The sequence below is a fragment of the Diplotaxodon limnothrissa genome, linkage group LG12, assembly GCF_057381915.1.
Source record: "Diplotaxodon limnothrissa isolate DT_005_m linkage group LG12, D_limnothrissa_male_GT1.1, whole genome shotgun sequence".
Taxonomy (NCBI): domain Eukaryota; kingdom Metazoa; phylum Chordata; class Actinopteri; order Cichliformes; family Cichlidae; genus Diplotaxodon; species Diplotaxodon limnothrissa.
In genome coordinates, this window is record NC_140607.1 from 24,103,482 (window position 1) to 24,383,741 (window position 280,260).

General features: G+C 40.3%; 5 protein-coding genes across 11 annotated transcripts in view; all 5 read left to right on the forward strand.

Moving 5' to 3' along the window:
- Nucleotides 1-23,514: 23,514 nt before the first annotated feature.
- Nucleotides 23,515-29,427, forward strand: ccdc112 (coiled-coil domain containing 112). Of its 2 annotated transcripts, none has more exons than XM_085368387.1 (14): nucleotides 23,515-23,930; nucleotides 24,423-24,553; nucleotides 24,966-25,087; nucleotides 25,330-25,419; nucleotides 26,329-26,404; nucleotides 26,692-26,818; nucleotides 27,019-27,135; nucleotides 27,291-27,428; nucleotides 27,919-28,040; nucleotides 28,223-28,349; nucleotides 28,540-28,707; nucleotides 28,925-29,023; nucleotides 29,164-29,282; nucleotides 29,397-29,427. In XM_085368387.1, exons 1-14 carry the CDS (start codon nucleotides 23,886-23,888, stop codon nucleotides 29,425-29,427), a joined length of 1,512 nt encoding a protein of 503 aa, XP_085224513.1. In that variant the 5' UTR covers nucleotides 23,515-23,885. The 2 variants fall into 2 exon arrangements, with proteins under 2 accessions (XP_085224513.1, XP_085224514.1); XM_085368388.1 differs by having other exon boundaries at nucleotides 24,426-24,553.
- Nucleotides 29,428-29,691: 264 nt separating this feature from the next.
- pggt1b (protein geranylgeranyltransferase type I, beta subunit) lies at nucleotides 29,692-47,579 on the forward strand. Its single transcript, XM_085368391.1, has 9 exons — nucleotides 29,692-29,820; nucleotides 32,049-32,167; nucleotides 33,417-33,481; nucleotides 33,758-33,909; nucleotides 35,613-35,745; nucleotides 36,756-36,801; nucleotides 40,007-40,191; nucleotides 41,419-41,527; nucleotides 45,524-47,579. The coding sequence occupies exons 1-9, from the start codon at nucleotides 29,693-29,695 to the stop codon at nucleotides 45,688-45,690; spliced, it is 1,104 nt and encodes a 367-aa protein (XP_085224517.1). The 5' UTR covers nucleotide 29,692; the 3' UTR covers nucleotides 45,691-47,579.
- Nucleotides 47,580-53,407: 5,828 nt separating this feature from the next.
- On the forward strand, nucleotides 53,408-83,024 carry trim36 (tripartite motif containing 36). 6 transcript variants are annotated; one of them, XM_085368396.1, is made up of 14 exons: nucleotides 53,408-53,470; nucleotides 57,725-57,971; nucleotides 62,613-62,642; nucleotides 66,411-66,754; nucleotides 68,171-68,317; nucleotides 69,444-69,539; nucleotides 70,914-71,051; nucleotides 71,211-71,326; nucleotides 72,377-72,498; nucleotides 77,842-77,959; nucleotides 78,051-78,256; nucleotides 81,714-81,897; nucleotides 82,116-82,229; nucleotides 82,655-83,024. In XM_085368396.1, exons 1-14 carry the CDS (start codon nucleotides 53,408-53,410, stop codon nucleotides 83,022-83,024), a joined length of 2,295 nt encoding a protein of 764 aa, XP_085224522.1. The 6 variants fall into 6 exon arrangements, with proteins under 6 accessions (XP_085224522.1, XP_085224520.1, XP_085224518.1 ...); XM_085368394.1 differs by having other exon boundaries at nucleotides 57,725-57,959; nucleotides 62,613-62,678; XM_085368392.1 differs by lacking the exon at nucleotides 62,613-62,642 and adding an exon at nucleotides 65,422-65,502 and having other exon boundaries at nucleotides 57,725-57,959.
- A 4,343-nt stretch (nucleotides 83,025-87,367) lies between these two features.
- On the forward strand, nucleotides 87,368-215,217 carry ccser1 (coiled-coil serine-rich protein 1). Its single transcript, XM_085367368.1, has 11 exons — nucleotides 87,368-87,512; nucleotides 92,649-93,666; nucleotides 94,352-94,769; nucleotides 99,314-99,498; nucleotides 107,534-107,624; nucleotides 110,130-110,235; nucleotides 131,176-131,350; nucleotides 138,477-138,554; nucleotides 152,506-152,583; nucleotides 158,837-158,917; nucleotides 213,892-215,217. The coding sequence occupies exons 2-11, from the start codon at nucleotides 92,674-92,676 to the stop codon at nucleotides 214,711-214,713; spliced, it is 3,027 nt and encodes a 1,008-aa protein (XP_085223494.1). The 5' UTR covers nucleotides 87,368-87,512; nucleotides 92,649-92,673; the 3' UTR covers nucleotides 214,714-215,217.
- A 55,484-nt stretch (nucleotides 215,218-270,701) lies between these two features.
- Nucleotides 270,702-280,260, forward strand: part of grid2 (glutamate receptor, ionotropic, delta 2) — a 543,519-nt gene continuing 533,960 nt past the window's right edge. The window contains exon 1 of the mRNA XM_085368399.1: nucleotides 270,702-270,789. Coding sequence (XP_085224525.1) covers nucleotides 270,702-270,789 — 88 coding nt within the window. The remainder of the gene's footprint in view (nucleotides 270,790-280,260) is intronic.

The following is a 280,260-nucleotide window of genomic DNA, read 5'->3' on the forward strand; positions in this document are numbered from 1 at the left end:
GCAATGCGTGTTGTGCTTGACCTCCAACAATGTTTAGGTGGGTTTTATGTGTCTTAAGTGAACTCTGCATTCTAATAAGGCAATGTTACTTGACTTGTCTGCGGTTTTAATGTTGTGGCTAATGGTGGAAGAGCGCAAAAAGGCAACAGCTGATTGAGTCAGTGTTCCCACTGCTTTTGCTCTATAGTCACTGAGCAGATCTTTGAGTTGGGTGAAGCAAAGAGGACCCCTGAGATGTGGTTGCTCATGTTGTTCGTGAGTTGCTTCCAAGAAATGCCCCCAAGTAAAAACAAGCTAATTTATGACTTGCTTGTTCAATACTTTGTGCATGAAGCAATTAAAAACAGCAGCTGACTGGTGTGCAGAGAACCTTGGAGTGTTTATTCTTCTCTAGACTACAGTCATTAGGACCCAGTAACAAGTATTGTCTCTGTATCCAACACCCGATGTGCTGCGTTGTATATTAACTCTGTGAGGCTCAAAGCATCAAAAACACATCAGCGAGGCCCTTGATGCTCCACAAGAATCAACAAGAAAAATCTAATGAATTATTTAAAGACCCAAGATGATATGATTGGTGTTCAGCCATGCTGTGTTATGGCTCCACTGGTGGCAATGTCATTTACTTTGCACATTACCCTCCAGGATTACATCAACATTTCACCAGGAGCCAGAGGTTTTCTTATTTTAGAAAAAAAAAGGCTTCACACAAATGAATGGATTAACTTCAAGTGTGGTATGATATCAGTCGACAACATCGAGTGGATGGATCTGGACTAGGGCTGTTCGATATAACGCTATATATCGGATAACATATAAAAACTTCTATCATTTCATTTTACGCTATTGTTTGTTTCGTGGTGTCGCAAAATAAACTGTTTACAGTAATATTGTTTCATCTTTTTGATGGTCACTGTAGTGGCTATATTAATTTCTTAAAGTTCTCTCTTTCTTTTATATTTAATATAACCACACTAAGGATGGACAAGCGCCTGGTTTTATGCGTTGTCATTAGCAACAATGACGGTAAAACCATCGGGTGTCCGCTTGTTTGTTCCACATAAACTTTTCACAATAAAGCTCAAGATCCTGTTGAGACTTTTCAAAATAAACTGAATCACGTGAAAGATTATGCCGAGTATTTATGGATGAGAAGCAAAAAAGAGCCGCCAGATGCTAAAAAATAAACCTTAGACTCAAACGTTAGAACAGGCTTTTCCCCGCAGCACCGCTGTGTAATAAATACTCACAAAGAAAACAGCGGCCTTTACAACTTATGTCTAAAAATGTATCGTTTCATGCATCTGTTAAAACACTCGACTCCAGGTACACGAAGCCCAGCTGGAAACACTTCATGCGGGTCGAGCTGCCCGATTTTCACAGAATTTACAGAAAATGTAAAAATTTTGTGATTTATATCGTTATGGGACGATAGATGTCTTATATCGGGATATGAGATTTTGGTCATATCGCACAGCCTTAATCTGGACCCAGGCTAAATGAACTTCGGTGGTTTTATTTAGAAAATCTGGTGCCTACACTGCAGTCCTGCCAGTTAATTACTGATGTTCTTATACTTTTGGTTTATGGGTGAATTTGGGAGAAACTCAAGGCATCACTCAGCTAAAAGTATGACTTTAGATTTCTTAATTGATACAAAATCCACATTCACCACATGCGCTGCCTTGGTTTAATCTCCCGAGTGATCATAGCTACTCCCGTTTCAGTTTAACAAAGTGAAAGGGTGAAATGTAAAGAACTGTCATGTAACAGCCAGATGATGCAGCTTCCTCACACACAAACGGACAGATACCTTCACGAATACACATTTATTCCTTGCTTCCTCCACATGTAGAGCCGGCAGCGTTCATCCCCAAAATGTGAAACCCGTCCTGAATGTTCTGTGATGAGTCACTGCCAGGATCTCCTGTAAAGCAGAGAGTGGGACTTTCTTAATGAGTCACGATCACTGTAGGTGTGTGTGTGCGCCAGGCCGCAGAGGCTGGACTGAGTGCGTCTGGTTAGATATGTATGAATCTCTTTTACGACCTGCAACCATTTTGTGGTCTATAAAAATGGATTTCGCAACCTTCAGGGACTTTTTCAACCAGCCTTCCTTAATAAGTGGTTATAGCATGTAGCCATCTGAAATCATGTCACTCTTGTGTAACAGATCTAGCCACACACACAAAAAAAAAACCTCTTGAAAAGAGAAATGGAGACAAATAAACAGGTAAATCAATTTTCTGAGGAAGTATTTGCCGCCATTCTTTCTGAGAAGTGCAATTGAACTTTGCTGTTTTGCATTTTCACAACCACGCCCAGAATTACCTTTCTAAAATTAGCAAAGGTATCATGAGGTGAAAGTGGACACATGTTTTTATTTAGTGTGAGGTGTAACTGTAGCTGGAAAATCTATTTGGTTTTACGCACATCTTCCATTCCAGCCTCAGTTATGCAAAGCTCAGGTAACCTTCTTTTCCTTCTGCAGGAACGCTAACATACCTCATTGATGGTAATTGTGAAATATACAGTTTAGATGTTTCTGGGTCGAAGTGCACGGAACAAGTCGAGGCTTATCACTGTACTGGTGTTTACGTCGCTCAGCCCCACTAGAAGTGGCTCTGTGTCCAACAAGGAAGAGTTTGAAAAGGGTGCAGGGGAAAAAAGGTGAAAGGCTGATATGAGGATGTTAAGTTTGTACTAAGGCTGTGTGGATAAAAGCCAGAGTTTCTAGAAAAGGAATTGTCAGCTCAGCAGGGAGGGGGTGTACTGAGTCAGAGGAATGCCCATGAAGTCTCACGAATGAAGATGATGAGAATCTACCATGCTGAACTGTCTTTTACTAAAATTCAGGCTCCCTACCAGCTTTCAAAATTGTGTCATTCTTTCTCACTAAACTATAATAAAACGCCTATTCAAAGGATGAAACTGTTCATATCTCTGTTAAAATAGTGACATGCCCTTATTTCCACCAACACATTCTTATTAACTGCTTAACTTTGAAGTGTTTGCAAATGTATTTTTCTCCATCTCTTGCTTTAAGGTGCAGAGTTACACATGGGTACATAGGAAGGAGGTAAAGAGGAAGACCACAGAGGAGGTTTGTGGATGTATTGAAGGAGTAGATGGAGAGGGTTGGTGTGAGGAGGGTGCTAGGGATAGGGTGAGATGGACGATTTGCTGTGGTGACCCCTTAAGGATCAGCCAAAAAAAAAGGGAAAAGATTTCCTCATTTAATTAAATTCATTGTATTTATATATCCCCAACTCACAACTATTGCCTCAGTGTGCTTTATATCGCAGGCTACAGAACCTACAATATCAAACAAACTAAATAACAAGACAAAAATAGAGAAATCAGATGACCTCCAATTAAAAAGCACGTGGAGATGGTGAGAAGGAAAATCTCCCTTACCCCCCTGTCACAACCATTTGGGGTGAAGGAAAGAAAAGAGAGGAAAAGAATCTCTGTGGGAGAGAATGAAATGAAATGAATGAATATTTTATAATAATTCTGCTTAAAGGAAATAAGTATCATGTAAATAGACTTGGTCCAAGCACAGAGCCCTGTGGAACTCCATAATTAACCCTAATGTTTGAAGACGACTCCGCATTTACATGAGTAGGTTGGAGTCTGACAGATAGATATGATTCAAATGCTGCACTCTGGTCTACAGAAATGAATCCACTGTCACAGACCATAGGAAGGTTGTTAGCAACACCCACGAGTGCTGTTTCTGTGACACTCTAAATCCTGAGTGAAACTCTCAGAATAAGCCGTTCCCTTGCAGATGATCAGTTAGCTATTTAGTGAGGTTTGCTCAGGAATATGATTTTGAGCTGGTGACATGTTTGAGAAATTCTCTGAAGACTGTTGTTTCTCTAGTTGCGATTACAGCTGTAACAATCAGTGAGCTAATACAAATGAGCTAATACAGAGGAGTTTGAGATTCAAGCCTCATTTTAATTGTGTAACACAAGGCTGCATAATGAAATTGCAATGAAGCCCCTGCATGCCTCCAGAAAACTAAATATGAGTGAATAAACAGACAAGTGATAAAGTAATAAAGCCATTACTTGTGAAGTGTACAGGGTGAGCTCAGTACTTTCAGAGCCTGAGAGGAGAAACTGTCTGGAGTTTAGCGGTTTCAGATACTTCTGTATCACTTGCCAGATGGCAGCAGGGTGAACAGGCTGCAGCTGGGGTGAGAACTGTCTTTTATCCTTTGGGTTCTTCGCAGACATCTCATCTTACTGATATCAGTGACTCTGTGGGAGGCTTTAATCACCTGCTCCATATATTCTGTATCTGAGAGCGATGCTTATGATGCGTCACTTAAACTCCAGACTGATTTTGTTTTGGCAAAGTGTATATACAGGTATGTGTTTCTGCCATTTCCAGTATAAAAATGACATTTTTGTATATATTTTTTTCACAATTACGGTGCTTTGACACTGTTTTGCCACCTTTTTCTATTATGTACAAGCTCAGTACAGCTCAGAAATAGCAGCTAATTGAATTTATTTAAACATTTGCACATTCAATCAGGGCAGAAAAAAGAAAGCGGAAAGTGAAGATTGAACGTGTAACCGTGAGTCCTCACTCACTGTACACAAGGCTTCACATCAAGTCTTATTTTTATGGCTTTTGGCAGTGCTGTCAGCTCGGCCTACTTCTGCCCTGTCTATATTTAGGGCTGAATAATGCCCTGCTGGAAAGCTGTCCTACATTAACCGTGCTCCTCCGTGTCTGAATACCTGCAGGTGGACTCACCACCAGACACCTTTTCTTTCCCCGTGCCTCAGCCTGTCTCTGTGTGCCACTCAACCCATTTCAGCTCGCTTCAGTGCCAAGACAAGCAGGATAATGCTACCATACAAAACCAAGACATGAATATGAATACAAAAATCTGGTCTATTGTCCTTTTTTAACGCTTTACTGCTTTTCTCTAGATTAGAATAATCCTTTAATTGTCCCACAAGGAGAAATTTGGTTGTAACAGCAGCCAGAAAGACATATATACAAACAAACAAACAAACAGTACACAGGACAGAAACATACACAATTTTTCTTACATATTTACATATGGACAATGGTTACTATAAACAGAGTACTGTACAGTTAATAAATTAAATACAAATAACTACAGATAAGAGGCGAACCAGGTTGAATCGGTTGATTAAATTATTGCAGTTACAGCGCAGATGTAGACATCTATGTTTGTTAGGAGCAGTTCTGATTGTACAGTCTGACAGCTGCAGGGAGGAAGGACCTGCGGAAACGCTCCTTCATGCATCGAGGATGCAGCAGTCTGTCACTGAAGGAGCTCTGCCTGCGTTATTGTGTGTGGCTGTCAGTCTGCCGTCTCTTCGATCCTCTCTGGCCTTCCCCACAGCAGCAGGAGACTCGAAAGCTTTATAAATGGATGAATTCTCCGGTCACGACTCAAAGGAAACCTGATTTTCTAGTCAGATGGTCTGACTTACTTCACAGAAAAAGCATCAATAGAGGCAATGTTCAGGGACAAACTGATTGCTGCTTTTGAAACTAATTTTCTTTGGACTTTGCTCTCATGCAATGACACAATAGGCAATGTTTCCATTTTTTGCTTAGTCATTTAACTTCTCTAATAAAGAAAATATCTCTTTAAGAATAACATTGTCTGGTTCTAGTTTCAAGGATGGATTTCATTGTGTTTAGTGATTGAGAATTGATTGTTTTGGGGTTTTCCTCCCTTGAGATGCTCTGCTTTCACTGCAGCCACATTCACTTAAGCTTGATTGTAGGTTTCTCTCATCCAGTTCTGTCTTCAGTAATTCAGATGCATGCTATGCTGTTCTGAGATCAGGTGATTGAGATGGCTATTGAAGAATATCCAATTTCTTTGCCTTGAGAAACTCCTGAATTGCTCTTGCAGTATGCTTTGGGTCCTTTTCTAGTTGCACAGTGAAGTCTGATCAGTTTTGCAGCAATTGGCTGAACCAGAGAAGAGAGTATATCCCTGTACACTTCACAATTCATCCTGCTACGTCTATCAGCTGTCACATCATCAATAAACACTAGTGACCCGGGTCCACTGGCAGCTATATGTGCCCATACCTTCACCCTGCCTCCAGCATGTTTCCAGCATGTCTTTCATTATTCATCTGACATTTTTTAGGTTAAGCATTTTATCTCTGACTTAAAAATAATAACTGGCAAGCTTAATGTATAAATGATGCAAGTGGTAAGGTGCTGTCCTAAACTCAATGCAACAGGAGCTCCTTTAATCTCCAATAATCTGGACATTTCCATAACTGCTAGCTGCCAGATGTCAGCATCTCCCCTCTTATATATTTCAAATGAAGCTTTCAGCGTGGATACACGCAGACCACATTGCATGCTCGTGTTCCTGGCTGTCTTCCTGTGTTTGCTCGCAGCCCCACAGCTTTGGGACAGTAAATCTGTCATCGCCGTCCCTTTTAAACAGAGTTTATATGGAGATTATCCTCTGCATCCATTCACCAGAGGGTCACTCATTGCTTTGCTGTTTACTTTCATGGTCCAACATTGCATCTCTTTGGATGAGAGGAGCACCTGCTGACTGTTAAATGACAATGTGGTGACGGACAAAGGGGTGCTGGGAAAACGTGACAGATTACATAAGAGACTCCTCAGCTAAAATAGATTGGCAGGGTATTAATGTGGGGATCACTGTGGTCTGAATCTGACACTGGTGTGGCCTGGACACAGTCTCCACATCGCCTTTTCTCTTTCTGACTTGCGCACATAGTCGTTGATTGGAGCATGGGGCAATGCTAATTGTGTGTGGGTGACTGTGAGGGATAAATGATCTATTGTGTGTATGTGTGATAGAGTTTTCTGCTCTCCAAGCTCACTGGCACTAAAACTTTCCGCTTTGAGTCAGCTGTCAAAATAACACTCATATAAATAGAGGAGGAATTAGCTGGCATGGCAGTGATTAGCACAACAAATACACTAATGTAACACACATGCGCACAACAGACAGACACACAGGCCGGTCATCTTCTGACAGAGGATCTAACACTCAGATGGGCTCATTAATATACAGTGTTAAATCTTCAGGAATAATATTAAGCAAACATACTTGCACTTACACACACACACCATCCGCAAACACACACACGCACGTGTCCTTCCTGCCAAGTTTTTTAATATTTGTATTTATCTTCACTGATTTTTTGCCTTTATTGGACTTAAGAAATAAATAAATTCATGAATTAATTAAGAAAAAAAATATGTGGAGCAACAAAAATAAGTGGCTTGATTACAAGCATGAATATTGCAGCTCTGCTAAGGTTTATGTTAAAGCCTTTCATGCAGTTCTGCAATCTGTCACATTAATATTAGTTGACATGTCCTGTGAAACAAGAAAAAGGGGAAATGCTACAGTATATTATTGTTTATTCATTTATTTATTTTTGTTTCATGGCCGTGCTTTCAGCTCTTCTGCGTGACCCGGTGACTCAAATTCTAGTGTTTAACCCTCCTGCCATCCTTTAAAAAACTCACACCCATCACCCTAGGGACCATTCTCAGCCACGCCATAAAAAGACCATATATCCATATTTTATTCCACTTTAAATTAGCCAACCTTGTAAAACTACTTCTCCCTGAAATATTCATGTAAAGTTTTAATTATATTTTCGTTGTTTTAACCCTTCAAATCCCAGTGTTATTACATGAGCGCCCTGTGTTATAAGCCCCAAAAACCAAAAAACGAAACTAAATATTTCCACAAAAAACCAGTTGAAGTAATATGTGATTGTCATTATAAGTAGGCCTTTAGATGGACCAAAGATTGGCACCAACATACATTTTGACCTGCCATTATTTTTTTTGCATTTTTTTTGCAATTTAAAAATTAAAACTTCAAGGCCCTGAGTCTTCATTGACATCCAAGAAAAGAAGAAAAAATAAAATCATATGATGATAATTTGGGGTTGAAAAATAGCGTTTATAATGGAAGTCAATGGGCAGAAAATGGTCCCCAGGGTGATGGGTGTGGGGATTTCTGCTGCTCAGCCATTTTAGGCTGATTTAAGGAATTCACACTGGAATATTAACATTGACAGGTAAAAACTATCCTGTGGCAAGTTTGGTTATATTCCACTGAACACAGTGGAAATGGCAGCCATTTAACACATAGCAGTGGCACAAAAAGGTCCCAAGAAGGCAGGAAGGTTAATAGTCTTTTACTTTGCATTAATAAGTCCACCCATAGAGTCTGAACGCAGCATTCTAACCAACCAAGTTTGTTTGTGTTTGCTGATAAGTTAACACTGCAGTGTTTTATCCACATAGCTCAAAAAAACTAAAAGTGAAACCTCAGAATATGGATTCTAAAACCTGTGGGTGACGTCATGGTGGTTACATCCACGTTGGCAACCCAACGATCACTTCCTGTTTTATATTGTAATCGCTTGCCACGTATAGTACACTGGTGCGGTTGTTCTGCTTTCTGCTTTGTTATTGCCTTTGAGATTTGAGATTTTTACCTGGTTTCCTGTTTGTATGTTGTATGTTGTGTGTTGTGTGTTTGCTGAGTTAATTGTTTGATATTTGATGCCTCATTTATTTATTTATTTAAAAAAGTAGTAGATTTAGACTAGAACTCCTGCACAATGGTGCACTTAAGGACTGATTTCTAAAAAATGCTTTAACAGGTTGTGTGAATCCCATTTTCTCCTGTTTCTCTTTATCGGGGTCACAGGGACAGGGCGCTTACACCTTTGCCTATCCCATCTACCATAGGGCGAGAGTCGGGATACACCCTGGACAGGTCGGCAATCTGAGACAGGGTTAATGCGGAGAGCCCGGTGTTACCATTCATAGTTACAGTCACACCTATGGGGAATTTAGAGTGACCACTTGAGCTAACCCCACTAATTGCATGTTTTTGGGCTCCGGGAGGAAGCTGGAGTACCCAAACAGAACCCTCGCAAAATTTCAAATCACCCTAAATTGGTATCTTTCTGCATTTGGATGGTCTCTAAAGAGAAAATCTAACTTTTCGGAGGGCATGATCACAGTGATGTTTGAGGAAATTCAAGCCAGGTAATCAATTATTAGCAGGACTATTTAATAGGAGCTAAAAAACCTAAGATTGTGCTGCCCAAACTGTGGCCGACACGCATCCCACACAAAATTATCAGGGAAATTAATATTGTACAGACTTTGTTTATGAGACGAGATTGCTTCCAGAACAATTGTAAGGGTTCGTGAATAAATACTTCTGCAGGTTGTTCAGAAAGCTGCTGCAGGGCTTCTGACTACCACTGCTAATTCAGTTCTTCTGACTCTCCGTTAACCTCAAAGTCTTTTTAGGTGGCTTTGACTTTTAGAGCTCTGCACAGACAAGCTCTGGTACACATCAGTAAACTTTTACATACATTAGCAGCAGGCCCCAGAGGTCATGTGATCAGTACCTGCTGACTGTGCATCAATCAAAACAGAGAACTGAAGTAGGCAGAGCTCTGTCCCACTCAGTCTGAGATCTGCTTTTTAAATTTTTTTCCAAATTTGCTTTTGGAAAGTTGGGGGAAAGTTTTGGCTGTATGGCTTCAGTGCTTCTCATCTGTCAGACTGTAAATGTACTGTTGAAATAGTGGATGCTCAGTCCTCAGTGTGCTCTGAAAGCTTTACTTCAGATATTTTTCTATCTTTGTGTCTGTCCCTTGTGATTTCAATGCTCATATCAGGCACTCAGCTCTGAAGATACTCTTGGACGGATCTGCTTCATCGCTCTTCTACTCATGCTCTGTAGCTAATTTGGCTTGCCCGGTGCAGCTGATACTGGTAGCTGTCCAGGCACGAACATGCACAAGAGTGGGCATCCTGAAACTCAAGTATTGTTCAAAGTAAACGATTGCTGGCAGCACTGACGCTGAAAGAGCCAGGAGTCATTTTACACAGAGATTAGTCAGGCATTTGAAACTTCGGTCTCCAGAGACCAGAGGCTGCTCATTTATAGCGTGTGAAGCTCAGAATGATTTGATATAGAGAACTGTAAACTGACTTCATCCCCCTTATCACTGTCTCTGGCTTCATGATATTTCTTTTCACTACAATTGTGCTGGATCCTGCTGCATAGGTTTTAAAAGACTAATCTGCTGAACTGTATACACTGATCAGACATGACATTATGACGACTGGCGGGTGAAGTGAATAATGCAGATTGTCTCTTCATCGTGGCACATATTAGTAGGTGGGATATATTAGGGAACAAGTGAACATTTCGTCTTCAAGGTTGATGTGTTAGAAGCTCTTGTGGGCTGTCCCCTGTCTGCATTGGTCAGTATCTATCAAAAGTGGTCCAAAGAAGGAACAGTGGTGAACCAGTCACAGCGTCATGGGCAGCCAAGAGTGGCCTGTGTGGTGTGCTTCAACAGACGAGCTACTTTAGCTCAAGTTGCTGAAAACGTTTGTGCTGCTTCTCAGGGTGCCCGTGCTGACCTCTCTCCCCTACTGAACGTGCCAAAAATGGGCACATGAGCATCCAAACTGGACCATGGAGCAATGGAAGGAGGCGGCTTGGTCTGATTAATCATGTTGTCTTTTACATCATGTGCATGTGCGTTGCTTACCTGGAGAACACCTGACACCAGTATGCACTACAGGAAGAAGGCAGTCTGATTCTTGGGTCATGTCATTCATGGGGGTGTTACTTTGACACATACCACCTACCTAAGCATTGCTGCAGACCATGCACACCCTTGGAAACGGTATTCGCTGATGGCTGTGGCCTCTTTCAGCAGGATAATGTTCAGTGCCGAAAAGAAAAAAAATGGTTCAGGAAAAGTTTGAGGAGCACACCAACAAGTTTAAGGTGTTGACTTGGCCTCCAAATTCCCAGATCTTACTCCAATCGAGCATCTGTGGGATGTGCTGGACAAACAAGTCCGATCCATGTAGATAGATAGATAGATAGATAGATAGATAGATAGATAGATAGATAGATAGATAGATAGATAGATAGATAGATAGATAGATAGATAGATAGATAGATAGATAGATAGATAGATAGATAGATAGATAGATGAAACTTTATTAATCCCTCGGGTGGGTTCCTCCGGGAAATTCAGTTTCCAGTAGCAAAGCACCGAAAGAAGTTGCACGTTACAGATACATTAGGGGAATGAGAGTAAGGATATAAGCATAAATACACCATATATACACATATACACATATATAGATACAGAATATACAATATGGATAAATAGGATTGCTCATTTGAGTGAGTATATTGCACAGTGATTATTGCACAGTCAAATATAAGAAAGAGACAAAAAACAAAAAACAAATATTGCAAATATTGCACCGTGTAGAAAAGCACCTACAACTCAGTTGCTCCCGCCCTCCCTTGTCCTCCTGTTTCCCCTCCCTCTCCCCTCCAGTGAGGAGTTAAACAGTCTGATGGCGTGTGGGACAAAGGAGTTTTTAAGTCTGTTGGTTTTTGACTTTGGGAGAAGCTGCCTGTCGCTGAATAGGCTCCTCTGATTGTTTACGACCGTGTGCAGAGGATGCCCGGCATTGTTCATAATGTCCATCAGTTTCTTTAAGGTCCTCTTCTCTGCCACTGTCACCAGAGTGTCCAGCTTCATGCCGACCACAGAGCTAGCCTTCCTGATTAGTTTCTCCAGTCTGGATGAGTCCTTCTTTGCTGTGCTGCTCCCCCAGCACACCACGCCATAGAAAAGGACTCCTGCGACCACTGACTGGTAAAACATCCTCAGGAGCTTCCTGCAGATGTTGAAAGACCTCAGCCTCCTGAGGAAGTACAGTCGGCTTTGGCCTTTTTTATACAGGTTCTGCGTGTTGCATGACCAGTCCAGTTTGTTGTCCACCCACAGCCCGAGGTACTTGTATGTGTTGGCCACCTCCACCTCCTCTCCCTCTATCTGAACTGGCAGTGGACCTGCTCTGGACCTCCCAAAATCCACAACCAGTTCCTTGGTCTTTGAAGTGTTGAGTTGCAGGTGGTTTGTGTGACTCCATGTGACAAAGTTCCTCACCAGACTTCTGTACTCCTCTTCCTGGTCATCCGAGATAGACCCCATGATGGCTGTGTCATCTGCAAACTTCTGAATGTGGCATAATTCAGAGTTATAGCAGAAGTCAGAGGTGTACAGGGTAAAGAGAAGTGGGGACAGCACAGTTCCCTGTGGTGCTCCTGTGCTGCTGACCACAGTGTCCGACGTGATGTCCTTCAGCCTGACGTACTGTGGCCTGTCGGTGAGGTAGTCGGAGATGTAGGTCCCACATCTCAACTTAAACAGAGTTAAATGATCTGTTGCTAACTTCTTGATGCCAGATACCACAGCACACCTTCAGGGGACTAATAGAGTCGGGTCAGCAAAAGGTGGAACAGCACAATATTGTTGTTTCACCAATTAAACCTATTTTCTTTATAAATGTTGTGATGCAAGTTGTTGAGCTTTCATTTATCAGTCACGCACATTAAACTGTTATTGCCACTTACTGTAGAGAACTGCAGTTTTACAGGCTAGATAAGAGGAAAGTGAGTTAAATTAGCAAACACAAACACCGATATCAGCGTCTGCACTCCCTGCCTTATCATTATGAATCATCAGAAAGTGGCAGTCATGTTCTGCTACAGCAGATGCTCACATTTATTTTTATTTTTTTAATTCTATCTGCCTCACAGAAAGCACGTCGAGCTGAAAGCGTTTCTCTGGTTTCGGATGTTTATTACAGTCAGAATATTTTCCTCTTCTAATTGCTCTAATAAAAAGCATTCAGGTTACATTACAGAAAAGCGTTTTCCCGAGATAAGAAATGCTTCCATTTCCATTCAGTGCTTCCATTAAAATGCAGCTTGTACAACAACAGTTCCTCCTGATCAGTGAAATTGTTTGGCGGCGCCCACATTTGTTGCCAATGCCAAACCATCTGCCACAAAGCAGCACTGACTCATCAGAGCCGCCTGCGCTCTCTTTTGAGAATCCATAATTTCCACAAGGTACCTCCTTTTCTGTCTCGTAACAATGTACTGCACCTTGCCCGGTGTTTCTCTGCGGCTCTGCGGCGCTGAAACGAACTCAGACCTGAGTATGTGGGTGCAGAAGTGCAGCAGATAAAAGAGCAGTCGTGGCTCAGAAGCTCAGCTGTGAGGCAACTGTGCAAGTAATACATAACTCTGGGGGTTGGTGGGGGGGCATCCAGATTTCACGAGCAAGCACCAGGAGAAGGAGTGCTAGATGGAGACTAGACTAGATGAAGAACATGGGCTTTGGGAAAGGTTTCGCTCGAGGATCAATGTGAGTCAGTGTCAGGCAGAAGAAGAGGGAGAGGCAAAGGTAGGCATTTATGACAGGATGGGTGCGGCCCTGTTCCTGAACCTCACAGTTATTTCCAATCACACACGTCAAACCTATCCCACTCATTCAGCTTTATGCCTCATTGTCTGGTTCACTTGTTGGACTGTTCTGTCATGCCTCTGTTGCTCAGGCTTACACTGATTTGCACGTGTGAAAAAGTGTGCACACACACACTCACACACACACACATACACACACTCACACACACATATATTGTCTCTTTCGCTTTCTCTCTCTCGCTCACTCCCGACCTCGGCACCTATCAGTAGCTGATAATCTAACCAAAAAGTGGCGGCAGCATTCGCTCTGATCCTGAGTTGCTGGGCACAGGCGGCGACAGATCCAGTGTCTGGAGGATAAATTTGATGCTCCAGCCTGCTGGTGTCCATTACTCACGATCTCACTGGTGCAGCCGACACCTTACCCCGAGCTTTCACGGCTTCTCTTTTCTGTCTGTGTCCACTGCCTTTATCTGTGAATTTTCTTTGGTAGTTCTACTCCTGGTTTCAAGCTTACATCATATCTCTGTTACTTCTTCGACAATTTTGTTATGACGTTACATCTCAAATAAGGGAGTGTCTGAGAACAATCCACAATTATGAAGGGTGGTGTGTGAAATTACAGCATTGTTTTGTTTGCTCATTTTTGTTCTCCTCTCTCAGGCTATGAAACTCTGAGGGAAACCCACAGGTGTGGTAAAGGGAGGGGAGAAATCAAAAAATAATGTGGTCACATACCAGAATTAAAGCAGAAACCCCAGTTTGCCCTGAAATAGCCTGTCAGTGTGCTTCATGATGCATACATTTTCTTTATTGAATCATCTGTATCTGTGTCTGAACTTAAAGCCTCTCATAAATCTTTCAGGTATGGGTTTCCAGAGGCCTTTCCAGATAAGCACCAGTAGTTCAAAGGAGCAGAGATGTGAAGAGGCTGGGTTTATATTCAGAATGAAAAGATAAGTCTTCTTATTTCCTACTGACAGCCATTTTTAAGCAGTAAAAAGCTGTGATAGTGGCGCAGTCTGACTCACGTCACATTCTCTGAGCAAAATGTTCAAGGCTTTAATCGATCACTGTTAAACTCAATAAAGAAATCACCTAATTGAACACTTTTTGCAGACTTCATATACTCTTTTTCAACTACTCTGAACACATGTGATGCACAGTTGTAACCGCAGATGGCAGAAGCTAAACTCAACCACAGCTTGGGTGTTGTTGCTTGCAGAAGTACTAAAGATTGTTCTGGCTTGTATCTAATGATGAAAGTGATGAAAGCATTATAAACAGTACGAGCTCAGACTGCACAGTGTGGTGTGCACTGAAACCAAGATGTGGATCTGCTGAGTCTTTGAGGCAGAGTGGGAAGACTGTGTGTGTGTGTGTTTGGGAGCTAGTGGATGAGGAGGATGAGAAGAGCAAGACAAGAAGCAGTTGTTCAACTCAGTCTCCACAGACTCTCTGTGGTTTTGCTAATAGGGAAATTCAGAGGAAAATTATTTGAGTGATGGCTCCTGCAGCAAATCTATTTTTATACCTTGTTGTTACTATAAGCCTGTGTCCACAAGGAAGAAAGTGAAACTCACCATGCAAAGGCTGGTCAAAGAAAACCAAATCTAAGTGTCTGTTTTAAAGGGATTCTGGCTGACTGCTGAGACTCACCAATCAGCCCGTAGATCATTAAACAATCTGATTAAGCGAGCTTCTGTTCAAAGTATCCATGACCCAGAAGAGAAGGACAAAACAAGCTGAATGAAAGAAATGTGATCATTGTGCATGAGTTTGTGGAAATAGTTTCCCCAAACAAAAAGCTGTCTGTTTGCAGCGTTGCAACTTGCCTGATCAGTTGGAGGTTTTGCATTCACACTTTTGACAAAAAGCTAGAAAGTTTTAAGAGAGGTGTCTTAGTAGTTGTGTTAAACTGTAATAAAACTCTCGGAGTAGGGTGACACCAGCAGCCACAGACTTTAGAGCAGACAGACTGCTCATTAAACCACACACACACACACACACACACACACGTTTGTATTTATGTCCTTGTGGGGACATCTCATTGACATAATGCTTTCCCTAGCTGCTTACCCTAACCCCAACCATCAAAAATGAATGCCTAACCCTGACCCCTACCCTAAACCTAACCATAACCTAATTGTAACCCTGACACCAAAACCACATTCTGAGTCTCAAAAATGCCTTCAAACTCATGGGGACCCGGGATTTTGGTCCCCACGAGGGCTGTTTGTCCCCACAAGTATAGTAAACTACCAACACACACACACACACACACACACACACACACACACACACACACACACACACACACACACAGACACACACTTAAATGTACCCAAGCACATTCTCTGAACCCTGAGTGGCATCTCTGCAATCAACTCCTATAAGCCCCATGGGTCATCTCTGTAACGTTAACACTTCTCTCTCTCTCTCTCTCTCTCTCTCTCACACACACACACACACACACACACACACACACACACACACACACACACACACACTGTGCGTGTGGTCAATGACAACAATGTCCATGTGAGTCTTCATTCACTTTCTTCCAGTTAATGCTTAATCAGCTTGTAGAAAACACACAGATGCCACAAGATTTTACTCCAACACAATTTACTTTTCCAAAGAAGAAGCAAGAGTCTGCTGACATCACAAACATAGTTTTCAATTAGTTATGGATTTTCTTAATGTAAAAGTTTGTTAATTTAGGAAAAGGGAAGAAAGCTCCAGGATCCTGTGTTGTTGGTTTAATTTCAGAATGAGTTATCTGAGTAACATTTCACACAAAATGTTGAGTTAATCTAATAATGAGGTTAGAAACATTGTTTTTGGGTCATCTCTCAAACTTCCTTAATTATCTAATATGAGAGGGCTGCATGAACACTGAAGAGATGCAAAAAATGGATCCCAACACACAAAAGCATATTTTTCACCACTTCATTATGTGATCTGCTTGTGTGTACAAGGAAAAAGGTTAGTCTTTCATCATTAACATTTAGTTTTAGAAGTGTATTTTAAAAAAGGGGTATAAGAGGAAAGCTAAAATAAAACAGTGCAGCTCTGCTGTTTTAACCTCAGCAGGCTGTCAGGCAAACTTTGCTAGCAGTAGCACTGATGTGAAATTCTAACAGAGTTAAACTTATAGGTAGAAACTCTGGCATACACATGCTGCATATAGCCGGATCGTGTTTATCCCATGAGGATACTCTGTGGAAAGCATCCTTTTAGCCAGAGCTCAAGCACACACATGTCCAACATGAGGGCTGAGCCGTGTGATATGACTTTATTTTTCTCGTTAAACTAGATTGTGGATAATTAGTTGCAATACTAAGTAATAAAGTAAAATCTAAATTTCAGTTGTAATGTACAAGTTAAGAGGTTTTGAAAGCAGGACCGACTAAAAAAAAATCAACCAACTATACATTTTTGTATAGTTGGTTGATTTTCAGTTTTCCATTTTTGTAAGAAAGCTGATAGGTTTGTAGCTTGAACCTATCCGCTGGAACGTTGAAGACAATATAATTACACAGCAAAGCAAGACACGAGTAGGCAAAGTTCTTCATGTTTCTCGTGCACGGGAGAAAACCGGACAAACGCCGTTTCTTCGCTTGACTCCAGTTGCTCTCGTCCGTTCTCCCGTAACACTACTCTTTTATTGAGGTTACATGAATATGCATAGGTTCATTAACATATGACGTCTACATACACACAAAGAGTACCTTGCCTTTGTGTGTGTGTGTGTGTGTGTGTGTGTGTGTGTGTGTGTGTGTGTGTGTGTGTGTGTGTGTGTGTGTGTGTGTGTGTGTGTGAGGTCAAGATGTGACCCTGTGAAGACTCCCCAAAGCTGGTGCCAGGAGTCCAGCGGGTCCATCTGAACAAAAGGCTCTTATACTTAAAGAGATATATACGTGTGTTTGCTATGCCATATATCAACAAAGAGAAGATACGACCTCTCCTAGGAGGTGTGTGATCTATGCCAGAACACTCTGTAGAGGAGTGAACGCACCCCCCTCTTCATGCTACACAGAGTTGTTACAGACCTCCTAGGATGAGACATTCTTTCAATCTACAAATGATTATATACTTCTAAGCATATATGAGTAAATATTTCTAAGCATAAATGACAATGAACAATACAAAACCTAACAAAAGCATAAAGCTGCCACCCAGGCAAAAGAAAAAAGAGCTATATCATGTTATAACGTGAAAAGTTTATTTTTCTAGAAATATACTTTTCACATTTGAAAATAAGTATCACGTTATGACAAAAAAACTTTCATATTCTTACAATATAAATATTATATTGTAATAACGAGATATTATGTTGTTCAAACGTGAAAAGTATATTGTACTAACATGATAGTATATTGTAAAAACATGAAAAGTATTTTGTTAGAACAATAAACCTTTCACTTTATATCCAGGGGTGCACATAAGTCATAGGTGTCAAACTCTGGCCCGCGGGCCAAATTTGGCCCGCAGCCTAATTACATTTGGCGCGCGAAGCCATACCAAATTACTATCAGAGCTGGCCTACTGGTATTATATAGCTAATATATATATTGTTTAGTATTAAGCTTTGCTTGTTCCATATTCAGTTTTCCAGCAAAACTTATTTGAGTCCATAAGAAAAGATTCATTCTTATATCTGGAGGAAGATTTTTTTTCCAATAAATATTAATGTTAGCCCGCGACTTTGCTCCAGTTTTGAATTTTGGCCCACTGCGTATTTGAGTTTGACACCCCTGACATAAGTGGTCCGCAGGTGCGCATGGGCTGTCAAAATAAAAGCACCAGATAAGAAGTTGCAACGCGCGTTTGCGTAAGTAGGATTTTCTGGAGGAGGACAGACATTTGTTTAGAAGATGTCGAAGAAGCAAGCTCCTTTAAGCAATTACTTTGGTGTTCCTCCACCTCCAAAGAAATGTTAGAAAGACTCTGAACCGCAAAAGAAGCACTTATTCTCGGAAAAGTGGTTGCAGGAGGTGAGCTGGCTTCAAACAAATGATGAACGCACTGAGATGTGGTGCAGAATATGCCATGAAAATCCCACTCTAGCGGACAAAAACAGTGCCTTTTATATGTACGCAAATGCACATTGCAACTTCTTATCTGGTGCGCGTCTTTTATTTTGACACCCCAGGCGCACCTGCAGACTCCTTATGTGCACCCCTGTTTATAACGTGATATGGCTCTATTTTTCTTTTGTCTGGGTGGCAGCTTTACACTTCCATAAAGCTTGTCTTTAAAGTCTTTAAAGAAATTTAACTGCCTCCAATTATATGACTAATGGTCAAAACTCCCAAGCTGATGAAATTAACAGTTCTGTGACAGCCATTCAGGGAACCTTACTTCATATTTGCATATGAAGTAATGTTAGCTCCTTCTGTTGTATCTTTTATTTGGGTAAGCTTTAGATATGCATAGATCATAGGTACTTCAACCACATCCCAAAGGTGCTCTTTTACACTTGGACCTGGTGACTGTAAAGGCCATTTGAGTACAGGGAACTCACTGATGTGTTCAAGGAGCCCGTTTGAGATGATTTGAGCTTCGTGACACGGGATGTTATCCTGCTGGAAGCGTCAGAAGATGGGTACATTGTGGTCATAAAGGCACGGTCAGACTCAGGTAGGATGTGGTGCTGAAATGGTGCTAAGCTGGTATTACAGGCATACTAATAAAATATCTCCTACACCATTACATCGCAATCTGAAACACTGATACAAGACAGGATGGAGCCACGCTTCACGTTGTTTACACAAATTTCTGACCAAACCTAGCCTTGCTAGCGCTAGCCTCTGTTTCCTGTTTTTAGCTAACAAGAGTGGCCCCTGGTGTGCTCTTCTGCTGCTGAAGTCAGTCTGCTTCAAGGTCCATTGTGTTATGCATTTACAGATACTCTTCTGCACACCTTCACTGTAACAACTATTTGAGTTACTGTTGCGTGATTGGCTGATTAGATATTTCCATTAAAACCCATAAAAGTGCACATTGGGCGTAGGTATGTGCGGTGCATGTGTGTATATATTATGTAAGATTTAGAGCCCCGCCACTCTATATAAAGCATTAGACTAACAACATAACCCTCTCTACAGGTTATCTGAGGTCAGCAGTGAAAAGCCTTGCTTGTACATCCCTTATCTGAGAGGGTTGTTGAGGTAAAGAGTCATGTGAGAGGGCCTCTTATCCAGAGGCTCTCTCACATAAAAGTGGATAGTATAAGGAAGGCAAACAGTAAAACCTGATTTGTTTCTAAGTGTTGGTAGTAATATAAAGTTTTTTGTTAAAGCTAAGCAGAATGTATAGCTTTCGGCATGACTGGAAGTGCGGCTGTGACTGTCCCTGTATGACATTCAGGGTTGTTATCTCTCAAGCGTCTACTCATTTTTGTGTGACTTCCTGCCTACGCTGATATAGCTTCCTTTAAGTATTTCATTCAGGAACTTGTACCATGATTTTTATTAGCAATGCGGTCAGAGAGTAAAAATAGCTAAAGGAAGGGCTAAATCAGCAGTTCAAATACGCTGCGCATACGTTTTTCACAGCAAGCATGCTACTAAAATGTTTCCAACCTTTCATAAAACGTTAAGGCCACCAGGTTTTTCTCCTTTTAATGATTCTTATTAAACTGGCACTTATTTAACAAGTAAAGGTGCAATGATACTGCAGCTGATTTCAGCCATCCTGCATAGAGCGGAGTGCTGGATGAGCAGAAACGACGGCCCACTGGTGGTGTTGAATGAAAGGTCAGAAGAGAGGATGACTGAAGTTAGCAGGACTCCAGAGACCGCTGAGGTTTGCATGCCAAACATTCACCCTGTCCAAGCTGTTGCATTATTGCTTTCTAGACCAGTCATTACCCCCATTTCATGCCCTGCAGCTGTGTGAAATAAAGCAACTGTTTAACTGTCAACTGTCCAAAAGTAAGAATAAGAGAAAAGTCGATATCGCTTCTCCTCAGACGTCTCCTCTGATCACTGAAAGAGGTGCAAAACTGACATTTTTGAAGCAAGAGTTCCTACAAAGTCTGGCTGCAGACGATAAATATGGTTATGTTAAGGGCAAGAATAAAAGAAATAAAGGCATTAACACACTCACAATAAATGACCAGAAGGTCAGAGCGAAAGAAACATTTGCAGAAACATTTATGTGCTGACGTCAGAGAGGACGTACAAGTACGAAGCACAGCGGGAAAAGCAATTAGACTGATCACTTTCCTACTGCCTACTCAAGTCCTTAGAACACAAGTGATTTACTGAAATGCATACAAACACACACATACACACACATACAGAAATGCATGTGTCCGCCCCGGATGGCATCCTGTATGGGTCTAACATGCTCAACATGCGCAGGGCACAGTCAGATCGTGTTGCTTTGTAGCACCGTATACAATTACAGCAGGTGTCAGAACAAACTCTGCGTATGCGGGTGCACGGCATTGCTCATGTTGTGAGGACTTAAATCTGTTTAGACAGTCACATCACAGACTGGAACTGTCTTAAGTGGACAAAAATCCACTCCACTACAATGCAGATCACTCAGTTTTTTATGTTGAAGACATGTTAGAAGATTTAGATTTAGGGTACAGTGATGGATATGCAACTGCCTGCGCATGCATGGTCAAATGAACCTGTTAAATGGGCAACAGATAAGCTATTGCATTAGCTAAATAACACTTTTCTGTAAGCTTCACTGTCACACCTACATCTGGGTGCAAAATTAAGACACAACCTTACAACGAAACGAGAACAGGAGAAATGTCGCTTTCCCTTTTCTCAGTTAGTTGGATGTTGGGACAGCTGGAGTAGGTCTCATTGGGCTTTTTTTCTTTCATTTTTGGCAAAAGAAAAGAGGCAGTTGGAGAAGGCAAAGAAGATAAAAAGGGGGACAGGAATAGAGACTAAAAGTAAAACAAGCCTGAACTTTTGGCAGGCATGCAATCGAAGGAAAGAGCTCCAAGACCTAAAAGGGTTCAAAAACAAAATTTAGTTGACATTAATTCTATCAGTAAGAAGTTTTTCCCATCCCCTGAGGGGATGAGATGTGCTTTGCTGTGCCCCAGAGCCCAGACAACTTCCTCAATACTGTGGATGTCTTTGGTAATAGCATAAAGAAAACTTCACATCTTTATTGTCCATAAATATCTTAGCTGGGCACCTCCACAAGACTCCGCTATACCTGCAGGTAGCAGATATAACTTAATACATTTAAAACTAAAACTAGAGGCATGGGAGTCCCCTTGGATAGATTGTTAAACAGCCATCATGTATGTGTGTGTTCATGCTTTCCTATGGGAAACACACACACAGTTTGAAGAATGGCATAAATTTCAATTTAAAGATCTGGCATGAGTGACACTGATACTTCCACCGTTCAAGAATGCAAAACTGTCCACTCAGTTTACAGCGATCGTGTGTCATAACATTTCCAAATAGCTCATTGGCTCTTAAGTAAGAGGTCAGAGGTTCTTTCATTCTTTCTCCTACCTGTATTGCCTCATCCACATGCCTTCCAGTTTTAAGACATGATTTTAACATTGACTTACGAAAGTTTGACTTAAGTTTTAATCGGTTTTGTGACCTAATTCTAAAAAAGAAAAAGTGCATTTACTCTGAGTTCTTTGTATGTCATTTATTTGAGTTACTCCTCACACAGAGACAGCTGTGATAGGCTCCAGTGCCCGGGGACTCTAAGCTGGATAAGCGGTAAAGAAACATCATGGCAGGATTTTAGGACTCAAAACATTAGAAACTATATTATAGTGAATATTGAATATTGCACTTTATTTTGAAACTATAAAAATCGTTTTAAATAAAGACAAATAAATTTTGTCTTTATTTTTTTATCCAATAAGATTGTCAAGCATACAAACGCTTTCACTAAAGCCTGCCATAAAATGTTTCCAGAAGCTGGAGTCACTCTGCTATCAGTCTGCAAACAAATGGGGTCAAGGTGGCAACTGCATGCAATCTGTTTCTGATAACACAGCAATTAACTATGATAAATCATTAGAAAATCTCATATCTGGTGCTTCTCATTTAAAAGAAACTTCACATTTTTTTTAAATATTATTTTTTAATGCTCTTTTATACTTGCAAGGAGGTTGCTGCGCAATTTCTACTCCTGTGGCTGAGCCATTAGCTTGCTCAGAATATCACGCTGTGTCCAGTGTTGGATGGTGTTTCAGTCGAGCTGATTTAATGCAACTTCCCTCAGCTAACATTATCTCAGGACGGTGGTGGTGCACGGGATTTATTGAATAAAATGTTGAATTAAACAACTGTTTTTTAACTTCCACTCTGTGCTACTGCTAATTTTATATTGAGTATTTCTCCTGTACTGTTGCTATGACACATATCTAATCACACGTTTAACTTATGACAGCCAGATATAGACACGTGGTAGTAGGTGAACTTTGAGTTATGAGTTGTTTTGCCGAGCTAATGCCTTAACACTGGAACGAGTTATGTCATCTTCAAGCTGCTTTCATTTGTTCTCCTTGACATTTACATTTTTGTATGCAGATACAAACTATGTGGTCTGGAAATCCCCTGCTGTACCCACTTGTTTGATCTGTCATGCCAACCAGTCATCTGATTGCCTCTTTTATCAAATTAAGTGGGTCCCTCTGCTGAGGATGAGGACAGGAAATTGTAACACTCTCCATTAAGGAGAGCGGTTGCTATTTATGTTGCGATCACAACTCTGCCTCTGCACCCGAGGGAGAGACCATCCCCAATATCTGCACTCAATAATGGATTCAGGTTTCTATTTATACTGCCTTCACTCTCTTTCTCTCAGTGTCTCTGTCACTGTCACTTTGGCAAGACTCATAATAATTATAGCTGTTGGCCATCGTGAAAAAGCTGTTACAGAAATAGCCGAGGCCTCGGTACACTGCGCAGGCGGTTATTTTAGAGAGTGAGAGGCATATAGGTAACTTTAACTATCAAGCTGCAGGGTACCGTCAGATTTTATAACTCGAGAACTGGGTTACAGAGACTGAAAGGAAAACACGGAATAATACTCTTTGAAGACTTTTTATACTTCGTAAGTTTTATTGGGCCACACTAAAATCAACTTTCAGCAATTGAAAGATTATTAATTCAAGGAAGATTTCAATATTTCTTTGGCTCACTGACTTTTCTGGCTTTTGACTTTGCGTATCTTCTAGAAAACATGCAAAACTACAAGGCTGGGAATAAAACCACATGGCAGTGGCAGGAAAAGATTGTGGTTATGAATAACAAAACATTTAAGGAGTGAGCGTGGTATCCATGTGACAGCTTCACACTGGCTGAAAGGATGAAACATGTTTGTGTAAGGTTTTCTTCGTGGTTATATACAGTCATATACATATACATATACATGCATACAGTCATACACAGCTACGTGCAGTCAACGGTTCTTCTACAGTCACTTGTTATACCACAGTCCCTTAATGACAGCAGCGCCCTCTGCTGGTACAAACCAGTGACTGCAGAAGTACTCCACTCCAAACATGGCTGCCCTAGCAACTGCATGGGAGGATGATAAACATTACTCGGTATCTGTCATAGTGCTCATTATTTCATTTATTCCTAAACTGCCTTACATTAGTCAGGCGGCTGTATTTGAATGATATGTTTTGTTTTCTTTTTGGCGCGTTTTACTTTCAGTTTTCGGGCCATCTGAAAGTCTAAAGAGCTAACGTTAGTCAGTGCTAGGTAGCAAAGTTAGCTTTAAGAGACGAAACTGCTTGGTAATTTTACAGATTTGTTTATTGCGCTAATCAGTAGTATGCAGGACTCTGACATACGCGCGCCATTAATAGTTTAATTGTTTTTGAAATGTTTTTCAGAGCTTTTGTTGCTAAACTTGCGTCTGTCCGATAATGGATGCTGTATAAATAACATGGTTACAGATGCCAATGTCGTTGAGCAGACTGTGAATTTATTATTGGACAGAACTTCTGGACTTTTGAAAATGCAAAAAATCTACACCTGAGGTTGTTGGCATGAGCAGCACTTGTGTTTTACTAACACTAACTGAATATGAGCAGGGGGAGGAAGAGCCTAGTGTCCTGCAGCCATGCACATCACCCCTGCTCAGCGGTCAAAGTGCGGACCACAGACTGGCCACACAGAAAACTGCACAGTTCCTCAGGGAGGCTGAGAGGAACAGGAGGCAGTAAGTAATACTGCTGCTGTCACTTCTTCTGCGTTTAAATTGAATTTCTAACACATTTTTATTTACATCGTCAAAAGTTTCATATCGATGTTATCTTGATTTCTCATTCACTGAAGATGAGTTGGAAACAGTCAGCAATAATACTCTGTGCCATTTAAGCGATGCTCAGTTGGTATTAAGGGTCCCAAAGTGTGCCAAGAAAATATGCCCCACACCATTACATCACCACCAGCAGCCTGAACTGCTTGATAGTTCCTCTTTTTCAGACCATTCTCTCTAAACCCTGAAGATAATTTTAATCACAGGTCATCTTGACCATGTCTACTTGTAATTTTAATTGTTCTAATAAGGTGAAATCAGATTATTTGTAATAATGTGTAACAGATCAAATGAATCGCTGAACTTTTCATAGGATTGAGAAGTTGGAGAAAGAGAGGACGCTGATTTCTCAGTGCAGAAAGAATGGCTGGGCGGATGTGAGTGGAGAGATCGAAGAGTACGAGAATGTGCTGGAGGGACAAAGAAATGCTGAGAGTAGGTCTTTCTTTACATATACTAACATTTTCACCTGACATTTTAATGTTGCGAGGTGACGGGGCATCTCACTCGGCATTTTTTCTGTGGGGTATAAAATACCCTGCTGGGAAGACTTATTATCAGATCCAGAGAGGCTGGAATCTCTGGACCTGGAGGCATAGCAATAAACATTTATTAGAAGAAGCATCCATCCTTTGTGATGAATATTGCTTTTCATTAACCTGTTCTTTTTTCTTCAGAGATAAATCTTCAAAAGCAGCTCATGAAGATTCATAATGGTGTGAGGAAATTTCAAAGACATCTAACTGATGTGAAACCAACTCCGGAGTGTAAGTTTTTACTCATTTATGTTAAAGTGGACCATTTCTGCTTTTCCTTATTCCAGTCATATATATTATACTGTTGGTAAATGCTCACATTAAACAGAGTGAGGGTTTTAATTAGTAATAGCTGGTATTTGTGCAAGAAATCCCTGTGAGCCACAAGCTCAGGCTTCAGACCTCGCTTAAAGCTCCCCTTTAGACTGTTTTTTTCTGCTCCTGGGTCTGGATGATGTCAAAGAGATGGGATATCCCTAATATGGACATCTTACTCCAGCTGCTATTTAAGCGTTCTGTTCTCGATTGGCAGCCAGTCATAAAAATATTACTTAAAGGACAAGGAGCTAAAACAGCTCATTTCAGAGTAAACGAGACTTACTATGAAGTAAATGGGGATGATTTTGAACTTTTAATCATGCAAAGCTGATGTAGTAAAGATCCAAGAGTAAATAGCTGGAAATGGAAATGAATGTAATAGGTCCTCTTTAATTTAATTTCCACTATTGCAGAGTATTCAATTCAATTTATATTGTAAGGTAGACCCTACAATAATACATACAGAGAAAAAAAACAATCATGTGACCCCCTATGAGCAAGCACTTTGGCGACAGTGGGAAGGAAAAACTCCCTCTCAACAGGAAGAAACCTCCAGCAGAACCAAGCTCAGGGAGGAGCAGCCATCTGCTGCGACCGGTTGGGGAGAGAGAAGGAAGACAGGATGAAAGACATGCTGTGGACGAGAGCCAGAGATTAATAACAAGTGTGATTCAGCAGAGAGGTCTATTAACACTTGTTGAGTGAGAAAAGTGACTGAAAAGGAAATACTCGATGCATCTGAGTAGTGCACTGCTCAACAAAGTTGTCTGCATTGTTATATGTATAGAGTTCTTATTGTCTCTGCATTTCTTGGATTTTCAGTGATTGAAAAACTGAAGGAAATCATGTCAGAGGTGGAAATTTCTATTAACAGCGTGAAGGAGGAACAGCGCTCACGGTAACAGCATAAACCAAACAAGCTGAGTTAAATGTAGAGGCTTAAAATCCATTTTAAAATATGTCATCCATATTAAAGTAAACTACCTTTAACTTAAAATGTAATAATATTTAACATAGTGAAGCAAGCAGGTACATTGCACTTGTACATGTTGCATTCGTTCGCACATGATTCCAGCTTTATGTACGTTAAAGGAGAGAAAGAGCAGCCACCGTTTAATATTTTCTGGGGGTGAACTTTTGTACTGATGTCAATATTTTGTTAAAATTGATTTGCTTTTCGTTCAGCTTTGAGGAATTTTTGAAGGAAGAGTGGACATGCAGACAGGAAATCACCGCTTATGAGAAGAAGATTGAAAACTGGAGCCTTGCTGTCAAAACGAATCCCAAACTACCCGCAGCTCCCACTGTTAGGGTGTGTCTCTGTCTCGTCTTCCTCCTCTCTGAACTTTCTCTCGTGTTTGTCAGTTAGGTGGTAAAATATTAGAGAGATGAGTTTCAGTGAGAAGTCTCAGAATTAGAATAAGATAAATAAATATCTCTCTAACCAACACAGTGGCAGTTGACTTTATTTCAAAATGCACCCTGAATTCATAGCTGCCTCTTTTCCATAAGACCAAACCACCCGACAGAGACCTGCCAGCAGAAGTCAGAGCGCTGGAGGTTTTCCTGCAGAAGACTGGAGGCTCTTATGGTGGCTGGGACCAATATGACCATGAAGCTTTTCTTAAAGCAAGTAAACCATTACTGTTATTTCTCTTCCTTTCACTTGCTGATCATGTCATACGGTCAAACACTACTGCTTAAACTAACGGGCAGACTCAGCAGCTGCCAGCCCAAAGCTTGGTGACCTCAGCGCGGTTGTCTGTCTGTAATCTGACTCACAGGTCTGGGTGAAGCACAGTGGGGAGCCGGGCTACAGGAAAGAAGCCAAGCTGTATCTGCCTGGTAGAACAATGGAGGAGATAGAGCAACACGAGGAATGGCATCAGGAGCTCATCTACCTGCAGGACAGGAAGAAAGAGGTAATGACAAAACATGTCTGAGCAGCATAGAAATCCAACTATTATCTATATATGTGCACATTAGACAAACGTGAAGGTGAGGTTGGAGAAAAAGCACCTGTGAACTTCACTTTTAGCTCATCCTACAATAACCTTTGAGTTTCATTGATGGTGAGCCAGTTTGACCTTTGAGTTTTCAGACAGAGTTACAAAAAGCTTTTAATAATTTATTATGAGGGGAGACTTAAAACATCAGCGCAGAAGTTCTGCTGACAGTCCACTGTTTTTAACTGAAAACTAAGCAATCATAAAGAGTTAGATTTTCATCTTCACTACATATCCCCCCCGATTCGTTTGGAAAAATGGCGATGATTGAACATTACCTCACATTTTCTTTATGTGTTAACATTAAATAGACAGCACATCATAAGAATTGTTTGCAACCCGTGCTGCTGCTTGTTAAGTATTTTGTGGTTTCTTATGTCACTGCTTATTTTTATGCCACATGCAGGCTATTCAGCGCTGGAAAGCCAGCAAGCATCAGGAACACCAGATCAGGATACAGACTCAGGAGAAGACAGAAGAGGCAAAAAGGAGGGAGAAGGAGGCCAAAAGCCAGGCCCAGCAACACAGGTGAGCCAGGAGTGTGACACACTAGTATGAAATAAAAAGGAGATGATGCAGGCGGGTTGATCTCCTAGCTATGCCGGTTAAATTCAACCCAATGTTGTAAATCCCACCTCATGTTATGAGCACCCAGTTGATTGATGGATTTTTGGGGGTGTCGTTTGTTCATGGTATATAATTTGTTTTAGGACTGAGGAGGAGAGGAGCGAGATGGCACGGCGTCTGGAGGAATGGAGGGAAGAAAAGAAAAGGAGGGAGGAGCAGGAAGAGGAACAAAGACTGGCTGAAGAGATTCAAAAGAGGAAACGGGAAAAGGTGCTTTTGTGCTCGGGTGTCATTTTACTGTCGCTGTAGTTTAGTTTAGTCAGGGAGCACTTCTGTGTAGTTATGCACTCATTTAATGTAAAAATGAAAATACAGAGTAAAACCAAGGAGTAAATATGTGCATGTTGTGTCCTGAACTGCTTTTTACTTTAACCAATAATGTATTCATACTTTTTATTAGGAGGAGCGCCGCCGGCAGCTGGAAGTGAAGCTAACCGTAGAGGAGCAGCTCCGACTGAGGAGAGTAGAAGAGGAGGAACAAGAGAGGAGGAGGAGAGCAGAAGAAGAGAGAGAAAGAGAAGAGAGGAGAAAGGAGGCGACAAAGAGCATCAGGCGTTTTAATGAAAGGGTACAAAAATGCCAAAATTACAGACACAAGGAAACACAAGATGCGATGTTTGCGTGTTTTAAACTGAGATGCCTTAAGTGACTGCTGTAAAATGCCAGATTTTCAGATTTCTGGTGTTAAACAGGATGTTGCTCTAGATAAGAGCGCGGTTTTCATCAGGCGAGGTTGTGATGTCAAAACACTGAGAAATACAAGGCTCGTCTCTGCCTTTCTGCAGGATCTTCATAGGGTGGAGGCAAAGCGCCATGAGAAACAGCTGAGGGAAAAAGAGCAAGAGGAAAGGCAGAGGAGACTCGCTGCCAAGTTGAAGGAGAAGGTGAGAGGTTTGTTTTCTTGTGGAAAAAGTAACAGTTAAGTCACTAAATCGGAAAATCATCATTGTGAAATCTTGAAATAAGAAGATTAAACTGCGTGTGGGAAAAAGGTTGACGTTTTGTCCTTTTTTTCCACATTCAGGTGGACAATCATGTCAACAGAGACCCGTCCAGGCTTACCCGCCCTACGAAGGGATGGGAGGAGCGGCTGAAACACGTTGGACCGTCGGGAGATGGGCCAATGCTACAAATGTTTCACAGGTTTGCCTCCTAAACTTAATTTTTTTCTGTAAATCTTTCAAGTTTCTGTCAAGAAACATTTGGTAATAATGAGTAATTTATTTCTAAATGACTGAAATGTTCTTTTTGTTACAGAGCTGTTCCCACTTGGAGACAAGGCCTGTGATGAAGAGTCCTGCATTGTGTTCAGAATCCTTTCTATTTTTTAAAGAAAATAAAGATATACACCGCCCGAATTGTCCCTTTTTAATTTGTCATATAACTTTTAAGGTGCAATTCAGTTCAATTTTAAACTGTGAAACTGTTATTTTTAAAATAAAGATTTTTATTGTGATGTGCCGTTTACACTTTAGGTACATCGAAGTAGTATGAGCTTTTATTTTGAAACTTAAACGTACCGGAAAAGGATTCTCATAGGTGCGAAAGCAAAGATGGCGGAAGAGGAGAACGAGTTTGAAGAATTTGAGCAAATAGACTTTCTAAGAGATCGACATGTACGATTCTTTCAGCGAACACTTCAGGTGTTACCTGAGAGATACGCCTCGCTGGAAACGACCAGGTCAGTTCACCGAAATGAACAAAGATGCTCTAGTTTGTGTGTTTTGTGGAAGAACTTCACTAGCAGCTAAGCTAGGTGGTCTTCACAAGCAGTTTTGAATGGAGGCTAATGCTAGTAGCATAGCATAACTGCAAGCACCAGCTTAGCCAAGTTATGGCAGATGAACAGATGTATTAACACAATGCAGTGAGGTGTTTATTATTAAGTGATAGGTCATGTTATTATCATAGTCATCAAGGGAATTGGTCTCACCTAAGTGTTGCAGCGAACTGTAATTTGTAAATTTGAATATTAACTGTACGTGTTTCAACTTTTTTATTTAATTAACGGAAAACGCCGCTTTACAAACTATAAACTAGTGTTTCGCTATAAAGAAAATGTGTCTCTAATGTAGAACGAACTGAGAGGTTTACCATAATTTAAGCAGAATAAATGAAATGAAAAGTAAGTACTAACTAGTACTTACTTGGCTAACTAGGCTGTGATCTGAAGTAAGAACACGAAGCAGGTGGTTGAGAGAGATCCATAAAAAAGTAATGAAAGTCACCAGAAGCAAGGCGGAATATTTCAGTTCAATTCAGTTTTATTTATATACCGCCAAGCTAGTTGCCTCGAGGTGCTTTATATTGTCAGGTAAAGACCCTACAATAATACAAAGAACCATGACCGGTTGGGGGTGAATGGATGAAGACAAGAGAAAGACATGCTGTGGAAGAGAGACAGAGATTAATAATAACTAATAATTAAATGCAGAGGTGTATAAATGCACAGTGAGTGAAAAAGATGACTGAAGAAGCATCATGGTAATCCCCCAGCAGCCTACATCAATTGCAGCATAACTAAGGGAGGATTCAAGGTCACCTGGTCCAGCCCTAACTATATTCTTTATCAAAAAGGAAAGTTTTAAGCCTAATCTTAAAAGTAGAGAGGCTGTCTGTCCCCAGAATCCAAACTGGGAGCTGGCTCCACAGAAGAGGGGCCTGAAAGCTGAAGGCTCTGCCTCCTATTTTACTTTTAAATACTGTAGGAACCATAAGTAAGGCCGCAGTCTGAGAGTGAAGCGCTCTATTGGCGTGATAGAGTACTGTAAGGTCATTAAGATGGGGCCTGATTATTCAAGACCTTGTATGTGAGGAGCAGGTTTTTAAATTTAATTCTGGATTTAACAGGGAACCAGTGAAGAGAAGCCAATATAGGAGAAATATGCTCTCTCTTGCTAGTCCCTGTGAGATCTCGTGCTGCAGCATTTTGGATCAACTGAAGACTTTTCAGGGAGTTTTTAGGACATCCTAATAATAACAAATTACAGTAGTCCAGCCTAGAAGTAATAAATCCATGAACTAGTTTTTCAGCATCACTTAGAGACAGGATGTTTCTAATTTTGGAGATATTGCGCAAATGGCAGAAATGTGTGTGAATGATAGGGAAGGAGGTGTCACAGTGAAGAAAAATAAGTACCTGACATCAACCATCCAAAGCGATGAACCGTCCAATAAGAGGTGAAGAAGAGAGTGCAGGCAAGGTGGAGTGATTGTCAGGATAGCAGAAAGAGTGAAAGGTAAGGTTTACAAGATGGTAATGAGAACTACTGTGATATATGGTTTAGTAACGGTGGCACTAACTAGAAAACAGGAGGTGGAGCTGAAAGTGTTAAGATGTTCGAGAGACGTCTGTCTCGCCCTAGCAGCGCCTGTCCCTCTCCTCCTCTTCCGTTCGCCTCAACATAAGCTCGTCATATTCTCTTATATGATTTACTCTGAGGTGTTTGACGAGGTTAGCGGTGTTGCCACAACACCTCACTGTCTTGCCACATGTATCGCAAACCGTGTCTTGGCTTTTTGTGGAGGTAAAATACGTCCACACATGAGCCATTGTTGTGAGTGCGCACGCCAAGGGGCTGCCACACATTTATACAGCCGTATTTCGCATATGACTATGAAAGGCGGAAGAGAAAGTAGTTCCAATTTAGATGATCATAATGATATTGTTTCTTTCCACTGTGTTCCTGTTAATGATAAACTACAAATTTACCCCAAATTACTAAAATATCAATATTTTAATATGAGAATCAATTCTAGAGCATAAATAACTGGTATCGGAGGAATAGATATTTCAGTATCCGCACACCACTACAATAAACCACATCTTACATTTCCTCTGATTTTTTGCATTCTCACAAATATATTTGTAATGAGTAAAAATGAATGTAAATCTCACCTTGTTTTTAGGTTGACCATCGTGTTTTTCGCCCTGTCTGGTCTGGATGTGCTGGATGCCCTAGAAGTGATTGATCGGAACGTCATGATTGAGTACATCTACTCACTACAGGTTCTGCCTACTGAGGATCGTAAGTCACACATTTTCCTACTTTTATAACTATTTAGCAGTTGGCAGTGCAAAAAAAAATCATTGTCAGTAGGAATATTATTTTTTACAAAGGCTAACATTAAGTGGTAGAGCAATACAGCTGTCAGAGTTCCTGAATGCATTAATCAGGCATTGCATCTTTGCCTACATTTGTGCCCTGTTTCTTTGGTGTAAGATTCCACAGTTAAGTTTAACTGGTTTAGTACCTAAATTGAACTGCACTAGAAAATAAATCAAAAAGATTTGAAAATTATGGAATTCATCATCAATCTCTGGTGCTGTTAGCAAACGGGATGCTGGTAGGGGGTGAGGGTTAGTGCGTGTCAGTCCCTAAGATATCATCAGGATATTACAGAGAGACTGAGTTACTGTGGGATTGATGGGCTCTTGAGAAGTTCAGCTTTCTGCCTTTTTAAGATTTTTACCCCAGGATACATTTCAGGTTTTTCTCTTCATGTTTGTCGACTTCAAAGCTGTCGAACTTGAAAGTCTGGATTATGAAACCAATACCAACTTCCAGGTGTTCTCCTCGCTTACCCTGTTACATTCATTCATTCGTCAGGGAAAGTTGGACTCTAAATCTTTAATGACATGGTTTTTTTTGTCTCTAACAAGCCAGTCTGTGCCATCTGTTTAGATGCCCATTCAGTTAATTATTCAAGCCATCAACAGAAATTACAGAGGGGTAGCCATGCCTGATTGGTCTCGGTTTTGTTGCTGCCATATGTTTGGCGTCACATTAAATTTCTTGTCATTAGGTGTGAAAAACACAACTCAGGAGGCACTCGAGATTTCCTAATGTATCATTGGTATGGAAATAGATCTCTGGCATGAAACTGCAGATGTTTCGAGTGATTTAATCTTTATATTTATGCATCAAAAAAATGATAAAGGTGTTGTGGAGCAAGTATAAACTCAACAATAAGTGCGAATAGCACCTGCCACTCAGGGCATAATGATCTGTAGATGTAATGGTGATAAATGTGCGACATGTAACAACTGTTTAATTATCGTATGTTGAAACTGCTGGAGCATGCTGTCCACTGTAAGTGGTGTTTCTGTCATAACCAGGAGATGGCAGCAGTGTTCTTTTTATATTATTATTTTTCGGGAGAATTAAAAAAAAAAAATCTAGTAATGCTTTCTTTGTCCCAGTTTTTCTTCACCTGTGTGGAGTGACGACCTTTTGTTAAATATCTGCTCTTCCTTCCGCTCTTGTCTTTTTTCAGAATCCAACCTAAGTCGATGTGGGTTTCGGGGATCATCACATATTGGAATCCCTTACAGCACTAAGGTACAGCCATCGCCCACCCCAGCATGTTTTTTGAGGTTATGTTTTGTAAAAACTAAAGCATCACCTTCTTTTGCATTAGTCTTAGAGGCGGCTTCACTACTATTATCCCTATTTTTCTGTTGTTTTCTATATTTATGGTAATCCTGCTCCAAATATTTTGTTATTCTTCCCTCCAGCTGAAGGATTAGTAGTCAGAACTATTACCATTCTGTCTACAATCTCTTCCCGTATAGCTTCAGTGGTAAAAATAATATCTCCTGCTGATGTTTTCTCCAGGGCCCAGGTGTGCTCCATCCATATGACAGTGGCCATGTAGCTATGACCTATACTGGGCTGTGCTCACTGCTGATACTTGGAGATGACCTTAGCCGGGTTAACAAGCAGGCCTGTCTGGCTGGTCTGAGGGCGCTGCAGCTGGAGGATGGCAGGTCAGAGCGCACACACATACACGTTCTGATTTCCTTCAGCAGCTCGATTTAAATACACCCGAGGTGGTGGAGACAACAAGCAGCCTTAACACGGACTGACTCACATTTGATTCTGCAGTAGCAGTTCTGTGTGCAAGTCTCCAGGCACCCTGATAAAAGATTGTACAACAAGAAAACAATACAACGCTTGCAAATCTTTAGTGGGGTAGATCAGTGAAACGTCCCTTTCTGTTTGTGTAAAGAGGTTCAGCTGCACATTTATTCCCTGAGATATCTTTTCTTATGTTATTATTAAAAAGAAGTGCAGTTTGATGATTATGTCTCAGTGTTTCTACATGATAAAGAAATGCTGCTGAAATGAATCAGTCAGCATGACTTCCTGGGATGTCATTGTTAGAAACGAACATATAAAACTACCGAAAATGTCCTGTAATTATAAGACAGAAAGCCTTTGTTCATTTCCAGAAAATGCATTTAGTTTTGGTTTAGTGTGAAAACCACTGTAAAAACACAAGAAACAGACAATTCTACAGTAGATGGTGGAAAAAAGAATCTGTTCTGTCATTCAGTTGTTTATCTGTTATTTAGTTACCTTGATGAAGTATGAATGGCCATAGGAGAGATCTTTATCAGTGGAAAAAAGATGCAAAACTACAGTTAAAAGTCTAAAATTTATGCCCGCTTTCATCCAGTGGGCCAAATTAGAGTCTTTGCTGAGCCGATTCTGGACTCAGGGCCTTATGTTTGACGCCTATATGTTCTATAAATTTAACGACTCTCTTCTAACCATCACAGCAGGATAAACCTTCCCAAAGCGGCATTATTGTTGGCATTGGTCTTTGCTCGTGGGAACTGTGACGTCACCACATCCCTGTAACTATTTATAGCTGTGCTTGAGGCGTGCTGCCACAACGCAGAAACAATCACTGGATCAGTGCGGGAATTAGAATAGAAGAAAACGAAACGGGCAACAAAGCGATCGAGAGGATTTTGGCTCATCTGGTCAAATGACCGATGAGCCAGTGCCGTGGCCAGACGTCTGCCAAACATCCACTCTTCCTATAAGTCGGCCAAAATTTAATCGAACTTGTGGGTGTTTTTCCATTTTCAGAAGATTCACTAGTCCTCCAAGAATATTGATCCGATTTTAGTGACACTTGCACACAGTGACCACCTACTAGGTGTTCAACCAAATTTCGGTCAAGGCCGAGGTCACGTGTGTCATTTTCCAGCCAATAACCTGCGACCTGAGATAGATCGTGAGCTTAGATCTCACATCTTACTTTTTCCACAAAATATCTGTGCTCTCTGTAGCATAGAATAGAATAGCTTTTTATTGTCAATGTACATGTAACTTTTGGCACGCCCACCATTCATAAGGGCGACAACGGTAGCCAACACAACTGCCAGTATCTTTGACAAGTTCACTTGGTGTTAAGAAAAGTAACAGCCGCCTCACTAATGATTAAAAAAACAGGTCAAAAACGACAGTTAGCAACATTAGTCAGCAACCTCTGAACAAACACATGACAAATAAGTGTTTACTCTGCGACTGCCAGCTCTCTAATGCGGCACAAACAATGCCTTAGCAGTTTTATCTGAGAAGCTTTATAAAAATCAAATTCGTCTTCAGAATGGACAGCAGGCTTATTTCCAGTTGTTTATGTAGCTCATCCGGCTTTACTGCTTCCTCTTTCTTCCAGTTTTTACGCAGTGCCAGAAGGAAGTGAGAATGATATACGCTTTATCTACTGTGCAGCCAGTATCTGTTACATGCTGGACAACTGGTCAGGCATGGACATCCAAAAGGCCATTGAATACATCCGAGGAAGTTTGGTGAGTAGATGTTAAAAAATAAAAAAATATGAAATGTAGCTTCTTGGTAACTGGGTGCAGCTGTAAACAACAACACAGCGCGGCAACATTTGAATGAGAAGAACAGGCCACCCACCTTCAGTAGGTGGCACTCTGCCGAGAAATACTTCATTTATAATAAACGGAGGGGGCTGAGCAGTGCGGTGTGGTCTTAAAGCTGTAGCAGAGTGTTCTTTCCCCCCTCCCGACCAGGAGGGAAAACACATTTTTTGCACCACACTGATATTTTTATCAAGAGCTCAAGTCCTCGAAGCAATGCGGGTTCCACTAAATCCTTAAATTGATTCTGTATCAGGACAAGCTCATATAATTTTGGCAGTTAGCACAAGAGGCTTTTATTACATAGTTTATCATTGTTTCACTGGTGTGTTGATAACAGGCTTCATACTTTTGGATGGATACCAATTTTTTTAATTTTTTTTTTGCTTAGCAGGTTAATTATTCGTGAATGTAAGTATGCCAGAAGCAGTGGGTGGTGGGTGGTTATGTATCAGAGGGCCTGTTTATGAGCAGCCACGTATCCATTTACAAACCTTATTGTTGAGGCGTGATCAGATCATACACAGGGACAAAACATGGTTTGACTTTCCCGCGTACCGCCTGTCATTTAGTGTGAGTTTTGTATGAGCTGCCTATTGTAGCAGGTGGCGGTTTTTCATAAATATGTGTAGAAAACTGTCGTGTTTCATGACAGTTTCAGCTTCTTTTAAAACAACAGGGTAACCTTATCTGGGCTTTTTTAAAGAAAGAAAAAGGAGTCGGAGCTCTGCGAGCTGTCTCAGAGCATGTTTATGTATTTTACTGAGATTATATACGGTAGTTTCTAAAAACTGAAACAGATTGCAACACAAATGTATTTAATCTTTTTACTAAATTGGGTGTCAGTGTGAATAAATATATATTCAGAAGACTGATGTGGTGATTTTTTTTTATCCTTGCTCATATTTGAACCGTTGTCTCTCTCTTTCTAGTCCTATGACAGCGGGTTTGGCCAGGGAGCTGGGCGAGAGTCACATGGTGAGTCTGATATTATTTTAATTGTTTATGTTATCAGATAAGTGAACATTGAGGAAGAAAATTATCGCATTTCGCAGCACAAATGTCTCTGAATAATGATTCGATTTGTGAGTTCATATCAGATCAAAGGATTTGTGGGTGTGTATGCCTGTGTCGCAGTAAAGGGTATGAACGTCCCCGATGGTGCTAAGTGCTTTAAAGGATTAGCCATTTAAATAACTCTCTATAGATACAGTACCTTGCCCTCATTAAGCTCTCCCCCGCTCAAATTAAACCGTGTTATTCTGGCACAAAAGCCTTCATCCTACATGCTCTTACACAAATACACACACTTCTCAGTAACACATTTACTGTCACCTTCTTGGCACAGTGAAGAAATCATTTTGTGGTAGCTTTGTGAGGCGCTGTGAACGCATAAATTGAAACCGCTCAAAGGCACAGATTCTAGTGTGTCTCAGTGATTTCCTTCCTTGAGATAAATTCGACCTCTGTGATTACAGCCTTCATTGAGACTCTGCTCTCTTCTGCAAGCATGCCAACTCTCTGTCTGAAGGCTGATTACACATCAGTAGAGATGCAGAGTAGATGCCCATACATCCCTAAAGTGTGTTTGTTCAGCAGCAAGGCCTCCCACGCTGTTTGCTTTGCACTGTTTTGCTGATAATTGTGTTAAATGCATAAAATGGGGTATTATTAAAAACTATGTGCAGGGTATACTTTTCTCCTTTTTCTTGCCATGCATGGTTGTTTTCTTAAGATGGTAAGAAAACAACATTTTTGTCATAAATAGACCTCAGAGAAATTCCATAGATGTCACCCCTCGTGTTTAAACTGCATTATCAGTGTGTTTGGGCTCATTGTCATGCTGACACATGAATTTGCTGCCAGTCAGGTGCTTTCCAAATGGTATTGCATGGTGGATCAAAAGCTGATTGTGCTTTTTCACATTTGTAATTTTACCGATGTTGACAAGATTCCCAACAGCAGTGAGTGAAATGCAGCTCCAAATCACAGAGCCTCCACCCTGCTTTACAGGTGGCTGTAGACACAATGTTGCACCTCTCTCCTGACTTCCACACATTTCGGTGATGATTTGAATCAAAGAAGTCAAATCTGGGTTATTCACTAGTATAGCTCAGCTAGCGCTGTTCGATATAACGATATATATTGGATGACGATATAAAAACATCTATCGTTTCATTTTACGCTATCGTTTGTTTCATGGTGTCGCAAAATAAACTGTTTACGGCAATATTTTTTCATCGTTCTGATGGTCACTGTAGAGGCTATATTAATTTCTTAATATAAGAGAAAGTTCTCTCTTTCTCTTATATATAATATAACCACACTACTGAGGGACAAGCGTCTGTTTTTATGTGTTGTCGTTAGCAACAGCGACGGTAACACCTTCGCGTGTCCGCTTGTGTATGTTCCACATAAACCTTTCACAATAAAGCTCAAGATCCTGTTGAGACTTTTCAAAATAAACTGAATCACGTGAAAGAACAGATTTTTTACGGATGAGAAGTAAAAATGAGCCGCCAGGTGCTAAAAAATAAACCTTAGACTCAAACGTTAGAACAGGCAACCCGCAGCACGCCGTGTAATAAATACAAAGAAAACGGCGGCCGTTACAACTTATGTCTAAAAATGTATAGTTTCATGCATCGGTTAAAACACTCGACTCCGGGTAAAGGACGCGCAGCTGGAAACACTTCACGCAAGTCGAGCTGCCCGAGATTCACAGAATTTACAGAAAATGTTAAATTTTTGTGATTTATATCGTTATCGGATGATAGAATTCTTATATCGGGATATGAGATTTTGGTCATATCGCACAGCCCTAAGCTCAGCCCTTTCTCCCTGTTCCCCCTCCCTTAAGATTTTTTTTTGTCCTGTTTCATAAGGACATGAATTTCAGATTAATTTCATCTCCTGTAGATAGTTATTATTATTATTTTTTTAAGGCAAGCCACTTCTTCTTTTATCTTCCACTTTTCCTAATTTTAACCGCACACTATGCCGCAATGTTCCTATTTTGGGTTAGTAGCACTTTGGGAATCACCTTGTTGGTCCAAAAATACAATTTTATCCTTGTCAATTTATGTTATATTTGGCATTTTTGGAAGATTAAACTAAATTAAACTAAAATGAGAATAAATTATGTGCTTTTATTTACAATTTAAAATTAGTTCCCTGCCAAGTTGTCTGTTGTAACACTAGTTCATCCCGTGAGTTTGGTTCATTTTCATGCCACCTCTTTTTTTACATCTTTTGAAAATGTTTCGGTCAAAGGACTTGCCTGAAAATGAGTGGAAAAAGCAGCCGAAGTCCAAAAATGAACTTAGAAACTAATTTTGGGAAAGCCTGGAGAACTAGTGCTCAAGACCACTAGTAAGTAAAATGACAAGAAGGTCATACTCCCCAGATTATTTAAAATAAATCAATGAAAGTTGGCTCAAGCTTTGGGACTTTAGTGTATATGTTGGCACAGGAGGAAATAAGGTTACATTCAGGTGTGAATATTGTTATACTTTCCAAACAGAAAGCTGCTTTTAGGGTCTATTTTTATTATAAAGCCGATTGTTCCCAACCCTGCGGTTAGAGTCAATGGTTAGGATTCCCCTCAGTTCTGTTTGACATTTATATTTATCTCCTCTTCCTTCGCCTCAAGCAGAAAGGGAGCTAGACATGGCTGATTATAGGCAAGTGTAGCATGTTGGCAGATTTACACTCGTGACCCAAACACTTCACCACGCCTTTTCTTTGTGTCTCCCCTTCACACGTTACCACGTTCAAACAAACACAGATAAGCTGGCAGTGATGTTCATAATGTGTGGAGGTCAGCTAGAGCAGCTGTGATAATGAAAGCAGTTGACAGCTGGATTGTAGAAGATTGCTTATGGCTGCTCTGATAACAGCTTATCATCAATCAATCAAAACTCTCACGCTGGTATTAGTCCAGCTGTATGATGCTCTGTTTTTCAGCCCTCAACAAAGCATCTCTAAAGGTTTTTCTCTTCTCGTCTTACGTTTAGCCTGTGAGTTATTTGAGCCCACACACAGATATAAAATCGGTGTTTTGATTGCCGTGCCCTGCAATCATCTTGTTTGTCACCAAAACATATGAACCACCGGCGCTGCTTTCCAGTTTGAATACATTGTCAGATTAGTCAAATTTAATGAGCCTGTGTTGTGTTTCTAGGCGGCTGGACGTACTGCGCCATAGCCTCTCTGTGTCTGATGGGTCGACTGGAGGAGGCACTGAGTCAGCGGGAACTGGACCGGATCCGGCGCTGGTGCATCATGAGGCAGCAGAGCGGTTTCCACGGCCGCCCAAACAAACCCGTAGATACATGCTACTCCTTTTGGGTGGGAGCTACATTGGAGGTAAAGACCAGTGGGACAGACACGTGCACGCATATAGAGACACCGTTTTGCATGCATTAAAAGTGAAGCTGGGTGCTGCACTAAATGGCAATTAAAATACCAGCAGTTTAAGAGGAAGTGATTCCTGTGCACCAACATGGATGTACAGCCAAACCGGATACCGAAACACTAAATAGGGAAGCTTAGATTGCAGCACACAGTGAGGAAGTGCTGCTCTTTTTCCTCCTACAGAGGCTATTACCCTACATGTTCACACTGGGAAAAATGTGGGCCTGTCGATTGTCTCATTTATAGAACCTTTTAAGAAGTTAAGTTTATGAAATTTCTCTTTATTACAGAATAGAAGATGTTACACTTTAGAATATATTGGCATTCACTAAATGTGAATCATTTTTGAAAATCTCACATCGTCTAAACTCGTGGTTTACTGGGGGATTTAATTGCTTGTAAGCCGCAAACCCCTCTGAAACCCTACAGCGTCACCTGATATGGACACGGAAATGTAATCATCTAGTTACATTACAACAGCTCGGTGCCGTTGAGTCCCCGTGGCATTTCCGGCTACTTTTTTGCCACAGTTTTTGAATTTTTCAATCGCAAGTTGCTGAAATTATCAGGGTGGATGTGAAGGAATGTACAATGAAGACAAACTGGAGGGACAAATATTTTTGCCCCTGAGGGAAAAACTGACCACAAAGTAGGCTGGGGACAGAAAAAGTCCCAGCATGTTATTTCTGTCCTTCAGCCTGCACAGCATATAAAACACCGGGACATGTGGTAATTAATACATAGGTTGGTTTTCACTTCCATATAGGCTAAAAGCCTGACCTAAATACACACACACACACTCGTGCTAAAGCAAACCCAGTGCAAGAAAACAGTAGATTTGTGGGTTGTCAAGCGCCAGAAGGATTAAAATTTCACAGTCAAACAAAATATTTGCAGATGGCTCACACTGAGGTTTGATGTTTTTCCCCCCTGATGTCTGTATATAGAGGGAGAATATCAAGTGTGTGTAATCACTGGTTTTCACCTTTGTGGAAATAAATGTTGTCATATGTGTGTGACTTCTCTAAACACAGTCTGCTCTGCTTCTTTGGAAATGAGTGTGTACTGAGCCAGTTTAATCTTATAATAAACAGCGCTCTCTAAATGTATACCAGTGCATTTGTTTTGTTAGAGTCTCTTGCAGATGTTTTCCTTTTTCTTATTACCCTTATTTTCCAGCTGTTAGATGTGTTCCAGTATACAAACTTTGAAAAGAACCGGAGCTTCATCCTGTCCACGCAGGATCGGTTGGTGGGCGGCTTCGCCAAATGGCCAGACAGCCATCCAGGTAAGCATCTCACAGTACATGTAGTCATTAGGTAAAGTGCAAAAAGTACCCGACTACTCAAAAGCCTAATGTGGATTCCACCCATAGTTTTTACAAAAATCAGTTTTGCTGTTTGTTTGCATAGAGGTTATTTTTGTAGAAGCTCTGTTTAGGTTACTATGCTTTGCTGTGGCTTTAAATATCTCAAGGATAAGAGGTGGTGGATGTAAGCAGTTAGGATACCTTTATTTTCCTCTCTCTCTTACTGAACAGTTTCCATGCCCTCCACAGGTACAGGGAGGTCAGGGTGGAGCTGTGGTTGCCGGTTTTATTTGAGATCAGCGGATGAGCTCTTGTAACCCTAAACTTCAATGGTCTAGTTGCTCGTCTGGTCCGTATTTGTGCTTTCTTCCTCGCCCTTGTAATGTGTAATTGATGAGGTGGTTGTTGTTGGTAGCCAAGGACACAGCAGATCGGGCTCCTCACGTTACAGGAACAAGGCAGGGGAAGACAGGGTGGAAGGAACAATGAGGTGAACAGGGCAGGTAGACAGTGTGATGACAAAGCCGTGTGAATATACATGTACAAAGGAGAGTTTTAGGAAATAAAAGAGACTGCAGCAGTATGGGAACAGATACCGCTGGACTTCTGTGTGTGTGCGTGTTTGAGCTGCGCAGTCATGCACAGGAAGGAACTGGCTTGGGAAGATGGGACAGCAACAATAGCCCGGAACAAAAGAAGGTGTTGTGTATTTGTTTAGCAGATCTGCACCAAATAAAGCCAAATATACTTTGAACATTTGGCACAGCCCAAGTTTGTCCACAGGTACTGTTTAACAATCTGATTAACAGGAATATGTGGGATTACATGGGGTAAGAGTGGCTGAAATTCCAGTTTAAAGTGATTAAATTGAACCAACAAAATATCAGCTGTTTATTAAAAAAACAAAATCAAATAAAATCCACAGGTCTTTTCAGCTAACTTTTTTTTGCTGTAAGTGACGTGACAGAATTTGAACAAACCAAATGGTTGTCACAAAGAAAGCTCCTGCCTTTATTGTATACGCGTGTCTCTGCTTTTATAACACTTACAAGAGACAGTTCGTGGCCCAAAGGCGTAGCTTAGTGATCAAAGCAGCCTTATGCTGATTCATGTTGGAGAAAGTGCTTTGAAGTGGCATTGATCAATACGCTGCTGTGCAAAAGTCTTGAGTCACCCTTCGTTTCTTTATATTTTGCTAGGAAAACGGGAAATGGGTGCAGCGATTTATTGAAACATATTCAAAAATAAAATGGAATGCAAGATATAAGGGGAAAACAGAGGCTGTACAATTCTGAGGAGCATGAAAGTCAATATTTGGTATGACAATATTTATTCTTCAATGTAGCCTGAACTCTGTTAGGCAAGCTTTGTTGTCATTTCTTTAAGTAGTCTTTGGAAATACTTCTTCAAGGACATTCAAAGCTCTGTTCTCTGTCAAGATGATCCCACACTGCTTCAATAATATTGAGGTTCGGGCTCTGGGGAGACCAATCTATGATATTGCCCCATTGTATGGTTTTTCTATCCAGGTATGCTTTTACTACTCTGGTAGTGTGTTTGGGGTCATTTTCATGTGGATCTAAATCTAAACAGAGTTTTCTGTATTTATATTTCCATCAATTTTTACAAGATCCCAACACCACTGGCTAAAATGCAGTGCCAAACCATGACAGAGATCAACCATGTTTTACAGATGGCTGTGTAATTTAGCACACCTCAGCCTTCTCTCCCTGTTTGCCTTCCTTAAGAACGGCTGATGTTAATAGTAGATGGATCAGCTGAAGGTTCAGGTGCATCTCTGGTCCCGTGTCAAGTTTTTGCCATTTTTTTTTTCCTGTTTCTTAAGGACATGACTTTCAGATTTGTCCAGTTTCTTCAATCTTTTTAAGAGCACGCTGCACAGCATGCTAAGATATGCCAAGTTGTAACGAAACGGAAAAGAAATGGAAAGAAACGGAAAGAAACGATGCGTTTGTGACAGGCTGCTAGTAACGAAGTGCCTAAAGATACTATTTGTCTGTCACACAATTCTCTGTGCTACCTGCTCGGACCCACACATTTAGCACTTAGCTGCTAAAGAGCCAGATAGAGGTATCATTATTTGTAACTAAAACAGAGCTAACAGCTCTGCTTTAATGTTCATCTGCATCTCTGGGTAAGTAAATGGTAAATGGCCTGTATTTATATAGCGCTTTACTAGTCCCTAAGGACCCCAAAGCGCTTTACATATCCAGTCATCCACCCATTCACACACACATTCACACACTGGTGATGGCAAGCTACATTGTAGCCACAGCCACCCTGGGGCGCACTGACAGAGGCGAGGCTGCCGGACACTGGCGCCACCGGGCCCTCTGACCACCACCAGTGGGCAACGGGTAAGTGTCTTGCCCAAGGACACAACGACCGGAGACTGTCCAAGCCGGGGCTCGAAGCGGCAACCTTCCAATTACAAGGCGAACTCCCAACTCTTGAGCCACGATCGCCCCAGTAGACAGTTTGCTAAATGGACATTGATAATTTCCTTATCAGTCAAACCGCCTCAAACCTTGGACTGATGGAGACGTCTCTTCTGTTCAGCCTTTAGTTTGAGTCCTTGTTGACTCCTGATTGATGCCACTAATGGTGCTTTGATTGACTCTAATGTCTGTGTCCAATCATCTGTCATTTCATTATAATTCAATTACTGCTCATTTACTGGCTCGTGCAGCTTTTACTCTCGTCCCAGGGGAGGTGAAACGACCACAGAGGCGACCTGCATGCATTATTTATATCTACTTAAAGGTTCAGTGCAAGAAAACCATATGGAGGAAGGTTCTTATGTGAAATGAGGTTTTTGTTTTATTGACTGCATATGGATGGGTAAAGGGACATCCAGCACGTTCATCTTATCCAGTGGTTAAACTGGGGTTTATGACGGACGTCGGGACTCAAGACCATGCAGAGATTTTTCATTACTAGACCTTACTTGCCTTCTTGTTCCTCTACTTAAGAGGCCGGTCAAGTTTCATAGTTGTAGTCTTCTTGAATTCTTACATTAGACTTGAGCATGAAATTGGAAAGCTCCCAGTAATATGATTTCAAGCTAGTAACGGTACCAGCTCACCTTGATACTGCAGATAGAATATGATGATGGTGCAAAAAATGCCAACAGCTCTCATGGTGCTGTATAGACTCTGAATCTGTTTAGTTATGTGTCTCCTTCCTCATTTCTTATTCTTTGACATATTTGTCACACTTAAATGTTTCAGATCATCAAACACATTTTAGTATTAGACAAAGATGGCTTTGTTGTACTCGAGTTATCTAACCTGCCCCGCCTGCCCTCTTTTGTTAAATCATAAATTAAATGTGCTTAACCAAAATCGTTTTGTTTTTTTTTTAAAGCTGGGTTTAGTTTCACTAGCCACTCCCAGGCCTGATTATGGCTAGATTCTTGGTGAATCAAGAAATCACTTAAATAGAAGCTGTCTGACAAAGTGAAGCAGGTTAAAAGATCTCGAATAACGTGCACAACATGGCACAATCTAAAGAAACTCGAGAGCAGCTGAGAAACAAAATCTCTGGCATCTGTCAGTCTGCAAAGGGTAATAAAGCTATTCCTAAGACTTTTGGACTCCAGTGAACCACAGTGAGACAAATGGAGACGACTTTCAACAGTGGTGAACCTTCCTGGGAGTGGCCAACCTGGCAAATTTGTTCCAAGAGCTCTGTAACCTAGAATAACCTGGAACATCATTTAAAGAACTGCAGGCCTCACTTTCCTCAGTTAAGGTCAGAGTTCATGTTTCAACAATAAGAAAGAGACTGAGCAAAAATGGCTTCCATTTTTTTCCTCTGGCGTCATCAGTCAGTGTACGAGTACTGCAAAGGCTACAGACCTGTCACATACAGGTGTTTGTGCTGTGATGCATGTTATCATCTCTGACCTAGTTTCTTCTTTCCACTCTTTCAATCTCTCTTCCTCTCTGTCAGATCCTCTTCATGCATATTTAGGGCTTTGTGGTCTGTCCCTGATTGGAGAGCCCAATCTGAAGAAGGTCCACCCCGGTCTTAACATCACCCAGAGAGCCTTTCAGCACCTCCAACAGCTGCAGCAGACATGGAGAGACAACACCGACACCTGCGGACGTCAGCACTGAAAGCCGGATGAACCGCGGCGCTCCCTCTCAATGGCTTCAGTTATCAGCAACGTCGAACAGTTACCAGTCAAGGAGGACTGGACTTGTTGAAGAGGTTTGGCCACTTACCAAGAGGCCATCTCATGTGAGGACTGAAGAACGCTCTTCTTTACAAAAGCAGTAACTTTGGGACGCTCACTTTAAATCCATCCAGTGCAACTCTTCCGTTAAGAGCCACACGCCTCACGTTTTTTGCTGCCTTTTATTCGCACAGTAGTCAATAACGGTGCGGTTTGTGGTTCGTGGGAATAAAAACGTGCCAGAAAGTCAAATTTGAGCTGCTATAAACTTGAAATTTCTGATGCCTCCATTGTTCCATTGAGTTTTTAGATAATGGCCTTTTGAGCTTTGCTGCTCATCATCATTGTGAACAATATCTTCATAGCCAAGGATCAAAACTCTAAATGTACATGAGAAACATTGTAATAAGTGTTTAAGGGGGGATCCCTGGAGGGCTGGGAGCATCCACACTGTCTTTTTATCAGGTTTATTTGCTAAGATTATGCTATTGCTGAGTAATGTCTCTAAATTTTAAATGTGAGATCTGTTAAGGTCTCCTTTTCATTCAAAGACTTAAAGAATTCGAAGCATAGTCTCCTTTTCCTTCTTTTGCTTTTTGTTTTGTTGCCCTTGTAGCATTTCCATCCTGACATTGCTTGTGAACCTGTTTAAAGCCTCAAGCTCTCATGTCCCAAAGGTGATACCAGGCCAGGTTTACTCATCTCCCAGTTTCACCACTGCAGGCTGTGTGCACTGATCAAGATTTAAATTAAAGAGCGCCTGGTGTGAAATTAATGGAAAAGGTGGTTATGGGTTTAGCTGCAGGCAAATCATTTTAGAAAATATCATTCTTTGTCTGCATTTTTCTCTGACGGCTAACAGAAAAGAGATTGAGCCTCTCCAGGGAGTTTGTTAAGAAGGGGAAAACCACCTTCTTTCCTGCAGAGGTAGTAGCTCCCGGTTGTAGCAGCAGACCCCATCCTAACACAACTCCTGCATCCTGACCTGTGCTCATTCGCTAGCTTGCATGCTCCCTGCAAGGCGCTAACCAGCCTCAAACCGGTAAGAAAAGATGAGACAATAGCACCGTAGCTTGAGGAAATGTATTCCTTTGAACAGTGCAGTTATTTTCAGTGCAGAAAGGATGCAAGGTAACAACAGAGAACAATGAGCGTGAGCAGAATGGACCACAGAGTGTCAGGAAACAGAAGCAAGTGTTATCCCAACGAGCTACTTGCATCCCCCCCCACCGAAAATGTTCATCACAAAGTATTTAGCAGTGATCTGACCCCAGACCCCTAAATCACTGAGGCAGAGCTGGTAGGGTTTACCGCACAGGTGCTCAAAGGAACACCACTCACATGTCGTTTAGGCAACCTTTTACTCTTGACCCGAGGCAGAGAGTTTTAAATTTCAAAAACAACCCTTAGAGTGACACACGACACTGAGTTGATCACAGCCGCCACCTCCTGCCCTCACTGAGGTTCTCTCATTCCCAAATAACCATCTTCTCCCAGCCACATCCTTTCATACCGGGGTCGCCGTCTAAGCAAACGCTGCCTGCAGTGGTTGCACCCTCACTGTAGGCTGCATGCAACAGCCGTTCTCACAATCTTTTTCTTTTTATCCTACCATCTAAACTAAAGCCGGTCCTGGCATCATCTCCCTTTCCTCCAAATTGACCTCGTTTTCAGTTAAGGTTACAGACCAGGGAGACGGAGGAAAGAAGAGGTGAATAAATAAATAATTTGAGCCATCTATTATTAAAAGTAAACCAATGTAGGCTGACGTCTTCTCCTCGACTCCCAACAAAGCCCTCAGTGTTATATAGCCTGGTTTTACAGCTACTTTTTAGCCAATGCTTTATTATCGTTCATGTTTGCATGCTTTTCCTAAAGCGACAGGCTTTGCTGTGGCTATTCGTTGTTACTATAGTATCATTTTTCCTAAGATTTTGTTTCAGTGCATCTTTTTCAGATGTTCTTGAATTAAGCCTTAGATAAGTAAAGAAAGGATCTGAATTCAGAAAAAAAAAGTAATTTTCTTTTTCTTTTTTTAAAGTCATCATTATATTCTTGAATCAATGTGTTGTGATTTTCTTTGCTCTGTAAGAAAGAAAACTGTTACTTCTGCTGCACCACTGTAGAGCCAGATCCGGTGAAATTTAATGATCTGCATCTTAGGACGTCACTTCTGCTTCCTATACAGATTCCTATACAGATTCCTCAGGCCATCCTCGGCCTGTCACTCGCTCAAATTTGACTTTGAAATGTGCCTCGTGCAGCGTCGTTTTGGGTCAGTGCTCTGTGAATACTGCAATTCTGTACATGCAGCATAGTTAAACTGGGTTAGGGATGCTCCTTCTGTCAACAGACGCCCAGGATATTTTTCTTTCCTGGAGGAGAATAAAGAGGAAGGAACCATCTACTCTAAATGCATGTAAACTTACAGGAAGGGTAACGACTGCTCTCTAAACTCTTTGCTCCTCCCATTTTTGTTAAATGTGCTTATACAATCAGACTGTACGATCTGACTGATGGAAGTGATTTTTTTTTTTTTTTTTACTGGAATCTGTTTTTGGGGTGTTTTGTTTTTTCACTCTAACGCTCCCCGTGGACACTTTCTTAAAAAGCATGAAAGATTGGATTAATGGCTCTGCCACGTGACTGCAGATGAAGGCTGTCTCAGCAGAGTCACCTGTGCTCTCCCCCGGTCGCATCGCAGTCCACTCTGTCCCAAAACAGTTGGACGACGGCTTTGTGCTTTAAGCTGCAGTGAAAACTGTTTTCCTTCCGAGATCCAGCAACATGTGGTCAAACCATAAACCCCTGCTTTGCCATCAATAAATATACATAATGTAATAATGAATAATGTAAGAATAAAGGTAATGAAATTTATTTTTTCTATGCTTTGTAGAGATATTGAGTGTAGATACACATGTAAATGTCTATAAATATGTGACTTATATCGTGCAAGAGAGAACCAGGTTTACGGTGACGTGAGTGAGACTGTTAGAGGAACTGGATATGCAAATGTTGGCATGTGATGTACTGTTTGTCTATAGCTTTGAATGAAATGATGTTGGCTCTGGCTTGGCAGTGCAAACTGTATGTATGGTAAATAAAACCTGTACTAACTGTCTGAATTGTTTTCTGTGGGTGGGTTCGTGCAGCTTTTCACTTTAGCTAAGTCGCACTTTAACCTCAAAAGCTGGAGAATTTCTTCAGTACAGAAGTTAAAAATAAAGGTTAATACAACCTATAACAACATAGGTATAATAGTGTATAGCGCAGTAAAATAAAATTCAAAATGGCAACATATTTCACTAAAGTAAAATCTGATTTGAAATCCAAATAAGGAAACAAAGTATACGTTTAAATATAGATCTGTCCACCCTTTTTTTTGCTGCGTGTCTGGTTCCTGGGTGCAGGGTTTGAATAAACCATTAACATGAGAAAACATGATTTTCAGATAGATGTGTCACATGACCTATGAAAGACTTCCTGTATCTGTCCATGTGGCTGAATCAGCCTGTTAGAGAAAGTTTCTCTGCTGCTGTCCAGTGCGTGCAGCAGAGGTGGTTAGGTTTGTTACTTCAGCCAATCACAGAGCCAGCCTTCCTGCTCCGTACACTGTGCTCGCTACAGCAGACTGATAATGTCTGTTTTGCTGTGGTTTGCAGCTTTATTAGTAAACAGAGCCTGCTCATCTTCCAGGTCAGCCTGTTGCCGTCATGGTTGCATGGGTAAACCTCCATCAAATAGACAATCGGTCCCAGGACCAACACTGGTCGTGTAGCTGTGCTCGTCGTCACCATCTCTTTGGTCTTATTCGCATTCACAAGCAGGTGATTCCTCACAGAATGCACACAAAATCATCCACTAGTGCTCTGTACTCCTCCTCTTGCTTATCATTAGTACATCCAACCACTGCAGAATCGTCAGAGTGTTTCTATAGGGTTGTATTCAAAATCTGAGGTGCACAAAGGGAACAGGAATGGAGACAGCCCGTCACCATGTCAGACGATGATAAGCCAGTCTGACAAACTGTGGCCTGTCTGTCAGGTACTCTGTAATCTGGGAGATGGTGGACAAATCTACTGGCCCCTCTTGAAGTTTTTCCTTCAGTATCAACAGCTTCAGATTCAGAAAAAAAAAACAGTTTAGTTTTGTCCCGTGGTGCCAGTGTGCATCATCTGCACAAATTATTGATTTTGCTTGTTAAAAACAGACTCATTCCTGGAGGTGAAAAGCCATGGGGGTTACCAAAATTGGTCGAAAATGCAAATGATTATGTTCCAGATGTGCACCAAAAGGGGAAAAAACATACTGTACATGCCATGTGTTTGTTTTATTGGGAAAGAAGGCTTTTCCTCTTATAATGAAAAATACAGATTGAAATTTCATATAGCAAGTAGCCTGTAGCTTTTGAAATGCCTTTATCTGCACAAAGGTGTAATAAGGAAATAAATCCTATCCCTGCCTCCCTGCCACTGAGACCCTCCTATGTGGCAAGTTTCTTCAAAAAAGAAATCATTTCATAAGGAAACCTAAGCCTACAAATACTTTGGCTTTATCACTGAAAGGACAAGATTCCAAACATGAATGAGATTCAAATGGGAGCAGCTCAAACATCCACGCTGCAACTGTCTTTCCCATCAAGCTCTGCTTGATTCTGAGTGGAAGCACCAGAGCTGTCAGCCTGTTTGGCCTCATAAAGATCCCAAAAAGCTGTAAGTGAACACTTTGAGCAGTCTAAAGCCTGGGTATACAGAGACATTATTTGAAACTTTGGCCATATTTACAATAAGCATCCACAACTGCAACAGCAATTACAAACAATCGACAATAAAAATCTCTTTAATCATTAGCTGCAATAAATACTCACAGAAAGAAATAAAGCACGAATTTCTTAAAACACAAAACTATCAAAAATGTGATCTTCAACTAGTCCTTTCAGAGTCAGTCCCTGTCCCCTTTTTGCACTAAAACATGAGTATGGACTCTCACCTGTCCACCTTAAAGGTCTTGGATCAGTCTCAGAATGAAAACAGGACCAAGTTTGGATAAAAGTTTCGATCTTTGCTGTGGTGGGGAGAAAAATGCTTCTCCTGGGTCTGACGGGTCATGGCATGGCACTTTATTCTCACTATTGTGAATCTTGTCATCCCAGCTGTCATGCCAAAGATGGATTTCCCCTTGCTTAATGCCTCCTTGATGGAAGTATCTCATGTTAAATACTTCCTTACAGCAAAAAGAGACAAAGCAAGTGTTCGCTCCTTTGGGTGTTACATGATTCATGCTGCCCGCAACAGCTGAGTTTCTTTATGAAAGGCTTTATTTCCTTTCACTGTGTCCTGCATATGGCTCGGTGACTCAACTGTTGTTGTTTTATTTTTACATCGAAAGATGACAGCTGGTCGGTATTTTCCCTCAATTTGCCTCAGTTGCCTTTCATGTTTCTACAGTGTGGATGGCTTGTGTAGTGAGTAAAGCTGGGAGATGATTTTTTCCCCTCTGCTTTATTAGGTCAGTAACTGAAACATCATTAAAAGCTGTGGGGGAGGTGGGGGGTTCCTCTGGATACAGATCACACGTGCAAACATACATGGAGTCCCACCTGGGAGCTGCACAGCACAGTCACAGACTTCACTGTTGGCACTGATAGGATAACACGAGCCAGGCTAATGGAGCCCAGTGGCACTGATATCCAATCTTTGGACATTATAAAATGTTAAACAGCAGTGGATCTTACATTTTGCCCCCCACTCCACAGAAAGCAATAGAAATACAAACATGAGGTTAGGAAAGTATTTTTACCCAAGTGATTACAGCCTAACCCAGACTGGTGATGTCTGGAGATATTCCCTTGGCAGCAAGTTGCAGCTGTGGAGTTCATCAACACCTCTCATGCTCCCACATGTATATCTGCCAGCAAAGAAGACCTAATATGAGTCGGTAAACATCGCTTAATGCAAACTCAGTCGCCAACTGAGCTGTTTCTACTAAAACAAGTGAAGAAATGCAGCATGTTTACCACTCTGCCTTTCATGTGATATTAATGACTCATCTGGAACGATCACAGGGCCTTAGGTGAACTAATGTGTGCTTATAAAACATGTATTCTCTGTCAGTCCTACTTAGTGAAACACGTTAATCAGTACTTTATATTGATTTTGCAATAGGTGTAGAGCACTGTGGCATTTTAAGGGGTAGTTATGTGTCATCTCGGGTTTATGTACATGACAACTAAAGCACTGCATCGCAGCAGCACGTGATGGATGGCCATAAACTCTGTTCCAGACATTAATGCCTCCTACACGATGAGTTCTTACTAACGGTGTGTGGTCATCCCTCAGGTTTTCCTTGTGCCAGGATGATGAGGGCCACATTTAGTTTTGGTGTGAGATTTTTCCACTGAAATCTGGTGAAATCACATTGCCCTCAGACAGAAGTTCAGCTTTGATAATCCCTCAATTTATCCTTCTGTCCTCATCATTGGCTAAATGCAGCCTCTCACTGCTGTCTGTTCAGTCCACAAGTTGATCCTAGTGACCTCTAAATCATTCAACGATGGGGTGCTCGTATTTTTTATTGTAGTATTCTATTAGAAGTTAAGTTATGTACCTGCATCTTTAAATGTTTTTTTAAGGAGATTTTTCGACTGCTGCCAGCTGACTGTGATCGTATCCGTGGTTGGGAGCCACTGGAAACATACTTAATAAGTTTGTTATGCTTCGGTTGTTCGGTCAGGGCAGTGTGCCTGCTTGTCCCCCTTCCACATGCTCAATGGGGTGGAATATATCTGCATGAAGCCGTGCAGCCATCTGCCGACGCGGAACAAGTGGAATTGCCAGAAAAATTAAAAACACGAACTTAATCCGGCTTCACAATCTGGCTTTTTCTCCAAACCTCTACACGTCTGGATTCGTCACATTCAAGGGGCGGTTTTCAGCTTCCCAAACAACAAAATGAACCAAATAGTGGCACAAAAAGGCTACCTGTAGTCTCATACGTGAGGCTAAATGACCACAAGTCGGCCCATAAAGCGTCATGTGCGCACGTGAGTGCGCCGCCAGCCATGCGTAAAAGAAACTTGAATAAGCGGCACTAACTGATTTGAGACCCCCCTCCCTACCCGACCCTTAATCTTCAGGCTGACATGATTATGATTTTGTAGTGATTGACAGATTAAGGGAAGTCATTCACTCGGGGGGTGATAAATGGTAGATCAGGCGAGTACAAAGAGCTGTGTGAGGCGAGACATCGCCGCCGAGGGATGATGTGGGGATAAGGAGGGAGATGGCACAGGAGGCTACAAAGGAGGGAGGGCGGGGTTTTTCCTTCCAAGATGAGGCTAACTAAAATTAAACTGCTGCCGGCATATGTGGGCTACTGTAGTCTCCACGGACAAACCTAAACCCGTGCGGAGAGAGAAAGAGGGAGGGAGGACGAGAGAGGATGGATGATGTGGATATGGTCTGAGGAGCGGCTCTTCCTCTCTTGGTGTTGTCTCACCTCCCCTGCGAAGCTGTGAAGCTTTTATCCTGTTTCTTTAACAAGCCGCAGCAGTTGTTTGCGTCATTTTTTTTCTGCATTTTTAAATATCGAGGTGCTCTCTTCTTCTATTTACTGTGCATCCATCGTCATTCCCACCATCATCACCATCATCTGTAGCCATGTCGGACTCGGAGGATATGACGGAGTTCGCCAGCATCGTGGAGCGGATCGAGAGGGGCGAGGTGAGGCTCATCCGCTCGGATGATTTATGGTCCTTCTGACAGCGGCGATCTGCCTGTCAGCATGCTCCGACAGCAACAGCAGCGCCGGGCCGGCCTGCAGGACTGTCGGAGGATGGAGAGGCATGCTCATAGACTTCTATTCTAATCTGTTCTTTGTTGGTGTCACACAATATCCTATTATATTACGTTATATACACTACGAGTGCATGACTGAGTTATTAAGACACACACCTATTGTATTCCTGTAGCACAAACTATTTTATTTTATTCTGTTCTTGGAAAATTTGTCACTTTACATTATTGCAGTTCAAAAGTAGAGATTCATTCCCTTAATTTAACCTCACCTATCTATCTATCTATCTATCTATCTATCTATCTATCTATCTATCTATCTATCTATCTATCTATCTATCTATCTATCTAAAAATTGAACATGATGAGTTTAATTAGAGGTTTTTCTGGGTGTGTTACTGGTTACTGCTGCAGGGAGAACACCGACTTATGTGGGCCACTTGGCAGCAGCTGTGGTTTTGGTGAGACTGGGTTACTGAGGTGTGTTTGCGACTAAAAGGGGAGGGCTGGGTGGGTGTCTTTACCCATTTCATGCACTCCAGACTGACAGAATGTGCTGAAATGTATCTCTCCTGCTAGCACAATCTCTGGCATTCGTTCATGCGTGCACAGAGCTGTACATGTGTTTCGTGTGTGACAGAAACAGGAGAAGATCTTAGAGGCGACTGACTCACACATGCCAGCCGCAGTTGCAGATTTCTGTTATATTTTAAGCTGTTGTAAGACCTGTCGTGCACAGTGAGTGATAGTGTTATACCAGAGAATAAATAAAATTAGGAGCCCAGTAAATCTATTAATGAAACAGTAACTAGAAATTCTTTGCTGAGCGTCTTTCTGTGAACAGCCGTGCAAAAATGCTGTAAGTGAGGGTAATGTGTCAGAACATTTCTACGACCTCTGTGAAACTGTTAAATTTAGTTTTAATAGATCACCATCCAATCAAAGAGGGCTGTTGGAGGGTGAATCAAATCCTAGAGGACCAAGTTAAACTCAGGACAGGCTGTCAGTCAGTCACAGGTTGACATACAGCATATGACATAATGACATCATACAGGACATTTAATGTTGTCAAGTCTTTGGACTTTGTGAGGAACAGAAGCACAGTGAAAGTCCACAGTGGCAGAAACTTCATCATGTGACACAGCAGCAAGACAGTGCTGTCTGGCAGTGTCGCTGCAAGGCCCGAGTGTCTGCCAGCAAACAAACAAATGACTAAACAGAGTCCTAAAGTTGCCCTCTGTGCCTCCAGTGACTGTGCATGCAGAAGCCGGTTAATCAATTCAAATAACATGGCCACTTTACTTCTTGAAGGAATTACAGCTCCTCCTCAAAGCACCCAACTTATTTTATGGTCACTTTTTGTTCTCTAACTGAAACATTATTGGGGTGACTTGCCAGGCAACCCTAGTGTTCAATAAAATAATTGCAGACCTGCGCAATAATCACTACAGCAAGCATTTAAAGAGTCATAAATCCTCTAATGTAATGGGAAGGACCCTGACGTTGTAACGAGCACGGCAGTCTCAGTTTACAGGCCCCCTTTGCTTCTGGGTGTCAGTGTAGTAACCCGGTGTAAAGATGGACATACTGAAAAGGGTAGGCTGTTTTGTATTTTAAGCACTTTTGTAAAGCTTTTGAGAGCTTTCCCTTGAACTTCAAATTCAAGTGCTGATCGGCACATGAAGACACTTTAATTACCAGTCTGTTCTCAACAAGCCTTCACACATTAAACACCACATTGCTAACATCTGCAAACACAGCATACTTTTCTTCAGTATGACTGCAAACATTCAACATTGTCTCCCAAAAATGTCAACCTGGGCTGTCACCCTGATATACAGCTTTGTGCAAAAGTCTTGAGGCCCCCCGCCCTTCTTTCTTTCTCTTTTTCTTTGTTTCCAAGGAGCCGACGTTTCTTTCACTCATGTTCAGTCCAGTCCTTGTACCTAATCATTTTTTCAGAAGAATGTTTCATTTGTTAAGCTACCTAACACTGACCTATGAATAATTCAAACATAAGAAGGTAACTTAACTCAAGGGATGAATTAGTGGTGAATTAGTGCTGTGTCTACACATAACACATAACAGAACCACTTTTAAATTGCATCTTAAGGCACTTTGTTACTGGCAGCCTTTCCCATATATGTTCCCATTTCTTTAGTTGAATCTATAGAAAGTGCCAAAAATAATATAATTTGATAGAAATAAAGCAGTATTTTTGCACCAATAATTCCCGAGGTGCTATTAGCCAAAAACTTGGCATATCTCAGCATGGTGTGCAGTGTGCACTTTAAAAAATTGAAGAAACTGGACAATTGGAGGACAGAAAAGGAAATGGTATGCATTAAAACATATGTACAGCAGATTGACAGCACCTGAGTATCATATCCCTAAGAAATAAACAAACAAAACATATCCAGCAAATATCGGACACGGGACTTGAGAGAGGCTTAGGATGTTCACAGAAGCTTCATCAGAAATGGTCTCAGTGAAAGAACGGTTGGCAAGAGGGAGTCCATCATGCAAATGGACAGCGTTCCATTGGCAATGGCTTCATTTTCCAGCATGACAATGATCCCAAACACACTGCCAGAGCAGTAAAAGCATACCAGGATAGAAAAGCACACAATGGAACACTGACAGTCACACTGGGAACACTGACTGGGATCATCTGGACAAACAACAGAACAGAAAGGAGCCAACATCCAAAGAAAAGCTTTCAATGTCCTTCAAGAAGCCCGGAGAACTGTTCCTGAAGAGCACTCAAAGAATTTACAAGCTTGTTGAAGAAATATTGAGTCACACCAAATATTGACTTGCAAGCTTATTAGGATTGTACAAACTTTGTTTTTGCCTTATATACTGTATTTCCACCTATGTTTGCATGTGTTTCAATGACCTAGTAACATAATTCAGTAACTTTTCACAAGAATTAGTTAATTCAACAAAAAAAAACAACCTTTCAACGTTTCGTGTATTTGAACATTTTCTTATGAAAATATCGATTCTATCGCGCCAGTAACGATACTGCCGATATTCGGCTCGATCCGCCCATCCGCACTCCCCCCTCCCACACGGCTCTCCTCCCCTCCTCCCTCCCCCCGCCTGCTCTCCTGCAGCAGAGAAGCGGCTGCTGATTCACTCCGGGCGGTCGGCGCAGACTCTCTCAGCAGCGTCGCTCTATTTAAATTCACTCATCCGTCGCTGTCGGCATCTTCACGTCGCGTCGGAGAAGTTCGGGTATTTTAGCTCGAGCCAACACGCCGGGTTAAGTGTTTTTAAGTCTCTCACACAGCGTTTTCTCCCCCGGGATGTCTGCAGAGATGCGGCGTAGCAGCATAAACGGGGTAAGTTGGAGAAAAGTGAGTTTCATAGTAGTGTGTGTGTGTGTGTGACTCGTCATTGTTCGCCTCTGCTGCTGGGACTGGGCATTGTTAAAAGTTACCAGTCTCCATTCATTGCTGACTCCAGCGTTTGTTTCACTTATTTCTTTGCGTAGTGACTCGCTTCAAACAGGCTTGGTCACTGTTTTCTGTTTAAACTTCCCTTTATCCTTCTGGGTATTTAACACGTGAGTGTTTTCTCTAAATTACTGCTGTTCAAGCACCACCACCAGCAGGAGGATGGATTGATTGATTACGCCAGGATGTCTCATCACACCACCTGAAAGAAATCACCAATCTGCCGCTTTAGGACTGCTGCAGAGGCGCTCGTAATCGTCTTTAATGTGCTGAAACGTGAGCTGCTGGGCTCATGCGTTTCACTGTTTCTCTATATTTAGCAGGGCTTAATCCCGGTTTATGTAATCTATCGCTAACATGTTAAATACACTGCGGATGGCCATTATTGTGATAGTCAGGGGAGTGATTGAAATCAGTATAGCTGTCCGTCAGACCTACACCCCAGTGTGCCCACCTTAAAGTGCATTTCTCCACCTGCAGTGACACAGCATACCTGCTCAGATTTTCAGACAGCATCTTCATTATAGTAGTTGTCTGGGAATCAAAGAGAGCTGTATCCTTCTGAGCTGTGATGCTATTTCTGTCTTTCTGTTCACCTTTTTTGTTTCCAAGTTATTTTTGTCTTGTTCTGTGTACCTGACAGCACTTGCGCTGTCTGAAAACGCCTCTAAATGTTAAAAAATAAATCTAGTTTATTCAGATATCCCTTCTCCATCATCAGGTCCCGATCAAGAACATAGAGAGGGAGCTGATCTGCCCAATCTGCAAGGAGCTCTTCACCCATCCGCTGATCCTGCCCTGCCAGCACAGCGTCTGCCACAAATGTGTGAAAGAGCTGCTCATGTTGAACCACGAGGACTCTTTTGATGCCGGTTCTGAGTGCTCCCTACCGGGCAGCCCCAGGTCCAGGGTGCCCTCCCCCTCCATGGAGAGGCTGGACAGGCTTGTGAGATCAGGTGGGTCTCAGGGTAAGGAACCAAAGCTTGTTAACTTATAAGTGAGCTTCACAGGAAGGATTATGGTGTGGGGAGTTGAATCTCATATTTCTGTAGGTTTTGAAAAGCTTGTGTATCGAGGGCATTAGCAGGAACAGTGGGAGCTCTTGCACTGCCTAATGGAAGCTAATAATCAGAACACAAAATGCAATGCTCGACCATTTGTGGTGATTCCTAGGGGAATTGGTAATGCCAACTTCCTGTAACATCGTCCTCCTTGTTCCTTCAACTTCACCTTTTGCTTTTGCTTCTTGTCAAAAGGCTGCATGCAACAGGTGTTGGGATTTTCCTCTACAGAAAGGGAAAGAAGGCTTCTCAAATAAGGAAAAGTATGACACAAATAAAAACCGAAGGCTTGGGTGGAAAATAAAAAAAAAAAAAGGTAGTGCAACTGAGAAGAGTGCTTCATGAACAAATAAGCAAATCTTTAGCCAATGCAAATTAATGGTTGAGTGTGAATAGACTCGTGGAAACTGGGAGAGACTCTAAATAGGCCAAGTATTGTGCGACGTTTGGGTGCTAGTGCGCCTCAGACGCTGCTCTCCCCTCTTCTTGTCCTAGATAACGCAGAACTAACTTTGAGAAATGATTTTTAATCATTTTACCCCTCAGCCGTAACACCGTCAGTCATCACTACTTCTGATCCCGTCTGCTTCTGCAGGCCTCATTAGAGAGAAAGAAGAGTAAGTCGACGAGCTTAAGTTTTGTCTTCGAAAAGAAATGTTGACAAGCTCCATCAGGCCCTAATCCTCACTGTCTGCCTTCTATTGGTCCCCGGGGCATCAAACAAATTTGGAAATGTTAAAGTAATGACAAGAAGAGCAGCTATCATTTTCACTACACCTTTAATTGGATATGTGTGTATCGTCTGTGTGTGCATGTTATGTACACACGGGTGAACAAAGGAGATCTGTAAGCTCCTTTTTTTGCGTTTTTATTTAGAGTAATTTTAAACTCTTAAAACCAAGCTGAGCTGGGAGGAGGAAAGCTGGTTGAGATTCGTCCGGGCGCAGGTGGCTAAATTATGTTTATGTTCTCTGCACAGCACGTTGCACTGTTGCAGTCCGGCTCAAGCGGGTCAATGTCTAAGCCTAAAAAAAAAAAAAAAAAAAAAAGCGTCATGGTGGGACACAAGGCCGCCTCTGTGGCTCCTGAGAGCTCTGGGCTGGAGGCCATTTTCTGAAAGATGTTGTCTCATTTGCTCCCTTGACATCACCCGGGCTGTGTCTGACTTAAATGCTACATACCAACTCCAAGCAGGTTGTGGGTTCATGCTGGAATAATGGGATTGGGAAAGAGTGTGTGCATATTTGAAATCTGCAGAGTTTAATCAAGTCTCTCTGTGCAATTCTTACTTTTTTCCCCTTTTTAAAAAAGGAGACGACAGATACAAAAATCAAGTAAATTGTGACATTGCTGCTGTGATGTTTACCAGAGAGCGTATGCATGCCTTAAAATGCCAAACATCTGTGCTGATGAATCCTTTTTTATTTCAGTGTTTTATGAGTGTGTTGTATTGAACTGGGACACCATTCGAGATGTAGTGTTGAATGTAATGTGTTTAAATCACTGGTATTAAAGGTTTGTGCTTTTTTTTTTTTTTTTTTTTTTTTTTTTTTTTTTTTTTTTTTTTTTTCCATTTTAAATTGATTTTTCAATTTGTTCTTTAAGATGACGTTTGGGCATAATCAATGGCTGACCCCAAATCAACATGTTGAGTGATTATGCTGTGAAAGTTGATTTAAAATCAAGTTTACAGTGCTTGATTTTTAGACTCTATTTAATTTATTTATTTTTGAACTGATGCAGACTTGTGCATAAAGGTGGGCACTCATTTTCTTACAATTATGGCTATTCAGTAACTCGTGCTGTATGAGACTGAGTAATGTTTAACCAACATCTTGTCTTGGAACACTGTCAAAATCAGAAGGGTAGCACTAACAAAACCGAAGTTTACTGAGGTGAACTCTTTGCAAGTTATTCAGCGCTGGTTCCAAACCACTGAGGCAGGGCTCTTGAACAGTCTCCCTGTTCGGCTCAAGTTTGTTCCTTACTGGCAGGACCGCGTCTGTTGATGCAGGAAATAATCAAATCCTGCTTTTTGAGTAAACAAATCTGAGGTCCTGCAAAAATCCAGGTTGTGCACAGAGCCACTGGACTCAGTATGACTACTGCCTCCTTTCAGGTCAATGCACAGCATTAACGTACAGTAAATTCAGTGACATTTGGTTGACATGATATTTAATAAGGCTGTTCATGAGTGCAGATTTCCAGTGAGTGTAAGAAGGAAGCCTTGAAGTACATTATTAACACTAACTCCCAACAGAACAAACTAACTCTCCTAGCGCCTTCACTGCTGGGAGCTCAGCTCATCGGTAGCCATGGTGATGCAACCTGCCTGAGAGGAATGACTGAGGGATTAGATGAAGGGAGAGAAAGAAAAGACTTGAGACTATATTTATCAGTGTGCAGCTTGGACAAGCCTTGTACTGTGACTTGAAAAAGGCGGTTACTAAAACGTGACGTTTCCCAGTTTTGGGGCTATAAACACAGCTAACCTTTAACTGCTAACCCTCAATAAGAGTTAGCTGGCGAAGGCTGCGTTGGCTTTAGTAATCTTGTCACATGTTGAGAAATAAGCAAATTTGTTTTCTTGTTGGTGTTTTAGAAGTGAAATGCTGGATGCAAAACTATAACCAGGAGATGGTTAGCTTTGCTTGCCTGCTTTCTATTAAAGTATGTTTTCCATGCTCTTATTGGAAAATGTAACTGAATTATACATTAGGGCTGTGCGATATGACCAAAATCTCATATCCCGATATAAGACATCTATCGTCCGATAACGATATAAATCACAAAATGTTTACATTTTCTGTAAATTCTGTGAATATGGGCAGCTGGACTTGCGTGAAGTGTTTCCAGCTGCACGTTGTGTACCTGGAGTCAAGTGTTTTAACTGATGCATAAAACGATACATTTTTAGACATAAGTTGTAAAGGCCGCTGTTGTCTTTGTGTATTTATTACACAGCGTGCTGCGGGGAAAAGCCTGTTCTAACGTTTGAGTCTAAGTCTTAATTTTTAGCATCTGACGGCTCTTTTTTTGCTTCTCATCCATAAATACTCAGCATAATCTTTCACGTGATTCAGTTTATTTTGAAGTCTCAACAGGATCTTGAGCTTTATTGTGAAAGGTTTATGTGGAACATAAACAAGCGGACACCCGATGGTTTTATCACAGTCTTTGCTAACCACAAGGCATAAAAACAGGCGCTTATCCATCTGTAGTGTGGTTATATTAAATATAAGAGAAAGAACTTTAAGAAATTAATATGGCCACTACAGTGACATCAAAACGATGAAACAATATTGCTGTAAACAATTTATTTTGCGACACAAATGATGGCGTAAAATGAAACGATAGACGTATCGAACAGCCCTATTATACAATTTAAAAACACTTGCTTCGAAAATTAAGGGAGATTTAAAATGTTTCCGACTTTAGCGAACTTAATTTTGGTAACTCATCAACTTTGGTAGCATCTTTAGCTAGTTGGCTAAAGATGCTAATGTTTTTAGCTCTGAGCTGCCGCTGGAAAAAAAAGGGGGGGGGGGGATTTCCACCCATAAGTCCAAAGTTTACATTCTCTAAAATTTGTCTTATTTATGGCTATAATTTTTTTCCTTCTCTTTCCAGTGGCATAAACAAACTTCCGCAGTGTTAATTTATTGTGGTGTCCAGAATCTGTTTAGCATATGCATGATTGATTCTTTGCCTACAGGTAAATGACAATTAACCTAGTCAAATGTTCTACATGGTAATAGGCCAGCATAATTAGGGCTATCAGTCAGTTTATATCAATGTTCAGCCAACATCTCAGTTCAGTTTTATTCATATAGTGCCAAGTCACTGCAACAGTTGCCTCAAAAGGCTTTATTTTGTAAGGTAAACCTTAAAATAATATAATGTGGGTTATAATATAAATCTCACAAAAATTAAGCTTACTTTTAAATCCCATATTGGATCTTGATGAATGAAATATCTGTCCTTTACTCTTTGACAATCCCTGTTTAATTTGTTGAGAGCAAAATGGTGTCTGAACATCAAAAGGAAAAATTTCTCCCTTAAATCTGTGCAAAAGGCTGCAAGTGGTGCTGGTAGGAAAGTGGTTTTGGCTTTGCCTAATTTTAATGGTGAGCTAAGCTAACAGTCTCCTTTTTTAAATTTTATGCTTGGCATATAAACATGACAAACATTTCTCATAAGCCAAACTGTTGCTATTAATACACATTCTAGGCCAAAAATAAAATGAGGACCACATTTATTAGTCCAGACATGTATATGTTTCTCTCTCTCCTTTAATACAAGTTGTCTAGTAATAATGCATAAATCAAGAGTTAATTGTACTTTGTTCAAAATGTATTTTAAATGTTTTACATGACACTGAACTGCATTACCATTTTTGTCACTTTTCTCATAAGTTAACTTTTTTTTTCCAGTGTCATATTAAAAATCTCTATTCACGCATCACTTCACATTATGCTTTGTTTCATTTAAAGGATTTTTTTTTTTTCCTTGTTTGTCTCACCTCACTTCTCTGTTCATTGCTTGCAGCCACTGTGCGAAGGTCGTTTGGAAGTCGAGGTAGACGCGGGCTCCGTGTTTTGAGTAGCTGTAGTAGTGAGTACAGTGTTACTAGAACCCCTGTGAAACCCTAGTTTGGTTCAACCTCTTTTCTACATAGTCTGCATTAGCCCTATTCACACAACCATTCAGACTCACACCAGATATAAAATAGGTTCTTATGAAGAATTTCTGTGATTAATACATAAAGTAGGCTTTTAACTCTATGTTAGACACTTAATGACTAATATCTGGTTTAAAAGACCCTTAAAAATATCCACTGAGCATAAAACCTGAGTGTTAAAATGGGTATGAAATGCTCCAACGATGAGTCGGTATGTAAAAGAAAGTAGTGCCTGAGTGAGGGAGGGAGGTAGTGTCCCAGACAGTTTGCTTCGTACCAAAAAGGAATTGAAAGGAGCTCAAATTAGTGAGAATGGGGCAAGGAAGTTTCCTAGGAGTTGAAGTGGAACAAGAGTGTGTGTGTGTGTGGACTAAGCCTTACATTATTCGCTAAATCACGGTAGCAACTAAAGCAGCTTTATAGGCATGGAGAACTGTAGGTCTCTTAAGTTAAACACACAGTGGGGGAAAAAAAAAAGCATACAGTCCTGTTTGGACTTGCCAAGTTTGTTAACTGTCATTATTTCCTGATATGTTTGCCTTTAATTTGCTCGTTATGCTTGACCTGACAATGAGTGTTCGAGAAACCACTTATAGGAACACAAACCTGTTTGAGCCTACCTCTAATTATTTTAAGCATGATGAATTAAGTGTCAGATTGCCAGCAAAGTAAAACAAGACTAACACAAGCCCTTTTAGTTTAACTAATGAAGTTTATTTAACATGCTCAGTGGATGTTTTTAATCGGGTGCAATTATTTTCTCAGCTTTGAAGCAGAGTCAGCGTCTCTTTCTTGAACACTGAAAAAATAATGTAGTGTCCCCAAAGCCCTTAAAAAAACAAACAAACCCAAAAGTACAAAAAAATAATGGGAGTTGACTTGATTTTATATTATATTTTTTTCTGGCCTTGGAGAACATGTATTAAGTTAATATTTTACATTTCCATATTGAACAAAGTGTAGTTGTACTAATTGGAGTCCTGTTAATCTGCCTTGGATATCTGCTCATAGAAGTAAATATTTCATAAACTGCAGACTTAACCATTTTTATAGTATACACTCACTGGCCACTTTATTAAGTACACCTTGCTAGTACTGAATTGGACCCATTTTTGCCTTCAGTACTACCTTAATTCTCCATGGCATTCAACAAGGTGCTGGAAACCCTTCTCAGATTTTTGGATCATGATGGTACCATACAGGCTTCACACGCACAACGATCTCCTGTTCAGCCACAGACCAAAGGTTGGATTGGGATCTAGTGAGTACAGTGAACTCATCATCATGCTTTGTGATGTGGTGCAATATGATCAAGGGATGGACGTGGTTAGCAGGTTAGCAAAAATACTACTTGGTTTTTTGTTTTTTTGTTTTTTTTTTTTGTTTTTTTACGATGCTCGTTTGGAGCAAAAGTGTGCCAAGCCATTATACCTGTTTTGATATTTGGGCTAAATTATGACCCTACCATGTGGATGTTGCAGATGAAATTGAGACCCATCAGGTCACCCCCACCCCAAGTCTTCTGAGCGTATGTAAGTTGTCTTAGCTGACAGGAGTGGCACGCAGTAGCTATAGTGCTGCTTAAGTTTTAATATAAGATCCAGATATGCTCTTCTGCATACCTTGGTTGTAACAAATTGCGTTATTTGAGTTACCGTTGTAACATTATGTTCTCTGTAAACTCTGTTGATAACTTTGTGGGAGAATCCCAGTGGATCAGCAGTTTCTGAAATGCTCAGACCAGACTATCTGGCACCAAAAACCGTTACACTAACACTTAAATCACCTTTCTTCCAAATTCTGATGCTCAGTTTGGACTTCAGCAGATCATTTTGACCATGTCTTCATACACTAAATGCACTGGATTGCTGCTATTTGCATTAACAAACAGTTAAATAGGTGTACCTCATAAAGTTGCCAGTGAGTTTAAACATCCAGAATGTATCCTGATAATCTGAAGCCTTTTAAGGGGGGGGGGGAGAAATGGTAGGTTTCTGCATTATACTGTCTAAAGGTCTGGACAGGATGGAAAAAGAAAAGGTCAGTTTTTCTTTGCAATGACTTGTCAGTTTTTGCCTTTGGCTCTGCTCCCTCTGCAGATCCACAAATCAACACACAAACACGCTTTGCTTCAGGCATCTGCTCTGTGGGCCTTGTTTGCTCACACCTTATGTGCTGACCAGAACCTGAGTCAGAGTGCCTGCATGACACGCACGTGCAGTCTTTGCAGGATATAAAGACCTTCAGCACCATTCGTTTAAGTATGAAGGCTTTTCTTTACATTTTTTTTTCTTTGCCAGACTTGTCATCCACTGACTCTGCTTGTCTTTAATAAGACCATGCCATCTTCATTTCCATCATTAGCCTGAGATTTTCATCGTAACATCATAGCAAAATGTTTAACTTCACCTATGTTAAATAAATTCAGGTAGAAAAAACTGTGGTGAACAAAGCTCTATAGTTTGGTCAGTCAGATCTGACCTCGTAGAGGTGCACCATCAGTGTTCACTGATACATCTGAGAACCCAGCATGGCTACACATCACATCAGTGTGTTTGCTGTTCTGCTGCTGCTTTTCCCTCAGCTGCCCCTCCTTACTTTTTTTGCTGAAGTGGTGCTTTCAAATCGTTTTCCTGTGTTTTGCTTACCTGAGGAGTGTTTGATTTAATTTTTTAGGTCCTCGGAAACGGAGCGGAAATGCTGGCTTGCAAACAGAGATAAATCCAGCACTCCTCGCTTCCCCTGTCCCTCAAAAACGTGAAGCAATATATTAATTTTTGCGTGCTCTGACGTCAGTTTGCTGGCTTTAAGTGTGGTGACGATGTTTTGTTTGACAGACCCTGCTTGTGTCTGTGATGTGATCTCGTGTAACCGTGTTGCTGCCTTGTTCTGATGCTGCCGCATCAGTAACAAGCACAATGTTGTGAGACTCTTGAAAGCAATGTCGCTTTAAGAGATGTGCTATGTGAAAAGTGTTCCTGCATTGAACTGGACATGTCAGTTGCTTGAAATTTTTATTGAAAGCTTATTTTCTTTGTCTTACAGTGCACTTTAGTTAAAATTGCTTGTTTTTTATTTTTGTTTAAATCATGTGGTTTGTTTTTCATCTTTATTTTGCCAATCACCCATTTAAGGGAAATTGAATTATTTCCTTTGTCCAGATCATTGTGAGCACTTAAAATACTCTTCCTTCATGTAGTAAGTGTTGAATGAAATGCATTTCTTATTAAGACTGTGTATAAGCTCCAATGATGCTGACTTTCCTGCCAAACGTCACTCCTTAACCTGTTCCAGTACACTTGATGGTCTTTCTTTGTGGACTTTTTTTTTTTTTTTTTTTTTTTTCCCCCCTGACAGCTGCTGGGTGTATTGCCCCAATACAGCCATGCCTCAATTGTGCAGCTGTCACTGTGGAAATGAAGCACAAAGAGAGACATGCTGAGGCTCTATTTGTGAATTTGCTTTTCAAAACGAATCTATTTGTCTTTAAACTGTGCTGGAACCTCTTGAAAGCTGTTAATTGACTGTAATTAGAAATCAGAGGACATTGTTCTTCACATAATAAAATAGGGCCTCAGGCAAGACTGGAAAATGGGTGTCCCGAGGCTGTGACTCTATATTCCTGACACTCATTTCAGTGCTCTGCCCTCGTTGCTCTCCTCCAGGTTCAATCTCCTCTCCGGGATGGCGCAGAGGATCTGTGACTCCCCGGGTCACCGCCATCCCGTGCCCAGGCTGCCAGCATGACATAGATCTGGGCGAACGCGGCATCAGCATGTTGTTCCGAAACTTCACCCTGGAGAGCATCGTGGAGCGCTACCGGCAGGCTGCCCGCGCAGCCGTCGCCATCATGTGCAACATCTGCAAGCCTCCACAGCAGGAGGCAACAAAGAGCTGCATGGACTGCAAGGCGAGCTACTGTAACGAGTGTTTCAAGCTGCACCACCCCTGGGGCACACCCAAAGCCCAGCACGAGTATGTTGGTCCCACGACGAATTTTAGGCCCAAGGTGAGTGTGGCTCAGTAGCTGTCAGTTTGTTCTCACGAAGTAATAAACGATAAACAAAACAACTTTGAACTATGAACAGTTAACAAGATGTGTTATCACAGAGTTAAACATTAGTTGATAGATTTCTGCTTACTTGATTGAATGGCGGTATGAGAGTTGCATGTCATGCATGGTGAATTTTACCAGCTGTGTTGGTTTTCTAATCATTGCTATACAGAAAGTTTGGCTTAAAACTTAACTTTGCTGATCAAACTATATTTAATCACTTTCTGAAGCTCAGAAAGGTCAGTGACGCATGGTGTAACTCAGAAACAGAATCAAATATACTTTACTCTCAGCAGAACTATAAAATTGGTTCCTGTGTCATATACTAGTCAAAAACAGAAGTGCAAGTTTTATCTTTTTTACATGTGAAAACCCAAACAAATTCTGTAATTAGTCTTCAATTCTTGTTGTTTGGTTTTAGTCTGGGGATTGGTAATTTGTTTGCTGAACACAAACTCACGTGATTAAGTGAAGTTGGCCGAGGCCAGGTTATTGCCACGCTGGATGCTGGCATCTGTCCGAGCTGTTGCTGCAGACTTCCATGTCCACGAGAGCACCATCTCTGATCTGCTTGTTCTCAGTGGGAATCTGACTGGACAGAGGACCTAAGATGATGTGCTCCTACCTGTACTTATGCCCTGTGGATGTTTGTTTGTTTTGTTTTTTTTGGGGTTTTTCTTTTTTAATAGTGGGACCGTGCCAGAGTAGCATAGACCTTTCTGGATCAGGACATATCTAGAGACTTCCCTGGCTAGCATTTAGACCCCATATGTCTCCTGTTAAATGTGACCTGGACATTCTGGGTTAATGTATTCATCGGAGCAAGCTGCAATCATCCAGGAAAGGGGAACAGTTCCTCAGCAATAGAGCTGGAGTCCTGTTTGGGTCAAGCCAGAGCTTGTTTCAAATGTCTATACATTCCTATTGTGTAGTGTTTGTCTAGAATGTCCATTGGAAACAAACTTTTCTCTTTTTGGTTTTTGTGTATTTGTTGCATTCCATGTTCATTGAGGAGTGGTGTATCTGCTGTTTTGGCCTCTGATGAGGATCTTGGCATTTGGAGCGCTGATTTGAGTTCTATTTTAAGACCCATCAGGAAATGGTTCATCGAGCTGTCTACCACCTTTTTTTTTTTTTTTTTTTTTTAAATGGCTTTAGCTCATCTTCCTGTTTCACTTCATTTGTCAACATTTTATCAACACTGTGTAGCTCTATGCAGTCTAACACAGTGCAGTTTAATGTGTACATGCGTTCTTTGGATTAATTTTAAGTCCTTGTTTTTCAGAGCTTATGTAACTGGGACTTAAGTGGTACTTGTGACAAAGTGAGTCCTCGGGGGCGATAATTTATGTTTTCTCCTTAATCTCGCAGGTTCTCATGTGCCCAGAGCACGAGATGGAGAAGGTGAACATGTACTGTGAGGTCTGCAGGCGTCCCGTGTGTCACTTGTGCAAGCTTGGAGGATCCCATGCTAACCACAAAGTCACCTCCATGGGCAGTGCATACAAGATCCTCAAGGTAACACATTCAGACCTTTTTTTTTTTCTCTTCTCTCCCCCACACAGTCAGTACACTTTAAATTGTATTTAAAAACTGGTAATGACTAGGTAAACTGTAGTGAAAGATAAAACGAATGATTTGAGGTTTTGAGAATCCTTTAAGGGCAGATTGTTGTGCAGAAGTTTGGTGCTAGCATAATTGGACTCAAGTAAAAGCCTTTTGTCCACGCTCCCCGTCATCGCTGAAGTATGCAACAAAAGAAGTTCAGAGGCAGCTTTTTTCTGTAGTGGGCCACACACCGACTTGTTCCTGGATTTCATCTCCTCTGCTGTTGTAATATTAATGCTTGACCTGTTCCAGTGCTAGCAAGCACACTGTAGATGTCAGTCACTGTTTGGAAACTTAAACCCAGGCTGGCTAATTGAGTTCAAACTCCTCTTGAGAGCTTTCCCTTTCACCATGATTACCTTTAATTCATTTTAGTGTTTTGTTTAGTTCACGTGGAGACGAAAATGTCATGAGATTGTGTTGGCAGCTGCTGTCACAGCAACCACACACTCCTAAAGCACAATGAGGCTATCAGCAGAATAGGTTTTAATTAAAATGCATTTAATAGTAATTGTTTTGTTGGCCTGAACGTCATCCTGCTTAGAGGGATTTATTTAACAGGGCTTAGCAAGTCGAGGCAGATTTTGTGAAATTCTGTATGCTGGTTTTTGTGGATACAAACATATTGGTGTTTAATATTTAATGAGACCATTTGTTCCATGTGATTTTTGTGTGCTCTGCCTTTGAGTTCTTGGGAGGAGTATCAGATGTCCTGATCAGTCCCAGAAACCTATGTCAGTTATAATTTCTTTGAACAGAAGTGCAGCGTCACTGTGTCCGGAGATGTCCATCAGTAATAAACTGATATATTGGACCCCTGTTTTTGATGAACGTCTCAAACTACAAAACCTTTTCTTTTTAAAGTGGTGCCTGTTACGGTTTTCTTTCCCAGAAAATGTATTTTAAGGTTGTGTTATTAGTCTCATGCCTTGTGTATGTGCCAGCAAGTATAAGGCTCTGTGAAGCTCACTGTAAATACTGAAATGCTGCTCACTTTTTCTTTTTCTTTTTTTTTCTCTCCTTCCTCCCTCCCCAGGAGAAGCTGGCCAAGAGTATCCATTACCTCATCAGCAAAGAGGACCAGGTCAGGACTCAGATTACTGAGCTTGAGGTGCTCATCAATAAGACTGAGGTGAGAGAGCTGACTCATGCTGCTGTATCTCTCACATCCTTTGATGTTACTGTATGCTCTGCAGACTTTTTTTTTTTTTTTCATCAGTTGTAGTCAGAGGCAAAAGACCTGATTTGATTTAGTTTAACTTGGACTTGAAAGACCTGGAATTGGGTTATGGTTATTGCATCATCTGAGGTTCTTTGACCGTCAAAGTGCACACAAAATGTCCATATCAACAATTCCGACTTTATCATCTTCTGCAAAATCCCTGGACGGTGTTAAATCTATAAGGAGCAGAAGGTGGCTACATGGTGCAGTGGTTGACTCACTCACTTACTTACTTGTTAAAGATGCTGGGAGGAGAGGAGAACAAATTTGGATCCTGGATAAATTGGCAAAGTTGCATCAGGAAGGCCATGTGGTGTAAAATCTGTGCCAAGTCAAACATGTAGATCTGGCCACTGTGGTGACCCAATGAGGAAGCAGCTGAAAGAATCTGTAACTCAGGATGGAATAAAAGGGCCGGTTATCACTATACTGCTTTTTATCACATTTATGAAGGTATTATGAACTTTGTTCACACTTTTAGCATTCCTCTAATCAGTTTGTGCCAATAAAGCTGCTCCTCCTTCTTGAGGAGAAGGAGCAGCTTTATTCTGTCTAAACCTTTTTGAATCTAGTCAAATTGATAATGAGATGGTGCAAAACAAATGCATCTGTTAATTCCCGTTGATAGCTGCAGAAAAGAAATTTTAATACGGCTCAGTAGAAAGCAGCCTGAGTCGAACCGTTACAGTCTTTGTAAGAGTAAGCAGCATCATTGAACAAGCAGTATGCAAACCACACAAACAAGGAAACGCAGGATTTGGTTCCCTCACGCAAGTCGGGGTTTTTAGTGTCTCAGCTGGTTCCTCTTTTACTTTGATGTTGGTCATAGATGGCGAGCGCTCAACATACCCACGCTTTCAGTTTTGTAAAGGGCACTGGGTGTGTGAGCAATAGGTGATTGTTATGCTTTTAATTTTTCATTTTGCAATTGATGCTTCTGTCTCATTGAGTATAAATGGGAGTGACTTTTTTTTGTTGTTCAAAACTAAACAGAGGCCTTAATTCATTCATGTTTGCTACTTATGTGTCGAACAATGGCTTAGATGAGATGAGTTTAAAATGTTGAATGTCTGCAGCTGAATTACAATAAAATGAAATGCGTACCGTCAAGGTTCATTCAACAGTCTCGAGTGGAAAAAGTGAGGAATCGATGCCCACTGCTTTGTTTTAAATGATCATAGTGGCAATGACTTGCACTCTGGCTGGCTTAAAGAAATGTCTGCTTATTGCATCTAATGAATACTGTTAGTTTAAGATGATGAGAAACTTGTCTTTTTCTTAAAGGAAAATGGCCAGTTAGCAGAGCGTCAAGCCAACGAGCACTTTGAGCGTCTGTTTGAGACTCTGCAAGAGAGAAAATCTGAGATGCTGAGGTCAATCGAGCAGTCTCGTAACCGTCGCATGGAGCAGCTCAGAGGCCAGGTGAGACTTTGATTTCTCTATCTCATGCGTCATATTTGCATGAAGTCCATAATAAGTACTTTGAACTTTTCTAGATGTTTAAAAACTAGCCTGACTTCTCAAGATGCTGTCACAATTGTAACAAACACTTATAACTGACTTATAAATGGTATTGCCCAGGTGGAAGAGTACCAAGGTATGCTGGAGAACAGTGGGTTGGTGGGCTATGCTCAGGAGGTGCTGAAGGAAACCGATCAATCCTGTTTTGTGCAGACTGCGAAGCAGCTGCATGTCAGGTATGCAAATTGGTGAGATATACATCTATATTTCATCTGTAGAGAGATTCACATCCCTCAGCAGGTGCACATGGAAAGGTTCAGAAACCAGAAAACTATAATCTTCACTACAGTCATCTGTTTAAAATGATAACATTTAGGATAAAAGTACAATAATAGAAATGATTGATAATGTAACAAAGCTTAGAGATGCAAATGGTGAGCAGTAAAAGCTGCCCGTATATAATCATCTGTATTATTCGTGAGGAAAGCTGCACTTTTGTGAAGGAATAGTTGAGCAGTGCACTTAAAGCAAATATGAGCTACAGAATTATGACGTTAAATACTGTCAAAGTGACAATTTATGAATAAAGTAACCAAGTATACATTCATTTTAAAAAATGAAGCTAAATATGATTGTTAGGGCTGTCCAACGATTACAATATTGAGTCGCATGACTGTGCATAGTTAATTAATCGCAAAAACTACAAATAACTTTAGCCTTTAGAGTTTGAAATCTGAACTGAATCATTAGTTTTTATTATTCTCTGGATGCCATAAGCAGGATTTTGTCTATGTTAGATTTGGTTTATTTTTGTGCTGCATTCAATCAGATTAAATGTTTGACTAAAATGTGTCACAAAGCCACGTGTTACTGAACCACAGGTTACCAAACTCAAGGACAGTTTAAAGAAGACTTGTGCCACAGTGCCAAGTCAGTGCTGTGTATCTCAGTATCCTCTCCTTTAAGCTCACTAATTGATCTCCTTGAGCAGCTTTTGTAAGCTAGAACCTTTTTCTCTTACAGTCATGATAGGATTGTTTGTCCAGTTTACTCTTGACAAAGATTCAGCCTTTAATCCTTCATTGTGCTTATGAGAGACTGTATTAAAAATAGCCAGATGACCCCAGAGTACAGGACTGATTGAAAATACATTAGGGCAATGGAGGCACTCTGTCTGCTGTGAATAGTGTTGCTGTTTTGTGTCCTTACAGAAGTCTATAATTAAAAATCTTACCTTAATGATGAGGGTTTTTTATTTTATTTTTTTTATTATTATTATGTTTTAGGATCCAGAAAGCCACAGAGTCTCTGAGGACCTTTCACCCTGCAGCTGACCCCTGCTTTGATGAGTTTGTCCTGGACACATCCAGAGAAGAAATGCTGCTTAAAGAGATGTGCTTTGGTGGAGGTAAATGATTTCAGAGTAAAGGCAACACTTGGGTTGGCAGAAATGTCATTTATTGAATCATTTCTGACTTAAACCCTGTTTCAGTTGACTTTGATGCACTAAAAGGTGAATCTGTTTACAGGATGGTTTGCAAATATTGTTTTCAGGGGTTTGGTGTGCTCAGTCAAACTCATTTCTGGAAAAACTGTGGTAAACAGCGAGCTTCTTTATCGTGCTCAGCTGGAAAAAGTGATCCCATCAGTTCATGAAAGAAAACATGGTGACATTTATGCTTCTATTCATCTGTGAGCATGAAGACCGGCTTTGTTTGTGGCTCGTCCAGATCATGACAAAATGTGGCAATATGATGTAGAGCCCTGCTGTTGTATTTCCTTACAAATCAAGTTGGTTAAAACTTGAATAAGTTATTTTTTGTTGTTGCATGCAGAGCCATTCAAACTGTGCTATGCTAAGAGGTCAGAGGTCATTTGTAGGCAACTAAAATGAGAGCCGTGACTACACAGATTGTGGATGTTGGTGGTTTGTTCTGGTCTGCTGATTTATAAAGGCGTTTACTCTGTCAGAAAGCTGCTCAGGTAGAAGTTTCCCAGGGCTGAGAATATATATGCTTTCTTCAACCTGCATTATTCTGACCTATTTCAGGTTTGTCTTCCCACAGCCTCAAAATAATGAGCAAACAGTAAGTCATAGCAGACTGATCTCAAAGCAAGACCATAAAGCGGTCAAACAAAAAATGTCTTAAATATCTGATCAAGGTACGTAACTGTTCATTATCTAACAAGCTATGTGTACTTAACCTCTCTATATTGATTTGACAGATTTGTTTTTAAATCTGTTCACCCGTTTTGAGACTCAAAGGTCTGTGAAGGAGTGACCTGGATTATTTAAAGTGCATCCAGGTTATTGTGCAGGTTGCAAAAATGTCCTGCTAAGGAACTGCAAGTCATCACAAGCTCACTGAAAGGCCGGTCAGAGGCAACGCTAGAACCTTAAAAGATGATGCTCTTTGACATTTATCTGACACACAATATGTGAAGAAAAACTGGAGAAGCTACTCCGGCCTCAACTGCTACATCGAATTGCACTCCAAACTCAAATTCTGGTTCAACCCCATACGTTTCAGTCAGTCGTCCTAATTTATACAATTTACATCAGTATATCCAGAGATTTGAAAAAGCAAAGGGGACATCTTTGGCTTCAATGCCTCCCTCGAACTGTCACTAAAACTGAAGGAATGGAAAAGTGACACGGGAGTCACCTAGGAACCCAGTCTCCTGTTTATAAGAAGGCCCAGCTCCAGGCATTTGGCTCCAATCATAGACATGCCCAGGGAGACTAGTTGTATAATTGAAACAGCCTGTGTATCTGAGCAGTAAATGGTTAATAGACTGGTACTTGTATAACACTGTTTTACTCGTACTGAAGACTAGAAGCACTGCAAACTTGCATTCTTTCGAATGACCTCTGGTTGGGCAGAAAAAGTACTTCATACGCTGCAGGAAGGAGCGCTTTCACAGATCATTCATCCCAACAGCAGTTACTCTATAACTCCTCAATCACAATGTCATAAGTCACTGGACATTGTGGAGATCCACAGTCACCACTTCATGCATAATGGACCTTCTATGTGTCTGGACATGTGCAGGTATATTTAGTGTGTAAGTGTGGGTACATGTCTGTACTTATACATATCAAATCACTTTTATTGTCACATCACATGTGCAGGTACATTGGTACAGCACGTGAGTGAAATTCTTGTGTGCGAGCTTCACAAGCAACAGAGTTGTGCAAAATACAATAATGTAAACAAGCAAAATACAAGAATGGCTACATCTGAAACTAATAAATATATGTACAATATATAATAGTATATGCATTTCTGGATGTGTATACTAAATATTTTTTCTACGTGTGTGTGTGTGTACACATATTTTACAAATTAAATAGAGTAAACAATAAATAAAATATATAAAATAAAATATACAGAGTGAGACATGTGCAAAACAGTGGCATTACTGTACAATATCTATGACTTCCATAGGAATAGTAGTGGTAGAATAGTTAACTTTATAGTTTGTCTTGCATATTTCCACAACCATATCCATAATCACATACTGGATGGTGTGGGTGTGTGTGGTGCATTATCTTACTTATTTTATATTTATTGGTATTTTATTTGTATGTTCCTTCTATCTATACCTGAGCTGAGTTAATGCAAAAATTTCCCCACTGTGGGATCAATAAAGTCTTGTCTTATACCTGATTTCTCAGAAACATACTTAATAGTTTTTGTATGCATATAATCATCTCTGGTTCTGTCAACTTTACAACTAGCCACATTTTATTTATTTAAAAGGAGAGAAAAAAAAGCAGCCATCAAAGTGCTCAGACTGCACAGACCAATAGCTGTCGTCATGGTAGCCAGCTCAGACGTTGTCTGACTTTCCTTAATAATCAAATTGGAGTTCAACACAGCCATGTTGTGACTCATGCTTTGACATTTGGCTCTGTTTGGGAGAGGCTCATTCCTCATGTGCTTTACTTTCTTTAATCTAACTTGACAACTTAATACGTATTAGTGACTGAGAGAAGGGTGTATTGATATTCTCCACCGCATATAGTGATGGTTAGTTGTGACAGGACTTTCAGTCATAGTTATGCAGTGACACTTGATTGGTGTTTGAGGCCATCCTGAAAACTGATAGCAGTTATTTGACAAGCTGCTTCGGTGGCAGTAAAGGCTTTAGCTCTGTCAGATGTTCTTTCAGACAAAGCGCTAGATGGTAAATATCGAGGGATTGAATGTTGATATTTATAGACAGCACTGAGGTCTCTCGGTGCTGTTCAGTGAAACGGCAACCGAACATTATTATTTAGTGCAACTAAATAGCTGGCATTTGTTCCAGTGGCCGTTGGTGACATGAATTTGTGATTATGGGCTTTTGTTACTGCACTGAAGAGCAGCCCCGCTCGGTTTGTTGAAAATCAGTGATGTGAGACGTCTCAAAGGCTACCGCTGGCTCGGTGTAGACACTGAAGGAAAATGGTCTGTTTTTCTGTGACTCACGAAGAACGGTTGGATAACGATCTAGTTATTATCTCCTCTATAATCTGATTACAGGCCATCTTTAATTTACTGTGGTTAAAAACGATGGATACATAAAAATGTGTAGGAAAAGCTTTCTGTACAAAGGCCACAAGAGCAGAGAGCTGTGGATTCTGTTTTTTACAGGAGTAAAGGGGGGGAAGGTAATGCTGCTGGAAAACCTTTTTCTTTTTGAATAGTCAATGAAGCTGTTTAAAGACTTAAGCGAGTTTATATTTTTAAAGAAGTTACTTGCTTAGTCCTCGGCTTGATTTAAAAACGTCCTTTAAATTTCAGATTTGACTTTCTTTGTATAAAGTGTTGCCTGTGTAGCAGTGATGCATTTTCTTTTTTAGAAAAGTGCTGCATGCAGCAGTTTGGCGGCAGCCTTTTAATCTAAAGGCCTGCAGGAGCCAGCTTAGTCCAAGCCTATGAGATAATAAGCTGTGAGTGCGCCTGTATACTGCAGTAATTACATTTAAGGAGGTTTAAAAATGACTGCATTATTGGTGGATCCTCTCCTTCATCCTTGTACTGTACTTGACTGCGTTTTTAAAAACTTGAGACTGACAAGTGTTTTTTGTTCAGTGCTTGTGTCTTGTCCATGTTTTCTAGTGCACTCGTCATCCTTTGGATAACGATGCGTTTGTGCTCACTCCTTTTAACCCAGCTATGGCCATACTGTGGCGTATGAACCCCCCCAAAGGGAAAAAAGCTCTGCTTAAGAGGATGTGAAAGACTGCTTTGTCTCAAGTGTAAATGCCCGTTTGTGGTCAGCTTCAAACTGGAGTTTCTGCTAAACATCAGACTATGATCAGAGGTCTCAACATTTCATGTCTCTTAAAGGATGTTTTTCATGTCAAAGCTTAAAGATTTTGAAGTGGGAGCTGTTGAAAGTCCAGTGCAGGGAGCAGGGGAATGATAAAGAATATGAGTCGGAGCAGCTCCCTGCAGTGTAAGCTGTAATGTACATGATCAATAGTGTTTCTTCCGAATCACTGAACGAGGGCTTCCTGCTGAGTCGGATGGCTGACTGCCCCGTTTGGTCCTCACTTGTTTGAACAGGTGAAAACATAAAATTTTATTTGTCAGGGTATTGATTTTTTTTTTAAAAAAAAAAAGAAAAAAAGAGGGCCTGTGGTGGTTACTCTTTACTTTCCCTAGTTAATGCTAATCTACATTAAGAATGCTTAATACATTGTGCTTTAAGATTACACAAGCTCATAAAGGAGAGCTGCCTGGGAGAAGTAAATTGGGGACTCGGGATTAGCAAAGTGACTTTGAAAGCTTAACAGCAGTGGTGACACTGGTCAGTGAGGGGGATCTACTATTGTGGGGAAAAGATGACAAAAATGGGAAGGATTGAAAACTAGAAGGGGGAAAAATATAACCAAAGGGATGAGGGGAACTCTCACTGGGAGGATGATGGAAGTATACAGAGAAATGCTTTGATCTTGGAGAGGAGCTGTGACCTACATGGATGCAGTAATTTGATTGTTTCTGGAGGAAATAAATTAGCTGAGGAGTGTAACTGAGGGAATCCTTCAAGGGGTTTGTCCTCTAGCATAAGCCAGAGGCAGTATATATGTAGGTGAATGTAAAGCCATGGAGAGATGGGTTAACAACACAAGCAGGAAATTGAAATGACTGTTGAGAAAATGGATGGGGGAAAAACAAAGTGCAGTAAGGGAAAGAAGCTGAGTTGGGTGTAAGTGCATTTCCTGGCTGTGAGTCTGGGAAAAACTCTTAAGCTTCATTATGCAAGATAGTCCATTGTCCTGAGTGGATAGTCTTGATCCCGACAAAGCTAATCTTAGCTATACTTGCATTGCTTCATTTGCTTAAGCCCAAGCTATGTAGCTGAAATGCAGGGCTCAGCGTGATTAGAATGAAAGTAATTTGGCTGCTATTGCTGTGTATTTTTATTTTCTTAAATTCATATGCGTCTTTCATCTCTTTAGGTGACTGTAAGTTGCTGTTATCTAAATAAAATTGAATGGTCTGTTGTCTTGCAAATCCTAAATCTTCCAGAACTACGGTCTGCCATGTGAGATTTGTTTTTAAATTTGGACAAAACAAGCTCTTCCCCAGATTTGTCATTGTTTTGAAAATCTTCATAACAGATGTTAAATGCTATATTTTACAGGCTTTCCTGGTTGCAGTTTGTTTACTTGTTGTTTGGCCTTAGTTGTTGTTTCACCTGATTATACTGACTGGTTCCTTTGCTCTATTCTTTACACTTTCTTCCTCTTCTCCAGTTCCAGACCCACCTCTGATTGACCTGTCCAATAGCAGAGTCTATAATGAGGCCTCAATCTGCTGGAGGCTCTCTGATGACCACCTACCTACTGATCACCACATGCTTGAGTACCGCAGGTGAGTGCAAGCATGACTTTGGGAGTAGAGGGATGTGTAGCGCCACGGATGAGTTGCAGATACTTGAAGGAGAAATATAATTTTTCTCCAGACTTGGAGGCCCAGGCCAGTCCCCATCCCAGGAAGATGGTGAGGACAATGGTGTCTGGAGGGCCACAGACAGAGTGTACGGCCCCAGCACCGTGGTGTGTGACCTGGAGCCTGACAGTCTGTACTCCTTCAGAGTACGAAGCTGCAGGAACTCCATGTTCAGCCCCTACAGTCCTGAGGTCACCTTCCACACGCCACCTGCACCCGGTAAGCCTGAGACGCATGATTTATTCCAATTAGTTAAAAATTAGTTGCATTTCCCCTTCAATCCTGTGTTGGTTCTTCTGCTGGAGACGGAAGAGTAAAAGCGTTAAAGAATGTGGTGACTTACTCAATTCAAGCTGTTGTTTGTTGTTGATGCTGAGCTCATTAATGACTTGCCACGCTGACTACTGGAGGACCAACCCCTGTTATTGGGCCTCTTTCTGGCAGCAGCTAAGCTTTTTCTATCCCCTCTAGTTCTCAAAGCACGTCTGTGCTGAATGCTGTGCTCGACTTTAGGGAGATTATAAAATGATGGATGCTCCACTGTTTTTAAAACATTTTTGAATTTCCTTACAGCATGCAGGATGGAGGTAATGAAGCAGAGTGGTGCAGTTTATCACCATAGTAATGGCTTTTGTTTCAGATTGCTGAAACCAATATAGCTTTTGTCTGTGTGCGTGGGAGTGGATGGCATGTCAGCTTGGAGAAGAAACCTGCAGTTGCATCTGTTGCTGGCATTCTTAAGCTTTCCTCAAAGATGCAAGGTGGAATTCATTAAAAAGGATTATCATTTCCAGCCATCTGCTGGGCTTGAATTCAAATGGAGCCTTCCCAGTAAGGGACTGTATCACTTTGATTTACATCCTGCTTGGAAGGTGTTAGTCTCCTCACTTTGGGCTGTTTTCTCTGGGTGTATGCTATAATTTCAGGAGGTTTGCAGAGCCTTTTTTGTAATGAGTCATCCTTAAAATCTGATAATCTCCAGGCTCCACCACTCCGTCATGCCAGGAGCCTGTATCAAAATCAGCTGTAAACATGTTGCATCCCCCTGTGATCTGATAGGCCTGCGTTTTGATTTGCGGATAAGTGTTGTTATTTGTGGGGTTTTGTTGTGCGATCGGAGCGTCCACATTCCTGTGCTGTCTGGTTCGTGTGAGTCTGAATGGATGGACTCTGTGTGCGTCAGTAATGAGGTGGAATTTCAAGCAAGGGAGGCAAAAATGCAAAAGACAAAACCTACACCCTTGTAGCTCCTGCAAGGAGCTGTTTATGATGTAACAGCTTCAGTTTAAGACAGCCTGATGTTCCTATGAGATGCTAACACTCTGCCCCCAGCCAAGCAGGTGACTGACATGTCAAACATTGACATGTCAGTCACCTGCTTGGCTTAAACTTGGCTTGGCTTAAACTTTGCCTGTTCTAAGTGCTCATAAGTTGATATTTACATGAATTTGATTTAAAATGATTATTAAAAAATGGTTACCTGGAAACTAATTTCAAGCTGCATAAATTGTATGAGCTATCGTTTCTTTAAAGATTTAATAAATGGATGGTAGCATCCATGTTTTATTAGGAATTTTGAATAATGCTTCCATCCAGTGTTGTTCCTATTTGCCCCCTGGCTGTGGCAAGAAAAATGCAGACGGGCCTGTCGGACATCTAGCTTCAGGAGCAAAAGCATAAAATATCTGTAAACCAATGACATGATTGTTGTTCTTAGCAAACCTGACTTGTCAGTATTTTTTACCTGGTTACTCATCAGTGTTGCATCATATTTTTAAAGAAGGATGAGCCATTGACACCAGTTACAGAACCTGTTTATTAATAAAAATTTACTTATGTTGATTTATGATTCAACTGTTTAGTGAGATCAGGGAAACCTTAGACCCACTGATACCCAGATCGATAACAAACATAATAATTGGTCATTGATTGGAAGTAGTAGAAATAAGTTTTTACATTTTTACTTAACTGAGTTTTCTAATTAAATCGACTTGGGGAAAAATAAGAAATCCAGTCTGAGACATGGGTTCTTGCACCTGCCTTATGTATCGAGGGAGTTGCAGCTGTTATGTTCTGCAATATTTCCTCCGTATCTTCCACTAAAACTGTACTTAATGAGGACAGCACAAACTGTTTCTTTAGAAATGGTATGGACAAGCACAAAGCATATTGGCCCTTTTTTTCCCCCCCCCCCCCCTCCCCATTATGGGGTGCTGCATTCTTTAGGGCTGGAAGAACAGATGGTGGTTTCAGAATCTGGGTTAGAGAAGGTGTGTGTGTGTGTGTGGGGGGGGGGGGGGGGGGAGGATTTGTACTAATGGTTAAAGATGACCATTTATGTCAGACAAATTCCTCAAACCCCCCCCCCCCCCCCCACAGCCTTATACTTCTGCATGATGTCACATTCATTGTTGACGTTACAGTACAAATAGTTGCTGAGGACTTGTAATACCGCAGTCAAATTTAACAGATGGTCTCCTGATGCTTCTGACTCATGCATCCAATGTCTGGAGGGAAAAGTCACCCTGTGTCACTGTGTATGTGGAATCAGTAGTTCAAATAATGTCAGATGTAAATATCTGATATCGTGTGTGTGTGTGTGTGTGTGTGTGTAATGGATGTATAGTCTACAGACTGTCTTTAGTTTTTAACCCCTCAGCCATTAAAGGCTATGGTATTGCAGTCGGTGGATGGGTGGGAAACATGGACACTCAGGTTTGTGAATGCGATAACTTGAAAATGAAGCGACACAGAACCTTTTATAAGTTGATACCGTGGGCATTGCTATTGCAAGTCTTGGACAAATCTGCATCTCAGTGAACTTGAGGCTAAGGTCAGATGTTTAGAATCTGAAAGTTTAGTGAATGCGATAACTAGACAAGGATTTCACCTAGGGGTTTGAACTTTTGGTGTATAACCCTTTAGTGGAATTTCTTGGATGTCAGGGTGCACAGAGAATATTGAATTCTTTATATAAAATCTAAAGAATGGAAACAGCTCAGGTCACTTTGCATACATATTTCAACATCAGCGATACAAAGTTTATCATACTTGAAAATGGGAATCTACCAGCTTGTGTGCAATATTTGAAACAAATGCAAAGCTAAATAAGACTGCATAAAACTCCTGTCTCGTTGTCTTTTCACACGTTGGGTTAGCTTATACAAACATGATCATCATGCCCTAGTTGTTTAAAGGACTTCCCTAGACGCATGCTAATTAACTAGGTTTTCCCCAGTGTAGGCCTCAGATTGGAGAGAATGGCTGAGTGAACCGGCATAATCATGTTAGCTTGTATGTATCCTGGTGCATGGTAATCATGGCCTTTGGCCTTCAGACTATTTATAGAATACATTTGCAGCCAGATGAGAAATATAGGACATGGTTTCATTAGACTTCTCTGTCATGGTGTTATGATGATGGTGGTACTTGTAGTTCTTTATGTACATTTTAAGATTGTATTATAGCACCCTCTTGTGTCAGTCTTTGTCACTTACCCAGTAACAGAATAGAGAAAATATTCCCTTTTATGTGAGCTAAATGCTCAATAAGGACTCTTCTTCTGAAACTGGGTCTGTTTGTCCCATTCATATTTCTGATTTCCATGTACTCCTCTTTGTTCACCCTTTTTATGTCCCGCTTATCTAATTCTTCTATTCTGTCTTTTTGCATGCAGTGTTTGGTTTCCTGTTCAGTGACAAGTGTGGATTCAGCACGGAGAGGCTCATTCTAAATAAGAGACGGGATACTGTGGAGAGCGTAGCCGGCATGGCCTTCCTGCTCGCAGCCGAACGTGTGCAGACAGGCAGCTACATTGGACTAGATTACATAATTGGGGACACGGGCATCTCTCAGGGAAGGTATGCAAAACACAAACAACCAACACTGGGACCTTGATACAAAAATCTCACTGAGCAGTAGATTTTGTTTCGTCAGTGCAAAGTAGGTTTAATTGCAAAATCTTCTGCCAGTTCCCAGGTTTGGTACAAATGAGCCCATTAGTGAATGAATGGGCAAACTGGTCATCATAACCTCCTCTTTCTGAGGTGAAAAAATTGCATTTTTATTTTTTTTGCAGACATTACTGGGCCTTTAAGGTGGAACCATACTCCTACATGGTTAAAGTTGGCGTGGCCTCCGACACAAAGCTGATTGAATGGTTTCACAATCCGAGAGATACAAGCAGCCCAAGGTATGTGCAGCCATATCCCCCCCCCCCCCCCCCCCCCCTTATGTTTCTATAATCTATAGGCATGTGGTCTACAGGTGACAAATCTAACCATAACAAATGCAGTATAGCGCCAAGTGTATTTGAGCCATACCTAATCCTGTGACGCAAGAGAACCAGTATAAACTCTTAAAGAGCTTATTGAGACGAAGCTTGGCCTTTTCAGCAAATTAGCCCATGTAAAGGAGAACATTACATAATGCAAATAAATTTGACTTCTATGGTAATTATGTGACGCATGCAAATTGATAAGGACCAGGCAGTGTTCAGACAATGCTTAGATGTTTCCTCCAGATCAGTTGCCTGAAATTCATAAGTTCATCTAATAAAGTTCTGCATAAACTTTCCAAGTGCAAAACAAATCTTTACCGGTACCTTCCTTTTACCAGGTATGACCACGACAGCGGGCACGACAGCGGCAGTGAAGATGCATGCTATGAGCTCTCCCAGCCCTTCACCCTCGTCACCTTGGGCATGGGCAAACTCATCATCCCGAAGTCTTCTTCAACGTCTAGCTCTTCCACAGCAAACGCACAGTCAGCTGACCCCGGCAGCCGCATCCTTCCTATGCCCCAGCGCTTGGGCATATGCCTTGATTATGACGCGTGCCGAGTGTATTTTTACGACGCCGACACTATGAGGTGCCTTTACGAGAGGCAGGTGGATTGTTCGGGAACAATGTATCCGGCTTTTGGCCTCATGGGCAGCGGCAAGGTTCAGCTGGAAGAGTTCCTAGCCAGTAAGAGACTGGCCTTCTAAGGAGTGCATTAAGCCTGGAATCCATTTCATCTTTAGTGTGTTCTGGGAAGAACAGGTTTTATTGACAGGGTGATGGAATACAATTCAGACCATTTTTGAAGGTCAAATCAGGCAGATGTGATTAGGGCACTTGGTCCTAATGTGGAAACGGGATCCCTGCCAGGGACTGGCCCCTCCCCCCCCCCCCTCCCCCCCTCCCTTGGCATGTATAATGTATTACCCACACGAAGATAATTACGCTGAGTATCAGTGTCTGCATACAGAGGTCTTCGGTAGTCCGTATAGATGTAAAAGGTCTTCTCCATATACCAAAGTCTCTGGATCTGGTAATTGTATTGGACCTGGTTTTATGATGAACTGCTCAAACTGAGTCTTTTAACATTAAACGCCTTCGATCTTCCTTTCCTTATTTATTTTTTTCTTTTTTCAGGTTTCGGTTTAAATAGTGTTTGTTTCAATTAGTGGGTGGTTTGTATTTGCTTGTTTTCTGTAACCATTTACGTTAAGGTAGCAGCATAGGTGTAGATATATTAGTGGACCTGAGAGCCTGGTAGCTAACTGAAGCTAGCGCCTTTGTGCCTTTTTTTTTTTTTTTTTTGAAATGGATGAATTAGTTCTCTCTAGCAACCAGATGTTGACATTAAATACTGGATGTGAGGATTTGGTGTCGGTACAGTTGGATCAGACACTGGCCTCGTAGATATTAGAACTTATTTACTCTTTGTCACAAACGCTACTCCTCCTCACACTTATGTTTAGCTGTTTTTGCACAATAAAATGAGTCTTGCACAATAAATTTTAGTCTTCACAGCTGGATCACTACTTAGCGTAAACGTTGCCGATATACAGCTATCAGTACACTCTCACAGCTACCTTCACTAACAGATATAAACCCTGGAGTATTTACTGTGATTTGAGACTTTTTGTGTTTCCTGTTTTGTTTTGTTTTTTTGTTTTTTTTTGCTTTCACTTCTGTTGCACAGCACAATTTGACTTTAAACACCATAAAACTGTCAAGGTATCAGAACACCAGGTGCTTACTGTTTGACAGCTGCAAAGTCACAAATGGCTCTTCACCACTGATGCAGTGCCAGTTCTACTTTGGTGCTTTTGAGAACCAGCATAAGCTTTGACATGTTTGATGCAAATGTTGCATGGCATTACATAAAAGTTGGGTCTTTTTTTTCAGCCTACATCTGTGAATCACCTAACTTTCTTGCAGTAGTGCCTTTTGTAGCCACTTACTATGAATCCAAACTTGGGGCTAGCTTTTAGGACCCAGTAGTGCTGTCTAATTCAAAGGCATGGAGCTAGTTGTAGACTAGGCACTGCTTTGGTGGAAATAAAGCATATTAGCCAAAGCTTTTTTTTGGTTCTGGTGCTGACTTGATTGCAACCCACATCTTTGTGGCCTCACAGCCTTTAGTTTCAGAAAAAAAAAAAAAAAGACCTAGCTCTTCAGGTTCTTACAAAAAGTGCTATCACAAATTGCACTGTTTAGTAGCTATGCTGTGTAGCATGTGTCGCTATCAGATGCCAGAGTGGCTGATTGGTTTTTGTTTTTTTCAAAGAGCACACTAGACTGTTCAATAGGAAACCACATTTGTTTTTTGTATACACGCATACTGTATGTGGTTGCACCTGGGTTTGCTTGTACATGTGTATATATATTTTGATTTCTGGAGGGTTAGGGTCGTCGGTGTGTGTGCGTTTTCTCAGGTTTCTGGCCTCGATTGAGGCTCAATGCTACCTACCTCTGTCCATCAGGCCTGGAAAACCTTAACTACTGTACCTTTCCTTACAGAAACTAGTTTGATTTGATTTACAGCTGTCCACCTAACAGTGCAGTATCTGCCTTCTTTCATGTCACGTAATAAGCTGATTGCTTGTGTTTGCTTTTTAATTCCATGTACAGTTTAATCAAGAGTATATTATTTTGGGTGAAATTAAGTACACAAATGTTCATATAATCGGTTGGTGTTTTGCTTGTAGATCACTTTTGATGGAAATTACTGTAAGCAGATGTTACCTGGTTCAGTTGCCTTTTTTGGGAGACATTCTTGTTTTGGGTCTTAAAAACATGAAATTTGCTCTTAATTTTATCTGGATAGAAATTTTTAGTCTCAAGGTGAAATATTTAATTTCTCTTATGGTGCAAAGTTTTATATATATATAATTTTTTTTTTAAATTCCCCCCCTTAAATGTTTGTTTTTCACTTGAGTCCTCAACATCTTTGTAAAACACTTCTATGCATTTATGAATTGGCAGTGCAGCTTTTGTTTTATTTCCATCACAGAATGTATTCTTAATCACAGAACAAACTGAATGTCTTCAGGTTCTTAATTTTTCCTGAGTATGTAGTTGTTCCACTTGAGGGTCACAGCACACTCATGTAGTTTATAGCATCCTGATACAAGACCTGTAATCGCAATACCACAGCTGACTCTACATTAAACTGCATCCTAAATAAGATTTTTTTTTTTTTTTTGTTTTGTTTTTTTTTTGTTCTTTTTTGCTTACAAATTTAGAACCAAATATTTTTGAAGGCTGGCTCTCAATCTAATTCCAAGCTAGCACTTTAAAAATCTGTAGCATGTCAGCAAATGTTTGGCTCTGCAGGTAGGGGTGTGTGTGTGTGTGTGTGTGTGTGTGTATAATGGGTGTGCAATATTATTGGGCTGCAGAACTGAAGAGAACACTAAAATTTGCACTGCTAACATTTTCTAGGTTTTGTTGTTTTAAGAAATTGGGCTTTAGCTTGATGCAAAGTAAATGTTGAAACTTTCTTTTGTAAGTGCAACACTGAGATTTTCTATCCTGTATATCGGTGACAGTGCATTTCTTTAGAGAACTGTATGTGGTGTGTAAATGGTGGATTTCTGTGTGTACCACGTTAAAGATTTGTCATACTTTGCTCTGATTCATGTAAAGGCTACACTTTAATTTCTTGTGTGGGGATTTCATGAAATAAAGGCTGTTTTTAAAAGCAGATTTTCTTGTGATCTTTATGTATTTATACAGCTGTGTATTTATACTGCTGAATGAATCGAACATTGTTCCAGTTACCAGACTTAAAATGTTCTTCAGCATCATCACAAGTCCGGTTACAGTTAAGTCTTCATACTTTACAATCATACTGCAAACAAGATTTTATGTTAATCTAGATATAGTATGCATTGCAATCAACATTTGAGACTGAACCACAGAATTTGGATAGTACGGCCAGAATATGACAAACTTGAAACTATGGATCCATCATGCTCGTTGTGTTGGGGTTTCTCGGTCCACTTTGGGCCCTTAGTATCAGCTAAACATCACTTAGACACCAGTCTTATCAGAGTGTTATTGCTGACAATCTTTACGTCTTTATGGCCACATTTTAACCATTTTCTGATGTGTACATTTAATTTGAGCTTTGTGACAGAAACTTCGATGAAACTGGTTTCTTGAATGTGAAAATGAGGTAGCTGTACTCGACTGGCCTCCAGTCTCCAGATCTGTCCAACAGAGCGCCTTTGGAACGGGAGATTAACATCATACATGTGCAGCCGACAGATCTGCAGCAACTGTGCGCTGCTGTCATGTCAGTATGGACCAAAATCTCTCAAGGAACGTTTCCAGCACCTTGTTGAAGGTACACCACAAGAAATTAAAGCTCAGGTGTGTTTATTTAAAAAAAAAAAAAAAAAAAAAAGTAACCCAGTACTAGCAAGGTATGTGTCAGAGCCAGCATGTGTGAATCCTTTTGATAACCTGCACACTTTGGCCCACCCCTGATGATGATAATAACTGATCAGCTCATTCTCCAGTATCTAACAGTTTCACTTCTGAATTTTCAAGCAGGGCTGTATCCAAAGATGTACTGAAAATATATTTTTAGTGGCCTTTACCCTCATTTCGAAATGCTTTATTTTGTAAACGTCGTGCATTTCTCTTTTTTTCAGTCTTTTCTTTTGTCTTATCTGTGCAATGATACTTCAATTCCCATGTGTTAGCAATAATAAAATTGAAAAAACAAAACATAGCCTTCACATTTTAGCACACAAAAAATAACAAGTAGTCATTTAGGAAACCAGAACCCTGCAATCCTGGTATTTAGTGGTTTCTGACTATAAGGGCACACATCAGGATTCTTTTCTCTTTTTCTTGTGGTTGAATTCGCCAAAGAAAGACTGAATCGTCCAATCATCCACCTGCAGGAGGATGCTGGTCTGTGAGGGTATTGGAGGAGGAGGAGGAGGAGTACGGACGTCACGTTGTCCACGCTCGCTGCCCGTCGTCGCAACGCGGAAGCGACGAACGAGGAAAGGGCGAATCCACGTCACTGAGGTGTCATATTGGCGTCAGTGCAACACAAGGTGCTACCTATCCCAGATATTTTCATTCATGTAGGTTATAATAACTCGTATGACCACAAAGCGAAGGTATATCCATCTGTTTGTGCGCCGGAGGGGGGCCTCGGTGGAGACTCCGGGATTCCTCTGAAGGTAAAATACGCACATTTGTGTGTTTGTCCGCTACCTGCTAGCCAGCCTGACCGGAACCACCGGACGGAGCCTGCCGCTGTATTTCCTCCGGACACCGCTGACCATTGCGGAGTAGAGAAAGCGATTCCCACTGCTTTACCGATTCAGCGTCGTGGTGGCGATTAGCGCCAGCACTTCAGTGTCCCGGTCTCGGTTAGCTAGTCGGGATTTAAGGCTTCACAAGGCTTCAGAGCGTTGTTGACGTTTTCGGTTTGACAGTTGTCGGCGCCCCGCTGAGGACCTGCTGGCTTCACTCATTTACATCCACAATTCTTATCTTAATGCAAATAATTTACAATCAGAAGCAGCTGCAGGCTGATTCACGGGCACAATAATAAATGAGCAGGGTGCTCTGAGCAGTTGTGAGAAGTGCAGGTTAAACTGTAACTACAGACGCTGAGGCCCATTCATTGTTGTGATTTTGAGCCCATCATCAGCAGCAGCAGCAGATCTAAGAAGCATGTAATTCAGCAGAAGCTTAAAGGACCACAGCATTCATTGCTGGAGCTCATGAAAGCAGTTGTGAAATGCCTCCTGTGGCCTCAGGGTTATCTAACATCGCTGCTTCACCTTAATAGAAGCTTTATTATTGTGCGTGGTTGGCACACAGCGATGGTCTGTGTTGGTAGATGGAAAAATCCTTATTTTGGCATGATGTGCAGCACTGTTTACAACAGTATTTTGTGATCATGGCTCCAGTGATCCCGGTGCAGTGTATCACACTCCTATAAAAATGTATGTAATAGAGTGTAAGTGTGTTGCGGCTGAACTGCTGGATATTACAGGGTTATTAAAGTGTTATAAGTTGCTTGTGAGTGACACAGTTATAACATCATTCTGTTGCTGTTCATTCAGTCGATTTGTTTGCTCACATATTACTTCTATGCTTCATTAATCCTTCAAGTTTCCTATATGTATCCTGTTTGCATTCTATCCACGATACACTCACATGTCTTCCCTATTTAAACATTTACTGTCCAAATATCAGGCTGACGTTTATATAACAAGTTGCTTAGTTTATGTTAGGATATGTTTGCAGACTGCACTTTACTAATCTTCCATTCACTCTAGCAATGGTGACGGATTACAGTTCTCAGTTCCATTCATGGTTAAATTGGCATCCTATCGCTTAAGATTGTTTTTTGTTTTCTCCACATGCCCTGGCTTGTGGGAAAGAGGTGTGTGCGTCTATTAAATATTAGCAACACAGACAGTCAGAAGAAGCTAGATGAGATAGACTGATAAAAGACTAGTTATAACCTTGGCTGTATCACTAGATTATTTGTAATGTAGCACTATAGCTTGTAGTTCAAATCCAGTAGTATTTATGTTTTTCAGCATGGAGGTATTTGCTAAAAAATATGGGAATGTTTTTCTTTGATAACACTGTCTACAGCAGCATTGCAGCCTGCTTACTCCTTCTATGAAAACACACGCTTTTCAAATAGCACTCCTTCCCTGCAATCTTTCATTACATTGAATAGAAGAGTATGGTTTGCATTAACTCTGACATGTGGTTATGGTTTTCAAAATTATCGCACCCAGAACCTGTTTTATAGGAAACACCCATTTTTCACACCCTATACACACCTATTATTTCAAACCGATGATCATGTAGAGTATCAGTGTAAAATTACTCTGAGATGGGAGGGTGTCTTTGTGGCATTGTCTGCTGATTGTTAACTATTGTTGTAGGGTGTGTCGATAAGATGCCAAAAACCACAGAGCGCTGCATGAGTAAAGTTCTTCATTCTGTTTTGGTTTATTTGAGGATTGTGATTTTAATGCATCACTATTGTTACATGGAGTGAAGGCCGCAATGACAGAAAACGTAACCTGTCATGTGTTTAATTTGGGAAAACTAGAGCTGGAGATCTAGAAACGTGCTTAGAAATCTTTCTTCTCCAATTCAAGTAATTCTTGATTTAAGTGAACATCTAAGCGGACAGTTATATAGAAGCAATGCCAGCTCACAGCAAAACGAACACTTTGCATTCAGCTCAGCAGCTCTCAGACTAATTGCAAAGCAAAGGGGAACTCAGATTAGGTGAAGTTTTGCTTCCTTTTTTGTTGGTAACCTCGCTTCATGAGCAGTTACTGATGAGTTTAGTCAAATGCCTGAGTGTCTGTTAGCTCTTTTGAGCCTATAATGTAATTTTATGTTAGATTATAGATGACAGCATGATTATAATAAAACAATGCTTCCAAAGGTAGTATTGAGTGAGTGTATATTTGACATTTTCAGCCCCTGTAAAGTCTGACAACAGGTTGTTTGCCCTTATTGTTAAATGAGAGAGGCGTTCTCAATCTGATTTAATCTGTCTAATTGGTTGTCTTAATCGGTTAGCCCAGAGTACTATGACCAGGTCAAATGGCTGTGTGGTGGGTTGAAAATCTAAAGCTACTAAACTGTTGGCTAATCTGAAAAGGAAGCGTTTGATACGGCTGGTGACCGCTCTGTCTTGACTTGCACGAACAGCTAGATGTGATCGAGGACAGACCCTAGCCTAATACGTGTGCGTGTGATATTAACGCCGTTGTTTGGCAGTACTATTTATTGACTTCCTCTCTCTCTTCCTTTTCTGTTTTATACGTTGCATTGAGTTAAATTGTAATTTAAAATTTGCATCACATTTAGAATATGAGAACATTTATTTTCAGGTAGGTGACACTAATAATACACCACTTCAGAGTGGAGAGTGTTAATGTAAGCTTATTAGGCAGAGATTGAAAACAAAACACTTCAGGAGCTCTTAGAGAGGTCGGCTCTTCAATAGTACAGGGACTGCATAGTCACTGTTACGCTTACTGAGTGCAAAAAAACAATGACAGGAGTATTTGCTCAAATGAAAGCCTTCCTTTATGACTCAAAAAGGGGAACTTTAGTCAGTTCCTACTAGCAGTGGGGCATTGTGTTTACTCAGAGACTCTCTTTGTAAGGTCATGTGAGGAACATTGTTGTAGGCTGACGCTCTAATTTTGTATTCTCAACAGCCAGTGCAGGTGAGAGGGTGAGCTATAGGCCAGGAAGTTATGGTTGGCCATGAGTTGTACTGGTGCTGTTATATTTTTTTTCCAAAATTCTGGTCTTTCCTATTTTGTTCTTTTCCATGTTGTGCTTTCAGTCAGTGGCTGATTTATTAGTGCTTGTGAAAGCTACATAGTAGTTTATAATGTATGGATAATCTGCACCACTGCAAACACATAGAGGTTCAGCGCGTAAAATCTATAAATCCATTACTGAATTTTTTTAGGGGCATTTTTTCCCCTTTATTTAATAGTGAGAGGAGAAAGACCAGGGGAACACACACACAGTGAACCACTAAAGAGCCACAGGTCATTTCAACCATATTGCGTATGGCTGAAGGTGATACTGGACGTCATTTCCTTACCCCTCCTAATTCAAGTGCAGAATCCTAGCTATGGTGGTCAATGTAGGATAAACAATTAAGTGAAGCTTGCTTCTGTGATACCGAGGTGAGCTTTGAGGATACGCTGAACTTTTCTGTTGTTAAGCGCAGAAAAACCTATGTTAGCTGCTGTTAGCATCTGTTAGCTGCTGTTAGCATCTGTTAGCTGCTGTTAGCATCTGTTAGCTGCTGTTAGTCTCTGTTAATGAAACATTTTTTAAAGTTGAGATACTTAGTGGATAAAGTCTCGTATAATGTGGGAACGTAATTAAATTGTTTATTAGAAGGAAAGTGTATATTTATGAGTACAACATTCTTTTTTCTATCAAATGACCTTAAAAAATGAACTTACTGTATCTGTAAATAACTGTGCTAAGATTTGATCTTTTTCTAGTACATCCATACAAAAAAAAACCCCTGAAAGAGCGCTTAGGATATTTTGTAACTCTCTCTTCTTCACTTCTTTCCATTCTGTGTTTGTCTGGCTCTCCCCTTGGGTTAGGTCTGTCTGCACAATTTAGTTGTCAAGTAAATGTTAATTGCAATGTGTGAAATGTTAAACAGAAATCAACCCTCCAGGTCTCATAGCAGATCTAATAATAGTCACGTAAAAACTTTCTTTACATGCACTTCCAAGTGAAAATGACGTTTTGGGGCAATAAAGAGCCTTTTTTACTGTTTGATCTTATGAAATATGAGCTGTATCAGAGCAGCAGTTTTTTTTGTGAGACACGCCAGATGACCTTAAAATAGGGATGCGCTAAAAGTGAAGTTCTCGGCTAGTATTGATGTTTTTAAAAAAACAATTTGTCCAGTAGCCGATGCCAAAACAGATGTTATTTTTTGGTTTTCTTGTTAGTTTAATCCACTTTTGTGCTAGAGAGAAACAAAGAAATTCTCATTATAAAAAAATAATTGAACTATTTTAAAGTCTTTCACCCCTTCATCCCTCCTGTCTTCAGACATTTAGCAAGCCCTGAATTGATGTGGCTCAACAGATGAACATCGACTGCTGCTAGCGCTGAATGTTATCTGACAGGCTGATGACAGACAAAAAGGCCTTTTACACCCAGAATACCTGCTTTACCGAATGAAAAATACTGCCTCTCATTCTGTGAGATCTCACACCTTTGTGAGAGTGTTAGATCCGTCTTTGTTCACATGTACTGATGTACAATATACAGAAGTACACTTCAGCTAAGCCCCTTCAGTATGCTGGGTGTATTCAGACTTGACAACCACTTTATTTGTATGGAATAAATGTGAAATCAGATTCTGTTTTTGCCTCTTTTGAGCTCTTTTGAGGCAGGTGTTTGATTAAATTTTTCCATTAGAGAAAGTTCACACATAGACAGTAGGAGAAATGGTGTAAACAACACTGTTTTGGTTTAAGGAGTCATTTCACATGCCCGATTTGGGAAAAATCTCTTAAGTATGACACTTTTTCCATATCAGAATGGGTAAAGATGCAGCAGGAACTTTAAGAGTGGGAAATGTGAGCAGTTTGTGCAGTTAAACTCCATTTTTGAAAAATAAAATTGTGCTCCAAGGGTTAATGGACCGGACTTTGAGAGTTCTTAGCCACATAAGGGTTTGGCACCAGAGAAGAAGTGGTGTATGCCATGCAGTATTCAGGAGTTGATGAATGGTTTATTTATTAAATGTTTCTGTCTGCTTGTTCTCTCAGAGTGGCCCACTGCCTCAGCTTTTAAATGGGTGAATCAGGCTCACGGCGATCAACTCTTGTTTCCCGCCTGCCAATCTTCCGCCGCAGCAGCAGCAAGAGGCAGGAGTCCCTTCCCTCCTCTCCATCTTCAGGCGGAGTGGGAAATGGCGTCCACACCTCCTCGCCTTCCAGCACCAACTCCAGCTCCGGCAGCACCGGGAAACGGCGGAGCCTGTTCCGCACGCCGTCTCTCAGCTTCGCAAGTAAACGGAACAGCGATCCACGTGTCCAGCCTATCAACCTCAACCTCACACCGCCGCTGACACAGGGCACCGATGCCAACGGAAATAATCAGCAGGCAATAAGCACGTCGGTGTCAACGGGGTTCAGCGATGGCGGCAGACGGCCCAAGTCACGCCACTCATTTGGATTTGGCAGCCACAAGCAAAAGAAAATCACACGCTCTCAGACTGAGGACTTTGACAAGGCTTCATCATCGTCCTCTACGACCAATCGAAATGTGTTCATCAACTGCATCAGCAGCTCGGGAACCAATGAGGGCGATGACTCCGGGATCCTCGATGACTACAGTGGCGGCAGTAACAACAACAGACGGTCATCACGCCAGAAGAAACAGCTGCTTCCGAAGTCTTTCTCAGCTCACCAACGCTTCTCCCGGACATCTGATCATCACAGGCCCCCTGAAGTGAAGCTGGAGCCTCCCAGCACCACCGCTACCATCACTCCAGGGGCAGGAGGGCTCACCCCAGGATCCTGGCCTGGTGAACTTGGTGCTGGTGGTGAGAGCTCACTCCAGTCCCCTATGATATCAGAGGATCGAACCACAGCGATCACTCCTTCCGAGTTCATTCCAATCACTGAAGACTCTGTATCTGAAGTAGATGCGCTGCCAGCTCCGAGCCCCGGATCGGGTTCAGCACCAGAACCGGCCTCTACACCAGGGGTAGATAAGGAAGCTGCTCCACCCGATCATCCACCTGTTCCAGAAAACTTCAGCGTGGCTGTCTCTACCTCCCAGGTATCATGTTTGTTTTGTTGAAGAAGGTTTAAAATCAAATGGGGTTAACCAGTATAGACTAACAATGAGTTTAATAACACATAACAGCTTTTATGATAAAAACACACCACATTTAAATACTAAGTAATCGGTCTGCATGTAACCAAATAGACTTAAAAAGATCAAAAAATGTTAGGGCTTCAGGAATACAGCTGCAGTTGCCGTTAAATGCAAAACCAAGAACAAGCACAAAGGACGAGTATTTGTGACCACTGTTTGGAGTGTGTGAAATATGGAATAAAAGTTGAGCACCGGGCATAAAAAATCCTTTTATTGAAAGAGCTTAGGCATGAAAAAGAAGACTAGTGCATGTCTGAATTCTGCCCTTCGCATTTCACACCTTTACGCTCACAACTTTTCCTCCTTCAAAGCATTTATTCAGAGATATTATTCTGTTTTACTGCCAGCTGAGGGAACTTCAAAAAATGAAACCATTCACTTTCCTTTATGGCTTTAGAGTAGTAAAGACTGCATTATTTTGCCTTCTAAACATGTGCACTTTGGTGCATGAGAACACAAACATCCACCTTTTAAATGCTAGCTGAAGGGCAATCTTCTGTATGTAAACTGTTAGCTTTTTGCTTCATTATCTTGCCAGTGAGAAATTTGAACTTTGCACATACTAAATAAAATGCCTTCTCCTCAGGTTTTCTTCACTCCTGCCCAATCAAGCACTGAAAAACCCTTACTCCCGGACACCAGCACAGCCAACAACACGGACTATGAAACTGCCGTTTCCGTCTCGGAGCCTGAGACGGCCGTACCCTGCCTACCTCTGCGGGAACAGTCACTGGAGGAGAGGAAGGAGAGGGAGGAGGAAAGGAAGGAAGCGAGGAAAGAGTTGTCAGCAGAGAAGAGGGAGGACTTGGACTTAGAGAGGAAGACAGGTTACCACACAGAGACCACAAGCGAGAGCGAGGCGTGCGTCGTACGCAGTGAGGGCTGCCACTCTAACCCTGAGCAGTCAGAGAGGAGGGCAAGAACCACGCGATCTTTTCAAGAAAGAGGAAGCTTCTGCGGCTGCCATGAACCCAGACCCTCTCACTTGAGAAAACCACACACAGGTATCAAATTCAAGCAAATGCTTGCAGGTAAATAACATATTTACATGCAAAGCCAAAGCCACGGGCATACAAATGTATACAGCCTATGTGGTCAGTGTGAGTCATAGAGTTGGGCTGATCCCATGATGTAAGAAACACACACCAAGAAAAAAATGTACACACGTTACGTTTGCTGGAAACTAAGCCTTTAACTTCACACATACACTTAGTTCACTTTGACACTTTCATTGTCTTGTACTTCTTTCCACACTTTATGACTTAAACACACAGATTCACTGTACTGACTGGCATTTCCAAAACACCAGTGTAGGGTTTGGCAATAAAAGGCTCAAAACGATATCACAACATTTTAAGGGAACTTACGATCATGATTTTGATGACAGTTTACAAGATATAGAGAAAAAGCTACTGAACAACATTTTATCTGTAATTGCAGCGGCAGAGAGCAGCATTTATTACTGCAAACAAAATGAGGGCATTTTCTGTCCTCCTTTTCCAGCGAGTTACTGTCAGTGATGACAGACTACATAATTGAAAGTGTAAATCTGTTGCCACAAGGTGCCAGCAGAAGCAGCTTTACAGCGCAATAGTGGTGAGACAGCAAACCAAATCAGTAATTTCATTCCACTGTTTGCTCGTCCTGTCACACCGAGCCATGCTTGGGGGAGTCATTTGTTTACTATTGGTTGCACATGACCAGTTGCTAGTATCTCCACGTCGTGTGGATTCTGATGGTGTGTTTTGGCCTCAAGTGGCGAAACACATTTGGTACTAAATCATCATCGTGAGAAGCTGACACATGGCTCTTGCTGTCAGATATGCCTGGGCTTGTCTTGTTTGGAATTGCTGTATTGATTGATATCATTGATATCATGATATGACACTCATTTCATGAAGCTTTCTACATGCTGTTCTTGAGCTAATCTGAAGGTCACATTAAGTTTGTAGCAACTGACTCTGCGCACTACGCACCTCAGCAGTCACTGAGCCCACTCTGTGATTTTATGTCGCCTACCACTTTATATATAACCTTCACTTTGTTATAATACCAGTAATAGTTGACTGTCGAATACCGGAGTTGTTGCACAGGCTGGAATTCACCGAGCTCCTGAGAGCGACCCATTCTTTCACAAAGGTATTCAGAAGCAGTGTGTATGTTAGGTGCTTGATTTGTACACCTGTGACTATAAAGGTTATTGAAACACCTGAACTCAGTTATTTGGGTGGGTGCATAAATACTTATGGCAGTATAGCATACATCATATCAGGTCTTATTACCATCTTGTAGCCCTTACCTTTGACTCTTGCTGCTATCCTCTATCACAACTCACCCCTAACACCTTTGTCCGCCTACTCCACCCTGGCTGCACTCTTTTCTTCACCTCTGTTAAGCACCATTTGTTGCTTCGGATTTGCATGAGACAGGCGAAAGTACTTAAACTCATCTGACTTCACCCCTTCTGCTCATTGAATGGTCACTGTTACACCTGTCTCCTTCTCGTTCACAGACGTGTATTCTAACTTTCATTCCTCCTTTCTAGAGCATACCTCCACCCCACCTGTTTCTCTTCCACCTGCTACTTACTCTCAGGGGCAATCGCAATGTCATCAAACGTTATAGTCGATAGAGAATTCTGCGCTACTACTACAAACGAGGGCTCATCAGGCCCAATCCCTGATGTAATCCTACCCCACCTTAAACTCATCTGTCACTCCTAACATACACCTCATCACTGTCTCACTGTCCTCAAACATGTCGTGGACCTGCGTCACATGCTGATGCATGCAAACATATTGAACGTGAATCATTGTCGGATTCTAAATTGTTGTTTTTCCATGAAAAAATTTATGGCAACAGTATTATTGTATTATTGGAGATGTTCATTTGTAAGTATGATCTGAACAAATTGCTGTTAATATAGTCACTGTTACGTTTTCATCAAAAAAGATCCACATTCATCTCTGCTGAAATGAGTTTGACAGTAAACATTTATTATGAAGTTAAAGTGATGCTATGCTCCTGCTACTTCAGTGTTGTTTGATTTTATTACTTCCCTATGCGTGATTGTACAAGTGTGAATTAGAATGCCAATAAAAATCTTGAGAGTTCATTATCAAGCCTATCAAAGAGATTCTCCCAGGAAGCTGATAAGTGGAGGTGCTGTAAATTGGCATAATCGAGATTTAAAATGATATTATTCTCATGTCTCACAGCTTGTTCCCACTTGATGATTGCAGACTACAAGATGATTTGTATTGACATACGGAGCATAATGCCTTTGCATTGTTTGCTTCCAAATTGTTTGCTAATTCAAAGTTGGGAGTGAGAATGTTTCCAGACAATAAACGAATTAGGGCTGGAAATCGGCAACATGAATTTCAAATCAGATTTGAAACTCGTGTGGCTGTCAGTCCTTCTTGCAGCAGCTCAGGCAGTTAATCTGGAAAAATCCTTTCAGTATATTAAATTAGTGGCAGCTGTGGACTGACTGAAACAGTAAGTGTCACATTGAAAGTGTTTTTCTTAAATAAAGCTGATTTGTTAATGCTATCCTTAATTCACCTCCAGCTGCTGCAACACAATGCGCACTTTCTTCTTGCCAGACTTTCTCTGGTAACAACAAAAAATGCCTACAAAACGGCTCTCTTGAGCAGCTGAGTGCTCAAGAGAGGCGAAGAAGAAAGGGTTGAGCGGTTGGTGACGACTATTGGGGTGATTTGTGACAGAAGGAAGCTGCAAGAGTGAAAAGAAAGGTTTACAATATGGTACTGAGACCTACTATGATGTGTGGTTTGGCACTTACAACAAAGACAAGAAGCCGAGTTGAAGATGCTAAGATTTTTGTTAGGACTGACTGGAATGGAAAAGAAATGAGGAACAGCTGAGGTTGAGTGGTTTAGAGACAACGTTAGAGAGGCAAGGTTTAGACAGTTGGGACATGTGCAGAGGAAGTATAGTGGATATACTGGACACAGGATGCTGAATATGGAGCTCCCAGGCAGAAGGACAAGAGAAAGACCACAGAAGCGACAGAAGAGGATGTTAGAGATCGAGTGAGATGAAAGCAGACAATCTGCTGTGGCGAGCCCTAAAGGCACCAGGCGATAGAAGAAGAAAATTTGAATCATTCGAACATGAAGTCCAGGGTTTCACTGGGAGGACTGTCTAAACTGTTTGATGAGGAATCAGAGGTCAGTTGCATACCGGCAGTACAGGCACTTTTGGCTGCTCCCTTATTTTCTTCGCCACAGCAGACGGATCCACTCGTTTGATTTGGTTCACACAATTTTATGCCAGATGCCATTTCTGATGCAGTCCTCTCTTTTATCCGGGCTTAGTGCTGGCATTATGTCGCCTTCTGACTGGATTTGTGTTTCCTCACGGTCTTGAACTGAGGATCTTTCACTTGTGAGACAAATGTGTTAACCACTGTAGCGCTAAATTGTTGTTTTGTTACCTTCACAGTTGAAACTGAAGAGACTGATAAGAAACTTGATAATCCACCGAGGTTTAGTCATGTTCAAAACGTTTCCTGTATAAAATGTGGGCATTGATACACTTTGATGATGCTCCCGATTTGCCTTTTTTCCCCCTTCTGTTAGAAACTCTAGAAGGACTGTAACCTTGATTATTGCAACTGTTCAAGGCATGCTGTTGTGCAGTCGAAACATGGCTTGATTGAAGGACTGTCTGCAAGCGAACACGTAACATGGTATTAATGGCCTATTTTAGCAACACACAGACACACACAGCATGTTGCAATCCCTCCTGAAGGAAAATAGCTGAATATTGATTTACACTTTGAGTTTCTGGCTTCCAGGCAGTGAGAACTACTGACAGACTATCACTGAGACAAATAAGCTCATCTGTTGACTCTACAAAAAAGGAATTTTTTGTGCAAACATTTGAACAGTCTACAATAAGGGTCCCAATGTGTTGTAACTCCATGTGTAGTTACAGATGCAATCATGGCACTTCTTCAGTGTTCTCATGTCTGCTTAGTTCTTGCATGAAGACTACCGACTTACATGCCTGTTGTTTGCGCGTGTAAAGGTTCAGGTAACAGTGTGCAAGTGTAGCAAGAAATAAGGAAGATAAAATGGCTCATACAAAGTCTTGTTTTTGTGTGTCTGTGTGTCTCCTCTTGCTTAGTGACAGGATGTGGTATTGTCTCTCTGTTTTCACTTCAATCTTCTAGGAGATCAAAATAGAGCAATTATAACAATCTTTCATTTATCTGTCTAAGGAGTATTTCCCCTGAAAACAATAAATAGCATTTGACCAAAAGCAATATTGCTGAAAAGCTTTGTAAATGGAAGATTGAATGTCGTTTAAAATGCTGAATATATAAAACATTGTGATTTAGTTTCATGAAACAAAAGCCCCTTTCTAACAGGAAATAGGGCTGACTGCATTAGTAATACAATAAAACATGATTACATCTATGCTTGTGGAATCACTGTTATAACAGTTTCACCTGAATACATTATTTCTCTCCATCTGTCTGATTGTGTAATTCTCTTTGTTTCATTCTTTCCTCCAGCCTCACTGTGCAGCAGTGCCAGCCCCTACCACGAGGTGATGCGGATGGAAAGACGTCTGCGCTCCTCGTCCGAGGGGGCTGGTGGTCCTCGTATCCATGGAAACCACAGAGAAGCCCCCGGCATGGAGGGATGTGGTCTGCTCAAACACAGAAACAACTCCTCATCGTCTAAACTCGGGAGCCTGGTAGGGCTTAAGCTTTCTGTGTTTGTTTGTGTGTTTATTCGACAGCAGTGCCCTTTGATGATTATGTCATCAGTAGTTGTTTGTGCACATTTGCGGTAAACTATTTTTTATTTATGTATATATTTTACATCAGCTAGTCATATATTTTTGTGAGGTTATAATACATAATAAAGCACAAAAGTGTAAAGAAAAAAAAGTGTTTCTGTATATTTAAAGCACTTTTGTGCTTTATTATTTGTGTGGTATTGTGTTGCTTTATATCATGCATATATACTCATTTGTGTTGAGGTGTCTACGGGAGTTTTGCCTTTTTGGTCAGTGATGGAGGCACTTTATTAAATGCACGCATCTCAGATGAGATATTGGCCACACCACTCTGTTGGCCCTGCTTCAAAGAAATTCTCCTCAGAAACATACCTAACATGAAGGGACAATTGATTTTATTGTGATAAATGCTGTAACAACCAACTGTGGAAACAGTGTTACAGGTATTTAAGGTGTTTTTATGCCTACGGTTTGTTTACTCTGGTATGGAGTTTGTGATTTTGATTCTTTTCACACAGAAAATTCAAGCAAATCCAAAAGCATCACTACAAATCACGTGAACTAAATAAATACAGAAGGAGATAAAAAATGTAGTCCTTTGACCAAATTGTCAATAAGGCAACATACCAAGTGAGCTACTGGTTAATTTTGCAGGTAGTTGCTATAGTTTGTTCATGTCTATAATACTCTGCTGCATCCCAGAATGGGCCACATAGCTGGCTACAGGAAGGCGTTTAGCTCCAACTTTCAGCATACACACAGTAGTTGGATCGGATCAAAGTCGGATCACATTTATGCCAAAAACAAACCCCACTGGAGTTTATCTGGAACTGGACTCATACCACCTTCTCCAAAGCGTCTTGTTTTGATCCACACCTGAGTGGAATTACCACATTAACATCTGCACAAACAAACTACACTAAGGGTGGGGTATACTGTTGCTGAATAAAAGTTGTGCAGTTCTAAATGTAAAACGTTCATGCTGGCTAAAGTACCCTTAAAGAGGATACTTGTGGAAATGCTGCTGGGTTTGGTCACTTTCACTAACAACATCAAGTCATTATTAAAGTAGTGCTACGACTCTCTGACCTTACTTTTTGCCATTGCTGTGCAAACACAGCAATGGTGTAAACACTGTACTGCCTGTTCATACTGGCACGCCTACTCAGTGTACATGAAGGGTTATTTGAAATGCATTTACAGGCTTACTAGTACTACTTACTACTTAATTTTTAAAAAAAAATTAAGCCTTGTCTGGATGAAGATGGTTTGCTATTTAAAACCATGTTTTTAAATGATTACATTTAATTTCAACAATACACATAAAGATAATGAGGGGAAAAATACCCTCTTTAGTTGATTACTTGATTGTCATTTCAAGTATAAAATTGTGTCTCTTTTGAAAGGGAATAAAAAGAGAAGATGTAATTGGCCTCAATCATAGCCGACCACTAATGCAATGCCATTTAATATGTAATGTAATAAAGGATCCGGCCTAATCTCACTCAGTGCTCATGCCTCTGGCTATGCAAACACTAAATGTTCCAGCATGCCCTCAGCAATGCAGACATAGCTCTGTTTACTTTTTCAGCTTTGACTCAGAAAAAAAAGTTGTAAATTGTTGGTGTGATGGTATGTTGGTGGTGAGTAAGTGTCCTGATAATCTCAGGAAGTAACATTTTGAAATGAGACGCTGTTGAATCGACTGTAAATGAAATGGTGAATGCAGAAGTGTACACTGTAGAGGTGGAACAGTTTATTGAGGGTCACCACTTCTTGATTTTTTTTAGCTGTACTTAACAAACGGATTAGGGAAAAGTGGTTCATCAACTCACAGATTATTACTAAGGGATCTACATGCTCAGCAAAGCTGGTTGTGTCATTTAAATGATGTTCAATTGGTACCCAAATGAGGCCCAAAGTGGGACAATAAAATATCCCCCCAACTCTTGATACTAGGCAGGATGGATCCATGATTTCATGCCTCAGTTTCCTGCTCTTAAACTGACAGGAAGTGGCACCCGGAGTGGTCTTCTGCTGTTGTACATTCAGAGATGCTCTTCTGCATACCTGGCTTGTAATGAGTGTTTGTGTGAGTTACTGTTGCTTTCTTTATCAGCTAGAAGCAGTCCAGCTGATAAGAAGCCAGACGTCCTCTGACTTCTGGCATCAACAAGGCATTTTCACTCAGAGAACTGCATGCTCATTGGTTAGTTTCTCTTTTTTAGACCATTCTTTGTAAACACTATAGATGGCTGTATGGGAAATTGCCAATAGATCAGCAGTTTCACCGTGCCGATTTGAATATGGCAGGGTTACTGCACTCTAATTCTTGGTCGGTGAGTGCATGTCAGGTGTAGATGATGGTCTTGCAGTGTATTGCCAAATCCCTCATTGCTATGGTATTGTATCATACTATGAGGGATTGTGTGATTCCAACCCCTAATACAAGTCTTTTATACCTTACTCATTGCATCTGTCTCTGGACATGATGCACACTTCAGTAAAGATGAAGGAATGTCTTCTTTCCCTTTTCTTTGTATATAAAGGGCCCGTCTTGGGGCCTGAGTCATGAAGGAAAGGTACGAGCCTGGGAGTGTGTATTATGCATCACCACTGTTACCGTCATGTAAATTTGTGGGGTAGCTGTTAGGTATATACCTAAGTGTGAGCTTTCTAATTAAATACAGAACTAAACTTAGTGAGGGCATGACTGGGATACAAATGGTTTGCTTATTGTTTATACGCATACTGTTTGGATGATTATGGTGGTAATGTGTTACAGAGCCTGTGGGATACAGTGATTATGCGACGCAAAACAGAGAACGGCTGAAGGATACAATACAAAAAACTAAAGATTTAGTTTGCAGTGACAAATGACTAATTTGTTAAATTTGCAAAGATAAACTGTGACGCGCCGCTGTGGACTGAAGCAAGCCGATGTTTGCTTGAGCCGTTTGGCGATTTCATTCCAGTAGTTATTGTTTTTTGATATCCCTCTGAGAAGCTGTGAGATATTTATTTTGTCACCATATTCAGTGTTGTTTGCTCATAAGTCTCTCAATGACAGCTGTGATAATACTGTGACAGTCTGACAATGATTACACTCAAAAGTGGCTGAAAAAAACATTCTTGGGGAATTGTCTCTTATCTCAGAGAACAAACAACTTTGAACATGGATTTTAGTTTGTAGTTTGATGGATATGTATATGGCAGAATTCACTTTACATTGACTGTTTTACTTATGTATATCAACTATCGACAGTCTCTTGATTGCTAGACAGTGTTGTAATACAGAGTGGCTCTTGTTTTCATATTTCTCAGTCTGATTGTTGCCTTGTGCAGGCTAGATAGCATAAATGGCACTTGTATTAATCATACACAGATAAGGATTCACTTCCTCTCCAAGACAGAATTTGTAATGACCACAAGCAGATGGTTTGGTTTGGGAATGAAAAACAGAGAGGATGTTCGCACATACTGGTGTTATATGCTCTCTTGGCCCCAAGACAGCACATAAAAGCAGTACCAAATATGATATACTTGAAAGTTCAAATCAAATGATTTTCTCTGAGGCTAATGCACAATGGTTATACTGCAGAGCCCTGACAGTAATGGTTTATGGAGAAAAGATCTTGCAACTTATACGCACCAATGACTAGATGAGCCAAAATGCTGCAAAATAAACACGAATTTAAGGTGGTTTTGAAGTATGCAGTTGTCACATTTAGTGTGTAGATTGTCGTGCAGAGGACCCGAGCACAGAACGCTGCAGGCAGAGCACTAAAGGAAATGTAAAACTTTATTGTGGATTATCAGAGTCCTAAACTACAAAACTGTGGACTGTAATTCAAGAAAGTACCAGGAAACACCTGAGCAAGCGAAGGACAGCTCACACGGAGAGTCACTCAACAGGACAAAGGACATAAGGAGGACTAGAGTGTATATAAACACAAGGACTGTTAGGGATAAGGGACAGGTACACACAGTCAGGGCAATCATGGGAGTCAGACACTAAGCAACATTCAAGGCAAGACAATACAGAAAACATATGCCAAATGAAACCCAAACAAGGCAAAGACACATAACTAAATGTGGACGTAAGAAGACTTGGACTAAACAAGAGGACAGATACAAGGAAACACTAGAGGACAAAGTCATAAACTTAGAAAAACAAGACAACTACACTCATGAAAATTAACAAGCTCAAAAGAGAAATTGAAATTCAACAACTAAACATTATAACAGTAATTCATCTTAACGGGCATCCAGACTCCATAAACACTAAACAGTAACCAGAATAACCAGGAAGTCGTGCTCAAGATACTGGAAATATAATAGAAAAACCAGGAGACTATAAAGAGCAGCGCTCAAGCAATACAAAACAACTGGCAATCACTGAGAACGTGATCCAAAACACCGAATCCTAACAGAGAAAATGAATACCAAGAAAACCACGAGATGACAACAGGAATCAAAAACATCTGTAACATCACAAGAAATCAAAACAAGAATCGACTGTTTAACAAAACTCAGACTTGAATATATTCACTCAGATAAGATAGACAAGTACCTGAGATCAAGGCAGCAGTAAATTATTGCATCATCATTATTATTATTATTATAAGTAAGGTTATTGTTGTTAATTAATTAGGTTTTATTTAACTGGTTGTCAGCACTTGAGAGGCTTTGGTGCGCATATTTTATTGAGACTGTTCTAATGTGTTGTTCAGTTATTGTAGTAGTAACAAAAAAAACAGTAAAAAAATGTGGTAAAACTTAACATTTAGAATTATTAAAAATTATGTTGAAACAAGCAAATCTAGTCAGCTGAATAAAGACAAGAATTAATAATGAATTTAAAAGAAAAAGTAACAAATTGCAATAGCTTTCTTTATATGTAAGTCTGACAGCTAGCTCATGAAAATTCAAATATATTCTTTATTATTTATTGCAAATTGAGAATGAGTAGTCTGTAATAATAATAATGATAATAATAATGATAATAATAATGATAAAAGCTATTTATATGGAAACAAACTGATCCTTGAATTAGTGCTCCATGGCAATTTCCCCCGACTGTACACGTCGCAGACCATGAAGATTTGATACTGGAAATAAATACTTGTTTCACTGTAAAGAGGATCTGAAAGCTGGTCTGATCGACACTTTTTCTCTGAGAAAGCCTCGTGTCAGAGTTGAAGTTGTTTTTTGTGTTGTTAAATTTGCCTGTGAGTTCCTGCTCTGACTTGTCAAAATGCTTGCAAACTTTCATCAGGCCTTCCAAGATGACCTGAAATAAATCTTAACCTGCAATATGTGATATCTTCTTAATCTTCTCGGAAAGATTTCATGCTTCCGAAGTTAGAAATGTAGCTCTGTCAGTCTAAGCCACGCGTTCGGAGCGAGTTTCTTACAGCGTCAGCGGTGCAAATATCTGGATTTGTTTCTCTTATCGAATCGCCCGTTGAATATGAAAACGTTTTACTCGGGTTGCTTCGGTCTTGGACGACTGGTGTTTCTGTATTGAGTGATGGCTGTTAGAAAATGTCAAATGTCAGGTGTTAAGTTGTGAAACAAGGTTTTTTTTCCCCTCAAGTAGGTGTTATTCAACGGAAGTTTCACTGGACGTTCAATCCTTCATGCCCTCAGGCGCACTGTAAACACAACTGGCTGCGAATCGTCGACTCAGACAGAAAGGAAGTCATTTTTTACTCCATAAATATCTGCAGCCATAATACCTGGCTGCAAAGCCAAATTGCTCTGCTGCGATACTAATGCATTCACCACATTAAAGAAGTGAATAAATGTAATTTTCATAGACTATATATGTGGTACTTTTTACAGAGTGCGAATGGAAACCTCTGGCTTTTTATGGACAGAGAGAATCTCTTGCTTCCTCTTATCCCTGTTTTGGATGTCATTCTGCTAGGCATTTAAGAGATGGAGCCATTTTTTGATGAGAGCAGAATCTGATATTATCTCTATTAACTCAAGGATTATACTCATTCAACTCACATTAGTGATGTAAAAAAGGTGACATCTCAGGCTTGTAAAATCGTATTAACACATTTCTGTGGTTGGAGGGGCACATTAAAATGGGTAATTTTGCTTCAAATGAAGTCTGTGTGCAGTAGCATCACACAGTATGGCTCTTCATTTCTTTTCCCAATACCTTTTAGCTATTAGCTTTAATGCCTGAAATGAGGGCTTACGTGTTCAGGCGCATCACACTGAAATGCGTTCGGAGCTTTTTCTGATGTTTACCGCACCGCCATCCAGAGGGGGAAAGGAAAGGATAGAATTTTGACTGTTCATAAACACGTAACTGCTGCTTTGGAGAACATAAAGTCAACTGATTTGAAATTCAGAGGTGTGTTTAATGGTCAGGGATGCCACTGAGCTTTGAGGTTCAGATGGGAGGAGATCGATACAGAGTTGCTCGGAGGCAGTTTATGTCCAAACAACAGTGATGAGGGGTGAACAGAGATGGTTATTGGATTTTCTGATGCATTTTAATCTGTAGATGTTGTGCCAGACTGGTACTTGGTAGTTTGTGAATGCTGGTATTTCACTCTGGTTTTGGTTTGTAACTTTTTAGTGCACACAAGTTCAGGGAAGATATTTCTACCAGTACAACCAGGACAGGAATGCTACCCACTTACACTACATGTTGATGCAGAACTGCATTGACATGCAGGTTGTGATTTTCATTTGAGTCAACAGAGACCTGCTGATGATAAAAACATGTTCCCAGGGAGGTTGACATATATGAGTTTATGTAGAAGTGTCTCATAAATATTACATTAGCTGGTAAATAAAGCCTATAAGTACACTTCCTGTTAGGCAGGAATATGCAGTGTTTTAATACATGTATTTGCCACACTATACTTCTGTGTGTTTTTTTGCAGTGAATTTACCCATTTGTAACCATTGGATGGCAGTATTGACTTTTAAAATCCTGAACGTAAAGGAAACACATCTTACTGCGTCATTATAACCTCATAATGCCAAGAACATGGAAGCTTCTGCTGAAAGATTACAAGTGAATATCTGCTGTTAAGTGATGAAGCATGACTCACTGCGCTGCTGTGGCTATAGCTCATTTAAGAGACGAAGGATTAGGAAAATCTTATCAGTTATTTTCTGAAATTGAAAGAGTTTGTAAGAAATTTTAAAACCGTAACGTCAGTGAATGTTGATATTTCAAGGCCACCCAAGGTGGAGGGAGATTTTCTTGTTGGATTATTATTGTTGACGTTTGGACAACACTGGTTTTTACATAAGAGAATTAATTTAAACTCAGTAATCAGAAGGCACTGGCTCGTTTTTTGTCATGATTTCTAGTTGTTTTTTCCCCTTGTTTATTCATCAGCAATTTTTAGCCTGTGAAGCATGGTAAAAGCTGACAGTGGCTGCACCAAACTACAGCCTCATTGAGCACTTTCTCGCTTTCTCAAACTAAACCCTTTATTAATCGTCCCTGCATAACAAGAAGAGCAATTTCTTCTCGATAGTTTGGATGTAATGAAGAAGAACTAAATATCTTATTAAATGCAAGCAGAATGGGGGAAGAAATACAGTGCACTATTAAAAAGAACTGCATTATTATCATTTCTAATATTTATAACGTTTAATTTCTTCAGCTAAGTGATTCTTCTTCTGATTGTTCTGACCCACCTGGATTACTTTGATGAGAATCGTTTCATAATTTTTTGTAAAGTTGTCACATAGTAATTAGTATTCTGCGTTTCAGCGTTTGTTTTCGGAACCTTTTTGATTAATGACTACCTCGCTGAAATTGTATTAAAACGATCTATCATAAGAACATCAGGCAAAAAATTCTCTTTTATTTTTGTTCATTTTACAAAAGCAGGAAAAAAACCACCAGCGTGTATTATGTTATTGTGAGGATAATAATTAGTCGTTGCTTTATCGCTCACCTTTTCGGAGTTTGTTTCATGTTTGTGTTTTTGCTCTTTCTCATCAGGATGTTCTGAACAACCTGGGTTCCTCGGAGCTGGATGAAGACGACCTCATGTTAGATCTGGATCTCTCCGATGATCAGCGACACCGACATGGTAACGTTTTTTCTGCTGTTTCCGCCATAATAAACATTTGCATATTTTGCGGTGACATTGTAGGAAATCGGTGAGAGAATTCTGCAACCATTTTTAATCTTTTTAACCAGTTCTTAGCAGATTTCACTGATGATTCTGTACATGCAAAGTTCATTTAGATAATACTTCAAAATAGCTTTTCAAGATGCCTCCTATGCAGCGGGACTTGTTTCTAGAAGAACTCTGTGTAGGGGAGTTAATGGACATGTGACTGGATGATGAACAATTGCATCATAAGTTAAAACCCTGAGATATCTTTTGGAATTAAACAAGTTCTTTTACTCTTTATGATTCATGATTTGCACTCCCATTTACTACAATGACAAAAGACTTCATTGCGACTTTTACACTTTGGTAATCCATCCAGTCTGGGGGGCCAGATTGGACCCTCTTTGAGGACAGTTCTGACCCCCCAGACTCATGTTTGTAGGTTACATTACTCATGTCCTTTATATCTGTATCTCTTTTAATTAAAGGGAATATCTCCTCTCTCACCTTCCTCTCTGGTGTCACAGTCGCTCCCCTGTCTGGTTTTGCTTTAATCTTTGCCTCTCTTTTTCCTTTATTAGTACACTTCTCCCTCATCACCTTAACGCATGAAACCAGTGTTCTCCCTGCTTCTTTCAACACGTGCTGGGACTTTGATGCGGCTGCCTCATTTACACCAATTCATCTCCTTTGTTGTTCTGGCATTTCCATCACACTTCTCCTGACATGCGTCACAGTTGAAAAGTGTCTGTCGGAGGAAAATCGTTGCTCATGCCCTGCCACGGTAGAGCATAGGAGTGCCAAACACCCTGAACCCCAGCTTCCTCTCATACAACACATAAGAATAGTATTGCGCTGAAAAAGTGCAGTGTAACCACCAAACATACAAATCTGTTAAGAGAAACTCTGTGTGTGCTCATGTATTGGCTTTTATTGCATCCATGTCTTAAAAATGGGATTTTTCTGTTATGAGTCAATGTTACAGTGAAATCGTTAGCTTTTAACCAGCAGTGCTGTTTTTTTGCGCAGACATAACTGAGCAAAATCGAAAGCTCTTGCAGTTACTGTCTGTACTGATTATATTTCTGACCTGTGCTTGCAAAGGTTTAGTTCGTATTAATATGCGTCAAACCAGACAGATATACATAGTTGATGTGTGGTAGAGTGCAACACACGAAGAAAATGACTCAACGAGGTAAACATGAGCTTGTGATCATACTCCATTTCTGTGCTTCATGTTGCTCAGACACAGGGACTACAACAATGCAGCGACGGGGTGCGTTTATGTCAGCTCGACTAGCTTTGTCTCTTATCAACAGATCTATCGGTGAAATTATATGTTAATGTGAGGTTGGATTCATCTATTTCTAGGCCATATTTAAGTCCCAGATGGGCTCCTAGAATATTGCAGTTGCAGTCAAATAAAGTAAAATGCTCAGCAGCACTGAGAAGTAAAGAATACAATGGAAGTTTCAGCGCTAATAAACAGAATTTCCTATGCTTATGGGGTTTGAAGAGCATTGGGAGGCTGGGTGGTTCACTCACACAGCCAGTCAAAACACACACACACACACACACACACACACACACACACACACTGGAAAGATCTCTACAGGCACTGGCTGATGCAGAGCTAAGGGAGGCACCATCATTAATATACACACTAGCACACAAGCGTGCATGCTTAGTCATTAGACCTAATGGTTTGCAGACTGTAGCATGAAATTAAAGGTTTGATGAATTGTTCTCATAAAGTCAAGGGACTAAGACTCTGTGCTGGCATTAGAAGAGTAAGGTTCTTCCACAAACTCAAATTACAGGAACTCATTTAAACACACCGTAACAGACATTCACGCAGAATACACAATACAGACACGCGCAGATCCATGCACAGGTTCATATAAAGATGTATATGATGTATACGTACACAATTTGATGCACACCCATCTCACAATCCCTTACGCCCACGCACTCATCGGTACTCCTCATTTTGACCTCTCTCAGGTGGCTTGTTGAAGCCGTTATTAAAAAGCAAGCAGTTTCACAGCAATTTATGGCCCACAGGGCTCTGCGTTCTCACTCCTATGGTGACTCATGCCCTGTGGAATCACACAGGGACAGTGTGAGAGACAGAGACCTTTGCAAAGACATAAAGAAATACCAAATCTTGGCTTTATATCCAACTTTTATTTCACTGTCTTTTATATTGGCCTGTTAAATGTGCCATTGAATATTTAGGCATAATTGTAAAGAAACACAAAAAACAACAACTGATGGTATGATGATCCCAACGGATCACTACTGAATTTTAATAACCTCTTTGATCCAAGTTTTATAGCTCTAATTCATCTCAAAAGAAGATTTAAACAGAGAGCTGTGAATTCTTCTTAGGCTAACATATGTTGTCAGTCAGATTGTCACCTGGGGTTAGAGAAAACAACTTCAATTCATTACATGTCTGTTTGGTTGTGTGCACAGTGTCCAGAGAAGACTCCAGCCAGTCTCTAGCTTCCTGTCTGAACCTGCTGCCCTCACCTTTGGACCCATCTGGAGATCGCGTTTTGGGAAAAGAAAATATTCAGAGGTAATAAATACGTGTGTTTTTATTGTAGTGCTTTTCTGTGCTTTGTGTTATACATATGTTTATAGGGACTGTCTTAAAAATTCTTAAGTCCATTTAGTGTAATTTTATAAAGAGCAGAGTTGTTTGGCTTCTTAAAAAAAGGGAAAACAGCAGCTAGTTTTTAAAACACATGGGCCACTTTATTAGGTATACCCATTCTTTTACTCGTTAACAGAAATATCTAATTAGTCAATCACATGGCAGCAACTCAATATACTTAAGCATGTAGGCATCCAGACCTGTTGGAAGTTCAAAAACAGCATCAGAATGGGGAAGAAAGGTGACTTTGAATGTGACATGGTTGTTGGGCTGGTCTGAGTATTTCAACAACTTAGATTTGACCATATCTGAGATTTACAGAAAATGGTCCAACAAAGACAAAATATCCAATGAATGGGAGTTTTCTGGGTGAAAATGACTTGCTGATGCCAGAGGAGAAAGGCCAGACTGCTTCAAGTTGATAGCAAGTCAACAGTAAGTTAAACAATCACGTGTGTCAACCAAAGTGTGCAGAAGAGCATCTCTGAGTGCACAGCCCTGAAGCACATGGGCTGCAGTGGCAGAAGATCAGTCAGCTAAGAACAGGAAGCTGAGGCTACATTGTACACACGCTCAACAAAATTGGACAATAGAAGATCCAACCAGTGTTGCCTGGTCTAAAGAGTCTTGAGTTCTGCTGCTAATTGGATGCTAGGTTCAAAATTTGGTGTAAACAACATGAAAACATGAATCCATCCTGCTCACTATCAACGATTTAGGCTGATGGTGATGATGTAATGATGTTGGGGCCCCGTTGTACCAGTTGAGCACCATTTAAACTCCAAAGCCTTCCTTGCTGACCATGTCCCTTTATGACCACAGTGTAGCTATCTTCTGATGGGTACTTTAAGTAACATAACAAAGATTACATCATTTCAAACTCTTGTTCCTTTAACAATGGATTCATCAGACTCAAACGGCCTCCACAGTCAACTCATTCCAAATAATGGACCAAAATATCTGAGGAGTGTTTCTATTACCTTGTTGAATCTGTGCCATGAAGAATTAAGGCAGTTCTGAAGGCAAAAGGGTGTCCAACAAAGGGATGGCAAGGTGTAACCAATGAAGTGGCCAGTGAGTGTATTATTACCCTGAACAATGCACGCTGAAGTAAGGTGAGGACACTTTTGAAATAAAAAATAATACCACAGTGTTACTGTTTTGCAACGACCTGTAAGTGCAGTACACAAAAGTAAAAATATGCCCAAATCATCAGTGAGTGAGTCAAGTTATTGGAGGTGAACTTGCACACAGTTTTTTAAAGGTATTTGGAAGGTAGGGTGTTCCCAGCACCTTAGAGAACTTGTCAAAATTCTCTTTCTCACTTTCTGTTAACATGTCTGTTAATGAAATCCCAGTCTCACTTGGATGTTTTTTAAACCAGGACTATATCGGACTGGGATAATAGAACCAGAATCACATAAAAAATGTCGCCATGCACAGTGTGTGTGTGTGTGTGGGCGTGTTTTTTTCATTTTACCTTATAAAATCCATGTTAGAAGAGAGCGAGAAAGCTGGGCGGTTACTGTCTATTCTGGGACTTGCTGATGTTGAATGTTCTGTGTAAATGCATGCAAACATGTTTTATATCTTTTCCTCTCTTAGAGATGAGACAGCAAGAAGGAATATAAATAAATTAATTCTGATTGAATAAATATGCAAGCTGTCCTCCTCTCCTCTGTCCCTTTGTAGCCAGCGACTGAAACAAAACACTTAAGAGTTTCTGTTTACACATGTGCTCCACTGCCAAGGACAGTTCAAAATCAGATTAGATTTGCCCACTTGTTGCTTCTTTTTGCCCAGAACCAGGACAAGTCTTACTGGACGCACACAAACCTGCATGCAAAGCCATTTGTCTGCATAAAGATACACAAGCACAAACACACACAGTGCAGCTTTTCAGATGGGGCTTATTTGGGTTTTATGGAGCCAACTGAGTAATAAAGGGGTTGTAGCACCATTGGCTAGATAAAGATGATTATTGCTTTACCTTTCAGTATTGCTTTCTCCACTCACTAGTTGAATTTATCTCTGCTGGAACCCACAGAGTAATTGTGTCTGTCTAAATGTGTTTTTCCTTGAATAAACTAGCTCTGATCTTCTGTTTGTGGAGACAGTGCAGATCAACTTGTGTGAGTGGTTTTAAAGTAGAGATTTATACTATACCATTGAGTCACTGGACTTAACCGGGGCCTCTTTTTTTTTTTTTTTATCACGCTTCTCTTTGAAAGTTTCAATGAATAGAGAGACATTCTGTGTCTAGACAGTGTCAGTGAATCATGCAAGTCGGGAGTCAACCTTTTCAAATCATCCAAGGTTTTTGTCAGACTCATTGGTTGTTTCATTTATAGTGAAGTCTCACTTATCATTGAAAAGCAGTGGAGGAGCTTTCATATCAGACGCACACATAGAGACACGCTCAAAAATATTTACATTATTGCCTTCTGTGTACAAGGTCATGGCAAAAATAACATTCTGCTGAAACCTTCTTTGGCTTGATTGAGCTTGTCTGAACTGAGCCAGCGATGTTTAGCCTGGAAATGTCAAAACTTGAGGAACTGGTTCGATCCCTCTTGATCAAAACAGTGACATGACTTGGTGTTTTGACAGGATCCCTTTAGCAGAGAAAGCAGATGAATGAACCAAAGCATGAATAGATGAATACGCTGGTGCTTTTAGCTAAAAATGTAAGGTCTCAGTCACACAAGCCTAGAGATCAATCCGTGAACCCTGGGTAACTAACAGTTGTAAGGGAAAATGTGTTTCACCAGACTGGTTGCCAATTTAGTTGACACAATGCATGGAAGATGCCAACTTATCAGCAGACATTCACCATTTAATCTCCACGCCGTAGTGAAACTTTAAAATGGTAAATGGCCTGTATTTGTATAGCGCTTAACACGTTCAGTCATCCACCCATTCACACACGTGATGGTAAGCTACATTGTAGCCACAGCCACCCTGGGTCGCACTGACAGAGGCGAGGCTGCCGGACACTAGCGCCACCGGGCCCTCTGACCACCACTAGGCAACGGGTGAAGTGTCTTGCCCAAGTACGCAACAACAGAGACTGTCCGAGCCGGGGCTCGAACCGGCAACCTTCCGATTACAAGATGCCCTGCCAACTCTTGAGCCACAATCGCACATCGCCATTTCTAAAGGTTCAGCTTTGAAGGTGAATATTCTCAGTTTTCTGTTTGTGTTGCACTCTTTACAGCAATGACTGTAGAAAACATGGACGATGCGACAGCGCCTCCACCCATTGTGCAAAAATGAAGCCAAAATATCCAGCTTGTGGAGGCTGCCATCTTGCATTGTTGGAGCCAGAGTGTGCGCAGTAGTGACTTGAGGTGGAGGTGTAAAGCTAGTTAGCGATGCTACACACCTGTTACTTTAATAGTCTGTATTATTGAAGGATTCAGCACTGCTTAGGTTTTGTTTCAATTTTTAGACAGTGATGAGATCAGCTGCACACTCCACAGAGGCTACAGTCCTGTAGAAAGTTATATATTTAAAAATATATGATCCTCTCTGGTTACTCTGGTATGAATAACTCTGTATCACTTTATGGTAAATGACACACTATCTGCAAAAAACTGAAAGAATTCCAGATGACAAGTTTGCAGTTAAACATCCAAGTGGCGACCTTTGACCTTCATCAGGTTTTATTTAATTGTGTCAGAGAAAATCAAATGTGCTCTTCATGCAGCTGAGTACATAAAGTATTTAAAACGGAAGCTGTACAGGTCTGAGATGAGCAGCTTTGTAAAACACCAAACTGAGGTCCTGTTAATGCTGATATATACTGGCACTGCTGGTGATGAATCCTTTTGACTTTTTGTCTTTAACTTTATCAATAAACAGCTGCAGCCTTCACTGACAGCACATGTGGTACTTTAACCTTTGTACTGTTTTCATCAGTTAATTTTGCAGTTGACATGTGAACATGTTGGATGATCTGTCTGCTGTCACTGGGTGGTGCTGAGGTCTGAATCTGAGGGCAGCTCCTGTAATCACAAAGAGAACAGAACCATAACAAACTGAAATATAAAGTTTCTCTCAAGTCTGAAATAAAGCTGATCCTTCTCTGTCCCACACACTCAGGATCTGAAGCTCTTCTCTTACATTTTTTTCAGTTCTACAGTTTAATCCACAGTTACTGATTAATGAGGAGTTACTGAAGTACAAGCTTTTTAAAAAAATGGTGTTACCGTCTTTAAAGATGTGGCAAGAGACAGAAAACATGCTGTTGTTTGCACATATTTAATAATCAGCTCCGCACAGGAGCTGAAGTAGTGTACAACCTGTTGTTTTTACAGTATAACACTTGTAATAAAAGTACAGTAACGATAATTAGTGACTGAGCAGCCCGGAGCGTTTCTCTTGATTTCTTTAGTCAGGGTAAATTCATTCACCTGCACGGGTTAGCTAACGAACGAAAACAAGTTTCCCCGACAGCTAAGTGCTCATCTTAGCTAGCTAGGTCTCAGGACCGAGCTAAGGACGGTAGTTACGGATTAGCTTACAAACACGTTTAACTTACCGAAAAAGTGCAGCGGGGCCTCGGGTCCTTCTGTCCGTAGTCCAGTTTACTGAAGAACACCTCAGGCTGTCAGGCTAAAACAGTCGATCGTGTTTTCGTAACGTAAACGCTGGCCCTCCTCTCAGAGCCTACGCTCTATCTGCTATTCCCGAACAGAGATACGCAAGTTTCTCCGTGACTGCAGCTGCCAGTCAAAGCTGCTGTGATGACATTACATCGCAATTTAACATCTCCGTGGACATAAATCAGCGTGGTGAGAACTATTGATAACAAAAGAAAGAATCTTTGGGAAAAAATTGTTAATTTATTCTAGTCTGATCCCCGTCCCATCCGCTAACATGGAGGAGGCGGGGTTTATGACCTATACTGCAGCCAGACAACAGGGGGCGATAGAGACGTTTTGGCTTCATTTTCGAAAAGCTGTCGCGTCGTCCATGGTTTCTATAGTCATTGCTTTACAGTGAGGTGATATGGTCTGGAATTAGAGAAAAGCATCACAAAAGCTAACAGTAAACAGCTAATAGCAAACATGTATCTGAATCATGTGATTAAAGCACACATTACTTACAGATTTGGTTCCCTTGCAACACTGATGAACGCTCTGCTTCTTTTAAGTCTATCTTAGTGCTCTTAAAACATTTAGATTTCTGTCGTTTCCAAACATTTTTGTGTTTCCAGAAACAATTTCTGTTTATTTAGTCAACTTCTGTTGCTTTGTGTGTTTTTGGAGCATTTGTCTATTTGCTGGCATTTCCTTAAGTTGCAGTCCTTTGACCTTTCAGGGCCATTGTAGTTTGCAGACAAATTGATGCCTTTCGTGCAAACTATAGGTGACTGGGGCAAGGTGCTAGTTGCTAAAGAAAGCGCAAGAAGCACCATTTACCTCTTTATGACCAATTTCTTACCAGCAGCTTCCAGTAACATCCAGCAATCACTCATAGCTGGATGGAGAATATATATTTTTATTTTTGCAACCAGTGATTTTCGGATTGTTGCCGTCTGGTCTCTCCGCTATGTGACTGGGGCCTAACATCACCATGTTAACACAGCGATGTGTAGCAGCTGTTACAATAATGGTTCATATACCATGTTCTCATCTTGATTTACTTTTTTATGTTTAAATTAACTCTAAATGCAAGTCTGTTAGAAGTGGTTAGTTGTGGGAAAATAAACATTTTATCTGGTGATAGGGAATATGTTGGTACACCTCAAAGTGTTTATTCATCCTGGGTGGAGGTGTGGGTGCAGCGGGGCGTGAATATGTGTGCCAAATGTCAAGACGATCCATCCAGGACTTGCTGAGATACATATTTTATTTTGGACCAAGGTGGTAGACTAATTGACCATCAGACTGACATTTCCATCCTAGGAGTCATGCTGCTATCGTGGCTAAAAGTGTATGCAGTAATTTTACATTCAAGTCATGTTGCGTCTGAGTAATGGCTTATATGCCAACCTTTATAACAACTCGACAGTCCGCGCTGAAGTCTTGAACCTTGTACTCCAGAATGACTTAAGCCTCCAAAACTGTAGACACATTACACAATTTAACAGTGAGTGTGCTCCTGACATCCAGACAGTGATATGATATAGTGGGATTAGAGAGAAGTGTGTGTTGAGGTAACTTCTCCACAGCAAAGGAGCAGTTCTTTTAGCTGAAGTGCAGAGAAGCAGAACAGCTTCAGTAAACACTAAAAAAGACTAGAGGAAACTGCAGGCTTGTGGACTCGACTTGTTTTGGATTCAGAGTAAATTTAGATTCTGTTTCATTTCAGAAAGCATCATTTTAAAATGCAGGAAATCAGGTGCTAGTGTCACAGTTTTAACATACTGTTTTGGCTTCGGAAACACCGGAGCTGGTTAGATAATGAAACCAGGTGTATGATTCTTAGCCTGACCAGGATGTAGGCTGCTGGCAGGTGTTAATTTCCTACAGTTTGAGTTCACCATCCTCGCTGATTTCTTCCAACAAAATATTTTCACCCAAATGTTTAAGTCTGCGAGTGAAGAACCTGAGATTGGAACTAGGGGAAGAGAGCAAAATCTGTTTGCCCAGGGCTTCCTCTCTCTCTCTCTCTCTCTCTCTCTCTCTCTCACACACCGTCTTTCTTTCTCTTGGAGTTGCTTTTGCTCTTTGTCTCAGGTTCCACATTCCCTCGAGGGGACATTGATTTGCTGGAGGCAAAGCAAGCTCCTTTCTGTTCACACACAACACACGCACGCACACACATGCACGCACGCATTTGTGTTTCCATCACTTCAGAGGACATTACACCAACTTACATTGAAGACTTATTGGAATGCTAACCACAGCTGTAACTTACCTAACCCTCCATGACTCTAAACCTAACTTAATCTAAAATCAAGGCTTTGTAATAAAACTGAATTTCCATTTTTACTTTGTTTTTTTGTCCCCTGTAGCCACAGCCGGTCCCAAGAATATGACTGTGTAAACAGATTTATGTCCCCACAGTATGAGTAACACAGGATCATGCACACACACACCTGTCAGTCAGTCAGGCTGTCCAGAGAGAGTATCAGCTGCAGGATACTGCTGGCTGTCTGACAGGCTGCACAGAACATCTGCTGCATGCACGCACACACAAACACACACTCGCACACACAGGCGTGCAGGCACAGCTCCAACCTCTTTGATGTATGGCAGTTGAATGATTTTGATGGCAGGGTTTTAATTGTCTATGTTTATGACTTTGTACACATTAATATCGCAGTAACAAAGCCATGTCAGCGAACAGCCAGGTGCTCAAAATCTATTTCCATTCTTTGCAACTGCATAGGTGTTTAGAGACAGAGAGAGTGGGGTGGGGGGGCTGACACATCAGTCAGTGTCACAGCATCCAATATCACCCTATATGTATACCTTGCGTAGCAGCTTTCAGCAACGTAGAATACAGTATTTATTGTTGTTTTTAGTTATTGATGAGAATGAGGGAGAGTACAATACAAAGTTTAGAGATGCAACTTTAGATAGATTTCCAGCTCTGAAATCGGTTAAATTCATTATAGATTCATCCAGTTTTCTGAACAAATTTGCCACACCAAACAACAACAACTCCAAACAAAAAGATAGCTCTACTGTCACAGAAAATCAAGAAAAGCAGAATAATCCTCCCCATTTCCACAGCTTAAACCTGCACATGGCTTACATTCTGGCTTAACAAAAATATTTGACTAATCGATTAATACCCAGGTGCCTCGGCTCTAGACATTTCCGCCCGAGAGACTTTGTCCTTGCCTCGCAGTGCACCAGAAGACCTCCCTTGGAGTATAATAGGTTTGGGTCAGTGTGATATTATGTCTTTGAACTTCTATCATGTTTACATTTGCCTTGAAATCTAAAATAAAATAAGACAGATCTCTTCAGTGCATTCTTTTTTTTGCCAGTAGCAGTGCTGCCATCAAAGCATGACAATACCAAATGTCCCTCAGAGACTTTTGGTTCCATTTGTGATGTATCTTTATTGTCTGTTTTCTTTTAAGACGTGAACTGCTCCCGTCTCTTATACAAAAAGATGCAGAGGAAATTAAATTTTGACAGTTGGGATAAAGCTTGCCTGTTTCTATGGTAACTGCAGCCTGCCTGTTGAGTGTTCCCCTGCCATTCTTCTCTTCATTTTCCCCTTTCTCTGTTTTCATTGCTGTTGATTGCTATGCGGAAGACGGGCAATCTGAGCAGAGGACACGCAAACACAGAGGTGTCCTTATCTGTCAGTATGCAGCGGACGATCACAAAAGTCTCAATTCCCATATCTCCGCTTCTCAATTGAAGATTAAACGTGTAGGTATTACACTCACATGCTCTTGCGGCGGCATAATGAGGCGCATCAGAAAAATGTCAACATTCGCGCGCAGGTCCCAATTCACCCTGTTGACCCTTATTCGTATATAGAGGTTAAAAATCTTTTTTGCTCTGGTTGAATGTGTTGAGAAAGGAGTTAGCTGGGTCTGCTCGTGAACTGAATGCTGTGTAAATGGCAGCAGTGAGATGGCGGTAGAAAAGACAGCCTACTCATAGCTGTCTTCATTGAGGCAGCTGGGTATTAAGATACTGCTGAGCAGAAAGACCAAGTGTTGAGAAAGTGTCTTGTAATTCAGAGAAAAACCAATTCTCTCACATTTGGTTGGAATGCTACATAGCGATATACTCTCCTGTATATATCCTGTAGTCTCAAACGGAGGCCTGTAATCTGTAATTTTATAGAATTTTCTCGCATATGCACAAAAACAGGAAGGAACACATTTATTTAATGTTAATACGACTCACAAAGTATATCGACCATGTTGTAATCGAATCCCTCCAGACTTAATATAGTCTGCAAAAGTAGCACACGCATCTCCTTCTACCGTAAGTCACATACTCACAAACATTTAAGCGCATGCACATTCATAAAAATAGACAAGCATAAAGAATCCAGTTTAAGGAGTGGAGCTGAGGACAGACGAAATTCCCTGCAACATGATTTTCAGACACAGAGAAACACAGCATACAGTGGGAGTTGAAGGGAACACAAAGTAGACCCCCCCCCCCCCCCCCCCCTCTTTTTGTTCAGTTCCTGGTGTATAACGATGCAGAATTTGTTTATCCAACAAGCAGCGACAAGACTCGGTCTTTTATCTTGTTTTTATCTGTTGTTTTTCAGTGGAGAAGCTTTGGCTACATGCCTTGACAGCTTTTAATTTTTAAAACTCTAAACTTGTTAAAAGCGTTATAGTGTGCATGTGTTGGCATGTGCATTTCTTTTGTCAATTGTTGTTTAGCTTGTAATTCACATCACCCTATAGGGTTTATTAAATGTTCAGCATGAGGAGACTAATTAGTATTGGCTTTCATTTTTATCCCACTTGCTTCGAGCGGGAACTTGTTGTCCTGATTTGTAACGCAAAGAAAAACAGTAGATTGGCAATAAATAAGACATCCCTGTGCTTCCAATAACCTTTTTCTTAATCAACTAGTGTGTTCCAGAAATAAAAGGGAGTGCTGAAGTGGTGTTCACTGTAAATCGTACGGCAACAGATTGTAAGACACATGGCATTAGTGCCGCCGTTTCCAGCATTTCAAGACTTTTTTTTATCATAAATATAGCAATGCACTTTTGTCTTTGGCTCTCTTTATCTTGTCTCAATTTGTTGCAGACCACAGTATAGTATATGCAAATGTTAAATCTATTTTAATACAACAGGATGAGATTAGAGACTGTTTCCAAGAAGATATTTCCCGCCCCGTTTTGTTGCTTTTTCAAACACATTCCTTCTGCTGTTGTCAGTGATAAAAAATGTTTTGTGAATGCTGAATATTTCCCATGAGAATATGTTACTGTTGTATTTGTTCTTCTTGATGTTTGGTCTTTGTAGCTGTCTGGTGCACCTCGCTTTAAGAAGGATACCCCCCCCCCCCCCCCCCTCAAAAAAAAAGAAACAAAAAAAAAACTAGAGTTTGAAATAGAAAACCTCTTTACACGAGTCTTGATGCTTGATGCAATCATCCAGGTAAGGAAAGGACTCTTTACAATGGGTATTAGTGAATGTTTTAGTCAAAGGTTGCTATCCAAGGACTGGAGAGAGGTTATGAAACTAAGTCAACCCATGTTGCTTTGGTAAGAATCAAGAGAGTAAATTGCGCTTGTTAAATGATCATCAGCATTTAGGTGTGCTAACAAAATGCTGCAATCTTTCCAGGAGTGGACATCACAGCTAATCACAGCAAAAAAGCAACTGCAAAGAAGCCATGAGTCAGACTCTACAGGCTTAAGTTAGCATGTTAAATGTTAAAGTTGATGAAAGTCCAATTAGAGAAAAACTGAGCAAGTCGAGTCTAGTCAAGGAACATGGCAGCACAGCTTATGTTGGCAAATTTGCATCTTAACAAACCAACAGACTTCTGGAGAATTTGATTTAGAAAGAGGAGTCCAATGTGTGTGGCCTTAAAGGACCGCACCATGTTTGGAGAAAACACCGCATATCAGCTCAGACTACCTCATCCATACATGGGGCGACCGTGGCTCAGGGGGTTGGGAAGCGTATCTGTAACCGGAAGGTCGCCGGTTCGATCCCCGGGCTCTCTGTCCTGGTCGTTGTGTCCTTGGGCAAGACACTTTACCCTACCGCCTACTGGTGTTGGCCAGAGGGGCCGATGGCGCGATATGGCAGCCTCGGTTCTGTCAGTCTGCCCCAGGGCAACTGTGGCTACAACCTTAGCTTGCCTCCACCAGTGTGTGAATGCGAGAGTGAATGAATAGTGGCATTATAAAGCGCTTTGGGTGCCTTGAAAAGCGCTATATAAATCCAATCCATTATACATACCATCAAACACTGTGGTGGAGGAGTTAGGATTTGGGCTTGGGCAATCTCAGGATCTGGGCACCTTGCAATCTCTGAGACTCCTCTCTATTGAGGAGGAGAGTGTTGTATAGTCAAGTGCAAGGCCATTTGTCTGATAGCTAAGGCTTGGCCTATATTGGGTCTTTCAGTGGAACATTGGGGCAAGCATGCTAGTAAATCTACAATAGAATTGCTGAAAAATAAAGAAAAGAACCTCAACCTGATTAAATGCTTGGGCAGGATCTTGAGAGAGGTGTGCAAAAAGAAACGCCTGCAAACCTCAAAGAGCAGAAGCAACACTGTGAAGAAGAGAGGGCCAACATTTCTCCACAATGATGTGAAAGACTGATAAAATAAACTAAAGTACTTCAAGGTATTGCTGCTGAAGGTGGCTTTACAAGCTATTGAATCATGGGGATTACTGATATTTTCACAGGACTGCAGAGAGTCCTACAAAAACTTTTTTCCCATTACTGCCAAGTGCTTGTTTTTTGGCAAGCTGAGATTATCTGAACTCAGCTTGCCATATATTATATTTAGGCTGGGCTCAAAAAAGTGGTAGCTTGGCTTGGTGCAGAAAGGTGAAAAAACAACAGCTGGATGCAGTGACTGTTCACTCTCTCTAAAGGTTAATGTTTTATCCAAATATTGAACTATTTGGAGACTCATTTGTCTTCCAGCGTCTGGCTTCGAACTTTTATCCCTCATAAAAAAACGTAATAAAATTAAAAAACACAAAACTGTAAATATCTTTAACTTAGGTGCGTGATAATTTTGTCACACAGTGTTGCAGATATACAGTCAAATCAGACAGAAACACAGTGTTGGTCACTATGAAAGCACCAGAGTCTGAAAAAGATATAAAGCCCAAGTGCCATTGTTCATATTCAGCGACCAAAATGAAAATCTTAACACACTTGACCACATTAGGAAAACTGAAGATGCTATACATAAGCACTTGGGCAGATTGTGTATCCAAAATACAATTTCAGTGTGGAACTCTTGATAAAACAGTTGATATTACGTGTTAATTGGTGATGTCTTCGCCGTTTTCCCAGCATGGGTAAATCATGTTTCAAACAAACAGATCTAATACTTGCAGACTCTGTTGTCAACTTGCGTAAGTCTCCACAAAATTACACGAAGAGTGCAAAATCAAAGCAAAATAGTCGCTTTCTGTGTGCATAATATCTTATTAGGCACCTCATAGTCTTATTTCACTACTGCCATGACAACGGCTTTTAAAGAAATGAGGATGATGGCCATATGTGCTTTTTAATGTTCTTGATCGGAGAGGATTATCTGTGGTACCTTTTTATATATGTTTTCTTATTTAATAAGGATCAGAGCTTTTGCAGGTGATTACAGACGAAGAAATATGTTTATGTCGGCAGTCTCGATAAGATTAGGCCTAAAATGAGGGATCGATGAGGGGAATGCTGAGAAACATTTATTTAGAAATGATGTCAACAAGAATATGGGAAGTGTGGGCAGTCGACGTGAATCTGATCTAAGTGCAGAGATTGTTGCAATAAACATGCAGGCACAATAATTGTCATTTAAATGTTTCCTTTGCATGAGTCAGTATGGAAACTTGTTCTTAGGTGCTATTATTTTGTCATTGCGATGACAACAGTGCCACCGCAAAAATCACAACAAATCAAAACTCATCTTAAACAATATATGGCTTTCTGAAAGGAAAGTGGGCAGTTTGACAGTGACAAGAGGAAATTTAGATGAAAAGGAGAGAGGCAACATTTACATTTCTTGTGATGCTGTTACTCTCTGTCATAAAATATCACTTGTGTTTGTCTCAAACAACATGTGTTATACTGGGAATTTACAACACAAGCTTGCTCCTCCGTGTCTTATTGTCTTATTAATATGAGCTTTGAGTCACACATTGGCAGCTAAGATCACATTAATTTGCACTTATTACATTTCTGGTCAAAATCTTATCTGAAATTCGATGCTTTTGTTTTTTTTTTTATGACTGCGGGATCAGCAGAAGATAATCAGGCTGTGCAGTGGCAACACGGTTATAAGGTCATTGAAATTCTGGTCCTTTATTATTAGGGATTTAGAATAAATAATGCAAAAATTATCATGTCCTTAAGTAATGAACAGACTGGATAAGCATTAATGTGTCCTCTAAATAAAAACTCCCTTTGGGTGCAGAATTTGCATTTTAAACATGGATTTGTTGGCTGGAGTTTAAAAAAAAAAAAAAAGATAAAATAAAAATCGGGCTTAGTCAACCAGTGGTTGCTTTTGTGATCAGCTGTCACCTGTGGCACTCGGGCATTTTTATGCGATTCTCGCTAAAAATTGCAACCTGACAGAGTTACTTTAAAACGTGAATCATAGAAGAAATCCCTTCATGCTTGCATAACAACATAAGTTCAAGAGAGCGAGAGAGAAATGTCTCGGATTCCCCTTGGGCAATACGTTTTGGTAGTGGACTCGCAGCAGGGTTTCTGTGCTAAAAATTGAAACTGTTCCACTTTAATGGAATATTGCTTGGAGGCTTTTATACAGGGTAAGATTTGGCAACTTGGCATGACAATATTCACGGAAAATGAAAAATGTAATGCGACACATGGGACCGATATTAAATAGATCTCTATGAGCAACAATAAGTTGTGATAGTAATTAGTGCAAGTATGTTCTGATAACTCCCCAAAGGTTCCCCCACCACCACCATCCACAAAGAGCTAATGTGGTGGTTCCCATCCTTTTATGGATTAACCTCACAGATGCCAAGGAAGCGGTGAGTGGGCAGTGGCAGACAGCAATAGATCGAGGTTAGAGAAGTCAGGGGGAGTGAAACAAGCAAGAGTCAAGCAAAAGCACGGATTTCTTGCAAACGAAGCACACATTCAGAGTGCAGAGTGCAAAGGGAAGCAGAAAGGACAGTTGGGTTAATCAGAAAGTTACCCCTGCCATATTACATTAGTTTTATATTCTCCCCCTTTCTGTGTCTGAAGAGTTGAATTCACCATTAGATTCACTGCCTGGAGCCTGGCTTGCGCTCACTCTTTAGTCACAGATGCACTTTATGTCGGAGATGAGTTTAATGGTAGCATTAAACATCCGTAGCCTCAGGTGCTGAATGCAGATGAGTACACAGTGTCTGTCAGGTGGAAAGCAGTGACAAATGATGGTGATCACTCTCTTTTAGCTGTGGTATACAGTTGTACTTCACATGTGCAGACAAGCAAGCACACATGACGCACAGATGGCTGCAGTACACACACACACACACATACACACACGCAGCCGTAGACACTCATATATATTGGATTGTTCCCATAAACATGTTCTTTGTCGTCAGTAAAAATTTAATGATGGAAAGGTTGGCAGTGGGGACTGACTGGCTTTCTCGCCGTATCTCAGCGCTGAAGTGTCCTTTACTATTATTATTCCTGAGACAATGCCGTCTCTATATATTGCTGATTGACAAGGGTACAGCCCACCGCTTCTCACGGCTGCTCAAGATGATGTACTTGAATCCCACGTGATTTATTTGACCGGGAGTCATTATTCGTCACTTGACACACAAACCGAACACCGTGTAAACACAGACATCTAAATCTTCATATACATGCTTCTCAGGTCTCTCCTCGCCTGTGTGCGTGTATTGTTTGCTGCATGTGTGGATGTGGATAACGTGTGTGTGTGTGTGTGCAGGTATGTACAAGATGCTGGTAGTCAACAACCCAGTCATAAAACCCCGTGTGAGTGCTAAAATAATGAAAGTCATAAAAACGCAGATAATTGGCTTTTTTCGGGTCGGTGAAATGGATCACTTCTAACGCTGCTGTTGAGAAATGGCTTCTTAGAGCAGAGGGGAATGTCAGAAGGATGGAGAGGAGTAAGTGAGAGGGAGGAGAAAAAAACAAAGGAGAAAGAGAGGAGGTGAGCGAGGGGGGAGGATATGGATTATAAAGGAATGAAAGTGAGGAGAGAAAGGAGGAGAAATGACTTAACAGAAGGCACAAAGAAAACAAGAGCATAATGCAAAGGAGGGGGGGGGGCAGTTTTCATACTCTACCAGTGTTTTCCTTTTCTGTTTAATTACTCCGAAAAGACAGTAGAGGGAAAATCTCTTTGGAAACATTTAATTGTGCTTTAATCCATATATTTGTTTGTAATCATCTTCCCATTTACATGCCCTATTTGACGATGCAGTGCCATTGTCTACCACTAGCTGGTGTAATACTACATCTTTATCAATTCAAATTAGAACTTGGTCCACTTGGGTAATCTTCTAATTGACTGCTATCACACGGTCCCATTCTCTGCACTCACATACATATAAGCTGTTCAGAGGGGCAGTGTGTGTTTGCGCGTGTGTGCCTGTGTGTGTGTGTGTGTGTGTGTGTGTGTGTGTGTGTGTGTGTGTGTGTGTGTGTGTGTGTGAAAGAGAGAGAGAGAGTTATAAAAAAGGGAAATAGAGTGCTCATGACAGTGAAAAGACAGATGACCCTGAGTAGAGGAACGGCCTCCCTGCCTGTGTAACATCTATCATCACTGAACAGACTTGTCTTCAACTGTGCCCTGCGCTTGCTCGTGAGCGTGTCTGTGTGTGTGTGCGTGCAGTAATTACCTGCAGGTGAGACTCATGCTTAGCTGGAAATGACTTTGTCTGGCCTGTAACTGCAGTTTAACTGCAGCAAAAGTATGCATTCTGACATGCTTATTCATCTGCGTTCCCACATACAGTGCCGTACAAAAGTCTTGAGCTTCCACTTATTTCGTCATATTTTGCTAGGAAAATGGGAAATAGGTGCAAAGACTTAATGGAAGCTGTGCAAAAACACATAGGCATACAGTTTGTAAGGCAAAAACTACTTCTACTTTTCAAGTGGTGTTCAGGAATCGTTCTCCAGGCTTCTTGGATACAACTTTTGTTTTTTCAATAGGAAGAGGGCCATGTGACACATCAAACTTATTGGTAATGTCACAAGAAAAACAATGGTGTGCTTGGTTTCAACGTAACTTTATGCTTTCATGAGTTATTTACAAGTTTCTGACCACTTATAAAATGTGTTCAATGTGCTGCCCATTGTGTTGGATTGTCAATGCAACCCTCTTCTCCCACTCTTCACACACTGATAGCAACACCGCAGGAGAAATGCCAGCACAGGCATCCAGTATCCGTAGTTTCAGGTGCTGCACATCTCGTATCTTCACACCATAGACAATTGCCTTCAGATGACCCCAAAGATAAAAGTCTAAGGGGGTCAGATCGGGAGACCTTGGGCGCCATTCAAGTGGCCCACGACGACCAATCCACTTTCCAGGAAACTGTTCATCTAGGAATGCTCGGACCTGGCACCCATAATGTGGTGGTGCACCATCTTGCTGGAAAAACTCAGGGAACGGTCCAGCTTCAGTGCATAAAGAGGGAAACACATCATCATGTAGCAATTTCAAATATCCAGTGGCCTTGAGGTTTCCATTGATGAAGAATGGACCCACTATCGTTGTACCCCATATACCACACCAAACCATCACTTTTATTGTTCCAACAGTCTTGGAGGGATCCATCCAATGTGGGTTAGTGTCAGACCAATAGCGGTGGTTTTGTTTGTTAACTTCACCATTCACATAAAAGTTTGCCTCATCACTGAACAAAATCTTCTGCGTGAACTGAGGGTCCTGTTCCAATTTTTGTTTTGCCCATTCTGCAAATTCTGTGCGCCGATCTGGGTCATCCTCGTTGAGATGCTGCAGTAGCTGGAGTTTGTAAGGGTGCCATTTGTGAGTAGCTAATATCCGCCGAAGGGATGTTCGACTAATGCCACTCTCCAGTGACATGCGGCGAGTGCTACGCTGTGGGCTCTTGCTGAATGAAGCTAGGACAGCCACTGATGTTTCTTCATTAGTGACAGTTTTCTTGCGTCCACATTTTGGCAAATCCAACACTGAACCAGTTTTACGAAACTTAGCAAGCAGTTTGCTGACTGTAGCATGGGAGATGGGTGGTCTCGTAGGGTGTCTTGCATTGAAATCTGCTGCAATGACCCGGTTACTGCGTTCACCAGATATCAACACAATTTCGATCCGCTCCTCACGTGTTAACCTCTTCGACATGTCAATGGCTGTGAACAAAGAGAAACTTGTAAATAACTCATGAAAGAATAAAGTTATGTTGAAACCAAGCACACCATTGTTTTTCTTGTGACATTACCAATAAGTTTGATGTGTCACATGGCCCTCTTCCTATGGAAAAAACAAAAGTTGTATCCAAGATGGCCGACTTCTAAATGGCCACCATGGTCACCACCCATCTTGAGGAGTTTGCTCCCTCACATATACTAATGTGCCACAAACAGGACTTTAATATCACCAACCATTCCCATGTTATTACGGTGTATCCATATAAATTGCCCACCCTGTACATCAAACATTGCATTTACAAAGCTTTTTGGAGATAAAATGTTTGTATAACTCCTGATGTCTACTAATTATATCAAAAACTTTCCTAAAGTATATATATTAATGTTTTTGGACCTGTCAGCATTACAAAGAGTGTAGACATGCACTGAAAGATATGCACATTTTTTTAAAAAGTGTTTAAAAAGTGTCCACAATGAAACGTGTTTACAGCCCTCAGCTGCTCAGTTCAAGCAGCAACTTCTAGTCCCCTGAAAGAGTAAAACTGTGCATACCTGCACCTGATGTGTGATTGTTGTTATGGGTGATTCAAGTGTTCTTTGAACCCTACTCCTACTCATTTTCCTGTCACTCTGTTTGAGCTACACCAAAAGAAAAATCCAAACCTGAAACCCTGGTGAAAGCTAGAGAAAGGGCAAGATTGTCAGGCATGGAGTAAGGTGCAGATGCAGTGAACCATAAAGAAAACGTCCTTGTGAAGACACCCCCCCCCCCCCCCCCCCCCCCCCCCCCCTCAAAAATGTTGTTTTGGAACCGCACTGTGCCATTTGACACATCAGAGACACATCAGAGACTGCACGATTGATCATTTGTTGTTTATTTACCCCCTGTTCATCCTACCTGAATAGCAGAGTGGAGCCAGAAATAAATGGAGAAAGTTCACTCTTTTCAGAGATGCCAGGCAGGAACAAAAAGCTGCAAATAATTCAGTTTAAGAAAGAGGGGGGAAAAAAAATCTCATCTGACTAGTTGACAGACAGCGCTCACCTGTCCTCAAAAGACAGCAGGCCTCCTCGACATTTGTATGAGGTACTCAGCAGTATCCCCAGGGGGACACCTAGGCTTTGATACTGCATCAGTTTAGTGTAGTGGTTGTCAGAGGAATACGTGAAAAAGATGAAGAGGCAAGGGCAGAGCTGTAGAGATGGAAGACGCAGACTCAGGTGAGGGGTATGGCGGGGGTGGGAAAGGGAAGGGCAGGGGAACAAAAGAGAAGTAACAGAGGTGGGAGCCTGGAGAGAGTGACGAAGGTTTGAAGAATAGAAAAAGCACGACAATGTGGGGTTAGACAGATATAGAGGAGGGGGAAGAAAGGCAAAAGAGGGGTGGGATGTTGAACAGTCAGAGAAGAAAGTACGAGGGTGCGATTCAGCCTGACCTTTTCACCGAGCTGTGTTCAGAATGGCTTATGTTGTTCGATATTTTTGTGATGTTTTTTATTTTAGAAAGAAAAGAGAATAAAAAAAAAGTAGATTTTTCTGGCTGACTTAATGCTCATGGCTGCTCTTTATTTGGTGATTTTCTTTTAGAACCTCCCTCTAAATCTGTGAAAGTGAACATGGGCTCTTGATGATTAAGAGCTTCTTGTTTCTGCTACCATGTCTGCCTTTCCACTGTCTTCCATCCCTCTTCTTTTCTTGTTATGCAGACTGTGAACTCTGAGGTTGTCTGTGTGGTTTTCAGACAAGAGGGTGGTATTTCTCGGCTCACCTTTTGAAAATGTCATAAAGAAGGTGAGATACACAATCCCCCTTTATGCACTTCTGTCAAAATATCACAACCTGGCAGAGAACTGTTAATGCAGGAATTTACTTTATTGAAACAAGTTTGATTATTCTAGTTGCTTTCCGGTGTTATTTCTCTGTGTGAAATACGTCAACTCTAGTTTAATAGTTGAAATAGTTTAAGTCTATTTTGCAAACAATCTAGCTCTGTGTAGTCGTGTTAATAGGAACTTTTAAGAGTGAAGACTTGGCGAAATGTCCAAGTCAGAGTCAGCGCCACATTTTTATGGATCAGAGACTTTTGTGACTGTTTGCCAGTGGATTGATGATGGCTTGCATTTTAAAAGGCAAAGAAGTGCATAAACAGAACAAAAGGTTTATCCACGGATCATGTTTATCTACGGATCATGTAACCCTTTAGGTTACAAAGTTATGCCCATGAATGCAGTTAGTGTTCCAGTGTGTTTTGTGGTTAATTGCTTGTGTAATTGCTGTTGTCTGAAAAGTAAATTGTTAACCTCAGGTAAGTGCTAATCCCAAAATGAGAATGCCGGGGAATTAAAATGTCTGTTTAGAAAATATATCTTTTTTTTCTACCACTCAATAAAAAAGTATTTGAATTACAAACCACATCAGTAGCCCCACAGACATTCAATTACCGTCATGTTTGTGCAGAGCTATCATAAAGTAAACTGATGTGCTTTGTTTTCCCGATGCTTTTCACACACGGCCACAAAATAGAATAAAAACGTCTTGATCTTTGTTCGGAGACTGTTTTCATGTCTGGTGGACTATAGAGAAGTCTGACATCTCGAGCAGGGAAATGTGGCAAACTGGCAAAAGGAGTAAAGCAGACTCCAAGCAATTAATGACTATGTTAATATAAGAGCCCGAGGTGCATGGATTGAGCTTTAGGAAGGCAAAGAAAGATGCTCCAAGCAGGTCTGGCTCTTTGTAAGAATCCCTTCCAAAAATCTGTCTCCTTTTTTCCTAAATGCTGTGACTTTCAGGTGAGACAAGGAATAGAGGCCACGCACCGGAGACCAAAGACATGCTGGTACAAAGACCTGTTTACTGTTTAATGGAGTGTGTTCCCAAATGGGACAGATAATTACAAGAAGGCTTTGGTTGAACTCCCCCCTGTTGTTTGTGTGTGTTTGAATCCAATCCTGTGCCATCACAACATTGCCTCTTTCGGAGGCTAATAGTTAATAGTCCAGCCTTAAACTGGGACTTTTAACAGCATATACCTACGGTCAGCTCTGCTGCACGTAACATTCAAACTTTCTTGTGGACGTCCACAAATCTCTTGGTAGTGAAGTGTCCCCCTGACTTCATTATACAGGATGATAAGGTGGACCTTTTGTTTTGTGTGGTAGTTTGTTATCGCCTCACGTTGTTGATTTAAAACCTTCTCTAAAAAGAATTATTGTAGAAATGACTTGTCATTAAAATCGAGTCCTCGGTGGATCCTGTGGGGTAGCTGCTGTGTATTGTGACAGTCGGTTCTGACTGTCACTTTTTTTTTGGTTTAATTTTCCTTCTCTTGTTTTTTTCTGTCTTTCTCATTTTCTTTTCATTCTGTGTTTTTTAAAGCCAACTATTTTTTGCAGCAATGGACTATTTTTTTTATTCAATGACTCTGAAATAATAAAGATCAAAGATTCAAAATGTTCACATTGGGTTTCAATCAGACTAAAATACTGTGAATAACAGCTTTATGCTATGCAGCAAGGTTGTGTAGAAGGAGTAGTTTACTACGTTGCATCTAATTGCTACAAATTATTGTTTTGCATTCTGCCAAGTTATTGTTCGGACTATGTTTGTGCACTTTAGTTTGTTACACATGGTATCACACAGATTTCAAGGAATTACTGGGGTATTGAGAAGCAGCTGGCATCTTCACTTTACTGTGTAATGGGTCAGCTATATAATCGCTAACCAGCGAAGGCAATGATGAGATTCCACAAGTGGAGAACAGTGGGGAAGACGTGTTTATGATCAAGTTTTCATGCTGACTCATAGACAAAAAAATGTACTATTCTCTTTTTGTTCATCCCTCCTCTCCTCTAGGGAACCCTGCCGTCCAACCAGCCTGCTGCCTGCTGAGTGGAGCGCCGGGTTGGGCACGGGGAAGGAAGATGACCCTTTACCTCTGGGACTGGAAACCCTTCCACTAAGACTCATGCAGCAGGAGTGCACTGCTGTCAAAACCCTGCTTCTAAGGCTGAGACGGACACTGCAGGAGGTGAGATAATGCACATGGCTAACAGTCAGCAGCACACAAGCTCTTCTCGACAAGGACATACAAACAAATGAAGGAAGATTAGCTTTACATTTAGTGAGTCTGGCATATTTGGCTTCTACAGAGCACATAAGGTAGACCACACCGACAGCCCTTATCAAGTTTGAAACGCATCAAATTGTTTTAAACCAGTGAGGATAAGGGTCTAGCAAACAATAAAAAGCAATTTCATCTGGAACCACTGTGCACCACGCTGCTCTTACGAATTTTTCACCCCCTATTTTAATCAGGCTCTATTTCAGTTCCATGAAATCTGGTCAAAGTGGTTGCTTTCCCGTCTCTAAAAGGTCCATTTAATCACTTTGTTTTGTTAATTTAATCAGATTCTACGTTTAGAGGGGGAAACTGGGAGACTTTAAGTATCTGCCAGTTTATGCTTTACATGTACACAAACACACACATATTATCCCTCCTGTTTCAGGCTATAAATCTCCTCTTTAAATGTTTTAGCCTGGTTAAAGCTAACGTTTCACCCCAGGCTATGTGTGTGTCTCAGTGTGAATGTTTGGAACCAACTTAAATTACATCCAAACCATTCTGGACATGATTAGCTGAAACAGTCACTTAGTAAAGCACTGACACGTTGGAATACCTTTACAAGGTCTAACAATATAAACCAGGAAGCCACATTATCTGCCATCCTCTGCACTTACATATCCTCTTTAGATGCCAGACTCCACACGTTTTTGAGGGGTCTCGGGTAATTACAAGATGCAGATGCAAATTTTTGTTTTACATTTTAGTCCAAATCAGGATCCAGAAAGATCATAACACTTTGCTTGAAAATGACAGATGCCTAAATGATTGTTTTCTGAAGTTTTGCGAGCACAGTGTCAGTAGGAGTCATTTGGAAGGGGATGTTGATGGTGTTTAATATATACGGTGAATGTTTTGTTTTAGAGTGAAAGTGCTAATATTTTCACTAATACCCTTTGGCAGTGTATAATACATGCCAACATACCAATAAGGGATGTTAGCAATAGCATAAGCTTAGAAAGAACATCCATTACCTTTGATTGTCTGATGCTTTGGTTTTTTTTTTTTAAATCTACATGGGTGACTGACCCCAACCATATATGGAAGTATTATACAGACCCGTACTCAAAATACAAATACACAAAAAGATAAAAGGGTGACCAGACCTTCCCTAAAACCACACCATTAGTATCTCTAAACTAAGATCAAAGCCTGCTGTGAATTACAGTCCACAGAGGCATATATATAGCTTTCTCCTGATTTCTTTCCTGCTTATATCTCTGTTTTTCTCCCAGGACCTCTGTGAGAGAGACATGAGACATGTAAATGAAATAATAATTTGTAGAGAGAGAGGTAAACTAAAGTGGTGATGGAAAAAAACTAAAGGAGTGCAACAGAGAGAGAGGGTACACAGCAGCAGAACATGAATATGAAAGAGGCGTTTCTTTGCCCTCTTTGCTTGCTCTGTTGTGTCATTAACTTGCAAATTTTGTTACCTTCCAAAAGCAGACATAAACCATTCTGCAACAAGGGGAGGGTGACTCGACATGTCTGTTTTCTTTGCATTTCATTTGCTTGACCTTCTGGTATTGAGCCCCGGTCTTTGGCTTTGTTTAACTTAACTTATAGCCTCTTGCGTTCACCTTTGCCGTTGTACACTTGTGTCTGCTTTTGCCAATCAATAGCAGGTGCCAACACTTTTCACTGTCAAACACTTTTGTCCACTTCAAACGTCCTATCACTGGGCCGAAGCTCAGCCAAGTAGACAGGGTCATAACTCTGCAGTATGTGGAACCTGGCATGTGAAACTTTGGGATTAGAATTCCTGCTGTCAGTCCTCTGTGTGTGCAAAGGTGCACGGACTGTAATTTGTTCACTTTTTACTTTATTTATTGGAAATTCAACTTCAAATCAAATCATTATTACATACTGTATTACATGCATTACGTGCATCAAGGTCACATAGAGATTCTTTTATCTAATGTCTAATCTAACCTACATCTGGTGATTGAGAAGACCTCCCCGTTGCTGTGTCACCCTATCAGAGGTTATGAAATCAAAAGACACTTTATGGTGGTGATTGTCCACAGGCTACTGTTACGCCCCAGTCTAGGGGTACAGGAACGCAACATAAGTTTGAAAAGACTGCCCCGCCCTGGTCCCCAAAACCATACACAGAGGGAAACCAATTCCTTAGTGAATCGTGTTTTATTATCTACACTGCAAAAATGAAGCTCCAGGGTGAACAAAGGCCAAAATAACAAACAAAACAAGCTAAGTCAGGAGGAGGTGCTATCTAAAACCCTATGTGAAATCAAACATCAAACAAAAGACAAGCGCTACACCTAACTCCCTAACTGAAATAAACAGGAGAAAACAGTGCAAGGAAAAACAATACGGCAGCTCACCCCTTCTGTTGCAGTGCTATTTACAATGTGCTATGTACAATGAAAGCTAATATACACACTATATACAAAACTCAGAGAAGCCGCACAAATCACAAGCACAAAAGTCTCAAGTTTTGGAGGCCAGGGTCAGGTCTGCTGCTGCTGTCAGTGGCTGCCCCGGGACAACTGCTGGTGAGGGATTTGAAGAAGATCACATGGCCAGGGGACCAATCAGCAGCCGTCAGCTCATCCACTCCGGGACCTGCAAAGACTTAAAGGAACAGACAACAACAGCCACCAAAACAGATTATGGACAGGGCCATAACATACCCAAAGATTTTGTCTTTCACCTAATTATGCTTATTGACTTGCAAGCTTTCAGTGCAGACCTGTGAATTCTCCCCTCTGAAGTAACACACTAGTTAATCAATTTAGGGGACTTTTGAGGCTCAATAAGAACCCTAAATTGAGCTTAAGTCACCAATGAATTGAAATATAGCTAATCAAAATTCACTTACTTCACTTATGTTAAAAAATTAGTCCCAAATTTTGAGCATTTCATCAGTCTGGGTTGAAAATTATAATTTTTATTTTTCAACTATCCATAGGTTTGTGATTGTTGAAAAGGACTTTGGTCATTATTTTCAGCTGCTTTGAGGTACTGAAGCTCAGATGTGTTGTTCCGCACTCATGTTAGAGTGATACTATCATGGGTTTACATCTCTACAGTGTCTTCTTTGAATTGCAAATAAATGGAAAGTTATGGAAATTCACTTATAATGTATTTCAAACCGAAAACCTCAAGTCCCCAAAACCATAGCCTGAAATTCTGGAAAATCTTTACAGTTACTTAACGTTGACCATATAATTCAGATTACTGTGTTTTTGACTTCTGTCTAATTTCCATTGTTTTTTCAAGTGCCCCAAAAACATGCAAAACCACTCAATTTAGGTGCTTTCAGAGATTACTTGAGTTGAAATTCTCTGCAGAACTAAACTTATAGACTTATGAACTAAACTTTAATGATTTGAAGGAAAGAGAACTCGCCACGTCTTAACCTTATGTCAAAGTTATGGCAGGTGGAAACAAAACACAGAATTCCCTGTGGTTCAGCTCCCAAGGCTCTAGAGACATCAAACAGATTTCACTTGGGTTCCCAGGAGACTGGAGACACTATTGCATATCTTCTTCCCTGCCATGCGCGGGTTTTTGCAAGAATAATTTTTCCCCCCAAAAAAGAAGGCTCATCAGTAGGCCTCAGTGGTCCACTGCAGAAACCTTACTGAAGAACCTAGTTGATACATCGCAACAATTCATGGAAGATGGAGGGTGAGATTAACAGAGCAGACTCTCAAAGCCCCAGAGACCGACATATTTAGATATCAACTCCCAAACAGTAAGATCTTTGGAGAGCTTATCAAAAAGCCCAACATTGAAAGTACATTAAAAGATTTGAATGTGAGAGCATCACGTCTCAGAAAAAATAGATTTGCATAATTGAAAGTTTACATTGACACCTAACATTGACCTTTTAATCCAGAATCCAGCCTTGATTTTTGCGACAGCCTATCTGTGAGCGATCTACACCTTTGAATTCAGGAGCTTGTAAAAGTTATCAAGACACGACTGGGCTGCACACAGCTGTTGTGAGCTTATTTGATGTAAATTGATGCAGTTTCCCATTCTTTATAAACATATAGACTATAATATCTGTAGAACAGGATTAACAACTGTTTTAAAAGAATTTTCTTTTCATCAGTTAGTTAAGAGGAACGTATTTTCCAGTGGGGTTGGATAAAAATTTCTTATGGCACCAAAAATTCAAAAAATTGAGGAAAAACAATTTATATAGCTTCCGATTTCAAATTGAAATGATACAAACGATACTAATAAAAATCAAAATACTAGCACAAGCAGTAAGATTTGATGTCAAAAATAATAACAAAGGATTGTCCTATACAAATAAAAGATGCTTATCATTATGCAGACACAAACAATTTGAACCATGAACACTCCTTTCAGATATATATTTTTTTAACAGTGTTTTCTGTCGGCTGCATGGATGAACATTTGTAAAATGCCACTGTCTGTGTCCAGAAATGTTTCCTATGGTGATCTCCATTTGTCAGTGTCAGCGATGGATTCTAGGAAGACCGTGACTGACTTTTTGTTACGGCTTACACTCAGACTGCTTCCTCCACCACGTTGTTAGAATGCGGATATAACAGAATGACATTGAAAATGGTGTTTCTTGCAGTTCCGATTGTGCCATCCAAATCTGTTAAAACAGTTTTTGGAAAGAACAGTGTCATTCAGAATCATCAGCATTTCCAAAAGTTCTGATGAACTTCTACAAATAAATTTGTGTTGGATTGTACAGATAGGTGTGGAACACAGCAAAGCGGAGTAATTCAATGTCCTCGCTTAATCGCATGAGAGTATTTTAAAGCAATTTCTATAAAAAAGACGAATGTCTGTCAGAGAGCGAGGTGGTATGAATGCCCCGTGAGTTATTTGAAGGTTTTCATTTCTTGATTTAACTCATGTGTGGATGTGATTAAAGGTGCGCATCAAACTACAAAACCTGCTTTCCTTTCTTAGGCCATTCATCATCTGTAGACATTTAGTTTCAGTGTAGTGCCAGTCTTTAAATCCATGGCTCCCCGGCAGCCAATTCCTAAATCTAAGAGCCTTTTTACTGAGCCACGTCTAATTGTGGGGACAGTTGTGTGTTAAGGCCTGTGGGACAGGGGTGACCTTAAAGAGGATGGGTATGTGTTAGAAGGAGACAGAGTGAGAGTGTGTATGTGTGTTTAGGGGGGTGTCACTGAGTACACGCCTGTCTGTCTACATAGGAAAAGGCATTGATCACCAATGACACATTGAGGGCCTGACGCCACAGCACACCTATAACTCTGATAGGGAGGCATGCTTCTTTAAAAGGTCAGCCAAACCAATAAAGCATCAAGTTTATGCTGTGCAAAGATTTGGGCTCAAGTGTTTCTCAGAACCTCCTTCAAAACCAATGAGACAGCTGGAATCTTGTGAGTTTCGCAAGATCACAATCGCAAGGAAATTGATCTTGTCAGGCTAAGTGTCTGATCCTGAGTTGATCAGACCAAGTCAGCATCTTAGGAGGAAACATTGGCAGCTGTGCCGAGAGACTTGCAGACTACAAGTAACCATAACTTTAATCTAACCTTACTCTAAGATTATCATTAAATGAATTTAACCGCAATCCCAACCTAACCTTGTAACAGTGAAGTGGGCATGTCATGTTTTGTAGTGGCTGTGCTGTGCATCTGCAGGCAGACCAACTTGGCTTTTTAAGTGTGATTGTTTAGGAGATTAGTGTAACCGCTTCTATAGCATGTGTGTTGTCAAAAGTGGAGATTATCTTAATTAAGAGAAGAGCAAAGAATGCAAGCCAAGTGCTTTCTATCTTTCAAAGATCTTTAGAGAGCAGGATGTTGTGTTTCCTCTTTGATGCTCTCTTACTTCCTCATATGATTCAGTAATGTGATCTAAAATGTCATGATAGGGAGACACTCACCAAATCACCTGCCAAGTATGTTTTTTTTTTTTTTTTAAGTATTTGCCCTTTTTAAAATGAAAGCCACGGACAACATCATCTCAGAATGTTTGTGAAAGAAACCATCTGTCAAATTAGGTTATTTAAAAGCTGAAAGTAGGCTAACACTATGCACATATGATTAAACTTCAGCCTAAAAATCCAATTTTTATAGACTTCTTACTGTATCTGGTCATTTCGCCTAACAACAGTGGGGTTAGTTGGCATATAAATCTCCTAAAGGGCAAAATATGGCAAGGAATAGACTTCACTGAATATTCAAGTGGAGATAATGTTTTATTTTTTTGGATGATACTTATTTTTACCTTTCCTCTTTCCTTCTCTTGTTATATCATGTATCTTGTCATATCTTCCATCTGTGTACTGTCATGTCCCTACCATGCAAAAGTACACCAATAGCAGCAGTCCTAGCTTGAGACACGATTTTCCTCTCTGCTTTCCCATATGACCCATCAGGAGCCCTCAGCAGTGATCTATATACCCGCATATGCTCTTCTTAAGGGACGGTGTTTCTGTGCACCTGTGTGCAGATTGTACGTGATTGCACATGCTCCTTTTGTCACATGAAAACAGGCTGTGTGTTTGTGTGTACGCGTGTGCATTTTGGATCCCCTTCTGGCTGCCTCTGCTCTCTGCCCACTAGATAACTGTGCTGAGAAGCAGTGCCAAAAAGTGTCAAATCACAACTGTCATCAGAAAAAAAGAGCTTTTGTAAGAAATCAGGTGAAAATAATGCAGCTGGCAACATGAAATTGTTCTGATACAGACATGTTACCTACATTTACATTTTTGATGTCATTCAAATATAGATGAATCAGATTTTCTGTAAAAAAAAAAAAAAAAAAGGAAAGTCAAGGATGAAAATGAGCACCTGTCTTCAGAACTAATGTTTTTTTTATACCTTCGTCTGTTTTCACACTGAATGTTTAGCGAGGCTTTTGTAATACTGCCTAACTGTGAATATATTTAGCAGAAAAAGAAGAGTAAAAACAAAATTCCTTAATGTTGTAATGTTGTCATTTTAAGCATCTGACTGGTTTATCTTCAGCACAGTACAGCACGCAGACCTCATCGTGATGTTCTGGTTATAGCCGTGTTTTTGTCTTTTTGCAGAGCACAGAGACAAGTCCTGCCAGCAGCCTTCAGTCTCTACCCATCAGCCCTTGCAGTGAAAAATCTCTTCCGTTTAAGGTAACACGGAGCAGTCTGTTTTATACTAAATTTAGCTATTTGTTCAGTGAGAACGGCTGTATTACAAGCATCAAATTTACAGATGCATTAAAAGTGTGAGGCAATGAAAAATATTAATAAAAATGTCCTCCCAGCTTCAGTGGCGTGTCTAGAAAATTTTTGTTGGGGGGGCCAGGTAGGGGCACAGATTTGGAGAAGGGTGGCAGATTTAATTGGCAGATAATGTTTAAAAAAAAATTTCTACCAACCCTTAACCATAATTCAATAATCCTATAAACCTAATAACCAAATGCACTTTTAACTCTTATTAGAATGAGATTTTAACCACTACGGTGCAAAGTTTTTAGATACTGCGTTGATAAAGTACAAGAGATACAATCAGTGCTTTGTCAGTGTTTACTCAGCATTCAAGGACAGCAATATTTGCATAGTATTTTTACTGACATATAGTGCACATATGTTTTGGGCAAAAACATTTTTGAAAATTAAAATACGAACATTTGTAACAAACAATTGACAAATTAGCCAATGCCAATGCAAAACTTTATCTGCCTGTTAAAAAAAGAAGATAATCTTCTCACAAACTGGTGTTTGATTTTGAAACAGGAAAAAAGTGGAGAAACAACTGAAAAGACTAACATTTGAATAAAACCTGAAAGCAAGTAAATACTTTCTATGCTGCCTTATCGTAAACTTTGGTAATATTGATAAAGAACAACACTGGCTGATGATGAAATACAGTCAGCTGGCATGGTGACACTGCCAGTATTAACCTGCAGGGCTGGACTGGGACAGAAAATCGGGCATTTTGACTACAGACCGACCCACCAGGTAGTAAAGCCATAAAGCCTTTGAATGAAAACAAATGCTGTTGTGACAGTGATGTACAGTCTTTTTGGTATATGTATGATTTCTATACATTTTACGTCAGATAAAAACTTTGGTTGTAAGATTTAGATAATTATTTAATAAAAACTAGGTATTTTAAATGAGAATAAGAAAGAAAAGTATTTCTTTGTGCCCACCTTTCCCTGTTAATGCCCTACCTGGCCCCCTGGCAAAACTTTGCTAGACCCGCCCCTGCACAGTTACCAGCTGTCAGCTACATAAAAAAGGATCCTGGTGTTATTTATCTCTCAGAAACAGTTGATAACTTCAACTCATTCATGTCACCTAAAAGGTAAACCTGTTTCTCCATCACCTGTTCAGCTCTGATGGTTCAGTAAGGACATCTCCTGGTTTCATCTTCATGTTTCCCTCTCACCACATATCTAAACAGACATCATGACCAGCAGCTTTACAGCTGTGGCTCCAGCAAACATCAGCTGATACTAGAAATTAATATTAAATACATTCTAACAACAGCTGATCAAGCTTAAACGTGCTGCTGTTGTTTAGCGCAATATCTGCTGGTTTCCTCTTTCTGGCGCAAAGTGGGCGATAAACAAACAAGAGAGAAAAGCCGATCAGCTGATCATTGATCAGTTTCATGATTGAAGTAGCAACAGGAGAGGGAGGGGGAGAGAATGAGAGAAGAGGCAGCTGTGCAGCATAAAGACAGAATAAATCCAGCTTTGTGTCTTTTTTCCATTCTAGCTAAAGTCCGGGACAAACTGCGTCTCTTCTCAGCTCAATACGAAACGCGTAATATTTTCTCTGAATGAGGGACCATCCCATTTTTTTAAGGAGCCGTTGGCAACTCTACTAACCTTATGAATAAAATAAAGTTCAGTATCAGTAACATCATAGCACCCACCCAGCTGTATAAAAACTCCGTCAAACTGGCTAGAACGCAGTACGAGTTATTGCAACTGACAGTAAAAAGTCAGCAACATGAAAATAAACTCCACCTAAACTTAGTTCATATCTGACCCAGATAGACTGCAGGTCATAACTTCTTACCTGAAGTTCAGTTCACCTGACACTCGGACTGGCGGCTGCTTCGGGTCTCTCCTCCTGCCTCCCCTTCCCTCATCCACCTGTTGCCTCTGTGGAAGCCCCGTCATAGCCACCACCAAACAACGGAGTTATTTCTACACATCGACCTGCATCTGGCCAATCCACCACCTCTCATTGTTCATGCCATTACAAAAAAAATAAAAAATAAGTCACTGGGGATATGCCCGGTATGCCCGATGGCCAGTCCAGCTATGTTAACCTGCAACCAAATTTGCAGCTCCATACAGCAATGTTACGACTTAGATTATATCTTATAACTCATAACTCTTATGTTAGCTGCCCTCAGTAGCATACTGTCTGAAATATTCCACAGCTGCAATAATTCTTTAAGTGTTATTTTTTCCTTGGTATTCTAATTTCACCGAAGTTTACTAAACTCAACAAACTTAATATTACTTACCGGGACATTTATTCTGTCCTCATTTTCTTTCACCGAAAAATTGTTTCCTGCAGTGCCATCTTTCGCGCTTGGCTCTCCTACCTTTGCTAACGTGATGCGCATAGCGCAGAAGCGATGCTGCATTCACTTACACTCGGATATCTGAGCGTCACCGTGAAAACATAATCGGACATTTGATATTTGATTGAATTTTATTGTTTTGCCTTTGGGGTGGCACCTGGGGTGGCCAGTCTGGTTTGGGGCCACCCCGCTGGACACGCCATTGCCCAGCTTTATATCTTACAAAAACAGAGCTTATGCTTTCACTTAATACATGCACAGTAAAGTTGTAGTGCTCACTTGTTATTCTTTTTCCATAGCCAACCCTTCACTTCAATTAGCCAGCTAGTTTAATTAAAAGAACACAGCAGGCTCGGTGTGATCAAAAATATAAAACTGAATCTTCCTTTGATCCATGTGTCTCGTTCAGTTTTACCCATATCAGAACAATTAACACTTTTTTTTCACATCAGCTTCTAATGAATCACGAAAAGATCAAATAGGAAGAAAGAGAGCAGAGCAGCAAGGAAGGCAGAGTGAAGGAGAGAGAGAGAAAGAGTTGGAAAAAGGATGATTAAAAGCAGGAGAGTTGCAGATATAGAATGGGAGAGGGGCAACGTGTTTTGATTGTCTTGACAGGCTCCAGATGCCCTCTGTCAACCTTGTCCATCCCAGCCGTGCGATCTGGATGAGATTTATTAATCTCTGTAGGGAGCATGTGCATCATTGCTCAAGTGCATGCTTGTGTGTGAGCGGGATTTAAGTTTGCCATGGGAGGTCTTTTGTCGAGCTTTCCCCCTGGATTTAGTTGGGTCACATCAGAGGTCTTGTTAGCCTGTTGGAGGAGGGAGGCGTAGTAGAGCCATCAGCTCTGTGGTTCTCATCTTTGATGTGTGTGTGTGGTTTTTTTTTAACTGCAACATAATGAAGTTCCCTTTACATACATGAATGTACACACTGGTAAAGGTCTTTTAAAATACAGTCTAGTGATACTTACCCACAAAATACTGACACACTGCCAACAAATACTGCGTTTGGTTGTCACTAAGGGCACCTGTATGTGTGCACCACTTAATCTTAGGGCTGTATATAGACTTTGTGTTTGTATAGTTGTCACAGCGTGTTAGTGTTTCACAAAGAGTGGATGTTTGTGTGAGTGTATGCCCTCTTTATTGACCTACATGCTGTATCAGTGGCAGCTGGACGATAAGGAAAAATTAAAAATGTAGGATGGGACACTGCATGCTGACAGCAGCTCTGGCTGAAAAGTACAGATGGACAGACAGGGAACATGGACCCATTGAAAAGAAGGGATCAAATGGGGTAGAAAAGAGTAGGAAATGGTTTCAGTAAACTATCCAAAACAGACTTGGAGACAGGAAATTGACTATAATCAAAAGATTATTTGACTGGACAGGGGAAACCTGAAATTTCTTTTTGGGGGTAATTTTATCTGATGTGACAGTGGATGTTGAGGAGGCAGAGAAGAATGTCACAAATGTCACTGGATTGAATTGAACCGTGGACATTTGGATTATGTGACATGTACTTTAACCATCTGGCTTAGGCTTTCAATCCTAAAAGCTGTAATTTCCCGTCTGTGGAAAAAGGTTGGAGTGCTACTATGTACAGATCAATCAGAGTACTGTAGATTTGTGTTAGAATGTCTACGTTTGATTTTATCTCGACTTTGGAAGTGTGTATCGTGCCTCAGTTAAAAACAGAACATTTCCAGTTAATCCCAGTTTTTCATCAAGAGGAATGGATATTTACACTTTTTTGGACCATTCTCTGCAAAACCAAGAGATGGTTGTGTGGGAAGATCCCATTGGATCGGTAATAGACCAACAACTATAGCACATTCAAAGCCCCTTAAATCACCTGGGGAGAAAAGCTGCTGGGAAAAGTGTGGGAGCTATAGCTGAAGTGTAGCCATTCAAGAGCAAAGCATTCAGTTTGATGACATTAACTTGATAAGGAAAAGGGGAGGAAATAAACACCGGAGTGCAAGAGGTGGAGGCGAGACCAAGCGATGAATGAGAGATAGAGAAGAAGCCGGTGTTTGAGAAATACTGCGTGAAGATGGAAGAAGAACAAGAGGGAGGGCTGAGAAGAAGAGAATTTGCCCTGGCACTCTAGAAAACGACTCGGCATGTGTAAAAATAATCTACGGTATCCACCTGAGAGGCTGCAGTGTCACAGTGCGACCTAGTTTAATTTAGACCCAATGCATATGACATGATTTTTACCAGATTTTGTCCCAGTTAAAGTATTCTACTGTATCTTAGAAGAAAGTAGCAGAAAAAAGAAATCACGCTAGAGTTGCCGCTAGAGGTGTACTCCACCAGTGTGTTCATTAAAGAAAAAAATGTCAAGGGCAGCAAGTTTTGCACCTGATGAAATGTTGTTTTGTGTACACTCACCTTTGCTTCAGCAGCACGGTGAACTTCTTTTTATAGTGGAACACTTATCATCATGTCAGAGGCAGCGTAATTAGAAATTAATAATGCATAATTCTGATGACTGTGAATTTATAATTACCGACTTTTCCCCACAGTGATGCCCTAATCACTGCGAGAGGGTTAAAAGGATGCATGCTTTGAGGAAAGCACGGAGATATGCGGCTATGTGCGTTATACACACCTTTCTGACACAGACAACACGCAGCTATATCGAGATGCACAAAATGTCATTTCTTTAAGCCGCAGCACAGAACAGACTGCCACTCTCATCTCCCCGTTTCATCCTTTGTCTCGTTTTTGAATCTCTCTTTCCAGATAACCTTTTATCTCTGTTACACTACGTGAGAAACTTCGCGTTTAGTAATTGTTGTGAGGCTCAGGCATCAAATTCCACTTTTTTTTCTTCTTCAAATTTTGCTCCTCTGCATCAGTGGTCCTGTGATATGAGTTCTCGGGTTAAAATCAAAACCGTTATTAGTGAAATTGTAACTCGCCTTTTTACATCTCAAATTATTCATTACGTTTTAGCTCAGTGCGGGGTGCTGTCAGAAAAAAAATACAAATTAGACCATTCTACTGTGTGCTATGATAAAGCCTGAAAAGTTTGCCACCCTGCCCCTGGGCTACCTTAGAACTAGACAGCTGTGTTTCTGATTCCACGACACCTGCTGATAGGAGGAAACCATGGCTCATTATTTGTGATTTGCTAATAGGGTCAGAGATCGAGAAGTGATATTTTAGAGACAGCTTTAAACCTCGGAAGTACAGATACTGTATATATTATATTATTTCTATCACCACAGCACTCAACTTTTGGACTGCACAGGAAAACATTTTAATGATTTGAAAATTTCCCTACAAGCCAAATGTTTTCTTTCAGCTTTAATGGATGTGGAGTTCTTACTTTACACAGATATGAACTCACTGGATGCTTTATTAGCCAAACCTTGCTAGTACAGCGTTGGACCCCCTTTTGTCCTCAAAACTGACTTAATGATTTGTGGCATTGATTCAACAAGGTGCTCGAAACATTGCACAGAGATTCTGGTGCATATTGACACAATAGCATCAAACAGTTGCTTCATCCATGATGTGAATCTCCCCTTCTGGTACTCTGTTGGACTGACATCACAGTCATGTTCAAGACACCAGTTTGAGATGATCTGAGCTTTGAGACATGCTTAGCTATCGGGCTGGAATAAGCCATCGATACTGGGGAACAGTGTGATTGTAAAGGGGAGGATATGATCAGCAACAGTTCTCAGGTAGACTGGGACATTTAAACAGTCCTTGCTTGGTACTAAGAGGCCTAAAGTGTGCCAAGACAGTATCCCCTACACCATTACACCACCACAAGCCTGAACCGTTGATACAGGCAAGATGGATCCATCCTTTTCCATGTTGTTTTCTGCCAAATTCTGAGCCTACCATCTGAAAGTTGAAATAGAACTTGAGACTCATCAGACCAGGCAACATATTTCAAATCCTCTGTGGGCAGTTTTTGTGAGTCCGTGTAAATTAAAGCCTCAGTTTTCTATTCTTAGCTGACAGGAGGGACACATGATGTAGTCTTCTACTGCTGTAGCCCATCTGCTACAAGACTCAACATGATGTGCGTTTAGAGATGCTTTTCATACCTTGGTTTTAACAAGTCGTTAGTTTAGTCGCCTTCCTATTAGTGTGAAGCAGTTTGGCCAGTCTTCCTGCCGTATGGCATCAAAATGGCTTTTTACCCCAGAGAAAAGCTTCTTGCTGGATGGTCTTTTTTGGGCTATTCTCTGTAAACCCTAGAGATGATCGTGTGGGAAAATTCTCAGTGGAACAGCCGTTTCTGAATTACTTAGACGAGTCCATGCAAAATTCAAAGTTAAATCACCTTTCTTCTCTATTCTGATTCGTTCAGCTTGGTTTGAATATCAGGAGGTTGTCTTGATCATGTCCCAAAGCCTAAGTGCATTAAGTTTCTACCACGTGTTTGGCTTGTTAAAGACAGCATGAACAAGCAGTCGATCCGGTGTAGTGAGTATATTTACAACCCCTGAACCATGTACCGGTACTGGTCCATGAGTCGTTTGGTGCCGGGCTGCGAGAGTTGAGGCTCGCGTGTGAAATTTATGGGTTTCAGTGTTTTTAGGGTTTTTTAGTGTTTTTATCTATTAAAATTTTTTTTTTTTTAATAACTCTGATTCCCTGGGTCTTTTTTGGTACTGGTACTGGTTTTATTTTGATGTATTCATCCACAACACCTTAAAAGCCGGTCCGTGAAAATATTGTCGGACATAAACCGGTCCATGGCGCAAAAAAGGTTGGAGACTCCTGTTTTAGATGTCTACTAAGCACATTTCTTGTCTTTTTTCAGACTTGGATTTAGTTAACTTTTTTTATGTTGCTATTTGTTGTGAAGCACTTTGTGATCCTTGTCTTGAAAGGTGCTATATAAATAAAATTTGACTTTACTTTACAGATATATCCATTATGTATGGGCGTGTCCAGAGCCACTTAAATCTATTTTAAAAGCTACTGACATTATGGTGACCTGCTATTGACAGTTAATTTAATTTGAAAAGACAGCTGACCGAGGTCAGAGTAACCTGTTATCCTTTCTTGATAAGACTTGATAATGTGATGCAGATCACACATTTTGAATCACCTCTTCTCTGTTTTTAACTTAACCTCCTAGGACCTGGCCTCCACATATGTGGACATCACATTTGGGGTTATTTAGACCAAAATACTCAATTTTGCTCTACAAGGAACTGTCCACTCATGAGGACATTATGCTGCTACTGTTCTATCAAAATTTTAAATGAATATCCTCATATGTGGCTCTCATTTTTCTCAGAAACAAAAATTAGGCCAAAAAAAAAAAATCTGGTAATTCTTTGTTTTCACATTCATCAGGTCCCAATGTGCCCAAATATAAAAGGGAAATTAAAAATGCATGCCGTGGAGGAGTTCGGGTGTTAGGAGGTTAAACGGAAAAGTTCACAACAAAATCAAATCTACATATTTTTCATCTAATCTGTAGGGCTGTTGATATAAGCTTTTTCTCTTGCCCTTTTCAATGTGCATAAATAAGCTATTAATATAGTTACCAAGGCAGACATAAAGTAGATAAACAGAGACAGCCAGCAGATAGAAATGAAGATGGATTCAGATACAGGGTGAATATTAAATACGTGAGGCAAGAAACTTTATGCTGGATCAGTTTGCACATTTGTCTTTGTGATATCATTTTTATTTTTTTTTTTTGGTGACGAAATGAAAAGTGAGGTTGGACAAACTGTACTGGACTCTCCAAGAAGCCATATGTGAGATGCCTGAATTATATTTGGTCTTGGTACACTGTGCCATATCACTTTTATAGACCGTTCATTTGTGTTGAGGAGTCCACATTGTGCTGCATGTCTTTGTCGCTTTTTTCTGGGGGGGCTTCCACACAGCGTAGCTAAGTACACAGTTTTTATGCAAATGATTTACCAACAGAAAGCATTCGATATGTGGACATAAATCATGGAGTCTTAAGCTGGCATTCAGTGTACTTAATTTTGTAATTTTTCAGCTGTGACCATATCAGACTCTCAAAACGTGATCAGAACTTCCACAGATGTACTTTTTAGTAAGAAACAAGGAGTCATTTGCGTAATTAAGATTTATTTTAAAAACTTGCATGGATGTAATATGTATAAAGGAAAGAATTTTTCCTTTTTCATCCTGTTTAACCTTCAGGTTTAAAATGATAAAACCGAATGTTCAGTCCATCTCTCACGAGAAATCGCGTGTATCTCAGAGACTACATCTCGGCTTTTGAGTGATAGATTCACAATTTAGTTCATGTCTTTCTTTGTGATGACACATTAGGCTTTCTCCATGCGTTACCTGCATCAAGAAGTCGGTTTGTGACTGAGACTCCATTTAAAGAATCCATTTAAAGCTAAAGGGTGGCTGAGCATTTGAAACAGCTGCCGAGAATACGGGAAGTGCCTCCCTGCGGGTTTAAGATTTATGGACGCTTCTGAAACGTTTAAGTCAAATCAGATTAGCTGTTATTGTTTTGTGTTTTGTTTTTGTCTGTACTAAAAGCAAAGTTTAATAAATTAGGGTTTCTGAGTCCCTTCCCAACATGTGTATGCTGCAGTGCTGCTAAAAGTAAAATTGTCCGGGAGACCCTCTAACTGTGGTGCGATTGTAAGACTCCAGGTGTGGTCAATTATTATTATTACATTTTACATTTTAGCTAGTTTAATTCTCCAACACTCATAGTTAAAGTGCAAGGTTAGGGTTAAATGCTGGATAAATTGGTATAAAGATAACACGGAGAAGGCATTTTGTCATGTTGTTCTTGCTTACACCCATTTCATCAATATCAAGAAAAATCCAATTTTTTAAAGAAATTGAAGAAAATTGGATGTTGACTAATTGACAAACAACCAGCACATTTTCTCAATGATGTTTCCCAAAAAAAAAAGAAGAAAAAAGTTGAATCATTTCTCGTAACAAGAGGAATAAAATTCATCCCCATACCCTCTTCAAATGACTGCTGATTACATGCATAGAGAGCCTCAAACGCTTTACAAAATCACATCTCTTTGCAAAAGTGAATGCACTCCAATGATTTTGATCAGATTTAGCCCCACTGAGGCTGTTCTGTTCACATTAGAAATAAATTTGTATGCCCCACTTTTCTGCCATGGGTTCTCCATTCTATTCTGCCTTGAAAAATTGGTTTGAATGCCACCTGATGGGTGACTGAATGCACTTTATGGCGCTTCTTTCAGCGAGCAGAATAAAATTTCTCATTTTAGCTTTAAATGTGTTCATCACATTGAGATCTTATTTGTATGTGCACTGCCCTGGCATTGCTTGGCTCTGCATGTCCAGGGGCCGTGGATAAAAATTGCATTGCATTGTAATTCCTCAGGGATTAATGCAATATTTCTGTTCAAGTAAAGCTGAGGTCTGCCTTCCAGTAGAAGTACAGAGAAGAATTGTGACAACTGTATAACTGTTCAAAAATGACCAAACCAAACTATAAAGGTAGTAGATACAAATTGGATGATTTGATCAACCAAACATATGGCCTGTATGAACTATGCCATGCCATCACCTTCACCACACCAAGACATAAAATGAAAATAGATTTTTTTTTGTTTTACTATAAAGAAGTTTAAAAGGGGAATAAAGAAACAGGAAGATAATATTGCATAAACATATTTCACATGTTCAGCCAATAGCCATCCACTTATGTCCACGAATTATTGTAGACTAAATCAATTTATTGCTGCATTTATAAGTGCAATATACACTTACCAGACATTTTATTAGGTACATTTTGCCAGTACTGGGTTGGACCCCTTTTGTCTTAAGAAATGCATTCATTCTAGTGGCTTATAATCAACAATGTGATGAAAACATTCTTCAGAGATCTTGGTTCAGTAAAGTGTCCCTGGATTTAATCATAAGCCTGTTCTCATCAATAACTCCTTTCTTCTGTTTATACTCGCAAGGTGTTTTTTGTCCTGTAAAGAAACCCATTAGGTCAATAAAGCATTGGATTTAGTCTCAACACTGACGTCACCACGACGATAGCATCGCACAGTTGCTGCAGATTTGTCTGCTGCACATCTGCGATGCAAATTTCCTGTTCCACTTCATCCCTTGGATTGTATATTGAATTCAGATCTGGTGACTGTGCTGGCCATTTGAGTACGGACATGACACATTAAATACATTTGAATATCAAACCATCTTTTCAGACTGTCATGTCTGTTGTTACACTCATTCATGGCCTGAACTGAAAAGGCAGATCTTCTTAGAGGAACTCTCCACGCGCGTTTGACTTTAATGCTCTGGTCACCTCTTTGCGAGCAGAGCATTCTACGGCTCTTTTCAGCGGTTAAGATGCAATATCGTGAGTTTTGAAACAGATTATATTAAGCTGCTGTATTTCTTTATCACTCGCTTTATCTTTCTCTAACATACCCTCTCGCATGTCTTTCTTCAGTTTATACTCCTAAGGTGTTTTCTGGGTCGTAAACAAACCGACGAAGTCAATAAAGTGTCCCTGGATTTAGTCATTAGCCTGTTCTCAGCATTTCATATAACTACTCTTATACATGCACTTTTAAAAGCTGCAGATAAGCCACATAGAAATGCACACACAAGACAATGAGGGATACCAACTGTGCCGTTGTAGCCAGACAGCTCATTTAGTGCAGCCTTCAGTCATGTTCGGGTGAGATTAATTTTAGAGGCTGACTAATGTAGTAATTGTCACAGCATGTTAGTGATTTTTCAGTCCCATCCAAATCTCATGTTAGTAATTTGTGTGTGTGTGTATGTGTGTTCTTTAGTAGGAAAATAATATCCTTATTATCTATAAATACTGTTATCTCCCCTGCAAAGGCAGGGAAACAGAGTGCATTCTGATTTAACACCACTGGGTTTTGTTTTTGTTAATTGTTTTTCTATTTCCTGGTGGAAAATGTATTCTTTTATAGGTTTTATTACCGTGGAAGCACTTAGTGAAGCTTTTAGTTATGTCCTCCTTGACCATTATCGTGTGCCAAGGTAAGGGCCCCTGCATACACTTCAACATCAATTAGACTTGCAAAATAAAGAAGCCGTTAAAAAATAAAAACCACCTTAAAAACTTTGCAGACAGTGTGAAACCTTCTCACCACCTCTGTAACTGTAAGCTTAGATCAAACAACATCTGATTTCCCCCCACTTTGCTTAATTGCCAAAATTGGTGGGACTCAACCTCTCATGATTGGCCAAGTTTTTATAATTGAAGAAGCAAGAATGCTGTGAAATTTCTTTTTGTTTTGTTTTGTTCACCACAATTTCTGGCACTTTTCAATGGGAAACACCTCAAGGGAACACCGTGAATGGTTACCTGAAAAGATTAACAGCATTTGGTACGATCCTTTTGTTTAAAGATTTATCACATTTCAATAGTTTTAGTTTTTTTTCCCTTTTACTATTATTTTCCTTTTATATTTTCTTTAATTTTGTTTTAGCAGCCTAGTCTTCTCCCTCCTTATGCCCTCACGTACATCCACTGACACATACATCACCCATCTACATACAACACCTCGCGTACATCATAATATCCTTAACTTTATTCACTGTGCAACAGCACAAATTGTGCTTAGTCTGGCACTTCTACCATTGCTAGTTCAGTTTTGTGTTATAGCCAATCAGAAAAACAGACTGGCTAAGATAACATGCCAGTTTTTTCTTTTCTGCACTACTGCAAGAATATTATCTGGATGTCGAAACAAAACATTACATAGTAAACTTTATATTAACATTAAATTATTTCCCTTTTTAAAGATATGGTGTTGAAAATTCCTTTATATTACCCTGAACCAGAAATTATTGCCAGAAAACCATAAACCATGAAGCCAAAACAATCAGATATTATACATACTTTAAAAAAACTTTATAGACGACACTGATACAGCACACTCATTCATTTATTTTTAAAATGTCTGTCAGCCAAAAATCAATCCATCCATCCATCTAGCTTCCCCTTGATTAAGTCACAATTGTCTCAAAGGGTCAACCAAAGCTACTGAATGAATAAGTGTCAACATGTACAATACAAAACTTTGTACTCTACAGTGATCAGGCAGATTACAACCTCCTCATGGTTTACACGTAAAGGGTGAGAAAGTTGAATCTTTACAGTTTCACAATCCTTTTTCTCACACAGACTCAGACTTACAGAAATATTTTTTTCTAGCCCTCGATCCCCGGGGGTGTTCTGTACTGATTCACCGTACAGGTTCCATATTTACTTCTCTGAATTTTGAAGTGACTTGAAGAAAATTGTCAGGCTCGATGGGTCTTTTTTGCATCACAGAGGTCATTTAAAGGACGACGATGTAGCTATATGGTTCCCTGTGGTCTCCCTCTGACTCTGCGTGTCCTTTAGCTAGATGGCTCCCTGTGGTTTCAGACCATCATGCTCAGCCTCGGGGCCTCTCTGTCCTCTCCTCTATCAATGTCCCCCTTTTCTCACATTTCCCCCTCATTTTCCTCCTGTTATCTTGCCCCTCGTTTCCTCTTCTGCTTTTATGTCCTTGAAGAGGTAATGACAATCTGCCTGTCATTTTGCACTCTCTATCTTATTGCTCGTTTCCTCCCACTTCCTTATCCCCTTTCTCTTGTTCCCTCTCTCTTCACATTGCGTCGCTCTTTGTCCACATTTTAACTAACTGCCTGTTGCAGACTTAACTTGAATATTTTTAGCGAAGACTGTTGTGCCTTATATCTTATTTCTGACTTCCCCATGAGCCATCCTCTCAAAGCTCTCTGTTGACTGCAGGCAGGGTCTGAAGATGACTAGGCATTTGAAAACACTGACAGTGAAAAGGAGGCGCCACGCTTACATTTTTGCTTTAAAAAAAAAAGATTCCACGTCAACTAATTTTACGTGACAAAAATTGTTTTTATTTATTTATTTTTTTTTACTTTTGCACTGGATAAATGAGACTAACACTGTTAAATGAGGACAGCGGCACAATTCTAACATAAATATCAACCAGATTTTAATGTAAGACATGTTCGCAACCACTTAGAATTTCTTTTTTTTGCCCTTAAGCATTTTGTAAATTGTTTTTAAAGGTGCCATAAGAATAAAGTTGTTTTCATTAGTTTAATTATTTTCTATGTCTTCTGGAGCTTCTCTTCATCTTCCCTGCAAAAAAAAACAAACATCCCCTGACAACACAAGGTCAAATAAAAACTGCTGTGTGCTCTGGGGCGCTGCCACAGGACACAACGAGTTTATCGCTGTGATGTAGAGAGAAGAGGAGATCACAGTCGTGCAGAACGCACCGCATGACAACTTTATTACACAAACACAGGGCTCAGCAAGAATCGCAACACTCAACAGACTCATAAGTACATGTGAAAGACCTGCAGATACACACACAGAAACTCTCAGAGAATCACATACAAAGACAAACACACAGAAGCATCCCTGTAATGTACTTTTGGCTGCATGCATTGCTTTGGTGGCTTTATGGTCCCTTAGATAAAACTGTAATGTTAAACATGGTTTGTTGTTTCTTGTGTTCAGGATCCCAGCAGAGAGGAAGCCTTGCTGCAACAACTGAGAGAGAAAGATGAGCTGATTATGAAACTCCAGAGCGAACTGGTAAGATCTTAGTTCTAAAAGTAATTCAAATCATTATGTAGACTTTTGATGATAATGATGCCCGAGTTCCTTCTTTTGCAATGTGGCATGTTTTTTTTTTCCCTTTCTTTTTTGCACAAGAAAAAAGTAAAATAAAATGACAGTAAGTGACAGCTTCTGATGAATCCCTTAGTAAATATAAATGAATCCAGTGAGGTGAAATATTTATTTTTCCCTTCCAAAAAATACTCTGTCTTTGTAGGTGATAAGAGAAGCAACTCAAAGTTTGAGACATGGAAGGTTTGCTCATATATTGTGTTTTATCTCTATCACAGTGTCTTTTTCTTCATCTTTGTCTTTTGGAACTTTGATATGAATAATTAAAACAGCTTGAGTGTGTTTGAATTATTTGTTTTAAGGATATAAATTAAAGACAAATTTTCTTTGAAGCACATTTTAAGGGTTCAGACTTTTAAAAGAAATGTTAACTAAAAAAAACAACAAACCAAAACACATGGATTTCAAAGGACTAGAAAGTGTAACTTTTGTTAAAATCGCTTTGTCAGTTTATCATCTTCTTAAGATCTTCTAGAAAAGATTGACCATAAAAGAGAGAGTACATTATGTGAGAATGGTTTTATAGTTGGCTTGAAGTCACAGCATCAACAGCAGAAAGCCTGTCTTCGTTAATGTAAACTGCTCGTTCACGCCAGCTTAATGTAATGACAAAAAATTATTGGGACTCCCGCCAAACGAGAGGTATAAGATGCGAAGCAACGACTTTTCCATTTTAAATGTGCTCACCATTTATTTGAAATATAGAGATGTAAATGCAAAATGTATCGTCTTGACAGTGTTTTCCTTTTTTTTTCCTTCTCGTCCTCTGGAGCGTGATTGTTGGATCATCTGCAGAAATGCCATTAAAATGTCTGCAATTTGTCACCTATTCTGTCGATGTAATGCAATGCAGACATTGTGCCAGGCTTTAGTAGAATAATGTGCCAATGTTGTAGCGGTATTGTAAGAGATGCCAGTCTAACCCAGACTTGAGTCTCATGTGGCATCTGTTTGTTTGATCATTCTCTGGAACATGCGTCTATTCCCCCCCAACTCTTTCTCTCTTTGACTCCCGTCCTTTCGCGTTCTGCCGTTCTGTCAGCAGCACCTATCCCCCTCTCTTCTCTTTCTCACTGTGCTGTTTTCAGTGCTGTGCGCATCTAATGTCGAATTAATGTCAAAATTGAGCAATTTTCAGGCAGCCTGGCTGGCAGGCAGGCAGACAGGCAGTAGGCTACATGTAACGTCAATGTTCCTCTCTGAAATTCGTGTTGATGGGCAGTGTAACAGACTTAACACTCACACATTAAAACACCTTTTTAAGCCTTTTCACATTGCAGCTTCTAAATAAAACACATTTATTCACAGGTCTCTCTTCTGTGCATCAGTGTTTCACACTCCCTCTCCCATACATTATTTTTGGACCAACCCTATTATTGAATGCCTTTGCACTGGGATCTACATCCTCCTTCATATCCCCCCCTCTGTCATGATAATGGGACAACTGACCTCAATAAATTAGAGTTTAACTGTTTGGTCAAATGTTTGCTGCTTACAAAAAAATTTATATTACCAAAATGAGTCTGTTCCCCTACAGCTAAGATGTGTTATGATTAAATAGATCAAATAAGTAGATAAATAAAAAAAACCTTTTGGTAAATCTTGTACTCTAGATTGTTTATAGGTTTAATTGTTCGTGATGTAGCAAAAGGGGGTCTGTTTTTTCACTCTGCGTGTTAGTTGTTCCACATGTTGATATTGCCAATGTATCATGGCGTTGATATCCTCTTCTGTTTTGGCCATATGTAGTGCTGTGATTTATGGTTAAACATCTCCACTGTTGTTCCAGATACAGTGGGGCAAAAAAGTATTTAGTCAGCCACCGATTGTGCAAGTTCCCCCACTTAAAATGATGACAGAGGTCAGTAATTTGCACCAGAGGTACACTTCAACTGTGAGAGACAGAATGTGAAAAAAAAATCCATGAATTCACATGGTAGGATTTGTAAAGAATTTATTCGTAAATTAGGGTGGAAAATAAGTATTTGGTCACCTCAAACAAGGAAAATCTCTGGCTCTCACAGACCTGTAACGTCTTCTGTAAGAAGCTTTTCTGTCCCCCACTCGTTACCTGTATGAATGGCACCTGTTTGAACTCATCATCTGTATAAAAGACACCTGTCCACAGCCTCAAACAGTCAGACTCCAAACTCCGCCATGGCCAAGACCAAAGAGCTTTCGAAGGACACCAGGAAAAGTATTGTAGACCTGCACCAGACTGGGAAGAGTGAATCTACAATAGGCAAGCAGCTTGGTGTGAAAAAATCAACTGTGGGAGCAATCATCAGAAAATGGAAGACATACAAGACCACTGATAATCTCCCTCGATCTGGGGCTCCACGCAAGATCTCATCCCGTGGGGTCAAAATGATCATGAGAACGGTGAGCAAAGATCCCAGAACCACACGGGGGGACCTGGTGAATGACCTGCAGAGAGCTGGGACCAAAGTAACAAAGGTCACCATCAGTAACACACTACAACGGCAGGGAATCAAATCCCGCAGTGCCAGACGTGTTCCCCTGCTGAAGCCAGTGCATGTCCAGGCCCGTCTGAAGTTTGCCAGAGAGCACATGGATGATACAGCAGAGGATTGGGAGAATGTCATGTGGTCAGATGAAACCAAAGTAGAACTTTTTGGTATAAACTCAACTCGTCGTGTTTGGAGGAAGAAGAATACTGAGTTGCATCCCAAGAACACCATACCTACTGTGAAGCATGGGGGTGGAAACATCATGCTATGGGGCTGTTTTTCTGCCAAGGGGACAGGACGACTGATCCGTGTTAAGGACAGAATGAATGGGGCCATGTATCGTGAGATTTTGAGCCAAAACCTCCTTCCATCAGTGAGAACTTTGAAGATGAAACGAGGCTGGGTCTTCCAACATGACAATGATCCAAAACACATCGCCCGGGCAACAAAGGAGCGGCTCCGTAAGAAGCATTTGAAAGTCCTGGAGTGGCCTAGCCAGTCTCCAGACCTCAACCCCATAGAAAATCTGTGGCGGGGGTTGAAAGTCCGTGTTGCTCGGCGACAGCCCCAAAACATCACTGCTCTCGAGAAGATCTGCATGGAGGAATGGGCCAAAATACCAGCTACTGTGTGTGCAAACCTGGTAAAGACCTATAGTAAACGTTTGACCTCTGTTATTGCCAACAAAGGTTATGTTACAAAGTATTGAGTTGTATTTTTGTTATTGACCAAATACTTATTTTCCACCCTGATTTACGAATAAATTCTTTACAAATCCTACCATGTGGATTCATGGATTTTTTTTTCACATTCTGTCTCTCACAGTTGAAGTGTACCTCTGGTGCAAATTACTGACCTCTGTCATCATTTTAGGTGGGGGAACTTGCACAATCGGTGGCTGACTAAATACTTTTTTGCCCCACTGTATCTTCTGAGTCGTTCAGATGCAACTTCGCAGAACAATCCTTCCACACAAGTCATACGTCTAGTCTTTCTCAAATTGTGCTGACTGGTTTAAAAGTAGGCCGGAGCAGGAAATGGAGTAGAAGAAGACTTCAGCTTAAACGGAAGTAGTGTGAAAAACATCAAATATTAAAATAAACAGCATGGCAAAGTCAGTGTCTGCAGTGGACTTTTCAGCTCTTTGTGTAAAGCAAGAGTAGTCCACAAACCAGTTGTTTGTGACGCTGATCACTGGTAACAGCTACCACACGTAGACAATGGTCTCCAAAGCTGTGTATAGGCACAAACGGACACAAACACAATACCATAAATCCACCTTAAGATGTAACTCTCGGGTGTTTATTTTATTTTATTTTTTTTAGCACAGCAGGTCTGACCTTGGGGTGGATGCACTGAGATGACCACTTGGGAAGATTGACAGCTGACTTGAATGTTTTCCACTTGTGAATAATCTTTCTAACTGTAGAATGATGGACTTTAAACTGTTTGGAAATGACCTTATAACTCTTCCTAGATTGATGGGCAGTAACAATTGCCTCCTCCAAGATCACTGCTGATGTTTTTCCTTCTTGGCATCATGTTAAAGCACCTGAATGCTGCAGACCAGAAAACAGGCAAAACTGGTGCTTTTATAGAGGTGATGATCAGTTAATCAGGTGCCTTTGATTAGCAGCACCTGGGTGCTACTTACCCTCATAATTCCTTTTGAAGGAGTACATAGTTTTTCACATGCTTAATTTTCTGAATAAATAATCACACAGTGTAATATTCAACGTGCTTTTATTCATCTGAGGTTGTACTTACCAAATTTTAAGACCCGGCAAAGAAATTACCCTATGCTAACTTCACGATCTGCTACTGAAACACTCCCGCTGTGACTTAAACGTGTGCAAAAGTTTGAGGTCTCAACTTGGGTAAAGTTTTACTTGAGTTTTACTTATCATACTAACGGAAATATAGAATATCACCTGACCTATTCATAAAACAGTCCAAGTCTTTATCTAATTTAATCACATTCCTCTTGTATTTACTTTACACCTGAATCTATAATTATGGTTCTTTTCTGCTTGTTTTTTCACTCTTTGTCTCTCTCTCTCTTTCCTTTGCTTCTACATGGGGACATTTTCCTGCTGGGATTATCAAAATTCTTCTCTTTCATTCTCATTTTATTCTCCTAGATCACACATGGTTCTATCACTCAGAGTTTAGGGTATGCAGTTGCTTTTGCATGCTCGGACACACACAGATGCTGATCACCGCTGACAGTGTGTATTCATCTGCTTGGCACTTCTCACTGACAGAGATGTTTTGGCCCCCACAACCAGCTGGATACGATTTCCAAACATATACAGCTTGTGTGATGTCACGAGAACAAGTCTGCGTGTTTGTTTGCATAATAATAATCTAACTCTAGGCCTCATCCGCACTGCATCCACAGCCTAGCCCTGTTTTATCTGCCCCATACGCCCTTGGGCATTGGCATTGCTTCACATTTATGAAGTTGTGTAGTTTGTGTGCGTGAACATTACAGAGGATCTGTTCCTGTCTTTGTGTAAGAGAGTCTAAAAGGGAAACCTTTCCTGCTGCAGCTAAGTTAAAGTGCAGCATTTGAAGGAAAGGGCAGCTCATAGCCAAAGCTCTCCTCGCTCTGCCTCCGTCTGTAAATCTGCCAGTGAAAACCTATTAATTATCTCCTAGAAGGACCTGCTAGCTGGCTGGCCATCACTAGCTGTCACTTTTTTCTCTGCTGGTGCATTTTGTTGAAGGACCGTGTTCCAACTGCAGCATTTAGCTGCAGAAAGCCTTCCTTTTCTTTTTATGCATTTGAAGGCATGATTAATGAAAACTGATTTTTAACTCAATCTGTCAGCTTACTTGTGCTCACTCTGAAGTAGACAGTATATATTTGAGTTAAGAACTATAACATAAATTCATTTTATTCTAGAGTACTTACCATGAACCCGTCCTTACGCCTAGTCCTAATTTGGTTGATGAATTTTAATCAAGGTTAATGAATTTCTCAATATTTCATAGCCACTGCACCTTTCAAACCGTTCTCTTCTGTAACCCATGAGCAGCGTAGGGCAGAGATGTCAGAATGATTAGTGACATCGTCATAAAGTGCTCCCGGTGGAAGTAGTGCTCAGCTCTTTTCATTCAGAGGACTCGCATCCTGGTTTTTTCAAAATAATCATACAGGGGTAACACCGGAGTTGTTGGCAGCCTCCCGGTCAAGGTAAAAGTTCTGCATTTAAAGAAAAAGAGCCAAAGCTTTTCTCTCTATCCTTTGATTGTAAATCTGCCAGAGGAAACCTATTAATTATCCAGTAGAAGGACCTTTTTAGTGAGCTGGACAGTGCTACCTGTCAATTTTTATGAATTCTTCTCTGAGGGTACACTTTGTGGAAGGTCCATGCTCCAATATTTGGCTGGAGAAAAGTTTTCCTGCAATTCAGCCCATTTTTACGACCTCTTTGATTTCCAGAAAATGCAGCCAAAGGAAAGAAATGGTTAAGGCTGTTCAGAGATGCAGTTTTTCTTTTTCTTTTGATAGCTAACTAAGCATGCAAGCCAGCTGTACCAACTGTTGCGAGTGGAGGAAATGGCGTAAGTCTGCTGGGAGAGTACTTGTTCTCATTTATATATATTTGATGTTTCTCTCGCTTATTTTTTTTGTGAAATTTTGGACACGGCTGATGGGTGTGTGTTTGTTTTCTGTGCAGGAGAGTGCCAAAGCTGCCCTGAAGATGAAAGACTGCCAAATGACTGACCGCACAACACAGACTGAACACATGGGGCCAGAGGTGAGTCACTCACAGACAGTAGGCACACTTTAGCTTTGTGAGGCTCTGTCACACAAACAGGGCTTTGTACACTATCTTTTAAGACACCTGAGTCACAAAATTAGGCTCAGTTTTTAACTTTCCAGTGCAAACTCGTTCCTTCCCTATTTTTCTATCCTCATATGTATATCATTGCATTTTATGCTGCGTCACAGCAGCTGTCTCTCTGCCCCTCCTTTTTTTCCCATCTCTTAAAAACCATCTTTTCATGTTGAACTAAATCTATAATCCATCTTACTTTTTTCTGAAGATATTTTCCTGCAGTGACAGTCATATTATAGTCCACTACCTGCTCCGCCCCTTCTTCCTCCAATTCCCACAGTGCTCAGAGTGCTGTGATGCATCCTACCTGCCTGCTGCCTAACGCCTTCAGCTGACATGGCCTCTTTGGCTTCACTAGGGGCTGACAGTATGGGAACATAGCAGACTTAATGGATGACTGTCTAAAAATGGCTGCCTGTGGAAACAGGAGCAGAGTTTTGGGGTCTGTTTCTTTGTCACTCTTTTCTTTCTTTTAAAACACTTTTTTCCCTCGTCTTCTTTGCTGCTCTCAAGGTTCCTTTATGTCTTTAATCCTGCTGTGTATAAAGTTGGCAAGAAACACTGTTAAAGAGAGAAAGCTTTGCATTTGTGTGAGTGAGTAGGTGCACAGTATTCCCACCAACGCACTGACTTCCCAACACACACTGGCACAGGATAGTGTTTGAGAGCAAATCAAATACATTATTTGGACATTGTAACAGAAACAACAGTTTTGCATGAGCAGCAGTGTCCCTTCATCTCCACGTATTCAGCAACAGAAAAAAATATCATGCAGAGCTATCAGTTTTAAAGCAGTTGATTTTTATTAAGTTTTATTGTCACTTACTACACATGGCAGTCATAGAGATGAGAGCCGGAAGCAGAGACCTCAGAGAGTGGAATGTTAATTGAAAAATCTACTTGTTAAATCAAGGCTAAAAATAATAAATAACACACAGTGGAGTGCAGACTCTTGAGTCACTTGCTGTAGCTATAAAGTCAACAAACACAGTTAAATCAACAGATATGGTTTTGCACCACTACCTAATATCAACCTAAGAAGCTTTGCATCAAAAGTCTGTCATGTTTACCCTGTTCTCTCGAAGCCTCTGTAGAATATTACAATATTAAAGTAGTCAGATTTATGAAATTTATTTCGACTTTGTAACATCTTGGCATCGGCGGATCAAGATCCTGTTTGTGCTTGGACGATATATTTTTTGCCCGTTACAGTGGTCGCAGTGTCAGATTTTGTGATTATAGAATCATAAAATCTTGAATCTGTTGATAGAGATACTGCTCCTCACTCAGTCCTGCTTTCCCTCTTTCTTGACACTTATAATGTGATCTGGAAGAAGGCACTAGCTGGTGATTTGGGATAAGACTTTAAACAGATAGTGGCAACCAAGGCTTTATGTGTTTACCACACAGCTAAACGTGCTAGTTACGATAGCTGGTGAACCTTATACTAGAACTTCAAAGAAGCCACAGAGCTGCGTGTTTTAATTTTTGTATGTCTTTGGTATACAACTTCACTTTTCTATGACATAAAATGGTTCATTGTCTTGCTTGATCCCCATTTTCCTGCCTAACCCAAATCAACACCCCGCACAGTTCAGACCGGGCTACCTGGTCAGATTATTGTGTCGATACAGTGTAGTCCAACAAAAACACAAAGCATTCATAATTTGTGCATCTGTGCTTTAACAATGTCATTACTCAAATTAGAGATTGAACACACATGCCTACTTTTTATGCCAGCTGAGTAAAGTAATCAGGTAATTGGATACGCCTTTAATCAAAATAACTGGTGAGAACCTTAATATTTACTTTACCCGACTGGAAACCGAGCTGTTTTGGGCTATGAACATGTAGTGCTAGTAGATGTTTCTGTTGTCGGGAGAATGGAAAGTAAATGTGAAACAGACAAGACAAATATGCCTTTTTTCACACAGGGTTTTGAAAGGTCTGTCACACACATTAGCTATCGAAAATAGCACAGATCTACAGTAGCTGCAGTGCACTTCTGACCAGGTCCACACAGGCAGGCTTAAGAGAAGAAAAATTCTGTGAATCTTGACACCAAAATTGCAGTGTAGTGCAGGATTGCTAGTGACACTCCCCCTACTTTGTTTCTCTGTGATGCACAGTGAGTCACCAAAACAGGTGCAGGCAAGGCAGGGACCTTGCTGTGCCTCAGAAAAATGCTACTTTACTGCTACATATGTATGATGATACAATCCTGAAGCCTATAATTTTACCATACCTGCAATCATTCTCCCTATCAGTTGTTTGTCGTATACATCTGTTGGTTACTTCACTTCAATTTTTTTTTTTTACACACACTGACACTGTTTGTTGGCTTCATTTGCAATTACTGGCTAATGGACTTCTCAAAACGTAGTCTGAAGTAGCTATGTGCAGTTTTTTGGTGCTCAAGGCTAAAGTAAATAAAGGTGTGGCGCTCTGTTTGCAGTTGTATTGGTGTGCAAATTTGTATGCATGCCCATGTGTCTGCCTATGCAAGTGTGTATGTGTGTATGGTTGTTTTGCGAAGTAGCCATTAGTCCTGGCCTTGGACAGCGGTGTCAATAAAATGCTGTTGGAAGTGTCAGAGTAACTTCAGTAAAATAGGTTGCGTTATGCCTCATACAGTATAATTCACTCATTAATGCTGCTGTTTGTGTGTTTTATGTGTTGTCAGTATCAGTATGGCCATGCCATTAACGGGACATGACTTTAGTTGAATTATTACTCATTGTTTGTCCTGACGAAGGGACTGCATATTGAGCAGTTACTGTTGTTTGATACCCTAAGTTCTAATATTTTTTTCCTCCCTGACTTTCTGATTGCTTTTAATTCTTTTCATTAAAACTAATTTCAGACAATCACTTTGATTTGCCTCACCAGGACCACCAGGTAGTGAAAAATATGTTCGGCTGCGATGTAGTGCATATAAAGAGAGATTCAAGCTCTAAAGATTCACTCAGTTATATCCACTCTCTGAGGTGAAGTGGTTTGATTAATTGGTGGGTAATCATTTTAATTCAAGAAGTGCCACTAATTGTCTCATCTGCTCCGCAGGTGGAAAACAGTGATGTTAGCATGCTGTATTGGTCTGTTTAACAGCAGTAGGACAAAAGTCTTATGGGCGTTGAAGGTGCTCATTGAAGTATCGAAGGTACTTTGGACGTATGCAGTTTTCCAAAAAACTCTTTTACCACGCTGTAAAGGAAGGAATATAGGCGTGGATCATATAGCGATCTCTTCATCTTAATAGAGTCCATCCAGCTTTAAGAAGTCTGGTCAGTACTCCAGAGTATGGCTTTGGTGTCTATTATAAGAATATTACCTGGCTATACAGCCTTCCATATGTTCAAGCCCCTCGAGAAGATGGTCCCTTAATTAGAGGAGCAGCTGGTTGCCCGCTAGCAAGCTAGGCTAGCAATGCAGGTGACTTAACTCAGCAGTAGATTTCAGCATGTGTGGCCTGATTTTATGCCGTGCTCCACCCCACCCCCCACCATGTGTGCATAAAAGCGAGGGGAAGAGTAACAGAGTGCATTGCTACAGCATGGAGCAAGCCTATATAGGTTAGCTACCCCAGTGCATCAAGGACAGTCTGCTAGCAACAGAAAGTGTGTCTACAAGTGGGGCAGCTATTTCTACTGCCTCTACCACTTTCGCGGGGTCGACCATCTCACTCTCTCCGTTTCTCTCTCTCTACCTCACGCTCCCTATTTTCTGGAACGTCCTCTTGCTTTTCCTCACTTGGTTTTCGTCCTTTCTTTCTTCCATCCTGCTTTTGATCGCTGACCCCCCGAAAGCACAGAAGTTAGCTTTCAGAAGCTCTCCTCTCCGAGCTCAGGAAATTCATGTGGGATTGTCCTGCCCTGGTTTCCCTGCCTCTGACACTCTGTCCCAGGGACAGCTCCTGGCCCCGTACTCAACAGATCTACAACTTCAGGCTGACATTTCACATTATACCACTTGTATTCTACTTTTCTGACCTTCTACTAAGGTCAGAAAGAGAAGAGCTACTTGAATTTCACGTGCGTATGCCTCACTTCTCACTGACAAGTACAGGGTGTCCTTTCAGGTGATTGATTGCATAAATTTTGAGTCCAATTAGATTAAAGATACTCATCTTGTTACTTTCCTACTGTTGTAGCTGGAAAAACGAGCAAAGTTAGGCAAATTTAATATGCTGTAATAATAATTTTTTTAAAAACAAGACCCTTAATCAAGCACATTTTAGTCCAGTGACCTTTTTCAGCTGATTTAAGCTTTGGTGTGACGACAGATTGCCAGAATAAATTGGCAAGAATAATGGGAAAACTGAGACCTCGGTAAAAGAGTAAAAGTGCAATAAAAATGTGAATTTGATGTGTAACTAATGAAATAAAAATCTGTCTGCATAGGGCTGCTCAATTAATCGAATTTTAATCACGATTACGATCTGGGCTTTCAACGATCATTAAAAATGACTGAGCCGATTATTAGCCCCTCCCTCATTTATCCGCGACACCTTAAAGGCCGGTCCGTGAAAATATTGTCGGGCATAAACCGTCCGTGGCGCAAAAAAGGTTGGAGACCGCTGATTAAGAGGACCCGAGGGAAGCTCGGAAAGCTAAGCAGAAGTTATTTGGAGAGTGACTGCCGTTGGTTGAAAAGAGAGTTTAAAAAAAAAAAACTTCAGTGGTGTTGCACACTATTTTATATTATTTTTTTAAAGTCATTGTTAACCCTTTAAAGCCGGTCAGAGCTGCACGCTCCGTTTTGCGTAACTATTTTTAAATCCCTGTAGAACCGGAACCGTGTAAGCTAGCGCAATAATTTGTTTTGCATATGAAACCGGAGGAGTTGTACTTACATCTGATGCCATCAGCTTGTCCTCGGTCACGGTTTCCTTCCACATATAGCTTTGCAAAAATTGCATAAAAAGCGCTTGCAGGAACAAAAACATAATATTCCAGAAACATGCTTTGCCGTTCCTATCAGCTGTTCGTAACACTTCCCAAAGTGAAATGATGCACCTGCTGTTTTCTTTGCAAATTTGCATCATAGGATTGTTTTTTGTTTTTCCTGCAGTATATAAAAATTGCTGTATCTCCAAAATAAAACTATGAAGACACTCAAAATAAATTTCCTGTGGTGGGAAACTATTTTTTGCAACTTTATTGTATTTAAAGTTTTGAGGGATAAGCCTCTTAAATTTCTCCAAGTAGAAATATATGTAAACAAAACAAAAGCGATTTTCAATTTTTTTTGTAGTTTATTGCACTTTTTTGCAATTTATGTAATTACTATGGACTTAATGCATACATATTATTAAAATATGGGCTATAACAGTTGTATTGATGTATAGCAACTTGAAATGCTCCCACAAATGGCACTACAACATGTAAAAAAAATAATAATATAAGCTCTGGTGGACTTGGTTCTATGGTAGGTCTTAAAGGGTTAAATAAATATCGTCAAATAATCGTGATCTCAATTTCAGTGAAAATAATCGTGATTATCATTTTTGCCATAATCGAGCAGCCCTATGTCTGCATATATGATATGTTTATTCATTAAGTGGCTATGGTCCAGTTGCCTTTTTTGTATTGCAATCTGTGTGATTTTGGATTCTGTGTACTAAAACAGATTTAGACATGTGTCATATAGTTGGTATTCTGGATCCTTATCACAAGAGCTATGAAAGAAAGTCTCACAACCCAGCAGCCAACTTGGAATGAATCGAGACAGTTACTTTGAAGCCTCTATCTATCTACAGTAAAGCGTCATAACTTTATTTACAGTGGTAACTAGAACACATGGAATCAGCATTCAAATCCAGCACGCACCATTTAAAAACTCTGGCGACTGTTTTCCCCATCATGTAAACAGTTCACAACAGATTCAGTAACAGCTTAGTTCAAACAGTGTCTCTGATTGTCTCACAAGAGCTTCGAAACAAGGCCGTGCTGTGGATGCAGTGAGACTCTTCTTCTTCTTCTTCTTTTGGATGCTCGTTTTAGGGTTTGCCACAGCAGATCATCTGCCTCCATCTCACCCTATCCCTAGCATCCTCTTCTGTCACGTCACCCCTCTGTGTGTCCTCCTTCACTACATCCATAAACCTCTGAGGTCTTCCTCTTTTCCTCCTGCCTGGCAGCTCTAGCCGACCCAGCCACAGGGTAGGCCATGAGCCAGTGTACTCCGAGTGCTGCCCCAAGCAGGGATAAAACAGGGGGGTTGGGTCAGGAAGAGCATCTGGGGCAAAATTGTGGCCGAATCAAACATGCGGATACAGTAAATTTAAAAAAGTTAAAATGCACCGGCACTGCTTTGTCAATATGGACATACACTTTTGCTGACAAAGCGGAAACGGTCATCACTGTCTACTGTGTGAATGTGTCAGCACAGCATGATTGATTACAGTGTTTTAGTTTTAGATGTTGACCTGGCTTTAGCATTTCAGAATTCCCCCGTTGATTTCTATGCATCCTTAAGCTGACAAGTAGCATCCTAGCTTTAGTCAAACACAAACTGGAAAGTGTCAACTGACCCCATTTTTTCTATTGTACACTTAAAGATTTCTCTTTCTGTGATTGTGCCAATGTTGAGTTGGCAGGTAAGGTGAAAGGGAAACTGAGAAAGAGTACAAAAAAGAAGGTGCCTGGAGAAAAAGGCGAGGAGCTATTTTATGTCCGCGGAGACTCTTAAGAGCTGGAGATGTGGTGGCTGTTTGAAAGTTTCTTAGAGCGGATTCAGTCAATTGAGATTGCTTTCTTTCACCAAGCTAATTTCATGGGCATTCTTAAAAGGAACGTTTTATGGATGGGATCAAAAGCTCTTGATAGTTAGCTCACTCTTTCCTGTTCCCTTTCTTACTTTGTCCCCCTCACTCCTTTACTCCGTCGTATTGTATTCTCAGTAGATTTGTGCAACTTTCCTTTTTTTTGCCTCCTACTTCTTTCTCCTTTTCTCCCCTTGCTCTATTCCCACCCATCTCCTCATCCCCTATCGCCTCAGTGGCATCTAAAAAGAATGACAGGAGCGCCTCGTTTATGGTCTGTTTGTGGGCCATTACATTTGAATAAAGAAACATTTAAGAAGATCATGCAGATTCTTTCCTCTTTGTCTATCATTCTGGTTTACTGTCTCAAAAGCAGTACACTGTGCTACGGAGTACATTTTTCTCCCACGTTTAATGAGGAGAAGGAGCATCTTTTTGAGTTTGGTGGGTCATTTCGAATGAAAATGTGCCGGCGTTTTTTTTTTTGAGTGAATGTTGAAACTCACAGACTAACACCACCTGACAGGTCATCATGATAAAACACAATCATTTATACATATTTAGGTTTAGAAAATAAAAGTGTTAGTGCTTATAGTTGGTGGCTGTTGTTAAAAGCCAAAGTGATTGTAAACAACACATTTAATAAGAGTTTAATGTACCTTATGATGGAAGCGAAACCCATATATACTTACTCGATACTTTCATTTCTAGAAATTGCTACTACAGTGTTGAACCTCCTCTTGCCTCCAATTTTGCGAGTTTCTTCTTATTAAAAGCGATTCCCACTGTCGCTAAGTGCTTGCGCTACAGAGGCTGTTTGATTGTTGGAGTCTTCTTTGTATTGTTGTAGGGTCTCTGTCATATGGGTGTGTGTGTGTGTGTATATATATATATATATATATATATATATATATATATATATATATATATATATATATATATATATATATATATATATATATATATATATATATATATATATATATATAAGTGCTTTGAGGCAACTGCTGTTGTTGTGACTGGATCTTGTATAAATGAAACTGAATTGAACCAGCTTGAGATGATTTGAGCCTTATTTATGACATGGTGTGCTATCCTGCTGGAAGCAGCCATCAGAAGATGGGTACACTGTGGTCATGAAGGGATGGACATAGCAGAACTGCTAAGGCAGACTGTCGCGTCATGTGGTATCAAGTGTGCCATTTCTGATCCAAGCGTTGCACCAGAAATCGAGAATCATCTGACCAGCCTATGCAGGAAGATCCCAGATTAGCAGTTTCTGAAATACCAGACCAGCCAGTTTGGCACCAACAAACACTCCACGTGCAAAGTCAAATAAATCACCTTTATTCCACATTCTGATAGTTGGGTCGAACTTTAGCGTGGCATCTCGTTTGTGTCTACATGTTTAAGTTCATTGAGTTGCTACAATGTGATTGGCCGATTAGGTATTTACAGCAACAAACAGTTGAACAGGTGTACCTAATGAAATTGGTCCATGAGTTTAAATGGGTCACAAAGCATAACAAGCCTGTATTTTTATGAGTTAGACTTAGGTTTGAAATCACTCTGCTTTCAAAATAGCATACTTTCCAGTTTCTGTGGTTTCACTGCTGCTCAAGACTAGCAGATAAATGTTTAGACATAATTAGATGTGTTGAATAACTAAAACTCTGACAGCTAATGTCAGTGCAGGGCAGCAAAAACAGAAATAGATATTTATATATGTCTGTGCATAACCCCGAAGCAAAGGACAAGTTTATTCTGCTGACACGTCTCCCTGTGGGGACAGCCCTTTAAAGTTCTTTCTGAGAAAACAATTTTGTGGAGAAAAGCAGCACGTATAGTCTCCTGTACCGTTTAAGTTTTAAAGTACAGATTGATATTTTTTTTTCAGCGGCTGTGTATCATGGTTGGGGCAGAGATTTCTTCTTCTTCTGTGACCTCACCAACCGAGCAGACAATATTTTCTTCATTGTTGTTCTCTTTCAGCTTGTGGTTGAATTACAACATTAAGACATTCACAGCAACTACTTCAAGGATCTTTGTTTGCATATCATCACATTTCCACAAAAATGTGTTCAAAACTTTAGGTTGTTTTTCTCCATGTCAGCTCTTTAATAGTAGACTGATTGTAAAAAAAAAAAAAGGTCCCCAGTTAACTGATCAGTTGCAGTAATGATGCTTGCAAACTGGAGCCACCTTTTAGCCAAGTGAAATGATTGCCCCGACACTTGTACGAACTAAAGCATCCTTTTTCTTTGCCCTTGTTCTGGGGATGTTTTTGTCTAGAGTTATTGATCAATCGAGTCCGGTGGGAAAAGAAGCCTTTAGTGTAGTATTCCTGTACTTATAGCCACCTATTACTGCTATGGTTACACAGATCATGTTCAGCGAACCCCCCGTTTTCAATGCGAGCTCCTAAAAATCACAGCTAACTTATCCATCCGTGTCTTCCTGGAGCTGGGGATCCTGAATCAGTATTTAATACAGATCTCCAGCATTAGTGCTCTCCACGTCTGTGCCAGTTTAAGCCAGAGGATGGAGGGTCCAGTGATGATTGTGACTATGTAGGTCTCCGACTCCTATTCCTGTAAAGTAGATCATTTTGTACAGCCTAGTCCTTACTGAGTAATGGTGCTGCTAAAAGAGAAAAGGAAGGAAGCGAGAACGAGGAGGAGCGTGAGAGATGCAGCTTTCTGTCCTACTTATAGTTTTCATAAATTCTTCTCTTTTTATTACTTTATATCCAACTCACGTCGTGTCCTTTCATATTCTTTCTTACTTACTTGTCTGAAATTTAATTGTTTCTTCCTTGTTTGTGCCCCTTCATTGCTTTTGGTTTTCCTATTCCTACATTCATCACTTTTCTTCAGTCTGATCTGTCCATAAACTTCCAAGCATTTCTTTTGCCTTTATTTACTCTTTTCTTTCCATCCTCTTCACATTTCTCATCCATTCCTTAATATCCTTTTATTCTTCCTCTGTTCTCATCTTTATTATCAGCCTTTCCACCCATGTACCCCTCTGTTCACAGTCCGTCCCTCTCGCTCGTCTCTCTCAACTCCTTTATTACCGTTACGCTGTCACCCTGCCTTGGCCTTCCTCGTCGCTATTCATGCTGTGTTACAGGTTTCTTCTGGTCTCCATCCCACAGCATCATACCTTTAGGGCCAACTTTTCACAGTGTTCCTCTTTTATTCCACTTTAACTGGGCTGCATTACGTATTGCTGAGTTTTAGGGAGGTATGCACAAAACAGGTCAGCTGCAACCCACAGGTAGCTCTGCATGGAACAAGGAAGGCCCCCACTGGCACCGGGCACAGAAAACACTGAACAATGAACGAATTGTGAGGCATAACAGTGAGGTGATAGACAGTAGCTCTGATAATACTGAGGGACAAGCTGTGGAGAAAAATATAAGCAGTAGGCAGACAGAACCGTGCGCTAGATAGAAAGTCTGACAACCGAGGCTGAAAAAACAGCAAATCAAGTGAATCAAACACCAGAAATGTTGAAAATATACACGTGGAAATCTTAGAAGATGACTTCCTGTCTCAGTGCTCTGATATTGTCTCAAAAATAAGATCAGTAGTCATATTCACCCGAGGAGATCGGTAATTTCCTAGAAAATGGCAGACAGTTTGTTATATTTCTTTTGTAAAGATTAGAAAGCTGGCTAGTCAAGAACAGCCAACTCAAAAGAAACTGTTTAGCCTAAAAGAGATGCTTCAGACAGCAAATAAATTGGTTAAAACAAAGTAAATATAGAGAAGAAAAATGGCTTAACTAAGTAGCATGTACCTGAGGCTGAGTTGGTAATAACTCAAAGACTTGCTTTTTAGGAAAACGGGTACCTCTTGTAATCCTTTCATCATACCTATCAGTTCACTGGACTGGTTAGCATTCAGAGCCTTTTGTCTTCAAACTGCACAAGAGTTTCTTCACCTTAAGCAACAGGTCTGGATTAAATAAAAAGAAAAAAGGATCTGGTCTGGTTCCTCTATCCCCGGCTGATGTAGACACTCAACAGACCTCCTCTTTAACCAGTCAGTCCTCCATACTTTAAATTCTGTTTTCAACTCAGACAGCATTTTAAACTCTGTGGTACTGTTGGGAGTAACTTTTGTTTTACCCACTGACTTTGAGGATTCTCAGTTCTAACCATGTGCTGATAATCCTCAGACCAGCTGGCCAGGCAGGCTAAGAAACTTTAAATGTCAGTGTCTTCTGGAGAAGATTCTGTAGGAGGTGAAGTGTGGTCATCCTGGTCTTTTTACGGAGCAACCCAAGGATCAAAATACCAGACTTCTTCAAAGAAGAAGGCCTTAGAAAGCTTCTCTCTCATTTAGCAGGTGTTCACGAATCAAGGTGGTTTTGTTTTGTTGTTTTTTGTTTTACAAGGTTTCTAGAGGAGGCTTGAAGTTGCTGTGCAAAACTCCCAGAAGAGAACTGCAGAAGAGGCTACATGTAGGCATACAGTACAGGGCATAATGACCATGAAGCAAGAAGTCTTTGTGTGTTTTACTAAGCTGATGAAAGTCTGAGCTCTCCAAGACTGGTACCCTTTTCTCAGTACTGCAGGCAGTTTGTTGGTTTAGGGTCTTATAGGTGTTAGAGGACAGGCCTTATATTTCTGGTTCCTGATATTCTGCTGCACAGTGCAGGCATATTTGTCTAGTGATTTTATTTGTATTCTTTTTTTTATTTTTTTGGGATCAAGCTGAACAGATGAAGACAAACAAAATCATGATGGGTGCATGTGTTCGGAGGTTGGCTGGCTGCACGTCTTAGAGTAGAGGTCAGCTGATATATTGACAGGGCTGACATTAAATATTTGCCAGTACACGGGTATCGCATTTATAACTTCCAGTTAAAAATGTTGTAGCTATTGATGTTGCATATTTTGTCCACCTGAGGTCACTCTACAGCTTTTGGTAACGCGCGACGAACAAAAATTTGGGCAAATTTGAAAAAAAGTAATCCATGAAAGATTGATATTTTTTTAGTCAATCCATCCATTTTCTTCTGCTTATCTGGGGCCTGGTCGCGGGGGCAGCAGCCCAAGCAGAGAAGCCCAGACCTCCCTCTCCCCAGCCACCTCTTCCAGCTTGTCCGGGGGAACACCCAGGCGTTCCCAGGCCAGCTGAGCAATATAATCCTGGCGGAGCGATCCCTGGCTACCAAGACTGGCAATATATATATATTTTTTTGTTATATTCTGTTATTATATTATCTTGGTAATGAATCATAAGTAAACACACACAAAACTGTTAGGGAATCAGTTTATACTTCAAGCGTTTGAAAGATAAAAAAAATCACAAGAATATCGGTATCGATATCGAACTTTAAAATCAGATATCAGTCAGGCTCTAGTATGGGGTTTGTATATAATAAAATCCTGTCATACCTCTAAGAGGTTGATTTGCTTATTAAGTTGAAGAGATTGTGTGCAGCAGCTCAGTAATAATAAATGCACAGTACAAGCAGCCATTTATTTATTTAGTTTATATGTTTTATTTTGGGGGTCGTAAAGGAAGGGTTTAATAGTCGCAGAGGTCGGGTGTCTGTGCCTTCTTTTTTCGTATGTGTGAGGTAAATTTGATAGAGCAGGTCATCTGCTGATCAGAAGGTTGGTGGTTCGATTCCTGGCTCCCTCAGTCTGCATGCCAAATATCCTTGGGCAAGATACTAACCCACACTTGCTCTCCGATGCATCCATCAGAGTATGAATGTGTACGAATGTATGTTAGTTAAAAAGCACTGACAAAGCATAGAGTGGTTGTGTGAATGGGTGTGTATGGGTGAATGTGGCGTGTTGTATAGAGCGCTTTGAGTACTCCAGGAGAGTAGAAAAGCGCTATATAAAAATCAGTCCATTTACCATTTACCATCTAAAATGCTATATAGCTCATCTGCTGTCTTCATAATGTTTTGAAATGCAGTAAAATAAAGGGAACAATAAAACAATTTAGAATCAGCTTTGGTGAGGCTAACACTTTACTGGCACCATTAAGGCCTCCTTAACAGTCGAAAGTCTTGTTAACAGGAGATTATGTAACATTTTACCACTACAAAGCCTGGACGCATTAAGTAGTCCATTTGGGGCTCCTGAGCTGACCATTATATTAAGTAGTAATGATATGCAGTCAGCAAAACCGAAAACACGTTGGGCTCTATTTAAAAAAATTACTGTAGCGTGACAAAAAAATAACAGACTTTAAGATTATGTTATAAATAGACAGTGTTTTTCCTCTGGTATCTTAAGAGAAGTGTTAACTAATCATATTTATTCATACATTTTGTTTCACAGTGTAAAAATTCAAATAATTATAGTAACAGGAATATAACCTTGCCAGCTGGGACATCATTAATATGGATAACGGAGGTAACTGCGGAGGGAAAAAGCTATGGAAATGCTGTTAGCTGGGTATTGTTCCTACATGTTTACACAATTGCCCAAAAATGATGTCCTTGTCTGTTGGCTTTAAACACATTGTTGTGGAATTGCTATAACATTTGTAGTTTTTGGCAAGTGAATTTCTGTGTGGGTACAGGAAAGAACAAGCATGTGTGGGAACATGAAGAACAAAGCACCAGTATTTATAAACCCTCTACTTTGCTGTGGTGTCACCCACTAGCTCTATTTTCTTCTTCTGCTCATCAAAAACCAATGTCATTGACGCAAAACACCACACAGTTCTTCAGTAGTATAAAAAGGAAGCGAGTGTGCAGTCGTTTCGCATTGCCGAGTCGTCGGAAAGAAAGTATCAGGTGCGCATGTATAGAGTCGCTATGAGTGAGTGAGATATGAACAAATGAACTGTAGTGCAAGACATGATGCGGTCCAACAGAAGGAACAAGGATTCAGCTTTCTAAGCATTGTAAGCTTCTTTGCATCAATGACTATTCCTGTTCAGTTTGGAAAGACCTGTTAGCGGTGTTTAGACGTAATGAGAAGTTACAGTCATGCATATTAAGCTGGCAGGAAGTGTTAGAGGCTCCTTTAGGATTGCTGTGAAGTTGAAAACTATGTTTCCCTCTTCTGATCTAAATACAATTCCTCTTTGTCTCCGACCCCTTCTTCTTCTTCTTTTCTTTTTCTTTTTGGCTGCTTGTTCTTTTGTGTCATCATCTCTTTTGTTTACAGGGCATCAAGGCCCATGGAAGCACTACTTTGTCAACAAGGAGACAACTGAGTGAGTGTCTCTGTTCTGCTATCACCTGACTGAACGTGACTGTGTCTATGTAGTGGTCTATCTTGATGTACTAGATGGAAGCACAGGGGGTCTTGGTACTAGGGCTTGATTCATCTGTACGGCTCTACTCTGATCTTCACTTGTTTTGCTTCACAAAATGAGCTAATCCAGTTCTTGACATCCACTGTTAGAACTGATTACATTCTTTGATTAACCTGACTTTACTCACATAACTGTTCAGTTATATTATGAGCACTCCACATCTGGAATGACTGTCTCACTACAGACTGAAGTAGATCGGAGAATGGATGCTGGTTTTGTGAAGTAAAATCATGGCAAATAGTACATTGAGCCAGTTGTAAGAATCAATCAAGCCCCAGTGTGGAGACCCTCCGTGCGATAATGAATGCCACCTGCACTGCCTTGTCCTGTAACGTAGACAAGAATGCTGCCTATTTATTATACCTATGTGAATCAATCCTGCCTAAAAGGGATGGTGACCGAGAAAGATCTTGGCTCCAAGATCATCTCTTTTCTTGTTTAAATCAATGTAACTGAGCTGCTCTGTCTGTTGGAGTTCACTGAAAAAGCCAATGTAATATTTTCTGTGGTTTATGTCAGAGTGGGAAAAATCTGTTCAAGCAGAAGACAGTGGTACAGATAATTTCTCTTATACTGCAATTCGATGGTGCAGATCATCTCTGTTATAAGCCGGTGAGCTTGACAAATGGCATGGTTTCAGATATTGAACAGTGTGCAGTGTAGTCTCCGTTTCTAAGTTCACAAAGCATTCAAGTGCCAAATCATGAGTTTAGCCCATTTGAAGAAATCTAAATCTATATCTTTTCTCGGTATCCACATGTTATTTACAGGGTCTTATTTTCCCTGTTAAGCGCTTTAAAGAATGGGACGTGCCATCCCAACAAATTAACAACCCAGAAGATGTCCACAAAGTGAAACTGTTCAAAGTGGACCACTTTATCAAATATTCTTTAAGTGTTTTCACTTCAAAAGATTCATCAACTTCATTTCAACTTCCACGCGAGCTGTATGAAAAGTTTACATGCTGTGAAGTCAGTCGCTGCACAGAAAATATTATGTTGTAGGGAAGTTCAGGAACTTCCCAAGGTGAAAATTCCTCTGGGGACCTAAAGAAAGTAGTTTTTTTTGTGTGTTTTGTTTTTTAAAGTGTATTCCCTGCCTACCTTCCTGCACTGTACTAAAGTCGAGCATGCTTTAGGATTCAGAGCACCAGTGCTTGAATGTAGTGTCCCGGTCTCTCTTCTCCTGCTCTTGTGTGAACTTTAACCCTCCCCGTCATTGCACTATGAACTGCGATCCCAGCTGTCACAATATGCAAGCCTTTTATTGACGCCTGTGACCTGTGGCCTTCCCCAGACAGGCTTCATCCTTCCCTCCCCTCTCTACTCAGCCCACCCTGGCATTACATAACATACACACAAGCCTTGATAGACATAGGCATTGATTCAGTATAACGCTTGCACATGAAGACCTTCGAGTTTTCAAGGACACGTCTTATGTTAACCATCAATTACAAAGGAACCATTTTTGTTGCTTCTGAGGTAAATAACCTCCGTGTTTGAAGGTTAAAGCACAAAGAGACTGTAAAAGCCATCGGTGCCCCATTTACGCAAGGGCACCTACACACTTCCACGTCTTTGTATGTGCATACGGTTGTTTGCCTCTGTGTGTGGAGTTGAGTTATTTTTACCCAAACATACAGGTTTGCTGCAAGAATACCTCATCATTTTTGTGTGTGCCTGTGTGCTAATGTGCACGTGGTGATGATTCTTTTTTTTCTCATTAAACTCCTCAAGGACTGACAGTAATGCTGTGATGTTGAATTATTAGTCACTTCTGGACCTGTTGCAGTGAAAACAACATAATGAGCTAAACCTCATTTGCAAGGTCAAACCAAGTGGAAACCAAAACGGAGGAGGCTAAAGGCACAGATTCCTCTTAACGCAGTTCTCATAATGTCCACTTTGGTGGAAAAGACCTTAAATTTTTGGGAGGCAGGTCTTGCAAAAACGTCCTAGTGTAATTATACAACTTCACAGTAAGTGAGCTTTCCTTAACTTTAAGTTAAACTGATTTAATATTCCTGAGGTTCGCTGATATATAATCATCTGCAATTATGAAAAATGTAATTTAACTGCAATAAAGGCAAGAAAGCACAAGTAGAGTAATAAATCTATCTAAATATTGTTATTTGTTAGGATAGCAAACTAAGTTAAAGTTTTTATACCCAAATTTGAGCCGGCACACTGGACTTCTCTGAGAAGTCTGAAATTAATCACTCAAAGCATTCAACCACTAAAACTAATTTTTCTGTTCAAGGCTGCAAGTAAATAAATGCAATTTGGCACCTTAACCCCAAAATAATAGGATGCTTTATTATTTTATTTATTATTTTCAGATTTTTTTGTAAAAAAGAGTACACAATGTTCATATTTATGTGTTGGTAGTTGGAGATCTAACTTTTTTGGTTCCTGTTCAACTGAACATCTACACTACAGAACTGTCTATGCTCAAGTACTTAACAAACGGCGTGTCAACTAAAAATGTAAATAAACCTACACGACTAACATAAATTGAGTCACGCTGCACAGTATTTATTACCCTATTTAATATAGGTAAGGAAATGTTTCTATTTACAGTTTGAATGTTTTAGCAAATGTTAGAAGGGATCCTGTGTATTGGTTCCCACTCATTCGCCACTCACTCTGAGCTCCTTTCATGCTCTAAGATGTGAATTTTTTATCCTCCAAACAAATAACAGTATGGCACTGAGTGATAAACCTGAAGCAGAGGCAAAATAAAACTGGAGATGATGTCAGAAGCACTATATCAAATGCGCAGTCTTAAAGTTCTGACTGAAGTTGTAAACCATGACATTAGGATGAAATGTTTTGCAGCGTCTCATAAAGGCTTGAGCAAAAGAGTCTACAGGAGAAACAATGCTTCCATGACTTCATTTGAATTGTAAATACATTGAATCTTTGTGATTAAGTGCCTTGTAAAACATACATCTGCATTTACTAGTCAACTAGCAGAGTTAGCACTTGTGTTAATGTGTGTGCCATTGCTGCGCTGACATCAACATAGCGAAAAAGGGCAGCAGGTGGAGAGAGTGAAAGCGATGGAGAGAGAGTGCATGAATGTGCGTGGGGGTGTTCGAGCCTGCCCGCCTGCCCAGTGGCAGTCACATTAAGATGAAAGGTTTCTCTACCCAGGTGGAGGTTGCATGTTGGAGGAAGTGTTGTCTTTGTGGAGTATGTGTGTGAGTTTGTCAAACCACCTATATGAACAAAGTGACGGCTGACTGGTTTAAAGGTTGGCGACAACTAAAAATCCTCTACACTTCTCATCTTGTGTTTTTTAAAACTTGCTTTCTGTTCAAAATTACCAGCAGCGACATCACAAATATGAACAAAAGTGCATAAATCACATATCTGAGTGGTAGCAGACAGCTACATAGGAAGACTGCATTTTTATAGCACCAACAACACAGTACGCGGGTGCCTTCAGCTGTCCCGAGGTTAAAAGAAGAAAAGTCCCTTTTTTGAGTGTTTCATAGCGTTTGCACGCATACGTGGCTGTGTCACATCTTTGATCCACTATTCTGGGCTCCTATTGCATGTCCCTTTTTGACTACCTAAAATGAGAAAGGGAGATGAGAAAGCGCAGGTGGGTTGGTGTATCTGTGGATGTGGTTTCCAGCTAGCGACACATATTGTCAAGCTAAAACTGGATACTTCCAAGTGGCCCCGTCCATGCGCAGGTGGTACTTTTCAGAGACGGCAGAAGCCCCCAACCACCAACCACACAGCACTGCTAAAGAAGTGGGGGCTGTCTTTGTGCATGCTTGTGTGTGTGCGCACGCATGAGCTAATCTCCAATGCTGGCTAGCTGCCAGAGCACTTATCTAACTGTGATCCACAGTGCTACTCACTGTGACTCCTAATTATAGACAGAGGCACTCAAACAGACACATATACACACAGTTTCTACATGCTCTCCTGTGTACCATTCACGCTAATGAAGCACTCTCCCTGAGGAAGTAGCCACACTCCTCTCTCCTCCTTAATGGAGGCCACCAAGACCACCTCCTCTTGCAGCCTACCTCTCAGCTTTCTACTCATACAGAAAGTTACCAACATGTGTACGCCATTTGTCAGACAGAAGTGGGAATGAAAAGAAAACGAATAATGCAAATGCAGTGATAACTATAGAAATGCAGTGAGATGTGGAGCAAAACGGAGGGGATGATCGAAAGCTGCCATGGGGAGTGCAGGGGAAGACTGAGAACGTCTGCCAAGAAGTGGAGAAGCCAACAGATAGAGATCATGTTGAGGGAACGGACAGCGGGGGACTTGGAACTGCTTGCGAGAAGAGCAGAGAAGGAGGAGAAGAGATGGAGAACATTTGTTCTGTTTACTTATTGAGATCCAAGATGCATGATCACAATCCTTTTACAGTCCCAGAGGCTTTTCTCTTTGTCCCTCTATCTTTACATCTCCTTTCCTCTCATTGTTTCCTCATTTATCCCTCTCGGTCGTTTTCATTCCTCTCTCATTGTGCTCCTCCTCCTCCCCCATTCTGTCATGTTACAGCAGAGTGAGAATGGCACGCAGTCAAATCCTTAAATCCTTCGAGACTGGGTTAGGATACGTTAACATATGATAAGTCACTGTGCCATATGATATATTCGATAAAAACTCTGAAGGCTTTGTGCCAGTTTGTCTGGGTGAAGGCAACTTACAGTTGGGCGACATATTAAAGAAGAAAATCAAACCCTTAAACCTTACACACACTGATGTTATCTGATTGTTATGTTATCCTGTGAAGGGCATTTTGGTGCCATGTTTTGGGTACACTTGCTCCGTAGAGGGAAGTGCAAATCAATATGATGCTGTCCTGAGAGCTCACCTTTATCCTGTGACTTGTCGAGAGGCCTAGTAAAATCAATCACAGAATGCACTGAAGTCGTTCTTGGCCTTTCTTACTTTGTGTTGTTTTTTTCTCCCCTGTAGTTTGTCACCCACATAACTTCCTGTGTCTGTGCATTAAGGAGCTATTTGCAGTTTCCCAGCACAGCTTTCTTAAAAGTATTCCAAGAGCAGGAGGCAACAATACAATTAATTTAACTTGCTTTGTATGCCCCTCAAAGCTTGATGAAAGATTCCCAGGCGATGCATAGTTAGTTCACTTATGTGCCTTAACTGCGCCTTCCTCTCGCGTCCTCTAAATAACTTTATCAAGGTAACACCGCTGCTACCACCACCACCTCTCTCTATACATAGTGCTGACAGAAGGGAACAAAGCAAGCAGGACGGGACAGAAGGGACTGTGGTGGCTACTGCTGCGTGCCTCTCATCCAGGCTAACCCCACCTGGCCCCAGGGGCAGTGCAGGGGAGAGTGGGGGCTGACAGCAGAAGGTGTGCTTGTGTGTGGGACTGTGCATCTAAGAAAGAGGAACAGAGACAGAGAGAGTGTGCTTGTGTTTGTGTGGGAGTCTCTGATCTGTGTCCTCATGTATGGCTTTCTCCCCCCGGGCAGGGCATAACAGCACAGGGAGGCGGGCACCTAACTGGGCACAGATGGCAGCGACAGACAGGCAGGGGCGGTGGTGATATAAACACGTTAATAAATAATTATCTGTACAATGACACTGGGTACAGCGGAGTTGACGGGAGGGGGAACTGCAGGACAGGAGGGGAGAAGGAGACGGGTGGGGGTGGACGTGAAGAAAATGGACAAAGAAGGATTTGAGAAGACCGGGAGAAAGAGTGACAGAGGAGGTAAAGGAAGGAGGCAGGATAAAAGGGTGCGAGAGAGGATGAAGAGTAAAGAAAACCAGGAGAATCTGTCAAGTAAAGGACAAAGGAAATGAAGAAAGAATATGAAATTACGAAGAAAAGTGATAGAAGACTAAAGTGTGTGTTTGAGTGTTTGTGTTTGAGAGCTCCAGTAAATATTAACAACGGTTGATATTGATATTTATTTAAAAATGTATAAGTTAACACAGTTTGAGCAAGTGAATCTAAAGCTGCCGTTTCACTATCTAGAGATTTTAAGCCGTAGTAGCTGGAGTGCCAGAGTTTAAAAGCTAAAACCTCAAAGGCAAAATCGTTTTTAGTTTTGCGTCTATAACTCCATAAAGGAGTTATGGTGGAAAACAAAATAGAGAGATGAAAAGCCAGGTATGAATCCGTGTGAAGGAAATAAGAGGTGGAGAGAGCAGTGGGAAAGGATTCAACATCAGACAAGAAAAAGAGACAAGACGGGAGCGAGGGTAAAGACGAAGTGGGATGAAAATTGAGGAAACATGACAGGAAAAGAGGGAGTCAGTTACTCTACGTTGAAAGGCAGATGAAAGCAATACTCTGCTGTTCAGTGACAAGTCAGAGGGGAGGCTTTAGGTGGACAAAGCATCTAGTGGTGTGTGTGAGTGTGTGTTTCTTGCCCAGTGTGTGCCACATCATGCATGCAATCCTGCATGCGTGTGTCGTCCGCTGACCTATAACTGCTTTTATCTGTAATGAATGACAAGAGGGCCTCTTGGCTCTTTCTCTCCTCCTCATATGCCGTCTTCCCCTCCATCTCGCTCTCTTTTTCTAGTACCTGTTTCGCTTCACCTCTGTCGCTTTAGTCTCCCCATCATTTTTCTCTTTTCTCTCTCCTTCCGGCACCTCCCCGCTCTCCAAGCTTTCCGCCGCAAACACCCTATCTGTGGTCACTTATTAATATATTTGAGTAGCAGGTTAACATAATTAGGGGTGTAGAGTTTGACTGCAGAAGGCTCGTGGGTGGATGCCGGTGCTCCTGCTGGCTCTCATCGACATTAGATAAGTTCTAAAAGGTCGAGACCAAATTAACATTTTAACTTTGGGCGTCGATATTGCAATCCTCCCTTTCCTTCCTTGACTTCTTAGCTCCTTGCTCATTTCCATTTTTCTCTTTTAGCTACAGGAAGTCACATTTTGCATATATAGTGTTTCCTATAATAGATGATACAGTCACAGCCAGTGCATTGACAGTCACAGCCACGGCGCATTACTGTATTGTAAGTTAGCTATATGCCATATTTTTATTTCCCATGTTGCTTTCTACAGCCCTCTTAGCATTCACTTTGAATTCATCATTAATTCATAACATCTCCCATCCTCATTGGCTATTCTTCAGCTCGAAACGATCAAAGAAACAAGGATTGTCGGGAAATGGCCGCATATGTAGCGAGTCTCCAACTTGAGATACAATTGTATCTATGTCTTTTACGTTATGCCAGCTCTTCCAGCTGGTAGATAATCAGTACATGTTAAAGGGCATTTGGCTTTCTTGCACATAGGTGTATTGAAAAGGGCACACTTTTATTTGGCTTCTCCGCTAGAAAAAAACAGAGAAATTGCAACAGTTTGTGTTCACACACACACAGAAGCAATGTCAAGTAAGAGGGACGGTGTCCCACATGAGAGTTACTTGCTTTCAAATGACAGGGAATATAATCTTGTCTGACAAAAAGCTATGTTTTCAGTATCAGACGTTTGTTATCTTTAAAGTAAAGTATAAAGGTTTTAGCTTTCTCTGTTGAGCAAGACAGCAGCTGCAGTCTGTTTGGCGTTCCAACACTTGCAATGGATCACAGCCCTAACCCAGTTCTGCAGGTATAAAAATACCCATAGAAGCCAGTACAGTGTTTTTTTTCCCTTGTTTTTTTTTTTTTTCTTTTTAAATTTGTTCATCCACTTTTCATCTTCATGCTCTTAGGGTTGTAAGCGCTGATCATTTCTAAAAATTTCCCTTCATTAATATTTTTTGTGTTGATATTTGTTGTTGACAAACCAACTTAAGCAGACATGTTTCCGTCTATTTTTAACATAACGCTTGGCAGTATGTTTTGGCATGGTATAGCCACGTTCGAGCCCAGGCGCCATGATTTTTGCGCCAGCAGTGTACAGCACGACAAAACTGATAAAGAAAATATTGGCTACTGTACCATTTGCAAGTTTAAAATACTGATAAAAACAGCCTTCACCTATAGAATAGGTTGCGAGGGCATTTTCTTAAATCCTAATTTAAACTGGCACCTTCATTCCTTATCCCTTTGTCCTCTTCTTTGATCCTCCTCTCATCTTCCTCCATTCGCCACTGTCCCTTTTCCAGACCTCCTACTGTCTTGGCATCCTCTTCAGGTGCTGCTGCCTTTCATGGTTCCTCTATCTCTGTGTGTCTACCTCCCTTTTCATTCCCCCCCCTTCATTTTTAGGCCCTCATTACTTCTACTGACACAGTTTTCTTATCTTATGGTGCATTTTGAATGAGTGTTTGTCGTGTGAACGGGCTGTGTGCTTGCATGTTTTCTTAGTGGATGTGTTGTTGTGTATTGTAGAAAAAGGTTTGCATCTGCTAAGGCCAGCTTTATTGCAGTTGTGAGAGCATATATGTTTATTTATGGACTCATGTGTTGCTTTGATGGACCTTTGGTGTTATCTTGCTTTACTACACTTTAATATCAGTGCATAATCTACATGTAAAGGATCTGATTAGAGTAAAGGAGCTGATCTGATCTGATCCTCAGTACATGGAGAGGACTATAATATTCAGCTTTGCACTGGGACCACATTCACACATGCTGTTTCCTATCCCCTCACGCTCATCTCTGTTTCTTCTCCGTGCACCTCCCTGCCTACGTTCATTCGTGTTCTTGCATTCATTTGTGTGTATCCCATGTTCATATTCAACTACATTCGTCTCACTACACCATGTCTTTTGTGTCTTCTCTTATGTTGTCCATCCATACGCGTCTACCTCCATTTGTCCGGAAGCAGTAAGCAGCATGGTATGACGGAGGAATGCAACAGGTATGGGTGCGTGAGTTGGGTGACACCACAATCCTGGGTCTGAAAATTGCTTTGCCCCAATACTATTTGTTTTTATTGCATTCCAGCTATAAATTCAAGATTTTATACCACATCTGTTGTGAAGGGCACCAACATATAAAAAAAAGACATGAAATCTATGTGGATATCTCACTCCTTTTTTTTAAATCTTTCCATTATTTTTTGTAATTGATTGATCTCATCTGGCAGGCCACAGACTATGTAATGGTCTGTTCGCCCTCTAGGCAGAGATAAGCTCACAACTGGCCCAGGTTTGTGTGTGCCATCTGCCATCTATCCATCATTTCTCTAACCGTTCATTGCTTAGCCTGTTTCTCTCTCCAATCAAGACAGCTGAACATTTGATTTACCTTCGTTATAGTAAATGTGACCTCATGGGTGTACTCCAAAGCCTTCTAATTCTATGTAGGTCTCAGTGCTCTCAAGTGGCTCTCTTAGCCCTGCCAAGTCTCCTCTCCACCTCCACTCTCAAAGATGGAAATCAAATTCCATCTGTTAGTCTAACAGCATCTATGAGAATTCAGGAAAAGGGGAAAAAAAGAAGACAGTGATTGATTGTAGCAGGACGACCACTTCAGACTGCTGAGACATTATTTTCACTATTCATTGACTTGAGATCAATTTAACAGGATAGTTTCTAACTGTAACACAATAAAAGAAGTAACTTCTTTAATTTCGCATGATGATTTCTGGCATAATTTTCTCTGGCATAATTTTCTCTTTGACAAGCTCTGTACTAATATGAGCAAATTAAAAGATATCTCTCTCCAGCTTGAAAAGATTTACAGGACAATTTATTAACTCCGACACCAGTTTCATTACCCATCTCTCATAATGGCATGTGAGAATGATGATTTGATAATCCTATTATGTCAAGTTTGATGTCCCTAAAATAGCCATAAAATTCAACATTCATTATCTCCTTTTCTTGTTTAATCAGCCTTTTTTTAAAATCTTGTTGTACACTCTACATGATTCTTGTTTGAGCTATAAAAAAATCAACCAGTTTGACTTACTATTGATTTGCATGCCCAAACTACCTGTCGCCAAGTAATTTATGCCGAGGGAAGCTACCGGTTGGCCATTTTGATTGATGGCTGGTGATTTGCATAGCTGTGATTGCATCGCATTTTTTGACTGACTTAAGTGTCAAGACTCATCTCAAATCAAATTTGTCACATAATCGAACTGCGTTATACACATCGCACAGCATGTATATGCTTATTTGATATACCTGAAGGCACAAATGAATCATAGGAATGAAGTTTTGTTCCTGTGGAAGTGGACATGGATGTCTTTGTTTTCCTTTACCGGTTGGATTCTTCTTCCATCTATTGTTTTGGCCTAAGATGCTTTGTTTTTAGTGTAGATCCCTGTTTAAACAGAGGTACATTATAAAAGGTCAGTCTGTGGCTTTTATACAAAAGCAACGCTGACATCTAACTAAATATTTCTTCTCTGTATTTGTGTGTCGTCTATTAGATCCAGAGCTATTTGTGATGATATTTTCATCAGCTCACAGAGACAGTGTTCAGCAATGAGCCTAGGCAGATAACAGCGTCCTCTCTGTGCATTACCCTGTATTGGACAAAATAGTCAGAGTTAGTCTGATTTGATTTTTAAATTGGCCAGTACGGACAAGGCTGAGCAAATGGTCTAATGAAGAGAAAACGCGGAGGCTTGTTAGCGTAATCAGTTTGGAGCTGACTGAATCGGCCTCTGAAAGAAATTCAGTATTTCACCACTGAGTGGAAGGCCACGACGCTCAGTTTGTCTCTAGTGTTTTATCAGGGAGAAGTTAACATTTTGTCTGCCCTTTTCTAATGATGTGACATGTTTTTCCACAGCTGATGATTTCAAGAGGTGTTTCTGTCTGACTGTGATAAATATGAAACATTAACAGAACAGTGTTTAGCGTCAAGCACAAAAACAATGGTAGGCAGCTTGGAGACCTTAAAGCTAGTTATTCTCCCTTTGAAAGTGGAGTGGGGTCCTTCATTTCCTTCCTTTAGTGGTTCACAGGGAGGCAAAAACGAAGAGGCCAGCTGTGTGAAGTTGAGAGTGCGGTGGCCCTTGGAGCCCTCCAATTCCCATGTCTCTTCACCTTCCCCTGCCCCGTTCTCCAGAGTTCACTGGCTGATTGATTTGTTTTGGACAGGCAGTATTTTGGACATTAAAAATTGATTAACTGATCTGTAGTAGTGGTAGTAGAAGAAGCAGAAGATTGGTAGCTTTAAAAAGATAATTCCCATGACTGAGTATTAAAAAGTGGATAGGAACACGTGCGGTTATGCTACACAAATCTGTATTTGAGGAAGAGTGGTGATGAGAGCTTTTGTGAACAGCTGGTATGTCTCAGCACATGGGAATCTCAATGGGGAAAAGACATGAGAGCACAACAGGAAGCTACTTAAATTCTCCTTGAAACTAACCAAGCACTTCCTTTAGCTACCGTACTCTTTCATGGGCATGAGGGGATTCACACTGTGCTTCAGCCTCAGGTAAACGCTCTATTTCTTTGCGTAATTTATGGACAGCTGAGCGGTAAAAATCCTTTCCAGCATTTCATGTGTGACTTAACGTATGGCACGATATCTGTGTTTTTAACCAATAGTGACTTTTAAAAAAACAGTAGCCTATGGAAAAACTTTGATAACATCACGTAACAGTCTGTGTGTGTTTTGTGAGGTTATGTGTTCCTGATGTAATACAATGTGTTCTCGCTCGTAGTATGACGCGGACAAATATGTTAAATATTATCCATTTGTATGCGTCCTCACCCCGTCTATTGTGCACGCTTGCTCATTCCTTCATTATCATGTTAGAGCAGGTCTTTATTAATGAAGGGACATCTGTTTCATTAAAGCAGAAAGATGCCTGGGAGAGGGAGGGATGGAAGCGGTCTAAAGAGGAGCACATGCTGAGAGCCAGAATGAGACAGGACCAGACATGCAGAGATGCTTTGTGGTTACAGGGGGTTTGAGGCTGAGTAAAGTGGAAATAAAAGGCAACCTGAAATAGAAATGTAAGAAAATAAATTAGGAAGAGATGTCAGACCCTTAGGCAGGAATGCTCCTACTGAGACTGAATGAGTCCAGCTTTTACACCCATATACATACTTCTACAGATCGCATCAGGTATCATCGTAAAAACACGAATTAACTCAGAAATACATGTAACTAGAACTAATGCTGGGCCTGGAGGTTGCAGGCTGATGCTGGTCGCAAAGACGGCGCTGCACCAAAAACCTCATTGATTGTAGTTTGCATGGAACACGCCGACACTTGATAACTACTCGCTAAAACCCTTAGTGTCTGCTGGAACTTCTCCTTAAAATGTGTCGGTTTCACTGTTACCAAACACCTTTTATTCTGCTTACCGCTCTGTGGTTAGTAAGTGATTGTTTGCAGACAAGTTGGCATCTTCCATGCATATTGGGGGTGACCACATAAATCTGCTAGTGATCAAAGCATTCACGAGAAGGTTTTTGGTACAGCACACGTCTTGTGACTGAGTTCACCCAGTAACAGCCAAGAATTCCCCAGTTAGTTATTGGAGAATACATATTTTTTGCTAGCGACCAGTGGTTGCCAGGGGTTCCTGGAGCCACTAAGGGGTGGCTGTAGCTCAGGTGGTAGAGCAGGTCATCTGCTAATCAGAAGGATGGTGGTTCAGTCCCTGGCTGCTCCAGGCTACAAGATGCTAACCCAAAGAAAAAAACAGTTAGAGGTCAAGCACTCACAAACACTTCAATAAAAGATGGAATTTAAGTGGTAAATAATATTTGAGGTACATAAAGTGCAGGCAGCCAAAAGACGTGGTGTGTAAGGACAATGTAAATCCTATTGCTTTAATTATCTGTGTCAGGCGTAATATATCTCACCAAATGATAACACAACACATATCTTCTTTTTCAAAAAGAAGTAATAAACAAATGTGAGAAATAAACAGTTTGAATGTGTGAGTATGCGACCACAGGTCCACAGCCAAAGGCAAACAATTCTTCTTTGTCTCTTGAATTTATATTTGTTAAGACACCAAAAGTCTGCTCACTATTTTTAATGTTTATAATGGCGCATGGCTTTCTTTTCTCCACTTTGTTACTGTATAGCCACTTTTTGGAAATAAGAAACATACAAATATGTGAGTAAACTGCTGAAATGTGTGTTATGTGTTGTTGTATCGGTATACTTTCAAAATATAACGTTTGCTCATATAGAATACAGTATGATTGCATATATTGGATATTTATCTAATATAACGGCATATTGTAGCTGAAAATGACAGAAGGAGATACAGTTATAGAGAGCAGAAATTTAACTTTAAATTTAACTAGCTAGAAAACCAGTTTACCTAATAGAGTTTATTCTTCTCAGAGTGATAAACATTCAATAATCTTTCAGTGACTTTGTGTTCATGTGCATAATTAAAATAGCCACAGATGTTCACCATAGGAAGTATTGCTCCACCTTATCAGAATCAGAATCAGAATGGGGTTTATTGCCAAATGTTGAGCAGGTTTACAACATTAGGAAATTGCTGGCTTCTGAGTAATAGTCATTCTTGGAGCAACCATTTAGCTCATGGCTACTCTTTAGGGAAGATTAAATCAAATGCGTTTACTCTCATTTGGCATCACGACTCCACACTGCTTTCACAGAACAGATGAGGTGACATCTTCTATGTCATTTATATGAACATGTCTCCTGTAGCAGCACTACCTTCATGTAAAAACAGCAAACAAATTTCCAAGGTAGGCTATGTGGCCTGGCGTACAGTTTGTATGCTGATGTTAACACCAGTGGAGGTTTGGAACTTACTCAACAGTCAGTGGCTCAACTGATTCGCCTTGCTTCCTAAATACTGCCGCTCTCCAATAATAACTACTTATAGCAATAAATTTCACATATTGATGTGTTTCAGTGGTGGTGTCAAACTTTTGTCATGTGACACAGTTATTGTGACACATGTTTTTACCTTCCTGACAGATTAGGCTTTACTTTGACTTTTACCTTTAAATATTCAAATTTGGACCCTGGCAGCAGTCTAATAATGAGTTTGATTAGTTTTGTAGATTTTAGGTTGTAATGTTTGTCTAGTATATATATTTTAAAACAACTTAGTCACCAAAATAACTGCACCAACTGAAAAACACAAAGACAATTTGCACTTTTAATGATAAAAAAAAAGATAAAGCTCATACTTGTTGCACATAAATAGGTTCAGAGCAACTCCCATTGCCTAGCAGAGAGTGTGTTATATTTGCTTTTTATTTGATCGAGTAAAATGGAATTGAACTGGTGGTCGACAACTTCAGATCTAGTGTCGTCTTAAAACTGAAAGAATAAAACATTAGACGTTTGTGGACTGGTCATGAAATAGTAAAGTTAAATTGCATGTTGTTTTCTCACAATGGGGCGATTTATGTGTGTGGTGCCAGGTAAAGTATAAAAGGGTGAGAACGGTCCAAAAAACTAGTGTAAGTGTTACCAAGTGGGAGGTGGTTAGAAGGAAAACAAACAGACACAAACTGAAAGAGAGAATTTAAAATAAGTGAAAACGGGGGCAACATGTGCAGTGTTGAGGTCAGATATGGCAACAGCGGTATTACACACATGCACACACAGTCAATAGCCAAGGTCAGATCGAGTCACAGTAGGATCACAAAGTCCCTGCAGAGGACCAGGTTAGAACTGACAACTATAATTAGCCTAATTAGTGCAACAAAACCATCATCACAGTGGGTAATGACCTGGGCAGGCCAGCGAGGGTGATGGATGGAAGGATAGATGGATGAGGCAGAGAAAGAGAAACAGGTAGATAAAGAGTATTAATTAGGGTAAGACTAAGGGGAACAATGGGTGAATTAGTGAGAGCATGATGGAGAGACAGATAGACCGCATTTACAATATATATAAGAAAGGCCTTAGAGGTATGGGTGTCAGACAGGTTCACTGTTAGACACCCTTACTCAGTCTCGAATAGCCTGTTGTGCTGCCTCAGATTTTGTTCAGTTTTAAGCACAACACTCAGTATGCATTCAACTTGCGTTTGCAAGTCTCTAATCTCAAACTAGCCACACTTGCTAGATCTGAACTGATTACCTAGTTATTCCAACAGCAAATGCGCTAATTAATTAGCTGTAACAGTAGCCATTCAAGACAAATGCTAATATTGTCTGGTTCTACCTTTTTCAGCTGAGCTTCTTTCTACAGTTTTCTTGATATTTTTCCAGCCAAGCAATTAATTTAATAAATGATGCAACAGTTACTGGGTTATGCCAGTGTGATGAAAAATGAAATTGAAAGAAAGTTTGAAGTTAAAAACAAGTGTCTATTTATATGATGATCTAACATGTTAGAACTGAAGAAGCTTCTTGGATGAGAAGTGGAACATCTTCACGAAATGTAAAGAAGTCGCTTTCTTTCCAAGCTCCTTAGGCTAACTTGTTAGTTGGTTTTAAAGAAATTGTGTCAGCAGTGTTTTAAGTGCAAAAATCAACCACAAATGCAGCACCTTTATAAATAGTCTTAAGCTAAATTTGCAACTACTCAAACTGCACCGTGAAGTCAAGTGACTCACTCGCCCCCAGCCTGACTTCATATGGAATTAAATTTGATAGAACTAAAGAACATGAAAGAACATGACATGTGAGTGAAAGACTGTGACGCGCAGACACAAGGGAGAAGAAATGGCGGAATAGAAGGAATTGTGAAATAGAGTGCAAGAACAAGAGATGGAGAAAAGGAAGAGCCATAAGTTTTTACACAGGACATAAACGTACATCATTTAATAAATGGTCGGTGCAGCCGCATGTGCCAGCTGACCTTTAACTGATGAAAAGGCACATTCACTGCATGTATTACCATCTAGGGTCCTTTCATATTAAGTCTGAAGTGGAAGCTCACTGACTGAATTAAAACTGTCACAAGTAGGAACTGATGATTTGATGCTTCAACAAAGTTGATGCAAATGTTGTTTTTCTTTCATGGGGAGATGCATGCAAATAATGTATGCATATTTACAACATCTGACAAATAACATTAAAATGACGCTTTTTTTCTCTCTTGCTTAAATCTAAGAGGGGTCTAAAACAGAGTTGTAAACTAATCCTTGAACAGGCAGTTGCTTCAGTTAAAGAAGTGATGTCAAGCTGCTCTGCATCGCTCTCTGAAAATGCAACATGAAGTCTGTTAGTCATTCTTCTTAGTCGCTTTTAAACTTTTTTTCTTTTTTTCTCACGGGGGAGGATTTAGGTGGGTGGATGGATTAGCTATATAATATTGGTGCAGCTTTGCTTAAGATAAGTAAGCCAGCTATGCCGGACTATGTGTGACTAATGGAAAAGTAGAGAATAAAAAATATATATATATTTTAGGTATGCATTAAGTTTGTAGTTGTGTATTGTGGCTTTAGGGTCAAGGTTAGTAACATTCAAATTGACACATTCAGAATTTCTGTCAATTTTCTGCAAACTGACCGTACAGAAGTTAGCCAGTGTGTCTTACTAGCCAGCTCTTAACTGTGTTTTTATGCACGAACAGATGAAAAGCTGTAAAACCGGAGACAAGTAAAAAAAAAAAAATAACCAGGCAAATATTAAATATTATGCAATGTTAATCAATGCAATAACACTGCCCATATCTTTGTTTGTCCACAATTATGCCACAGTCACCTTGGTAGCTTAAACTTTATTGGAATCGTCACAGAACAAAAACCATCCAGCTCTGCCTTCTAGCTTGCTGTGTAGCTGATAGACAATAGTTGATGCTCTGCCTAAACTTTCTAGGGTTCCCAGAGTTCACTGGACTTTATATACTATTTTGCATTACGTCGCCATGGTTATTATATACAGACCTGTCCACACATCAGGAAGTCTATTTTAAAAGTCGTGTTGATCCATCTGAGTCACCTAATAATTTTCTAATGAGCGTTATACGTGGTGTGACCTTGTCTATCGAGTTCATTGAGTCTTTTTTCTTTTCATGCAGTAACTTTGATGCAAATCAGTATAATAAAGCAACGAGGGAGACTTGCCTAATAGAGGAGGTGAGACACTTCTGCTTAAATGAGAAAACTATGAGAGGTGATGAATAAAAAATCTTGCTGTGCTAATCTTTCCCAGTCAGAATTCCTAAAATAGTCACTATGGCCTTAAAAAAATGTATTCCTCTGTAGCATATATCCATTTACAGCTTCATATTGCCATGTGGAAAGATGGATGCTTTTAAATTTGCATGATTTGGGATTTATTTGCGTGACTCAAAATGATGAAATTTTTTACTACAATGAGTCAGTTCTCTGTGTTTTAGATCGGCTGCTGTCGGTCTCTGTATATTAAGCTCAAATGGGCCTCAACAGCTTTAATGAGTTTTTCATTGTTCCATAATGGACAAAGAAAAATGCAAAAGGTCAGCTCATCACTGCTATTGTTATTAAAAAAGCAGCTCCTAGATAGCTGCCCTTTAAAAAGCTATACTACTATGTCATCATCATACTATGCCTGAATTAGCAACCAACGTAATACTGAGAAATAGTGTACCTCACATTCCAGCTTTGATAAATTCAAAAGTGTATATGTTTATTGAAATAATGGTGAATATGGCGAGCAAATATTTGATTTGTTAGGATGCATTTTATTCTATTTAAAGCAAAGCCTGTATTTGCTAATAAGTAAAAAATGGACCCCTGCAGAAGTGCATCCAGATATTTTAGGTTTAGCTTTAACTGCATGTATTGCAGACAGCGAGGCGTGTGTGTGTGTGTGTGTGTGTGTGTGTGTGTGTGTGTGTGATACATCAGCAGCATCTGATTATCTTTAGGATAACTGGACACATGTGACTTTCCGATGCATTTTATGTTTTACCGTAGAGTTTTCCAAAGATGGCCGTGGCTCCTCATGTCTGACACATTCATTGACTTTTAGCGTGGGGGTGCATTTATTCGAAATAAAATACAGTAGCAGTGGAGGTAATTTAACAGTTTGTCAGGAAGGAAGAGAATTTAGGACATTTCTTTAGAAGGAGCTGGAGAATTGGGACATAGATAGAATATCTCAGAGTTGCCATGGGTACCAACAGAGAGGAAGCAGGAGTCCCTGCAGTGTAAGCATACAGTGCTTGTAAAATTCTCCAAGGCGTTTAACCCGAAGGCCGTCAGGAACACTTCCTCCAGTAGGCACTGCAATGTGCAACAATACAGATAATGATAGGAGCCACTGAATGTACTGTTACATCACTTCACAGTTTCCCGAATGAGTCAGTGTTAATTGGACGTGTTTACTTAAAATGTTAGCCCTGATAGTTTCACTGTGCACTGCTAGATTTTCGCCCAATTTTTGTTACCTTAATGAGGAATAAACTAGAAAATTGCTTGAATTCATTAATCCGCATTTTGAGGAATTTGCCGTTAATTGTTGGAAGCAGGCTTATTTAGAAAGCCAGGAAAGGGTGATGCAGCAATGTAATTTGTGTGTAACCATGTTAAATGCTTTGAGGTCAAGATGTCCTTTGTCCATCCTTTAAATCAGCATCAGTAATGGTATCAGTGCACATGAAGGCGTGACTGATGGCTGTATCACATCATTGTGAGTCAAGTGTATCGTGGAATAGCCCAAACAAGTGAAAAGCAGCGAGTAGCCATCCACAACTGTGAGGTTGAACGGGCAGATTCAGACCCTCGTGGTCATTTAGAGTGTCTTTGACTTAAAAGGGTAGCGTTTGTTCATTTAGCAAAAAAGGAGCAAAATGTGTTGAACTTTTCCTAAAAATAAACTTTGGAAAAGTCTAGTTAGAAAATATGGACAGGTGTGGCTGCGGGATTGTGCCCTTGAGAAATTTTGGTTTTCTATCTACATCTACAAACTATTTAGTGAAGAATTTAGGCCAATATTTAGACTAAAATGAGAATGCAATGATTTGCAAGTCTTTTTAACCCTATATTTCATTAAACCAGTCCAAAGAAAACAAGAGATATACATTCACTGGTTGCTTCATTAGGTATACCTGTTTAAATGCTTTATAAAACAAATATCTAATGAGCCAATCACACAGCAGCAACTTCCTGCATGTACAGTGGGGCAAAAAAGTATTTAGTCAGCCACCGATTGTGCAAGTTCCCCCACCTAAAATGATGACAGAGGTCAGTAATTTGCACCAGAGGTACACTTCAACTGTGAGAGACAGAATGTGAAAAAAAAATCCATGAATCCACATGGTAGGATTTGTAAAGAATTTATTCGTAAATCAGGGTGGAAAATAAGTATTTGGTCAATAACAAAAATACAACTCAATACTTTGTAACATAACCTTTGTTGGCAATAACAGAGGTCAAACGTTTACTATAGGTCTTTACCAGGTTTGCACACACAGTAGCTGGTATTTTGGCCCATTCCTCCATGCAGATCTTCTCGAGAGCAGTGATGTTTTGGGGCTGTCGCCGAGCAACACGGACTTTCAACTCCCGCCACAGATTTTCTATGGGGTTGAGGTCTGGAGACTGGCTAGGCCACTCCAGGACTTTCAAATGCTTCTTACGGAGCCACTCCTTTGTTGCCCAGGCGGTGTGTTTTGGATCATTGTCATGTTGGAAGACCCAGCCTCGTTTCATCTTCAAAGTTCTCACTGATGGAAGGAGGTTTTGGCTCAAAATCTCACGATACATGGCCCCATTCATTCTGTCCTTAACACGGATCAGTCGTCCTGTCCCCTTGGCAGAAAAACAGCCCCATAGCATGATGTTTCCACCCCCATGCTTCACAGTAGGTATGGTGTTCTTGGGATGCAACTCAGTATTCTTCTTCCTCCAAACACGACGAGTTGAGTTTATACCAAAAAGTTCTACTTTGGTTTCATCTGACCACATGACATTCTCCCAATCCTCTGCTGTATCATCCATGTGCTCTCTGGCAAACTTCAGACGGGCCTGGACATGCACTGGCTTCAGCAGCGGAACACGTCTGGCACTGCGGGATTTGATTCCCTGCCGTTGTAGTGTGTTACTGATGGTGACCTTTGTTACTTTGGTCCCAGCTCTCTGGAGGTCATTCACCAGGTCCCCCCGTGTGGTTCTGGGATCTTTGCTCACCGTTCTCATGATCATTTTGACCCCACGGGATGAGATCTTGCGTGGAGCCCCAGATCGAGGGAGATTATCAGTGGTCTTGTATGTCTTCCATTTTCTGATGATTGCTCCCACAGTTGATTTTTTCACACCAAGCTGCTTGCCTATTGTAGATTCACTCTTCCCAGTCTGGTGCAGGTCTACAATACTTTTCCTGGTGTCCTTCGAAAGCTCTTTGGTCTTGGCCATGGCGGAGTTTGGAGTCTGACTGTTTGAGGCTGTGGACAGGTGTCTTTTATACAGATGATGAGTTCAAACAGGTGCCATTCATACAGGTAACGAGTGGGGGACAGAAAAGCTTCTTACAGAAGACATTACAGGTCTGTGAGAGCCAGAGATCTTCCTTGTTTGAGGTGACCAAATACTTATTTTCCACCCTAATTTACGAATAAATTCTTTACAAATCCTACCATGTGGATTCATGGATTTTTTTTTCACATTCTGTCTCTCACAGTTGAAGTGTACCTCTGGTGCAAATTACTGACCTCTGTCATCATTTTAAGTGGGGGAACTTGCACAATCGGTGGCTGACTAAATACTTTTTTGCCCCACTGTAGGCTTTTATCAAGATGACCTGCTAAAGTTCAAATCAGGTGTCAAAATGACAGAGAAAGGTGACTGAACATGCCGTATTTGATGGTGTCAAAACGGAATACTCAGACCAGTGGTCTGTAACTGGTCTGTAACTGCTGATCTGCTGGGATTTCCCCACACAACCATATCAAGGGTTTAAAGTGAACGGTCTGGAAAAGAGAAAAAATCCATTGAGTGAAAAATGCAGAGGAGAATAGCCAGACTGAAACTGAGGCGACCATTTCCACAGACTCATCAAAATTGTAAAACAGAAAAGTATTGAGAAGTTGCCTGGGCTCAATTTCTGCTCTGCCATTCAGTTGTTAGATTCAGAATTTGACTTAATCCTGACAACATGGCTTCTATCGACAGTTCAAGGTGGTGGTGTAATGTATTGTCGTGTTTCAGTGAGTTCACTGTACCCCAATGCTATGCACAGTCACCAGATCTCAGTCTAATACAAGATCTTTGGGATATGGTGGAGTTGGACATCGTCTGTGACACTGTCATTTGTATATAGACCAAAATCTCTGAGGAAAGCTTGCCACAAAGAATTAGGGCATTTCTGAAGGCAACACGGGGTCCAACACAGTACTAGTAAGGTGTAGATAATGAAGTGGCCAGTGTGTGTATATTCTAATTTTATTTATATTTTCTACATAGAGTCTCTACAATGCATTATATCAATGTTATACGGTACAGTGTAACACTTTATCACTTTACGTCATTTTTACTTTCATACTACCTGAAGAATATTTCAAAGCAGTCTTTTACTGATCATCAAAGGAAGGTAGAAAGAAATACAGGGTTGAATGACTCATAGGCAGAAAGAGAAATTGATGGTCTATGTAATGGAGAGACAGAAGAAACGATGACTGACAATGAGAAACTGACAGACGTGGTATGATACAGCAAAATGGAAGCTGTCATCACTGTAACGTGGACTCATAAAAAAGGTCCGACACATTGATGGCACACACACACTTATTATTATGGGCATAAAAGTAGACAGATGGCCTATATGTGGAAGACGGATAGGTGTTTCATTTTTAAAAAGACAAATACTTATCAATTAATTATCTTATGTTTTCTATTTGTTTTTCTCATTGACTTAACTTGTATATTTTTGTCTGTGAAGGTTCTCGGTCATCCAGGTCATCGTAGTCAAAGGAGCTTGCAAAGAAAAGTGTCTGGACTTCTTTAAGTTGCTTGAAGACATTTCACCTCTCATCCGAGAAGCTTCTTCAGTTCTAAGGTCAAATGGTGGGGAGTCCCAGATTTAAACCTAGTGGGAGTATCCCCCCACAGAGGGACAAAAGGACCTGGCCCCACCTTATCATTTCGCATGATAAGGTGGGGCCAGGTTTCACAATGAGCTCACCCGAAACCCTGGCTGATTGGGACCCACACCCAGTTTCACACCTTGGCTCAGGCGATTAGAGGATCATCAGGGGGTCCTTTTGTCCCACTGTGGGGGGAAACTCCCACTAGGTTTAAATCTGGGACTCCCCACCATTTGACCTTAGAACTGAAGAAGCTTCTCGGATGAGAGGTGAAACGTCTTCAAGCAACTTAAAGAAGTCCAGACACTTTTCTTTGCAAGCTCCTTTGACTTGTATATTTTTTGTTTCCACAACATAAAGACTCTTTTATTTTTTAATGTTTTTTTTTTGTTAAAGCCTATAATTACACTCCCTGTGATTAAGTTTTAAACAGTAACATAGAAAAAAAGTCCAAAGGGGATGAATACTTCTTTTTTTAGGAACCGTGTCTGTTCGTGTGTGTATGCCTGCCCAGAAATGCTTGTGAAATTCAGCAGCTGAGATGAAAGGTCATTTTCCTTTGAAGAGAGGCCCATATCAGATATCTTCACTTCTCTGCATACTGCTTAAAACCATATTCATCTTTCCTTTTGTCATTTAAAAAGAAATTTGGCTTAATTAAAAAAAAAAAAATATATATATATATATATATATTCATTCTTACTTTAGAAGGATATTGCCTTGTGCGTCATTGTCCTGGTGCATGTTGTACTGGTGCAAATGTTATTTTTTACATAAATACTTCACTTCCAGCTAGCTAAACTATAATTATTCAAGTGCTGTATTGTTATTGAAATGTAGATACATGCGCTAAGACAAGTAACCAATTTTATATTTCCCTAAAGAGTTGTAAAGAACACAAAAATGATTGGAATAATTATTCAGCTTTATTTCATCCAACAGATGATATATAGACATGCCCAAGAGTTACATTCAATAACATTAAAAATGTGGGAAAACAAAAACTATATTTTCCCACGTTAGTCCTTGCAATAAGGTAAATGAATGATGGAAACATCTCAGTGAGGCTTGAGACCAACATCAAATATCTTTATTGATAAGAAGAGAAAAACGTTTGCAGAACGCTCCTCATCGCATCGCTCTACGAATGCCCGTGTGCACAGCTATACAGTCAAATACACATGGGGACGCACACTGGCACACAATAAACCATGATCCAAGCTATTAAAAAAGCAATTAGTTCCTGGCTTCATACGTGAGAATCAAGTAGATTATAGAATGAGAGGTCTGCAGAGGGTTGTGAAGGAGAGAGGGGAAAATATAGCCTCTACAGCTTTGAGCTGTGAAGATTGTGCCACTATATGTGGAAAGAAGAGGAAGATAATAAAAACAGGAGGCTGTGTTATTGGAAAGGACAGAGATATAAGATATTTATTTAATCCATATATAAAATACATAGAGGAATGTAAATGGGCTGTTATTGCTAAATAGAGTCAGATCCAGTTTTCCGAACTGGAAGCTTTTTATAGACAAACAATAAAGGACAAGTATTTGTATTTCGTGCTTTTCACATGTTGATCATAACTGCCTTGCAGCATAAAATTAAGGTCACATTTCTTCTTTCTGGTGGCCAAAGGACAATTTAGATATGCTTAAATTGTTAAAAGACTGAATTGATAATGTAGTAGTAAATTTAATTAAATCAATATTTAGTGGATGTAGTGAATAAGTTATAATGACAGCGTTTAGATCATTTGTCACCTGCAAGCACATCTACCTCTACAGTGCCTGTAATGTGGGAGGAGAAATTGTTATTCATTTATCCATTTTTACCCTTCATTTTTCTTTTCTTTTTTTAAATACAGGGTTCATGGAGTCTAATTAGATGTAATTACATTTCTATTATCGTTCAATAAGTGCCAAACACTTTTGGGATTACAAAGAAAGTTGCTACCTGGAAGCACTCTTTTCAGTGATTATGTCTCTCCACATTCGGTTTTGTCTATTTTTACTCTGAATTCTAATAGAAGCAGGTAGCAGAGCAGTTTGGTTATAACAGAAGCATGTGTAAATGGAACATAAGGAATTATTTATTGTAGTATTTTTATGGTAATTATGACTTCCATAAATTTTCACGTCACTTTGAAGTTATTAGGCTGAGGGAAATTGGTGCAAATGTAAAAACATCAGCCGCTATTACCTCATTAGGATCAGTTTTCCCTTTTGATGTTACCCTGTACCATTTACAATCCAAATACTGATATTAAACTATTATTCTCGTGACAGGTTTTCATATTTTTTACCAGACTATTGCTATATTGGCAAATATTTTCTAGCTTTATTAATAAATAAATTGTCATCATTAATAACAAGCTAATACCTGGTTATTACTGTGTAATTACTTGGAAATGCTTAATGAAAAGGTAATAATTAAGTAGTTACTACTTTATTAATCTAATTATCATTGTTTTACTACTATCATTACGATATTACCAAGCTGAATGTAAGCCAGATAAGGTTCAGTTAGTATTAACTCTGAATTTGCACTGTACATTTTTACATATATCTAAAATACGAGTAAAGCCAGTAAGAGTGAAGCTCACCTAAGACACAAACTGAAAATCCCAGTTGTGCAAAAAAAAAGTCCAAGCAGTAATGCAGTATAGAACAACCAGACGTATTTCAAATATCTTAACATCACTGTCTGCAAATATCTCTCAAAGGTACATCAAAAATGTTTATTAAATAGTTTCTGTTGCATAAAGTGCATACATTTTTTGGGGCAAACTATTTTCTGCCAAATCTTCATCTGGGAAAAATTCTCATCTTTTAGAGAAAACCCTGCTCAGCACAGTCACACACACCACACACCTGTCAGCCACAGAAATTTACCGCCTTTCTGATGCTAGCAACTTTTTGGTCTCTAGCCTGTGGCAAGAATTCTGTTTGGATTGTAAACCTAGTGGATTTTTGTCAGATGTTTAATCATTTACAAACATGCTAAAAGTGAGTCTGTCTAAAGTATTGTCTAAACCTTAATAATTAATGAACGGACACAGTTCGACATCAAGAAACCTCAGAAAGTAAACACAGATGGATAAATCAAATCTGTTTTTTCCAAGTGAATTGGGAAGTTTTAAAAATTTAAGAAAACAAAAGAACTGAAACAATGAAATTTTTTGACTTCAGCATGAACAGCGTGAACGTCACCACCGTGCCTCACCTCACTTGTTTGTTTTAATGATAATTAATTTGTTCTTTAGGAGATTTGATGATGAAAGTTGCTTTAACTGTGTCTCTTTTTAGACTATTTTGCAGACACATATGCAGTGCTGATGTAGACTTGTATGAATCCATAGTGTGTTCTTTATCCATCCATCCATCCATCCATCCATCCATCTGTCCTCTTAAAGCTGGAGCCTTTCCCAGGTGTCACTTGGCTAGAGGCATGTTACACTCTGGACAGGTCACCAGTCCATCACAGGGCTAAGGGTCAGTTTTTCTTTGTCCCATGTTTGGATAGTGGGAACAAGCCGGCGTACCAGGAGAAAAAACCCAGGACCTCTCAAATCAAAGAATTTTCAAACATTTATATAAAGTAGAAAGTCAGGTGAAAGCTTTTCTCTTGGAGAAATGATAAAAAATGTTACCTTGGCAACTTTTAGATACCTCACTTTATACATTTTACATAATACTGTCAAAAAAACTTGTATTTTTTTGTTACAGTCTCTTCTTCCACTTTTCTCCTGTTCCCTACCCACACATCCCTGCATTGGTAGGGAAAATAAATGAAAATTGCTAATGGTAATTAGCATTTTCTACAATAGCAACTTGGCTCTAGCACTGTGAGACAGTTACATCGACTTTACTCAGAGAATGAACTGTAAAAACCAGGCCAACATTAGGCCAATGTTATCTCCGAGCGATTATATCTAAACATATGGTCATACATTCATTTGTTATGTTTCTTTCTTGGAGGATCGCACCCTCATGTAGCACACTGAAAGCCATTAATGACTCCTGCTTACTCATAGTTGTCTCCTGTGAGCATATTTAATCATGCATAAGTGGCAGGAGGATAGAGATTAAACATGATAACACATAGGCTGAGACATGTAAAGGGTCTAGATATTGCTTACCCAGAGAATCAGAATGAGATTTGAACTATGAGCTAGTGTCTATGCCCATCTTATTGCTATTACCCAGAAAACTTGGTTGAAACCCAGACGCTCTCTCCTTGGATGCCAAAAACCCGACTGTTAATGGATGGATGTCGATGGTTAGACAGTCTCCTACAAAGTGAGAAATATAGATCATACTTTTGCAAAGTAGGAATTACGAGCATTTGTCTTTGTTTAAAAAAAGAAAAGACAAATAATATTTCAGCTTTAATCTTGGAACTATTTTTCAGCAATGACTAGATGTCAAGTAAAAACCGCCAGGCAATGGTTTTTCAACGTCAAAACATTTGCTGGATGTTCACATCACAAGGACGTGTCTGCTGTTTGATGTATTCCCTCTTTCTCTTGATGTTAGACAATTGTACAATTTTGTTTCCAAACAGCGTGTATGTTTGTGGCACCGCAACTTTAAATTTGCCGTTTTAGGTTGTACAACAATCTGTCGTCAGATGATACATGACCGTTCTGCGCAAGAGTGTGTGCGCGCATGTGTTTCTCACTGACACATGTCGCTGTGAAGTCAAATGACTAGAAGGTGCAGGGGTTCGTTGAACACAGGCAGGGCAATGAGATCACACACGCAACTACAGCGTACAGTAGAGAGAGCATATTAAATCAAGTGCACATTCAGTGTCGCGCTGGCTCAAACACACATCAAGATGTTTCACATGCTTACACCCATGCCAGAAAAAATAAAAGCGCACTCACTCCGAGCACAGGGTGGTCTAACCGGGCCTCCGGTGATTCAGGACAGATTCGGGACACTTCAGGTTCATTAGTCAGACCAAAGTAGGACAGATACCTTTAGAACTTAACTCTCCTCTGTTCTTCTCTCTTTCCTTCTTCCTCCCTCCTACTCATTCTCTCCTCCTCTCTTTTACACTCTTCTGTTTTGTCTCTTTCTTCCTTTGACCTCCCACTTTTTTCTTCTCTTTCTCCCCTCATGTGTATGATCTTTTCCCCTTCTTTTTTCAAAGTTTCCTTTTCATCTGCTGGAAACATAGGGCCATCTGTAGCAGCTCCAGCCCTCTCTTTGTTCTCTCCAGCTCCATCCCCCTCTGATAACTCTCTCACTTCACTCTTTTTCCTTCTCAGTCTGTGAGATACACTAGTGGACGCATATACAAGCCCTGAGTTTGATCTGAGACAATTTGCTGCAACATTAATGAAAGCATAAACTCACATGAATATTGATGAGCTATTCTTTTGCAATCTGCACATTCCGGATGGCCTGAAGGCAAAATTGTACGACACATCCACGCGTACACCCTCACAAACACACACACACATGCACAAACCCACAAAAGATGGAATATTTCACTGACAAATGTTGCAAATTAATATTTAGTGACATGGAATGTAAAGTTGTCAGGGTTTCTCATGTCTTCCAACTCTAAGTAAGGCCATTCTATCTACTTTAACACACATACACTCTTTTTAGTTGTAACCACACACGCATACGATAGCTAGAGTTTGTGTTGTATTCGCACATAGCTGTCGTCTTTTTTTGTCCTTTAATGTCCCCTCCTTGTGTTTCCTGTTCTTTGTGTTGATTTTATTTGTCTGAAAGATCCATTCATCTGAAGAATCGTATTCAGTGAAAAGTTAGGTGTTAGTGTCAGCTGTAGTGTTTTTGACCGCTTTTTTGGGGGGCTTTTTTCAGCTTTATTTGATAGATACAGTGAACAGAGGACAGACGGTGGCAGACATGCGGCAAAGGGCCGCGGGTTGGACTCGAACCTGGGCTGGCTGCTCTTTGTACGGCATGTAGTCGACTGCTCAACACACTGAGCTAAACCGGCACCCTGCTGTAGTGTTTGTAATATAAAAAAAATTAAGTGAACAATGGTGCTGTTAATTGTGATTAATTGCTTCTTTTGTCTTCAAATTTTGTACATCTAAAATCATACAGTTAGCAACCTGTAGCCACCTGACCAGTCACTCAGCAACCTGCTGCTTAAAGCAAGGTGCTATAGAGAAAAATGTATATCTCATAACCGGTTGGCAAGTGTTTGCTATACCAAAATCATTGACATTGCCTTGGGTCCCAACCTTCAAAGTAAAGTTTGCTCATTTTGAAACATGTTGGTCGCAGAGGTAAGGTATAACTTTTACTTGGAAATGGATGGTGATGTGCCAGCAACCAAAGCAATCAGAAGGAGATCTTTAGTGCAGCCCTGTCTTTGTCATTTAGTTCACTTTGAGACAGCCATAAATTACTTGTTGACACAAGTAGTTGCTGACAGATCTGTGTGACTGAAACCAAATGTAGATTTAAAGATTTATATCTTCTATTATCCCTAAATCTAATAATGTTTTCCCCTGAATGTGCAGTGGGTTTTGTTTTTTTTGACAGTGCAGCTAATTTAATACTGAATCAATGTTGAGTTTCAGTTTATGATTTCCATCTGGAATTAGTTCAAAACTGTGACTAAATGTTATCTGAAAGACTGATGTTAGATAGAAGGTGGCATCCAGTCCGTGTGTTATCTGAAGTTAGTTTGCAGTTTGGTGTTGGAGTTTGGAGGTTATAACCTTCATGGCCTGTCTGCATTCATAAGAACATAACTAATAACAGGCTAAAGCTCTAGAAGTAGAGATAGCCAAGACAAAGATCAGGATGTGCTCTGCCCTGCAAGCAAGACTGGAGCATAATGCACTGCAAGCTAGCTAAATGCAGGTGTTGCTCTCTTTTGTCTCGTGTTTCCATATTTTACCAGAAAGATTGTTGTAAGCATTGGTCCAAGAACCCTACACAACTTGTATTTGTATCAGCTTTACCCAGAAGTAATAAAAAGAACTGCTGCATTATTAGCCCCCCCCCCCCCCCAACCACCACCACCACAATACTCAATTAATGTGTGATTTATTTATTTATTTTATTTATTTCTTTTGTTTTACGGCACAAAGACACTCCAATTTGTGTAATTCTCTCTCTTCCATTTTATTCTAGGTACGCTCACACGGCTGTTTGTTTTCTTTTTTAATTATTCACACACACATGATATTTGACAATTGATGTTTTGTGAAGCGTGCTTATTGACTTTCTTGCTTAAAATTAGATGAAAAAGATCAATACCACTTCCATGTCTGTTTGCTCACATAAGCGGCCCACCTGCTTCCCAGCACCTTTAAATCTCACTAATTAACTCATTTTGTCATGTTTATTTAATCTGAACAAAAAGCAAAGAGCAAAAGTGGCACGGCGGGGTTTTAAACGGGACTTTTTCCGATGATGCAGTGATGTTTTCACCATTAGGTTGCCAAGGCAGCGGCACATTTTCCGAAAATGCAGAGCTGTTACCTGAATATCGACCATTTTAATCTGGGCTTTATTATGTTTGTGTTCATATGTATACAGACAACCGTAAGTGATGGAAGTTTCATTACATAGTTAATTTGGTGCTTGTCAAAGAAATAAGTAGAAAGAAGGGTGCTCCATCAAACAACTGTGGCTGTGTGAATGTTTCCTTTCTGTGTGTGTGTGTGTGTGTGTGTTTTTTTCTATTTGATGGCAGTTGCAAATGTGGGAAATTGTCTTTCTGTGCTGCAGGCTGTTTTAGCCTTCACATATAAAAACTTTTAAAGCCTTTTTAAAACTCCAGGGCAGTCTCATCAAAAATCAAATATGGGTCTAATTTGTTTTCATAAAAGATTACAGAATTCAAACTCTAGTTGTAGAGCGAGAAAGTGAAAGTGTTTACACACAGCCTGTAGTTAATAACTTCATAAACCGAGAGGCAGTCCACCTCAGTTAAAATGTAATTTTAGCCCTGTCCTCATAACTTCAGGGGAATCTAACGACCTTTCAGAAACACTGTTGTTCAAACTTTGCTCGATTGTGTGTTTGTGTATGTCAGTCGGTGTCTCTGTGCGTGCCTCTGGTTCTCTTTCCTCAGCGCTTTTTGAGAATACAATGAGGATAATTAATCACAGAATGAATCTCTGTCCTTTCATTCCTTTGTTCTTTTTCTTACACCAGTAACGTTGTATTCACGGACAGCCATTCCCTTTCAAGTCCTCTATTGTCCTCTGCTTGTGTCGTCCCTCTGCCTCTTTCCTCATTCTGTGTTCTCTTTGCTGCTCTTTCTCCTTATGTTTAATAATTAAGGAGAGACGTACAGTGTTGGATTTGAGGCCCTCAGGTACTCGGAGCGATATGACAAGACCTTTTTCTGATGCACGAACCGGCAAACATACTTAGCCTCCACAGCGCAGACTCACGATTGCACAAATCTAATGCAGAACTTTCACGATTAATACATGAACACCAGGAGTCACTGAAGGCCACATGTGTTTTTCTTCTCTCAGTCGTCTCCCCTCACTTTTTCTTTGTATCCACTGAGATATTTGATATGCGATAATAAATTGATTAACCATCCAGCTGTCAGCTTCCTTCAGTTTTGCAGATATTTCTAAAATATAGCTCTGTTTCCATTTTCTTTTCAAATAAGGTTATTTCTGAGCCAAATGGCATTTTTTGAGGCAGCAAATAAACGGTGCAATTTTTAAAATGTATTTATTTATTTTTGTGCTCGGTCTTTTCACATTTGTATAAATAGAGTGCATTTTATGTTTTCTAGCTGCTTCAAATTCAGCTCTTGTTTTCCTCAAATTTAGGGTTGGTGTACTGTGGCTCCCTGCAGATAATCTTCCCAGTGAGGCTGGTTGGTCTAACTGCTATGGAATGGGTAGTGATTTAAATAGTGCCTTTTAATGTATCTGCTGATAACAAGACTAAAAATGGGACACGGTGCAGAAACAATGACAACACCAATGTAGAATGTAGGCTAATGATTTCTGTGGCTTTTATAGGAGAAAAGATTCAATTATTCAGAACAAAAATAGTTCATTAAAACATAATTAGAACAAAATAACTTTTGCAAACTCATTTTCTGTGCCCAACCTCATTTGGAAAATGTGTCTCATTTGGAAAAATTATGTCTTTCTGGATTCTTTCCAGGAGCTCTGGAATTGCAATTCTGCTCCGCTTATCCTGCTAAGAGTTCCTTTGCAGACGCAAATTTCTACCACAAATCTCTTCTCAAAAATCGGTAGCATTAATTATTTACTTTCCTGTCGGTGTGGCCACATTCCCACATCTGCCAGTGAAACAATATTTGGTTCTCTGCCAGCGTGTGGCTGCTCCAGCTCGTCAGGCACAGTACGCCAGTCTGTGGCATCTGTCTTTAACAATCAAAAAAAGCACGGGTGTTCACTGCACAGTTATAAAGCTTTTATTATCCTTTGAAGCTCCGCGTGCTAATAATCTGCCTCCTTATTCTGCATTTTTTGGCAAATGTGATAAGTAGCTAAGTAACTTTTGTAAATATGTGATGGGAGAACGCTCGATCGCCCTCCTTTTTCCTTCTCTCTCATCGAGTGGAGTGTGGGAGCAGCAGGGCAGTCAGTTGTTTTCAACGTGATGACACAGGTGGCAGATGCACTGTTATCATCAGGCCTCCCAGACATTTAATGGAAAATCTACCTGTTTCTTCTTCCTGTTTGGAATTCTCTTCATCCATCATTTTTCCCCCTCACCCTCACCTTTCCGATTTCCTGTATTCTTTCAGCCCACCTGGGTTGTCACACAGAGCAAGATGAGAAACTGGGAAAGGAACTCAGCAGCAGCAGCAACTGACAGAAGGGTGGGAGGGTGTGTGTGTGTGTGTGTGTGTGTTTGTGTGAGTGTGGCTTGGTGCACACCTCTGCCATCATCTTCATACTCCATTACTGCCCACAATTGTGTTGCAGGCCACTCTGCGGCCTCACACAATATTTATAAAGGTGCACATCTCTGTAAAGATGTCCAGACTCACACACTTTCAGCACCACCGCTAAGTTCTCCCACATGATGTATCGCTCTGACAGTCCTCAGCACACTGTCATTATTACAGTCTTCATTATTTTCCTTACTGTCACTCTTTGATCTATTCTGCTAAGCTGTCAAGCCACCATTCTTTATTGCAGACTTTAGAACTCATATTTCTGTTTGTCTACATTCATCACATGCACAATGAGTCATTGATAAATGACTCCTGGAAAAATTAAAACCAACCACTTTGCCAGGTCTCCCATGCATAAATTACATTATTGGAGTAAAAGACGAGAGACGCTTTGCTTTTATGCTAAATCGAAGCATTGCCAGCGTTGCCAAATAGGTCGATAGTATATGTAATTGAAGCAGCACTAACGCTCTTTTGATCCAGTGACTGTTGAGTGAAACTGGGAGAGGATGGATGCTCTGTAAATGCTGAAGGAAATGACATATAAGTGAGCATTTAGGCAGATAGGTGTTTATGTCTGTGTGATTTGGCCGGAGGAGGAAATATTCTAGCCTGATGACATTTTGAGAATTTAAATCTGCCGTCCTGAAGATGCTTCTTGTGCGGATGTAAGGGTGTGAAATAGCCAAGTTTAAACGCTTACAGAGCTTACTGAGCAGTGCAATGAAATGTGTAGTGATTAATCGCCATGCACGCAGGCTCTTTAAGGGTAACAGTACAAGCCTTGGGCATATAGGAAGACAGTACGGCTTTCACACCCCCGCAGCCTCGAGGGTGAGACTGATAGAAGAATGATAAGCCTACAGTGCTAGCCTGATTAAGGTGGAATAATCCCAGGTCTTCTGCCAGGTCTCAGCGAGGGGCCAACAGAAGGGACACTGCCAAGAGTCCAGCTTTAGGTATGGCCAGGGATCCTCATTTTGAGGAAAGCCCCTGGTAATGCAATGCTGTCAACTTAGTTTGACAACCGGATAGAAGTTCAGTGAAATGCAGTTTGGGAATAGTGGGTTAGCACTGACAGCGAAGTACACAGTCAGTAAGTATTATGCACTTACAGAGTGAGCAGTAGTGACAGCTTACAGGAACGTATTAGGCACAGAGTAATGGTGCATAGATCACAGTCTCTGCAATAATTAGACAGCATCAGGGGGGACCATGTTGACACCCGGAGGGGGCAGCCAAGTGCAGCAATCAATCCAACTGGAGAGCATAAGGAGAGATACTTTCATATACAGGAGAGAAACTAAAAATCAGTCAGTTGTGGATTTTTTGGTTGGTTTTTTTTTTTGCTTGCAACCAAAAAGGTAACAAAATAATCCTCCCTGAGCCACAATTAATAGCAGCAGCACATGACGAGCATGCATGCCCCAGCAATTATTTCAAATATAATTGTGCTCTTGTTTAGACTAAAACCACTACTTACCACCACATGATATATGTTGAGGTGTTGGTGTACACGGGCTAGCCTTTATGACTTTTACTGAAGCATTTCATTGGGAAATAAAGCCTTTTATTTGTGTGGATACCAATGGGAACTAGAAATTGGCATTCACACATAATTCCTGTTGAGGAGTGAATGTTCTGCTCCACCACGTTGCTTTCTTGCCTCATATCGATGCCACTGTTCTAACATTGACCATGTCTCTGCATTTCCTAATTATCTCAATTGTCTTCTGTAACTTTGGGTCAGTGCTGGCACCTTTTATTCTCACTTTGTCCCCTAGAGTACCTCTCATCCATCTGACCCATCTACACTTTGGCCTCTTCTCTGTTCCTTTGTTGTTTCACTACCTGTTTTAGCACTGTGTCATCCCCTTTTTTCTATGACCCCTCTTTTCTCCATATTTTAGCTCCTTATTCTATCTTTGTCTTTTACCTTTTCCTCGCACATTTTTGTCCTCGTTTCCCCTCTACATCTCCTCCTCCACTCTACCCTTTCAGTCCACTTCACTGTTTCATTTTCATTTCTTCACCCCCACTTTTCCCCCTCACTCGTTTCCTCCCCTCATCTTTACTTGTTCACTCCCTTTGCTTTTACATCCCACTCCTCTTGCTTGTGGTTCTGGGCAGTGTTCACCAAGCATATTGGCACATGCTGGTGGTCGATGAGTTTTGCCATGATTACACACACACACACGCAAGACACATGCCTATGTGCCTGCACGCACAGACCTGTTGGAGATGGTGGTTGATGAGCAATGCCAGACTCTCAGCATCCGTGCCTATCAGAGCTGCTCAAGAAACCTCATTAGGCCTCCTGTCCGCAGCATGGTACTGGCTTCGGTACTCGCCAACCCGCTTCTTTTTTCTTTTTTTGCCCTGAGAGGAATTTGAAGACCTAGCGCTATGCACTTTTCAACACCCACAATCATAAGTAGTGACATAGAATCACTGATCAGACGCTTGTTCAGCAACTCCAGTATTTGACCGTGATCACATCGGAGGTCTTTAAACTGATGTGAATGTTGATGGTCCCATTCCCCGCAGTGATCCCGATCACTTAATCAGTGAGATGAGCCCTTCTGTTGCCAGGCAACACATAATGTCAGTCAGTCAACTATTACAAGCAGCGGCATTTCCTAACAATACCATAAACAAACGAATCTAAAAATCCATCCAATTGGTGCATTCATGAAAAGTTTCTCTCTCTGTAGCATTTCTATCAATGTTTCTAGTTGCTTTAAACGGTTTATGGCTACTCCTGCTCTCTCCAGCTGATTAACATCAATTTTTTAGATCAGATAAGCAAACTTTCTTTGTGTGCATTAACACTATAATAATGACAAGCAAGCCAGTGGACAGACAATCTTGAATATTACAGAGGCATCAAGCTAGTAGTTGTGTACTTGTAATGGTTTATGGGGCATTCAGATATGGTTACAAGTTGCAACTTTTCCCTGAAGCCAAGTTTGTTTTCTTTCCCAAATTTGCAAATAGGCAACTGATGACTAAGCTTTAGACACTGTAATATATTCAGGCCTTCAGCCACACTGATATGCAGTGAAGCTGCCCTGCCTAAGATATTGTAAATCTAAATATTTATCAAGTTACCGACAGACAACCCTCTTTGATATGGGCTGCAGTGTGTTGGGATGCTGTTACTCAATATAACATCAGCCTAAAGTCGATAATTTTACAAAAGCACTGTGACGGCATTGAAGATTGGTGGCACTGTGAGCCGATTAGCTGTGCAGTGCATCACATTAGTGGTCTGCCTCTCAGTATGCGCCTCTGTTGGGAAGGTCCAGGATGTGACATTCAGCCAACTGGTTGGCAGTGTGCTGCAGTGTGGGTTGGAGTGACAGCTCAACTTTAGTCCCCTCTTATTCTCCATCTTTCTTCATCATCTCAGCCCCATACCCACCCCAACTGTCACCACCTAGAAGGGGGAGAAAACTTTTCCTACCTCCAATCTCTCTCTGTCGCTGTGGTCTCCAGACAGCTGTAGCAAACCATCAGTCCTCCGGCTGTCAAGTCCTATTCAGCCTGGCTGCCACTGGCACTCTTAACCAGCAAGTTACATAACAAAAGAAAGAGAGAAAAGAAGGGACAGAGTGGGTAATAAGGTGAGAAATAAGAGAAGAAGGGAGGTCAAGAGGGGGGACAAAAGGTGAGAGACAAGTAAAGAATAACAATGCGTGGAAAGAGAGCATATTTGGCGGTTATTATCATGCATCCTGGGATGGTCCACAAACTCTGTGTATTTTGCCAGCAGTCCAGAGCAAGCTGTCAGAGAGGTAACCTCCAAAATGCAAATAATCGCACAGTTGAAAGCATTAGCATTCACTGAATGAGAAATTAAACTGAAACGTGGGCCTGAGCAGGCACTGGCAAAGAGTCAAATGCTGGGTAAACCTATTAAATGTTCAACTGTTAAAACTTATAGCTTAATTAAAAGACTCCAACAACAGAAAAATTCCATTCCTGTTTTATGATTCGTCTGAACTAATTTCAACGAAAGCGATATACCTATAAAATCTTATTTACTCGTTTTGCCATGTCCACTGCTGTTCTTACTGCTATGATTATGTGGATTTACTGCCCAACTTTTGAATAAAAGTTCAAGAGAGGTGAGCTGCAGAGCGAGTGAGCAGTTCGAAATTGGTAAAGTTGTATAGAGAACTGGTGCAGAGAGACGAGGATCAGAGGTGAGACAAAGAAAGAAGACTAATCTGAGTGAGGGAAAGCAAGGCTTTCTCTTGCCGCTACAAGCTGTGCAAGAGATTCACCTCCTTAGGGGGGTGTGTATTGATGAAAACCAGCATCTTCAAAGTAAAGGTAGGCTATGGCCTTGAGACACCAGCCCAGGCTTAGTTTCACCCCTCGTTTGATTGTTGATTATTTATCCAGCAAAGTGCCCGCGGAGACTCTTCTTGCACACACCTTGTCTGTGAATATTCAATATTTCTATCAGGGCATAGGAAATGCTAGTTAGGGCTTTGTGGGATTTCACGAGTGCTGACATCATGTTTCTCAGCTTGTCTGTCCTGCTTCTATTACTACTCCACTTTCAAACATGGTTGTAAACCTGTGGGTAGTACTGTTAGTGCATGAGGACTGGTTTGTTGTAAGCCTCGGTGCACTTTATTTCGCTTTCTAAAATCCCATAATAAGGATCCATTTGACTGTTTTTTGCACGTTTCCAACTCTACTTTTCCATCACGCTGGACATAAATATTCAAGCAAATATATATGAGACTGTCGAGCATGCAGCACAGGAAAGGTTGGATGGTTTCGGCTACTGCATCACAATTGGAGAATGTATTTGGTTATAGTCTAAATAGGATTTAGAGTACCATCTATGTGGGTGTACTGCACTGTTTTTGTATCTGTACCAAACACCCCAGCGTTTCACACATCCAAAGAACCATAGGATTACTTTGTTCAAAGTATGTGGGTGTCACAGAATATACAGAAATCACAGTGACAAAGTTTTGCCTCTCTTATCTCAAGCTGCAAAGTTTTGGGGTCCGATGCATTTCATCCCCCTGGACCTTCATTAGAGTTAGGCGTGTGGGTGTCGGGATACTGGGCCGTGGTGTGTGATTGATGGCAATTACATGGGAGTATTTTCCTCACATTGGGCCTGTGTTACACCTGAATTTAGCTTTTACTTTGCTGCGCTGCAAGGCAAGCAAAAGTCATAAAATAAATCTCCCGCACTGGCTCTTCTCCCAATATAAAAATTACCAAGACAGGAGATAGCAAACATTGTATAGGGTTGTTTTAGGGTTTTAAGGAAGTCTTTTATGCAAACTTGGCCCTTACAACATTGCTCCATTCTTCACTGCCCAATAAAAACCGAGCCCGCAGGAGAGGGCCCCCTTTAAATCACTCTGATTTACCAATGACTAGTGTACGTGTGCGTGTGGGTGTATGTATGTGTATTTTTAGGACAGTGTGTGAAAGAAAGACTCTCCAGAGTGTTTGCGCGCACACAGGCTGTTCTGTCAGTGGCAAAGAGGTAGCTTGCTTGCCGCAGAGCGTGTACTTGAGAAAGGACACCTGAGTTTGTAAATCTATCCTGTTCACTTTCTCTGTGCACTTTCCTGTCCACTTGACTTTTGGTCTCATTTTTCTTTATCTCTGTTTTCAATCACCTTCTCATTTCTTCCCTTTCCTTCCTTTTGTTTACTTTTTTGCTTGACCTTCCCCCCCCCCCGTGCATGTCCCTCCTGTACACTCACATACAGCCAACTTTTACCAGTTTGCTTTTATTTGAGTCATTGTCATTGATTATCTCTAAAGTGTCTGTCCTTCTAATTTGGATAAGAAAAGTCTCTTTGATAGAGAGCATATGTCTCTACAACTAACTCTTGTACTGTGCCTGGTAATTATTTCCTTTAAAGTTGCCTGCCAATTTGTATCTTACTGTTCTCGCTTTACCTTCTGTTGTTTTCTCAAATGACTGAGGGTGGAATAACACTACAGATTTTTTTTTATAAGATTGGCGATTTAGCCCTAATTAAGTCGTCCCACATAAACCTGCAACACCACAGTAGAGATTCAACGCTGTTGCAATTCCCTCATGTTTTTCACAGCGCCCCGTGTAGAAAATTTGGCTGGAATGAAAATTCTCACTCTTAATTAGATCAAGGAATTCACAAGGAGTCTTGTACTATTTATCCACCCATTAAAGCCCATTAGAAAGCTGCGATCCACTCCCAAAGCTCTTTAAGTAAGTTGTATAGACAATGACAGCGTCTGACATTTTGGCTGAGCGTTGTTGTAGTTTTTTTTCACCATTGGACATGAAAGCATATAGACGGAACCGTTAAAATGGAGATTGCTTGGCTTCAGTTCCAATTTTTGATTTCTGAACCCAGTGAGTCTGTCAGCTACTGCTTTTATGTTTCTGTATACTGTAGGTGGAGCATTACAAGCATTAGAGACAGGCCGCATGGACAGATTAAGAGTGTAACAGTCTTTTTGTAGTCAACATTTTTTATCAAGCTGTGACTCTTTCCCCAGAATTTAATTGAAAGTTGTTAAAAAAAAATCAACTGAAACTGACAAAATCTATTGTTTGTTATTGGTTTGCACTGCTTTCATTTAATATAGTGATTTAATTCAATTCAGTTTGATTTATATAGCCCCAACTCACAACACTTGCCTCAAGATGCTTTGTATTCTAAGGTAAAGTGCCTTAATTGAGACAAAACCCCAAGAACCCACTATAAGCAATCATTTGGCAACAGTGGGAAGGAAAAACTCCTTTTTAAGAGGAAGAAACCTCCAGCAGAACCAAGCTCAGGAGAGTAGTCAGTACGAAAGACAAACTGTGATTGAAATGTGTGATTTAAAGATTTTCACATTTTTACATGCTGTTTGTTTTCAAGCATCCCATCTATTCTGAAAGCAGTGGCTGTGTCACATTTGTTATGTATATGCAAGTAAAATTAAATTATTATTAAAACCAAAAAAGGAAAGAAATTCACTTTACATTATCTTCAAGTTCCAGTGTTGAAAATCAGTAGCAAGAACAAACACGTTCAAAGAAAGGTCGACTTCAGTTTTGTTCAGTTTCCCCCCCTCAGGAATTTGTTTTCTTATCATATTTAACCCACATCATACTCTACACCTCCTCAGACTAAATTAGTGCCAAGCACAGTCACAACTAAATCCTCATAGAATACTTTGAAATTTAAAAAAGAAGCTAGATATAGCACCTTAGTAAGTAAGATATTAAAAATCTGGTGATGTTCAGTAGCTGGAGGCTTTCACATGCCATTTCACCAGCTGAAATTTCCAACAACATATTGTAATCAGGGCTATTTCATTTTTTTTGCTGTTATAAAAGGGCTACTTCATTAATTATGTCTCTCTAAATACTCATTAAATGTATGTACCATGTGCTAAAAGGTTTGGATTTTTTAAACTAATGACCCAACATGTGCTTTTAGTAAAGCCAGTGCCTTAATTTGTATTTGAGTTGACATCAGCACTACAATAATATGTTATTTTAGTGAAAATCACACACTTTTGCTTTATTGGATGTAAATTGACACCAATGGCACACTGTGGACACACAGTGGTCAAATGTGTGGGGAGTAAATTTGATTAAAATTGCTGCTCTGCTGGATCGTCGATGCATGTCAGTGCTGGAAAATAGGACAGTGGGACTGACCTGAAAGGCTTTGTGTTGACACTGCTGGTGAGTGGCCTTTGGCATGTGTTACCTTTTGCCCCAGCGTGTGTAAGAATCATAATAGTACATTTAGATTACGATCATCTCCTAAATTTGATTAAGGACTTACATTTTAATTTGGCTGGAGTTTGCTAAGACACAGCTATAAACCTACACAGACTCCTCATTTCACAGTTTTTACTCATTCTTTCGTTCTATACTCTATAACCAACAGCGGCCTAATAAGCACAATTTGTAACACGGACCTCCATCTTCTCACTTTCTTAGAAAGTACTCCACTTTCGCTCCCCCTTAATTTTTAAAAATTTCATTTCAGGCCGTATTAGCTCATGAATGAAAACTGTTTCATTGAATTAGCGTTTCCATTGTTATACCGCATTTATTCGGTTAGCTATGTTCTGGCTAATTGCATTTCTACCTTTCACCCCAAATTCCTGTCGACAACCTCGGCGCAGTAATTACATTTCTTTTAGTGTTAATTTGCGTGTGTGGTTGCGTGGAAATATGAGGAAAGCACATGCACGTCATGTTGCGCAGGCTTACGTGCGCACGTGCACACGCTCATGCATATGCATGCCATACACAGGAAAAACACACACACACACACACACAACCATCGTGTTGGCAAATGTCAACTCTGCTTACTTTCTCCTGAGGTTCAGTGTCGGATGAGATTGCATTTCTATAGTGAACATTGCGCACTTAGTCCCAGTGTTATTTTAGTAATGTGTGTGTGAGAGAGAGAGTTTGAGAGAGAAAGAAGGGGGCAGTGATGAGATATGTTGCATAAGGGGCTGCAGTGGAGTGTGAAAGAAAACAGGTGGCTTCTGTTTCTGCCATCTAACTTTATGTGCCATCTTCCCCATTGAGCTTGTGTGTGTGTGTGTGTGTGTGTGTGTGTGTGTGTGTGTGTGTGTGTGTGTGTGTGTGTGTGTACGTGTGATAGAAAGACAATGGCACCACATTGCTTCGTGAGTGGGGATTTGCACATACCTCGAGTGGATATCTCCATGCGTCCACACGTTACCGCGTCCTGTTTGTGTGCTAATGTGTGCGTGTCTCTCAGTGGTATTTGTGAGTCTGTTCTTCACTTTTTTTAGTGAGCAGGGTTCCGGTTCGTTTAGAAACAATTAGATGAAGCTGCAGGAACCCAAAGACATCATTCGCCAAATGTCACCCAATTAACAATCTATACTGAGCACACAGCAGCACTCTCCTTGTCTCGTGTTCCCTGACTCACTATTTGTCTCTGTCTGTCTGTGTTTTTACTCGCTGCTTCTCCTTTGCACTCGAGACATGCTCAGTAAATAATTTTTGGAAAATGGCAGATTCACATAAACACGTTCACTGACAGAGTAAATTATAAAGTCTGTTTAACTTCTGCCCTTTCCCTTTTTTTCTGCTTCTCTCTTAGATCAATCATCCAGGCCGGTGGTCAGGACTCGGCAACAGCAGCAGCACCAGTCTGGCCCCAAGGGACCGAAGGGTGGTACGGGGTGCACTCGTAGGGGACCTCTCTAACCAGCACTTCCCACAACACTATCCACCTCTGCATAGCCGGCCTTCTGCTTCTGAGCGGCACACTGCCAGGGAGGAGCGCCATCACCAGGGGGTCTTGGCACAGTCGGTGGCCCGTAACCCTGTTCTATACCTGGCTCCAGGCTCCTCTAACCTGTCCTCTGCCACTTCTGCAGCGTCGGCCCAAAGCTCGTCTACCACACCGGCCCAGCTCCAAGTTTCACACCCGGGCCTCAGTCAGAATCAATGCCCAGTGTCCAATTCGGTGGCCGGTACTCATTCTCCAGTTACATCACTGTCCTCCAAGCTACTGGAGGGGGTATCCTCTTCTTCTGCAGAGTCCTTAACTCCAGGAGGAGGAGGAGGAGCAAGTCTGCCAGGTGGAGGGAGGAGAGGAGGAGGAGCAGGAGGAGGAGATCACCATCCCCCCAGCCAGATCCCTCGTGCAGTCGGGGCCAGTGCTTCTTCAAGTCTCCACAGTCTTGTGAGCAGAGGGAGCCCCTCTGCTAGCATCTCTTCATCTGAGCAAGTCTCCCCTCCGCCTCCTACTCCTTCCTCCACCTCCTCTTCTTCCTCCTCATCCTCCACGTTTACCGGCCGTTTGGGACAACCACCTCGAGGCCCGCTGTCTCTGCATAGCTACAGTCGCAAAAATGTCTTCCTCCAACATTCCCTACATACTGCCGAACTGCAAGCTCTGACACAGAGAGACAGTTGAGAGCACACAGTCACACTATTCCACCTATAAGCAGCCATATCATCAACCTAAGTGACAACATAGTGACTTAAAAGCAAAACTGCTGCTCCTTCAGTACGAGTTGTCCATGTTTCACTGCCTCAGTATCGCCCTGAATCACGAACCGTGCGCGCTTACAATCACATTTGTCTCTCTTTGCAATCCAGACGAGCCCTTTGCTGACATTTTGTTCATAAATTTGCTCTGATAAACAAACACTTAGCTACAAGTGCACACACACACACACACACACGCGCACACACACACACACATCTAGCTGTGAGTATGAAAAAGGCACTCACCCGTCTGTCAGACCTCCCACGTTGTGTCATGCTGACAGTTTAGATGTGCTTACGCCCACAGACACACAAAGTGCACACAAACTCACAACCTCAAATCCATGCACACATACGCAAATCTTGTCATGCACACATTAAAATACACACTCCTCACACAGAGACATCATCTGTGATATCTCCGCTTCACTATCTGCACACATAAGAGGGTGGTGAACGCGAACAGAGATGAGATGTGTGCATTGTTGAGATTGTATTTTTTATCCATTTATCTAACCCTTTTTTTTTTTTTAAAGTATATATATATATATATATATATATATATATATATATTCTCACATTGCCAAATCCTGCATCAGATCAAATCCTCATTGCGTGACGTCCACTTAAGGTCCAGATTAAGGAACATGTTTAGACGAACAGATGCGACCCTTTTACTGCATGCTTTCTAAGATTTATGAAACGATACAGGTGAGCATTTTGTACCGCAACAAAACCGGGATTGGGGCGACTTTTTAAAGTCTTTTCATAACAATTTCTTGGTGTGGAGATTGATGTCGGTGTTTAAAGAAGTGAATCATAACCAATAAGAGCCCCGTTTGTATAGAAAGAAACGTCCCTCCTTCTGCTCACATAAATAATTAGATTTACTCTGTGCTTCAATCTGGACCACTGTTGTTTTTGTGCAAATACCATGCTGCGATGTTACTTGCATTATATACAAGAATCAACATGTACCTACAATGTTAGATTAGTAGAGTGCAAAAGCTGAAATGAAGGGTTTCATTTAAAAACGAGATGCCTGCGACATGAACAATATGACACATATATAAAGTTCGCAAAATCCCAGCGAGGTCTTCAAACAGAGCACGGTTTTTCAATTTGGCACAAGCGATTTGATGCATTTCTTCAAATAATGAGAGGGAAGAAGGTGTCAGTTTTTGGAATGAAACCCTTCAAGTCTTCTTCAGGGCTGGGTATTAAACTTACTGGTGCTTTCTCAGTTTTTGGGGATTCAGGAAGAAAAACTACATCACTGATGGAATCAAACAGTCTGATTATTTTTTAGAGAAGCAGATAAGGAAACAAATGTGGTGTTGAAGTGTATATACTTGATCAAGTGAAGAAAGGAAAGAAACAAAAATCTGTTTTACAAACTCATTTGTCAGAAGCACGAGCACCGGGTTTTTCCTCTGATACCCAGCCCTCATATGTTAGCCTTGTTAGATCTTCCTGATCTCAGTTCTGTTGCTTACACTTTAAAGAACTGACCTAATGAGATGGCATTTTTGGTATAACGGCAGTTTAGCTGTTTTGAACAATGCGACACACACATTTTGTTTTGAAATTGATATTAATTGAAACCTCCTTGACCTGCTGAGTCATACATTATTCACAGTTTGGGGACAAGACATGTAACTTTTAATAAGTGATGAAACTTTTTACAACTGCACTGCATAACGACCTGTTCCGTCTGCCGCTGGTGCATATATTTGCTCTGCCGGCAAGACTTATCAAACAGCCCTGCCACTCCCGACAGGTTTGGAGTACACAATGTTAGCCGGGCGGTGGGAGCCTGCACATCTGCCGAGTGCAGACGGTTAGTTCACCGCTCCCAGCGTCTACAGATTTCAGAGAAGTTCTTGACCTTGTCTGTTCCTGTCCCAGCACCAGGCTGTAGGGTAGCTGCATAAATCATGTGTGTGTTGTAATGTACACCTCATGAGTCAAGGGGCTGGTAGAGGTGAAGAAAAGCCTAAAGGATGGCAGCTCTGCTCCCAGCCAGGAAGCTACAACTCTCCTTCCTGTCTGTTTTTTTTCTTCTCCTTTTTTTTACAACCTTCTACATATTTTCTTATTTTGTCATGTATGCAATCTGCTTATTCTCCTCCGTCCCTCTCGTGAAGCATGTGATCTGTAGCTGCTTTTATTTCTCTGTTCCTTTCATCCTCCTTGCCCCTCTGTCGCACCCCTGGTCTCTCCACTCTAGCTCGCTCCTCTAGCCCAGCTTCTATTGTCATACAGCGTGTCTGTTACAGACTCTGTTGCAGTGGCATTCAGTCCTGAGCTTTGGGACCCGCGGAGCTGCCGATTTTCATTCCAGTTTCCTAGTTGGGAAGTAATTTTACACATGGTAAATGCAATTAACTACCTGGTAGGATAGACAGGCGGCAGTAATATGGCTCCTGAGGACTCGGGACTGAAAAACCGCAGCTGTAATGCGATCTAAACACTCCCTGCTCGGTTTGTTTACAGGTGGAGGGGAACAATGTTTTGTCGCTGGCTGACCTCTTAAGAAATTCTATTTACATCCCTCATCTATGCATGGATCATAATTTAGCTGAGGGCATGTGAAACGTCTTAGGAGAGTGTTTAACCCCGTTTCCACTGCCCACTCAGGTGTTATTTTTTTCCACACACAGCTGCGCTCATTTCCACCGTGTTTGAATTTAAAACTTGCCACAGAGGTACTCTGCTGTTTAATGTCATATGTCAATGCCTGAAAACACAAGACAGCAGTTGAAATGTGGCGTGGGCCTGTCTTATGTGAAGACATTTTTCCTTTTCAGATTAAAAGAATAAACTGTTAGGAAACTAGAATCAGCAAAAGTGGTACCTCTAAATATCTTTTTCTTTTCACCTAGCAGCATGTTGTGGATTTAAGACACTACAAACATTTGTTGTGCAGTAATTTATTGTTTTGGGTATTTTTGCCTTATTTATCTGTTTATCACCATAGGAGCAGTTTAATAAGAAGTGTCTTGGCACTAATAAATAAAGATATTAGTGAAGATAATAACCACAACGGACATTACAGTAATAATAAAACTGTCCTTGTTAGAATTTTATTGAATTAAAGAGTTTTTATGCTGTCCTAGCTCTTCAATGTGCTTATTGTATTTAAATCATGTTTTGTTTTTTTCTTTTTGAATGAATAATTGTACATAAATTAGTGATTTGTCACGAACAGTTTGTGTTCTCATATGATCACTATTGATAACAGGGGTCAAATGTGTTGTTTGCTGTCACACAGAAGATTAAAATATAACAAAAACTGTTTGTTTTTTTTTTGTTTTTGTTTTTACATTAACGAGAGGTAATTAGAGGTTACTATTGGTTACACGCCAGAAAGCAAATGTGACAGTTTTAATAAGTGTGAAGGCCATTCTACTTTCTCTCTCCCTGCTTCAGCCTTTTGCTCCAGAAAGTGAACGACGATAATCTGTTAAAACTGCTTTTTCCTCTTCAGGTCCACATGTATGTCTTAAGTGTACAAAACTCTCGGGTAGACACGTGCTGTGAACCCCTGACCAGTTAGTCCACCAATTTATTAGAAATAATCCACCCACATGGATGTGGAAGAAGAAAAAGAAACTCTTCAGAGTTTGCTTGATCCTTCTTTAAAGTTTAGGAATTTTATCTCTCTAACAAGGACTTCTTTTAAAGGACTAACTGGCGGTCGGTATGCTTTGCTGTATATGTTTACCCAAAGTATTTTTCTTCCCCCCACACCCTCACATTTCTTTCTTCATATGAGAACTATTTTTTGTCCACTGTGTCCTTATTGTTAATATTTAATATAATTAAAATTGCCGAGTAAAAAGAAATGGTGGAATCTGTTACTGTTTTATGTTTTCATTCCATTTTCTATTACCAGTGGTGCAAAGTCAGTTGTATCTGAAGAAAGGTTGGAATGCACTTGAGCTGTGAGAATGAGTGATGGATTCTGCTTCCATTAAAAAGTGCATCTCAATAAAGCAATAAATCTCAGGGACCTATGTTCCCTCTCTCAGACTGGGTAGACTGTGCTGCACAAATCTCTAAAGAAAAGAATGAATGAAATCAAAGACTGAAAGTAGAACATACAACAAAGCAATGAATAAAGAATCTTAGGGGCCATCGCTCGCCAAGATTGACTGAGGAAAAACTTTTCCAGCAACAACATTTGAGTGGACTTTTAAAGAGTTGTGCACGGCAGTGGGTGCAGACAGAAGTAATTCTACCTCATTTGACATCAGCCTCCAACCTATCTGAGTAAGTTTTCATTTGACAGTGACCGTAAAGTATGGAAGTGTTTAGAAAATCAATTACATTAGCACAAGTTTGTGTGTGTGTGTGGGTTTGTTTTTTTTTATTTTTGGGGGGGGGAATGTAGGCTTTTACTGTTTACCCCTTAGGGAGGACCTGTGCACGCTCCTCATTTCTGGACTCACTCAATTAGTGTTGGTAATGTTATGACTGGTTGAGGAGTATACACACACACACACACACACACACACACACACACACACACACACACACAAGACAGCAGTTCTGATACTAACTTGCTGTAATTGATAGGACAGGAGGTCAGCACATCAGTAAACAGGCTACTGATTAACAGAGCTTTGAAGTCCAAAGAGCTCACATAATTGACAGGATGTGTATCTGTGCGGCTGCTGCTGCTGCTGAATCCTCCGGAGGCTGTGCAATAAGCCTTTCTGGTGTTTGATATTCAGTTCAAAAAATTTAGATGACTGATCTTACCGAAAAGCTGAAAATGAATCATCTGCTAATATTGACAACTGATAACCCCTTAAATATGTCTTGCTTGTTTTCTTAGCCATGTGCCAAAGCACATAAATCTAAGACACTTGTATTCTGATTAGCTAGTGTGTGTGTGTGTGTGTGTGTGTGTGTGGGCGGCTTGTGGTGGTCAGTGCCGTTTCCTGACAGCAAGAATGTTCATTCCTGTTGGCGGGCAGCCTTTCTGTGTGGACCTCTCTCTTAGACTGCGTGGGTTTCTTTTAGGTACTCCACTTTCCTCCCACGTATGCATTTCTGTGTGCGGAAATGGGCTGTAGGTATGCATGTGGGCATGAATGGCTGTCTGTCTCTCTGTGTTGGCTCTCTGATGGACTGGTGATCTGTCCAGGCTGCAAACTGTCTGACGTAACACTAGTTGGATTAAGCTATTAGGAAAATATGGATTATAGTTGCATCAGACTTATTAACATGATTAACAGAAGATGTAAAAGTTAAACTATGGTTCCTGACATTCTTGTTGACTTCGCTTGAATTTTTCTGCAGTATTTCCACAAAAACATTAACGTATAACATGATAGATGGCTTATAAAGAGTAGTCTAATGTAACTGAACCTTAACCTCTGATAAATGTGTCTTTTTTAAACATTTAAATGACTTCCATTCCATCCTTCCATCCATCCATCCATTTTCTTCTATTTATCCAGTTCAGGGTCACGGGGTGGTTCGAGCCTATCCCAATCTATCACAGGGCAAAGGTTGTTCATGAATTCGTTTATTCATTCACTCACTCCATCCTCACAACTGAAGTATATGTGGGATGTTTTGGACAGTGTCACCTGTAAGATATCCAGAGTATAATTCAATTATATGGATTCACTTACCCTAAAACTGGCGATCACAAAAATGGCTATAAAGTAAACCAGGGTTTCTTCTGCTCATCGGTATCTTCTGACCAATCACAGCTCTACTGGCAACAAAGTGAATAATTTAATTGGAGCAAGAAGTCGCTTAGCGTCCCAGCGGCCGGCGTGAGTAACGGACAGAACAATTACATTCTTTTCCACTAGAGGGCGATACAACTTATTGTTCCAATTAAATGTATCGCTAACTGCCAGTATAACAAGAAGACGAAGAAGAATTTATCCCGTCATGTTGCGAGTGAGACAACGCAGCGCGAAATAGTAATAGATTTTTTTGTAAGTAGTCAGTCTGACCTGGAGAAAATTTCGAGCCAGATGAAAGCCCAATCATGAGTAGTAGTCAGAGGAAAGCAAAAAATGTATATTGGGGACAAATCCAGCCAATTCCGCTCTGCCTGGTGCACAGGGGAAAATGATCAATATGATTTTAGTGACATTTTTGTTTGGTGGTGTGCCCTGTGATTTTTCTAATGTGAAATATGTGCCGCGGCTCCAAAAAGTTGGGAAACACTGGGTTAGAGTACCAATGAGGTGACATCAGATAATCTTCACTGGTCTGAGGAATCTTCTAGGAATGGTGACGCTATTTTCTGGAGAATTTATTGGTGAGTAGGCTGTCATTTTTACCTGTTGATTGCTAATCTAAAATGTAACATATGGCAATATACTGCGTGTCTATACTTTTTTGTTCTCTGTTTATACTTTGAAATACGGAAAAGCCAGGATTAAACTTGACCTTACGTGGATAATATAAAATCCTGCTTCAAAGCACAGACTTACCAATCCAAAAAGACACATTAAATACCAACCAATAAATAATTATCTGATCTTATGTTGTTTTGAAGCTAGCGTTTGTTTTTTTTTCCCTTTTAAAGTTAAATACGCACCCACACCACTGTCTTACACAGACTTAGTGTTCATATTAATTAAGGTATTGATCTGTTCTGTGTTTTGTGTATGTCTCTGTTTAACTGGAGCAAACAACTGTGAGATGAGGTCTGTCTAAAATGCACTGGAAACTGTGAATTAAATCAAATACAGGATAATAATCTGTGCAAAAGCACACAGCAGCTGGTGAAACTATTAAATAAATAAATGACTGGCCTGCATTACATGCACTGTTGGCCTGCAGGTAACCAAGAATCTCCTTTTTCTTTACAATTATAATCCACTTAAAGCACGGTGTGTGCACACGGTGTACTGTCTTTACTAGTTCTGGTAATTTTTAGTAGTTTTTCTTTTCGCACTGAAAACTTCTGTGCAGATGTACAGTCAATGTCACAGTTGTTGGAAAGACGCCATGGACCAAATACACATCCACAAATGCCATGTGATCAAAATTCCTCACACCTTATTGTAGGTAATGACCACTGAAGGGTGTGGACATACTTCAGACCAGGAGCATATGGTATTATACCCACACACAAGTCAGATACTCAGCCCAGCACTCACACCAAGAAGATTCTGGGTGATACTTCTGCTTCCTCCCATATGTCGAAGACTTTACATTATGTTAATCTTGATTCTAAATTGGTATTAGGTGTGAGTGTGAATGGTTTTCTATGTATTAGCCCTGCAACAGATTGCTGATCTGTCCAGGGTGTACCCCTGAACTCTGGGACAGGCTCCAGCCCCCCTTGTGATCCTGAACTGAACAAACAGTTAAGAAGATGAATGGAAAAGCAACAAGGATACACGCACAGGCGGCTAAACTAATCCTGCAGTTTTATTCACTGTTGCCTCCCACTTCACAAACCTGTGAGTCGCTGATCAGGACTCACGAAAACAACTTTCCAGGCCATCACACTTTATCCACCAGTCAAAACAAAAAGAAACTCAGAATATCAGCCCAACTTGTAAGAGACAAAAGACTTTAGAGGTTGCCAAGAACACAATGCACCCATGCTTTTATGAAATTAGGCCAGGAACAAACTGATCTGACTGACAGAACTGCTGGGAAGCCTGGAAAAATATAAAACTCCATTAGGCAATATTTTTTTTTAAAAACAAATAAACAAAAAACCCACTGCAGACTTTTCCACCCAGTGGATATCCACCCAGGTATATTTAACTATTAGCCCACATGACACAAATCAGTTAAAGTATGAGCATGTGTTAAAGATATAAAGCCTACTTTATAAACTTCAGGCAAAACTACATTTATTGTATTTAGCATTCCTTTAGGCTGCAATAATGCTGTCCAGAATGTTAGACTAATGTTTGGCCAGGGTATGTCTTTCATTTCACACATTCGAAAAATCTCTGGAGCTCCTTTTTTCATATGTGCCAAAATTAGGAACATAGTATCTAAAAGAAATTAAGTGATTGTGATATAGCTAGTCCATACTCCTTATTATGTGATTCTCTTTCACCTCACCGCCAGCCTGGCTGACTCTCCCTGAGCCTGGTTCAGATGGAGGTCACTTTGTGTTAAAAGGAAGTTCGTTCTTCCTACTGCTCGCAATAGATCTGATGTGAGAAAGTCATCTAATAGGGAAATAAACTCTTGATCAGGGGTGTCAAAATCAGGCCACCAAAGACTCTAATCTGGCCCACTGGACACAACTAAAAAATGTGAAGGATATACATTTTAGACTTTTACCTGAATTCAAAGGTTTTACAGTTTTTCTTACTGATAAAGACTGATTTTGAACATTTATTTTTTTGTAAATAAATAAATAAATATAATCTATATGTGATCTAATATAGTCAGACTCTATGTAATACTTTTATTTGTGTGTAATTAATCTTACATCAGCGTGTCTTTTATATGGTTCTTTTCTTTTCTTTTTTAACCTTCAACATATATATTCTAGTGTAAAGTGAACAAAATGAACAGACCTGTCAAGGACTGAGGTTTTATCTCCGACATCAGCAATGAAAGAAAAAACAAGAAAACGTCAGAAGATGCCTGCTGTTTTGTTCACTTTGTAGTCATCACATGTCCATCATACATCATACAGTAGTAGCATGTGCTCAGGAGCAGCATTTGATGTTAACTAGTCAAGTCTTTTGCATTTCTCAATATAACTTGACTTCTAGACAGATCAATAACAGCATTTGAAGCGCTGCCAGACCACTCAGTCAGACTGTCGCTTCTAGCTGTTGGCTTAGTATGCTGTGACAGGCATGCTTCCCTTATGTCTGCAAGCCTGCAGTGAAAGGGTAAAAGAGGTGGGTGGTGTTTGTGTATGTGTTGGTATATATGTGTGTGACTCAGACTGCTCTCAATTATTTGCTACTTGAATCGGTTTTATTTTTTCTGGCTGAACTTATTTGGATTCTAATCACTGCCACTGTGACACGCGACTATTGATGCCTGTAGTTGTGACAGAGAGCGCGTGTGTCTTGCAGTCGCCTCACTCTGTCACTCTGCCATTTGTCAGAATCAGTGGGGATGTGTTGGATCCATTTAGCTTTGTCCCCCATCTGTCTCTTGCTCGCTCTTCTGCTCCTTCTTCCTCCATCTTGTCTGTGTGCAACAACCCCCCCCCCCCCCCCCTCTCTTTTTGTCTGTCTGTGCAAATAACTCGGGTTGTCCCCCAAAACTGTCTAAAGCAAACTTTATTATTGTATTTCATGGCCAAAAGACTTTTAGACTTGAGACACAAAGGCACTGAGACATGCACTGACTGCAGCGTGCAGCCAGTCACATTTGGTGTTCAGTCACAACCTTCTTCCCTGAAGTTACAGAGATTATGCACACATACACGTGTGTGCGTACAAAACAACACATCTTTTCAGCTCCCTTATTTTCAAATCAAGCTTATTTCTTGTCTAGTTTGCTGCCCATAAATTAGAGAACTAAAATCAGACACAGTTCACACCAATGCACTGTACCGTAGGTGACAGTCTTAAAAAAAGAAAAGGAAAAATAGGCTCACAGAGATTAATCATACACTATAAATACACAGCATTTAGAACCATTCATTTACACATACACTGTCTGTCTATCTATCTATCTATCTATCTATCTGTCTGTCTGTCTAAAAAAAACCCTCACAATGAACATTCACTGAATGTCATGTCCTTAAGAAATGGAGAGAAAAATGCAGCAAAAACCTGTCACACAACCTGAGAGATGCATCTGAACCATCTACTGTCCACTGAAACCTCATCAGAAATGCTCTCAGTGGAAGGGCGGCTGTCAAGAAGCCATTCTTGACTGAGGTATGCCAAATTACACAAGAATTGGACTGAAGCTCAGTGGCAACAGATTTTATGGAGTGATGAATCCAAATTTGCGATTTTTGGTTCAAATTGTTGTGAGTATGTACAGAGGACGTCGGGAGAGAGGTACAACACTGAGTGCCTACAGCCATCTGCAAAGCACACTGGAGACTCCAGCGTGCTGTCATGGTTTGGAGTGGTGTTGAGGATCTTGTCAAAATTCATGGAGTTATGAACACAGAAAAGCACAGTCAGATTTTGATCCAACATGAAATACCATCTGGAAAGTTTCTCCTTCTTAATGGCTTAATTTTTCAGCATGACAATGATTTCAAACACACTCAATACAGTAAAAGCATGATGATATAAAAACACACAATGGAACCTCCAGTATTACTGAACCAGTGTGGGATAACCTTGAGGTAAAACGGAACAAAAGGCAGCCAAGATCCAAAGAAGAGCTTTAAATGTCCTTCAAGAAGCCTGGATAACTATTCCTGAAGCCTCTCCATTTGTCTTATTCATTTAGGGTTTAGGTTGCTTTGAAACAAAAATATTGGTAAAGAACGACTTCATATATCTGCTGTAGCTGTGTCCTGGTCCATTTAGATTAGAGGAGAAAAGCCCAAAAGAATTTGAAAATGAGCTTAATAATTTTCAAAATCACTTTATCTTTTTCCCTTTTAAGCTTTGACTCACAATTTGTTTTGCTTAAAATTTTGCTCACTGGCCATTTGGTCGTAGAGAGCTGCCTTTTTTCTGTCAGTCACAAACAGGAGGAGATGCCCATCTGTAAGCTCTTGGCTAAGTTTTCTGATCCAAGACGAAGATGAAGTGTGAATGATTATTTTGTCCTTAACGTGCCTATTGTGGAGCTGGATGATTGCAGTCCACATGAGTAATCTTGGCTGTTTTACACATGCAAGCCACAGCGATCCATCAGTCTTGCGAGACAAAAGCGTGCTACGCTGAGCCAAGATCTCACTGATGTTCAAGACAGATGATTCATAGACAGACATCTAAATATAATGGTGATTATTGGAACAGTTTCCCCATCATTTCAGTCATTATTGGCCATATAAAAATTACCATGCAGTGCATAAAGGAAAAGTGTTTTTCAGAGTTTTCTACAGAAATCATTCCTTCTGCATCCAGTGGGAACACATGCAGAGGAGCTTTTACAGAGTTGTGTAGCAATTTGGAAGCTTTTCTTTTCCTTTTTCCCTCATTTTTTTCCCTTTCTCGCCATCACTTACTTTTGTGCTATCAGCAGAATATTTTTCTTACCAACGTCATGGTCAAATTAGTTTTGCTTTTGGTTTCATTTTATGACAAATTAATTTAAACATCCCTGCTGCTCTTCATCTAATGACAGTGGGTAATGGGCAAAATTAATGTTACAAATCTTGTCTCTGCTTTTAAATTCCAGAGAAACATTGATTAAAGAGCTTCTTTCCATCCATTTGAATATCAGTGAAATTCCTCAGAAGGTGTCCTTGAAGCACAGGCAGATGCCCAATCCCCCTCAACTGGCTCCTTTTGATGTGGAGGACTAACTAGTGGGTCTTCTGTGTTACTCCACCCACTGGAGCAACCTGCTGCTTGTATCTGTGATCGTATTCTTTTAGAGCCACAGGTGAGTTTAGGAGCACTGATAAATTAACAGCGTTGATTTAGAGCTCATCTGTCAATCTCCAGCTTTACTCTCCTTCCACTTGTGAACAGGAAACTAGCATACTTGAACTCCTCCACTCAAGGCAACAACTCATCCCTAACCTGGAGCACAGAGTCCACCCTTTTCTTCTGCTGACAACTGGAAACTCCAAACTCTGAGGTGTTAATTCTCCCTCCTTACTGCTTCACACTTGGCTGCAAATTGCCTCAATGTGAGCTGGAGCTCATTACTCAATGAAGCCAGCAGCACTGCATTGTCCATAAAAAGCTGAGATAATATCCTGAGACCACTGAACCCTCCACCATTCGCCCTTTACAGTTCACTCTCCATCCTTTTGGCTGCTCCTAAAAGATTTTGAACCAATTCGGTGACAATGGACAGTCCTTGTCCTCGCAAATCTAAGATCCACAGCTAATGATTATTACTTATTTAAATATTACTTATTTAATATTATTAACCAAGAATTCACTACAGTTTTATGGATCAAAAAGCCGTGAAGGATGTAATTGAATACCTTCTCTTAGTCCACAAAAACATGTGTTACACAGTGGCATTTGTTTTTGCAGAACAGAGAGTGAGTGAGTAGAACACCAGTGGAAGTGGGACCAATGTCCCTTCTGGTAATAATGACGTTGTTGTAATTTTATGCTTTCTGCCCCCGGCTATTGTTGTCCAGGCACACAGCACCACTGCCTCAAGAAGCTTTGCTGGGTTGTGGCTCAAATGTTGAGATGAGTGAAAATGTTGGGTCGACTCAGTTCAATGAGTAATTGTAATAGTCCTGAAAGCGTGTTGAATACTGTTTAACACTGTTATCTATCCTCCTTTCCTCAGTTACATACAGTGATTGTTGTTGCATAATGTACTCTCCAGATAGTTTGGGAATGGATTCACATGCAGTGGGTTTTGTTTGTTTTGGTTTTTTTTGCTTCTAGTGGAGAGCCTCACCAAAAGCAACTAGAGGTTTCAGATTCAGTGCCCCACACAGCCATTTCTAGAAGACCTTAACCTACCCAGTAGGAGTCAGTGGTTCAGTGACAAGGACACGATCCCTTATTGGCTGCTCACACTGGAACACTGCCAGTTTCTGTTTGTTGGACCACAGGACCAAGCTGAAGGCACAGATGTTGGGAAATGAACCCTGAACTCAAGTCTGCGGAGAATTTTGCTCCTGGGTCACTCGAGGTTCCCTACACAAATCTGTATCTCATACATACAGCACATAAACTCACTTGTACAACTACACAAATAGTACACAGGTTTGTAGACATCTGAAAATATATGTAAACTCCTGGAGGCCTTTATGCCTTGCTTAAGGTCACATGGAAGCTCAGCAATCCTTCACCTGCCTGAACGCTCAGTTTAGGGCATGTGCTGGCTTGCATCGTCCTCTAATCATGATTCACATTCACAGAGCCTGTCAGCCTGCAGTGGGTTTCTCTGAAATCCCTCTCTGGTCCTGCTGTGAAGCCAGAGATTTTTCTGATATGGTTTGACTTCATAACACAGAAGCATCGTTTGACTCTCCACTACGCCGCTGTCTTCCCAAATAAAAATGAGCAGATAGTCGATTTCGATTTCAGCTGACATTTTTAGAATGGCTTTTTTGTGTTTGAACTAGGCAGTTGGCGTAACAGTTGGCTTAGCTTTATGCGAGCATACTCATCGGGGCTCATGTTGCCCACTCAGTGTCTCTCCGCTTTTCTGCTACCTGACTACCATGTGTACAACACAAGACAAATTTAGCCTGGGCTTTTACTGGAAGCAGATTGTATGGTATCATACTGGCGATACTGTTTGCCACTGATGACTCTTCAAGTGAGCCCACTCAGCATCTCTGCTCTTTTCCTCCTCCACCGAGATGCAAAATATCAAATATGACGGGCCTTTTTGGCTTGTAAGAGGAAATTCACTGAGATTAATTTTTCTACTGTTCTCTTTTAATTTCTTCCACTTTCCCTCTCCTCCTTCAGCCACACAGATCTCTATTGCTCCTTCATTTACCATCATGTGCTTGTGTTGTTTGGTTTCCATCTGCAGGAATTTTATGTAAGCAGCCAAAGAAAGAAGATGCAATCTTTATATATGAAATAAGAATCTAGATGAAACTCAGGCTTTCTTGGTCTCTTTCCCAGCTGTAGCCATAACTTAGAAAAAGTCATAATCCCCCACTCATCAAGAAGACTTCATTGTAAATGTCACCTTTCAACAGATACAGTCATTACTCACCACTCCAGTCTTCTGACCCTTTTAGCTTCTGAAATAAATGTAATTACCAGATTATTGATCAGTTGAATCTTCTAAGAAAGTTCCTGGATAAAAAAAACAACAACAACAAAGACCTTCCTACTAAACACCCAGTCATATTCAGGGCCACTAACATCACCTCAGCTCTTTTTCCTTGGTGAGTTGCAGTACTGAGTATTATGTATGTTACAGCTGACAGGAAGATGATCCTTCGGTAGATGACACTATTCCACCCCAGAGGTTTCCTCTGTGAATTTTGTCAAGTAAGCGTTTTGTTATAGTGTAATATTTTAATTTTATGATATATATTTCTTAACCCCGTGCTACGCAGAGGGGTGTGGTGTGAAAACAGCAGACATCACTCTGTTTTGACTGAACAGAGAACAACTTTAGTTTATTGGCCAATCTTTTACACACACACACACACACACACACACACACACACACACACACACACACACACACACACACACACACACACACACAGCAACTTCCAAAATGGCCACCTATCCATCTCTCTAAGCTTTATATACTCTCTTACCACGCCTTCTCAATTCAAACTGGCCTATGACATAATCCTTCCAGAGAGGGAAAAGAAGAACAAAGAAGATTAGTTTTCACAATTAATCCTAACATTATCAATCACTTGTCAAAAATTGAAGCAGACATGTCATATACAATTTAATGCAATTTAAAGGTCATTTCACACTTCTAATTATTTTAAATTTCTGCAAAAAGCTGACCTACCAAATACCTACTCTTTCCAGCTCAGATCCTTTAAAAGAGCTGCATTTGAGGTGGATTCCTTTTTACCGGCAAGACAAGGTAGCTGCCACTGAGGTTTAAGCTGGGTAACTTACACCAAACATTTTGCTTCTATTTTGGCGAATAGTGAAGGACTTAGTGCTTCCTGACACTCGTTATAGTTTATGTACATTGTTGAGTGCTGTATGCTGTGATACCATCTGTAGATTTGTGACTGTCACAGTGGACATTATTAGACACTTTAATGATGTTAGCCTGCGAACATGAATGCCAGCTTAGATGATAGTAGGGTTAGGTTAGCTAGGACCCTATACTATGCTAGCTAGCTATTTTACTGTTTTTTCATATCCATTATCCACTTTACTGCATTCACTGCACCTTTGTTTTTCTTTAGTAGATGGTTTGAATCATAAATTGACCATGTTGACATCATACAATTTGAATTAGCCAAAAATGATTTTAAGCTAATCTTAATTTCATACATTATGTAAAGTTGTGTTTTAAACCAATGTTAAGTTGTGAAATGTGCCTAATGTTTAGTAGTGAGATTAAATATGAGTAGGTGAGACAGATGGTGTTTTTTTCGTGCCACCAGATGGCACTGCTCTTTTTGAGCTACGCCTGTTAACTAGGAATGCTAGGGAACGGCGCAGAGACAGTCATGAAAGTATGTTTGTGTTGCTGTCACGTTTATATGCTGGGATATTTCCAATCAAGTTATCTTGTGGTAAGTAATGGCATGTTTTGTACTAAATATCCATTGATAAGTATTAAGGAGTGTTGAAGTCATTCAGTGCTTGCGGTTTGTCCTTGAGTGCAGCTGTATTTATTTGGATGTTAACAGAAGTGTGGAGAACTGTTTGAGCATGAAGGCTCCCAGGAAACCTGTGTAATCTTATTTGACAATCTTGTGGACTAATACACTGTATTTGTTTTACAATGTTACTGTAACATAAAAAAGTACAATATTTTTTAATATTATTAGCAATTTGATGTGTTTAATATCGATTAAAATACCATTTCTGGTTTCAGCATTGTTTCAATACAGGTGAAGGTGCAAAAGTGACTAAATACAAGTTCAGCATTGATTCAGTGCAATTATTGAACTTGCATCAGTGTAGCCCAGTAATGTTCATGGCCTTTACATTACTGGATGCAGTCCCTACATCCAGTAATGCTCCTGAAGTCACAGTGGATGATGCACTGCAACATCCTCTCCTAGGTTTTGATCAGGGCCTTACTAAACTGTTGAATAGTCTATGGCACCATTTGGCAGTGTTGTAAGGATACATTACGTTCCAGAGGTTTTAAACTTTCATTCATGTCTGGGGAACATGATGCTCAGTCAGTGGCATCAGTGCCTTTGTTACCCAGGAAAGGCCTACATGTTCTTGACATGTGATGCTGGGCGTTTTCCTGCACAAGGGGGAACCCAGGGCTACTGCAACAGCGCAAGATCTGACAGTGACAAGTATTTTGTCCCTGTACCTAACAGCAGTCAGACTACCATCGGCTAAAAAGTGGAGGTTAGTGTGAAGCTCCAAGAACATGGAGACCAGGGACTGATTCACGATGGTTTATGCTTCCTAACTGGACAGATTAATATCGCCGGAGTTTATCTGACTTATACTAGAATGGTCATTAATGATCATTCTTTTTTTTTTTTTTAGCAGTGTAGATGCTGCTGGGTTAGATGACCCGGAGACATCTCAGAATTATGCCAGATAATAACAGGAAGAAATCCCTAAGAGAATACCTTACAGATAGCATCTGTCCCCGATAAAATAGAAAACGTGTAAGTTAAATTTGTTGTGGTGCTAACAAATGTGTGCAGTAGAAGTTGACAGCTGTTTAACAACTATGGTTGCAAGAATATCCACTCTAGTATTGTAAGGTGAAGAGCAGACAAAATTATACAAAGAAACCCAGCAATCAACAAGCCTATGAGAAAAACAAAACAGAAAACTCTCCTCTGTAACAAGAGGAAACCTCCAGCTGAACCACGGAGGGCGTCCATCTGCTGCAATCAGTTGGGGTGAAAATAAAGCGAATACAGGAAAGAACAACATAGAGAAACAACAAACAAGACCAAGAAATGGGAGTGAAATAGTGGAAAGCAAATTCAAGGTTCTTAGCACAACATAGTGGCATCTTCGTAACACCCTTGGGTAGCTATTTGTGCAGCTGTTTTGAAGCCCTTATTTAAATGAATAGGGAGTGACACATAACTTTAATACATATGCAAAGTGTTGTGACATTATTACTTTATTTATCCAGAGTACTGACAAGATCTACCCCCACTGGACACTTCACTGGGTAGGCCTTGGTAACGCAAGGTTGGAACCCCTGCTGCTTTCAGCTGCCCTGATTCTTAATTTCATAGGTTCAACAAGGTGCTGGAAACACTCCTCAGAGATTTTGGTCTATCTTGACATGATAGCATCACAGAGCTCCTGCAGATTGGTAGGTTGGAAATCCATGATGCAATCTTCACCGCACTCCAAAATCTAATCAATCTATTAGATTGAGATGGAGTGACTGGGCTTATGACTGAGACCATTTGAGCATAGGGAAGTCATTGTCATGTTCAAGAAATCATTTCGAGGTGAATTTTTGTGGTAATCTTGAAGATAGGTACATTGTGGTTGTAACAGGATGGTGACATTATGCTATTAATATGACATGAGGTTTAGTTAGTAAAAACATCGCTGGTAGAGAACTTGTTAACTTTTACTTGAGTAAACAAGTTGTATCAGTACTTCAACTTTGACTGGAGTCTTTTTCTTTAACACAAGTATCTGTACTATCAGTACTTCCCACATCTAAAGCACATTACGCCACCCGTTGTATATCCAGTCATATCATAAATTGCTATTTTTGTGCCATTTTCAATATCCTTATTTCATTATATACCACATCTGGTTATATTTATATTTCTCACAGTGTTTTGGGAAAATAGATTTCCTTCTTTCTTTTTCTATTACAGCTGTACAAGAAAAGCCACGTATTGGAAACTGGAACAGTGATTAAAAGTTGATCTGACAACATTGGCCTGGATCCAAGACACAAAAGGTCCACATCTTAGTCAAAGCTAAAAAACCCCCAACAACAGCTAGAAATTTCATTTGTTACATTGTTACATAGTTTCATTTTGAAATTTGTCTGAACTTAAAAATAGCATTTCCATCATCAAATTATCTGGTTCTCCAAAATCTGACTGAGCTTAAGTACGTCATGATTTATGCAGTGTATCTAAAATGATTTTTATACATTTACACATTTATTCTGTATCAATTCTTAATGCCACCTTTGAGTTTATTCCCACTGAAAAATATGGCGGGATAGTGAGAAAGTGAGAGACGCTCTCATCATCTGAGAGATGAGGCGGTGTCAGTGACAGGAACATAGACAGGAGATGTGTTAGGAGATGATGGGTTGGGCTTTTCCAGAAGAAAAAATATGATGGGGAAAGAAGAATATACTATATACCCCAGTAGAGAACTTCAAGGGGAAAAGTGATACGCCATGATTATGATGATGATGCGTAATGACTTGGCATCACGAATAAAGAGGTTTAGGTGTTCAGATTTCAGTGTGTGTCTTGGGCGTGAGTGTCTCTGAGAGGAGGGTGCTCTCTGGCTGCAGCAGCTATGTCAAGGGACCACAGCAATGACAGCAGGCTCATTTGCTGCATGATTATCGACAGAGTTGTTGCGACATAGAGGAAAGGCTGCCTATGCACACACTCCCTGTGATGCGTGCACGCGCATGCACACACAGATACTGCACACTCTGTTTCTTGTTTAAGCCAATTATGCAGGCCAGTAACCTGCCATATGGCTGCTGCTAGTTCAGAAACTGTATTTGTGTAGATTGCGTGGACACGGATGGTGTCATTGTAACACAAAGTCGGTTCCAGCCTAAGGCCACAAAGCAGATGAAGAAGAAAGACAAATTTTAACAAGTGCCAACAGTCTAGCACTGTCTAGGCAACTGCTGGGGTAACGTGTTGATGATGCTTCAAAGGACATACTTATTTATTTATCTCTCAGTTATCTTGTATTTCATGAATTTCCATTTTATGACCTTTAACATTGGTCAAAGAGGAATTTGTTTTGTATGGCTGACGGACATTCAGCGACCTATATACACAGATCAGCTGAAGGGCTTAAGTAGGAAAACGTGCTTTCAATTTGGGGTAATGATATCAGCACTACCTCCACAATAATCCATTGTGGATTAATGGATTGGAAAGTTCTGCAATGTCACAGGGGGACACTGCTGCACTGTTTAGTTGAGCGACAATTCAGCAGTAAATTTGGTCTTTTGTTGTCACACAGATCTGAGAACAGCGTACAACAAGCGAAGAAAAAAAAAAGAAAATACCAGAATTTTTATATTTTTGCAACATGGGCCAGTACAATTATTGATATTATTATTTTATTAGTTTCTATACACTTATTAGTTCATTTAAAGTAGTCCAAGGAGCTTTGAAAGAAAAGCGTCTGGACTCCTTTAAGTTGCTTGAAGGTGTTTTACCTCTCATCCAAGAAGCCTCTTCAGTTCTAAGGTCAAATGGTGGAAAGTCCCAGATCAGATTTAAGCCCTATGGGAGAGATATGGACCCCCAGTTGATCATCTAGAACTAAAGAAGCTTCTCGGATAAGAGGTGAAACGTCTTCAAGCAACTAAAAAGAGTCGCTTAGACTATGATTACCTGGATGACTGAGAACTATCACAGACATATTCATTTAAAGCACTTTCTATCACCAGCAATTCAGCATCTTTGTTCTTGAAAATGAGGCTTTAAGCTGTTTTATCAAATAAATCTGATTTATTCTTCATCTCAAGGAAGAAAATAATTAAAATTGCTGTGTGGTTTTTTTTGGGTTTTTTGGTTTTGTTTTTTTGGCTATTAAAAATGACCGTTACCTCTGGTAACACTAAGGGGAATCCATGAAATTCTCTGAGATGATGGACTGCCCACTCGTTTTTTTTTTCTTTTTTTTTTTTTTTCTTTTTTTTTGATGTGTTGAAAAGAAAAGCAAACCCCCGGCTTAAGAAGACCACAGAGTTTAAAAAGAAAAAAGAAAAAAGAATAAAACAACACACACCTTCTCCAACCTGCTACACACACACACACACTCACTCACACACACATCAGTATGCACCAGCCTTAGAAGAAGAGGGTCTGCAGGCTCTTGTGCTTTTGCTTTGATGTGTGTAAAACAGTGTGATGTCTGTGTGCATGTATGTGTGAGTGTGGTCACATGCATCCTTTTGATATTGTGACATTAAGGTCAGTTGAGCAAGTCCAAGACGGTCTTAACTTTTTAGACTTTGTGACAGATACAATTCCAGTCATAGGAAAATGTGCGTGTCTGATTGAGGGTCTTGACTCCTCTCACGGAAAAACATTAGCGCTCCGCAGGCACAGAGTCACAGGTGTTTAAATTTCCCCCATTACTCTAAGTGGACTGATTTCATTCTTCCATTATTATAATTCCGTTATTTGATAAATATTAGAAATCCACCTTTTGACACTTTTGAAAAGCCCCCTTAGAATTTCAGTGGAGTTAGTTAAGAAATGTTCTTCTTATAAAATTCCACATTAATTCAAATTCCACATTAACAATAAGGCGCAAGGCCTTGTCTCACTTACTAAAAAAAAAATTCAAAGTCAAACGCCATCATAGCCTTTGCTACACATAATGAAAAGATTACACATTAAAGGCCCATGTTGTAGAAGGTTTTTCATACATACTGAAGTGTGAAGGTCATAAAGCTCTTTTGTTACATACATGCATGGTAATGTGTTAACATGATCAGATCGTAATGACAGTATGACTAAAGCTGTTTGAATATATTTGTAGAACTTTCCTTTGTGTGCTTTATCCCATCAGTTCATGGTCATTTTTCTAACAAATTTTCGAGCAAATACATTGCCTCTGATAAAGTCTTAACAAGGTTTCAACGAAATTATTGCCAGATCACAATCCACACAACATTATTGTAACAGGCTAAAGATTGAAAAGTATCACTAACATCACCAAGGGGACAAATTTTCAGCACTAGGATTGCGTGGTTCCACTCAGTGGGGGTTTTGCTCTCTGAGAGGTTTGCTGGGTGAGGATTTAGGGCAAAATAGTGTGCTTTCTATTTGCAGTTTATACATGAGAAACTATTCAGGAAACTGTTTTAGGCATAGTTTTGAGAGATATTGCCAAAAGTGAAGTTAAGATAACAAACACTGGAAATATTTGAAAGTCCTGTTGTTTGTAATTGCGTGATTACTTAGTTGTTTTTGTATGAAGCCAGATTGCTTCTTTGGCCAGCTTTTCTCGTGTTGCATCACTTAAAAATAATAAGAAGAAGCTTTATCCCTTCAATAAGCAATCTATTCACTTTCATCTTAAAAGTTTAGTTAGCACTAACCAGTTAGTGGTTTTTTTGTCTTTTGTCTTTTTGTCTCGTCTTTCTCCAGTTCAGTGGCTCGATCGCTGGTGTGCCAATCGTCAGTGTCATTCTATTGCCTCTCTAGAGAGTCTCTCCTCCCACAGTTGTACTGCAGCTGGTGACGATAGTCCTTGTCCTGCTCTGGAGATCTGCTGGAAGGTTGAGGGCCACTTTAAACAGTAGGAAAACTGTTTTATGTTATTCCGCAGCAAGCTCACCGAGCCTGTAGAGCAGAACAAGGACCACAGATGCCAGCTGCACTCTAAGACCATAGAATTGAAGGTCATCTGTGGGATAAAAGACTGTCTGGAAAGGCAGCTGATTTTTTTTAAAATATGTTTTTATTTATCAAAGTAATTAGTTCTTTCTTTTCTGCAGCTCATATGTCTAATTTTGCACATGTATACAGGTCACCACAAATAAAATCTTAGTATGCTGGAGAAATGGACTCCTACTCCTCTTAAGCCAAATGTTTACCTTCAAAAGTATGACATGTTGGAAAAAATCATTTATGAAAATATGTATTTGTGAAATTCTAAAATCCAGTAAATATAAATGTATTTCAGAGCAGACCCATTTATAGATATGAGATTTGTTTTGTTGCAGTTTTTCAGAGCATCATATTTTTCTATTAAAGTTTTATCTGCCTTTCTTTCTTTTGGAGATGTTCTTGCTTCAAGTTGAATGTCTGGCCTGGAACACAACCTGTTATTGGAGACAGAGGTGCGTGATTGGAGCAGAACTACGTTTCAGGACTGATTAGGTCACTGAGGTCTAGTGTTGTGATTCCCAGTGCATTGATTATTTTTTTTAAAATGTTGAATTTATTTATTTTTTATCTTTCGGCACAGTATAAAGAACAAGTACATTGTATTATTAATGGAAATAAATGATTTTGGTTGAATGAATTTGATTGTTTTCAGTTTTACAGTTCAGAGTTACATTACTTGAAAATTATAAAGACAATTCGATGGAAACGTATTAAAGTGTTTTACTAAATATTTCATGAAGCAAATAACAGTATGGAAACAAGAGAAAATTCAACCTCAGTAGCTGATAGGTGATTCTGCAGCATTTGTAAATAAATTTGTTTGCTTTGGAAAACCCTACCACTGAGACAGCCTACAGATCTGGCACCCAACCTCCGACAGTCACCGTATCCAGCGAAGAAAATTAAGCAAATGAATGGGTGTAGATGAACCACTCATTTTAGCAGCTAAATTGTGACTGAGTGTAGTCTGACATGGGTTTGCGTGTCTGTGATATTGGATAATGATGATTATTGGTATTTTCCGAGCCAAAACACTTATCTGCAGAGCTAAAAAAAATGGAAAAGAAGACCAATAACTCTTCATAAACACCTCAGGACACAGGACACAGATGTCAATGGGTGGAATAGATGTGAGGTATAATTAGGGCCATTAAATAACCTTATAAATCCAGAACTACTTTACAGTATGCTAGCCTGCACAGCCAAAAAAAAACCTGGAGAAGTAATAATCGACACCATACACTGCTTAAACTACCTGTGCCACCATCCATGCTGTGGTCCTAGTTATGTTTGTGCTTTAGGCAAGATCATGCAAGTAGTTCCTCTCTCACACACACACACACACACACACACACACACTACTCAAGTACAGCACAAAACATCATGTAGGCACATGCCACATGCTGAGCTGTTAGAATTCACTAATATGTGAAGTGAAATGTTTCCAAGTGAAGGTGAAAATAATAAAACAACATTACAGCCTATTGAGTGTTTGGCTGAAGATACAATTTTTGCAGCCTTATGAAGATGGACTACTGGCTGATGCAGTATACCAATCTTACGTGTGGTTTCCCACTCATCTCCTTTTTAGAAGCCAAAATGTTACATAACAGAATAAAAAATGCTCAGAAGGAAACATCCTTACTTCTTCCTTTGTCTAACTTATTCCCTTAGTCTTTGCGCTCACTTGTAAAGCCCCGGCAGTGCCCTTCTGCTCCCTGTAAAGACAGGAGTTTAGTATGCAGTGCAGTAGGCTGTGTCACGGCGGCAATAAATACTGTCAACAAAGTTATCTTTAGTGGATCTGAACTGGCTACTTTTGCCCTTTTATTAGTTAATCAGCAAGTCTTGTTTGCACTTAATTTTATGTCTGTATGCATCTATCCTCGTCACTTTCTTGTTAAATATGCTTAAGGACGGCATTAGTCGAGGACAGTGAGAGCTGGATGGGTCCCTGAGACCACTGTAGAGTGCAGGGCTCAGGCACATAGTGTCCTTGCATCATCAAAGCAACTGTCCGTGCTATTTCAACTCAAAAAAAAGGAAAAAAGTATGCAAAAAAAGATGAAGTGTCTTTCTTGTCAGGTGAAGGTCACTTCACCTAAATAGTTAGTTTTCTCGATGTGAAAAAAATGTTCTAACATGCACTACATCAGCAAGAATTTCTGAGTATGCTCCCCTTTTGCATTTATATTCTGAGAGATCCCACATGTCTGATACAGGCTATGCCCTGTATAATCATGTTTGACCTTAAGGATTCTGCTCAGCTTGGTAGTTTTTCCTCATAGTTTTCTTATTCCTGGTACCAACTGATATTATGTAGGGATAAAACTTCATCATATATCTCCTCTTCTCTGATAATCCTCCTGCTTTAATGATTATTTGTGATGTTGTCATGTCATGCAATCACACATTTCAGCCCAACTTGCATGAGTGAAATATCTATTTCTGTTTTTCTCTGCTTAATATCAATTTGTTAGAAAAGAAACAGGAAATACATCATGTAAAACCCTGCTGGGCAGTCTAACAAAAGGTGCCCTGTGCCACACATTCTTTACTACTCTCCACCACCCTCCATTTGCTTCATATACCCCGCAGGCACTGGCTGCAATCAGCAGTGTAATTTTAGGTAGCTCTAGTATGGACATGTACCTGCCACTTTTCCAACGACCTAAAATTGTCCCTACCTCGAGTGAAGGTTCACTTGCTGCCAAATGATGAGAGTGAATGTCTCTGTGCTGCTGTGTCTCTTACATTCAGTACCTTAATGACTGTGTAAAGTAGTCACAATATACAGTTTTATTTTATGATAATCGTTAGCTTTGATTAGTAAATCTAGGTCTTTTGTTTGTTAATCACGCAGCTATCAACAGATTTTCAGAGCTTTTTTACAAGCGTATCTAATAGACCCTGACCAATACAGGATTATTCACACCAACACTAATATTTGGTGTTTAATCAGAGATTTCTCTGATAGATAAACTATGCAATGTCAACACTCAACACGGGCTGAAGGATGTTTCTCTCATCTCTTCTTTACTTTTTACATTTTCATTTGTCGTCTAAGTGCTGATAACGGCACATCGGTAAATAGCTTACACGAGCTGATAATATTAGCCTACCAATATATCAGCCAGGCTCTAAACTGCTAAAACAGACTTTATCCTATCATTAAATTTGAATTCAATTAAGTATCATAGTAAATGACAAACACATGTCAACACATACCACAGACCCAGAAATAAACAGTTATTGTAGAGTAAATATGACTTTTTGGTGCTAAATTTGGGAATCTCTAGTCTGGAGTTTAACCAAAATTGATTTCATTTTTTTCATATAATATATGCCTACTTTGAATTTGTTGAAAATGGGGCACTGCAAGGCTTCTGTGGATTATTATTATTTCCTAATGCTGATGGTCTTTCTAGGATAAAAATTATATCTGTGTCTGCACCATCATTTTGTATTCCTGCAGCACTGGTCATTTGGGAACATTATTAGTGATAAACAACAAAAATGTCTTATTACATGCTACTCATTAAAAAACATTATTAGATTTGTATTACTCTGCAACAGCAGCAGTAACACTCTACATTGCTTGTTATATAATTTTGCCACACCTCAAGCTGTTTTAGTTTTCTTCACTAATCTATTTTGTAAAGAGATTTACTGAAGATGATCTACAATATCTGCTTTAGTGACCACCATAATGTTAGATTGGATTCCAGCAGATGGGATAACAGGAGCAACTCAACCTCAGTGTTATACGTCTAAGTGTGAAATTCACAGTTAATTGTGTTAAACATGAGGTGGAACATCGACCAGCTCTTTTATGAAGGCAGATAATCCATAAGCAAGCAAACAAATATTTTATTGTCTCTACAGACACTTTAAATGGTTGTACTTCACTGTGTGTGTTCTGCAGAGCTGCACGGTGATGCTTCATACCAGCCCTGGGGTCTACAGTTGATACATGTAATTTCATGCAATGGGCGGTGGCATTGTGTTTTCATTTTGACTGTGACTCCAATATAAAATTGACAATGATCAGCCATTTTTATTTTTTTTTTTTGTACAATGTAGAGATGTCACAATACCAGAGATTTTCTAGTTGATACCACCACTAGTAGAATTACACAATACACAATTTGATACAGATAAAATGAAATAAAATCCAATGACAAAATGAATGTGTGTGTTTCACAGTGTTACATTTTGATGTAAAGGACATATTGTCTGTTGTTGTGGTTACCTCATACAATAGTCTCTCTCTCTCTCTCACTCACTCACTCACTCACTCACACACACACACACACACACACACACACACACACACACACACACACACACAATCAAAAGCAATCAAAATGGGACTGTAATATGGGCTAGTGTAATATTAATAAAAATTGCACAACTTATTTTAAGCAGCTGGGGAGCAGGAAGAAAGAGGGATGCCAACGGGGGGCCTGACGCAGGCTAAATTAATGACATTAAGAATCTCTGTTTACAATAAATCAATACTAATAATATTAATTAAAATAATCATACAAAAAACAATAGGCAATAGGCAAGATAAAATTATAAAAAGGTAACTTAACTAGACAGAGAGGGAATATTTACAAAAACAAAACAGTATCACAGCCATCATAACCAATAACTGGCTGTTCTCTGAGCTCCTCCTCCTGTTTCCATGGCGTTTTCACTAAACTGAACCCCTCCATGGCCACTCCACCATAGCTGCTGATTAAAGTTTGCTATCATCCACTTTCCGTTAGGCTCCCTGCTGGGTTGCTCTGCTGTCCAGCTCCTCTTGCTTTACTGTGTGCCTCATGGTGTATGTCTTTCGATTCATCTGTTGATTGGGAAGACACGGGTAGGAAGTAAAAATTTATGGAAACAAATTACAAAATAAATGCATTCAAGTGAAATCTAAAGAAAACATGCAAATGATAAGTAAAAAGTATGAAAAGACACAATAAGTAACTACATGGCATATGATAAACTTTTCCCTGGAGAAATAAGGAAGGAGAGAAATCCGAGGGTACATCATCGGCCAAAATCTGAACAACCTCTGGGTTTTTACCCTGGCAGACTGAGCTGACAAAATACTGACAGAGCACCTCTGTGCTGTCAATGATTTGAATATTTTGAATTTGTATACCTGTCAAATATGCAACCCTCAACTTAAACAGTGAAGCTGTTTAAAAAGAAAAAAACCTCTGAGATATGCAATAAACCCTCTTTTGTGTACACAGGCACACAGCAACACAAAAAACTTTCTCTTCTGCATCACCTTTCTCTCTCCTTAGTCCATCAGAGCCTATCCTATTTTGAGTCTAAAGCGTGTCTAGAGAATATTTATTTTGACCTGTTTTATGGCTCCCTCGATGCATTGCAGCTGTGAGCAGTCATGTGTCTCATTGATAATGAAAGACGGGGGAAACAAAGAGAGAGAGAGAGAGGGATGGAGAGAGTAATACAGAAAGAGAGAGTAAGCATGTGAGTCATGCCTCTATTTGATAATGATGACCCATTGGTTCAGAAGTCTGTGTCACAATCTCAGTGGTGAGAGAACGCATTCTTTGGTTCCTGCCTGCTTCAATTAAGTTCCTGCTGTTTGTGGCTTTAGAGCCTGTGGCTCCACTAATCTGATGTGTGTCTACGTGAGTGACTGAATTAGTGTTTGTGTGTATCTTTGCCCGCATATGTGTGCGTGCGTGTGTCCGAGTGCCTATGCTGGTCATTGTGTGTATGTTTTTTTGTGTGTTTGCAGTGCCCTGCTGCTGATGCATTTGGATCTTGCAGTTTTGTAAACTTATTCTTTTGAAAGGTGTTGTCTTTCACTCACCACCGAAGCAAAATTTTGGTTCATTTTATTAATTTTAGTCCAGGTGTAAAGTTGAAATTCAACAGCCAATCTAGCTATAGTAATGTGTTGTTTTTTGTTGGGTTTTCTTAAGTCAGACGGGTTTATTAGCTGCTATCAAGATCGATGTTATGCTGCTCCTTGGGGATATTTGTCTTGGGCTCAGTTTCTGCCATCTAGCGAACCTTTTTCAGACAGGAAATAGAGTGCCAAAGTTCAAGTGCATAAATAGATATTATCAATATGTAAAAAATAAAAAAAGCAAATGTCACTATGTAAAATATTGCTCATGTGCAATCCAATGATATCTAAAACTATAATAGTGGTTTTGATTATAACCATGATATTTAAAATATGAAATTTTGATATCATGCTGATTATACAAATATGATTAACACATCTGACTGGCACCAAGAAGACTTTGATTCTCTGTTAATATACATGTTAGAATGTCAAGTTACTTGGGAGTAAGTCAAAGTTCTAGAAACTATCCTGAAAGCCTGATTTTTAAGGCTTCCATAACTTAGTCATATTCAGTTGTTGGTTTGAGGGAGTCCCTTCCTTTTGGCTTCTTGTTGTGCCATGCTACTCCAGTCTTCCTGTGCGTCTGGACTTTTGGACTGAGCACTTCACAAAGGCTTTGTATATAGCACTATCTGCACCAATACTGTAAATAAACTCACTGAACTTTCATTCCTGAGCCCTGCATTTGACTCCAGCCAGACAAACCACGACATGTGGCAGCAAACTTTAGACTGCATTGACAAAACAGAGCAGTAAATGAATAGGTACTGTGTTTTGTAAGTTTGAAGCCACATGGAAATCACCTTTTCTATGTCATGTAATGTGTCATGTGTCCATGACACATTACATACACACCCAACCCATATCACATAATCAGAAAAAAGACACAGTGCAGTCTTGTTACTCCCATCAGGAAATCCACCAGCCTGTCATTGACAGTCATTGACAGCATGTGTTCGCCATTTGTTCGGTTTCTGTTTGCTTACATCTTACATGCTGAAGCTTTTCCCCCATCACATACGATACCTGGAAACTGCCTAGCTGTTCAATCCTGGGATCACAGACTTATGTTCTGGAATGGGAGTTAAGGTCTGAGTACTGGTGTTGTTCCAAATAGTGATCGTCTGCCAAAAAGTGATTTCTGATATTTGCCAAAAAAAGACTGGCCCTATTTAAAGTGTCGGAAATGATTTCAAACGTATGACTTCAACATATAATCTGTCAAACATGTCTCTTACGTGTTATATCAAGTCGTTTTGAGCCCGAAACAAAATTCCTCTTACGAGGTTGAAGCAACAATCAGTTTAAAGTGACCTTTATTTATCCAGGTAAAAAGTGTCGTTGACATAAAAACAGACATTTTAACAAATATAACATTAAAGTTCTATTAAGGTATCCTAAGTGGCCAAAAAGACTGGATTGACTATAGCTTAGGGACAATAATGCAGATTCATACTTGTCAAAAAGGTAATTAATTCATTATATATGTAACCCCTGCATGAATCCTGTTGATTATAGTCTATTGACCAATATAAGCAGATGTATTACAGATAGAAAACATATAGAAACAAAGACAATCACTTGTTAAGACAAATTCCCTCTTAGTGAGAGAGTTCACCTCTCGTTTAAATTCATAGACCGAAAACAATCTGAATTAACTCTTGAGTCTCTTGCTCTGAGAACTGTTGTAAAAAGCCTGATTTAATGACTGATATGCCTTTGTAGGGCATCAAAACTGGATACTAGACTACTAACGGACAAACAATCTGAACCGATCACATGCTCTCACATCAGAGTGGAAATTAGCAGCACTAGGACCAAGCATGAAAACATTTTAAAATTTATTGCATCACCAACTATGTAAAAGTGAATTCCTGTGATAATGAAATACATAAAATACATGAACTACTACACATCTGCTGTAACTTTACTTCAGGGATTCATTCAGTGGTATTATTGAGGTACATGTCAGCTTGTTGCATGCATTATTGTAGTGCTTCAGCAGAGAGTCTATTACACGCTAGAGAGCATATTACAGAAGAATCGGTGAAAATGTGGTTCTCGCAGCAAATTTTAAACCAAATTCTGGACCAGATTAGGTGTCAGCAATAAGCTATCATGGTGATCTATCCAGACTTATCCTCCTTGGCACTGCAAACAGTAACTTTGAGCTCAACATACCCAGTTAATCCATTAATCTCGTTTGATAGTACACCCCTCTGGTCTTACAAGGAAACCACAAGATCCAAAGAAGACAGAAAGCTTTTACTTCTGTCCTGCTCTTAAAAGATCGGGTGCAGCACAACTCATGGCAGCTATGAAGAGACTCTCCAAATGTGTGAAGTGAGTCTTACTGTGCCACACGCAGAAGAAGACATGACTTTATTTTTTAATAATTTCAGGTAACAAGTTCAGGATTGCTAGATCATGTTGATTTTTTATTAAACATGTGGAAAAACTTTATTCATTCATTCAATTAGTCGAATCAGTCAGGAGGATCAACCTGGATCAGTCAGGAGTAACTCAGACAGTTGAACTGTCACATGCACACTGTAAAATTACACTTTTGTCACATTTTGGCTGCTTTTTCAAAGGTCAGGATAGTTATTTTAAGTCTGAGCTAAGTTTTTCTTGTTAAGGTAAGAAAAGGTTACTAAGGTAAGAAAAAAAAACTAGCAAGATTAATTTTCTTTTTTGTGGTTTCCTCCTGAAATCAAAGTCAGCAGTGATGATGTTATTATTGTTGTGCATATGAGTGTTTATCATAAAGAGTGTGTTAAAACATGCAACAAATTGGTTGTTAATAATGAATGAATGACTGAACTGGGCACTGTCACTGTATGCTGGACTTCTCCCTTCACAAAAGTGACATCTCCTATCAAATAAACAGTGGTATCTCACCATTTTGGCTATTTAAAGGGCCAGTTCATCCAAATGACCAAACCTAAGTAGAGTATATGCTGATAGGCTTCAAAGGCATGCATCATTCCCCTTCACAACCCACAGTGATTGTTTGTAGGAAAAAAAACCAATCTTATAAGTCTTTCTTTTACTGTTTCAATTTTCACTGACCTTAAGAAAATGGAGGTAAGTAGCCATGACAAAGTTGGAACATTATTGCACTACTGATGATGATACATAATATGCTGCAGTGGAAACAGGCTTTAAATAGTGTGTTTATGGTATGGTTGTAAACTTTGTCAACTTTGTTGAGAGAAAGTGTTTTTTTTTTCTTATAAAAGTCAAAAAAGTTATTTAATATCTGGGATCCTCCCATTGCCATGACTAGTTCCAAGCAGGGGCACTACCAAAGGGGGGGAACTGGCCATCCCCCCGGCAAGACTGTCCTGTGTTAGTAATAACAATAAGCTGGTGCCAATCCCTGTACAGATCACTGTTGTATCTCAGGACCAACATACAGTGGTGATTATTATGGATTTCAAAATCTTATTTTCAGTGATATCAACTTTAATAGCAGGAAATTAACTAGGCATATAATTCACTTGTCAAATATAATTCTATATTTGACACCAGCATAATAAAACTGGAAATTCTGCTTTTGGTGTGTGTTACGTCCCCTGGCTAGTCTAGGGGGTTGAAGGGACGAACATAAAGGTGGATAGAGAAGGAGGAGCCAAGATGGTAATTTTAGAAGGTTTATTTAATACTGGTGATGGGATTTGGGTTCAGACTGAGGTATAACGTCAGGGAGAGCCAAGGCCAACATAACAAACAAAACATCCCTGATGTAGAAATAAAAAAAACTTACCTAACTCCAAAGAAACAAAATATACAACCTATAACCATAACCTGCCTAACAACACATAAACAGGAGAAAACAGGGTGTCAAAACAAAAGGCAGCTCTCCCCTACAAGCAGTCCGAACATGAAAACAACAATGCTCATACAAGATACAAAGGCATGCAAGCCTGCACAAGTATGGCAACCAAAATGGCCAGAGGGCACAGAAGCACAGCTCCACAGGCCTTAAATAGTGCTCTGCTGATTACCAATTAGCCGGACTCTGCGCAGCATCCAATCAGGACAGAGGAGGTGGAGCCTGGACAAAACAAAGGGTTAGTAGGGAGAAGAGACATCCTCCTGGGGGATGTAACAGTGTGCCACTCCAATATTTTTAGTGGACCCCATATGGCCACGCCTATGAAAAAATTCTGGATGTGGTCTTGGTTCCATGTAATTTGTTTTATGTAGGAACAAAAAAACAAAACAATATCAGAAGTTAAATTAAAAGAAATATACAACCCAGCGTGCCTTAAATCTCATTCTACCGACTGGATTCTGGGCAGGTCGTGTCAGGTTGTTTTTTCCCCGTCACTATTTTTTATGACTCTGTTAGTCAGTTTGTTCCTAATGATGTCACATCTTTCTATTTCTGCTCGGATTAGTGGTTTTTTGTTTGTTTGTTTGTTTAAATACAAATATTTTGGGATCCCACTGGAGTCTAAAGCTACGTTCACACTGCAGGCGAAAGCGCATCAAATCCGACTTTTTTGACCATGCGACCCATATCCGATCGTGGTATGACGGTGTGAACAGCACAAATCCGATATTTTCAAATCCGATCTGGGTCACTTTCGTATGTGGTACTGAATCCGATACATATCCGATGTTTTAGAAAGCGACTGCTGTTTGAATGGTCATGTTGCATTAAATCCATCTTTTACGTCACTGACACAAGACAGACACCAATTATCAGCTCCGGAGAAGCGCCTGAGAAGACATCGTGAACGCTTTCTGGCCATCCAGTGAAACTGTTGGGAAGACAACGTCGGAGTAACGGGAACATTTTACTTGTACTGTATAATCTGCAGATTCTGACAGAAATCTGCAACGATTCTTTGAAGCACCGCTCCTCTCTAAAACAGCAATAAGGATCATTATTAGGCCATATGTAACTAACAAAATAACTTTATAACTTAACGTAAAGTCAGAAACAAGTCTTGATATGCTGTTTGGTCTGGGTCTAAACAGAGAGCGTTGTGTGTGACGTCTTCTTTTGCATATGAATCACATTATTAATAAAGCTTCGAGGATAAATAGTTTTTGCTGTTATTATTTTGCTATTATAGTTGCTTCCAGCAGTAAATAATTCTTCAGGTCCCCAGAGGGACCCTGGTTAGGGTCAAGGTTAAACAAGAAAAATGCAACTTAAGTGTGTGTGTGCGTGTGTGTGTGTGCGTGTGTGCGTGTGTGTGTGTGTGTGTGCGTGTGTGTGTGTGTGTGAGAGAGAGAGAGAGAGAGAGAGAGAGAGAGAGAGAGAGTGAGAGAGAGAGAGAGAGAAAAGACTGAACAAATCTTATTACCAGCACTGGATATGAAAAATTTTAAGGCTTTTCTTGAGCACATTAACCTTTAAAAAAAAAAAAAAAAAAAATTTCATTCAGAGGACACAAATTCATTGCAGTACAGTGTCTTGCCCCTGCCTCTGTGTTGCGATACACAAAGGAATTGCATGTGTTTTGGACAGGTTTAAATGAAACAACTAAGGCTTGAACTGTGTTCCAGTAGAGTTAGACGCTATCACATGAAGGTGTCACTTAGCCTTCTGCTGACTGTTCCATTGACTGTCTTTAGACCATTTTTTCTGGCCTTTGTGTCAAGTGAGTGACAATTTGTTTAAACAGTCCACCGAGTCATTATTTTCTTGTTACATAATTGCTGAAACATTAGATTGCTTGGGAAACAGATCAACTGGAACCTTTTGAATGGTGAATGGTGATTCATTTTGTTATGTATTACTAATAGTCCAAAGCTAAGTAAACCCAACACAAATCAGACCTCAACCCCATAGAAAATCTGTGGCGGGAGTTGAAAGTCCGTGTTGCTCGGCGACAGCCCCAAAACATCACTGCTCTCGAGAAGATCTGCATGGAGGAATGGGCCAAAATACCAGCTACTGTGTGTGCAAACCTGGTAAAGACCTATAGTAAACGTTTGACCTCTGTTATTGCCAACAAAGGTTATGTTACAAAGTATTGAGTTGTATTTTTGTTATTGACCAAATACTTATTTTCCACCCTGATTTACGAATAAATTCTTTACAAATCCTACCATGTGGATTCATGGATTTTTTTTTCACATTCTGTCTCTCACAGTTGAAGTGTACCTCTGGTGCAAATTACTGACCTCTGTCATCGTTTTAAGTGGGGGAACTTGCACAATCGATGGCTGACTAAATACTTTTTTGCCCCACTGTATTGTCATCTGGAGTAATCATTTCCTTCCCTTTACTAATTTAACACCAAACATCACATCTAATATAGTCAGACACATCACTTACATTAGGTGCAGCCGTTGCAAATTTAGCCCATAAGTGTCATTGAATCCTCTGTGACTTCTGTGCATCCCAGTGAACCCATTTGTCTGGTCCCAATAGACCAGGCAGTTGACTTCATTTTATCTCACTCACTCCTCCTCATGCCACTCCTCCCTCACTTTATCTATAGCGTTCAGGGTCAGCTGGCTAGACAGACAATTAGGATGTTGCTCTTAGGAATGCATATGTGTGTTTGTGAGTGTGGGTGTGCATGTGTCATTGCCAATGTGACAATTTGATGCAGCAGAAGGACATCAGTAGATATTATATTTAGACTGTCATACTCTTGTAATACAGTGGACCCAAGCTATAGCTGTATATCTGTTGGCTGGTAAGCATGTATGTATGTATTTATTTATTTTTTAACAGAGGAGAGGACAGAGACAGGGGAAGACAAAAAAGCCTCATGGCAAAGATATTAATATACTCCATGCCCTGCTGACACTGCTATATTGGATTGATTTAGAAACACATGCAAACCCTCCACTTCTGTCGTCTTCTCTCATATGTAAGTAAGGAGGAATAACAACAGCAGCAATGAGAAGAGCAAATTCAGAAAACGGATCACCTCTCTCCTTCTCTCTGAAACAATTCAGGAAAACCAATGTGCGAGAGGAAATATGAGCGTATATGTGAGAGGGACGATTGATGGGGGACGTATTGATAGAATTTACACTCCTGGTTGAATTGACAATTATCCGCTAGATGAAATTGGAATTGGGTTGTAAAAGTGATGGGGACCTTTTTGCAAGGAAACCCAGATGCAAATATTGGGATAATTTACATCAGCTCTTGATACCCTCTCTGCTTCATATATCCAAGGATTTAATAGCCTACTTTCCTCACAACTGTTCTTTAAAAAAAATGGAGGAAAAAGGGATAGCGGTGTTGTGGAAGGAGGAGAATAGGGAAAAGAACGAAAGAGACAGATGCAGTATAGAGCTAGAAGCAAATTCACCCCTCAATTTGCAAAGCATAAGCAAATTATGGGTACATAATTTCTTCCCTCCTGCCAGTAGCTTGGGATGCTGCTTGGGTTAGATGGCTTTCCTTCCTGCTAACCAAAAGATGGGCCCAGAAACAAAGCCACCTCTCTGACCTAGGGCGAAAAGAGAAAAGGGGCTGAGGAGGAAAAACTATTGAATGGAAACAATTTTCTAGTAATAATCTGAAAATATTATATTCTACATAACAAAACAAAATCAGCATAGAAGAGAAAGGGGATTAAGAGACAAAGGAAATTAATAAACTCTCAGATGCTATGTATTAAAAAGTAATACAGTCAATCATCAGTTTTGATGCACGTTTCTCTTCGCTCTTCTACGCTACTACTTCAAGGGCATGGATGTTTAGGAGTGTTACTTTCTTGGTAAATGCCAACACATCAGAGGCTCTCTCAAAGGAGTTCACTTACCACCAACGCGCATGCAAGCAAACACACTCAATCATAGTCACAATTTCAATTGTCTGGGAAAACCCAAGGAAGGAACTTACCTCCTATTTAACATATTTCTATGCTGTCTGTCTCCTCATTGGCTCAGCATGATTAATGAGGCTTCCCTAGCACGCAGCCTCTCAGGTTACCTTATTTTGCGTGTGTGTGTGTGTGTGTGTGTGTGTGTGTGTTTCAAATAGTGGAATATGTGCACTTGATTAAAGGGCAGTCCATTTTTACTTCTTTTTTCATTCAGAAAAATAATTCAAAGTGGCTTCTTCAACAGCTATGATGACATAAGACACATCGAAACACTGATTTCTCATTATGTAGCCCTTAGCATGTACTGTATATACACAAGTATACACACAGCAAAATCTCCAGTGTTAAATTAACACTTTTGACAGTGTTATATGTTTAAAAGTAACCTAGTCAGTTTTGAAGATTAACAATGGCTAACACTGAGCAGTGCTGATTTTCTAACACTGGAAAATAACTAAAAATGTTAGAAATAGCCAGTGTTAGAAAATCAGCACTGCTCAGTGTTAGCCATTGTTAATCTTCAAAACTGACTAGGTTACTTTTAAACATATAACACTGTCAAAAGTGTTAATTTAACACTCAACAGTGTTGTATTTAACACTCAGAGGTGTGGACCCATATAGACACTCTCCAGTGTTAATTTAACACTGGAGATTTTGCTGTGCAGCTGTGAACCAGCTGCACGCGATCACAGTCTTACATTCCCACCTTTTTCACATGAAACCTAGTAATTTCCAAATGGACTGCCATTTTCAGCAACACTTAGAGATAATCTGTAAATTGAAGCCAGCCTCAGTGGGCTTAACATTTCATGTGTGGCTCAAATCCCAGCAGTTATGTCAATGCAAGCAAATGATTGTTTAGCACCTGCCTTGGCAGCTTTATTGTTACCTTTCAGGATCACTTCATTTGTGTGTGTGTGTGTGTGTGTGTGTGTGTGTGTGTGTTTGATTAATTAGAAAAAAAAGAACACACTCTGTGATTATTTTCTTATGAATGGCCATAACACAGAGGAAAATTGCTTTTTACTATATTTTGGTACAATACTGGTACAATATCATTCGTAAGATCAAAACCCATTGACCTCAGCACTTATGACATAAAAGCATTTTTTTAAACCCATATAAACTGGTAATTTATTTGGGCTCTATATTGAAGCAAGAGTCACACAGTATAGAAGTCACACTCAGGCATAAACAGATGGCCTAACATAGAGTAAGCAGTTTTCCAAAGGACTGTTATTCATCGCAAAGTTGCAAAATGAAAATGATTAAAGACACCACTGTATGTACCTCTGTATTTGTATGTGTGAGTATTTCAGCATAATCAGTCATAAACGTAAGTGTGTAGCTGGCCTTGACATGAAGGTGAAGGTAGGTACAAACAGAATTCGGCTGAAAGTGCTACAACGTTACATACTATAACTGACCACTTTTTTTTTTTTTTGGCAAAGGTCACCATACACTCATTGGCTGGTTTATAAGCTAACATCACACAGTTACTCCATATTTCTCAGCTCCCCAGCATGCAAGATGCTCTCTTGGATTAAGAATCGGTGACTGTGGAGGTGATGTGAGTACAGTGAACTCATCGTCATGTTCAAGAAACCAGTTTGAGATGATTTGAGTTTTGTGGCTCATGATGTTGCTGGAAGCAGGATGAATTTTGTGATGGGTCCTCACAAAAGGATGGACATGGTCAGCAACAATACTCAGATATACTTTTAAGAGCATGGCTGTGACTGTGGTTTCTAAATGCTGCTTGGCTGGTACCAAGATGCCCACAATATCCCCCACACATTACACCATCACTACTAGCCTGGACCCATGTTCTCATGTCGCTGATGCCAAATCCTAATGTTGATGCCTTGGAATAGGAAGGAGGCCAACCCACTAGATTGCTTTAACTTTATCTTGGGCTTTAGTGTTTGGTACCTCTGTATCATCATCCACACAATCAACCATATGTCTATAAAACTCAGGAAAAAGGCTCAGCTTGGGTATGACATCAACTCAACACCGTGCCAACACATTTCCTCTAAAGCGTCCTCCTAAAAACCTACGCCTTACTTATCCAGCCTTCTCAGGACGGTCTGTACAACCTCAAAATCTCTGAACTTTTTACAGTCTAATGAAACTGTAAGTCTGTCAGTGTTTATTCCCATAGAATCTATTTCCTAGTTTTTTCTTCCTCTCTCCATATTATATGGTCCATTTAAAAGTCCAGGGTGCTTAACATATAATGCGTGACAGCACACACATTTCCCTCAAATGTAATCCTTCCCATTCAGCTTAATGTCCTCATGATACACTGGACCAATCCAGTTATAGTCTGTAATTACAGTCACTGTGCAACTATTACCCCACATCATGAGGTCTTAGTGAAAAAGAACTCTGCACAAGTATAAATATAATTAAGCATAGTGGGGGAAATTTTTCTACAGTGATTCTTTCTGGAAAAAAAGTTTCTTTTTTTGTGACAAATGTGAAAACAGATGATTTGCAAATCATTTAAAGCCTATATTTTCATTCTTCATGATCAGCATATTTGCAATGTTTGTTGAAATTTCAGTAACTTATGTTAGCTTTGTCTTTTATTTGTTTTTTTGGGTTTTTTTTATTAAGCAATTTGTTGCTCTATAAATTTCAGCTAGGCGGGTAGTTATGTTGTTGTTGCTTTCATGAACGCTTTTCATTTGACGTCTGATCAAAGAACTCATATATTGTACTTGAATAGGTTTAGTACAAAGAGCTTAAAGTAAAATGAGTTCTGAGGATTTACCACTTTAGAGGTATTATCTAATGCAGCTTTGATTATAATGCATTCTGTTTGTGTCGTATATTGTAGGTTTTATTTCTGTGAATAATACCTGGTCTCTGCCATTCTTGTGTTATAATTTGTATCCAAGTCTTGTAAGCTGAAAGTGGAGCATTGCTGGCCCATAGCAAAAAAAATCTTTTTTAGATGACTGTAATCCTCACAAACCTAAACAAAGAAAGGATGGTGGGCACAACACTGTCATGTAGGCTTTACATTGGCTTTAAAGAGGCTTAACAGCGCTCTCCTCGGGGTACGCCATTTGGGACCCTCTCGTCAGCTATATTCATCTTATAGCTGCAGTAGGCAGAAAGCTAGAAAAAACAGCCAGAATTGAAAATAGTAAACTCTCATCCTGCTGCTCAGCCACCAGTTGAGTGCAGCAGTGCACCTGCTTGGGTAAGGTAAAAAGCCAATAATGAGTCTAATAAGTTAGTTCTGAGTTATGGCTTTATATAGGATTCACGCCATGCTCTCCTAGATGAAAGGCCCGCGCTACACCCATTGTACCATCATTTCTTGCTTTCTGAGCTGCTCTGAAAAGACATGTGAATGAGTCTCTTGCCACTGTGTAGATGTTCTAAAGTTTGAAAATATAGCCCCAAGGAAGTAGAGGAATCTAGCTACTCCTCAAACCACTTGAGTTACAAAAGGCACATACTGAAAGGTTATAAAAGATTTTTTTCATCCAGTGATGGGAAAAAACTTGGTGCCTACCTTGACAGACAGCTTAACATTTTGTGGCTGTCACATGTTGTTTTTCACTACTGCACTGCTGCATTGACAAAATTATGCCTGAGATGCTAAACTCTCTTTCTATGATTGTTTGCAGTTGGTAATTTGTTTAGAGTAGTAATCAGACCAGCAGGTTCCTCCCAAATTATGCTGTAAAGATAAATGTGCCTCTCTGTAGGTTGTGTTGATGTTGAAAGGACTGACTTTAAAACTTTTACTGTTGGCTTTCTCTTCAACCCCATACATCAATTATATTATAGTGCATATGAGTATGAATACATGTCAGACATTTAGTAGGAACAGAGCCCTCTGCTGTGGTCTCTAATTACTACAGGTTGCTGTGGACTACTTTGAGTCGACCATGCTCAGTGTTGCTGTCTGTTTGCTGACTCAGAAGTTAGCTTTGATATGAAAAGTGGGAAAATATAAACTTAACATGGTGTTTGACTATGAATAAATCACTTATTTTTTGTTGTTTGATATAGTCCAGATGGAGAGACATAATGAAATAATGCATTATATTTAGTTGATTTTAATAAGCCTTTGCATACTTAAGTTAGGATTATATTTCCATCAGGATCAATGAGAACATCTATTACCCAGGATGTTGGCCTCTTGATATTTAAATAGCTGCTTCCTCATGTATTAACAGATTAGGGATGAGTCATAGAAAGGGTCAGCAATCAGCCCATTGCCATTCACTTTAGAGAGCCAGTGATACAGGAGGGGGAAAAGAACTTTACAGAGACGAGAAGCTGTAACATCTCAGGCAGAGAGAGACAACAACATCTTCCCAAAGGTTTATTTTGTAAGAACAGGTTGTTGGACTGTTTCCAGAGGTTGCAGGAAATCCTTAAACTTTATGGATGCAGTTCAGGAAGTTGTTGACTTTCCTTTCTATAACTTAAAAAATCCCCTGAAGGTTTACATAAAATACCACTTCAACATTCTTTCCTTCATTTCAAGCTGAGTAAGCTTTAACTTAGCTATGAATGCAACCATAAATGTTAATATTATATCTATGCTGGGGTTTTTTGTATTTGGTGTTGCAGGTGGGCTGAAGTCTATCCCAGCTGTCACATGGTGACATGTATGTCTTTGTACTGTGGGGGTGGGGAGCCGGAGTACCTGGAGAGAGCCCACGCAGGCACAGGGAGAACATGCAGGCTCTATGCAGGCTCTATGCAGGGGGGTGGGGGGAGGGGGTGGCAGATGGCTGGTGGATTGGAACCCTACATCTTCTTGCTGTGAGGCAGCAGCGCGAACCACTGCACCACTGTGCCCGCCACTAACAATATATGATATCTAACTAGCCGTGCGAACACAAACATTTCACATGTTTTTGATTTGACAGTTTACTGTATATGTCAGTTGGCTTTGTTGGATGAAAAAACTGGGGGTGCATAATTTCAACATCATCCCACTACCCTATGTAGTTAAATTTGGACAAATTGTGCAATGAATGCAGGTGAATCCACGGGGCCTTTGATCATTTATTCCAGCCCTCCTACCTCTTTCCTTGGCAGCTGTGATAGAACACAATGAGTCAGTGAGCTGTTTTTACTTGTTTCATCCTCTGTTTTTCTACATCAGTCTAAGAGGTTATAACATGGACATTTTTCTGCATATACTTTTCGCATTTCTCAAAACAGTATCACATATACAGTAAATTCACACATTTTTTTCATTTGCATTTTAATTCAATAAAAAAAAATGCATTTGACAAAAGCGCTGTGCATTTCTGTGTGCGCATATCGGTTTAATATCAGCTCGCTCTGCCCTGACATCTGTAATAATAACAGGACAATCATTTATCACCTCATATTTCATGTTCACTTTTGTGTGGCTGGATATTGTCATGCCAGTCATTGTTTGCTTTTGTGTGGTTGCTATCACACCAGTGAGTTCAGTCCTGGGCATTTGTAATAAAGTGAAGACAACAAAGGATGATTGTTATGGCCTGTAGTTGCTTATTTGTCAAATAGTTTCCAAATTCTATGTTCTTGTCTCTTCTAAACAACACATATTGGCTGTGTCAGCCATTGTATTTACAATACAATGGCCCCCTTTTCTTCTGTAGCGCTTTGTTGCAGGCTTGTCTCATAACCAACATGAGATCAACCAACTCTCTGATCAGTCGAGAAGGAGAGGGAGAGCGGGAGAGGGAGGTAGCGAGGAGGTAGATGAGCCGAGCAAGATAGATAGAGAGAAATCAAACATGAGAGATATGAAATGGAAGAGAGAGAAAAACGGGGAGCGATGCAGGATGGATGGATGGATGGAGGGGCTTCGCGGATTGTGTGGCTGCGCAACATGAAAGTGAAAGTGGGCCGCAGCTGGGCAAAAGCTGGGGCAGCCTGCTATTAACAGAGTAGTGACTACTGCGCAGGGACTTTAAATTGTGCTTCAATCTGTGTGGGTGCCGTCTCAGGGAACCTCGTTCATCCTCCCCTACATATCTCACATGTTATCTTTTCTTTAATATAACATAACAAGTGTTCTGTTTGTCGCTCTTATTTTTGATATTTGCTTATTATAGCATTAAATGTTTCAACAAAAAAAAGCTTGTCCATTGAAAGAACCTGCTGATCTTCTGGGATTTTCCCACACAGCCACCTCTGGGGTTTACAGAGAATGGCACAATAAAGAGAAACTATCCAGTGAGCAGTTTCTCTGGGGAAAAATGCTTTGTTGATGTCAGAGATCAGCAACAGTAACTCAAATAACCAACCAATGTATGCAGATAAGCATCTCAGGATGCACAACACATCAAACCTTGATGCAGATGGACTATAGCAGCAGAAGACCATACTGGGTGTCACCTCAGAACATAAACTGAAGCCACAGTCTGCACTGTAGGACCACACAAGTCTTGATTTCTGCTAATATTCGTATGATAGGGTCAGAATTTGACATAGACGGAAGCACGAATCCATCCTGCCTTGTATCAATGGTTCAAGCATTTAATGGTATGCGGGATATTGTATTGGACACCTTACTACCCGTTCAGTATCATTTAAAAATGACAGCCTACCTGAGTATTGTTGCTGTCTATGTCTATCCCTTTATGACCACAGTGATGTCACATACTTCAAATCATCTCAGACTGGTTCCTTGAACATTACAGTGAGTTCATTTTATTCAAATAGCCTCCAACAGCCTCTGTCCCAGCACTAGCAAGGTGATGATATTTATATCTAGTTTTGTGTCTGCCCATTACTTTCTTTGTTCATGCTGATTGAATAAAAACCCCTATGAACCAGTATTAAAACAGAAATGCATGTACATCATAGCAACACACTTAATGTGTTGGCTTCACTATTTCTTTGCTGTTTGCTAGAAGCAACAGCGACCACCTCTAGAGAAAGGTAGCACATCCCTTACACAGAAATCTGTCTTTTGAAGACCCCTGGTTAGCTCCTGGGCATTTAATTCCTCCATTAGATGCTAGTAGACAACAAATTAGGGAATGAGGCATCCATGCAATCTCCAACAGTGGTCATTGCAGTTTATGATTACTGCCTTAACACTTCAGCTGCAGAGTTTCACAAGTTTTTAAGGGGTAAGATTTTATTTTACCAGCATTGATAGAACAATTTGTTTTCTGCAAATTGGATCTTTTGTTCTCTTTTAAATGTTTGAATGCTTTTATTGTCTTTTAATTTTTTTTTTTTTAATTTTGTATTTTTATGTAATTTATTGTGGTCAACTTTCATGGATTTTCATGTAATTTTATACTTGGCTTTATACTTTCAATGTAAACCACTTTGGTCAACTCTATTTTTTTTTAAATTCGTATATAAAAATAAAAATTGACCTTGAATCTTCTAGTTTGCTGTGGGCTGACACAACCTCATTTTACCTCCCTCACTCTCTTTTTTAATTTCTAGTGTCACTGTTGAGGGTATAAAAATGGAACAATCTGTCAAAGCTACATATTTTTAATATATATATATATTTTTTAGAAGTGATTTCTGTTTTATACAAAATTAACTGAAGCTGCATAGACTGTTAGTTTGTATATGGTTACCATCACTGAGTTTATTCCTATTCTTGATAAAATGACTTTTGAAGATGCATTATCGGTGCTGGTTCAATCCAAGACGACGCCACAGGCAAGCTTGGATACATTTTCTGGATTTCGATTTGAGCACTTATCTCAAGCTGTGTTCTTGATAAAATACCTTCCAGTAACACATTAAATGTGAGAGGAAATCCCATAATGATTTCAGGAAGCCATTTGTTGACATATTGATAAAATGGGGGGGAGAAAAACTCCCCGAGGTTTGGTCAAAATTTATTGGACTGTACAATGTTTAAATAATTTATCTAAAACACATGCCTCGGCAAGCATTAGGGGCATCCCATACAAAATTAAAGAGACAAATATTTGTTTTCTTTTTTTGTTTGTGTAGCTGCGTCAAAGCCATTTTGTTTTGGATTTAAAAAATAAAAGACTCATGAACTGCTTTTATTACTTTTGGCTTGATATTCATATGTACTGTATCTCTTAAATGTTTCAGAAAAGCAGCTTTTTCGTTTGGATTTTAATTCCAAATTTACTCAAAGCATTACTCATTCCAAAAAAGAGTTCCCTGTTGTGACGGTATTTAACAGACCAAAAAAATGTTTCTTTGAGCACAACATGGAGCCTAACAGATCATTTTTACTATTGTTTTGGGAGAAGGTTGAAACATATACCGCTAGTTTCTGTGTCCAGCTGTGATTACATTACAGAAAAAGGAATGGCATTTTAGTAGCAAAGAGGTTGTGTACAAACTGAAAGGAGAACTAGCAGGCTATCCAGAATGAATCAATACATGTTAATTATTGTAGTATGCTTGATAAGTTCACTGATCTTTCAACAGAAGTTGTACTCAGGCATGCAGCTGGATTACTCGTATTAATAGAAATGCAATATCCTATACATGATATAGGGAAACGGTGCCCATAATGTTGACAGAAATGTTCTTTATTTATGTGGTGATACAGAGTGTGCATGCAGTATTTTGCATGCGGGGTGTAGTGTATGCATTCTGTTTAATAAAGAACCACAGCAGGATGGACCTCTTCAGCACCAATCATGGTGACTCTTCCATTTCTTTTATGCCAGAGAAAAGGGAGCTTTTATATTTGAGGTGAAAGATGGCAGGAGAGAAAAAGCTCCCAGCTGGAAAACATTTGCACTATTACCACAGATTTCTTCATTTATAAACACTGTACAGCTCTAAGCTGATGTTGAGCCATAGAGGGTCTGGACAACTTTTCATTTCTGCATGTTTTTTTTGAAAGACAGCGCTGGAGTTAAGCTGGGAGACTAAAGTGAGAGTATGATCCAATGTGCAGTGGCGTACTGGAGTGCTCAGACCTCATTTAAAGTGTTCAGGAGTCCAGTGGATGCATAGTTGGAATTTTGCTTGATTTAAAAAGTTGAAAAAAAAAGTTTTGATCAGTAGTATGGTGTTAAAACATTGAATAAAACAGGCAGCTATTAGTAACTGACCCGTAATGTATTATCACATTACTGAATATGTAAGGTTAACCAGCTTTATGTTTCTTTTCTTTTTTCTTTTAGCTCATACTGTTCACACACTGAGGACACGTAATGACTGAAATTTAAATAAGACACGAAAATATTAGCTAGACAACACCCCACTTCAGCTCATCCCATATAACAACCAGAACAGAACAAGGCAATCTGTTCTTCAGTACAAGTCACAGTGGGCGGCTCTAATGCTTTTTACTGGCAGAAAGTGATGCTTCTGGTCATGTAGGACGGCAGCATACATTCAGACATTAACACCTTAGCTCCGTCTGCGTCATGCGATGACTAAATCATTGTTAATTTACGATATTTGAATGAAGGACTACATTTGTTGCAGCGCTTGAATATCACACTACATCATGCACTACTTGGTGATTTCTTGGCTTTCCCAGAGTACTGAATTTGAAAATGGCCATGCAGTCACAGTGCCAGGATACTACGGTGCTTTCCATATTCAATAGGGCTGGCAGTGGAAAAATGCTAACTGCAGGAGGTTAGCAAAACAAATGACTCCCATAATGTGGTATAATATGAAAGGAGGTAAAATGAGGTTGTGTCAGTATTGTTGTGTGTATAAATCAAAATGTGTATTTTTCTGCATATTATATAGTAGTTATTCCAACTGAGCCAGAGCAGAGATTTTAGATAAAGAGCGTATTGTATCTCTATAGGTTTCATGTTTGCAGAGGGCTGCTTTAATGTAATAATGGGCTTTTGATGGGATAGCGTTATTCACCAGACCCAGTGACTACAATGGAGCTATGACAGAGAGCAGCAGAGGAGGCTTTGTGATGCTTCCGTGTAGGAGTGCTGATTTAAAAAAAACAGACAACATGTCTGTTTTGTCATGAATCGCTGTGCGGCAGGCGGGAGTTGGACCCAAAATGCAGGACTCACAGACTCGAGGGAATGAACTCAAAACACAGCTTTATTTGCTGGTAAAACAAACATACAAACTAAACTAAACTGGGAAGCCACAAACTAAGAACTACAGCGAGACACAGGGAGACCCACACACAGCATGAGGGACGACGTCACACCGACTCAGAGAAACACAGGGTTTAAATACACTGGGGAGTAACGAGGGGAATGAGACACAGAAGGAGGGCACAGCTGGGAGAAATCAGGACTGACGAGACAAGCAAAGCAGGACACATTCACATAAGAAACGGACCTTCAAAGTAAAACAGGAAGTATCACACAGAGACGCGAACTTGACACAGTGGAGACAGCAACTAAGAAATACAGAGACATAAACCATAAGGCAGAGGTCTAAGAACCAAAATACACAGGGAAATACTCAGCTGGGAACACAAGAGACTAGACTAGAGAGAGTAACAAAAAACCAACCATGAGAACATAATGCACAATGCAGAGTGACAGAAAACAAGAAACTCAAACATGCAAAGACACAATTACACAGAACAGAGGGGACACAGAGAGACATGAAGGGCAAGGGATCAAAACTAGAAGCCATAGAATAAATCACACACAAGTACAATAATACGAAAATCACAAAGAACTAAAAACGCTGGGTCAGGAGACCCAGGACCGTGACATGTTTAGCATATACTTAGATCAGTTTCAGTGTGGAACACTTATTTGAGGACAGCGGGTTTTTCCGTGCAGGTGAGATGTATCAGCCTTAAAGTAAATTTATGGTGATTTTATATTTACCATTTGTAATTTAATAGATGTTAAATTGTATGAGTGCACAGTGGATCACGGCCCCTTACAAAACAACCATTAGAAAATCCTTGGGAATTTGTATAAGAAAGTAGCTTCCCCTAAAAAATTAAATGGTGAAAAAAATATTTACTGATGGCACCAACATTTCAACTCAACCTTGAGCAGCACTGGTAACAGGACTCCTGTGTCCTGTTATACTGCCCAGTGTCTTAAATTTATTTCACAGCTTCCAGCCATTCACCAAAGAATTTTCAGTATACACTTACAATCCATGCACTAATAATCAATGCTCACATTATATCTATCTATCAGTTTGTCTGTCTGTATATAGCTATATGTATATATTTATATGTATAGATAGAGATAGATATATAATATAGGAGAGCTTAAATACAAAAAAAAGAACCAGAATTTTTTGCATTTTTTTAATGCAGTTTCGAGAGGAAAATAAAATACAGAGATCGAGTCTATTGAAGGTTACAGGGGACCACTTCTAGTTATAGGTGGTTCAACTGCCACTGGGGTCATTCATGCTGAAAAAGATTCTCACTCATGGAAGTGTAAGCCGCTTAGCATAAAAGCATCCACCAAATATCACATGTTAATGGCCTATATTACCATATTTTAGCTCCACTGAGCAAGCACAGCTCCCAATGCTGTTTGAATGCCATTTTAAATTCCCACCCTTAGTAGATGGCTGCTGGCTTATTTATTTGCAAAAGCTTCTTATTGCCAAATATTTCGTCACGTGGTATAATAGAAGCTGATCAGTTCACCAAAAGAACTAAAGCAGAATATCAGTAGTCAGACTTTTCTCCAACAGTGTATGCCTGCACTAAATAGATTCCTGACTGTACCTGATGGACAGCTGCAATGATGCACACCAGCCACACAACCTTCATGTTATATAAGCCCACTGGCACAGCCAGCTGCTGATATTTTCCAGAGACTGTATGTATTTCCACTAGTAACTATTTGCAAAATGTATGCACTCATGGTGTTGTTCATCACTTTAAATGGATGAAATGTTGCACTGACTTCAGAAGCAAATGCAGTGAATAGTTCCAAAAAAATGTAACCCCCCCAAACTTCTCATTTTTATTACTAAATGTAATATTGAGCATGTTAAAAACACTTGGATAAAACCACACATTAAACAAAAGTGTCCAAACATACAAAGAAGCTCAGTCAAAAAGACAAACTTATGTTCATTCCTGCATACACACTCCCATAACACACAGCAGAAAAACAAGAAGGCAAAAGTTTAAGATTAAGATGAAGGAAATGCTAGGTTGTTAAAAATGAGTTTTCAGCAGTTGTTTACTGCAGATTCAGCCAGCCTGATGAGGAAGGCTATTCCTGAGTTTAGGAGGTGCAACCTCAAAAATGTGTTTTAAAGGAATGGGTAAAAGATCCTAATCAGAAGGGTTTCAACAGGTCTGCAGCATGTGGGGTTTTATATGTAATTAATCACTTCCTAAGCTGGATGCAGAGTAAACACAAGCATATGTCTTTTACTAAATCTGTCTATGCCTGTAGGTAATGTGTTATTTTACATGAAGTTACGGTTGTGAACACTGAGTACATTCTGTATTAAGAGGAGGGCGTAACCAGACATGTTAGAAGTTTAACATATTATCTCAAACATAGACAGAAAATGCATGTCCATATTCATACTTAGCGTATTTACATCTTGATTATTACGTCTTGATGCATTCTCAATCATCCAGGTAAGTAATTCTCCAAAAGTTGATTCTGTTCATGTGGACGTAGAATTTCTCCCACTGAAAACACTACATCCAGATGAACAGAATCAACTTTTGGAGATCTTGATTGTTAATTTGTTCAGTTACAGTATATACTGTTGTACCTTTACAAGTTTATTGGTGACCCTCTGATACTAAATAATGTTTAAATTCTTTACATTGATGCTAGAAAGATTTTGTCTGAAGTTTCATTTTCCAGCATGAGAGCCTTTATACTGTTCGAAGATGGCTATTATTCCACATGTGAAACTGGAGAGGCTTTGTTTGGGCTTTCAGCACCATCATATTGGAGAGCTCCAGAGCTGAGCTGGAGTCCAGCTGAACATTTCAGCACCATTGTATAAGGACAGCTCCCCAAAAATGCGTATGTTACCGTCTGGCAAACCTGCAACAGCTACATTTATTAAGAATGAAATAAAATGCGAGAGTAGTTATTTCACACACCTTTTAGTAAAGCCAACACATGTTACAGTGAATGAATGCATAAAAAAGCAATTTTCCTTCCTACACTGAGTCCCTCGTAATGTATGTTCTTAGATATAAAAAATTGTGTGTCAACAATGTTTAAAGCAATGTATGCTTCCAACTAAAATCTTCACCTTTACGTTGTTGTAAGGGAAATGTCTTCATTCCTCATTCACTTGACATTCACAGTCATTAGATTTTCAAGGAAACAGAAAACTAACAGAATGAAGGAGAGGGTTAAATTAAAAAAAAAAAAAGGTGTGGTCCTGTGTAAGGCCTGAGAAGCTCCTCTCAGCACCTTTCTTAGCTCAATAGCAAGGCCCCAGGCTAGGATTTAACTCTTTCGCTCAGTCTTTCTTATGTTCTCAGTCTTTCAAATCTCTGCCTGCCAGTGCCCACCGCATCTCACTCCACACCCCACCCTACCCATTACCAGTTCTCCCCACCATACCCTTTTTCTTAATCTCCTGGGTCAAGTGGAATAGAGGAGATAAAGGGATTTCAGTTTATGGCTCTCTTCAGAATTCTTCATTTAAGCCCTGACATGTGATAGAGAGGTAAGTGTGGTAGGGAATCAAGATTTTGAATGCAGTTAGAATGCAAATAGAGACACGATGCGCACACGCACACAAAGAGCACATGCAGGTGCCTTGATCACGTTTCTTATCTTTGCACAACACACACCTTTTCCAAAAACTCCTCTCCGCTCTTTTCACCTTACCCTTTGTTCTTTTTCCTCCCCTCTCGCTCTGTTTGTCTGCAAGTCCTGCTTGTTTCTGTTAGTCCGACCACTCTTAGATAAGAAAAAAAACTTTAATTAACATCAATTATTCACGAAGTTTAGCTCTGGGTGGTGGTTGTGTGCATGCGTGATCTTAATGCCACAGTTAGATTTACGGTGCCTGGGAATAAGGATCTCTGTGGGAGCTTTGTGGCATGTTGCTTGGGTATGTTTGGGATTAGACTGGGTCCTGTGATGCCAGAAAAAACATTCCTCTCTGCCACATTAGGTAGCCATTAGCATGCAAAAACCATAGGTAGGTGGACAACTGAAGCACCTCTAACATATTGCTAGATAAACACCAACTATAAATAAAGAAGCACTTACTATCATTAGCAGAACTGTGGTAATTCATTGAGTTCATTACATCCACAGGAAGGGTTTTGATAGATAGCTTCACATTGTTGATGTTGGTGATATTGTACTCTCTGTGTGTGGCTTCATTTTCAACCTTGCCTGCAGAAAATGATTTTTCAGCAAGATGCACTTAATACCACATACAAAATACAGTGTAATTGGTTTCCAACTACCACACAGCTGCTTGGTATTGTTTGCATGGTGACAGAAAAGGAAAAGGGAAAGCAATAAAAATTGTTGACCCAAACAGAAGATAATGTTTTGCCGTTTAAATATCGTTTGACACAGTTCAACTTAGTTCTTAAATCATAGACACCCCGCTCCAAAAAACCCAAACAAACCAAAAAACAAAAAGCAAAAAACAGTTTTGGTTTTGTTTATGAAAAACACAACTCAACTGATCTTTGTTCTTTGTCTTCTGTTTGAGAATAAATCATCTCTGTGGGTTGCAGGCCATTTGAAAGTCTCTAACGGTGCTCGGGCTTAATAATTGCTGTCTGGTCTTTTGTTTGAAAGCACGTACATGCTGACACACAAACATAACACACACAAACAGATGCACTCAGAGGATGCACCCTCTTGATAGCAGGTTTTGCTTCTGTCACAATAATGTTGGCTTTTACTGGCCTGCCACTTAATGGCTTCAGTGGCATGCTTAATGGCTTCAAGCATGGTTAGCTTATACAATGTGCAAAACAGCTGACATTAACTCACACACACACGTCCATGTCCACATGAATATACAAATGAATAACTTCATCTACTCTTACCCCCCAAGACAGACAATGTCCTTGAGAGCAGTTGACTGTTGTAGATATGCATAACAATAAGCCACCCAGCTAAAACCTGAATTAATCTACTCTGCGAGGTTTGAGCACATTTTTTCTGTTTTCCGAATGTGCCTTTTTTGTGAGTCATAAAATTACTTTTGTGTTTTTTCTCTCTGTAGTACCCAGATAATAACTCTACTACACTTACAATCCCATAAACCTCCAAGGTAATTCTACTAAGTTGCACAAATAAAGAGCAACAGTCATTTCAGAATAATGGATGAGCTTTTGATGTATTTACTCTTGCAAACAGATTTAGTCATTGTTGTCCTTAATTTATTTTTAATTCACTTGCTATCAAACAGATACCAGGAGAGATGGGTGTGTAAATTAAAACAGAAAATACTTTGTGACCCAGATTACAGAGTTAAATATATTCAATTCAATTCATTTTTACTGATATAGAACCAAATCAAAACAACTGCAACCTCAAGGTCCTTTATAGTGTAGGGCAAAGACATCATGATAATAGAGATAAAATGAAACAACCCCCTATGAGTGACTGACAACAGAGGAAAGGAAAAACTCCCTTTTTTGAAGCAAGAAACGTCCAACAGAACCAGGCTCAGGGATTGGTGGCTATCTCCTGAGGGATGATGAAGGGAAAAAAGAAAGCAAAAAAAGACAGGACCAAAAAAACCCACAAATCATGGGAGTCATTGAAGAAAGCTAATATGGAGCAAATATTGGTATCCTGTCAGTACTCTCACTGCAGCATTTTGGATGAACTAAAGGCTTTTCCAGGAGCTTTTAAAACAACCTGATAATAATGGATTAAAGTAGTTGACTATATAAGTAATAAATGCATGAACTAGTCTTTCAGCATCACTCTGAGACAGGATGTTTCAAATTTTACAGATATTGAGCAAATGCAAAAAAGCAGTCCTACATATTTGTAGTATGCGCATAAAAGGACATATCCTGATCAAAAGTTACTCCAAGATTCTTCCCAGTGTTTCTGATAGACAAGGTAATGTCATCCAGAGAAAGTATTTGGTTAGACACCCTGTTTCTAAGATTGTCAGGGATGAGTACAATAACCTCAGCTTTATCTGAACTAAGAAGCTGGAAACTGGAGATCATCCAGACCTTTATGTTTTTAAGACATTCTTGTAGTTTCACAAATGAATGTGTATCATCTGGCTTCATTGATAAATAAAGTTGGGTATCATCAGCATAGCGTTGAAAAAGTATGTTATGATACATAGTAAGTTGTAGTAAATATAATGTAAATAAATCAAAGAGTTGTGTATGTATATGTTCCAATAAATTAGAAAAAACAAGCAATACTTTACTAACATTTTACAATATTTGACATTTACTTAACCCTTGTATGGTGTTCGGGTCTGTGAGACCCGTGTTCAGTTCTTTTCAAAAGAAAAATTAAACAATTAATTATTTTTTCACGTGTAAATGTGTTGTGTCTTTCCACTCACTCCACTTGATTATAACTGATTTATTTATAACATTTTATATAAAAGAAAAACGAGAAGCACATTAATTCATAAATGTGATCTAACAAAGGTAAAGGGAAAAAATTAACCATGTTTGCTGTTCATATGTCTTGTAATTGGGATGAAGTAAACATCTGTTGAGTAATTTAACATAAAATTGTTTGATAGTGTTAATTTGGAAAGCCAAAACTCTAGCGGGTCCACCAGACCCATGAACACTGGCTGAGTAACAAAAATACGAACACCACACAAGGGTTAACTGCAGTACCTAAGCACAAGTGCCCTTGCTTTTAACATGAGTTTACTAAAAAACTCAAAACCCATTTTTATAGTCAAAAAGTTTTTCCTTTGCTATTATTGCTTATGGGGTAAAGAGCGGTGGTGACATTCATTGCTTAAGTAAAAAGTGTATTTGTTTTCTAGTGTGACACACAAATTTCATCCCAGAGAATCAAAAGCTTTCAGAGGCGGCTGTTGTCTCAGAGATATGAAGAAGATTTCCTTTTTAATGGATTGTTTTAGGGTTAAATCCTCTGTTTGGTGAGGCCTTGCTATTTGGGGAGGACTGAAAAAAGGTTCTTCTCAGTTGAGCTTTTAGCAGTATGATGGCCTCTGCCAGCTGATGGTGCTGGGTTCCTGCTCAATAATGGGCATCAAGGACAGGGTAGCTGCAGACACCTGCTTCTCCAGAGAGATGACTAGGGCGGGGTGTTATAAGCTGTGTGAGTTTAGTACTGTAGTGTTGAGTCACTATGTTTGTTGTAACTTGTGTTCTCCTAAAAATCAGCTATGATAAGTTTATCCATATTTTATACTAATTATCTGTGTCTACTGCATCTGTCTGGAAGCACCAAATGTAGCATTATGAGAGATTGTGATCCTCTTTGAAGAGACCGTGGTTCATGTCCTGTTTGGGAGATGTATTTAGCTTTTTGCTTTTCTTGGTTTTCACTTGGTCTTTGTCTGGTTTTCATTTACTTGTTTATATTTGCTTTTAATTGCTGGTTTGGTTTAGTCCTTTAGAAAGAGGTCACATTTTTGGGTGAAATTATAACTGTCTGTTGGTCGGTCGCATATGTTTCATGACTTTTTGCTGACAGTTAACTTTTTGGTTAGTTAAATGGTGCAAAACAGCTTAAGTAACAAGTAACAAGCTTCTCAGTGACTTTCTTCATTGTTATGTGAACAGGTTCCATGACAGTGTTGACACCAGCAGATAACATCTGACTACAGTTCCATTTAATCTATTTCAGAATTTTGTGTATTGAATTCTGTTAGGCTAATTTCTTGTTGAAAAATGAGACTAATAAGGAAGCTAGTGTAATAAAAGTTCCTGAGCAAATGGAATTAAATAGTCATGTATATACAACACAATCCATTTGAAAGCCACCATTTTTTAAACCATTTTCAGCTGTTTTTATGGATGATATTAGGCATGAAAAGTTTTTAATTTCACTATTTTGTATCCTGAAGTAATATGGATATATATCTATATCTATATCCATATCTATCTATCTATATTATAGATATAGATATATAGATATAGTATAGGTAGTTTTACAACTCCCAGATACCACATTTGTACATTCATTCATTGCAAAGTGACAGGATACTATCATTATCCACACCGTCCTCAGCTTCTGGGGCACCAGTAATAGAGGAATTACAGTTAGGGATCAATCTTCTGCCAAATTCAGGATAGATATCTAGGTCTGACGGTTCACTGTCCATCTGGTGCAAGATTTTACTCTTTTAAAGCAGTGATTATCAAAAATACATAAACTGGTGAGCAGGGATGCAATCATCTGAGTGGTGGTCAAGGTCTCACTTTGTCTGTTTACTCAACGGCTGTCAAGTATTTTCCAACATGTTAGACATTTAAGCTCTAGCTGAAGGTCTCGCTTTACTGGAGAGTTCACTACAAAAATAAAAGTCCATTTTACTAATTATTTCATGACACAGAAATAAATCACTAGAAATTTGAGACAGCTCTTTTTTAAAAATGGTTTTCATGAATTAATTATATCATATTATACAACCTGCTAAATGTTTTTTAGCAAGCCATAAAACTTGCCAAAGAGTGCTTTAAAGTTTGTGGCTATGCACTGTTTTAAAATTCAGGAATTGGGGTGCAAATGCCTCAGCGTGCCAGAACAGAAGAAATGCTTGTAATTTTGTGTGAGCTGCCTGAATAAAAGGCGTATCCATAATAATAAATAGGCTCTTACCTGTTATGTGTTGGAATGGAACCAGCACACTAGAAAGACACAAATTTTTTGGTTATCATAAGCAATAAAATGACAAAAATGAAAATTAAAAATATAAGGAAACTTTAAAAAATCACTTTGCTTGACAGTAGAAACAGAAGTGAAACATAAAATGAATGAATGCTTTCAAAGATCTCTCTTTTCTCTCTGTTCATTTATTTAATATCAGTGATATCCTCATGGACACACCATACCGCCTCTTTACCAGCCACTTTTTATAAGTATTTTATTTTTAATGCAAAACGCTGGACTTTGCATGATTGAAGTCTTTCATTTCGTTTCCATCTATTCATTTTCTTCCACTTGTCCAATTTAGGGTGGCAGCTGGGCTGGAACCTATCCCAGCTGTCACCAGGTGTGAGACAGGTCACTTTGGAAGAGAAGTAGTAGTAAAATACAAAGTGAGTGGTTATATAAACATTTAATAATAAATCAATGGGATGAAACAAGGACATGAGAGAGCAACTTTGACAGTCTTAGTTTTGTTGTCAGTTTAATCCCTCATTCCTTGAATGCGTATAAAATAGTCAGTCCAGTAGTAGCCTGTGGCTCCCGGGCTTTATAATCTCTAATCCACGGTCTGGGGCAGATTAAGAGCAACACAGGGGATTTCATCTTTCCAGGGAGGCAGGGAAGGGCGACAGAGGAGGACAGAGTAGAGAGTAGTAAATCGTGGTGGGAATAACTGTGGGGAAACTAAGCTAACTACAAGACACAGAGAGAAATAAAACCAGTTCGGACATAGAAATGTATGAAAGACAACTCCAAGGATGCGGTGTGACTGAGTGAACTGATCAGAAAAAAAGACAGGATCGCGTTAAAACAAAACATCACAGCAGGGTAAAGTTAATGGAAATGTTTTTTATGTAAAAAGTGTCCAGTTGATGAGACGGATAACCTCATACAGCACAGAAACTGGCATCCCCATCACCACCTCCTGTTGTACAAGGGGGTTAGCTATCAACGGCTGAGTGAAGTGCCCGTGGCAGAGCAGATTACCCCTCTCCTCATCTGTCTGTCTCTTCGTTAGACTCCCCTCTGCATCCCCCGCCCTCCCTGATATTCACATTTCATCTGTCTTTCACCAAGGTAATTCCAGACAGTAGATGCGCGCCCCGGCTGGCAACTGCTGCTGCTCACAGTTGCTGCCGCTTCTTTCTCTTTATCTCTCTCCTGGTCTCCTCCTCTCTTTCTTTCTCTCTCTCTCTCTCACTCTCTCTCTTCACTCCAACCCCACCCCTCTCTCTTCCCCCCCACCCCTCACGGACGCAGCATACCTCCTCTTTACCAGCCACCGCGCGTGCTGCTGGGGCCGACTCTAACACCCGCATACGGAGTGCGGACCGCGGGAGTGTCGCTGCGCGCACCCTCGGTTAATTTTTCTCCTGGTAGCCCAGCCTACGTTTCCCCCCTCCTGGCGAAGAAAATAATAGTGGCTTTTGGAGCTCTCTATACTATACGTGTTAGAGCCCCCTCCTCTTTCTCTCATCTCTTCAGGAAGCTACAGATAATTCCGGAATATGGTACCTCTCCGTGTTAATGCCATGTGACAAGGCTTTTCATCATTTCTTGTATTGACTGTCAAAAGTCGCTGCTGGGTTTTGTCAAGGTGCTCTGCCTGTTGTGGTGGTTAAACGGTGGCTAGGTGAAGGAACAATAAAAAGACAGCCTTTGGGATAAATGGAAGTTTTGGCCGTTGGCTTGCTCCGTTGAGGCTGCTGCTGCTGCTGCTGGTGGTTTGGTGATTGGTGCAGGGGGAAACTGCGTCGCCAGGTCTGAGAGGCTGGGGATCTCGAGTCATTATAACAGAACCTGCTTTTCAAGATAACAAGGTTTCCTCTCACGTTATCAAATGATTACAGATTTATTCCTTTAAATGAGCTGCCACAACCTCCAGCCCGTCAGCTCGTTTTAACGCGTCGGCGTTTGGATGCGGTTTGTTTTCTCCACGGCTCAACGTCTCTACTCGTCCAGAACATGATTTAATGTTGGGAGGAATTTCAACAGGGCACCAGTCTATGACTACCCAGGAATCTCTTCCTCTTTTCATCTACAGGCAAGCATTACACTCTCAAGAGAACACATAAAGACAGAGATCACCGGGAATTTCCTTCACCACCTTACAGATGGACTAAAAAAGGAAGCTTCTGTTTTCGGGATTTTAACTCAGTTTGCTCTCGCGCAGAGAGCTGTAGTTTTTCTCGGTTTCTGGGGGAAAATATTTCTGGACATAATGAAAGTTATATCGGCTGTGTTGCTCGTTGCCGTTTTTTGGAGCCAGGAGTGGAAGTCGACACTCTCGGATTCAATCATTCACATCGGTAAGTTACTGCGCTTTTCCTCCTCTAAATCGCAGCCAGAACGAGACTCTCTGTGAGTCTCTCAGGAAACAGACGGGATGTTTCAGCCTTGCTATGCGCGGTGCTTCTTAAATCACAGCGTCGCTGGCGATATCTTTGGCGCACTGTGGCATAAAGTGGAGTTCTTTGTTAATGAACTCAGTGCATTCAGGATGTAGACAATATATTTCAAATGGATTTCAGTGCGAATATTTGTGAATTTTAGCCTTTTGTTCCACAGCTAAAATGATGACCTGGAGATATGCTATGCGTCATACAAATGAAGTTTGCGTTAGTGCTGAGGGCATTACTGAAAATCAGTTGCATTTATAAACCCATTTTCTGTTTAGTCTACCCATAGTGGGTTTGTTATATATGTATGTATGTATATATATATATATATATATATATGTATATATATATATATATATATATATATATATATATATATATATATATATAGATATAGTTGGGGCATATATTAACACATACATTAAAGGCGGACAATTTTCAGAAAAGAGTCTACCCTTAGAGTGCAGCGTTTGTCTTGCTTTGAGCACAGCGTGCGCGGAAAACAGGTGGTTTTGGATGGCGTGATGTTGCCCTGCGTGTCAGAGAGATTATCCTGGCTGGTAGGAAATTTTCCACTTATAGATTTTCCTGGAGCACGGGGCACTGTCACCTTTCTTTCGCGAGCTACTGCAGTGTCAAGAGGAAAAGAAAAGGTTTTGTCTGCCCTTATGTCTTTTCTGCCCTCCACCACCACCCGTGTAGCATGGCACTGTTGCGTTGAGAGTGATTTCCAAATCAAGGAGCATACACTTTGAGTCGATGTAGCAGCACCTCCGGCTCCTATAGGTTGGGGAGAGAGTGGGAGGGGGAGAGAAAGAGAGAGAGAGCGAGAGAGGGAGGGGGAGAGTTGACAGTGGAGAGCGTGCCTTGCAGGATGAGATGAGGACGCGAGGTGGTGGTGGGCACACATATTCGATGCACAACTCGGTGGCCTCGAAAATGCGATAGACCAGAGCGAGAGAGAGCATACACATGCAAAAAGATAAGCATCTGTCCACTTTTTATTTAACTCGAAGTGCATGGTCAAGATCACATCCAGATCCATTGACACACACACACACACACACACACACACACACACACACACACACACACACACACACACACACACACACACACACACACACACACACACACGCGCACACACACACACACACACACTTAAAACCATCTATCTCACAGTATTATGCTGCCAAGGAGGGAAGACCCTGATCCATTTAAACCCTAGTGATTTACAGCGCTGATCCCAGGCCAGGTTTGTGGCTAACTGAGTGCAGTTTCCAAAATCACTGGTTGAGTTCGAGGTCCTTTCTGGGCCATGGACCAAGCAGATGCTCCACATTAGAACTACAACAGCAGTATGGCAAAACGAATGGGATTTGTCTTGTCGACAGCAAATGCATATTCTGGTAATTTGCAGAGAATGGAACCTGCCAATACTGAGTATAGTTTGCTCAGTAGATCAAAAACCTCCCTTTTGTTTCTGATTTAAATTTAGTTTTACATAAATTTGAGTGCTGTAAAGTCAGTAAAGTGCACAGAAGCTTAGTTGGGGTTGTGTGCTGTGGTTCCTGCCCTGTGCAGGTGGCAGCGGTTAGGCAGCTCATCCCCATGAGTGATGGTTTGATCACAGCAGCAGGTTCATGTTCTGCAAGTGTCTCACAGCAAGAGTTCAAATTTTTACCTGCTTGCTGACTGTAAGTTTCTTCAGATAAGAGTGCTAGCAACGTGCTTAAATCAGAGACATTTTCAGGCTCACCATAAACAAGACAGATCAAATTTGGGTAACTACACTTGTCAGCCACTGGAACTGTAGCTGGCAAGAACCTGCTGTTCTCTGTTCTTCATATATTTCAGACATGGTGTCAAATTTTCATTGTCTTCTTGGAATAAACTCTAGCCAATCATTTTTAAACCCAGTGTTTTACAACTGGCATGCGAAACCCAGTCATTTGCTTACGTATTACCCTTTAAATCTTTCTGAGAATGGGATTTGGTTAGTTGTTAAAATCTGCATTTTTTGCAGATGAAGTTTCTGCAAAACTGCAAAAATTCAACAAATCCAAACTGTAAACTAAACAGATAAATAGATGTAGATAGACCGGCCCCCGACTGGGAATTTCGACATATATATATCTATATATATCTATCTATATATATCTATCTATATATATATATCTATATATATATATATATATATATATATGAGACAACGAACATCCAAGAATACATTGGGAAGATGGCCCCAACTGACCGAGTGCTCAGTGAATACCTCAGGCAGCAGAAACCCAAGAAAGAGGAGGGAGACGAGGAACCATCATGGAAGGACAGGCCCCTGCACGGTATGTACCACCGGCAGATAGAGGAGGTGGCTGATATCCAGAAATCCTACCAGTGGCTGGACAAAGCTGGACTGAAAGACAGCACAGAGGCACTAATCATGGCAGCACAAGAACAAGCTCTGAGTACAAGATCCATAGAGGCTAGGGTCTATCACACCAGGCAAGACCCCAGGTGCAGGCTGTGTAAAGATGCCCCAGAGACAATCCAGCACATAACAGCAGGGTGCAAGATGCTAGCAGGCAAGGCATACATGGAACGCCATAACCAAGTGGCCGGCATAGTGTACAGGAACATCTGTGCCGAGTATAACCTAGAAGTCCCGAGGTCAAAATGGGAGATGCCCCCAAGGGTGGTGGAGAATGACCGAGCTAAGATCCTGTGGGACTTCCAGATACAGACGGACAAAATGGTGGTGGCTAACCAACCGGACATAGTGGTGGTAGACAAACAGAAGAAGACGGCCGTAGTGATCGATGTAGCGGTTCCGAATGACAGCAATATCAGGAAGAAGGAACACGAGAAGCTGGAGAAATACCAAGGGCTCAGAGAAGAGCTCGAGAGGATGTGGAGGGTGAAGGTAACGGTGGTCCCCGTGGTAATCGGAGCACTAGGTGCGGTGACTCCCAAGCTAGGCGAGTGGCTCCAGCAGATCCCAGGAATAACATCGGAGATCTCTGTCCAGAAGAGCGCAGTCCTGGGAACAGCTAAGATACTGCGCAGGACCCTCAAGCTCCCAGGCCTCTGGTAGAGGACCCGAGCTTGAAGGATAAACCGCCCGCAGGGGCGTGCTGGGTGTTTTATATATATAGATATAGATATAGATAGATATAGATATATATAGATATAGATATATATAGATATATATATATAGATATAGATAGATATATGTTTGTATAAGATGGTGTAAACAAAGAATGCTTTCAAAAATGGATGTGTTAATCATTTATTTTCATCAATCAACAAAATGCAGCGAATGAACAAAAGAAAAATCTAAATCAAATCAATATTTGGTGTGACCACTCTTTGACTTCAAAACAGCATCATTTCTTCTAGGTACACTTGCACATAGTTTTTTGAAGAAACCCGGCGGGTAGGTTGTTCCTAGTATCTTGGGGAAATAACCACAGGTCTTCTGAGGCTGTATGCTTCCTCACATCCTTCTGTCTTTTCATGTAATCCCAGACACACTTGATGATGTTGAGATCAGGGCTCTGTGGGGGCCATACCATCACTACCAGTACTTCTTGTCCTTCTTTACGCTGAAGATAGCTCTTAATGACTTTGGCTGTATGTCTGGGGTCATTGTCATTGCAGAATACATTTGGGACCAATAAACAATCATTTATATTTCTCAAAGCGTTCTTTGTTTACAGCATTTTTTCACAGTTGCTTACAACTTTTGCACAGCAACTTTTGCACAGCAGGGAACAAAGTTAGGGGAATAACTCCAGCTTTTAGTATGTTAAATCTACAATACAGTGGAAACCTGGGCAAGAAATGCTTTGAAATTAGCAGAACTGTGCAGTCTGTTATGGGCTGTTATTTCAGTTGGGTACAAGCTTATCTATGTATGCGTTTATGGAAGAAGGTTCAGTGCAGATGGTTAGCTGGGCAGTGTGATTTCTTGCTCAATCTCCTGTCCACCTAGTTTATTTATTTATTTCCCTACTAGATACTAGTACTTTCAATCACAGCTAAAAGTTAGAAACACAAAATGATACTCTTCCTCTCTCGCTCATAGTTTTCTTTTCTCTAAAATATCCATCCTCATCCTCACTTTTACAGCAGATCTTGGAAACGGTACATAAGCAAGGGTATGGAATTAGAAGACACAAGGTGCATTGTGATTTGATCTGTAACTCACAGAAGGTGGTACTATTTTAAGTAGAGGCCAATAGTGGAGATACTTTCTCTCGCCGTCGCTCTATCTCGGCTTGTGTGAGTCCACGTGTGTGTGTTTGTGTGTGTGCGTGTGTGTGTGTGTGTATCTTATTGACTTAGGTCAACATGAAAAATAAAAAAGTAGTATGCCCACCGGGCGCATCACGTTGACATGTCAGAAGTAATCCCTCTTTAATCTCTTTGTTGCTGTTGAAGATGGAATGAGGGGAAGAGGTGGAAAACTAGACATGCAAGGGGAGATGCATATCAAATAGAGAAAAAGAGGAAGACAGAGAGTAAAAAAGCACCAACAAAGGGAGACTTTATATCACCATCACATACCATTCAGCTGTCTAATCTGAGAACCTGTTGGTCTGTAACTGACTTGCCGTTATTTGGGTGATATTTGCAGGAGTGACCGGCAGATGTTTTCATCTTGCTCTATCCAGGCATTAAATGTGATTGAGCTGCAAGGGGAGCTGGCACTACTGCTTTGCCAGTCTCTCTTTTTTTCACTCTGTCTCTCTCCCATTTTGTCTCTCTAATGATCAGCATGCAGAGGGAAAGGGGGGGGGGCAGTCCGCTTGCCTCTTGGCCCTCACTGCATCGTGTTCTGCATGGCAATGTCTCTTTGCTTTATGATGGCAGTTCATATTGGTTCTTCATGTGTGTGTTAGGGAATGAGAGAGACCGGTCTGGTATATATGTATAATATATATGTATATATATATTTTGATGCCACTGGAGTCTTTAAAAAACTCTGAACCTTCCCAGTTCATTTATCTGTGGTGCTTAATTAAAATCATGTATTTCCAGTGCTGAATACTGAAAGGTCAACCCACAGCATTTATCTAAAACTTCAGTAAATAGCTGACAGTTCTCAGTGTTATCATTGTATTCCGGCTATGTAAGCAAACATGCAAACACTTCAACCTCGTGACCTTTACCAGAGAAGCACATTTGTATTCTTTGGTGATTTATTCAGCCAAATTAAGTCCTCACTGTGGTGTCACTGAATTTTAGCCACGCAGTGTGTCAGAGTGCATCCACTGGTACATCAAGCATTAGAGACGAGTCAAAGATGCTGGCTTCTTTCCCTTGTCTGTGAGCCTGGTTCATCCCGGTTCAAGCGATGTCTTGCACAGTTACCTTTCTCTGTCTCTCAGCACGATCACCATTCATAGCACTTTCAGTGCTGTTTATGTTTTTCACTTAGTCTGAGGCTACAGGTTGTTATTATAGTATATTATATTATTATCATTTTTAGTGATAGTGTAGTTGCTTACATTTGCCTAGTGAGCAAAAGATCCTCAATTCAATCCTGGACGGAGACACAAATCACATAGATGTTATGTCAGAAAAGGCATCTGGCATAAAAATCTGCCAAGTCAAATATGTGGAGCTACCCACTGTGGCGTCCCCTTCTGAATAAGGGAGCAGCCAAAAGTTGCTTTTGTTTTATTAAGTATTTGATGTCTTTTTGGTTTCAAATTATTTTTTTGCAAAAAGTGAAATATTTGTATAGTAGAAATTTTGAAACAGAAACCATTTTCATGAGGGCAACACTGCTGAGGTTCCTCGTAGCTGCCAGCAGGAATGCCATGTAAAACAATTTTTTGCACTGTTTTTCGACATGCTTGGCAGTGAGGTTGTTAGAGTCGTACCGAGGAACTTGGAACAGCTCTGCTTCGGAGGCTGCGTCTGTACCTTCTGTGATCCCAGGCTGACTCACTGATGTCGATCACACACTTCCCTGATGGCGCTGGTTTATGGGTAAGGATCTTAGCTTCTAATGTGCTGCTGACAACCAGCCCATGTGTTGCTAAAACTGGGCCAAAGACTGTGACCACAGATATTTTAGGTCCACTGAGATTCATTTGACACGGCTTAGTTGTTCTGTACTGTAGCTTAGCATGGGTTCTTTGACTACCCACTACCATGTACTAAATGATACAGATTCACGTCCTATATTGGTGAATGGCTCCTGGGATTCGTATTTAACATAGTTGCATTCTTACATCTTACACATCATGGTAGCTTCTCATGTTATTTAATACAGACAAATATCCAGAAACATAGAGCATTAATTTGTTAAAAAAAAAACCCTGTTTCAGTCAGTTATCACAGACTTGGTAAAGATAAAGCAGGCAAGCAGAAAAAAAGGTTATAAAGTGACGAGTGAGAGAATTGACTTCGAGATTATTGGATCTTTGCAACGCTTGAACACGGGGGGCTCAGTCCTTTCATACTGTTGAGAAAGAGAAGAATTTCTGTCATTTGGATGGGACGAGTTGAAAGACCAAATGAGAGGTTTCCATTATTTACAGGGTTTAGAAATTGGGGTGGCATGTCCTGGTTTTTCCTTTCACTTTGGTGCTATTCCGGTCTTTTCCTTGGAGAAGGATTTCTAAACATCTCAGTTTGTGTGAATGGCTGTTCTTGTCTGGTTTTGTCTCCAAGTTTCACAGCTGTCAACACCGCTTCCTTTTTGAAACTGTCCTTTTCTGTTTGTGTGTGCACACATATATTTAAATCTGAATGTATGCACCAATTCAGCAGGGTGGGCGCTTGGCAGCGTGTGTTAAACGCTTCATCTCTTTTGAGTTTTATGTCTGAGTGTTGACAGATGTGCTGGTCTGTGCTATCTTTGACTTGAAAGATTTAGCGCCTCATATTTCTTAGTGCATGAACAATAGTGGGGGTTTTTTCTCCTTTTTGTTTTGTATGTGAATATGATTCACTGAGGTTCAAATTGTTTGTCTGGTTTCTGTATGTTTGCGGTGTGGTATTTGGGACTGTTATGTATCTTCTTGTAAAGGAAAGAGACAGACAGTGGCAGCTGCTCTGACGTCTGTACCTGGTCACTGAGGCAGAACCCTTAACCAGGCAGAGAGAGAAATTGAGAATGTGTGTGTGTGTTTCTGAAGTTGAGATGAAGTGACAGGTAACTGTGAGAAGAAGTATGATTGCTTGTCTGAGGTTGACTGCAGATGCAGGCGAGGGTAGACTGGCCTGCCCTGCTGAAGGTGCTTCATCTCACTGTATCAGTCAGAATACAGGTAGAATGGACCAGATGGGTTGGGAAGGACTAGTACAACACAGGCCCTTGTTCCCGGATGATTGTATTGTGCGTTTATGCAGTTGGCACACGCTTAATGTCATCTGAGGACAAAAACTTTTGTTGCAAGTGTCAGCTTGCTTTTTGCGTAGATTGATTTAAACCACTTCTGGCAGCACAGAATGCATGAAGAATCCACACAAAAAATATAAAAAATGTAAAGGCGTGCCTTTGTGGCTCTGTGCTCTTAATATTGTGTTCTCAATGAAATATTTTCAGAAGCTAGCTGATTTTAGAGACTGTGCAGTGACTAGAAGTTACTCACATGGTAGAAATACCTGAATAACTATTCCTTAAAGCGAATATGTAATCAGCCAACCACATCACAGAAACCCAGTGCATTTAGGCTTGTAGACATGGTTAAGATGTATTCCTGTATTTCAAACTGAACATCAGAATGAGAATGAAAGCTAATTTAAATGATGTTGAACTTGGCATGGTTGTTGGTGCCTTGCAAGCTGGTTGGTCTCAGTATTCCACAAACTTCTGACCTACTGAGATTTTTCTGCAGAAGCATCTATAAGGTTTATAAAAAACAGAAAAAAATCCAGTGAGCAGCAGTTCTCTGGATGAAAATACCTTGTTGATGTCAGGTCAGAATAGAGTAGCCATACTGCTTGTAGCTGATGAGAGCAACAGTAAATCAAATAACCACTCGTTACAACCAAGTTATGTAGAAGAACACTTCTGAATGGAAGCCATGTTTTCCATTCAGATGGAAACCAATTTTTCCATGCTAGACACCTTGAAGCAGATGGACTACAGCAACAGTACACCTAAGAACAGTTAACTGAGGCTACATTTCACACAGGCTCACCAAAATTAGACAACAGAAGAATGGAAAAACTTTGTCTGGTCTAATGAGTCTTCATTTCTGCTGCAACATTCATATGGTAGAGCCAGAATTTGATGTAAACAACATGAAAGCATGGATTCATCCTGCCTTGCATCAATGGTTCAGGCTGCTGGTAGTGTAATGGTGTAGGCGATATTGGTAAATGGAGTGGTTTTTATATAGTGCTTTACTACTTGAGCATTCAAAGCGGTTTATACCACATTCATTCATTCACACCCATTAATATGAGCACTTTTTGTCCACACATAAGTGCTTTCTATCTAACATTCACACACACTGGTATTGTGATGAATGCATTAGAGAGCAACTTGGGGTTCAGTATCTTTCCTAAGGATACTTGGATCATCTAAATCCTTGGATCGAACCACCAACCATCCTGCTCCAGATGACCTGCTTTACCGCCTGAACTACAGTCACCCCACTGGGGATACTGGACCTCACAACACCAATTCAGCATCATTTAAACACCATCTCCTACACCTGTATTGTTCCTGACCATGTCCATACCTTTATGATTACAGTGTACCCATCTTCTGATGACTGCTTCCAACAGGTTAACTCACCATGTCATAAAGCTCAAATCATCTGCTTTCTTGAAAATAGCAATGAGTTCACTGTACTCAAATGGCCATCACAGTCATTAGATCTCAATCAAATAGGGCACCTTTGGGAAGTGGAAGAAGGGGAGATTCACATCATGGGTGTGGAGGAGACAAAGCTGCAGCAGCTGTGGGATGCTATCGTATCAATAAGATACGATAGCATCACAATCTGAGGGATGATTCCAGGACCTATATATAGTACAAGGGTCCAACCCTGTACCAACAAGGTGTCCGTAATAAAGTGTTTGTAGAGTGTATGGGAAACCTTATTATAATAAATACTAGTGGGACTGTCAGCTTTATGTGTGTGTGTTTGTGAGTGTGCAGTTGCACATTTCTGTTGCATGTACTATATGACATATATACTATATGTGGGTGTCCTTGCGTGTTATTCATCCCTTTTGTTCCTCTTACGTCCTTGTAGCTGTGTGAATATTTACAGCTGCCCTCTCCTTCCTTCCTCTCTCTTTTTCGTGGTTTTTCACGGTCTTGTTCACCGTCTCTGCTGACACAAATGCTGTTTTAGTCTTCCAGTTATCTGCACTGTGTCTCACAGGGGTACAAGGTTCCCTGAATGTGCA

Excerpts from the sequence above, each read along its gene's own strand:
- ccser1 (XM_085367368.1), top strand. The coding sequence starts at position 92,674 with ATGGGTGAATCAGGCTCACGGCGATCAACTCTTGTTTCCCGCCTGCCA. Across the intron at positions 93,667-94,351 it reads TGGCTGTCTCTACCTCCCAG|GTTTTCTTCACTCCTGCCCA; the intron begins GTATCATGTTTG and ends CCTTCTCCTCAG. Across the intron at positions 110,236-131,175 it reads GGAAAAGAAAATATTCAGAG|GGAACCCTGCCGTCCAACCA; the intron begins GTAATAAATACG and ends CCTCTCCTCTAG.
- trim36 (XM_085368392.1), top strand. The coding sequence starts at position 53,408 with ATGTCGGACTCGGAGGATATGACGGAGTTCGCCAGCATCGTGGAGCGG. Across the intron at positions 72,499-77,841 it reads AGAGATGTGCTTTGGTGGAG|TTCCAGACCCACCTCTGATT; the intron begins GTAAATGATTTC and ends CCTCTTCTCCAG. Across the intron at positions 77,960-78,050 it reads CACATGCTTGAGTACCGCAG|ACTTGGAGGCCCAGGCCAGT; the intron begins GTGAGTGCAAGC and ends ATTTTTCTCCAG.
- pggt1b (XM_085368391.1), top strand. The coding sequence starts at position 29,693 with ATGGCGGAAGAGGAGAACGAGTTTGAAGAATTTGAGCAAATAGACTTT. Across the intron at positions 33,482-33,757 it reads GAATCCCTTACAGCACTAAG|GGCCCAGGTGTGCTCCATCC; the intron begins GTACAGCCATCG and ends TGTTTTCTCCAG. Across the intron at positions 35,746-36,755 it reads AATACATCCGAGGAAGTTTG|TCCTATGACAGCGGGTTTGG; the intron begins GTGAGTAGATGT and ends CTCTCTTTCTAG.
- ccdc112 (XM_085368387.1), top strand. The coding sequence starts at position 23,886 with ATGGCTGCCCTAGCAACTGCATGGGAGGATGATAAACATTACTCG. Across the intron at positions 24,554-24,965 it reads GCTGAGAGGAACAGGAGGCA|GATTGAGAAGTTGGAGAAAG; the intron begins GTAAGTAATACT and ends AACTTTTCATAG. Across the intron at positions 25,088-25,329 it reads GGGACAAAGAAATGCTGAGA|AGATAAATCTTCAAAAGCAG; the intron begins GTAGGTCTTTCT and ends TTTTTTCTTCAG.